At 48.9% G+C, this 288358-nt stretch overlaps 1 protein-coding gene across 1 annotated transcript; it reads left to right on the top strand.

The window, feature by feature from the left end:
- Positions 1-183231: 183231 nt before the first annotated feature.
- LOC146870310 (uncharacterized) lies at positions 183232-281763 on the top strand. Its single transcript, XM_085642625.1, has 7 exons — positions 183232-183278; positions 187373-187545; positions 218780-218920; positions 226312-226367; positions 236739-236865; positions 237077-238084; positions 281696-281763. Exons 1-7 carry the CDS (start codon positions 183232-183234, stop codon positions 281761-281763), a joined length of 1620 nt encoding a protein of 539 aa, XP_085498751.1.
- The last annotated feature ends 6595 nt before the right edge of the window (positions 281764-288358 follow it).

Here is a 288358-nt window from a genome sequence, read left to right as displayed (position 1 = left end):
GACTGGGTGTGAGTGTTTGGTTGGTTCTGATGCTCTGTCCATCACCACCCCCATTTGTACCGCTTTGTTCGCCATAAGTTGGCAGGGTATGCTCAGACCTGAGTCCCTTGCTCACTTTGCCACTGGATTCAAGCAAGCCTGGCTGAAGACGGCTGAAATGCCAGAAACCGGTCCTAGGAAGCTTGTTTCCGGTCCAGGGAAGGCATTGCTTGGCAGTTCGGGCTGGACTGTTCCCATGAGGCACAGGGTCAGACTGATTTGTGTATGGCCATGTCTGATCTGGGGTGGCAGAGTGAGCTAAAGAACGGTGATGGATCAAACCCAGATCTGTTGATTGGGTGTGAGTGTTTGATTGGTTCTGATGTTCCGTCCATCACCACCCCCTTTTGTACCGCTTTGTTCGCCATAAGTTGGCAGGGTATGCTCAGACGTGAGTCCCTTGCTCACTTTGCCACTGGATTCAAGCAAGCCTGGCTGAAGACGGCTGAAATGCCAGAAACTGGTCCTAGAAAGCTTGTTTCCGGTCCAGGGAAGGCATTGCTTGGCAGTTCGGGCTAGACTGTTCCCATGAGGCACATGGTCAGACTGATTTGCATATGGCCATGTCTGAACTGGGGTGGCAGAGTGGGCTAAAGAACGGTGATGAATCAAACCCAGATTTGTTGACTGGGTGTGAGTGTTTGGTTGGTTCTGATGCTCTGTCCATCACCACCCCCATTTGTACCGCTTTGTTCGCCATAAGTTGGCAGGGTATGCTCAGACCTGAGTCCCTTGCTCACTTTGCCACTGGATTCAAGCAAGCCTGGCTGAAGACGGCTGAAATGCCAGAAACCGGTCCTAGGAAGCTTGTTTCCGGTCCAGGGAAGGCATTGCTTGGCAGTTCGGGCTGGACTGTTCCCATGAGGCACAGAGTCAGACTGATTTGTGTATGGCCATGTCTGATCTGGGGTGGCAGAGTGAGCTAAAGAACGGTGATGGATCAAACCCAGATCTGTTGATTGGGTGTGAGTGTTTGATTGGTTCTGATGCTCCGTCCATCACCACCCCCTTTTTTACCGCTTTGTTCGCCATAAGTTGGCAGGGTATGCCCAGACGTAAGTCCATTGCTCACTTTGCCACTGGATTCAAGCAAGCCTGGCTGAAGACGGCTGAAATGCCAGAAACCGGTCCTATGAAGCTTGTTTCCGGTCCAGGGAAGGCATTGCTTGGCAGTTTGGGCTGGACTGTTCCCATGAGGCACAGGGTCAGACTGATTTGCATATGGCCATGTCTGAACTGGGGTGGCAGAGTGGTCTAAAGAATGGTGATGGATCAAACCCAGATCTGTTGACTGGGTGTGAGTGTTTGATTGGTTCTGATGCTCCGTCCATCCCCACACCCTTTTGTACCGCTTTTTCACCATAAGTTGGCAGGGTATGCTCAGACGTAAGTCCCTTGCTCACTTTGCCACTGGATTCAAACAAGCCTGGCTGAAGACGGGTGAAATGCCAGAAACCGGTCGTAGGAAGCTTGTTTCCGGTCCAGGGAAGACATTGCTTGGTAGTCGGGCTGGACTGTTCCCATGATGCACAGGGTCAAACTGATTTGCATATGGCCATGTCTGAACTGGGGTGGCAGAGTGGGCTAAAGAACGGTGATGGATCAAACACAGATCTGTTGACTGGTTGTGAGTGTTTGATCGGTTCTGATGCTCCGTCCATCACCACCCCCTTTTGTACAGCTTTGTTCGCCATAAGTTGGCAGGGAATGCTCTGACTTGAGTCCCTTGCTCACTTTGCCACTGGATTCAAGCAAGCCTGGCTGAAAACGGCTGAAATGCCAGAAGCAGGTCCTAGGAAGCTTGTTTCCTGTCCGGGGAAGACAATGCTTGGCAATTCGGGCTGGACTGTTCCCATGAGGCACAGGGTCAGACTGATTTGCATATGGCCATGTCTGAACTGGGCTGGCAGAGTGGGCTAAAGAACGGTGATGGATCAAACCCAGATTTGTTGACTGGGTGTGAGTGTTTCATCGGTTCTGATGCTCCGTCCATCACCACCCCCTTTTGTACTGCTTTGTTCACCATAAGTTGGCAGGGTATGCTCAGACGTGAGTCCCTTGCTCACTTTGCCACTGGATTCAAGCAAACCTGGCTGAAAATGGCTGAAATGCCAGAAACCGGTCCTAGGAAGCTTGTTTCCGGTCCAGGGAAGGCATTGCTTGGCAGTTCGGGCTGGACTGTTCCCATGAGGCACAGGGTCAGACTGATTTGCATATGGCCATGTCTGAACTGGGGTGGCAGAGTGGGCTAAAGAACGGTGATGGTTCAAACCCAGATCTGTTGACTGGGTGTGAGTGTTTGATTGGTTCTGATGCTCCGTCCATCACCACTCCCTTTTGTACCGCTTTGTTCGCCATAAGTTGGCAGGGTATGCTCAGACGTGAGTCCCTTGGTCACTTTGCCACAGGATTCAAGCAAGCCTGGCTGAAAACGGCAGAAATGCCAGAAACCGGTCCTAGGAAGCTTGTTTCCGGTCCAGGGAAGGCATTGCTTGGCAGTTCGGGCTGGACTGTTCCCATGAGGCACAGGGTCAGACTGATTTGCATATGGCCATGTCTGAACCTGGGTGGCTGAGTGGGCTAAAGAACGGTGATGGATCAAACCCAGATCTATTGACTGGGTGTGAGTGTTTGATTGGTTCTGATGCTCCGTCCATCACCACCCCCTTTTGTACCGCTTTGTTCACCATAAGTTGGCAGGGTATGCTCAGACGTGAGTCCCTTGCACACTTTGCCACTGGATTCAAGCAAGCCTGGCTGAAGACGGCTGAAATGCCAGAAACCGGTCCTAGGAAGCTTGTTTCTGGTCCAGTGAAGGCATTGCTTGGCAGTTCGGGCTGGACTGTTCCCATGAGGCACAGGGTCAGACTGATTTGCGTATGGCCATGTCTGATCTGGGGTGGCAGAGTGAGCTAAAGAACGGTGATGGATCAAACCCAGATCTGTTGACTGGGTGTGAGTGTTTGATTGGTTCTGATGCTCCGTCCATCACCACCCCCTTTTGTACCGCTTTGTTCGCCATAAGTTGGCAGGGTATGCTCAGACGCAAGTCCCTTGCTCACTTTGCCACTGGATTCAAGCAAGTCTGGCTGAAGACGGCTGAAATGCCAGAAACCGGTCCTAGGAAGCTTGTTTCCAGTCCAGGGAAGGCATTGCTTGGCAGTTTTGGCTGGACTGTTCCCATGAGGCACAGGGTCAGACTGATTTGCATGTGGCCATGTCTGAACTGGGGTGGCAGAGAGGGCTAAAGAACGGTGATGTATCAAACCCAGATCTGTTGACTGGGTGTGAGTTTTTGATTGGTTCTGATGTTCCGTCCATCACCACCCCCTTTTGTACCGCTTTGTTCGCCATAAGTTGGCAGGGTATGCTCAGACGTGAGTCCCTTGCTCACATTGCCACTGGATTCAAGCAAGCCTGGCTGAAGACAGCTGAAATGCCAGAAACTGGTCCTAGAAAGCTTGTTTCCGGTCCAGGGAAGGCATTGCTTGGCAGTTCGGGCTGGACTGTTCCCATGAGGCACATGGTCAGACTGATTTGCATATGGTCATGTCTGAACTGGGGTGGCAGAATGGGCTAAAAACGGTGATTGATCAAACCCAGATGTGTTGACTGGATGTGAGTGTTTGATTGGTTCTGATGCTCCGTCCATCACCACCTCCTTTTGTACCGCTTTGTTCGGCATAAGTTGGCAGGGTATGCTCAGACGGGAGTCCCTTGCTCACTTTGCCACTGGATTCAAGCAAGCCTGGCTGAAAACGGCTGAAATGCCAGAAACCGGTCCTAGGAAGCTTGTTTCCGGTCCAGGGAAGGCATTGCTTGGCAGTTCGGGCTGGACTGTTCCCATGAGGCACAGGGTCAGACTGATTTGCATATGGCCATGTCTGAACTGGGATGGCAGAGTGGGCTAAAGAACGGTGATGAATCAAACCCAGATTTGTTGACTGGGTGTGAGTGTTTGATTGGTTCTGATGCTCTGTCCATCACCACCCCCATTTGTACCGCTTTGTTCGCCATAATTTGGCAGGGTATGCTCAGACGTGAGTCCCTTGCTCACTTTGCCACTGGATTCAAGCAAGTCTGGCTGAAGACGGCTGAAATGCCAGAAACCGGTCCTAGGAAGCTTGTTTCCGGTCCAGGGAAGACATTGCTTGGCAGTTCGGGCTGGACTGTTCCCATGAGGCACAGGGTCAGACTGATTTGTGTATGGCCATGTGTGATCTGGGGTGGCAGAGTGAGCTAAAGAACGGTGATGGATCAAACCCAGATCTGTTGATTGGGTGTGAGTGTTTGATTGGTTCTGATGCTCCGTCAATCAACACCCCCTTTTGTACCGCTTTGTTCGCCATAAGTTGGCAGGGTATGCTCAGACGTAAGTCCCTTGCTCACTTTGCCACTGGATTCAAGCAAGTCTGGCTGAAGACGGCTGAAATGCCAGAAACCGGTCCTAGGAAGCTTGTTCCCGGTCCAGGGAAGGCATTGCTTGGCAGTTTGGGCTGGACTGTTCCCATGAGGCACAGGATCAGACTGATTTGCATGTGGCCATGTCTGAACTGGGGTGGCAGAGAGGGCTAAAGAACGGTGATGTATCAAACCCAGATCTGTTGACTGGGTGTCAGTTTTTGATTGGTTCTGATGTTCCGTCCATCACCACCCCCTTTTGTTCCGCTTTGTTCGCCATAAGTTGGCAGGGTATGCTCAGACTTGAGTGCCTTGCTCACTTTGCCACTGGATTCAAGCAAGCCTGGCTGAAGACGGCTGAAATGCCAGAAACTGGTCCTAGGAAGCTTGTTTCCGGTCCAGGGAAGGCATTGCTTGGCAGTTCGGGCTGGACTGTTCCCATGAGGCTCAGGGTCAGACTGATTTGCATATGGCCATGTCTGAACTGGGGTGGCAGAGTGGGCTAAAGAACGGTGATGGTTCAAACCCAGATCTGTTGACTGGGTGTGAGTGTTTGATTGGTTCTGATGCTCCGTCCATCACCACTCCCTTTTGTACCGCTTTGTTCGCCATAAGTTGGCAGGGTATGCTCAGACTTGAGTCCCTTGGTCACTTTGCCACAGGATTCAAGCAAGCCTGGCTGAAAACGGCTGAAATGCCAGAAATCGGTCCTAGGAAGCTTGTTTCCGGTCCAGGGAAGGCATTGCTTGGCAGTTCGGGCTGGACTGTTCCCATGAGGCACAGGGTCAGACTGATTTGCATGTGGCCTTGTCTGAACCTGGGTGGCTGAGTGGGCTAAAGAACGGTGATGGATCAAACCCAGATCTATTGACTGGGTGTGAGTGTTTGATTGGTTCTGATGCTCCGTCCATCACCACCCCCTTTTGTACCGCTTTGTTCGCCATAAGTTGGCAGGGTATGCTCAGACGTGAGTCCCTTGCACACTTTGCCACTGGATTCAAGCAAGCCTGGCTGAAGACGGCTGAAATGCCAGAAACCGGTCCTAGGAAGCTTGTTTCTGGTCCAGGGAAGGCATTGCTTGGCAGTTCGGGCTGGACTGTTCCCATGAGGCACAGGGTCAGACTGATTTGCATATGGCCATGTCTGATCTGGGGTGGCAGAGTGAGCTAAAGAACGGTGATGTATCAAACCCAGATCTGTTGACTGGGTGTGAGTTTTTGATTGGTTCTGATGTTCCGTCCATCACCACCCCCTTTTGTACCGCTTTGTTCGCCATAAGTTGGCAGGGTATGCTCAGACGTGAGTCCCTTGCTCACTTTGCCACTGGATTCAAGCAAGCCTGGCTGAAGACGGCTGAAATGCCAGAAACTGGTCCTAGAAAGCTTGTTTCCGGTCCAGGGAAGGCATTGCTTGGCAGTTCGGGCTAGACTGTTCCCATGAGGCACAGGGTCAGACTGATTTGCATATGGCCATGTCTGAACTGGGGTGGCAGAGTGGGCTAAAGAACGGTGATGGATCAAACCCATATCTGTTATCTGGGTGTGAGTGTTTGATTGGTTCTGATGCTCCGTCCATCACCACCCCCTTTTGTACCGCTTTGTTTGCCATAAGTTGGCAGGGTATGCTCAGACGTGAGTCCCTTGCTCACTTCGCCACTGGAGTGAAGCAAGCCTGGCTGAAGACGGCTGAAATGCCAGAAACCGGGCCTATGAAGCTTGTTTCCGGTCCAGGGAAGGCATTGCTTGGCAGTTTGGGCTGGACTGTTCCCATGAGGCACAGGGTCAGACTGATTTGCATATGGCCATGTCTGAACTGGGGTGGCAGAGTGGGCTAAAGAATGGTGATGGATCAAACCCAGATCTGTTGACTGGGTGTGAGTGTTTGATTGGTTCTGATGCTCCGTCCATCCCCACCCCCTTTTGTACCGCTTTGTTCACCATAAGTTGGCAGAGTATGCTCAGACGTAAGTCCCTTGCTCACTTTGCCACTGGATTCAAACAAGCCTGGCTGAAGACGGGTGAAATGCCAGAAACCGGTCGTAGGAAGCTTGTTTCCGGTCCAGGGAAGGCATTGCTTGGCAGTCGGGCTGGACTGTTCCCATGATGCACAGGGTCAAACTGATTTGCATATGGCCATGTCTGAACTGGGGTGGCAGAGTGGGCTAAAGAACGGTGATGGATCAAACACAGATCTGTTGACTGGTTGTGAGTGTTTGATCGGTTCTGATGCTCCGTCCATCACCACCCCCTTTTGTACTGCTTTGTTCGCCATAAGTTGGCAGGGAATGCTCTGACTTGAGTCCCTTGCTCACTTTGCCACTGGATTCAAGCAAGCCTGGCTGAAAACGGCTGAAATGCCAGAAACAGGTCCTGTGAAGCTTGTTTCCTGTCCGGGGAAGGCAATGCTTGGCAATTCGGGCTGGACTGTTCCCATGAGGCACAGGGTCAGACTGATTTGCATATGGCCATGTCTGAACTGGGCTGGCAGAGTGGGCTAAAGAACGGTGATGGATCAAACCCAGATCTGTTGACTGGGTGTGAGTGTTTGATTGGTTCTGATGCTCCGTCCATCACCACCCCCTTTTGTACCGCTTTGTTCACCATAAGTTGGCAGGGTATGCTCAGACGTGAGTCCCTTGCACACTTTGCCACTGGATTCAAGCAAGCCTGGCTGAAGACGGCTGAAATGCCAGAAACCGGTCCTAGGAAGCTTGTTTCTGGTCCAGTGAAGGCATTGCTTGGCAGTTCGGGCTGGACTGTTCCCATAAGGCACAGGGTCAGACTGATTTGCGTATGGCCATGTCTGATCTGGGGTGGCAGAGTGAGCTAAAGAACGGTGATGGATCAAACCCAGATCTGTTGACTGGGTGTGAGTGTTTGATTGGTTCTGATGCTCCGTCCATCACCACCCCCTTTTGTACCGCTTTGTTCGCCATAAGTTGGCAGGGTATGCTCAGACGTGAGTCCCTTGCTCACTTTGCCACTGGATTCAAGCAAGCCTGGCTGAAGACAGCTGAAATGCCAGAAACTGGTCCTAGAAAGCTTGTTTCCGGTCCAGGGAAGGCATTGCTTGGCAGTTCGGGCTAGACTGTTCCCATGAGGCACATGGTCAGACTGATTTGCATATGGTCATGTCTGAACTGGGGTGGCAGAGTGGGCTAAAGAACGGTGATGGATCAAACCCAGATGTGTTGACTGGATGTGAGTGTTTGATTGGTTCTGATGCTCCGTCCATCACCACCTCCTTTTGTACCGCTTTGTTCGGCATAAGTTGGCAGGGTATGCTCAGACGGGAGTCCCTTGCTCACTTTGCCACTGGATTCAAGCAAGCCTGGCTGAAAACGGCTGAAATGCCAGAAACCGGTCCTAGGAAGCTTGTTTCCGGTCCAAGGAAGGCATTGCTTGGCAGTTCGGGCTGGACTGTTCCCATGAGGCACAGGATCAGACTGATTTGCATGTGGCCATGTCTGAACTGGGGTGGCAGAGAGGGCTAAAGAAGGGTGATGTATCAAACCCAGATCTGTTGACTGGGTGTCAGTTTTTGATTGGTTCTGATGTTCCGTCCATCACCACCCCCTTTTGTTCCGCTTTGTTCGCCATAAGTTGGCAGGGTATGCTCAGACTTGAGTGCCTTGCTCACTTTGCCACTGGATTCAAGCAAGCCTGGCTGAAGACGGCTGAAATTCCAGAAACTGGTCCTAGGAAGCTTGTTTCTGGTCCAGGGAAGGCATTGCTTGGCAGTTCGGGCTGGACTGTTTCCATGAGGCTCAGGGTCAGACTGATTTGCATATGGCCATGTCTGAACTGGGGTGGCAGAGTGGGCTAAAGAACGGTGATGGTTCAAACCCAGATCTGTTGACTGGGTGTGAGTGTTTGATTGGTTCTGATGCTCCGTCCATCACCACTCCCTTTTGTACCGCTTTGTTCGCCATAAGTTGGCAGGGTATGCTCAGACTTGAGTCCCTTGGTCACTTTGCCACAGGATTCAAGCAAGCCTGGCTGAAATCGGCTGAAATGCCAGAAACCGGTCCTAGGAAGCTTGTTTCTGGTCCAGGGAAGGCATTGCTTGGCAGTTCGGGCTGGACTGTTCCTATGAGGCACAGGGTCAGACTGATTTGCATATGGCCATGTCTGATCTGGGGTGGCAGAGTGAGCTAAAGAACGGTGATCGATCAAACCCGGATCTGTTGACTGGGTGTGAGTGTTTGATTGGTTCTGATGCTCCGTCTATCACCACCCCCTTTTGTACCGCTTTGTTTGCCATAAGTTGGCAGGGTATGCTCAGACTTAAGTCCCATGCTCACTTTGCCACTGGATTCAAGCAAGTCTGGCTGAAGATGGCTGAAATGCCAGAAACCGGTCCTAGGAAGTTTGTTTCCGGTCCAGGGAAGGCATTGCTTGGCAGTTTGGGCTGGACTGTTCCCATGAGGCACAGGGTCAGACTGATTTGCATGTGGCCATGTCTGAACTGGGGTGGCAGAGAGGGCTAAAGAACGGTGATGTATCAAACCCAGATCTGTTGACTGGGTGTGAGTTTTTGATTGGTTCTGATGTTCCGTCTATCACCACCCCCTTTTGTACCGCATTGTTCGCCAGAAGTTGGCAGGGTATGCTCAGACGTGAGTCCCTTGCTCTCTTTGCCACTGGATTCAAGCAAGCCTGGCTGAAGACGGCTGAAATGCCAGAAACTGGTCCTAGAAAGCTTGTTTCCGGTCCAGGGAAGGCATTGCTTGGCAGTTCGGGCTAGACTGTTCCCATGAGGCACATGGTCAGACTGATTTGCATATGGCCATGTCTGAACTGGGGTGGCAGAGTGGGCTAAAGAACGGTGATGAATCAAACCCAGATTTGTTGACTGGGTGTGAGTGTTTGATTGGTTCTGATGCTCCGACCATCACCACCCCCATTTGTACCGCTTTGTTCGCCATAAGTTGGCAGGGTATGGTCAGACCTGAGTCCCTTGCTCACTTTGCCACTGGATTCAAGCAAGCCTGGCTGAAGATGGCTGAAATGCCCCAAACCGGTCCTAGGAAGCTTGTTTCCGGTCCAGGGAAGGCATTGCTTGGCAGTTCGGGCTGGACTGTTCCCATGAGGCACAGAGTCAGACTGATTTGTGTATGGCCATGTCTGATCTGGGGTGGCAGAGTGAGCTAAAGAACGGTGATGGATCAAACCCAGATCTGTTGATTGGGTGTGAGTGTTTGATTGGTTCTGATGCTCCGTCCATCACCACCCCCTTTTGTACCGCTTTGTTCGCCATAAGTTGGCAGGGTATGCTCAGACGTAAGTCCCTTGCTCACTTTGCCACTGGATTCAAGCAAGTCTGGCTGAAGACGGCTGAAATGCCAGAAACCGGTCCTAGGAAGCTTGTTTCCGGTCCAGGGAAGGCATTGCTTGGCAGTTTGAGCTGGACTGTTCCCATGAGGCACAGGGTCAGACTGATTTGTATGTGGCCATGTCTGAACTGGGATGGCAGAGAGGGCTAAAGAACGGTGATGTATCAAACCCAGATCTTTTGACTGGGTGTGAGTTTGTGATTGGTTCTGATGTTCCGTCCATCACCACCCCCTTTAGTTCTGCTTTGTTCACCATAAGTTGGCAGGATATGCTCAGACTTGAGTGCCTTGCTCACTTTGCCACTGGATTCAAGCAAGCCTGGCTGAAGACGGCTGAAATGCCAGAAACTGGTCCTAGAAAGCTTGTTTCCGGTCCAGGGAAGGCATTGCTTGGCAGTTCGGGCTAGACTGTTCCCATGAGGCACATGGTCAGACTGATTTGCATATGGTCATGTCTCAACTGAGGTGGCAGAGTGGGCTAAAGAACGGTGATGGATCAAACCCAGATGTGTTGACTGGATGTGAGTGTTTGATTGGTTCTGATGCTCCGTCCATCCCCACCCCCTTTTGTACCGCTTTGTTCACCATAAGTTGGCAGGGTATACTCAGACGTAAGTCCCTTGCTCACTTTGCCACTGGATTCAAACAAGCCTGGCTGAAGACGGGTGAAATGCCAGAAACCGGTCGTAGGAGGCTTGTTTCCGGTCCAGGGAAGGCATTGCTTGGCAGTCGGGCTGGACTGTTCCCATGATGCACAGGGTCAAACTGATTTGCATATGGCCATGTCTGAACTGGGGTGGCAGAGTGGGCTAAAGAACGGTGATGGATCAAACACAGATCTGTTGACTGGTTGTGAGTGTTTGATCGGTTCTGATGCTCCGTCCATCACCACCCCCTTTTGTACTGCTTTGTTCGCCATAAGTTGGCAGGGAATGCTCTGACTTGAGTCCCTTGCTCACTTTGCCACTGGATTCAAGCAAGCCTGGCTGAAAATGGCTGAAATGCCAGAAACAGGTCCTAGGAAGCTTTTTTCCTGTCCGGGGAAGGCAATGCTTGGCAATTCGGGCTGGACTGTTCCCATGAGGCACAGGGTCAGACTGATTTGCATATGGCCATGTCTGAACTGGGCTGGCAGAGTGGGCTAAAGAACGGTGATGGATCAAAACCAGATTTGTTGACTGGGTGTGAGTGTTTCATCGGTTCTGATGCTCCGTCCATCACCACCCCCTTTTGTACCGCTCTGTTCACCATAAGTTGGCAGGGTATGCTCAGACGTGAGTCCCTTGCTCACTTTGCCACTGGATTCAAGCAAACCTGGCTGAAAATGGCTGAAATGCCAGAAACCGGTCCTAGGAAGCTTGTTTCCGGTCCAGGGAAGGCATTGCTTGGCAGTTCGGGCTGGACTGTTCCCATGAGGCACAGGGTCAGACTGATTTGCATATGGCCATGTCTGAACCTGGGTGGCTGAGTGGGCTAAAGAACGGTGATGGATCAAACCCAGATCTATTGACTGGGTGTGAGTGTTTGATTGGTTCTGATGCTCCGTCCAAAACCACCCCCTTTTGTACCGCTTTGTTCACCATAAGTTGGCAGGGTATGCTCAGACGTGAGTCCCTTGCACACTTTGCCACTGGATTCAAGCAAGCCTGGCTGAAGACGGCTGAAATGCCAGAAACCGGTCCTAGGAAGCTTGTTTCAGGTCCAGTGAAGGCATTGCTTGGCAGTTCGGGCTGGACTGTTCCCATGAGGCACAGGGTCAGACTGATTTGCGTATGGCCATGTCTGATCTGGGGTGGCAGAGTGAGCTAAAGAACGGTGATGGATCAAACCCAGATCTGTTGACTGGGTGTGAGTGTTTGATTGGTTCTGATGCTCCGTCCATCACCACCCCCTTTTGTACCGCTTTGTTCGCCATAAGTTGGCAGGGTATGCTCAGACGTAAGTCCCTTGCTCACTTTGCCACTGGATTCAAGCAAGTCTTGCTGAAGACGGCTGAAATGCCAGAAACCGGTCCTAGGAAGCTTGTTTCCGGTCCAGGGAAGGCATTGCTTGGCAGTTTGGGCTGGACTGTTCCCATGAGGCATAGGGTCAGACTGATTTGCATGTGGCCATGTCTGAACTGGGGTGGCAGAGAGGGCTAAAGAACGGTGATGTATCAAACCCATATCTGTTGACTGGGTGTGAGTTTTTGATTGGTTCTGATGTTCCGTCCATCACCACCCCCTTTTGTACCGCTTTGTTCGCCATAAGTTGGCAGGGTATGCTCAGACGTGAGTCCCTTGCTCACTTTGCCACTGGATTCAAGCAAGCCTGGCTGAAGACAGCTGAAATGCCAGAAACTGGTCCTAGAAAGCTTGTTTCCGGTCAAGGGAAGGCATTGCTTGGCAGTTCGGGCTAGACTGTTCCCATGAGGCACATGGTCAGACTGATTTGCATATGGTCATGTCTGAACTGGGGTGGCAGAGTGGGCTAAAGAACGGTGATGGATCAAACCCAGATGTGTTGACTGGATGTGAGTGTTTGATTGGTTCTGATGCTCCGTCCATCACCACCTCCTTTTGTACCGCTTTGTTCGGCATAAGTTGGCAGGGTATGCTCAGACGGGAGTCCCTTGGTCACTTTGCCACAGGATTCAAGCAAGCCTGGCTGAAAACGGCTGAAATGCCAGAAACCGGTCCTAGGAAGCTTGTTTCCGGTCCAGGGAAGGCATTGCTTGGCAGTTCGGGCTGGACTGTTCCCATGAGGCACAGGGTCAGACTGATTTGCATGTGGCCATGTCTGAACTGGGGTGGCAGAGAGGGCTAAAGAACGGTGATGTATCAAACCCATATCTGTTGACTGGGTGTGAGTTTTTGATTGGTTCTGATGTTCCGTCCATCACCACCCCCTTTTGTACCGCTTTGTTCGCCATAAGTTGGCAGGGTATGCTCAGACGTGAGTCCCTTGCTCACTTTGCCACTGGATTCAAGCAAGCCTGGCTGAAGACAGCTGAAATGCCAGAAACTGGTCCTAGAAAGCTTGTTTCTGGTCCAGGGAAGGCATTGCTTGGCAGTTCGGGCTGGACTGTTCCCATGAGGCACAGGGTCAGACTGATGTGCATATGGCCATGTCTGAACTGGGGTGGCAGAGTGGGCTAAAGAACGGTGATGAATCAAACCCAGATTTGTTGACTGGGTGTGAGTGTTTGATTGGTTCTGATGCTCTGTCCATCACCACCCCCATTTGTACCGCTTTGTTCGCCATAAGTTGGCAGGGTATGCTCAGACGTGAGTCCCTTGCTCACTTTGCCACTGGATTCAAGCAAGTCTGGCTGAAGACGGCTGAAATTCCAGAAACCGGTCCTAGGAAGCTTGTTTCCGGTCCAGGGAAGGCATTGCTTGGCAGTTCGGGCTGGACTGTTCCCATGAGGCACAGGGTCAGACTGATTTGTGTATGGCCATGTGTGATCTGGGGTGGCAGAGTGAGCTAAAGAACGGTGATGGATCAAACCCAGATCTGTTGATTGGGTGTGAGTGTTTGATTGGTTCTGATGCTCCGTCCATCAACACCCCCTTTTGTACCGCTTTGTTCGCCATAAGTTGGCAGGGTATGCTCAGACGTAAGTCCCTTGCTCACTTTGCCACTGGATTCAAGCAAGTCTGGCTGAAGACGGCTGAAATGCCAGAAACCGGTCCTAGGAAGCTTGTTTCCGGTCCAGGGAAGGCATTGCTTGGCAGTTTGGGCTGGACTGTTCCCATGAGGCACAGGATCAGACTGATTTGCATGTGGCCATGTCTGAACTGGGGTGGCAGAGAGGGCTAAAGAACGGTGATGTATCAAACCCAGATCTGTTGACTGGGTGTCAGTTTTTGATTGGTTCTGATGTTCCGTCCATCACCACCCCCTTTTGTTCCGCTTTGTTTGCCATAAGTTGGCAGGGTATGCTCAGACTTGAGTGCCTTGCTCACTTTGCCACTGGATTCAAGCAAGCCTGGCTGAAGACGGCTGAAATGCCAGAAACTGGTCCTAGGAAGCTTGTTTCCGGTCCAGGGAAGGCATTGCTTGGCAGTTCGGGCTGGACTGTTCCCATGAGGCTCAGGGTCAGACTGATTTGCATATGGCCATGTCTGAACTGGGGTGGCAGAGTGGGCTAAACAACGGTGATGGTTCAAACCCAGATCTGTTGACTGGGTGTGAGTGTTTGATTGGTTCTGATGCTCCGTCCATCACCACCCCCTTTTGTACCGCTTTGTTCGCCATAATTTGGCAGGGTATGCTCAGACGTGAGTCCCTTGCACACTTTGCCACTGGATTCAAGCAAGCCTGGCTGAAGACGGCTGAAATGCCAGAAACCGGTCCTAGGAAGCTTGTTTCTGGTCCAGGGAAGGCATTGCTTGGCAGTTCGGGCTGGACTGTTCCCATGAGGTAAAGGGTCAGACTGATTTGCGTATGGCCATGTCTGATCTGGGGTGGCAGAGTGAGCTAAAGAACGGTGATGGATCAAACCCAGATCTGTTGACTGGGTGTGAGTGTTTGATTGGTTCTGATGCTCCGTCTATCACCACCCCCTTTTGTACCGCTTTGTTCGCTATAAGTTGGCAGGGTATGCTCAGACATAAGTTCCTTGCTCACTTTGCCACTGGATTCAAGCAAGTCTGGCTGAAGACGGCTGAAATGCCAGAAACCGGTCCTAGGAAGTTTGTTTCCGGTCCAGGGAAGGCATTGCTTGGCAGTTTGGGCTGGACTGTTCCCATGAGGCACAGGGTCAGACTGATTTGCATGTGGCCATGTCTGAACTGGGGTGGCAGAGAGGGCTAAAGAACGGTGATGTATCAAACCCAGATCTGTTGACTGGGTGTGAGTTTTTGATTGGTTCTGATGTTCCGTCCATCACCACCCCCTTTTGTACCGCTTTGTTCGCCATAAACTTGCAGGGTATGCTCAGACGTGAGTCCCTTGCTCACTTTGCCACTGGATTCAAGCAAGCCTGGCTGAAGACGGCTGAAATGCCAGAAACTGGTCCTAGAAAGCTTGTTTCCGGTCCAGGGAAGGCATTGCTTGGCAGTTTGGGCTAGACTGTTCCCATGAGGCACATGGTCAGACTGATTTGCATATGGCCATGTCTGAACTGGGGTGGCAGAGTGGGCTAAAGAACGGTGATGAATCAAACCCAGATTTGTTGACTGGGTGTGAGTGTTTGGTTGGTTCTGATGCTCTGTCCATCACCACCCCCATTTGTACCGCTTTGTTCGCCATAAGTTGGCAGGGTATGCTCAGACCTGAGTCCCTTGCTCACTTTGCCACTGGATTCGAGCAAGCCTGGCTGAAGACGGCTGAAATGCCAGAAACCGGTCCTAGGAAGCTTGTTTCCGGTCCAGGGAAGGCATTGCTTGGCAGTTCGGGCTGGACTGTTCCCATGAGGCACAGGGTCAGACTGATTTGTGTATGGCCATGTCTGATCTGGGGTGGCAGAGTGAGCTAAAGAACGGTGATGGATCAAACCCAGATCTGTTGATTGGGTGTGAGTGTTTGATTGGTTCTGATGCTCCGTCCATCACCACCCCCTTTTTTACCGCTTTGTTCGCCATAAGTTGGCAGGGTATGCTCAGACGTAAGTCCATTGCTCACTTTGCCACTGGATTCAAGCAAGTCTGGCTGAAGACGGCTGAAATGCCAGAAACCGGTCCTAGGAAGCTTGTTTCCGGTCCAGGGAAGGCATTGCTTGGCAGTTTGGGCTGGACTGTTCCCATGAGGCACAGGGTCAGACTGATTTGCATGTGGCCATGTCTGAACTGGGGTGGCAGAGAGGGCTAAAGAACGGTGATGTATCAAACCCAGATCTTTTGACTGGGTGTGAGTTTTTGATTGGTTCTGATGTTCCGTCCATCACCACCCCCTTTTGTTCCGCTTTGTTCACCATAAGTTGGCAGGATATGCTCAGACTTGAGTGCCTTGCTCACTTTGCCACTGGATTCAAGCAAGCCTGGCTGAAGACGGCTGAAATGCCAGAAACCGGTCCTATGAAGCTTGTTTCCGGTCCAGGGAAGGCATTGCTTGGCAGTTTGGGCTGGACTGTTCCCATGAGGCACAGGGTCAGACTGATTTGCATATGGCCATGTCTGAACTGGGGTGGCAGAGTGGGCTAAAGAATGGTGATGGATCAAACCCAGATCTGCTGACTGGGTGTGAGTGTTTGATTGGTTCTGATGCTCCGTCCATCCCCACACACTTTTGTACCGCTTTTTCACCATAAGTTGGCAGGGTATGCTCAGACGTAAGTCCCTTGCTCACTTTGCCACTGGATTCAAACAAGCCTGGCTGAAGACGGGTGAAATGCCAGAAACCGGTCGTAGGAAGCTTGTTTCCGGTCCAGGGAAGGCATTGCTTGGCAGTCGGGCTGGACTGTTCCCATGATGCACAGGGTCAAACTGATTTGCATATGGCCATGTCTGAACTGGGGTGGCAGAGTGGGCTTAAGAACGGTGATGGATCAAACACAGATCTCTTGACTGGTTGTGAGTGTTTGATCGGTTCTGATGCTCCGTCCATCACCACCCCCTTTTGTACTGCTTTGTTCGCCATAAGTTGGCAGGGAATGCTCTGACTTGAGTCCCTTGCTCACTTTGCCACTGGATTCAAGCAAGCCTGGCTGAAAACGGCTGAAATGCCAGAAACAGGTCCTAGGAAGCTTGTTTCCTGTCCGGGGAAGGCAATGCTTGGCAATTCGGGCTGGACTGTTCCCATGAGGCACAGGGTCAGACTGATTTGCATATGGCCATGTCTGAACTGGGCTGGCAGAGTGGGCTAAAGAACGGTGATGGATAAAACCCAGATTTGTTGACTGGGTGTGAGTGTTTCATCGGTTCTGATGCTTCGTCCATCACCACCCCCTTTTGTACCGCTTTGTTCACCATAAGTTGGCAGGGTATGCTCAGACGTGAGTCCCTTGCTCACTTTGCCACTGGATTCAAGCAAACCTGGCTGAAAATGGCTGAAATGCCAGAAACCGGTCCTAGGAAGCTTGTTTCCGGTCCAGGGAAGGCATTGCTTGGCAGTTCGGGCTGAACTGTTCCCATGAGGCACAGGGTGATGCTGATTTGCATATGGCCATGTCTGAACTGGGGTGGCAGAGTGGGCTAAAGAACGGTGATGGTTCAAACCCAGATCTGTTGACTGGGTGTGAGTGTTTGATTGGTTCTGATGCTCCGTCCATCACCACTCCCTTTTGTACCGCTTTGTTCGCCATAAGTTGGCAGGGTATGCTCAGACGTTAGTCCCTTGGTCACTTTGCCACAGGATTCAAGCAAGCCTGGCTGAAAACGGCAGAAATGCCAGAAACCGGTCCTAGGAAGCTTGTTTCCGGTCCAGGGAAGGCATTGCTTGGCAGTTCGGGCTGGACTGTTCCCATGAAGCACAGGGTCAGACTGATTTGCATATGGCCATGTCTGAACCTGGGTGGCTGAGTGGGCTAAAGAACGGTGATGGATCAAACCCAGATCTATTGACTGGGTGTGAGTGTTTGATTGGTTCTGATGCTCCGTCCATCACCACCCCCTTTTGTACCGCTTTGTTCACCATAAGTTGGCAGGGTATGCTCAGACGTGAGTCCCTTGCACACTTTGCCACTGGATTCAAGCAAGCCTGGCTGAAGACGGCTGAAATGCCAGAAACCGGTCCTAGGAAGCTTGTTTCTGGTCCAGTGAAGGCATTGCTTGGCAGTTCGGGCTGGACTGTTCCCATGAGGCACAGGGTCAGACTGATTTGCGTATGGCCATGTCTGATCTGGGGTGGCAGAGTGAGCTAAAGAACGGTGATGGATCAAACCCAGATCTGTTGACTGGGTGTGAGTGTTTGATTGGTTCTGATGCTCCGTCCATCACCACCCCCTTTTGTACCGCTTTGTTCGCCATAAGTTGGCAGGGTATGCTCAGACGTAAGTCCCTTGCTCACTTTGCCACTGGATTCAAGCAAGTCTGGCTGAAGACGGCTGAAATGCCAGAAACCGGTCCTAGGAAGCTTGTTTCCGGTCCAGGGAAGGCATTGCTTGGCAGTTTTGGCTGGACTGTTCCCATGAGGCACATGGTCAGACTGATTTGCATATGGTCATGTCTGAACTGGGGTGGCAGAATGGGCTAAAAACGGTGATTGATCAAACCCAGATGTGTTGACTGGATGTGAGTGTTTGATTGGTTCTGATGCTCCGTCCATCACCACCTCCTTTTGTACCGCTTTGTTCGGCATAAGTTGGCAGGGTATGCTCAGACGGGAGTCCCTTGCTCACTTTGCCACTGGATTCAAGCAAGCCTGGCTGAAAACGGCTGAAATGCCAGAAACCGGTCCTAGGAAGCTTGTTTCCGGTCCAGGGAAGGCATTGCTTGGCAGTTCGGGCTGGACTGTTCCCATGAGGCACAGGGTCAGACTGATTTGCATATGGCCATGTCTGAACTGGGGTGGCAGAGTGGGCTAAAGAACGGTGATGAATCAAACCCAGATTTGTTGACTGGGTGTGAGTGTTTGATTGGTTCTGATGCTCTGTCCATCACCACCCCCATTTGTACCGCTTTGTTCGCCATAAGTTGGCAGGGTATGCTCAGACGTGAGTCCCTTGCTCACTTTGCCACTGGATTCAAGCAAGTCTGGCTGAAGACGGCTGAAATGCCAGAAACCGGTCCTAGGAAGCTTGTTTCCGGTCCAGGGAAGACATTGCTTGGCAGTTCGGGCTGGACTGTTCCCATGAGGCACAGGGTCAGACTGATTTGTGTATGGCCATGTGTGATCTGGGGTGGCAGAGTGAGCTAAAGAACGGTGATGGATCAAACCCAGATCTGTTGATTGGGTGTGAGTGTTTGATTGGTTCTGATGCTCAGTCCATCAACACCCCCTTTTGTACCGCTTTGTTCGCCATAAGTTGGCAGGGTATGCTAAGACGTAAGTCCCTTGCTCACTTTGCCACTGGATTCAAGCAAGTCTGGCTGAAGACGGCTGAAATGCCAGAAACCGGTCCTAGGAAGCTTGTTCCCGGTCCAGGGAAGGCATTGCTTGGCAGTTTGGGCTGGACTGTTCCCATGAGGCACAGGGTCAGACTGATTTGCATGTGGCCATGTCTGAACCTGGATGGCTGAGTGGGCTAAAGAACGGTGATGGATCAAACCCAGATCTATTGACTGGGTGTGAGTGTTTGATTGGTTCTGATGCTCCGTCCATCACCACCCCCTTTTGTACCGCTTTGTTCGCCATAAGTTGGCAGGGTGTGCTCAGACGTGAGTCCCTTGCACACTTTGCCACTGGATTCAAGCAAGCCTGGCTGAAGACGGCTGAAATGCCAGAAACGGGTCCTATGAAGCTTGTTTCCGGTCCAGGGAAGGCATTGCTTGGCAGTTTGGGCTGGACTGTTCCCATGAGGCACAGGGTCAGACTGATTTGCATATGGCCATGTCTGAACTGGGGTGGCAGAGTGGGCTAAAGAATGGTGATGGATCAAACACAGATCTGTTGACTGGTTGTGAGTGTTTGATCGGTTCTGATGCTCCGTCCATCACCACCCCCTTTTGTACTGCTTTGTTCGCCATAAGTTGACAGGGAATGCTCTGACTTGAGTCCCTTGCTCACTTTGCCACTGGATTCAAGCAAGCCTGGCTGAAAACGGCTGAAATGCCAGAAACAGGTCCTAGGAAGCTTGTTTCCTGTCCGGGGAAGGCAATGCTTGGCAATTCGGGCTGGACTGTTCCCATGAGGCACAGGGTCAGACTGATTTGCATATGGCCATGTCTGAACTGGGCTGGCAGAGTGGGCTAAAGAACGGTGATGGATAAAACCCAGATTTGTTGACTGGGTGTGAGTGTTTCATCGGTTCTGATGCTTCGTCCATCACCACCCCCTTTTGTACCGCTTTGTTCACCATAAGTTGGCAGGGTATGCTCAGACGTGAGTCCCTTGCTCACTTTGCCACTGGATTCAAGCAAACCTGGCTGAAAATGGCTGAAATGCCAGAAACCGGTCCTAGGAAGCTTGTTTCCGGTCCAGGGAAGGCATTGCTTGGCAGTTCGGGCTGGACTGTTCCCATGAGGCACAGGGTCAGACTGATTTGCATATGGCCATGTCTGAACTGGGGTGGCAGAGTGGGCTAAAGAACGGTGATGGTTCAAACCCAGATCTGTTGACTGGGTGTGAGTGTTTGATTGGTTCTGATGCTCCGTCCATCACCACTCCCTTTTGTACCGCTTTGTTCGCCATAAGTTGGCAGGGTATGCTCAGACGTGAGTCCCTTGGTCACTTTGCCACAGGATTCAAGCAAGCCTGGCTGAAAACGGCAGAAATGCCAGAAACCGGTCCTAGGAAGCTTGTTTCCGGTCCAGGGAAGGCATTGCTTGGCAGTTTGGGCTGGACTGTTCCCATGAGGCACAGGATCAGACTGATTTGCATGTGGCCATGTCTGAACTGGGGTGGCAGAGAGGGCTAAAGAACGGTGATGTATCAAACCCAGATCTGTTGACTGGGTGTCAGTTTTTGATTGGTTCTGATGTTCCGTCCATCACCACCCCCTTTTGTTCCGCTTTGTTCGCCATAAGTTGGCAGGGTATGCTCAGACTTGAGTGCCTTGCTCACTTTGCCACTGGATTCAAGCAAGCCTGGCTGAAGACGGCTGAAATGCCAGAAACTGGTCCTAGGAAGCTTGTTTCCGGTCCAGGGAAGGCATTGCTTGGCAGTTCGGGCTGGACTGTTCCCATGAGGCTCAGGGTCAGACTGATTTGCATATGGCCATGTCTGAACTGGGGTGGCAGAGTGGGCTAAAGAACGGTGATGGTTCAAACCCAGATCTGTTGACTGGGTGTGAGTGTTTGATTGGTTCTGATGCTCCGTCCATCACCACTCCCTTTTGTACCGCTTTGTTCGCCATAAGTTGGCAGGGTATGCTCAGACTTGAGTCCCTTGGTCACTTTGCCACAGGATTCAAGCAAGCCTGGCTGAAAATGGCTGAAATGCCAGAAACCGGTCCTAGGAAGCTTGTTTCCGGTCCAGGGAAGGCATTGCTTGGCAGTTCGGGCTGGACTGTTCCCATGAGGCACAGGGTCAGACTGATTTGCATGTGGCCATGTCTGAACCTGGATGGCTGAGTGGGCTAAAGAACGGTGATGGATCAAACCCAGATCTATTGACTGGGTGTGAGTGTTTGATTGGTTCTGATGCTCCGTCCATCACCACCCCCTTTTGTACCGCTTTGTTCGCCATAAGTTGGCAGGGTGTGCTCAGACGTGAGTCCCTTGCACACTTTGCCACTGGATTCAAGCAAGCCTGGCTGAAGACGGCTGAAATGCCAGAAACCGGTCGTAGGAAGCTTGTTTCCGGTCCAGGGAAGGCATTGCTTGGCAGTCGGGCTGGACTGTTCCCATGATGCACAGGGTCAAACTGATTTGCATATGGCCATGTCTGAACTGGGGTGGCAGAGTGGGCTAAAGAACGGTGATGGATCAAACACAGATCTGTTGACTGGTTGTGAGTGTTTGATCGGTTCTGATACTCCGTCCATCACCACCCCCTTTTGTACTGCTTTGTTCGCCATAAGTTGACAGGGAATGCTCTGACTTGAGTCCCTTGCTCACTTTGCCACTGGATTCAAGCAAGCCTGGCTGAAAACGGCTGAAATGCCAGAAACAGGTCCTAGGAAGCTTGTTTCCTGTCCGGGGAAGGCAATGCTTGGCAATTCGGGCTGGACTGTTCCCATGAGGCACAGGGTCAGACTGATTTGCATATGGCCATGTCTGAACTGGGCTGGCAGAGTGGGCTAAAGAACGGTGATGGATAAAACCCAGATTTGTTGACTGGGTGTGAGTGTTTCATCGGTTCTGATGCTTCGTCCATCACCACCCCCTTTTGTACCGCTTTGTTCACCATAAGTTGGCAGGGTATGCTCAGACGTGAGTCCCTTGCTCACTTTGCCACTGGATTCAAGCAAACCTGGCTGAAAATGGCTGAAATGCCAGAAACCGGTCCTAGGAAGCTTGTTTCCGGTCCAGGGAAGGCATTGCTTGGCAGTTCGGGCTGGACTGTTCCCATGAGGCACAGGGTCAGACTGATTTGCATATGGCCATGTCTGAACTGGGGTGGCAGAGTGGGCTAAAGAACGGTGATGGTTCAAACCCAGATCTGTTGACTGGGTGTGAGTGTTTGATTGGTTCTGATGCTCCGTCCATCACCACTCCCTTTTGTACCGCTTTGTTCGCCATAAGTTGGCAGGGTATGCTCAGACGTGAGTCCCTTGGTCACTTTGCCACAGGATTCAAGCAAGCCTGGCTGAAAACGGCAGAAATGCCAGAAACCGGTCCTAGGAAGCTTGTTTCCTGTCCAGGGAAGGCATTACTTGGCAGTTCGGGCTGGACTGTTCCCATGAGGCACAGGGTCAGACTGATTTGCATATGGCCATGTCTGAACCTGGGTGGCTGAGTGGGCTAAAGAACGGTGATGGATCAAACCCAGATCTATTGACTGGGTGTGAGTGTTTGATTGGTTCTGATGCTCCGTCCATCACCACCCCCTTTTGTACCGCTTTGTTCACCATAAGTTGGCAGGGTATGCTCAGACGTGAGTCCCTTGCACACTTTGCCACTGGATTCAAGCAAGCCTGGCTGAAGACGGCTGAAATGCCAGAAACCGGTCCTAGGAAGCTTGTTTCTGGTCCAGTGAAGGCATTGCTTGGCAGTTCGGGCTGGACTGTTCCCATGAGGCACAGGGTCAGACTGATTTGCGTATGGCCATGTCTGATCTGGGGTGGCAGAGTGAGCTAAAGAACGGTGATGGATCAAACCCACATCTGTTGACTGGGTGTGAGTGTTTGATTGGTTCTGATGCTCTGTCCATCACCACCCCCTTTTGTACCGCTTTGTTCGCCATAAGTTGGCAGGGTATGCTCAGACGTAAGTCCCTTGCTCACTTTGCCACTGGATTCAAGCAAGTCTGGCTGAAGACGGCTGAAATGCCAGAAACCGGTCCTAGGAAGCTTGTTTCCGGTCCAGGGAAGGCATTGCTTGGCAGTTTTGGCTGGACTGTTCCCATGAGGCACAGGGTCAGACTGATTTGCATGTGGCCATGTCTGAACTGGGGTGGGAGAGAGGGCTAAAGAACGGTGATGTATCAAACCCAGATCTGTTGACTGGGTGTGAGTTTTTGATTGGTTCTGATGTTCCGTCCATCACCACCCCCTTTTGTACCGCTTTGTTCGCCATAAGTTGGCAGGGTATGCTCAGACGTGAGTCCCTTGCTCACTTTGCCACTGGATTCAAGCAAGCCTGGCTGAAGACAGCTGAAATGCCAGAAACTGGTCCTAGAAAGCTTGTTTCCGGTCCAGGGAAGGCATTGCTTGGCAGTTCGGGCTAGACTGTTCCCATGAGGCACATGGTCAGACTGATTTGCATATGGTCATGTCTGAACTGGGGTGGCAGAATGGGCTAAAAACGGTGATTGATCAAACTCAGATGTGTTGACTGGATGTGAGTGTTTGATTGGTTCTGATGCTCCGTCCATCACCACCTCCTTTTGTACCGCTTTGTTCGGCATAAGTTGGCAGGGTATGCTCAGACGGGAGTCCCTTGCTCACTTTGCCACTGGATTCAAGCAAGCCTGGCTGAAAACGGCTGAAATGCCAGAAACCAGTCCTAGGAAGCTTGTTTCCGGTCCAGGGAAGGCATTGCTTGGCAGTTCGGGCTGGACTGTTCCCATGAGGCACAGGGTCAGACTGATTTGCATATGGCCATGTCTGAACTGGGGTGGCAGAGTGGGCTAAAGAACGGTGATGAATCAAACCCAGATTTGTTGACTGGGTGTGAGTGTTTGATTGTTTCTGATGCTCTGTCCATCACCACCCCCATTTGAACCGCTTTGTTCGCCATAAGTTGGCAGGGTATGCTCAGACGTGAGTCCCTTGCTCACTTTGCCACTGGATTTAAGCAAGTCTGGCTGAAGACGGCTGAAATGCCAGAAACCGGTCCTAGGAAGCTTGTTTCCGGTCCAGGGAAGACATTGCTTGGCAGTTCGGGCTGGACTGTTCCCATGAGGCACAGGGTCAGACTGATTTGTGTATGGCCATGTGTGATCTGGGGTGGCAGAGTGAGCTAAAGAACGGTGATGGATCAAACCCAGATCTGTTGATTGGGTGTGAGTGTTTGATTGGTTCTGATGCTCCGTCCATCAACACCCCCTTTTGTACCGCTTTGTTCGCCATAAGTTGGCAGGGTATGCTAAGACGTAAGTCCCTTGCTCACTTTGCCACTGGATTCAAGCAAGTCTGGCTGAAGACGGCTGAAATGCCAGAAACTGGTCCTAGAAAGCTTGTTTCCGGTCCAGGGAAGGCATTGCTTGGCAGTTCGGGCTAGACTGTTCCCATGAGGCACATGGTCAGACTGATTTGCATATGGTCATGTCTGAACTGGGGTGGCAGAGTGGGCTAAAGAACGGTGATGGATCAAACCCAGATGTGTTGACTGGATGTGAGTGTTTGATTGGTTCTGATGCTCCGTCCATCACCACCTCCTTTTGTACCGCTTTGTTCGGCATAAGTTGGCAGGGTATTCTCAGACGGGAGTCCCTTGCTCACTTTGCCACTGGATTCAAGCAAGCCTGGCTGAAAACGGCTGAAATGCCAGAAACCGGTCCTAGGAAGCTTGTTTCCGGTCCAGGGAAGGCATTGCTTGGCAGTTCGGACTGGACTGTTCCCATGAGGCACAGGGTCAGAGTGATTTGCATATGGCCATGTCTGAACTGGGGTGGCAGAGTGGGCTAAAGAACGGTGATGAATCAAACCCAGATTTGTTGACTGGGTGTGAGTGTTTGATTGGTTCTGATGCTCTGTCCATCACCACCCCCATTTGTACCGCTTTGTTCGCCATAAGTTGGCAGGGTATGCTCAGACGTGAGTCCCTTGCTCACTTTGCCACTGGATTCAAGCAAGTCTGGCTGAAGACGGCTGAAATGCCAGAAACCGGTCCTAGGAAGCTTGTTTCCGGTCCAGGGAAGGCATTGCTTGGCAGTTCGGTCTGGACTGTTCCCATGAGGCACAGGGTCAGACTGATTTGTGTATGGCCATGTGTGATCTGGGGTGGCAGAGTGAGCTAAAGAACGATGATGGATCAAACCCAGATCTGTTGATTGGGTGTGAGTGTTTGATTGGTTCTGATGCTCCGTCCATCAACACCCCCTTTTGTACCACTTTGTTCGCCATAAGTTGGCAGGGTATGCTCAGACGTAAGTCCCTTGCTCACTTTGCCACTGGATTCAAGCAAGTCTGGCTGAAGACGGCTGAAACGCCAGAAACCGGTCCTAGGAAGCTTGTTTCCGGTCCAGGGAAGGCATTGCTTGGCAGTTTGGGCTGGACTGTTCCCATGAGGCACAGGATCAGACTGATTTGCATGTGGCCATGTCTGAACTGGGGTGGCAGAGAGGGCTAAAGAACGGTGATGTATCAAACCCAGATCTGTTGACTGGGTCTCAGTTTTTGATTGGTTCTGATGTTCCGTCCATCACCACCCCCTTTTGTTCCGCTTTGTTCGCCATAAGTTGGCAGGGTATGCTCAGACTTGAGTGCCTTGCTCACTTTGCCACTGGATTCAAGCAAGCCTGGCTGAAGACGGCTGAAATGCCAGAAACTGGTCCTAGGAAGCTTGTTTCCGGTCCAGGGAAGGCATTGCTTGGCAGTTCGGGCTGGACTGTTTCCATGAGGCTCAGGGTCAGACTGATTTGCATATGGCCATGTCTGAACTGGGGTGGCAGAGTGGGCTAAAGAACGGTGATGGTTCAAACCCAGATCTGTTGACTGGGTTTGAGTGTTTGATTGGTTCTGATGCTCCGTCCATCACCACTCCCTTTTGTACCGCTTTGTTCGCCATAAGTTGGCAGGGTATGCTCAGACTTGAGTCCCTTGGTCACTTTGCCACAGGATTCAAGCAAGCCTGGCTGAAAACGGCTGAAATGCCAGAAACCGGTCCTAGGAAGCTTGTTTCCAGTCCAGGGAAGGCATTGCTTGGCAGTTCGGGCTGGACTGTTCCCATGAGGCACAGGGTCAGACTGATTTGCATGTGGCCATGTCTGAACCTGGGTGGCTGAGTGGGCTAAAGAACGGTGATGGATCAAACCCAGATCTATTGACTGGGTGTGAGTGTTTGATTGGTTCTGATGCTCTGTCCATCACCACCCCCTTTTGTACCGCTTTGTTCGCCATAAGTTGGCAGGGTATGCTCAGACGTGAGTCCCTTGCACACTTTGCCACTGGATTCAAGCAAGCCTGGCTGAAAACGGCTGAAATGCCAGAAACCGGTCCTAGGAAGCTTGTTTCTGGTCCAGGGAAGGCATTGCTTGGCAGTTCGGGCTGGACTGTTCCCATGAGGCACAGGGTCAGACTGATTTGCGTATGGCCATGTCTGATCTGGGGTGGCAGAGTGAGCTAAAGAACGGTGATGGATCAAACCCAGATCTGTTGACTGGGTGTGAGTGTTTGATTGGTTCTGATGCTCCGTCTATCACCACCCCCTTTTGTACCGCTTTGTTCGCCATAAGTTGGCAGGGTATGCTCAGAGGTAAGTCCCTTGCTCACTTTGCCACTGGATTCAAGCAAGTCTGGCTGAAGACGGCTGAAATGCCAGAAACCGGTCCTAGGAAGTTTGTTTCCGGTCCAGGGAAGGCATTGCTTGGCAGTTTGGGCTGGACTGTTCCCATGAGGCACAGGGTCAGACTGATTTGCATGTGGCCATGTCTGAACTGGGGTGGCAGAGAGGGCTAAAGAACGGTGATGTATCAAACCCAGATCTGTTGACTGGGTGTGAGTTTTTGATTGGTTCTGATGTTCCGTCCATCACCACCCCCTTTTGTACCGCTTTGTTCGCCTTAAGTTGCAGGGTATGCTCAGACGTGAGTCCCTTGCTCACTTTGCCACTGGATTCAAGCAAGCCTGGCTGAAGACGGCTGAAATGCCAGAAACTGGTCCTAGAAAGCTTGTTTCCGGTCCAGGGAAGGCATTGCTTGGCAGTTCGGGCTAGACTGTTCCAATGAGGCACATGGTCAGACTGATTTGCATATGGCCATGTCTGAACTGGGGTGGCAGAGTGGGCTAAAGAACGGTGATGAATCAAACCCAGATTTGTTGACTGGGTGTGAGTGTTTGATTGGTTCTGATGCTCCGTCCATCACCACCCCCATTTGTACCGCTTTGTTCGCCATAAGTTGGCAGGGTATGGTCAGACCTGAGTCCCTTGCTCACTTTGCCACTGGATTCAAGCAAGCCTGGCTGAAGATGGCTGAAATGCCCCAAACCGGTCCTAGGAAGCTTGTTTCCGGTCCAGGGAAGGCATTGCTTGGCAGTTCGGGCTGGACTGTTCCCATGAGGCACAGGGTCAGACTGATTTGTGTATGGCCATGTCTGATCTGGGGTGGCAGAGTGAGCTAAAGAACGGTGATGGATCAAACCCAGATCTGTTGATTGGGTGTGAGTGTTTGATTGGTTCTGATGCTCCGTCCATCACCACCCCCTTTTGTACCGCTTTGTTCGCCATAAGTTGGCAGGGTATGCTCAGACGTAAGTCCCTTGCTCACTTTGCCACTGGATTCAAGCAAGTCTGGCTGAAGACGGCTGAAATGCCAGAAACCGGTCCTAGGAAGCTTGTTTCCGGTCCAGGGAAGGCATTGCTTGGCAGTTTGGGCTGGACTGTTCCCATGAGGCACAGGGTCAGACTGATTTTCATGTGGCCATGTCTGAACTGGGGTGGCAGAGAGGGCTAAAGGACGGTGATGTATCAAACCCAGATCTTTTGACTGGGTGTGAGTTTTTGATTGGTTCTGATGTTCCGTCCATCACCACCCCCTTTTGTTCTGCTTTGTTCACCATAAGTTGGCAGGATATGCTCAGACTTGAGTGCCTTGCTCACTTTGCCACTGGATTCAAGCAAGCCTGGCTGAAGATGGCTGAAATGCCAGAAACTGGTCCTAGGAAGCTTGTTTCCGGTCCAGGGAAGGCATTGCTTGGCAGTTCGGGCTAGACTGTTCCCATGAGGCACATGGTCAGACTGATTTGCATATGGTCATGTCTCAACTGAGGTGGCAGAGTGGGCTAAAGAACGGTGATGGATCAAACCCAGATGTGTTGACTGGATGTGAGTGTTTGATTGGTTCTGATGCTCCGTCCATCACCACCCCCTTTTGTACCGCTTTGTTCGCCATAAGTTGGCAGTGTATGCTCAGATGTGAGTCCCTTGCTCACTTTGCCACTGAATTCAAGCAAGCCTGGTTGAAGACGGCTGAAATTCCAGAAACCGGTCCTAGGAAGCTTGTTTCCAGTCCAGGGAAGGCATTGCTTGGCAGTTCGGGCTGGGCTGTTCCCATGAGGCACAGGGTCAGACTGATTTGCATATGGCCATGTCTGAACTGGGGTGGCAGAGTGGGCTAAAGAACGGTGATGGATCAAACCCATATCTGTTAACTGGGTGTGAGTGTTTGATTGGTTCTGATGCTCCGTCCATCACCACCCCCTTTTGTACCGCTTTGTTCGCCATAAGTTGGCAGGGTATGCTCAGACGTGAGTCCCTTGCTCACTTTGCCACTGGATTGAAGCAAGCCTGGCTGAAGACGGCTGAAATGCCAGAAACCGGTCCTATGAAGCTTGTTTCCGGTCCAGGGAAGGCATTGCTTGGCAGTTTGGGCTGGACTGTTCCCATGAGGCACAGGGTCAGACTGATTTGCATATGGCCATGTCTGAACTGGGGTGGCAGAGTGGGCTAAAGAATGGTGATCGATCAAACCCAGATCTGTTGACTGGGTGTGAGTGTTTGATTGGTTCTGATGCTCCGTCCATCCCCACCCCCTTTTGTACCGCTTTGTTCACCATAAGTTGGCAGGGTATGCTCAGACGTAAGTCCCTTGCTCACTTTGCCACTGGATTCAAACACGCCTGGCTGAAGACGGGTGAAATGCCAGAAACCGGTCGTAGGAAGCTTGTTTCCGGTCCAGGGAAGGCATTGCTTGGCAGTCAGGCTGGACTGTTCCCATTATGCACAGGGTCAAACTGATTTGCATATGGCCATGTCTGAACTGGGGTGGCAGAGTGGGCTAAAGAACGGTGATGGATCAAACACAGATCTGTTGACTGGTTGTGAGTGTTTGATCGGTTCTGATGCTCCGTCCATCACCACCCCCTTTTGTACTGCTTTGTTCGCCATAAGTTGGCAGGGAATGCCCTGACTTGAGTCCCTTGTTCACTTTGCCACTGGATTCAAGCAAGCCTGGCTGAAAACGGCTGAAATGCCAGAAACAGGTCCTAGGAAGCTTGTTTCCTGTCCGGGGAAGGCAATGCTTGGCAATTCGGGCTGGACTGTTCCCATGAGGCACAGGGTCAGACTGATTTGCATTTGGCCATGTCTGAACTGGGCTGGCAGAGTGGGCTAAAGAACGGTGATGGATCAAACCCAGATTTGTTGACTGGGTGTGAGTGTTTCATCGGTTCTGATGCTCCGTCCATCACCACCCCCTTTTGTACCGCTTTGTTCACCATAAGTTGGCAGGGTATGCTCAGACGTGAGTCCCTTGCTCACTTTGCCACTGGATTCAAGCAAACCTGGCTGAAAATGGCTGAAATGCCAGAAACCGGTCCTAGGAAGCTTGTTTCCGGTCCAGGGAAGGCATTGCTTGGCAGTTCGGGCTGGACTGTTCCCATGAGGCACAGGGTCAGACTGATTTGCATATGGCCATGTCTGAACTGGGGTGGCAGAGTGGGCTAAAGAACGGTGATGGTTCAAACCCAGATCTGTTGACTGGGTGTGAGTGTTTGATTGGTTCTGATGCTCCGTCCATCACCACTCCCTTTTGTACCGCTTTGTTCGCCATAAGTTGGCAGGGTATGCTCAGACGTGAGTCCCTTGGTCACTTTGCCACAGGATTCAAGCAAGCCTGGCTGAAAACGGCAGAAATGCCAGAAACCGGTCCTAGGAAGCTTGTTTCCGGTGCAGGGAAGGCATTGCTTGGCAGTTCGGGCTGGACTGTTCCCATGAGGCACAGGGTCAGACTGATTTGCATATGGCCATGTCTGAACCTGGGTGGCTGAGTGGGCTAAAGAACGGTGATGGATCAAACCCAGATCTATTGACTGGGTGTGAGTGTTTGATTGGTTCTGATGCTCCGTCCATCACCACCCCCTTTTGTACCGCTTTGTTCACCATAAGTTGGCAGGGTATGCTCAGACGTAAGTCCCTTGCACACTTTGCCACTGGATTCAAGCAAGCCTGGCTGAAGACGGCTGAAATGCCAGAAACCGGTCCTAGGAAGCTTGTTTCTGGTCCAGTGAAGGCATTGCTTGGCAGTTCGGGCTGGACTGTTCCCATGAGGCACAGGGTCAGACTGATTTGCGTATGGCCATGTCTGATCTGGGGTGGCAGAGTGAGCTAAAGAACGGTGATGGATCAAACCCAGATCTGTTGACTGGGTGTGAGTGTTTGATTGGTTCTGATGCTCCGTCCATCACCACCCCCTTTTGTACCGCTTTGTTCGCCATAAGTTGGCAGGGTATGCTCAGACGTAAGTCCCTTGCTCACTTTGCCACTGGATTCAAGCAAGTCTGGCTGAAGACGGCTGAAATGCCAGAAACCGGTCCTAGGAAGCTTGTTTCCGGTCCAGGGAAGGCATTGCTTGGCAGTTTGGGCTGGACTGTTCCCATGAGGCACAGGGTCAGACTGATTTGCATGTGGCCATGTCTGAACTGGGGTGGCAGAGAGGGCTAAAGAACGGTGATGTATCAAACCCAGATCTTTTGACTGGGTGTGAGTTTTTGATTGGTTCTGATGTTCCGTCCATCACCACCCCCTTTTGTACCGCTTTGTTCGCCATAAGTTGGCAGGGTATGCTCAGACGTGAGTCCCTTGCTCACTTTGCCACTGGATTCAAGCAAGCCTGGCTGAAGACAGCTGAAATGCCAGAAACTGGTCCTAGAAAGCTTGTTTCCGGTCCAGGGAAGGCATTGCTTGGCAGTTCGGGCTAGACTGTTCCCATGAGGCACATGGTCAGACTGATTTGCATATGGTCATGTCTGAACTGGGGTGGCAGAGTGGGCTAAAGAACGGTGATGGATCAAACCCAGATGTGTTGACTGGATGTGAGTGTTTGATTGGTTCTGATGCTCCGTCCATCACCACCTCCTTTTGTACCGCTTTGTTCGGCATAAGTTGGCAGGGTATGCTCAGACGGGAGCCCCTTGCTCACTTTGCCACTGGATTCAAGCAAGCCTGGCTGAAAACGGCTGAAATGCCAGAAACCGGTCCTAGGAAGCTTGTTTCCGGTCCAGGGAAGGCATTGCTTGGCAGTTCGGGCTGGACTGTTCCCATGAGGCACAGGGTCAGACTGATTTGCATATGGCCATGTCTGAACTGGGGTGGCAGAGTGGGCTAAAGAACGGTGATGAATCAAACCCAGATTTGTTGACTGGGTGTGAGTGTTTGATTGGTTCTGATGCTCTGTCCATCACCACCCCCATTTGTACCGCTTTGTTCGCCATAAGTTGGCAGGGTATGCTCAGACGTTAGTCCCTTGCTCACTTTGCCACTGGATTCAAGCAAGTCTGGCTGAAGACGGCTGAAATGCCAGAAACGGTCCTAGGAAGCTTGTTTCCGGTCCAGGGAAGGCATTGCTTGGCAGTTCGGGCTGGACTGTTCCCATGAGGCACAGGGTCAGACTGATTTGTGTATGGCCATGTGTGATCTGGGGTGGCAGAGTGAGCTAAAGAACGGTGATGGATCAAACCCAGATCTGTTGATTGGGTGTGAGTGTTTGATTGGTTCTGATGCTCCGTCCATCAACACCCCCTTTTGTACCGCTTTGTTTGCCATAAGTTGGCAGGGTATGCTCAGACGTAAGTCCCTTGCTCACTTTGCCACTGGATTCAAGCAAGTCTGGCTGAAGACGGCTGAAATGCCAGAAACCGGTCCTAGGAAGCTTGTTTCCGGTCCAGGGAAGGCATTGCTTGGCAGTTTGGGCTGGACTGTTCCCATGAGGCACAGGATCAGACTGATTTGCATGTGGCCATGTCTGAACTGGGGTGGCAGAGAGGGCTAAAGAACGGTGATGTATCAAACCCAGATCTGTTGACTGGGTGTCAGTTTTTGATTGGTTCTGATGCTCCGTCTATCCCCACCCCCTTTTGTACCGCTTTGTTCACCATAAGTTGGCAGGGTATGCTCAGACGTAAGTCCCTTGCTCACTTTGCCACTGGATTCAAACAAGCCTGGCTGAAAACGGTGAAATGCCAGAAACCGGTCGTAGGAAGCTTGTTTCCGGTCCAGGGAAGGCATTGCTTGGCAGTCGGGCTGGACTGTTCCCATGAGGCACAGGGTCAGACTGATTTGCATATGGCCATGTCTGAACTGGGGTGGCAGAGTGGGCTAAAGAACGGTGATTGATCAAACCCAGATTTGTTGCCTGGGTGTGAGTGTTTCATTGGTTCTGAAGCTCCGTCCATCACCACCCCCTTTTGTACCGCTTTGTTTGCCATAAGTTGGCAGGGTATTCTCAGACGTGAGTCCCTTGCTCACTTTGCCACTGGATTCAAGCAAACCTGGCTGAAAATGGCTGAAATGCCAGAAACCGGTCCTAGGAAGCTTGTTTTTCGGTCCAGGGAAGGCATTGCTTGGCAGTTCGGGCTGGACTGTTCCCATGAGGCTCAGGGTCAGACTGATTTGCATATGGCCATGTCTGAACTGGGGTGGCAGAGTGGGCTAAAGAACGGTGATGGTTCAAACCCAGATCTGTTGACTGGGTGTGAGTGTTTGATTGGTTCTGATGCTCCGTCCATCACCACTCCCTTTTGTACCGCTTTTTTCGCCATAAGTCGGCAGGGTATGCTCAGACGTGAGTCCCTTGATCACTTTGCCACAGGATTCAAGCAAGCCTGGCTGAAAACGGCTGAAATGCCAGAAACCGGTCCTAGGAAGCTTGTTTCCGGTCCAGGGAAGGCATTGCTTGGCAGTTCGGGCTGGACTGTTCCCATGAGGCACAGGGTCAGACTGATTTGCATAGGGCCATGTCTGAACCTGGGTGGCTGAGTGGGCTAAAGAACGGTGATGGATCAAACCCAGATCTGTTGACTGGGTGTGAGTGTTTGATTGGTTCTGATGCTCCGTCCATCACCACCCCCTTTTGTACCGCTTTGTTCGCCATAAGTTGGCAGGGTATGCTCAGACGTGAGTCACTTGCTCACTTTGCCACTGGATTCAAGCAAGCCTGGCTGAAGACGGCTGAAACGCCAGAAACCGGTCCTAGGAAGCTTGTTTCCGGTACAGTGAAGGCATAGCTTGGCAGTTCGGGCTGGACTGTTCCCATGAGGCACAGGGTCAGACTGATTTGCGTATGGCCATGTCTGAACTGGGGTGGCAGAGTGGGCTAAAGAACGGTGATGTATCAAACCCAGATCTGTTGACTGGGTGTGAGTTTTTGATTGGTTCTGATGTTCCGTCCATCACCACCCCCTTTTGTACCGCTTTGTTCGCCATAAGTTGGCAGGGTATGCTCAGACGTGAGTCCCTTGCTCTCTTTGCCACTGGATTCAAGCAAGCCTGGCTGAAGACGGCTGAAATGCCAGCAACCGGTCCTAGGAAGCTTGTTTCCGGTCCAGGGAAGGCATTGCTTGGCAGTTCGGGCTGGACTGTTCCCATGAGGCACAGGGTCAGACTGATTTGCATATGGCCATGTCTGAACCTGGGTGGCTGAGTGGGCTAAAGAACGGTGATGGATCAAACCCAGATCTGTTGACTGGGTGTGAGTGTTTGATTGGTTCTGATGCTCCGTCCATCACCACCCCCTTTTGTACCGCTTTGTTCGCCATAAGTTGGCAGGGTATGCTCAGACGTGAGTCCCTTGCTCACTTTGCCACTGGATTCAAGCAAGCCTGGCTGAAGACAGCTGAAATGCCAGAAACCGGTCCTAGGAAGCTTGTTTCCGGTCCAGGGAAGGCATTGCTTGGCAGTTTGGGCTGGACTGGTCCCATGAGGCACAGGGTCAGACTGATTTGCATATGGCCATGTCTGAACTGGGGTGGCAGAGTGGGCTAAAGAACGGTAATGGATCAAACCCAGATCTGTTGACTGGGTGTGAGTGTTTGAGTGGTTCTGATGCTCCGTCCATCACCACCCCCTTTTGTACCGCTTTGTTCGCCATAAGTTGGCAGGGTATGCTCAGACGTGAGTCCCTTGCTCACTTTGCCACTGGATTGAAGCAAGCCTGGCTGAAGACGGCTGAAATGCCAGAAACCGGTCCTATGAAGCTTGTTTCCGGTCCAGGGAAGGCATTGCTTGGCAGTTTGGGCTGGACTGTTCCCATGAGGCACAGGGTCAGACTGATTTGCATATGGCCATGTCTGAACTGGGGTGGCAGAGTGGGCTAAAGAATGGTGATGGATCAAACCCAGATCTGTTGACTGGGTGTGAGTGTATGATTGGTTCTGATGCTCCGCCCATCCCCACCCCCTTTTGTACCGCTTTGTTCACCATAAGTTGGCAGGGTATGCTCAGACGTAAGTCCCTTGCTCACTTTGCCACTGGATTCAAACAAGCCTGATTGAAGACGGGTGAAATGCCAGAAACCGGTCGTAGGAAGCTTGTTTCCGGTCCAGGGAAGGCATTGCTTGGCAGTCGGGCTGCACTGTTCCCATTATGCACAGGGTCAAACTGATTTGCATATGGCCATGTCTGAACTGGGGTGGCAGAGTGGGCTAAAGAACGGTGATGGATCAAACACAGATCTGTTGACTGGTTGTGAGTGTTTGATCGGTTCTGATGCTCCGTCCATCACCACCCCCTTTTGTACTGCTTTGTTCGCCATAAGTTGGCAGGGAATGCTCTGACTTGAGTCCCTTGATCACTTTGCCACTGGATTCAAGCAAGCCTGGCTGAAAACGGCTGAAATGCCAGAAACAGGTCCTAGGAAGCTTGATTCCTGTCCGGGGAAGGCAATGCTTGGCAATTCGGGCTGGACTGTTCCCATGAGGCACAGGGTCAGACTGATTTGCATATGGCCATGTCTGAACTGGGCTGGCAGAGTGGGCTAAAGAACGGTGATGGATCAAACCCAGATTTGTTGACTGGGTGTGAGTGTTTCATCGGTTCTGATGCTCCGTCCATCACCACTCCCTTTTGTACCGCTTTGTTCGCCATAAGTTGGCAGGGTATGCTCAGACGTGAGTCCCTTGGTCACTTTGCCACAGGATTCAAGCAAGCCTGGCTGAAAACGGCAGAAATGCCAGAAACCGGTCCTAGGAAGCTTGTTTCCGGTCCAGGGAAGGCATTGCTTGGCAGTTCGGGCTAGACTGTTCCCATGAGGCACATGGTCAGACTGATTTGCATATGGTCATGTCTGAACTGGGGTGGCAGAGTGGGCTAAAGAACGGTGATGGATCAAACCCAGATGTGTTGACTGGATGTGAGTGTTTGATTGGTTCTGATGCTCCGTCCATCAACACACCATTTTGTACCGCTTTGTTTGCCATAAGTTGGCAGGGTATGCTCAGACGTAAGTCCCTTGCTCACTTTGCCACTGGATTCAAGCAAGTCTGGCTGAAGACGGCTGAAATGCCAGAAACCGGTCCTAGGAAGCTTGTTTCCGGTCCAGGGAAGGCATTGCTTGGCAGTTTGGACTGGACTGTTCCCATGAGGCACAGGATCAGACTGATTTGCATGTGGCCACGTCTGAACTGGGGTGGCAGAGAGGGCTAAAGAACGGTGATGTATCAAACCCAGATCTGTTGAGTGGGTGTCAGTTTTTGATTGGTTCTGATGCTCCATCCATCCCCACCCCCTTTTGTACCGCTTTGTTCGCCATAAGTTGGCAGGGTATTCTTAGACGTGAGTCCCTTGCTCACTTTGCCACTGGATTCAAGCAAACCTGGCTGAAAATGGCTGAAATGCCAGAAACCGGTCCTAGGAAGCTTGTTTTTCGGTCCAGGGAAGGCATTGCTTGGCAGTTCGGGCTGGACTGTTCCCATGAGGCTCAGGGTCAGACTGATTTGCATATGGCCATGTCTGAACTGGGTTGGCAGAGTGGGCTAAAGAACGGTGATGGTTCAAACCCAGATCTGTTGACTGGGTGTGAGTGTTTGATTGGTTCTGATGCTCCGTCCATCACCACTCCCTTTTGTACCGCTTTTTTCGCCATAAGTTGGCAGGGTATGCTCAGACGTGAGTCCCTTGGTCACTTTGCCACAGGATTCAAGCAAGCCTGGCTGAAGACGGCTGAAATGCCAGAAACCGGTCCTAGGAAGCTTGTTTCCGGTACAGTGAAGGCATTGCTTGGCAGTTCGGGCTGGACTGTTCCCATGAGGCACAGGGTCAGACTGATTTGCGTATGGCCATGTCTGAACTGGGGTGGCAGAGTGGGCTAAAGAACGGTGATGGATCAAACCCAGATCTGTTGACTGGGTGTGAGTGTTTGATTGGTTCTGATGCTCCGTCCATCACCACCCCCTTTTGTACCGCTTTGTTCGCCATAAGTTGGCAGGGTATGCTCAGACGTAAGTCCCTTGCTCACTTTGCCACTGGATTCAAGCAAGTCTGGCTGAAGACGGCTGAAATGCCAGAAACCGGTCCTAGGAAGCTTGTTTCCGGTCCAGGGAAGGCATTGCTTGGCAGTTTTGGCTGGACTGTTCCCATGAGGCACAGGGTCAGACTGATTTGCATGTGGCCATGTCTGAACTGGGGTGGCAGAGAGGGCTAAAGAACGGTGATGTATCAAACCCAGATCTGTTGACTGGGTGTGAGTTTTTGATTGGTTCTGATGTTCCGTCCATCACCACCCCCTTTTGTACCGCTTTGTTCGCCATAAGTTGGCAGGGTATGCTCAGACGTGAGTCCCTTGCTCACTTTGCCACTGGATTCAAGCAAGCCTGGCTGAAGACAGCTGAAATGCCAGAAACTGGTCCTAGAAAGCTTGTTTCCGGTCCAGGGAAGGCATTGCTTGGCAGTTCGGGCTAGACTGTTCCCATGAGGCACATGGTCAGACTGATTTGCATATGGTCATGTCTGAACTGGGGTGGCAGAGTGGGCTAAAGAACGGTGATGGATCAAACCCAGATTTGTTGACTGGGTGTGAGTGTTTGATTGGTTCTGATGCTCTGTCCATCACCACCCCCATTTGTACCGCTTTGTTCGCCATAAGTTGGCAGGGTATGCTCAGACGTTAGTCCCTTGCTCACTTTGCCACTGGATTCAAGCAAGTCTGGCTGAAGACGGCTGAAATGCCAGAAACGGTCCTAGGAAGCTTGTTTCCGGTCCAGGGAAGGCATTGCTTGGCAGTTCGGGCTGGACTGTTCCCATGAGGCACAGGGTCAGACTGATTTGTGTATGGCCATGTGTGATCTGGGGTGGCAGAGTGAGCTAAAGAACGGTGATGGATCAAACCCAGATCTGTTGATTGGGTGTGAGTGTTTGATTGGTTCTGATGCTCCGTCCATCAACACCCCCTTTTGTACCGCTTTGTTTGCCATAAGTTGGCAGGGTATGCTCAGACGTAAGTCCCTTGCTCACTTTGCCACTGGATTCAAGCAAGTCTGGCTGAAGACGGCTGAAATGCCAGAAACCGGTCCTAGGAAGCTTGTTTCCGGTCCAGGGAAGGCATTGCTTGGCAGTTTGGGCTGGACTGTTCCCATGAGGCACAGGATCAGACTGATTTGCATGTGGCCATGTCTGAACTGGGGTGGCAGAGAGGGCTAAAGAACGGTGATGTATCAAACCCAGATCTGTTGACTGGGTGTCAGTTTTTGATTGGTTCTGATGCTCCGTCTATCCCCACCCCCTTTTGTACCGCTTTGTTCACCATAAGTTGGCAGGGTATGCTCAGACGTAAGTCCCTTGCTCACTTTGCCACTGGATTCAAACAAGCCTGGCTGAAAACGGTGAAATGCCAGAAACCGGTCGTAGGAAGCTTGTTTCCGGTCCAGGGAAGGCATTGCTTGGCAGTCGGGCTGGACTGTTCCCATGAGGCACAGGGTCAGACTGATTTGCATATGGCCATGTCTGAACTGGGGTGGCAGAGTGGGCTAAAGAACGGTGATTGATCAAACCCAGATTTGTTGCCTGGGTGTGAGTGTTTCATTGGTTCTGAAGCTCCGTCCATCACCACCCCCTTTTGTACCGCTTTGTTTGCCATAAGTTGGCAGGGTATTCTCAGACGTGAGTCCCTTGCTCACTTTGCCACTGGATTCAAGCAAACCTGGCTGAAAATGGCTGAAATGCCAGAAACCGGTCCTAGGAAGCTTGTTTTTCGGTCCAGGGAAGGCATTGCTTGGCAGTTCGGGCTGGACTGTTCCCATGAGGCTCAGGGTCAGACTGATTTGCATATGGCCATGTCTGAACTGGGGTGGCAGAGTGGGCTAAAGAACGGTGATGGTTCAAACCCAGATCTGTTGACTGGGTGTGAGTGTTTGATTGGTTCTGATGCTCCGTCCATCACCACTCCCTTTTGTACCGCTTTTTTCGCCATAAGTCGGCAGGGTATGCTCAGACGTGAGTCCCTTGGTCACTTTGCCACAGGATTCAAGCAAGCCTGGCTGAAAACGGCTGAAATGCCAGAAACCGGTCCTAGGAAGCTTGTTTCCGGTCCAGGGAAGGCATTGCTTGGCAGTTCGGGCTGGACTGTTCCCATGAGGCACAGGGTCAGACTGATTTGCATAGGGCCATGTCTGAACCTGGGTGGCTGAGTGGGCTAAAGAACGGTGATGGATCAAACCCAGATCTGTTGACTGGGTGTGAGTGTTTGATTGGTTCTGATGCTCCGTCCATCACCACCCCCTTTTGTACCGCTTTGTTCGCCATAAGTTGGCAGGGTATGCTCAGACGTGAGTCACTTGCTCACTTTGCCACTGGATTCAAGCAAGCCTGGCTGAAGACGGCTGAAACGCCAGAAACCGGTCCTAGGAAGCTTGTTTCCGGTACAGTGAAGGCATAGCTTGGCAGTTCGGGCTGGACTGTTCCCATGAGGCACAGGGTCAGACTGATTTGCGTATGGCCATGTCTGAACTGGGGTGGCAGAGTGGGCTAAAGAACGGTGATGTATCAAACCCAGATCTGTTGACTGGGTGTGAGTTTTTGATTGGTTCTGATGTTCCGTCCATCACCACCCCCTTTTGTACCGCTTTGTTCGCCATAAGTTGGCAGGGTATGCTCAGACGTGAGTCCCTTGCTCTCTTTGCCACTGGATTCAAGCAAGCCTGGCTGAAGACGGCTGAAATGCCAGCAACCGGTCCTAGGAAGCTTGTTTCCGGTCCAGGGAAGGCATTGCTTGGCAGTTCGGGCTGGACTGTTCCCATGAGGCACAGGGTCAGACTGATTTGCATATGGCCATGTCTGAACCTGGGTGGCTGAGTGGGCTAAAGAACGGTGATGGATCAAACCCAGATCTGTTGACTGGGTGTGAGTGTTTGATTGGTTCTGATGCTCCGTCCATCACCACCCCCTTTTGTACCGCTTTGTTCGCCATAAGTTGGCAGGGTATGCTCAGACGTGAGTCCCTTGCTCACTTTGCCACTGGATTCAAGCAAGCCTGGCTGAAGACAGCTGAAATGCCAGAAACCGGTCCTAGGAAGCTTGTTTCCGGTCCAGGGAAGGCATTGCTTGGCAGTTTGGGCTGGACTGGTCCCATGAGGCACAGGGTCAGACTGATTTGCATATGGCCATGTCTGAACTGGGGTGGCAGAGTGGGCTAAAGAACGGTAATGGATCAAACCCAGATCTGTTGACTGGGTGTGAGTGTTTGAGTGGTTCTGATGCTCCGTCCATCACCACCCCCTTTTGTACCGCTTTGTTCGCCATAAGTTGGCAGGGTATGCTCAGACGTGAGTCCCTTGCTCACTTTGCCACTGGATTGAAGCAAGCCTGGCTGAAGACGGCTGAAATGCCAGAAACCGGTCCTATGAAGCTTGTTTCCGGTCCAGGGAAGGCATTGCTTGGCAGTTTGGGCTGGACTGTTCCCATGAGGCACAGGGTCAGACTGATTTGCATATGGCCATGTCTGAACTGGGGTGGCAGAGTGGGCTAAAGAATGGTGATGGATCAAACCCAGATCTGTTGACTGGGTGTGAGTGTATGATTGGTTCTGATGCTCCGCCCATCCCCACCCCCTTTTGTACCGCTTTGTTCACCATAAGTTGGCAGGGTATGCTCAGACGTAAGTCCCTTGCTCACTTTGCCACTGGATTCAAACAAGCCTGATTGAAGACGGGTGAAATGCCAGAAACCGGTCGTAGGAAGCTTGTTTCCGGTCCAGGGAAGGCATTGCTTGGCAGTCGGGCTGCACTGTTCCCATTATGCACAGGGTCAAACTGATTTGCATATGGCCATGTCTGAACTGGGGTGGCAGAGTGGGCTAAAGAACGGTGATGGATCAAACACAGATCTGTTGACTGGTTGTGAGTGTTTGATCGGTTCTGATGCTCCGTCCATCACCACCCCCTTTTGTACTGCTTTGTTCGCCATAAGTTGGCAGGGAATGCTCTGACTTGAGTCCCTTGATCACTTTGCCACTGGATTCAAGCAAGCCTGGCTGAAAACGGCTGAAATGCCAGAAACAGGTCCTAGGAAGCTTGATTCCTGTCCGGGGAAGGCAATGCTTGGCAATTCGGGCTGGACTGTTCCCATGAGGCACAGGGTCAGACTGATTTGCATATGGCCATGTCTGAACTGGGCTGGCAGAGTGGGCTAAAGAACGGTGATGGATCAAACCCAGATTTGTTGACTGGGTGTGAGTGTTTCATCGGTTCTGATGCTCCGTCCATCACCACTCCCTTTTGTACCGCTTTGTTCGCCATAAGTTGGCAGGGTATGCTCAGACGTGAGTCCCTTGGTCACTTTGCCACAGGATTCAAGCAAGCCTGGCTGAAAACGGCAGAAATGCCAGAAACCGGTCCTAGGAAGCTTGTTTCCGGTCCAGGGAAAGCATTGCTTGGCAGTTCGGGCTAGACTGTTCCCATGAGGCACATGGTCAGACTGATTTGCATATGGTCATGTCTGAACTGGGGTGGCAGAGTGGGCTAAAGAACGGTGATGGATCAAACCCAGATGTGTTGACTGGATGTGAGTGTTTGATTGGTTCTGATGCTCCGTCCATCAACACACCATTTTGTACCGCTTTGTTTGCCATAAGTTGGCAGGGTATGCTCAGACGTAAGTCCCTTGCTCACTTTGCCACTGGATTCAAGCAAGTCTGGCTGAAGACGGCTGAAATGCCAGAAACCGGTCCTAGGAAGCTTGTTTCCGGTCCAGGGAAGGCATTGCTTGGCAGTTTGGACTGGACTGTTCCCATGAGGCACAGGATCAGACTGATTTGCATGTGGCCACGTCTGAACTGGGGTGGCAGAGAGGGCTAAAGAACGGTGATGTATCAAACCCAGATCTGTTGACTGGGTGTCAGTTTTTGATTGGTTCTGATGCTCCATCCATCCCCACCCCCTTTTGTACCGCTTTGTTCGCCATAAGTTGGCAGGGTATGCTCAGACGTAAGTCCCTTGCTCACTTTGCCACTGGATTCAAGCAAGTCTGGCTGAAGACGGCTGAAATGCCAGAAACCGGTCCTAGGAAGCTTGTTTCCGGTCCAGGGAAGGCATTGCTTGGCAGTTTTGGCTGGACTGTTCCCATGAGGCACAGGGTCAGACTGATTTGCATGTGGCCATGTCTGAACTGGGGTGGCAGAGAGGGCTAAAGAACAGTGATGTATCAAACCCAGATCTGTTGACTGGGTGTGAGTTTTTGATTGGTTCTGATGTTCCGTCCATCACCACCCCCTTTTGTACCGCTTTGTTCGCCATAAGTTGGCAGGGTATGCTCAGACGTGAGTCCCTTGCTCACTTTGCCACTGGATTCAAGCAAGCCTGGCTGAAGACAGCTGAAATGCCAGAAACTGGTCCTAGAAAGCTTGTTTCCGGTCCAGGGAAGGCATTGCTTGGCAGTTCGGGCTAGACTGTTCCCATGAGGCACATGGTCAGACTGATTTGCATATGGTCATGTCTGAACTGGGGTGGCAGAATGGGCTAAAAACGGTGATTGATCAAACCCAGATGTGTTGACTGGATGTGAGTGTTTGATTGGTTCTGATGCTCCGTCCATCACCACCTCCTTTTGTACCGCTTTGTTCGGCATAAGTTGGCAGGGTATGCTCAGACGGGAGTCCCTTGCTCACTTTGCCACTGGATTCAAGCAAGCCTGGCTGAAAACGGCTGAAATGCCAGAAACCGGTCCTAGGAAGCTTGTTTCCGGTCCAGGGAAGGCATTGCTTGGCAGTTCGGGCTGGACTGTTCCCATGAGGCACAGGGTCAGACTGATTTGCATATGGCCATGTCTGAACTGGGGTGGCAGAGTGGGCTAAAGAACGGTGATGAATCAAACCCAGATTTGTTGACTGGGTGTGAGTGTTTGATTGGTTCTGATGCTCTGTCCATCACCACCCCCATTTGTACCGCTTTGTTCGCCATAAGTTGGCAGGGTATGCTCAGACGTGAGTCCCTTGCTCACTTTGCCACTGGATTCAAGCAAGTCTGGCTGAAGACGGCTGAAATGCTAGAAACCGGTCCTAGGAAGCTTGTTTCCGGTCCAGGGAAGACATTGCTTGGCAGTTCGGGCTGGACTGTTCCCATGAGGCACAGGGTCAGACTGATTTGTGTATGGCCATGTGTGATCTGGGGTGGCAGAGTGAGCTAAAGAACGGTGATGGATCAAACCCAGATCTGTTGATTGGGTGTGAGTGTTTGATTGGTTCTGATGCTCAGTCCATCAACACCCCCTTTTGTACCGCTTTGTTCGCCATAAGTTGGCAGGGTATGCTAAGACGTAAGTCCCTTGCTCACTTTGCCACTGGATTCAAGCAAGTCTGGCTGAAGACGGCTGAAATGCCAGAAACCGGTCCTAGGAAGCTTGTTCCCGGTCCAGGGAAGGCATTGCTTGGCAGTTTGGGCTGGACTGTTCCCATGAGGCACAGGATCAGACTGATTTGCATGTGGCCATGTCTGAACTGGGGTGGCAGAGAGGGCTAAAGAACGGTGATGTATCAAACCCAGATCTGTTGACTGGGTGTCAGTTTTTGATTGGTTCTGATGTTCCGTCCATCACCACCCCCTTTTGTTCCGCTTTGTTCGCCATAAGTTGGCAGGGTATGCTCAGACTTGAGTGCCTTGCTCACTTTGCCACTGGATTCAAGCAAGCCTGGCTGAAGACGGCTGAAATGCCAGAAACTGGTCCTAGGAAGCTTGTTTCCGGTCCAGGGAAGGCATTGCTTGGCAGTTCGGGCTGGACGGTTCCCATGAGGCTCAGGGTCAGACTGATTTGCATATGGCCATGTCTGAACTGGGGTGGCAGAGTGGGCTAAAGAACGGTGATGGTTCAAACCCAGATCTGTTGACTGGGTGTGAGTGTTTGATTGGTTCTGATGCTCCGTCCATCACCACTCCCTTTTGTACCGCTTTGTTCGCCATAAGTTGGCAGGGTATGCTCAGACTTGAGTCCCTTGGTCACTTTGCCACAGGATTCAAGCAAGCCTGGCTGAAAATGGCTGAAATGCCAGAAACCGGTCCTAGGAAGCTTGTTTCCGGTCCAGGGAAGGCATTGCTTGGCAGTTCGGGCTGGACTGTTCCCATGAGGCACAGGGTCAGACTGATTTGCATGTGGCCATGTCTGAACCTGGATGGCTGAGTGGGCTAAAGAACGGTGATGGATCAAACCCAGATCTATTGACTGGGTGTGAGTGTTTGATTGGTTCTGATGCTCCGTCCATCACCACCCCCTTTTGTACCGCTTTGTTCGCCATAAGTTGGCAGGGTATGCTCAGACGTGAGTCCCTTGCACACTTTGCCACTGGATTCAAGCAAGCCTGGCTGAAGACGGCTGAAATGCCAGAAACGGGTCCTATGAAGCTTGTTTCCGGTCCAGGGAAGGCATTGCTTGGCAGTTTGGGCTGGACTGTTCCCATGAGGCACAGGGTCAGACTGATTTGCATATGGCCATGTCTGAACTGGGGTGGCAGAGTGGGCTAAAGAATGGTGATGGATCAAACCCAGATCTGTTGACTGGGTGTGAGTGTTTGATTGGTTCTGATGCTCCGTCCATCCCCACACCCTTTTGTACCGCTTTTTCACCATAAGTTGGCAGGGTATGCTCAGACGTAAGTCCCTTGCTCACTTTGCCACTGGATTCAAACAAGCCTGGCTGAAGACGGGTGAAATGCCAGAAACCGGTCGTAGGAAGCTTGTTTCCGGTCCAGGGAAGGCATTGCTTGGCAGTCGGGCTGGACTGTTCCCATGATGCACAGGGCCAAACTGATTTGCATATGGCCATGTCTGAACTGGGGTGGCAGAGTGGGCTAAAGAACGGTGATGGATCAAACACAGATCTGTTGACTGGTTGTGAGTGTTTGATCGGTTCTGATGCTCCGTCCATCACCACCCCCTTTTGTACTGCTTTGTTCGCCATAAGTTGGCAGGGAATGCTCTGACTTGAGTCCCTTGCTCACTTTGCCACTGGATTCAAGCAAGCCTGGCTGAAAACGGCTGAAATGCCAGAAACAGGTCCTAGGAAGCTTGTTTCCTGTCCGGGGAAGGCAATGCTTGGCAATTCGGGCTGGACTGTTCCCATGAGGCACAGGGTCAGACTGATTTGCATATGGCCATGTCTGAACTGGGCTGGCAGAGTGGGCTAAAGAACGGTGATGGATAAAACCCAGATTTGTTGACTGGGTGTGAGTGTTTCATCGGTTCTGATGCTTCGTCCATCACCACCCCCTTTTGTACCGCTTTGTTCACCATAAGTTGGCAGGGTATGCTCAGACGTGAGTCCCTTGCTCACTTTGCCACTGGATTCAAGCAAACCTGGCTGAAAATGGCTGAAATGCCAGAAACCGGTCCTAGGAAGCTTGTTTCCGGTCCAGGGAAGGCATTGCTTGGCAGTTCGGGCTGGACTGTTCCCATGAGGCACAGGGTCAGACTGATTTGCATATGGCCATGTCTGAACTGGGGTGGCAGAGTGGGCTAAAGAACGGTGATGGTTCAAACCCAGATCTGTTGACTGGGTGTGAGTGTTTGATTGGTTCTGATGCTCCGTCCATCACCACTCCCTTTTGTATCGCTTTGTTCGCCATAAGTTGGCAGGGTATGCTCAGATGTGAGTCCCTTGGTCACTTTGCCACAGGATTCAAGCAAGCCTGGCTGAAAATGGCAGAAATGCCAGAAACCGGTCCTAGGAAGCTTGTTTCCGGTCCAGGGAAGGCATTACTTGGCAGTTCGGGCTGGACTGTTCCCATGAGGCACAGGGTCAGACTGATTTGCATATGGCCATGTCTGAACCTGGGTGGCTGAGTGGGCTAAAGAACGGTGATGGATCAAACCCAGATCTATTGACTTGGTGTGAGTGTTTGATTGGTTCTGATGCTCCGTCCATCACCACCCCCTTTTGTACCGCTTTGTTCACCATAAGTTGGCAGGGTATGCTCAGACGTGAGTCCCTTGCACACTTTGCCACTGGATTCAAGCAAGCCTGGCTGAAGACGGCTGAAATGCCAGAAACCGGTCCTAGGAAGCTTGTTTCTGGTCCAGTGAAGGCATTGCTTGGCAGTTCGGGCTGGACTGTTCCCATGAGGCACAGGGTCAGACTGATTTGCGTATGGCCATGTCTGATCTGGGGTGGCAGAGTGAGCTAAAGAACGGTGATGGATCAAACCCAGATCTGTTGACTGGGTGTGAGTGTTTGATTGGTTCTGATGCTCCGTCCATCACCACCCCCTTTTGTACCGCTTTGTTCGCCATAAGTTGGCAGGGTATGCTCAGACGTAAGTCCCTTGCTCACTTTGCCACTGGATTCAAGCAAGTCTGGCTGAAGACGGCTGAAATGCCAGAAACCGGTCCTAGGAAGCTTGTTTCCGGTCCAGGGAAGGCATTGCTTGGCAGTTTTGGCTGGACTGTTCCCATGAGGCACAGGGTCAGACTGATTTGCATGTGGCCATGTCTGAACTGGGGTGGCAGAGAGGGCTAAAGAACGGTGATGTATCAAACCCAGATCTGTTGACTGGGTGTGAGTTTTTGATTGGTTCTGATGTTCCGTCCATCACCACCCCCTTTTGTACCGCTTTGTTCGCCATAAGTTGGCAGGGTATGCTCAGACGTGAGTCCCTTGCTCACTTTGCCACTGGATTCAAGCAAGCCTGGCTGAAGACAGCTGAAATGCCAGAAACTGGTCCTAGAAAGCTTGTTTCCGGTCCAGGGAAGGCATTGCTTGGCAGTTCGGGCTAGACTGTTCCCATGAGGCACATGGTCAGACTGATTTGCATATGGTCATGTCTGAACTGGGGTGGCAGAATGGGCTAAAAACGGTGATTGATCAAACCCAGATGTGTTGACTGGATGTGAGTGTTTGATTGGTTCTGATGCTCCGTCCATCACCACCTCCTTTTGTACCGCTTTGTTCGGCATAAGTTGGCAGGGTATGCTCAGACGGGAGTCCCTTGCTCACTTTGCCACTGGATTCAAGCAAGCCTGGCTGAAAACGGCTGAAATGCCAGAAACCAGTCCTAGGAAGCTTGTTTCCGGTCCAGGGAAGGCATTGCTTGGCAGTTCGGGCTGGACTGTTCCCATGAGGCACAGGGTCAGACTGATTTGCATATGGCCATGTCTGAACTGGGGTGGCAGAGTGGGCTAAAGAACGGTGATGAATCAAACCCAGATTTGTTGACTGGGTGTGAGTGTTTGATTGTTTCTGATGCTCTGTCCATCACCACCCCCATTTGTACCGCTTTGTTCGCCATAAGTTGGCAGGGTATGCTCAGACGTGAGTCCCTTGCTCACTTTGCCACTGGATTTAAGCAAGTCTGGCTGAAGACGGCTGAAATGCCAGAAACCGGTCCTAGGAAGCTTGTTTCCGGTCCAGGGAAGACATTGCTTGGCAGTTCGGGCTGGACTGTTCCCATGAGGCACAGGGTCAGACTGATTTGTGTATGGCCATGTGTGATCTGGGGTGGCAGAGTGAGCTAAAGAACGGTGATGGATCAAACCCAGATCTGTTGATTGGGTGTGAGTGTTTGATTGGTTCTGATGCTCCGTCCATCAACACCCCCTTTTGTACCGCTTTGTTCGCCATAAGTTGGCAGGGTATGCTAAGACGTAAGTCCCTTGCTCACTTTGCCACTGGATTCAAGCAAGTCTGGCTGAAGACGGCTGAAATGCCAGAAACCGGTCCTAGGAAGCTTGTTTCCGGTCCAGGGAAGGCATTGCTTGGCAGTTTGGGCTGGACTGTTCCCATGAGGCACAGGATCAGACTGATTTGCATGTGGCCATGTCTGAACTGGGGTGGCAGAGAGGGCTAAAGAACGGTGATGTATCAAACCCAGATCTGTTGACTGGGTGTCAGTTTTTGATTGGTTCTGATGTTCCGTCCATCACCACCCCCTTTTGTTCCGCTTTGTTCGCCATAAGTTGGCAGGGTATGCTCAGACTTGAGTGCCTTGCTCACTTTGCCACTGGATTCAAGCAAGCCTGGCTGAAGACGGCTGAAATGCCAGAAACTGGTCCTAGGAAGCTTGTTTCCGGTCCAGGGAAGGCATTGCTTGGCAGTTCGGGCTGGACTGTTCCCATGAGGCTCAGGGTCAGACTGATTTGCATATGGCCATGTCTGAACTGGGGTGGCAGAGTGGGCTAAAGAACGGTGATGGTTCAAACCCAGATCTGTTGACTGGGTGTGAGTGTTTGATTGGTTCTGATGCTCCGTCAATCACCACTCCCTTTTGTACCGCTTTGTTCGCCATAAGTTGGCAGGGTATGCTCAGACTTGAGTCCCTTGGTCACTTTGCCACAGGATTCAAGCAAGCCTGGCTGAAAACGGCTGAAATGCCAGAAACCGGTCCTAGGAAGCTTGTTTCCGGTCCAGGGAAGGCATTGCTTGGCAGTTCGGGCTGGACTGTTCCCATGAGGCACAGGGACAGACTGATTTGCATGTGGCCATGTCTGAACCTGGGTGGCTGAGTGGGCTAAAGAACGGTGATGGATCAAACCCAGATCTATTGACTGGGTGTGAGTGTTTGATTGGTTCTGATGCTCCGTCCATCACCACCCCCTTTTGTACCGCTTTGTTCGCCATAAGTTGGCAGGGTATGCTCAGACGTGAGTCCCTTGCACACTTTGCCACTGGATTCAAGCAAGCCTGGCTGAAGACGGCTGAAATGCCAGAAACCGGTCCTAGGAAGCTTGTTTCTGGTCCAGGGAAGGCATTGCTTGGCAGTTCGGGCTGGACTGTTCCCATGAGGCACAGGGTCAGACTGATTTGCATATGGCCATGTCTGATCTGGGGTGGCAGAGTGAGCTAAAGAACGGTGATGGATCAAACCCAGATCTGTTGAGTGGGTGTGAGTGTTTGATTGGTTCTGATGCTCCGTCTATCACCACCCCCTTTTGTACCGCTTTGTTCGCCATAAGTTGGCAGGGTATGCTCAGACGTAAGTCCCTTGCTCACTTTGCCACTGGATTCAAGCAAGTCTGGCTGAAGACGGCTGAAATGCCAGAAACCGGTCCTAGCAAGTTTGTTTCCAGTCCAGGGAAGGCATTGCTTGGCAGTTTGGGCTGGACTGTTCCCATGAGGCACAGGGTCAGACTGATTTGCATGTGGCCATGTCTGAACTGGGGTGGCAGAGAGGGCTAAAGAACGGTGATGTATCAAACCCAGATCTGTTGACTGGGTGTGAGTTTTTGATTGGTTCTGATGTTCCGTCCATCACCACCCCCTTTTGTACCGCTTTGTTCGCCATAAGTTGGCAGGGTATGCTCAGACGTGAGTCCCTTGCTCACTTTGCCACTGGATTCAAGCAAGCCTGGCTGAAGACGGCTGAAATGCCAGAAACTGGTCCTAGAAAGCTTGTTTCCGGTCCAGGGAAGGCATTGCTTGGCAGTTCGGGCTAGACTGTTCCCATGAGGCACAGGGTCAGACTGATTTGCATATGGCCATGTCTGAACTGGGGTGGCAGAGTGGGCTAAAGAACGGTGATGGATCAAACCCATATCTGTTAACTGGGTGTGAGTGTTTGATTGGTTCTGATGCTCCGTCCATCACCACCCCCTTTTGTACCGCTTTGTTCGCCATAAGTTGGCAGGGTATGCTCAGACGTGAGTCCCTTGCTCACTTTGCCACTGGATTGAAGCAAGCCTGGCTGAAGACGGCTGAAATGCCAGAAACCGGTCCTATGAAGCTTGTTTCCGGTCCAGGGAAGGCATTGCTTGGCAGTTTGGGCTGGACTGTTCCCATGAGGCACAGGGTCAGACTGATTTGCATATGGCCATGTCTGAACTGGGGTGGCAGAGTGGGCTAAAGAATGGTGATGGATCAAACCCAGATCTGTTGACTGGGTGTGAGTGTTTGATTGGTTCTGATGCTCCGTCCATCCCCACCCCCTTTTGTACCGCTTTGTTCACCATAAGTTGGCAGAGTATGCTCAGACGTAAGTCCCTTGCTCACTTTGCCACTGGATTCAAACAAGCCTGGCTGAAGACGGGTGAAATGCCAGAAACCGGTCGTAGGAAGCTTGTTTCCGGTCCAGGGAAGGCATTGCTTGGCAGTCGGGCTGGACTGTTCCCATGATGCACAGGGTCAAACTGATTTGCATATGGCCATGTCTGAACTGGGGTGGCAGAGTGGGCTAAAGAACGGTGATGGATCAAACACAGATCTGTTGACTGGTTGTGAGTGTTTGATCGGTTCTGATGCTCCGTCCATCACCACCCCCTTTTGTACTGCTTTGTTCGCCATAAGTTGGCAGGGAATGCTCTGACTTGAGTCCCTTGCTCACTTTGCCACTGGATTCAAGCAAGCCTGGCTGAAAACGGCTGAAATGCCAGAAACAGGTCCTAGGAAGCTTGTTTCCTGTCCGGGGAAGGCAATGCTTGGCAATTCGGGCTGGACTGTTCCCATGAGGCACAGGGTCAGACTGATTTGCGTATGGCCATGTCTGAACTGGGCTGGCAGAGTGGGCTAAAGAACGGTGATGGATCAAACCCAGATTTGTTGACTGGGTGTGAGTGTTTCATCGGTTCTGATGCTCCGTCCATCACCACCCCCTTTTGTACCGCTTTGTTCACCATAAGTTGGCAGGGTATGCTCAGACGTGAGTCCCTTGCTCACTTTGCCACTGGATTCAAGCAAACCTGGCTGAAAATGGCTGAAATGCCAGAAACCGGTCCTAGGAAGCTTGTTTCCGGTCCAGGGAAGGCATTGCTTGGCAGTTCGGGCTGGACTGTTCCCATGAGGCACAGGGTCAGACTGATTTGCATATGGCCATGTCTGAAATGGGGTGGCAGAGTGGGCTAAAGAACGGTGATGGTTCAAACCCAGATCTGTTGACTGGGTGTGAGTGTTTGATTGGTTCTGATGCTCCGTCCATCACCACCCCCTTTTGTACCGCTTTGTTCACCATAAGTTGGCAGGGTATGCTCAGACGTGAGTCCCTTGCACACTTTGCCACTGGATTCAAGCAAGCCTGGCTGAAGACGGCTGAAATGCCAGAAACCGGTCCTAGGAAGCTTGTTTCTGGTCCAGTGAAGGCATTGCTTGGCAGTTCGGGCTGGACTGTTCCCATAAGGCACAGGGTCAGACTGATTTGCGTATGGCCATGTCTGATCTGGGGTGGCAGATTGAGCTAAAGAACGGTGATGGATCAAACCCAGATCTGTTGACTGGGTGTGAGTGTTTGATTGGTTCTGATGCTCCGTCCATCACCACCCCCTTTTGTACCGCTTTGTTCGCCATAAGTTGGCAGGGTATGCTCAGACGTAAGTCCCTTGCTCACTTTGCCACTGGATTCAAGCAAGTCTGGCTGAAGACGGCTGAAATGCCAGAAACCGGTCCTAGGAAGCTTGTTTCCGGTCCAGGGAAGGCATTGCTTGGCAGTTTGGGCTGGACTGTTCCCATGAGGCACAGGGTCAGACTGATTTGCATGTGGCCATGTCTGAACTGGGGTGGCTGAGAGGGCTAAAGAACGGTGATGTATCAAACCCAGATCTGTTGACTGGGTGTGAGTTTTTGATTGGTTCTGATGTTCCGTCCATCACCACCCCCTTTTGTACCGCTTTGTTCGCCATAAGTTGGCAGGGTATGCTCAGACGTGAGTCCCTTGCTCACTTTGCCACTGGAATCAAGCAAGCCTGGCTGAAGACAGCTGAAATGCCAGAAACTGGTCCTAGAAAGCTTGTTTCCGGTCCAGGGAAGGCATTGCTTGGCAGTTCGGGCTAGACTGTTCCCATGAGGCACATGGTCAGACTGATTTGCATATGGTCATGTCTGAACTGGGGTGGCAGAGTGGGCTAAAGAACGGTGATGGATCAAACCCAGATGTGTTGACTGGATGTGAGTGTTTGATTGGTTCTGATGCTCCGTCCATCACCACCTCCTTTTGTACCGCTTTGTTCGGCATAAGTTGGCAGGGTATGCTCAGACGGGAGTCCCTTGCTCACTTTGCCACTGGATTCAAGCAAGCCTGGCTGAAAACGGCTGAAATGCCAGAAACCGGTCCTAGGAAGCTTGTTTCCGGTCCAGGGAAGGCATTGCTTGGCAGTTCGGGCTGGACTGTTCCCATGAGGCACAGGGTCAGAGTGATTTGCATATGGCCATGTCTGAACTGGGGTGGCAGAGTGGGCTAAAGAACGGTGATGAATCAAACCCAGATTTCTTGACTGGGTGTGAGTGTTTGATTGGTTCTGATGCTCTGTCCATCACCACCCCCATTTGTACCGCTTTGTTCGCCATAAGTTGGCAGGGCATGCTCAGACGTGAGTCCCTTGCTCACTTTGCCACTGGATTCAAGCAAGTCTGGCTGAAGACGGCTGAAATGCCAGAAACCGGTCCTAGGAAGCTTGTTTCCGGTCCAGGGAAGGCATTGCTTGGCAGTTCGGGCTGGACTGTTCCCATGAGGCACAGGGTCAGACTGATTTGTGTATGGCCATGTGTGATCTGGGGTGGCAGAGTGAGCTAAAGAACGGTGATGGATCAAACCCAGATCTGTTGATTGGGTGTGAGTGTTTGATTGGTTCTGATGCTCCGTCCATCAACACCCCCTTTTGTACCACTTTGTTCGCCATAAGTTGGCAGGGTATGCTCAGACGTAAGTCCCTTGCTCACTTTGCCACTGGATTCAAGCAAGTCTGGCTGAAGACGGCTGAAACGCCAGAAACCGGTCCTAGGAAGCTTGTTTCCGGTCCAGGGAAGGCATTGCTTGGCAGTTTGGGCTGGACTGTTCCCATGAGGCTCAGGGTCAGACTGATTTGCATATGGCCATGTCTGAACTGGGGTGGCAGAGTGGGCTAAAGAACGGTGATGGTTCAAACCCAGATCTGTTGACTGGGTGTGAGTGTTTGATTGGTTCTGATGCTCCGTCCATCACCACTCCCTTTTGTACCGCTTTGTTCGCCATAAGTTGGCAGGGTATGCTCAGACTTGAGTCCCTTGGTCACTTTGCCACAGGATTCAAGCAAGCCTGGCTGAAAACGGCTGAAATGCCAGAAACCGGTCCTAGGAAGCTTGTTTCCGGTCCAGGGAAGGCATTGCTTGGCAGTTCGGGCTGGACTGTTCCCATGAGGCACAGGGTCAGACTGATTTGCATGTGGCCATGTCTGAACCTGGGTGGCTGAGTGGGCTAAAGAACGGTGATGGATCAAACCCAGATCTATTGACTGGGTGTGAGTGTTTGATTGGTTCTGATGCTCTGTCCATCACCACCCCCTTTAGTACCGCTTTGTTCGCCATAAGTTGGCAGGGTATGCTCAGACGTGAGTCCCTTGCACACTTTGCCACTGGATTCAAGCAAGCCTGGCTGAAGACGGCTGAAATGCCAGAAACCGGTCCTAGGAAGCTTGTTTCTGGTCCAGGGAAGGCATTGCTTGGCAGTTCGGGCTGGACTGTTCCCATGAGGCACAGGGTCAGACTGATTTGCGTATGGCCATGTCTGATCTGGGGTGGCAGAGTGAGCTAAAGAACGGTGATGGATCAAACCCAGATCTGTTGACTGGGTGTGAGTGTTTGATTGGTTCTGATGCTCCGTCTATCACCACCCCCTTTTGTACCGCTTTGTTCGCCATAAGTTGGCAGGGTATGCTCAGAGGTAAGTCCCTTGCTCACTTTGCCACTGGATTCAAGCAAGTCTGGCTGAAGACGGCTGAAATGCCAGAAACCGGTCCTAGGAAGTTTGTTTCCGGTCCAGGGAAGGCATTGCTTGGCAGTTTGGGCTGGACTGTTCCCATGAGGCACAGGGTCAGACTGATCTGCATGTGGCCATGTCTGAACTGGGGTGGCAGAGAGGGCTAAAGAACGGTGATGTATCAAACCCAGATCTGTTGACTGGGTGTGAGTTTTTGATTGGTTCTGATGTTCCGTCCATCACCACCCCCTTTTGTACCGCTTTGTTCGCCTTAAGTTGCAGGGTATGCTCAGACGTGAGTCCCTTGCTCACTTTGCCACTGGATTCAAGCAAGCCTGGCTGAAGACGGCTGAAATGCCAGAAACTGGTCCTAGAAAGCTTGTTTCCGGTCCAGGGAAGGCATTGCTTGGCAGTTCGGGCTAGACTGTTCCCATGAGGCACATGGTCAGACTGATTTGCATATGGCCATGTCTGAACTGGGGTGGCAGAGTGGGCTAAAGAACGGTGATGAATCAAACCCAGATTTGTTGACTGGGTGTGAGTGTTTGATTGGTTCTGATGCTCCGTCCATCACCACCCCCATTTGTACCGCTTTGTTCGCCATAAGTTGGCAGGGTATGGTCAGACCTGAGTCCCTTGCTCACTTTGCCACTGGATTCAAGCAAGCCTGGCTGAAGATGGCTGAAATGCCCCAAACCGGTCCTAGGAAGCTTGTTTCCGGTCCAGGGAAGGCATTGCTTGGCAGTTCGGGCTGGACTGTTCCCATGAGGCACAGGGTCAGACTGATTTGTGTATGGCCATGTCTGATCTGGGGTGGCAGAGTGAGCTAAAGAACGGTGATGGATCAAACCCAGATCTGTTGATTGGGTGTGAGTGTTTGATTGGTTCTGATGCTCCGTCCATCACCACCCCCTTTTGTACCGCTTTGTTCACCATAAGTTGGCAGGGTATGCTCAGACGTAAGTCCCTTGCTCACTTTGCCACTGGATTGAAGCAAGCCTGGCTGAAGACGGCTGAAATGCCAGAAACCGGTCCTAGGAAGCTTGTTTCCGGTCCAGGGAAGGCATTGCTTGGCAGTTTGGGCTGGACTGTTCCCATGAGGCACAGGGTCAGACTGATTTGCATATGGCCATGTCTGAACTGGGGTGGCAGAGTGGGCTAAAGAATGGTGATCGATCAAACCCAGATCTGTTGACTGGGTGTGAGTGTTTGATTGGTTCTGATGCTCCGTCCATCCCCACCCCCTTTTGTACCGCTTTGTTCACCATAAGTTGGCAGGGTATGCTCAGACGTAAGTCCCTTGCTCACTTTGCCACTGGATTCAAACACGCCTGGCTGAAGACGGGTGAAATGCCAGAAACCGGTCGTAGGAAGCTTGTTTCCGGTCCAGGGAAGGCATTGCTTGGCAGTCAGGCTGGACTGTTCGCATTATGCACAGGGTCAAACTGATTTGCATATGGCCATGTCTGAACTGGGGTGGCAGAGTGGGCTAAAGAACGGTGATGGATCAAACACAGATCTGTTGACTGGTTGTGAGTGTTTGATCGGTTCTGATGCTCCGTCCATCACCACCCCCTTTTGTACTGCTTTGTTCGCCATAAGTTGGCAGGGAATGCCCTGACTTGAGTCCCTTGTTCACTTTGCCACTGGATTCAAGCAAGCCTGGCTGAAAACGGCTGAAATGCCAGAAACAGGTCCTAGGAAGCTTGTTTCCTGTCCGGGGAAGGCAATGCTTGGCAATTCGGGCTGGACTGTTCCCATGAGGCACAGGGTCAGACTGATTTGCATATGGCCATGTCTGAACTGGGCTGGCAGAGTGGGCTAAAGAACGGTGATGGATCAAACCCAGATTTGTTGACTGGGTGTGAGTGTTTCATCGGTTCTGATGCTCCGTCCATCACCACCCCCTTTTGTACCGCTTTGTTCACCATAAGTTGGCAGGGTATGCTCAGACGTGAGTCCCTTGCTCACTTTGCCACTGGATTCAAGCAAACCTGGCTGAAAATGGCTGAAATGCCAGAAACCGGTCCTAGGAAGCTTATTTCCGGTCCAGGGAAGGCATTGCTTGGCAGTTCGGGCTGGACTGTTCCCATGAGGCACAGGGTCAGACTGATTTGCATATGGCCATGTCTGAACTGGGGTGGCAGAGTGGGCTAAAGAACGGTGATGGTTCAAACCCAGATCTGTTGACTGGGTGTGAGTGTTTGATTGGTTCTGATGCTCCGTCCATCACCACTCCCTTTTGTACCGCTTTGTTCGCCATAAGTTGGCAGGGTATGCTCAGACGTGAGTCCCTTGGTCACTTTGCCACAGGATTCAAGCAAGCCTGGCTGAAAACGGCAGAAATGCCAGAAACCGGTCCTAGGAAGCTTGTTTCCGGTGCAGGGAAGGCATTGCTTGGCAGTTCGGGCTGGACTGTTCCCATGAGGCACAGGGTCAGACTGATTTGCATATGGCCATGTCTGAACCTGGGTGGCTGAGTGGGCTAAAGAACGGTGATGGATCAAACCCAGATCTATTGACTGGGTGTGAGTGTTTGATTGGTTCTGATGCTCCGTCCATCACCACCCCCTTTTGTACCGCTTTGTTCACCATAAGTTGGCAGGGTATGCTCAGACGTAAGTCCCTTGCACACTTTGCCACTGGATTCAAGCAAGCCTGGCTGAAGACGGCTGAAATGCCAGAAACCGGTCCTAGGAAGCTTGTTTCTGGTCCAGTGAAGGCATTGCTTGGCAGTTCGGGCTGGACTGTTCCCATGAGGCACAGGGTCAGACTGATTTGCGTATGGCCATGTCTGATCTGGGGTGGCAGAGTGAGCTAAAGAACGGTGATGGATCAAACCCAGATCTGTTGACTGGGTGTGAGTGTTTGATTGGTTCTGATGCTCCGTCCATCACCACCCCCTTTTGTACCGCTTTGTTCGCCATAAGTTGGCAGGGTATGCTCAGACGTAAGTCCCTTGCTCACTTTGCCACTGGATTCAAGCAAGTCTGGCTGAAGACGGCTGAAATGCCAGAAACCGGTCCTAGGAAGCTTGTTTCCGGTCCAGGGAAGGCATTGCTTGGCAGTTTGGGCTGGACTGTTCCCATGAGGCACAGGGTCAGACTGATTTGCATGTGGCCATGTCTGAACTGGGGTGGCAGAGAGGGCTAAAGAACGGTGATGTATCAAACCCAGATCTGTTGACTGGGTGTGAGTTTTTGATTGGTTCTGATGTTCCGTCCATCACCACCCCCTTTTGTACCGCTTTGTTCGCCATAAGTTGGCAGGGTATGCTCAGACGTGAGTCCCTTGCTCACTTTGCCACTGGATTCAAGCAAGCCTGGCTGAAGACAGCTGAAATGCCAGAAACTGGTCCTAGAAAGCTTGTTTCCGGTCCAGGGAAGGCATTGCTTGGCAGTTCGGGCTAGACTGTTCCCATGAGGCACATGGTCAGACTGATTTGCATATGGTCATGTCTGAACTGGGGTGGCAGAGTGGGCTAAAGAACGGTGATGAATCAAACCCAGATTTGTTGACTGGGTGTGAGTGTTTGATTGGTTCTGATGCTCTGTCCATCACCACCCCCATTTGTACCGCTTTGTTCGCCATAAGTTGGCAGGGTATGCTCAGACGTTAGTCCCTTGCTCACTTTGCCACTGGATTCAAGCAAGTCTGGCTGAAGATGGCTGAAATGCCAGAAACGGTCCTAGGAAGCTTGTTTCCGGTCCAGGGAAGGCATTGCTTGGCAGTTCGGGCTGGACTGTTCCCATGAGGCACAGGGTCAGACTGATTTGTGTATGGCCATGTGTGATCTGGGGTGGCAGAGTGAGCTAAAGAACGGTGATGGATCAAACCCAGATCTGTTGATTGGGTGTGAGTGTTTGATTGGTTCTGATGCTCCGTCCATCAACACCCCCTTTTGTACCGCTTTGTTTGCCATAAGTTGGCAGGGTATGCTCAGACGTAAGTCCCTTGCTCACTTTGCCACTGGATTCAAGCAAGTCTGGCTGAAGACGGCTGAAATGCCAGAAACCGGTCCTAGGAAGCTTGTTTCCGGTCCAGGGAAGGCATTGCTTGGCAGTTTGGGCTGGACTGTTCCCATGAGGCACAGGATCAGACTGATTTGCATGTGGCCATGTCTGAACTGGGGTGGCAGAGAGGGCTAAAGAACGGTGATGTATCAAACCCAGATCTGTTGACTGGGTGTCAGTTTTTGATTGGTTCTGATGCTCTGTCTATCCCCACCCCCTTTTGTACCGCTTTGTTCACCATAAGTTGGCAGGGTATGCTCAGACGTAAGTCCCTTGCTCACTTTGCCACTGGATTCAAACAAGCCTGGCTGAAAACGGGTGAAATGCCAGAAACCGGTCGTAGGAAGCTTGTTTCCGGTCCAGGGAAGGCATTGCTTGGCAGTCGGGCTGGACTGTTCCCATGAGGCACAGGGTCAGACTGATTTGCATATGGCCATGTCTGAACTGGGGTGGCAGAGTGGGCTAAAGAACGGTGATTGATCAAACCCAGATTTGTTGCCTGGGTGTGAGTGTTTCATTGGTTCTGAAGCTCTGTCCATCACCACCCCCTTTTGTACCGCTTTGTTTGCCATAAGTTGGCAGGGTATTCTCAGACGTGAGTCCCTTGCTCACTTTGCCACTGGATTCAAGCAAACCTGGCTGAAAATGGCTGAAATGCCAGAAACCGGTCCTAGGAAGCTTGTTTTTCGGTCCAGGGAAGGCATTGCTTGGCAGTTCGGGCTGGACTGTTCCCATGAGGCACAGGGTCAGACTGATTTGCGTATGGCCATGTCTGAACTGGGGTGGCAGAGTGGGCTAAAGAACGGTGATGTATCAAACCCAGATCTGTTGACTGGGTGTGAGTTTTTGATTGGTTCTGATGTTCCGTCCATCACCACCCCCTTTTGTACCGCTTTGTTCGCCATAAGTTGGCAGGGTATGCTCAGACGTGAGTCCCTTGCTCTCTTTGCCACTGGATTCAAGCAAGCCTGGCTGAAGACGGCTGAAATGCCAGCAACCGGGCCTAGGAAGCTTGTTTCCGGTCCAGGGAAGGCATTGCTTGGCAGTTCGGGCTGGACTGTTCCCATGAGGCACAGGGTCAGACTGATTTGCATATGGCCATGTCTGAACCTGGGTGGCTGAGTGGGCTAAAGAACGGTGATGGATCAAACCCAGATCTGTTGACTGGGTGTGAGTGTTTGATTGGTTCTGATGCTCCGTCCATCACCACCCCCTTTTGTACCGCTTTGTTCGCCATAAGTTGGCAGGGTATGCTCAGACGTGAGTCCCTTGCTCACTTTGCCACTGGATTCAAGCAAGCCTGGCTGAAGACAGCTGAAATGCCAGAAACCGGTCCTAGGAAGCTTGTTTCCGGTCCAGGGAAGGCATTGCTTGGCAGTTTGGGCTGGACTGGTCCCATGAGGCACAGGGTCAGACTGATTTGCATATGGCCATGTCTGAACTGGGGTGGCAGAGTGGGCTAAAGAACGGTAATGGATCAAACCCAGATCTGTTGACTGGGTGTGAGTGTTTGAGTGGTTCTGATGCTCCGTCCATCACCACCCCCTTTTGTACCGCTTTGTTCGCCATAAGTTGGCAGGGTATGCTCAGACGTGAGTCCCTTGCTCACTTTGCCACTGGATTGAAGCAAGCCTGGCTGAAGACGGCTGAAATGCCAGAAACCGGTCCTATGAAGCTTGTTTCCGGTCCAGGGAAGGCATTGCTTGGCAGTTTGGGCTGGACTGTTCCCATGAGGCACAGGGTCAGACTGATTTGCATATGGCCATGTCTGAACTGGGGTGGCAGAGTGGGCTAAAGAATGGTGATGGATCAAACCCAGATCTGTTGACTGGGTGTGAGTGTATGATTGGTTCTGATGCTCCGTCCATCCCCACCCCCTTTTGTACCGCTTTGTTCACCATAAGTTGGCAGGGTATGCTCAGACGTAAGTCCCTTGCTCACTTTGCCACTGGATTCAAACAAGCCTGATTGAAGACGGGTGAAATGCCAGAAACCGGTCGTAGGAAGCTTGTTTCCGGTCCAGGGAAGGCATTGCTTGGCAGTCGGGCTGCACTGTTCCCATTATGCACAGGGTCAAACTGATTTGCATATGGCCATGTCTGAACTGGGGTGGCAGAGTGGGCTAAAGAACGGTGATGGATCAAACACAGATCTGTTGACTGGTTGTGAGTGTTTGATCGGTTCTGATGCTCCGTCCATCACCACCCCCTTTTGTACTGCTTTGTTCGCCATAAGTTGGCAGGGAATGCTCTGACTTGAGTCCCTTGATCACTTTGCCACTGGATTCAAGCAAGCCTGGCTGAAAATGGCTGAAATGCCAGAAACAGGTCCTAGGAAGCTTGTTTCCTGTCCGGGGAAGGCAATGCATGGCAATTCGGGCTGGACTGTTCCCATGAGGCACAGGGTCAGACTGATTTGCATATGGCCATGTCTGAACTGGGCTGGCAGAGTGGGCTAAAGAACGGTGATGGATCAAACCCAGATTTGTTGACTGGGTGTGAGTGTTTCATCGGTTCTGATGCTCCGTCCATCACCACTCCCTTTTGTACCGCTTTGTTCGCCATAAGTTGGCAGGGTATGCTCAGACGTGAGTCCCTTGGTCACTTTGCCACAGGATTCAAGCAAGCCTGGCTGAAAACGGCAGAAATGCCAGAAACCGGTCCTAGGAAGCTTGTTTCAGGTCCAGGGAAGGCATTGCTTGGCAGTTCGGGCTAGACTGTTCCCATGAGGCACATGGTCAGACTGATTTGCATATGGTCATGTCTGAACTGGGGTGGCAGAGTGGGCTAAAGAACGGTGATGGATCAAACCCAGATGTGTTGACTGGATGTGAGTGTTTGATTGGTTCTGATGCTCTGTCCATCACCACCCCCATTTGTACCGCTTTGTTCGCCATAAGTTGGCAGGGTATGCTCAGACGTTAGTCCCTTGCTCACTTTGCCACTGGATTCAAGCAAGTCTGGCTGAAGACGGCTGAAATGCCAGAAACCGGTCCTAGGAAGCTTGTTTCCGGTCCAGGGAAGGCATTGCTTGGCAGTTCGGGCTGGACTGTTCCCATGAGGCACAGAGTCAGACTGATTTGTGTATGGCCATGTGTGATCTGGGGTGGCAGAGTGAGCTAAAGAACGGTGATGGATCAAACCCAGATCTGTTGATTGGGTGTGAGTGTTTGATTGGTTCTGATGCTCCGTCCATCAACACACCATTTTGTACCGCTTTGTTTGCCATAAGTTGGCAGGGTATGCTCAGACGTAAGTCCCTTGCTCACTTTGCCACTGGATTCAAGCAAGTCTGGCTGAAGACGGCTGAAATGCCAGAAACCGGTCCTAGGAAGCTTGTTTCCGGTCCAGGGAAGGCATTGCTTGGCAGTTTGGACTGGACTGTTCCCATGAGGCACAGGATCAGACTGATTTGCATGTGGCCACGTCTGAACTGGGGTGGCAGAGAGGGCTAAAGAACGGTGATGTATCAAACCCAGATCTGTTGACTGGGTGTCAGTTTTTGATTGGTTCTGATGCTCCGTCCATCCCCACCCCCTTTTGTACCGCTTTGTTCGCCATAAGTTGGCAGGGTATTCTTAGACGTGAGTCCCTTGCTCACTTTGCCACTGGATTCAAGCAAACCTGGCTGAAAATGGCTGAAATGCCAGAAACCGGTCCTAGGAAGCTTGTTTTTCGGTCCAGGGAAGGCATTGCTTGGCAGTTCGGGCTGGACTGTTCCCATGAGGCTCAGGGTCAGACTGATTTGCATATGGCCATGTCTGAACTGGGTTGGCAGAGTGGGCTAAAGAACGGTGATGGTTCAAACCCAGATCTGTTGACTGGGTGTGAGTGTTTGATTGGTTCTGATGCTCCGTCCATCACCACTCCCTTTTGTACCGCTTTTTTCGCCATAAGTTGGCAGGGTATGCTCAGACGTGAGTCCCTTGGTCACTTTGCCACAGGATTCAAGCAAGCCTGGCTGAAGACGGCTGAAATGCCAGAAACCGGTCCTAGGAAGCTTGTTTCCGGTACAGTGAAGGCATTGCTTGGCAGTTCGGGCTGGACTGTTCCCATGAGGCACAGGGTCAGACTGATTTGCGTATGGCCATGTCTGAACTGGGGTGGCAGAGTGGGCTAAAGAACGGTGATGGATCAAACCCAGATCTGTTGACTGGGTGTGAGTGTTTGATTGGTTCTGATGCTCCGTCCATCACCACCCCCTTTTGTACCGCTTTGTTCGCCATAAGTTGGCAGGGTATGCTCAGACGTAAGTCCCTTGCTCACTTTGCCACTGGATTCAAGCAAGTCTGGCTGAAGACGGCTGAAATGCCAGAAACCGGTCCTAGGAAGCTTGTTTCCGGTCCAGGGAAGGCATTGCTTGGCAGTTTGGGCTGGACTGTTCCCATGAGGCACAGGGTCAGACTGATTGGCATATGGCCATGTCTGAACTGGGGTGGCAGAGAGGGCTAAAGAACGGTGATGTATCAAACCCAGATCTGTTGACTGGGTGTGAGTTTTTGATTGGTTCTGATGTTCCGTCCATCACCACCCCCTTTTGTACCGCTTTGTTCGCGATAAGTTGGCAGGGTATGCTCAGACGTGAGTCCCTTGGTCACTTTGCCACAGGATTCAAGCAAGCCTGGCTGAAAACGGCTGAAATGCCAGAAACCGGTCCTAGGAAGCTTGTTTCCGGACCAGGGAAGGCATTGCTTGGCAGTTCTGGCTGGACTGTTCCCATGAGGCACAGGGTCAGACTGATTGGCATATGGCCATGTCTGAACCTGGGTGGCTGAGTGGGCTAAAGAACGGTGATGGATCAAACCCAGATCTGTTGACTGGGTGTGAGTGTTTGATTGGTTCTGATGCTCCGTCCATCACCACCCCCTTTTGTACCGCTTTGTTCGCCATAAGTTGGCAGGGTATGCTCAGACGTGAGTCACTTGCTCACTTTGCCACTGGATTCAAGCAAGCCTGGCTGAAGACGGCTGAAATGCCAGAAACCGGTCCTAGGAAGCTTGTTTCCGGTACAGTGAAGGCTGTCAAGAATTCCTGTCATACAAGGGAAACACGCCCTTATGTAAACAGGAGAGCTGTTACATAACTCAAGGGAAACACGCCCTTATGTAAACAGGAGAGCTGTTACATAACTCAAGGGAAACACGCCCTTATGTAAACAGGAGAGCTGTTACATAACTCAAGGGAAACACGCCCTTATGTAAACAGGAGAGCTGTTACATAACTCAAGGAAAACACGCCCTATAAAGGGAGGAACCGGGAGGGACAAGGCTGTCGGATACTGTGTTTACACCGACGTACCTGCTTCGTGAAGAGCAGTGTTCCGGAGTGGTGCTCCAGTAAGGCAAGAACGGAGGTAGGTCGAGTCGTTACTCCCTGGGCCGTGTCTTGCCCCATCGTCACCTGTGAAGGACCCGGAAGCTCTACCGGTCAACCATTGAGCTTCGCTTTTTGACTCGGCTGAGTCCAAGCGCAGTGGCGCTTTTGCTGGTTGGAGTCGTAACTCCCAGCCCGACCAGAGACACAGGGACTGCCAGCTGTAACGCACACCAGGAGGTGTTTGCCGCGTTACAGACTCGGAAGTCCACAGGATCGATCGAGCGGCTGCTCTCGGTTCAGTCTTCTTGCTTGTGATTGGGGTATCGGTGACGCATCACCAGGAGGTGACTCCGCGTCCCGGTGCAGTCTGAGGAAGAGGTTGAGCGGCTGCTCCCTTCAGGTAGAGACCCCGGCTGGGTGTTTCCCTGACTCCTCGATTCTCCCCAACACTCTTCGTGCCCCTCACAGCCTACCGATTGGCATTGTCGGCCATTTCATTTCTGCCCTCTGTTGGCATACGCCGGGATCGGCGTATATGCAGAGGACGGTTAGGACCATCCGTGCTGTGGGCTGGTAACGTACTTAGCCTGGAGGATTCCAGTGACTATAACTTTTGTTTGTTCTTTGTATTTTATTTGCCTTCATTAAAAGAACTAACCCTTCACAAGTGGTTGCGTCCTCATTGTCGTGTCTGTTAAACGATCCTGAGACGTTCAGGGCGTTACAAAATATCCGACCTTAATAACACTAACTGTCTCCCGGTCGATAACAGACATGGCAACACTTGATGATGTGCTGGCTGCTTTAGCGGCCATGCAAGTTGAAGTGGCTGCCTCTAGGCAAGAAACAGCCGATGTAAAAGCCAGACTGGATGCTATCCAATTGGACCCGCTCACGCCCAGCACCTCCCTCACGAACCAGACCCCTGCGGTAGTAGTGGAAATGCCGGTAGCCATCCCCTTGGCAACACCAGAGAGGTACAGTGGGGATCCTAACACAGTGCAGGTATTCCTCACACAAGTGGCGCTACATTTATCGTGCAAACCAAAGGCGTTCCCCACGAGTCAGGCTCGTGTGGCTTTCCTTATATCCTATTTGGCTGGAAACGCGGCACAATGGGCCGTACCTCTGGTGAGCAGGGACGACCCCCTCTTATGTGATTGGGGTGCTTTTCGCGAGGAATTCCTGAAGGTATTCGACAGAAGGGCTGACTCGTACACGGCGGACCGTGAAATGCTTGAGTTGAGACAGGGATCCAACGACCTGGTGCAGTATCTCAACGCGTTCCGAAGGCTGGTTGCGGAAACCAAGTGGCCTGTTGCTAAACAGACGGCGCTCTTCCATCAAGGGCTGTGCGATGAGCTCAAGGACGCCGTGGCTCATATTGACCCTCAACCCAAGACATGTGAGGGCCTTATCAACCTGGTATTACGGCTGGAACATAGGCTAAGTGAAAGAAAGGGGGATCATGGGAGAAAAGGAAAATCCCTTCCATCCTATGTGACGGTGGGAAGTCCTGAAACTTCCACCGCATCCAAGGGAGAACCCATGGACATCAGCGCAATACGAGCGAGCCTCACAGCCACGGAGAAAGAGTCACGCCGTAAACAAGGATTGTGCCTATATTGTGGCAAAAAAGGCCACTACGTACGTGAATGCCCTGCCAAACCGAAGACGTCACGTTATCGGGCCAACCGGTCGGTAACAGCCGTGGTGGACATACCGGCGGAAAATTAGAGGACTCCAAGACCAGAGAAGGGGCATCTCGGAGTCACTCATCCATCCCTTCACTTTCCAACTCGGTCACTAAGGGACAACGACACCTGTTTATCACGGTGCACGTGGGAGTGCATGACCAGTGGATACCCGTTGTGGCCATGGTGGATTCAGGGGCCACTGGCATGTTTATGGACCACAACGAGGCATGCAGGCTAGGGCTAGTGCTTCTTCCCAAAGCAGTACCCGAAGACGTCTATGCGGTAGACGGAAGGCGATTGGTGACGGGGCCCATCGGACAGCACACGGGGGTCCTTCCGATGAGATATGGGAGGAACCATTTGGAACAAATCGATTTTAACATCATCCGAGCGCCCCAATATGGCGTCATATTGGGATTGCCGTGGCTACAGAAACACAACCCCTTTGTGGATTGGCCAACACATCGCATCGAAATGACGTCACCGTATTGCATCCTGCATTGTGGAATAAGAACGGAATCCCTTGACGCAGATGAGAGCGGGAGTCAGACGGTGGCTACAGCGGCAGAAAAAGATGTGGCTCTCCCCCAGGCTTATCACAGTTTTGAGGATGTATTTGATGAGGTGAAGGCGGAAGTGCTACCACCACATAGACAGTTTGACTGCCAGATCGACCTGGTGCCAGGGGCCAGCGTTCCCAGCGGCAGGCTGTATGCCCTGACGGAGCCTGAAAACGTGCATCTCCGGGGGTACCTGGATAAACTCCTCAAGCTAGGATTCATCCGCCCGTCCAAGTCTCCGGCCGCCTCGCCACTCTTCTTCATCCCGAAGGCTAATGGGGAGCTGAGAGCCTGTGTGGACTTTAGGGCATTGAATGCGATAACCATAAAAAATCGGTACCCCTTGCCTCTCATCAGTGTACTTCTGGAACAGGTCAAGAAAGCTCGTATCTACACCAAGTTGGATTTGAAAGGGGCATACCATCTGGTGCGCATGAGGGACGGAGACGAGTGGAAGACCGCCTTTAAGACCAGGTTCGGCCTTTTTGAGTACCTCGTCATGCCGTTCGGTCTGTGCAACGCCCCGGCAGCCTTTCAGTACTTTTTGAATGAGGTATTCAGAGAGGAGTTGGATATCTACGTGGTCGTATATATCGACGACATCCTCCTCTATTCGTCCAGTGTGGAGGAGCACGTACACCACGTCAAAGCTGTGCTCCAAAAGCTGAGGGAAAACATGCTGTTTTGTAAACTCAGCAAGTGTGACTTCCACGTCACATCCGTGGAATTCCTCGGAGTGATGCTGAGTCCAGAGGGACAGGAGATGGCAGAACGAAAGATCAAGGCGGTGAAAGAATGGCCGGTGCCCCAAAGCGTGAAGGACGTCCAAAGTTTCATTGGCTTCGCCAACTTTTACAGGCGGTTTATAGATGGATTTTCAGGAGTGGTGGCCCCAATCACACAGCTACTGAGGAAGTCCAAGGAGTTTGTCTGGTCCCCTGAAGCGAACAAAGCCTTTGAGGCCCTGAAAAGCGCCTTTGGTAAGGCGCCGGTGTTGGCTCACCCCGATCCGGATCTCCCCTACGTGGTGGAAGCGGACGCGTCGGATGTGGCGCTGGGGGCTATCTTGTCCCAACGCAACCACGACACAGGGGTGCTTCATCCCGTTGCGTACATGTCCCGCAAACTCAACGACGCCGAACGCAACTACCATATTGCGGAGAAGGAGCTTCTCGCAATCAAGGACGCCTTCACCGAATGGAGGCATTGGTTGATGGGGGCAAGACATGTGGTATCGGTGTACACGGACCATCGGAACCTACAGTTCATGACGGCCACTAGACACCTTTCTCCCAGGCAGCTGCGGTGGATGATCTTCTTTGCGGGGTTCAACTTCCGCATCACATATCGGCCGGGGACGGAAAACCGGAAGGCGGACGCCCTGTCCCGTCAATCTGCAGTTAAGGAACCATTGCCTGCAACCAAGCGTTCCATCATTTCCCCGAGGATGGTATTGGGGGTTATCCAACCGGATACTTTCCTGAGGGGAATAAAGAGAGGGATCAGGTCATTCGCATGGCGGAGGTGGCTCCTCAGTCACAGAGAATGGCAGCTGAAGGACGGGATACCCCTGAAGGGCAGGTGCCTATTGATACCCACGCCTAGGCTAAGGAAACAAGCATTCATCTGGTGCCATGACTCTCCATGCGCAGGTCATTTGGGCTTTGAAAAAACGGTGGCTAGCATGGGACGGCATTTCTGGTGGCCAACCATGAGAGTGGATGTCAGGAGGTGGGGACAGGAGTGTCCTACGTGTGCTACCATGAAGGCCGACCATGGCCGAACCCAAGGGCTCTTACATCCACTTCCGACCCCGGATAGACCATGGGATAGCATATCACTGGACTTCGTGGTGGGCCTACCGGTAGACCAGGGGATGACGGCAATACTGGTGGTGGTGGATTACTTGACGAAAATGGGGCACTTCATCCCCTGCAAGAGAGTCCCTACGGCCGGGGAATTGGCGTCACTACTCCTAAAGAATGTGGTACGACTGCATGGATTACCTGGGGTGATCGTGTCGGACCGGGGATCGCAGTTTACTGCGCAATTCTGGAAGACTTGGTGCACTGCGCTGCATGTTAAGACCGCCCTGTCCACCAGCTACCACCCTCAAACGGACGGCCAAACCGAGCGCCTGAACCAAACGCTCAAACAGTATCTGCGATGTTTTGTGGACCAGGGCAGGGAAGAATGGGTCGACTTGCTATGGGTTGCAGAGATAGCCTATAACAACGCCACTCACAGCTCCACACAGTCATCTCCGTTCTATAGCAACTATGGCCAACATCCCAGGTTCTTGCCATTTCTACATCCGTTCAGAGAGGACAGGATTCCCGCCACAGCGGACAGGGTGGCACACATAAAAGACACGTTGATGCGCTCAAGGGCTGTCCTAATAGAGGCCAAGAGAAGATACAAGGCTGCGGCAGATAGGAAGAGAAGGCCCGGGCCACTGTACCGCACTGGAGACTACGTCTGGATATCCACAAGAAACATGAGGTTTCGAAAGAACAGTGTGTTCCATCCCAAGTACATGGGCCCCTATCGAATTACCAAGTGTATGGGTCCCGTGAACGTGAAGGTGTGCTTGCCCCAGTCATTGCGGATACACCCTGTCTTTCATGTATCATTGCTCAAACCAGCACCCTCCAAGCCGTCTGGGACACCTAGGCCGGTATGCGTGGAGTCGGAGGTGGAGTATGAAGTGTCGGGCATACGGGCGTCCAAATGGCGCAGGGGGAAGCTGTGGTACCTGGTTGCGTGGAAAGGCTATGGCCCGGAGGAGCATTCATGGGAACCGGCTGAAGGGGTTCATGCTCCGCGCTTGGTCTCCTTGTTCCATCGGCGTTTTCCTGCCAGCGCTGGACCCGTGGGGAGCCGCTGAGAGGGAGGATGTACTGTCAAGAATTCCTGTCATACAAGGGAAACACGCCCTTATGTAAACAGGAGAGCTGTTACATAACTCAAGGGAAACACGCCCTTATGTAAACAGGAGAGCTGTTACATAACTCAAGGGAAACACGCCCTTATGTAAACAGGAGAGCTGTTACATAACTCAAGGGAAACACGCCCTTATGTAAACAGGAGAGCTGTTACATAACTCAAGGAAAACACGCCCTATAAAGGGAGGAACCGGGAGGGACAAGGCTGTCGGATACTGTGTTTACACCGACGTACCTGCTTCGTGAAGAGCAGTGTTCCGGAGTGGTGCTCCAGTAAGGCAAGAACGGAGGTAGGTCGAGTCGTTACTCCCTGGGCCGTGTCTTGCCCCATCGTCACCTGTGAAGGACCCGGAAGCTCTACCGGTCAACCATTGAGCTTCGCTTTTTGACTCGGCTGAGTCCAAGCGCAGTGGCGCTTTTGCTGGTTGGAGTCGTAACTCCCAGCCCGACCAGAGACACAGGGACTGCCAGCTGTAACGCACACCAGGAGGTGTTTGCCGCGTTACAGACTCGGAAGTCCACAGGATCGATCGAGCGGCTGCTCTCGGTTCAGTCTTCTTGCTTGTGATTGGGGTATCGGTGACGCATCACCAGGAGGTGACTCCGCGTCCCGGTGCAGTCTGAGGAAGAGGTTGAGCGGCTGCTCCCTTCAGGTAGAGACCCCGGCTGGGTGTTTCCCTGACTCCTCGATTCTCCCCAACACTCTTCGTGCCCCTCACAGCCTACCGATTGGCATTGTCGGCCATTTCATTTCTGCCCTCTGTTGGCATACGCCGGGATCGGCGTATATGCAGAGGACGGTTAGGACCATCCGTGCTGTGGGCTGGTAACGTACTTAGCCTGGAGGATTCCAGTGACTATAACTTTTGTTTGTTCTTTGTATTTTATTTGCCTTCATTAAAAGAACTAACCCTTCACAAGTGGTTGCGTCCTCATTGTCGTGTCTGTTAAACGATCCTGAGACGTTCAGGGCGTCACAAAGGCATTGCTTGGCAGTTCGGGCTGGACTGTTCCCATGAGGCACAGGGTCAGACTGATTTGCGTATGGCCATGTCTGAATTGGGGTGGCAGAGTGGGCTAAAGAACGGTGATGGATCAAACCCAGATCTGTTGACTGGGTGTGAGTGTTTGATTGGTTCTGATGCTCCGTCCATCACCACCCCCTTTTGTACCGCTTTGTTCGCCATAAGTTGGCAGGGTATGCTCAGACGTAAGTCCCTTGCTCACTTTGCCACTGGATTCAAGCAAGTCTGGCTGAAGACGGCTGAAATGCCAGAAACCGGTCCTAGGAAGCTTGTTTCCGGTCCAGGGAAGGCATTGCTTGGCAGTTTGGGCTGGACTGTTCCCATGAGGCACAGGGTCAGACTGATTTGCATGTGGCCATGTCTGAACTGGGGTGGCAGAGAGGGCTAAAGAACGGTGATGTATCAAACCCAGATCTGTTGACTGGGTGTGAGTTTTTGATTGGTTCTGATGTTCCGTCCATCACCACCCCCTTTTGTACCGCTTTGTTCGCCATAAGTTGGCAGGGTATGCTCAGACGTGAGTCCCTTGCTCTCTTTGCCACTGGATTCAAGCAAGCCTGGCTGAAGACGGCTGAAATGCCAGCAACCGGTCCTAGGAAGCTTGTTTCCGGTCGAGGGAAGGCATTGCTTGGCAGTTCGGGCTGGACTGTTCCCATGAGGCACAGGGTCAGACTGATTTGCATATGGCCATGTCTGAACCTGGGTGGCTGAGTGGGCTAAAGAACGGTGATGGATCAAACCCAGATCTGTTGACTGGGTGTGAGTGTTTGATTGGTTCTGATGCTCCGTCCATCACCACCCCCTTTTGTACCGCTTTGTTCGCCATAAGTTGGCAGGATATGCTCAGACGTGAGTCCCTTGCTCACTTTGCCACTGGATTCAAGCAAGCCTGGCTGAAGACAGCTGAAATGCCAGAAACCGGTCCTAGGAAGCTTGTTTCCGGTCCAGGGAAGGCATTGCTTGGCAGTTTGGGCTGGACTGGTCCCATGAGGCACAGGGTCAGACTGATTTGCATATGGCCATGTCTGAACTGGGGTGGCAGAGTGGGCTAAAGAACGGTAATGGATCAAACCCAGATCTGTTGACTGGGTGTGAGTGTTTGAGTGGTTCTGATGCTACGTCCATCAACACCCCCTTTTGTACCGCTTTGTTCGCCATAAGTTGGCAGGGTATGCTCAGACGTGAGTCGCTTGCTCAGTTTGCCACTGGTTTCAAGCAAGCCTGGCTGAAGACAGCTGAAATGGCAGAAACCGGTCCTAGGAAGCTTGTTTCCGGTCCAGGGAAGGCATTGCTTGGCAGTTCGGGCTGGACTGTTCCCATGAGGCACAGGGTCGGACTGATTTGCATATGGCCATGTCTGAACTGGGGTGGTAGAGTGGGCTAAAGAACGGTGATGTATCAAACCCAGATCTGTTGACTGGGTGTGAGTTTTTGATTGGTTCTGATGTTCCGTCCATCACCACCCCCTTTTGTACCGCTTTGTTCGCCATAAGTTGGCAGGGTATGCTCAGACGTGAGTCCCTTGCTCACTTTGCCACTGGATTCAAGCAAGCCTGGCTGAAGACAGCTGAAATGCCAGAAACTGGTCCTAGAAAGCTTGTTTCCGGTCCAGGGAAGGCATTGCTTGGCAGTTCGGGCTAGACTGTTCCCATGAGGCACATGGTCAGACTGATTTGCATATGGTCATGTCTGAACTGGGGTGGCAGAGTGGGCTAAAGAACGGTGATGGATCAAACCCAGATGTGTTGACTGGATGTGAGTGTTTGATTGGTTCTGATGCTCCGTCCATCACCACCCCCTTTTGTACCGCTTTGTTCGTCATAAGTTGGCAGGGTATGCTCAGACGTAAGTCCCTTGCTCACTTTGCCACTGGATTCAAGCAAGTCTGGTTGAAGACGGCTGAAATTCCAGAAACCGGTCCTAGGAAGCTTGTTTCCGGTCCAGGGAAGGCATTGCTTGGCAGTTTGGGCTGGGCTGTTCCCATGAGGCACAGGGTCAGACTGATTTGCATATGGCCATGTCTGAACTGGGGTGGCAGAGTGGGCTAAAGAACGGTGATGGATCAAACCCAGATCTGTTGACTGGGTGTGAGTATTTGATTGGTTCTGATGCTCCGTCCATCACCACCCCCTTTTGTACCGCTTTGTTCGCCATAAGTTGGCAGGGTATGCTCAGACGTGAGTCCCTTGCTCACTTTTCCACTGGATTGAAGCAAGCCTGGCTGAAGACGGCTGAAATGCCAGAAACCGGTCCTATGAAGCTTGTTTCCGGTCCAGGGAAGGCATTGCTTGGCAGTTTGGGCTGGACTGTTCCCATGAGGCACAGGGTCAGACTGATTTGCATATGGCCATGTCTGAACTGGGGTGGCAGAGTGGGCTAAAGAATGGTGATGGATCAAACCCAGATGTGTTGACTGGATGTGAGTGTTTGATTGGTTCTGATGCTCCGTCCGTCCCCACCCCCTTTTGTACCGCTTTGTTCACCATAAGTTGGCAGGGTATGCTCAGACGTAAGTCCCTTGCTCACTTTGCCACTGGATTCAAACAAGCCTGGCTGAAGACGGGTGAAATGCCAGAAACCGGTCGTAGGAAGCTTGTTTCCGGTCCAGGGAAGGCATTGCTTGGCAGTCGGGCTGGACTGTTCCCATGATGCACAGGGTCAAACTGATTTGCATATGGCCATGTCTGAACTGGGGTGGCAGAGTGGGCTAAAGAACGGTGATGGATCAAACCCAGATCTGTTGACTGGTTGTGAGTGTTTGATCGGTTCTGATGCTCCGTCCATCACCACCCCCTTTTGTACTGCTTTGTTCGCCATAAGTTGGCAGGGAATGCTCTGACTTGAGTCCCTTGCTCACTTTGCCACTGGATTCAAGCAAGCCTGGCTGAAAACGGCTGAAATGCCAGAAACCGGTCCTAGGAAGCTTGTTTCCCGTCCGGGGAAGGCATTGCTTGGCAATTCGGGCTGGACTGTTCCCATGAGGCACAGGGTCAGACTGATTTGCATATGGCCATGTCTGAACTGGGGTGGCAGAGTGGGCTAAAGAACGGTGATTGATCAAACCCAGATTTGTTGCCTGGGTGTGAGTGTTTCATTGGTTCTGATGCTCCGTCCATCACTACCCCCTTTTGTACCGCTTTGTTCGCCATAAGTTGGCAGGGTATTCTCAGACGTGAGTCCCTTGCTCACTTTGCCACTGGATTCAAGCAAACCTGGCTGAAAATGGCTGAAATGCCAGAAACCGGTCCTAGGAAGCTTGTTTTTCGGTCCAGGGAAGGCATTGCTTGGCAGTTCGGGCTGGACTGTTCCCATGAGGCTCAGGGTCAGACTGATTTGCATATGGCCATGTCTGAACTGGGGTGGCAGAGTGGGCTAAAGAACGGTGATGGTTCAAACCCAGATCTGTTGACTGGATGTGAGTGTTTGATTGGTTCTGATGCTCCGTCCATCACCACCCCCTTTTGTACCGCTTTGTTCGCCATAATTTGGCAGGGTATGCTCAGACGTGAGTCACTTGCTCACTTTGCCACTGGATTCAAGCAAGCCTGGCTGAAGACGGCTGAAATGCCAGAAACCGGTCCTAGGAAGCTTGTTTCCGGTACAGTGAAGGCATTGCTTGGCAGTTCGGGCTGGACTGTTCCCATGAGGCACAGGGTCAGACTGATTTGCGTATGGCCATGTCTGAACTGGGGTGGCAGAGTGGGCTAAAGAACGGTGATGGATCAAACCCAGATCTGTTGACTGGGTGTGAGTGTTTGATTGGTTCTGATGCTCCGTACATCACCACCCCCTTTTGTACCGCTTTGTTCGCCATAAGTTGGCAGGGTATGCTCAGACGTAAGTCCCTTGCTCACTTTGCCACTGGATTCAAGCAAGTCTGGCTGAAGACGGCTGAAATGCCAGAAACCGGTCCTAGGAAGCTTGTTTCCGGTCCAGGGAAGGCATTGCTTGGCAGTTTGGGCTGGACTGTTCCCATGAGGCACAGGGTCAGACTGATTTGCATGTGGCCATGTCTGAACTGGGGTGGCAGAGAGGGCTTAAGAACGGTGATGTATCAAACCCAGATCTGTTGACTGGGTGTGAGTTTTTGATTGGTTCTGATGTTCCGTCCATCACCACCCCCTTTTGTACCGCTTTGTTCGCCATAAGTTGGCAGGGTATGCTCAGACGTGAGTCCCTTGCTCACTTTGCCACTGGATTCAAGCAAGCCTGGCTGAAGACGGCTGAAATGCCAGAAACTGGTCCTAGAAAGCTTGTTTCCGGTCCAGGGAAGGCATTGCTTGGCAGTTCGGGCTAGACTGTTCCCATGAGGCACATGGTCCGACTGATTTGCATATGGTCATGTCTGAACTGGGGTGGCAGAGTGGGCTAAAGAACGGTGATGGATCAAACCCAGATGTGTTGACTGGATGTGAGTGTTTGATTGGTTCTGATGCTCCGTCCATCACCACCCCCTTTTTTACCGCTTTGTTCGACATAAGTTGGCAGGGTATGCTCAGACGTGAGTCCCTTGCTCTCTTTGCCACTGGATTCAAGCAAGCCTGGCTGAAGACGGCTGAAATGCCAGCAACCGGTCCTAGGAAGCTTGTTTCCGGTCCAGGGAAGGCATTGCTTGGCAGTTCGGGCTGGACTGTTCCCATGAGGCACAGGGTCAGACTGATTTGCATATGGCCATGTCTGAACCTGGGTGGCTGAGTGGGCTAAAGAACGGTGATGGATCAAACCCAGATCTGTTGACTGGGTGTGAGTGTTTGATTGGTTCTGATGCTCCGTCCATCACCACCCCCTTTTGTACCGCTTTGTTCGCCATAAGTTGGCAGGGTATGCTCAGACGTGAGTCCCTTGCTCACTTTGCCACTGGATTCAAGCAAGCCTGGCTGAAGACAGCTGAAATGCCAGAAACCGGTCCTAGGAAGCTTGTTTCCGGTCCAGGGAAGGCATTGCTTGGCAGTTCGGGCTGGACTGTTCCCATGAGGCACAGGGTCGGACTGATTTGCATATGGCCATGTCTGAACTGGGGTGGTAGAGTGGGCTAAAGAACGGTGATGGATCAAACCCAGATCTGTTGACTGGGTATGATTGTTTGATTGATTCTGATGCTCCGTCCATCACCACCCCCTTTTGTACCGCTTTGTTCGCCATAAGTTGGCAGGGTATGCTCAGACGTAAGTCTCTTGCTCACTTTGCCACTGGATTCAAGCAAGCCTGGCTGAAGACGGCTGAAATGCCAGAAACCGGTCTTAGGAAGCTTGTTTCCAGTCCAGGGAAGGCATTGCTTGGCAGTTAGGGCTGGACTGTTCCCATGAGGCACAGGGTCCGATTGATTTGCATATGGCCATGTATGAACTGGGGTGGCAGAGTGGGCTAAAGAACGGTGATGGATCAAACCCAGATCTGTTGACTGGGTGTGAGTGTTTGATTGGTTCTGTTGCTCCGTCCATCACTAACCCCTTTTGTACCGCTTTGTTCCCCATAATTTGGCAGGGTATGGTCAGACGTGAGTACCTTGCTCACTTTGCCACTGGATTCAAGCAAGCCTGGCTGAAGACCGCTGAAATGCCAGAAACCGGTCCTAGGAAGCTTGTTTCCGGTCCAGCGAAGGCATTGCTTGGCAGTTCGGGCTGGACTGTTCCCATGAGGCACAGGGTCAGACTGATTTGTATATGGCCATGTCTCAACTGGGGTGGCAGAGTGGGTTAAAGAACGGTGATGGATCAAACCCAGATTTGTTGACTGGGTGTGAGTGTTTGATTGGTTATGATGCTCTGTCCATCACCACCCCCATTTGTACCGCTTTGTTCGCCATAAGTTGGCAGGGTATGCTCAGACGTGAGTCCCTTGCTCACTTTGCCACAGGATTCAAGCAAGCCTGGCTGAAAATGGCTGAAATGCCAGAAACCGGTCCTAGGAAGCTTGTTTTTCGGTCCAGGGAAGGCATTGCTTGGCAGTTCGGGCTGGACTGTTCCCATGAGGCTCAGGGTCAGACTGATTTGCATATGGCCATGTCTGAACTGGGGTGGCAGAGTGGGCTAAAGAACGGTGATGGTTCAAACCCAGATCTGTTGACTGGGTGTGAGTGTTTGATTGGTTCTGATGCTCCGTCCATCACCACCCCCTTTTGTACCGCTTTGTTCGCCATAAGTTGGCAGGGTATGCTCAGACGTGAGTCACTTGCTCACTTTGCCACTGGATTCAAGCAAGCCTGGCTGAAGACGGCTGAAATGCCAGAAACCGGTCCTAGGAAGCTTGTTTCCGGTACAGTGAAGGCATAGCTTGGCAGTTCGGGCTGGACTGTTCCCATGAGGCACAGGGTCAGACTGATTTGCGTATGGCCATGTCTGAACTGGGGTGGCAGAGTGGGCTAAAGAACGGTGATGTATCAAACCCAGATCTGTTGACTGGGTGTGAGTTTTTGATTGGTTCTGATGTTCCGTCCATCACCACCCCCTTTTGTACCGCTTTGTTCGCCATAAGTTGGCAGGGTATGCTCAGACGTGAGTCCCTTGCTCTCTTTGCCACTGGATTCAAGCAAGCCTGGCTGAAGACGGCTGAAATGCCAGCAACCGGGCCTAGGAAGCTTGTTTCCGGTCCAGGGAAGGCATTGCTTGGCAGTTCGGGCTGGACTGTTCCCATGAGGCACAGGGTCAGACTGATTTGCATATGGCCATGTCTGAACCTGGGTGGCTGAGTGGGCTAAAGAACGGTGATGGATCAAACCCAGATCTGTTGACTGGGTGTGAGTGTTTGATTGGTTCTGATGCTCCGTCCATCACCACCCCCTTTTGTACCGCTTTGTTCGCCATAAGTTGGCAGGGTATGCTCAGACGTGAGTCCCTTGCTCACTTTGCCACTGGATTCAAGCAAGCCTGGCTGAAGACAGCTGAAATGCCAGAAACCGGTCCTAGGAAGCTTGTTTCCGGTCCAGGGAAGGCATTGCTTGGCAGTTTGGGCTGGACTGGTCCCATGAGGCACAGGGTCAGACTGATTTGCATATGGCCATGTCTGAACTGGGGTGGCAGAGTGGGCTAAAGAACGGTAATGGATCAAACCCAGATCTGTTGACTGGGTGTGAGTGTTTGAGTGGTTCTGATGCTCCGTCCATCACCACCCCCTTTTGTACCGCTTTGTTCGCCATAAGTTGGCAGGGTATGCTCAGACGTGAGTCCCTTGCTCACTTTGCCACTGGATTGAAGCAAGCCTGGCTGAAGACGGCTGAAATGCCAGAAACCGGTCCTATGAAGCTTGTTTCCGGTCCAGGGAAGGCATTGCTTGGCAGTTTGGGCTGGACTGTTCCCATGAGGCACAGGGTCAGACTGATTTGCATATGGCCATGTCTGAACTGGGGTGGCAGAGTGGGCTAAAGAATGGTGATGGATCAAACCCAGATCTGTTGACTGGGTGTGAGTGTATGATTGGTTCTGATGCTCCGTCCATCCCCACCCCCTTTTGTACCGCTTTGTTCACCATAAGTTGGCAGGGTATGCTCAGACGTAAGTCCCTTGCTCACTTTGCCACTGGATTCAAACAAGCCTGATTGAAGACGGGTGAAATGCCAGAAACCGGTCGTAGGAAGCTTGTTTCCGGTCCAGGGAAGGCATTGCTTGGCAGTCGGGCTGCACTGTTCCCATTATGCACAGGGTCAAACTGATTTGCATATGGCCATGTCTGAACTGGGGTGGCAGAGTGGGCTAAAGAACGGTGATGGATCAAACACAGATCTGTTGACTGGTTGTGAGTGTTTGATCGGTTCTGATGCTCCGTCCATCACCACCCCCTTTTGTACTGCTTTGTTCGCCATAAGTTGGCAGGGAATGCTCTGACTTGAGTCCCTTGATCACTTTGCCACTGGATTCAAGCAAGCCTGGCTGAAAATGGCTGAAATGCCAGAAACAGGTCCTAGGAAGCTTGTTTCCTGTCCGGGGAAGGCAATGCTTGGCAATTCGGGCTGGACTGTTCCCATGAGGCACAGGGTCAGACTGATTTGCATATGGCCATGTCTGAACTGGGCTGGCAGAGTGGGCTAAAGAACGGTGATGGATCAAACCCAGATTTGTTGACTGGGTGTGAGTGTTTCATCGGTTCTGATGCTCCGTCCATCACCACTCCCTTTTGTACCGCTTTGTTCGCCATAAGTTGGCAGGGTATGCTCAGACGTGAGTCCCTTGGTCACTTTGCCACAGGATTCAAGCAAGCCTGGCTGAAAACGGCAGAAATGCCAGAAACCGGTCCTAGGAAGCTTGTTTCCGGTCCAGGGAAGGCATTGCTTGGCAGTTCGGGCTAGACTGTTCCCATGAGGCACATGGTCAGACTGATTTGCATATGGTCATGTCTGAACTGGGGTGGCAGAGTGGGCTAAAGAACGGTGATGGATCAAACCCAGATGTGTTGACTGGATGTGAGTGTTTGATTGGTTCTGATGCTCTGTCCATCACCACCCCCATTTGTACCGCTTTGTTCGCCATAAGTTGGCAGGGTATGCTCAGACGTTAGTCCCTTGCTCACTTTGCCACTGGATTCAAGCAAGTCTGGCTGAAGACGGCTGAAATGCCAGAAACCGGTCCTAGGAAGCTTGTTTCCGGTCCAGGGAAGGCATTGCTTGGCAGTTCGGGCTGGACTGTTCCCATGAGGCACAGGGTCAGACTGATTTGTGTATGGCCATGTGTGATCTGGGGTGGCAGAGTGAGCTAAAGAACGGTGATGGATCAAACCCAGATCTGTTGATTGGGTGTGAGTGTTTGATTGGTTCTGATGCTCCGTCCATCAACACACCATTTTGTACCGCTTTGTTTGCCATAAGTTGGCAGGGTATGCTCAGACGTAAGTCCCTTGCTCACTTTGCCACTGGATTCAAGCAAGTCTGGCTGAAGACGGCTGAAATGCCAGAAACCGGTCCTAGGAAGCTTGTTTCCGGTCCAGGGAAGGCATTGCTTGGCAGTTTGGACTGGACTGTTCCCATGAGGCACAGGATCAGACTGATTTGCATGTGGCCACGTCTGAACTGGGGTGGCAGAGAGGGCTAAAGAACGGTGATGTATCAAACCCAGATCTGTTGACTGGGTGTCAGTTTTTGATTGGTTCTGATGCTCCGTCCATCCCCACCCCCTTTTGTACCGCTTTGTTCGCCATAAGTTGGCAGGGTATTCTTAGACGTGAGTCCCTTGCTCACTTTGCCACTGGATTCAAGCAAACCTGGCTGAAAATGGCTGAAATGCCAGAAACCGGTCCTAGGAAGCTTGATTTTCGGTCCAGGGAAGGCATTGCTTGGCAGTTCGGGCTGGACTGTTCCCATGAGGCTCAGGGTCAGACTGATTTGCATATGGCCATGTCTGAACTGGGTTGGCAGAGTGGGCTAAAGAACGGTGATGGTTCAAACCCAGATCTGTTGACTGGGTGTGAGTGTTTGATTGGTTCTGATGCTCCGTCCATCACCACTCCCTTTTGTACCGCTTTTTTCGCCATAAGTTGGCAGGGTATGCTCAGACGTGAGTCCCTTGGTCACTTTGCCACAGGATTCAAGCAAGCCTGGCTGAAGACGGCTGAAATGCCAGAAACCGGTCCTAGGAAGCTTGTTTCCGGTACAGTGAAGGCATTGCTTGGCAGTTCGGGCTGGACTGTTCCCATGAGGCACAGGGTCAGACTGATTTGCGTATGGCCATGTCTGAACTGGGGTGGCAGAGTGGGCTAAAGAACGGTGATGGATCAAACCCAGATCTGTTGACTGGGTGTGAGTGTTTGATTGGTTCTGATGCTCCGTCCATCACCACCCCCTTTTGTACCGCTTTGTTCGCCATAAGTTGGCAGGGTATGCTCAGACGTAAGTCCCTTGCTCACTTTGCCACTGGATTCAAGCAAGTCTGGCTGAAGACGGCTGAAATGCCAGAAACCGGTCCTAGGAAGCTTGTTTCCGGTCCAGGGAAGGCATTGCTTGGCAGTTTGGGCTGGACTGTTCCCATGAGGCACAGGGTCAGACTGATTGGCATATGGCCATGTCTGAACTGGGGTGGCAGAGAGGGCTAAAGAACGGTGATGTATCAAACCCAGATCTGTTGACTGGGTGTGAGTTTTTGATTGGTTCTGATGTTCCGTCCATCACCACCCCCTTTTGTACCGCTTTGTTCGCGATAAGTTGGCAGGGTATGCTCAGACGTGAGTCCCTTGGTCACTTTGCCACAGGATTCAAGCAAGCCTGGCTGAAAACGGCTGAAATGCCAGAAACCGGTCCTAGGAAGCTTGTTTCCGGACCAGGGAAGGCATTGCTTGGCAGTTCGGGCTGGACTGTTCCCATGAGGCACAGGGTCAGACTGATTGGCATATGGCCATGTCTGAACCTGGGTGGCTGAGTGGGCTAAAGAACGGTGATGGATCAAACCCAGATCTGTTGACTGGGTGTGAGTGTTTGATTGGTTCTGATGCTCCGTCCATCACCACCCCCTTTTGTACCGCTTTGTTCGCCATAAGTTGGCAGGGTATGCTCAGACGTGAGTCACTTGCTCACTTTGCCACTGGATTCAAGCAAGCCTGGCTGAAGACGGCTGAAATGCCAGAAACCGGTCCTAGGAAGCTTGTTTCCGGTACAGTGAAGGCATTGCTTGGCAGTTCGGGCTGGACTGTTCCCATGAGGCACAGGGTCAGACTGATTTGCGTATGGCCATGTCTGAATTGGGGTGGCAGAGTGGGCTAAAGAACGGTGATGGATCAAACCCAGATCTGTTGACTGGGTGTGAGTGTTTGATTGGTTCTGATGCTCCGTCCATCACCACCCCCTTTTGTACCGCTTTGTTCGCCATAAGTTGGCAGGGTATGCTCAGACGTAAGTCCCTTGCTCACTTTGCCACTGGATTCAAGCAAGTCTGGCTGAAGACGGCTGAAATGCCAGAAACCGGTCCTAGGAAGCTTGTTTCCGGTCCAGGGAAGGCATTGCTTGGCAGTTTGGGCTGGACTGTTCCCATGAGGCACAGGGTCAGACTGATTTGCATGTGGCCATGTCTGAACTGGGGTGGCAGAGAGGGCTAAAGAACGGTGATGTATCAAACCCAGATCTGTTGACTGGGTGTGAGTTTTTGATTGGTTCTGATGTTCCGTCCATCACCACCCCCTTTTGTACCGCTTTGTTCGCCATAAGTTGGCAGGGTATGCTCAGACGTGAGTCCCTTGCTCTCTTTGCCACTGGATTCAAGCAAGCCTGGCTGAAGACGGCTGAAATGCCAGCAACCGGTCCTAGGAAGCTTGTTTCCGGTCGAGGGAAGGCATTGCTTGGCAGTTCGGGCTGGACTGTTCCCATGAGGCACAGGGTCAGACTGATTTGCATATGGCCATGTCTGAACCTGGGTGGCTGAGTGGGCTAAAGAACGGTGATGGATCAAACCCAGATCTGTTGACTGGGTGTGAGTGTTTGATTGGTTCTGATGCTCCGTCCATCACCACCCCCTTTTGTACCGCTTTGTTCGCCATAAGTTGGCAGGATATGCTCAGACGTGAGTCCCTTGCTCACTTTGCCACTGGATTCAAGCAAGCCTGGCTGAAGACAGCTGAAATGCCAGAAACCGGTCCTAGGAAGCTTGTTTCCGGTCCAGGGAAGGCATTGCTTGGCAGTTTGGGCTGGACTGGTCCCATGAGGCACAGGGTCAGACTGATTTGCATATGGCCATGTCTGAACTGGGGTGGCAGAGTGGGCTAAAGAACGGTAATGGATCAAACCCAGATCTGTTGACTGGGTGTGAGTGTTTGAGTGGTTCTGATGCTACGTCCATCAACACCCCCTTTTGTACCGCTTTGTTCGCCATAAGTTGGCAGGGTATGCTCAGACGTGAGTCGCTTGCTCAGTTTGCCACTGGTTTCAAGCAAGCCTGGCTGAAGACAGCTGAAATGGCAGAAACCGGTCCTAGGAAGCTTGTTTCCGGTCCAGGGAAGGCATTGCTTGGCAGTTCGGGCTGGACTGTTCCCATGAGGCACAGGGTCGGACTGATTTGCATATGGCCATGTCTGAACTGGGGTGGTAGAGTGGGCTAAAGAACGGTGATGTATCAAACCCAGATCTGTTGACTGGGTGTGAGTTTTTGATTGGTTCTGATGTTCCGTCCATCACCACCCCCTTTTGTACCGCTTTGTTCGCCATAAGTTGGCAGGGTATGCTCAGACGTGAGTCCCTTGCTCACTTTGCCACTGGATTCAAGCAAGCCTGGCTGAAGACAGCTGAAATGCCAGAAACTGGTCCTAGAAAGCTTGTTTCCGGTCCAGGGAAGGCATTGCTTGGCAGTTCGGGCTAGACTGTTCCCATGAGGCACATGGTCAGACTGATTTGCATATGGTCATGTCTGAACTGGGGTGGCAGAGTGGGCTAAAGAACGGTGATGGATCAAACCCAGATGTGTTGACTGGATGTGAGTGTTTGATTGGTTCTGATGCTCCGTCCATCACCACCCCCTTTTGTACCGCTTTGTTCGTCATAAGTTGGCAGGGTATGCTCAGACGTAAGTCCCTTGCTCACTTTGCCACTGGATTCAAGCAAGTCTGGTTGAAGACGGCTGAAATTCCAGAAACCGGTCCTAGGAAGCTTGTTTCCGGTCCAGGGAAGGCATTGCTTGGCAGTTTGGGCTGGGCTGTTCCCATGAGGCACAGGGTCAGACTGATTTGCATATGGCCATGTCTGAACTGGGGTGGCAGAGTGGGCTAAAGAACGGTGATGGATCAAACCCAGATCTGTTGACTGGGTGTGAGTATTTGATTGGTTCTGATGCTCCGTCCATCACCACCCCCTTTTGTACCGCTTTGTTCGCCATAAGTTGGCAGGGTATGCTCAGACGTGAGTCCCTTGCTCACTTTGCCACTGGATTGAAGCAAGCCTGGCTGAAGACGGCTGAAATGCCAGAAACCGGTCCTAGGAAGCTTGTTTTTCGGTCCAGGGAAGGCATTGCTTGGCAGTTCGGGCTGGACTGTTCCCATGAGGCTCAGGGTCAGACTGATTTGCATATGGCCATGTCTGAACTGGGGTGGCAGAGTGGGCTAAAGAACGGTGATGGTTCAAACCCAGATCTGTTGACTGGATGTGAGTGTTTGATTGGTTCTGATGCTCCGTCCATCACCACCCCCTTTTGTACCGCTTTGTTCGCCATAATTTGGCAGGGTATGCTCAGACGTGAGTCACTTGCTCACTTTGCCACTGGATTCAAGCAAGCCTGGCTGAAGACGGCTGAAATGCCAGAAACCGGTCCTAGGAAGCTTGTTTCCGGTACAGTGAAGGCATTGCTTGGCAGTTCGGGCTGGACTGTTCCCATGAGGCACAGGGTCAGACTGATTTGCGTATGGCCATGTCTGAACTGGGGTGGCAGAGTGGGCTAAAGAACGGTGATGGATCAAACCCAGATCTGTTGACTGGGTGTGAGTGTTTGATTGGTTCTGATGCTCCGTACATCACCACCCCCTTTTGTACCGCTTTGTTCGCCATAAGTTGGCAGGGTATGCTCAGACGTAAGTCCCTTGCTCACTTTGCCACTGGATTCAAGCAAGTCTGGCTGAAGACGGCTGAAATGCCAGAAACCGGTCCTAGGAAGCTTGTTTCCGGTCCAGGGAAGGCATTGCTTGGCAGTTTGGGCTGGACTGTTCCCATGAGGCACAGGGTCAGACTGATTTGCATGTGGCCATGTCTGAACTGGGGTGGCAGAGAGGGCTTAAGAACGGTGATGTATCAAACCCAGATCTGTTGACTGGGTGTGAGTTTTTGATTGGTTCTGATGTTCCGTCCATCACCACCCCCTTTTGTACCGCTTTGTTCGCCATAAGTTGGCAGGGTATGCTCAGACGTGAGTCCCTTGCTCACTTTGCCACTGGATTCAAGCAAGCCTGGCTGAAGACGGCTGAAATGCCAGAAACTGGTCCTAGAAAGCTTGTTTCCGGTCCAGGGAAGGCATTGCTTGGCATTTCGGGCTAGACTGTTCCCATGAGGCACATGGTCCGACTGATTTGCATATGGTCATGTCTGAACTGGGGTGGCAGAGTGGGCTAAAGAACGGTGATGGATCAAACCCAGATGTGTTGACTGGATGTGAGTGTTTGATTGGTTCTGATGCTCCGTCCATCACCACCCCCTTTTTTACCGCTTTGTTCGACATAAGTTGGCAGGGTATGCTCAGACGTGAGTCCCTTGCTCTCTTTGCCACTGGATTCAAGCAAGCCTGGCTGAAGACGGCTGAAATGCCAGCAACCGGTCCTAGGAAGCTTGTTTCCGGTCCAGGGAAGGCATTGCTTGGCAGTTCGGGCTGGACTGTTCCCATGAGGCACAGGGTCAGACTGATTTGCATATGGCCATGTCTGAACCTGGGTGGCTGAGTGGGCTAAAGAACGGTGATGGATCAAACCCAGATCTGTTGACTGGGTGTGAGTGTTTGATTGGTTCTGATGCTCCGTCCATCACCACCCCCTTTTGTACCGCTTTGTTCGCCATAAGTTGGCAGGGTATGCTCAGACGTGAGTCCCTTGCTCACTTTGCCACTGGATTCAAGCAAGCCTGGCTGAAGACAGCTGAAATGCCAGAAACCGGTCCTAGGAAGCTTGTTTCCGGTCCAGGGAAGGCATTGCTTGGCAGTTCGGGCTGGACTGTTCCCATGAGGCACAGGGTCGGACTGATTTGCATATGGCCATGTCTGAACTGGGGTGGTAGAGTGGGCTAAAGAACGGTGATGGATCAAACCCAGATCTGTTGACTGGGTGTGATTGTTTGATTGATTCTGATGCTCCGTCCATCACCACCCCCTTTTGTACCGCTTTGTTCGCCATAAGTTGGCAGGGTATGCTCAGACGTGAGTCCCTTGCTTACTTTGCCCCTGGATTTAAGCAAGCCTGGCTGAAGACTGCTGAAATGCCAGAAACCGGTCCTAGAAGCTTGTTTCCAGTCCAGGGAAGGCATTGCTTGGCAGTTAGGGCTGGACTGTTCCCATGAGGCACAGGGTCCGATTGATTTGCATATGGCCATGTATGAACTGGGGTGGCAGAGTGGGCTAAAGAACGGTGATGGATCAAACCCAGATCTGTTGACTGGGTGTGAGTGTTTGATTGGTTCTGTTGCTCCGTCCATCACTAACCCCTTTTGTACCGCTTTGTTCCCCATAATTTGGCAGGGTATGGTCAGACGTGAGTACCTTGCTCACTTTGCCACTGGATTCAAGCAAGCCTGGCTGAAGACCGCTGAAATGCCAGAAACCGGTCCTAGGAAGCTTGTTTCCGGTCCAGCGAAGGCATTGCTTGGCAGTTCGGGCTGGACTGTTCCCATGAGGCACAGGGTCAGACTGATTTGTATATGGCCATGTCTCAACTGGGGTGGCAGAGTGGGCTAAAGAACGGTGATGGATCAAACCCAGATTTGTTGACTGGGTGTGAGTGTTTGATTGGTTATGATGCTCTGTCCATCACCACCCCCATTTGTACCGCTTTGTTCGCCATAAGTTGGCAGGGTATGCTCAGACGTGAGTCCCTTGCTCACTTTGCCACAGGATTCAAGCAAGCCTGGCTGAAGACGGCTGAAATGCCAGAAACCGGTCCTAGGAAGCTTGTTTCCGGTCCAGGAAAGGCATTGCTTGGCAGTTTGGGCTGGACTGTTCCCATGAGGCACAGGGTCAGATTGATTTGCATATGGCCATGTCTGACCTGTGGTGGCAGAGAGGGCTAAAGAACGGTGATGGATCAAACCCAGATCTGTTGACTGGGTGTGAGTGTTTGATTGGTTCTGATGCTCCATCCATCACCACCCCCTTTTGTACCGCTTTGTTCGCCATAAGTTGGCAGGGTATGCTCAGACATGAGTCCCTTGCTCACTTTGCCACTGGATTCAAGCAAGCCTGGCTGAAGACGGCTAAAATGCCAGAAACCGGTCCTAGGAAGCTTGTTTCCGGTCCAGGTAAGGCATTGCTTGGCAGTTTGGGCTGGACTGTTCCCATGAGGCACAGGGTCAGACTGATTTGCATATGGCCATGTCTGAACTGGGGTGGCAGAGTGGGCTAAAGAACGGTGATGGATCAAACCCAGATCTGTTGACTGGGTGTGAGTGTTTGATTGGTTCTGATGCTCCGTCCATCACCACCTCCTTTTGTACCGCTTTGTTCGCCATAAGTTGGCAGGGTATGCTCAGACGGGAGTCCCTTGCTCACTTTGCCACTGGATTCAAGCAAGCCTGGCTGAAAACAGCTGAAATGCCAGAAACCCGTCCCAGGAAGCTTGTTTCCCGTCCAGGGAAGGCATTGCTTGGCAGTTCGGGCTGGACTGTTCCCATGAGGCATAGGGTCAGACTGATTTGCATATGGCCATGTCTGAACTGGGGTGGCAGAGTGGGCTAAAGAACGGTGATGAGTCAAACCCAGATCTGTTGACTGGGTGTGATTGTTTGATTGGTTCTGATGCTCCGTCCATCACCACCCCCTTTTGTACCGCTTTGTTCGCCATAAGTTGGCAGGGTATGCTCAGACGTAAGTCCCTTGCTCACTTTGCCACTGGATTCAAGCAAGCCTGGCTGAAAACGGCTGAAATGCCAGAAACCGGTCCTAGGAAGCTTGTTTCCAGGGAAGGCATTGCTTGGCAGTTCGGGCTGGACTGTTCCCATGAGGCACAGGTCCGACTGATTTGCATATGGCCATGTCTGAACTGGGGTGGCAGAGTGGGCTAAAGAACGGTGATGGTTCAAACCCAGATCTGTTGACTGGGTGTGAGTGTTTGATTGGTTCTGATGCTCCGTCCATCACCACCCCCTTTTGTACCGCTTTGTTCGCCAAAATTTGGCAGGGTATGCTCAGACGTGAGTCCCTTGCTCACTTTGCCACTGGATTCAAGCAAGCCTGGCTGAAGACGGCTGAAATTCCAGAAACCGGTCCTAGGAAGCTTGTTTCCGGTCCAGGGAAGGCATTGTTTGGCAGTTCGGGCTGGGCTGTTCCCATGAGGCACAGGGTCAGACTGATTTGCATATGGCCATGTCTGAACTGGGGTGGCAGAGTGGGCTAAAGAACGGTGATGGATCAAACCCAGATCTGTTGACTGGGTGTGAGTTTTTGATTGGTTCTGATGCTCCGTCCATCACCACCCCCTTTTGTACCGCTCTGTTCGCCATAAGTTGGCAGGGTATGCTCAGACGTGAGTCCCTTGCTCACTTTGCCACTGGATTCAAGCAAGCCTGGCTGAAGACAGCTGAAATGCCAGAAACCGGTCCTAGGAAGCTTGTCTCCGGTCCAGGGAAGGCATTGCTTGGCAGTTTGGGCTGGACTGTTCCCATGAGGCACAGGGTCAGACTGATTTGCGTATGGCCATGTCTGAACTGGGGTGGCAGAGTGGGCTAAAGAACGGTGATGGATCAAACCCAGATCTGTTGACTGGGTGTGAGTGTTTGATTGGTTCTGATGCTCCGTCCATCCCCACCCCCTTTTGTACTGCTTTGTTTGCCATAAGTTGGCAGGGTATGCTCAGACGTGAGTCCCTTGCTCACTTTGCCACTGGATTCAAACAAGCCTGGCTGAAGAAGGGTGAAATGCCAGAAACCGGTCCTAGGAAGTGTGTTTCCGGTCCAGTTAAGGCATTGTTTGGCAGTCTGGCTGGACTGTTCCCATGAGGCACAGGGTCAGACTGATTTGCATATGGCCTTGTCTGAACTGGGGTGGCAGAGTGGGCTAAAGAACGGTGATGGATCAAACCCAGATCTGTTGACTGGGTGTGAGTGTTTGATTGGTCCTGATGCTCCGTCCATCACCACCCCCTTTTGTACCTCTCTGTTCGCCATAAGTTGGCAGGGTATGCTCAGACGTGAGTCCCTTGCTCACTTTGCCACTGGATTCAAGCAAGCCTGGCTGAAAACGGCTGAAATGCCAGACACCGGTCCTAGGAAACTTGTTTTCGGTCCAGGGAAGTGTAGGAGAGTAGGCTCTGCACTTATGTTGCCCCCACTTTTTTTCTGATGTATACACTGGTTTCTGGCTATAGTCTGGTTGGGTCCCTGCTAATCAGGGCCCCAGTCTCACTGATCTCTCTAAACAACTTGGTGTGCATATTAGATGCATTAGTGATTGGATACTGTGGTACCTTATGAGCCCCTAGTATAGGGTACCTTAGGTGCCTAGGGCATTGGTACTTCACAGGCCTACCAGGGGCTGCAGCATGTATTATGCCACCCCTGGGAAGCAGTCACAATCTGACACCACATGCCTGCTACTGCAGCCTGTGTGAGGTAGTGTTAGCACTCCTCACTGAGGTATAGATTCCTATATCTCACCATACACACACATATAAACCTATCAGCCACCCCTATTGCAGGCCCTAACAATCCTGAGGGCAGGGTGCTTGGTTTACTATGTGAGGGGGTGCTTCTGCATGAGCAGGACCACTCTGCAGCTGACAGAGTCTATTCTCTGCTGCTGTTTGTGGATGCGGTTAAACCATATACTGTTAAGTGCATTATAACCTCGCGGTAAATGCTAACTTTGGAATTACTGCATCAAAACATGCCGTGTTTGGTGTCAAACAACTTGGAATCATACCCCCACACCAGTAACTGGTGTGGGGGTATGATCCCACCCTTCTAGAGGGGATGACATGTACCCACTGCACTAAACGGTAGAAATCTTCTAGAGCCCTGGCACCACAAAATGGATGCCACCAGCACAGACACTGGGCTGCACTCCTGCTGTTGACCGAAACTCGCAGGGGAGGATGCCCAACAAAAGGTATCATGTCACAGGGAGGTGTCACCACCTCCCAGACAGGATTTAGTGTATTGGAGCTGGGTGGGTGCACTCTTAGAGTGCTTTGAAGTTCTGCACTGGGGGAGCAGTAGGCTGCTCTGTGCATATGCCAGCTCAAACCGGTTCAGGGGCTACCTGCCCCTGCTCTGGCGTGAAACTGGACAAAGGGAAGTGGGTGTAACCACCCACTACCCTGACCCTCCTAGAGGAGTGGTCATAGAGCTAGTCCCTCCCTTATCTCCGCTATAAGATACCAAGCATTGCCAATGCAATTCAGATTACCCTGGACGACGCTCTACAAAGAAGAATCCTGGCCCTTCGACGTTCCACTATCTCTGGAAGACTGAAGAATCTCCCTTGGAGTCAAGGAGTGACTCCCCTGTGTAGTGAAGATCGTTATCTGTATATGTACAATGCTAAGTTAGCACAACCGCGTTAGATGTTAGAAAGCCATCTTGCCGCTTTTGCTGCTTTTGCTCACAACACTGTAGTCACATGTTATTAACTTGAGAAATGCTTGCTCGACTTTGCTTCACATGAGAACTGTCTGTTGTTCACATCCCAAACAGTGAGCAGCGACCTTGGTCTGTACATCGTGTAAAGAAACAGTCTGGGTCGCTAGACGGTGCATGTTGTTGGGTTCAGGTTGATCGGCCCACTATTTAGCCATAACACGCACGCAGCTGCAAATACCTGAAAGTCGGGTGCTTTTAATATTGCAGTGTTACATGTTTTTCATTACATTCGGCAGAAGAGCTTTCCCAGGAGCAGAGCCTAGCTGTTCCTGTGATGTGATCTCACTGAGCTGATCTTTACGGTATGGGATTCCCCATTCAAGCCTAGAGACCTTTTACTAGTCTAATAATAATAATATTAGTTTGCTAGCGAAAGGAAGGTGGCTGAGATCCACTGTCATTTTAGTATAATTACTCCTTTCATTTTCTATGGTATTGTAACTATACTTATGGTTTTGATTTTAATAATTTGTCTGTTTATTCTGTTGTTGACTGATTTGAGAATAATTACGAACAGGTATTTCTGATTCCCACCATTCCTGAGAAATACACTAAGTCGCTTGTTCTGGGTTGTCTATACATTGGGACTGCCGAGCTAAACCACGGATAACGAATGGGACACTGATGCTGGTCGGATAAGGGGTTCTGGGTTCTGAGGTGAGTTTTTGGTACACCACAATTCACTGAGGTCCTGGTTTCCTGTGCATAGTTCTGTGCATAAGCAGAATCCCTGCATCATGGCGCACCTAACGTTTGGTCTATTGATTTGAAACGCCTTAGAAGTGCTTATATTAGTCCACAACACCCTCACTTTGGTTTCCGGTTGACGGGAGTGACGGTTTAACTTACCTGTGTTTCGACTAATAGGTTCCTTCAAGCTTGATCATTAAAAAGGTTATTTTTACTGAACCCCTGTGCTACTGTTGATATCGTTGATACTCTTTAGTGTGTCCTAATGGCGGTAGACATAGCCGCGCATAGTCGTGCACCTCTACGCCGTCATTTGACGACGTATGGGGTGCCAGATGATGGGATGGCTGTTATTTTTGTGGTGAGCGCTGATGCGTCATACCCGTATGAGTTGTTTTACTCATGGGTGACTTTTCCGGCAGTGGATGACGGTGATACGTTTCATACCTTTACTCCCACACAGCTGCCTGCGGTCTATACCCCGTATAGGACACAAGAAATTCCAATCTCTGCCTGGCAGCATACCATTTGGTTTAATGGCGCCCTTCCCCATGCGGTTGCACCGGCGAGAATGGGCCCGTTGTCCATTGCAGGGGCCACATGGCCGGTGCTGGCCGGCTTTACGCCTCATCCCCGCTATCTCACGGTTGCGGTGGCTGAGTTGCGAGTACTACACACAGCCTTGATTACAGTCCATAGGGCTTTAGTGCAGTACGTGTCGCGCAACGTGCAGGTGGGAACACCTGCTGTTGCGGGACAACCAACGGACCACCACGCGGTGGTTATTAGTCCTGTTATGGTTAATTCGGTAGTCGGCAAGCGCCCCCAAAATAAGGATGAATTTCCTTACTGGCTTGCTGAGAAATTTGACCAACTGGAGGCGGTTTTTCCGCATACCACTCCTGTGGAGAAACACAGGATCCTCACCATTAGTTTGCCGAAAGACCTGGTCCCGCATATGGCCGATTGCACTAACTGGGGTAAGGTCTTTGCCGCGACCTATTCGAAGTGCTATGGCACTCCGTCTATGTCTGTACTACCGTCCGTCATCAAAAAGGTTCAAGAGAATCACGGTGAGGAGGCTGCTATTGAAATGGGAAGGAGGCTTGTTGACAGCTTCGATGTGGTATGCTCCATGGTAATGGGCAACCTCAAAGGATATGCCATGCAGTTCCAAGTTGCAAATATGATGGACCGCGTGGATGAACTCGACAAGCCCAAGGAGTTCGCTAAAATAATTGCGAAAGCATACAGGACCGTGGGCCGTAGTGCTTTGGGTGTAAAACCAACTGTAATCATTCCTGATATAGTACAACAAACTAAGGTGAGCTCGTCTACTAAAGACGAACGCCCCAATTTTCCTAAACAAAGTTGGAGAGCAAAGAAACAGGGGAAGCAGCAACAGAAACAGGGGTCTCATCCTGCCTCACCCGTACAGTCGTCTAGCGAACGCACATATGATCTGCGCGATCGATCTCATATTAAGTCACCTGATAGATTTCAGGTTTCTGAACAACGCTCTCCTCGTTCTTCACAGGAAACATCGGCTTCACAATCCGGTGGCGGAGACCGTGGGAAAGGAAAGGGTGCCCAAGGTCGTGAGCAACCCCGCCAGACTGACGGCAAAGGCAAGCAAGACGAGTCTGCACGTCAAAGACCCCCGTTTCAGAAAAAGAAAGTTGCTGCACTAACAGCGAGGTATGCCACAGATAGTACGGACGCAGCTTCAGAACCTGACATGGGCACTAACGCTGCTCATATCTGGTGGCGACAGCAACTGATACATTCGTGAATATTGAAACTGCTGACACTCGAGTGGCTCCCCCTGATAGACTGTATAATATAGTCCTTTTAATTGAGGGTGACATACAACGTACAATTCAAGGGTTTTTTTGGGATAATCTAACCACTTCCTATGATATTCTATTGGCGGAGGCAGATTGGCCCCCGGCTTTCGTTTTAGATGCTCCTAGAGGGGAGGAGGTGATCGTCCCGTACTTTGCGCACACTGTGCCGAAGGACCAAGCTAAAAAGTACGCCGAGGAGTGGGCTCAGGTGCTCGCACCTGCGTTATATCGTAATCAGGTTGGCTGGGATAAATTGTCTCCCAGCCATGAGATTCCGTTGCAATCCACGCCCCAGCCACAACCCAATACCCCATGCGTCGCAAAGCAAGACCTCACGTTGCGTCTATCCTTGAACAATTGGAATATCAAGGAGTAATTGAAACATGTGTGTCACCAATGAATAATCCTTTATTCACTGTGACGAAGCCTGACGGGTCGTACCGCCTAGTTTTGGATTACCGGCATTTAAACTCTCATTGCCGGACATGCGCGGTACAAAATACTCACAGTTCGGCTCTCGTCGATAGTCTCGTGAGAAAATGGTTTAAAACCACACTTGACATTTCCAATGGCTTTTACAGCCATAACCTGTCCTCTCTTAGTAGTGAGTGGACGACATTTACCTTGGGTGGCACACAAAAACATTTCAAAAGATTACCAATGGGCTATAAAAACAGCCCTGGTGTCTTTGCCGCTCGCGTGGTCTCTCTGTTAGAGAGCATAGACCCTGATGCGTACTCGAATGTGGATGATATTTATCTCACAGATGACGAGTTGGGACCGCATCTCCGTCGCGTTGTTCGCATTATTGTTTTGTTTGCAGACTACTTCGGTTACAAATTCAACTTTGCGAAGTCTCACATTGCGGAATATACAGTGTTGTTCTTGGGATACGAACTCAACACTGAAGGTCGAGGATTGGCTCCGCACTTCCTAGAGAAATGCGCATGCCTACGTGCTCCCACGACACTGAAGAAATTACAATCTCTGCTGGGTTTTCTGAATTTCGGTCGAACTTACATTCCGGATTATGCCCAGCGTATTAAGCCGCTTTATGCCTTAATACAACCTACTTTTTCCAAATCATGTTGGCTGCCAGAGCATTCAGCTATATTGCAGTCATTACAAGCTGATCTTCTTGCTTCAAACGACTTACTGATGCGTGATCACCACACTAACCTGGTCATAAGAATTGTGCCAGGCGCAGTGGGTTTCACATACTTAACGTTCAATGAGGGCGACAACGTCCCCATTACCTACAAATCACACTTGTACACTTCGGCTGAACTGCGATTTTCCGCTGTCGAGAAAGTTCTGATGGCAGTGCAGATGGCGATTCTGAAAGAACGAGCGCTATCGCAAGGTAAACGCATGTTGGTGGTAACACCATATCCTGCCCTTGAGGCGGTGACAAAAGCAAGTGTACCAAATTCTAAGGCTTTGCATCCAAGGTGGATACAATGGGCCACTTCCTTGACATCGCCTGACGTCACATATATCTTTGACGCGGCACTTCAGACTCAGGAGTTTTTGCAGTATGAATTCGTTCATCCAGCTCCTCTGTCTTTGCGCCCGCTCGAGGATTACCATTGTGTCATTTACACTGACGGTTCTGCGCAACCGGCAACTGTATCAAAGCACGCCTATTCAGCGGCCTGCGCAATTGTGGTCGGTACTTTCGTAAATGGTGATTTCCAATATGATGTCGTGCATACGCAGTCATTGGGTGATTGTACCGCGCTGTTGGCGGAGCTTCGTGCTCTGGTGCTAGCGCTAGAGTTTGCTGATCCCCGAGTCACTATCCTTATAGTGAGTGACTCATTTTATTGTGTCCAATCATACAACGACAATCTACATTTTTGGTCTCAGAACGATTACCATGATTCCAAAGGTAGCAAGATTAAGCATAAAACGCTTTGGGTTCGAGTGGCAGAACTAAAGAACATCTGCCTCTCGTGAATGTTATTCACACTCTTGGTCACCAACGACTTGGTGTCCATGCTGTCGGCAACAGCCTCGCTGGCGAGGCAGCAAAAACAGCAGTAGCAACATACTTAGTAGCAGCAGTTACAAGATCCAAAAGTAAGATCGATGATGACATCTTGGCAGCTATTGCTGCTACAGAGAAGGGAACGAAATTTCCAAGAGTTTTCCCTTCTCGTTACCATTATCGCTTAAGTCCTGATAACGTCCCATTAGTGAGGATTAATGACGTTGGTGCCAGATTGATTCCCAACGCGGACTGCAGACCATCTTTGATATTAGCAGCTCACGATGGCATGGCGTCCGCGCATGCCGGCGTTGCAGCTACTGTATCTCTGCTACAACAACGTTACTGGTGGTGCGGTTTATATAAACAAGCCCGAGCTCATGTTCTTAATTGTGACATTTGCTAGCAGATAAAACCTTCAACTGCGGCGCACCCACCACAGACTCAGTTGTACATATCTAATAAGCCACTAGGTTGTGTTTATTTAGATCATTGCAGTCCATTTACCTCTGATACTGCGTACAAATACATCTTGGTTGCAGTAGATTCGTGCACATGTTTTCTATGGGTGTGGCCACAAAGGAGTACTGATGCCCGTACTGTCATAAAGGATTTGCGTGTCTTTGTTGGAAGTTTTGCATGTGGTACCTTTTATTCGGATCAGGGCCCTGCGTTCGTCTCTAAGGCGTACAAAGAAGCCATGAGAAATTTGAGGGTCCAAGTCAAATTTTCGTCTCCATACCGACCTGAGGGTAATAGTGTAGTGGAGCGAATGAACCGTGACTTTAAGCAATCTTTGACAGCCAGGGTTTTAGGTACTGGCCGGAACTGGCTAGCTCACTTATATGACGTGCAACATGCACTTAAAAATCTCCCTAGAAGGTCTCTGGGTGGGTGGACCCCATACATGATGCTCTTTGGCATACGAATGTTTGTCCCGGACCTTGATGGTCTAGACATGGCGGCGTCGGCCGCACCCTTTGACGTAGATGATCACTGTGCTGTATTGCAGAATCTTCAAGAAGCCAGAGACAGTCTAGCGAAGGAACACGTACCCTCCTCATCTGATGCTGCGCTTCAGATTCCGGTAGTCGGCTGGCTACCTCGAGTTGGTGATCTGGTCCGTGAGAAGGTGGAGAACAAGAAGGAATTCGGCCCCTCTTATCGTGCACCAGTTCCAGTGCTTGGAGTACAGGGTACACGAACAGTCATTTTACCTCCACTTCCTGGTTGAAAGGATAACAGGTACATCTCTATTGACAATGTCAAGCTACAGCGAGTGGCCGATTCTTCTGAGTATGACACCGGCAGTTTCTTGCCCTTCGATGCTGAGAAATTCTGTTGTGGCCCCAGCTTATAACACTGAGCCTTATGTTGTTGTCGAGATGCATACAGTTACTGGTCCTTTATTGCCACCGACACCTGGTGGTCTACCTAAAGATGTTGAGTATGCTTATCCTGCGGATGTTCCATTGCCTGTTTTACAATCCACCACAGTTACCCAGGCGCGATACTCTTTTGACTAATTCAATGACTTCCATTGCCCCGTCCAAAGTTTCGATTTTTGTGGCCTGGTTCAAAAGACATTTTTTAATTCCCCCTTGGACTTACATGTGGCTGGTGCTCATATGTATTTTTTTATTTATGTCAATTGGCTTTGTGGTAGTGTTTTTTAGACTCATCAATGGACACTACCTGAAAGAAAGATCTACAATTCGACTAATTGATGGAACTTTGGCCCCCCACTCCTCATCACATATCATGAAAAGGGACCAGACTTTTGTGAACATTACTGCCTGGCCTGTACGTGATGGGATCGCTTGGGATGCTGTAAAATTTCAAAGTCATGGCCCCACTGAAGTAATTAATGTGCCAAATGTATTTCGTGTTTCTATGGGTGATGTCGTCAAGCAGAACATCCACTCAGGTGATTGGGATGTACAAGCAATAGAAGCACTGTTTTCTGATTTGAAATATTATGCTGCATTTGATGCTGAGGATTTGTATTTAGATACTGCTAATTATGATGAGCAATTCTGCTATCAACATTATGGCACACATTTCCTACACAAAGCAAATACGTTTAGAAATTTTGTAAATTTTACACAATGGGGGCACTGTCCCGCCCCTAGGTTGGGCAGATCCACCACGTTAGTGGACAAATTCACATATTTTTCTGATTTCAGTGTGTCGAATCCGGCCTCCTTTTATTTTAAGGTTGCGCCTGAGTCTGCTTCTAAAGTTAGACTGACACACACCAAATTGTTGTATTCCAAATCCTTTATGGACGAGTTGGCAATTGGAGGATATGATCTGTGGAAAGCTACTATCGATCTTAAATCGGTTTGGGGTTCTAAACCGTGGCAGGTACAGGGAACAGAAGCTTTGCATTGTGCCTGTCTTATCCCGAATTACATGTTATTTTTAAATTCGTCCCTTTTTCAGACCACCTGTTTTGGATTGGCTACTTCTAAAAAATTAAATTTTCCCTCCATTCCGGGTCTGGGTGCTTATCTAAATTGGGGTAATCATACGGATCTGTCCCTTGCTACGTTGCAGTCATACATTTCCAACACATCCTTCAATATTTCTGAATTGAATCCGGAAGGGTGGTTGGTGTGGCAAACGAGTTCGGATTCCTGTCAACATCGGTTTCTGGATTTGGCACCGGGGTATACGCAAGTTCGTGTAGACCCCCGTTTTGAGTCTTCTCACACTGTAACTACCTACTCAGTAGGGAAGTTATGCCAATCTTGGCTGCAACATTCCACCTTAGCATCTGTTAAACTTCATTTAGCACAATTAAACGTCAAAATAGATTTGAATGATTTTGTTAAGGGTCCTGCGGTTGGCAGGTCCAAGAGATGGGTGTATGCTATTTACAACAAAGTGTGGAAGCTTTCACAGATTGAGGCTGCATCCAGATTACGAGCTATTGACCAAGCCAATATGGAGAAAGTATTGGCTGTAATAGATAATAGCATTAACACCCTGTCTTCCAGAATTTATACCTTAGATAATATTGTTTCATCTGTGGTAGACATTGTGCAAGATGATTTGTCTGTATTGTATCATGGTCAAAATCAATTGCGTTCTATTATGCAGTTTGCATGGACGTTGCAAACGTTAAAGGCTGGGAAAGTCCCTTGAGATTACATGAACACTTCATCTTTGTTCCTTCCTTTTAATTTAACTGCTAAACAACAGTTCATGTCCATGAAAGATGCTACATACTCATTACTGCACATTGAAAAGTTAGAACCTTTACCTTTCTCTGTTGCTGAATTAAATTCCGCTGTGTGGCTTATACATGGGTTGATCACATTACCGTTCCCCCTGTTTAAGTTCAGTTGGTGCATGAAACATTATGCCCTTGGCAGATATGAACAACTTGGTACTGCCTTCCTGCACGAAGTTTGGTCACTCCCATTCACGTATAGGTGTATGAGAGACGGAAAAGAGGTATACTTGAAAGGTGAAGAGTGCACTTCCACTCCGGATCACTCTGTTGTGTGTAGGCACATTCGATTGCATGGTGCATGTAATGTGCACGCTCCTAATTTAGCTTTTGTCCTGAAACGGATCCCTGTGCCAGTTATAACACCGTCTTTTACGCTGCTTGCTAACGGTAGTTATTTGCTTTTAAATAATGAAGCTTGCTGTGGGATGTTAGTGGGAATTCCCTACATAGTGACTGTATCACAGAGAGTGGTTTGCTGTAATAGCGTCCTTTTCCCACCCCCGCATGGACGGCTCGATCAGGGGCGTAACAAACACCCCCGCAGCCCCCGCGGTGCGGGGGGGCCCCCACTCTTCAGTAAATGAAGGGGGCCCCCTCAGCTCTTCGGTAGAGAGTTGTGAGAGAGAGGCTTGCTCTAAATCAAGCCTCTCTCTCTAACTAAAGCAGCCTGCACTGAGCTCCTGCGCTGACCCAGGACTGAAGAGAAACAATGTAACAAGTTACATTGTTTCTCTTCAGTCAGAGCCACCAGCCAGTCCGGAACAAGGATGGGGGTGGGGGCCCCAGAGAGAGCAGGAGGCAGCACAGAGGAGAGCTGACAGGGGAATGGATGGGGTGGGGGCCCCAGAGACAGCATTCACCACAGGGCACTTCTCCTCTGAGGCAGCACAGAGCTGATTTCAGCCAGCAAGTTTGCAGCTCCAGAAACAGGATCTGCTGGGACACATCAGAAGGTGAGAGTTAGAGCTATTGATGTTGTAATGGACAATGTATTTTACCTATGCGTTTTCTGTTCGGAGTGGAGGGAATGTGTGTGGTGTCAATTGGACATATATGGTTTGGATTGGAATTGTTGGTTGTGGAATTGTGTTGCGTGGATTGGATCTGTGTAGTGAAATAATGTGGCATGGTGTGCAGTGCAATTATGTGGCATTGAGTGGAGTGGGATTGTGTGTCTTGGAGTGGGATTATCTGGAATGGTATTTTGTGTTGTGGAGTGGTATGTAGTGGAGTTTCCTTATGTGGTGTGCTGTTAAATATTATAGCATGATGTGGAATTTGTGGTGTAGATTGGATGTATGTGGTGTGTTGTGCATTTGTGGTGTTAGTCTGAATTATGTAGTTTGTTGTGAATTATGTGGTGTGGAATGGAAATGTGTAGAGTTGAATTGTGTGACGTGGAAGTTGCGGTGTTGAGTGAAATTATGTTGAGTGGTATTATGAGGCATGGTGTGAAGTGTAGCTATGTGGAGTGTTGCTACGTGGCATAGACTGGATTTATGTGGAGTGTATGTATGCAGTATGGAGTAGAGCATAATTATGTGGAGGTTAATTATGTGGAGCTTAGTGGTATTATGTGGAGTGTTATTATGCTGTGTGATAAATTGTGTGGGGATGAATTGTGGAATTGTGTGACGTGTGGAATTATGTGGCATGGTGTGGTGTATAATTATGCGCAGTGGAATTATGCAACATGTTGCAGAGTTATATTTTGTGGAGGGTAATTATGTGTTTTAGAGTTGAGTGTAAATATGTTGTGTGGAGTGTAATTATGTGGTTGGGAGTGGTATTAAGTTGTGTGGAATGTGATTCTGTGATGTGGAATTATGTGGTATGGAGTGAAGTGGAAATATGCGTATTTTTTGGATTGTAATTATGTGGTATGGAATGTTGTAGGGTTAAATTATTTATAGTTGAATTGTGCAGTGTGGATTTATAAGCAGGGGCGTAACACAGGCCCCAGGGGCGTAACACAGGCCCCCACAGCTCCCGTGTTGTGGGGGGGGCCCAGCGCTCCAGAGGCCCCCTCAGCGATGCCAGCAAGCACCACAAATCCGTGACTGTCTGGGATAGGTAATTAATTAATATAGGTAGGTTATGTAACTTACGCTTGCTCTAGACTTTTCTTTATAGAATAAATGGTAACATTTAAAAAATGCTAATGGTGCACACTGCGCAGCGTGCAGATGTCTCCGTCGCCGCGTCTGCGCGGTCTTACTCTTCACCCTTAGGGTGGGGCTGGTGACCAATTGTCATGCGCATTGCTGACTGGTGAAGCGAGGAGGCATCCCAGAGGCCAGAGTGGAGACAATTGAGAGGTAAAGTGCGGCGGCGACTACCTGCCATAATTTAATTATTTCTCTGGCTAGCCTTGTTTGCCCTGTCTTCTGCGGCTCGCGCAGGTGAGTCTGTCTGTTCGCCCAGTCTATGCCACCCCCCCGCAGACAAGTGCACCCCACCCAAAATGAATTGCGACGACCACTTGTGTGCGTAAGACATTTAGTAAAAGAAAGGCGCCTTTGGTACATGAAGGTTGTTTGGAAAATATGGGGGGGGTTATGTTACACATTAAAGATTAAAAGTGCGTGTCATCAGTTTCACCTGCGATTTATACTGATTTGCGGATTTTACAGAAAACACAAAAATCGTCATTGAAGTTTGTGGGCGCAAGAAAATATACCCTACACCTATGAATTTACACCTTAGTCTGTGACTTTGGGAGAAGTTTCCCGGTTTTGCCCGACTTTGTCAAGGCAAAGTGATACCCACTTCCCCCCAAAACTGACCCGATTTCTTGTCGCTGATTTCTAGTTGTCAAGTGATGTCGGTTCTGAAGGGGCAGGTCCAGCTGAACTGGACATCAGGGTGTGAGTGGGGCAGAGAGGGGGAGGATTGGGGCAGTGGTGCTACATAAATTGCAGCTTGCAGATAAAATGGTTTCTAGCTGAAACAGTTAAAAGTTACTAAAATACAGCAACATGCATTGCTGCACAGTCGAATGCCCTTCGCTAAAATTGACAGGCCATCTTTCAGTTACTCTTTGTTGTTTGGTTGTTAAACTGAGACTGAGGTGAAACATTTGCCAGAACAGTCTTAAAAGGTGCAAAAATTACAAAAAATTAAGTATAAGTATCACAAAATGTGTGGCATTAGACCGTATTATTTGCCTTTTCCTGCTGCATAATTGAGTACCTGCAGCATAATTCTCATGGCACTGCATACCATGTACTTCCCCTCTGTTTACTGCTGTCGCAAACAGCCACCAATCCTACCCCATTGATATGAAAGGAAAAAAAATAACATTTACAGCCTTTCTATGTTACGAAGCATGTTCTACCAGAGGTTGCACGTGACTTTCGTGGAAACAGGCACCAGCGTGTGTAACTCTCTTCTCTTTCTGGACTTTTTTTTAACACCAGCACAACCTACCTCACTTGTGACCTTTGAACTGTGGGGCGCTCCATGAACTTTCCTGCCCTGAAGCCGTCGTACTCCACTCAGCAGTAAAAGTATCAATGTTTCTGGTCCATAAATGGCTCCAAATCCCTGACTCTGTGGTTGTGACAAGATCACCCAGCATCCTGCCCCAAACACCTGCCAGCCCCACAGACCTCTCCAGGCAGAGAAACCTGCCAGCCCCACAGACCTCTCCAGCCACAGAAACCTGCCAGCCCCACAGACCTCTCCGGGCACAGAAACCTGCCAGCCCCACAGACCTCTCCGGGCACAGAAACCTGCCAGACTCACAGACCTCCCCAAGCAGAGCAACCAGCCGGCCCCACAGACCTCCCCAGGCCCAGAGACCTGCCAGTCCGACAGACCTCTCCGGGCACAGAAACCTGCCAGCCCCACTGACCTCTCCGGGCACAGAAACCTGCCAGACTCACAGACCTCCCCAAGCAGAGCAACCAGCCAGCCCCACAGACCTCCCCAGGCACAGAGACCTGCCAGTCCCACAGACCTCTCCGGGCACAGAAACCTGCCAGCCCCACTGACCTCTCCAGGCACAGAATCTGTCATCCCCACAGACCACTCCAGGCAGAGAAACCTGCCAGCCCCACAGACCTCCCCAAACACAGAAACCTGCCAGCTTCACAGACCTCCCCAAGCACAGAAACCTGCCAGTCCCACACAACTCAAGCAGAGAAACATGCCAGTCCCACAGACCTCCCCAGGCAGAGAATCCTGCCAGTCCCACATACCTCTACAGGCATAGAATCCTGCCAGACCCACAAACCTCCCCGGGCAGAGAAACCTGCCAGCCCCACTGACCTCTCCAGGCACAGAATCTGCCATCCCCACAGACCACTCCAGGCAGAGAAACCTGCCAGCACCACAGACCTCCCCGGAGACAGAATCCAGCCAGTCCCACAGATCTCCCCAGGCACAGAAACTTGCTAGCCCCACAGACCTCCCCGGCACAGAAACCTGCCAGTCTCACAGACCTCCCCGGGCATAGAAACCTGCCAGCCCCATAGACCTCCCCAAGCACAGAAACCAGCCAGTCCCACAGACCTAAACAGGCACAGAAACCTGCCATCCCCACAGACCTCCCCAGATAGAGAAACCTGCCAGTCCCACAGACCTCTCTGGGTACAGAAACCTGCCAGTCCAACAGACCTCCCCGGGCACAGGAACCAGCCCGTCCCACTGACGTCCCCAAGCACAGAATCCTGCCAGTCCCACTGACCTCTCCAGGCAGCGAAACCTGTTAGCCCCACAGACCTCCCAGGGCACAGAAACCTGCCAGTCCCACTGACCTACCCAGGCACAGAAACCTGTTAGCCCCACAGACCTCCCAGGGCACAGAAACCTGCCAGTCCCACAGACCTCCCCGAGCACAGAAACCTACCAGCTACACAGACCTCACCAATCAGAAAAACTTGCCAGCCCCACAGACATCCCCAAGCACAGACACCTGCCAGTCCCACAGACCTCCACAGGCACAGAATCTGCCAGCCCCACAGACCTCCCCCAGCACAGAAACCTGGCAGTCCCACAGGCACAGAATCTGCCAGCCCCACAGTCCTCACCAAGCATAGAAACCTGCCAGCCCCACAGACCTCACCTAGCACAGAAACCTGCCAGCCCCACAGACCTCTCATGGCAGAGAAACCTGCCAGCCCCACAGACCTCCCCAAGCACATAATCCTGCCAGCCCCACAGACCTCCCCAGGCAGAGAAACCTGCCAGTCCCACAGACCTCCCCAGGCAGAGAAACCTGCCAGTGCCATAGACCTCCCCAGGCACAAACACCAGCCAGTCCCACAGACCTCCCCAGGCACAGCAACCTGTTAGCTCCACAGACCTCCCAGGGTACAGAAACCTGCCAGTCCCACAGACCTCCCCGGGCACAGAAACCTGCCAGCCCCAGAGACCTCCCCGAGCACAGAACCTGCCAGTCCCACAGACCTCCACAGGCACAGAATCTGCCATCTCCACAGACCACTCCAGGCAGAGAAACCTGCCAGCCCCACAGACCTCCCCAAGCACAGAATCCTGCCAGCCCCACAGACCTCCCCAGGCAGAGAAACCTGCCAGTCCCACAGACCTCCCCAGGCGGAGAAACCTGCCAGCCACACAGACCTCCCCAGGCACAGAATCCTGCCAGTCCCACAGACCTCCCCAAGCACAGAAACCTGCCAGTTTCATAGGCCTCCCCGGGCACAGAAACCTGCCAGCCCCACAGACCTCCCCGGGCACAGATACCTGCCAGTCCCATAAACCTCCCCGGGCACAGAAACATGCCAGTCTCACAGACCTCTCTGGGCACAGAAACCTGCCAGTCCCAAAGACCTCCTCAGGCAGAGAAACCTGCCAGTCCCCACAGACCTCCCCGGGCACAGAAACCAGCCAGTCCCACTGACCTCCCCAAGCACAGAATCCTGCCAGTCCCACTGACCTCTCCAGGCAGAGAAACCTGTTAGCCCCACAGACCTCCCAGGGCACAGAAACCTGCCAGTCCCACTGACCTCCCCAGGCACAGAAACCTGTTAGCCCCACAGACCTCCCAGGGCACAGAAACCTGCCAGTCCCACAGACCTCCCCGGGCACAGAAACCTACCAGCCCCACAGACTACACCAAGCAGTAAAGCCTGCCAGCTCCACAGACATCCCCAAGCACAGACACCTGCCAGTCCCACAGACCTCCACAGGCACAGAATCTGCCAGCCCCACAGACCTACCCAGGCAGAGAAACCTGCCAGTCCCACAGACCTCCCCAGGCAGAGAAACCTGCCAGTGCCATATACCTCCCCAGGCATAAACACCAGCCAGTCCCACAGACCTCCCCAGGCACAGCAACCTGTTAGCCCCACAGACCTCCCAGGGTACAGAAACCTGCCAGTCCCACAGACCTCCCCGGGCACAGAAACCTGCCAGCCCCAGAGACCTCCCCGAGCACAGAAACCTGCCAGTCCCACAGACCTCCACAGGCACAGAATCTGCCATCTCCACAGACCACTCCAGGCAGAGAAACCTGCCAGCCCCACAGACCTCCCCAAGCACAGAATCCTGCCAGCCCCACAGACCTCCCCAGGCAGAGAAACCTGCCAGTCCCACAGACCTCCCCAGGCAGAGAAACCTGCCAGTGCCATAGACCTCCCCAGGCACAAACACCAGCCAGTCCCACAGACCTCCCCAGGCACAGCAACCTGTTAGCCCCACAGACCTCCCAGGGTACAGAAACCTGCCAGTCCCACAGACCTCCCCGGGCACAGAAACCTGCCAGCCCCAGAGACCTCCCCGAGCACAGAACCTGCCAGTCCCACAGACCTCCACAGGCACAGAATCTGCCATCTCCACAGACCACTCCAGGCAGAGAAACCTGCCAGCCCCACAGACCTCCCCAAGCACAGAATCTTGCCAGCCCCACAGACCTCCCCAGGCAGAGAAACCTGCCAGTCCCACAGACCTCCCCAGGCGGAGAAACCTGCCAGCCACACAGACCTCCCCAGGCACAGAATCCTGCCAGTCCCACAGACCTCCCCAAGCACAGAAACCTGCCAGTTTCATTGGCCTCCCCGGGCACAGAAACCTGCCAGCCCCACAGACCTCCCCGGGCACAGATACCTGCCAGTCCCATAAACCTCCCCGGGCACAGAAACATGCCAGTCTCACAGACCTCTCTGGGCACAGAAACCTGCCAGTCCCAAAGACCTCCTCAGGCAGAGAAACCTGCCAGTCCCCACAGACCTCCCCGGGCACAGAAACCAGCCAGTCCCACTGACCTCCCCAAGCACAGAATCCTGCCAGTCCCACTGACCTCTCCAGGCAGAGAAACCTGTTAGCCCCACAGACCTCCCAGGGCACAGAAACCTGCCAGTCCCACTGACCTCCCCAGGCACAGAAACCTGTTAGCCCCACAGACCTCCCAGGGCACAGAAACCTGCCAGTCCCACAGACCTCCCCGGGCACAGAAACCTACCAGCCCCACAGACTACACCAAGCAGTAAAGCCTGCCAGCTCCACAGACATCCCCAAGCACAGACACCTGCCAGTCCCACAGACCTCCACAGGCACAGAATCTGCCAGCCCCACAGACCTCCCCAGGCAGAGAAACCTGCCAGTCCCACAGACCTCCCCAGGCAGAGAAACCTGCCAGTGCCATATACCTCCCCAGGCATAAACACCAGCCAGTCCCACAGACCTCCCCAGGCACAGCAACCTGTTAGCCCCACAGACCTCCCAGGGTACAGAAACCTGCCAGTCCCACAGACCTCCCCGGGCACAGAAACCTGCCAGCCCCAGAGACCTCCCCGAGCACAGAAACCTGCCAGTCCCACAGACCTCCACAGGCACAGAATCTGCCATCTCCACAGACCACTCCAGGCAGAGAAACCTGCCAGCCCCACAGACCTCCCCAAGCACAGAATCTTGCCAGCCCCACAGACCTCCCCAGGCAGAGAAACCTGCCAGTCCCACAGACCTCCTCAGGCATAGAAACCTGCCAGCCACACAGACCTCCCCAGGCACAGAATCCTGCCAGTCCCACAGACCTCCCCAAGCACAGAAACCTGCCAGTTCCATTGGCCTCCCCGGGCACAGAAACCTGCCAGCCCCACAGACCTCCCCGGGCACAGATACCTGCCAGTCCCACAAACCTCCCCGGGCACAGAAACATGCCAGTCTCACAGACCTCTCTGGGCACAGAAACCTGCCAGTCCCAAAGACCTCCTCAGGCAGAGAAACCTGCCAGTCCCCACAGACCTCCCCGGGCACAGAAACCAGCCAGTCCCACTGACCTCCCCAAGCACAGAATCCTGCCAGTCCCACTAACCTCTCCAGGCAGAGAAACCTGTTAGCCCCACAGACCTCCCAGGGCACAGAAACCTGCCAGTCCCACTGACCTCCCCAGGCACAGAAACCTGTTAGCCCCACAGACCTCCCAGGGCACAGAAACCTGCCAGTCCCACAGACCTCCCCGGGCACAGAAACCTACCAACCCCACAGACTACACCAAGCAGTAAAACCTGCCAGCCCCACAGACATCCCTAAGCACAGACACCTGCCAGTCCCACAGACCTCCACAGGCACAGAATCTGCCAGCCCCACAGACCTTCCCCAGCACAGAAACCTGGCAGTCCCACAGACCTCCACAGGCACAGAAACCTGCCAGTCCCAAAGACCTCCCCAGGCAGAGAAACCTGCCAGTCCCCACAGACCTCCCCGGGCACAGAAACCTGCTAGTCCCACAGACCTCACCTACCACAGAAACCTGCCAGCCCCACAGACCTCTCCAGGCAGAGAAACCTGCCAGCCCCACAGACCTCCCCAAGCACAGAATCTTGCCAGCCCCACAGACCTCCCCAGGCAGAGAAACCTGCCAGTCCCACAGACCTCCACAGGCAGAGAAACCTGCCAGCCACACATACCTCCCCAGGCACAGAATCCTGCCAGTCCCACAGACCTCCCCAAGCACAGAAACCTGCCAGTTCCATTGACCTCCCGGGCACAGAAACCTGCCAGCCCCACAGACCTCCCCAGGCACAGAAACCTGCCAGCCCCACAGACCTCCCCAAGCACAGAAACCTGCCAGTCCCACAGACCTCCCCAGGCAGAGAAACCTGCCACCCCCCACAGACCTCCCCAGGCAGAGAAACCTGCTAGACCCACAGACCTCCCCAGGCAGAGAAACCTGCCAGTCCCACAGACCTCTCCGGGCACAGAAACCTGCCAGTCCCACAGACCCCTCTGGGCACATATACCTGCCAGTCCCATAAACCTCCCCGGGCACAGAAACATGCCAGTCTCACAGACCTCTCTGGGCACAGAAACCTGCCAGTCCCAAAGACCTCCCCAGGCAGAGAAACCTGCCAGTCCCCACAGACCTCCCCGGGCACAGAAACCTGCTAGTCCCACAGACCTCACTGCCAGGGCATATGAGAACGTTTTTCTATTTTTGGGCAGTGGCCAAAATAGAATAATCTTACTATGGGCTAATTATTGTTGCTATGTCAGTGCAAAATTAAGTTGTTCTGTTTTTTTACCAGGTGTTAAAGTGGATGTCTTATGGCCCGAAGTTGTAGGTCTGTTGTTTTTCTAATGAGATAGGTCCATAACTGAAATAAGAGGCATGTCTGGAATCTTCACAGTAGCGTAAGATAAGCCCCCGCAGCCCCCTCGGTGCAGGGTGGGCCCTCAAGCTCCAGGGGACCTCCTCTGCAAAAGTGGTAGGTGGTGGCCCGGGGAGGGGGCCCCCTCCGTGTACTTTGCAGGGGGGCCCCCTCAACTTTCGTTACGCCACTGGGCTCGATGTATCCATCTGGCCTTCCATTCCAACCTTGAAAGCAGAGTTCAATAAGATGAGCAGAATAAGGGCTCTATTGTCTCAGAAAGAAGTCGCGTTGACTTCATCCTGGGAAACATTTGTCCTTCACGTAGCAAACACGCGCACTGAGGTGCAAGCGCTTTTAAATACTGATCTCCCACTTCATTTTGGGACCCTGATTCAGACTATATTTAATGCCTCGTCAACAAGTGGCCTGGCTCATTTTTTTTAAATTGTGGGCTCCGGCCTCGTGACCTCCTTTCAAACTATTTTTGGTGTGATCCCGGCATTTTTTCATTCTATTTTTTCCAGCGTCTTCGGAGGTCTCCCTTTGCTTCTCGCCCTCGTAGCTGGGGTACTTTTGTTGATCTGCGCACTACGCTATGGATGCACAACTTGCGTCTTCGTAACCGGATGCTTGAATACTATGGCACATTGCCACTGGCGACCTTAAGCATAGCCTATGGATTGTCCTTCCGGTTTCCCTACTTGACTTGTGTACAGCCCGTCTTTCATTGCCTAGATTGTCCATTCCAATGGGCTCTGGATTTGTGTCTGTCGAACTCGGTGTCTCCTGCCCCGGATTATGATCGGCTGATGAGCCCCTTAGTGGCTCATGAGTTGGACTGTTCTGGCGTCGGGATTATGGCCTGTGGAGCAGCACATGGAGTCCTTGGGAATTGGGACATCGGAACGGCTGCAACTGACTTCTAAGCGAGAAGTTATCTTGAGGAGCACACCAGTTGTCCTCGAATGGTGCTGGAGGCTCCGGTGGTCGAGGAGCATGTATGTTCCTTCCCCGTGCTGAACTGGATGGCAGATAATTTTGCAGAACGTTCCAATGATTTCCTCTTGGAAGCTGTTGCAACTTATTGTGCTTATACATTGATGGATTGGCTTTTTTGCACCTTCATTTCGTCATACGTCCTTCAATGATGTTTTTTTAGCCTTTAAGTGTTTTTTTTCAATCCTTTTTAGTTTTTTTCTTTGTTTTTTCTCTTCTAACTTTTTCACTTACCTTATATGGACTTATAGTTCATGCCCTTGCTTCCGTTCTATCAAACTTGAACTCTGCGTTCTTGCAAGTGCACCCCTACTGGTTAGTGGTCCGATCAAGGGGGGTGTAGTGAAGATCGTTATCTGTATATGTACAACGCTAAGTTAGCACAACCGCATTAGATGTTAGAAAGCCATCTTGCCGCTTTTGCTGCTTTTGCACACAACACTTTAGTCACATGTTATTAACTTGAGAAATGCTTGCTCGACTTTGCTTCACATGAGAACTGTCTGTTGTTCACATCCCAAACAGTGAGCAGCGACCTTGGTCTGTACATCGTGTAAAGAAACAGTCTGGGTCGCTAGACGGTGCATGTTGTTGGGTTCAGGTTGATCGGCCCACTATTTAGCCATAACACGCACGCAGCTGCAAATACCTGAAAGTGGGGTGCTTTTAATATTGCAGTGTTACATGTTTTTCATTACATTCGGCAGAAGAGCTTTCCCAGGTGCAGAGCCTAGCTGATCCTGTGATGTGATCTCACTGATCTGATCTTTACGGTATGGGGTTCCCCATTCAAGCCTAGAGACTTACTAGTCTAATAATAATAATATTAATTTGCTAGCGAAAGGAAGGTGGCTGAGATCCACTGTCATTTTAGTATGATTACTCCTTTCATTTTATATGGTATTGTAACTATGCTGATGGTTCTAATTTTAATCATTTGTCTGTTTATTCTGTTGTTGACTGATATGAGAATAATTACGAACAGGTATTTCTGATTCCCACCATTCCTGAGAAATACACTAAGTCGCTTGTTCTGGGTTGTCTATACATTGGGACTGCCGAGCTAAACCACGGATAACGAATGGGACACTGATGCTGGTCGGATAAGGGGTTCTGGGTTCTGAGGTGAGTTTTTGGTACACCACAATTCACTGAGGTCCTGGTTTCCTGTGCATAGTTCTGTGCATAAGCAGAATCCCTGCAACACCTGCTTGGCAGGCACCTGTAACTTCAATCGATGGCTGCAAACTTCACCGCTCCCGCCGGAGTCCGAAGTCCCTGCATCCCTTGAAGTGGATTTCCTGACCTCTAGACGGCCATTTTGAGTCCCCAGCGAAGCTGTGGCATCTGGACCCCACGAATGATGAGGAACAGCAATACCAGGGAACCGTGCACTGATTTCGAGTGCAAACCCTAAACAACGGTCTACGAACTTGTGCTTTGGACCATCTGTAGTCCAAGTCCCTAGCAGGTCTGGTTCCGAAAATCAGCGGCCTACCCCATCCCGAGTGACCGTGGGCTCCTGTGAAACTTTTCCTGCAAAGGCGTCTTCACAGTAACTTGCCCGTTGGCTAGTGACTCACCCGAAGACTTTCTTATCGACTTCAAGGGCTCTCCTGGTTGCTCCGGGCCTGCCCTCACTTACCCTCGCTGGGTAAATCCATCAGACCTTGCTTGTCTGCATCACCGACTATCTTCAGTCCACACAAGACTTGCAGTTGCCAAGGCTTGTTGGCTCCAATCCGGTTGCCGATACCGTCATCAGCTGCAGACGTCATGGGACACTCCGAATCCAGCTGCTGGTCATCGTCGATCCCTCCTGGACCTCGTGAGTGAAGAGACAAATCACCATTGATGACCTGAAATGACGCGACATCAGTGGTCATCCATCCTGCTGGCCACCGGTCACTGGCAAGTGACTGTGAACACTGTCCCCTCAATTTTCAGGTCCTCTTCATCTTCAATCCACCTTCGGATTCCAGCGGACACCTCTTCAGTCGTCTCAAGCAGCAAGTCTTCATTGGTCTCTATTGAAAACAGCATCGCGAACCGACACTAAAAGACACCTATGCACCCGGCTTCCCTGGGTGAGGTAACTTGTGCACTCCAGTGCCCAAGTGTGTGTTGGCCCTCGAAATACTTACCCTGTAAGTGGCTTGCTTGTTGACTTCTGCGAAGTGCCCTAAAACTTTAAAATACAAACCGCGACTTGATCCATTGTAACCTATAGGAAACCCGCGGCTGTGTTTAGACACTGCACGCGTCTCCCGTGGGCTTGTTACTTACCTGCTAACACTGCAGTAGTGAAGCCCCAGCGATTCCCAAGGCCCTAGGCTTTGTCATTTTGCAAGTCGACTTTGTTAAACCATTTTCTTAGTATATGGTCTGGTACGCCCCTAGGGCTACAGCCATATTTGTGTTTAATTTATTGAGAACTGTTGACATTTGAATGTGTATCTGGGTTCGAATCTCATAAAGAGATTAGTAGAGTGTATCTAGAAATAAATACATATATATTTGATATATATACCTGTGTGGTGTCCTTTTCATTTGGTAATTCAAGAGATTATAAGGTAAAACAAGCTGCTTTACATTCCTCAGAGACTTAGCCTGAAGGCTGCTCTCCACAGCTACCACTAGGATAGCTTTCTTTAAAAGGTTGTCTTAAACCTATCTACCATAAGAGTCGAATTGGACTGGTGCAAGGTGGCCACTATGACTAGTGACCAGCATATACCAGGCCATCTTCTCACATTGGTGGGCGGCGTGTGGGATTCCAGCTTGCCATTGTTTTACCAGAAAATCTCTATTTGAATTACTAACTGAAAACCACTAAAGGTACTCAAGGTACATATAAAGTCAAGCTAGTATCAATAAGTTCTTAGAGCTGTTTGTGAAGGGATAAGCACACCCTTGCTACAGCTCAAGCTAGGTTCAGTAGGCCTCAACTAGTGTAGGTAGTACAACACTGCACAACACTAGTATGTCTCACCAAGGTGGAGCCAGTGGGTCCACCCCATCTCAGTACAAAGACATAGCCTACACTGACCTGAAGGCCTTATGCTTTGAAAGACAACTGAGGGTGGGCAGGAGTCCCTCCTCACAACACCTGATAGATCTGTTAGTAGCAGATGACCTGAGACAAGCTCTAGGAGCTAGTGGGTCTGCATCAGGGAGTGGGTCAGCAATAGGCCCTGGGTCTGATGATGAAAATCAAGATGACCTGGAGTCTGTGATTGAAGGGCCAGACCCAGAAAGGTCTGAACAGAACAGAGGAATTCTCCTTAAGAGAGCTGACAAAGTGGGAGATAGGACCAGGTCCCCTTCAAGGGAATCTGACCATTCATACCACTCTGGAAGAGACTTTGTTCAACAGAGGAACTCCACCTATCCCAGGGAGACCTCCTCTGACAGAAGGTTCAAGATGCTCCAGTATGAGGAAGCTAGGCTTGCCCTCAGAACCAAGCAATTGGCCTTAGATAGGGAAGCCTTCGAGCTCCAAAGAGCTTCTAAGAAGGAGGGGTTAGATACCCCTGGTGGCAGCAACAGTGTCCCTAGAGGCAGAGATTACATTCCAGACCATAGGAACCTGTCCAAGGTTGTTCCTCCCTACCAGAGTGGGGATGATATCCACAAATGGATAACTGCTATGGAGAGGGCCTGTAAAGTTCAACAGTCCCCCAGACACAGTGGGCAGCAATCTTGTGGCTCTCCTTTTCCGATAAAGGTAGAGACAAGCACCTCACTGTTAGTGAAGAGGATGCTAACGATTATGAAGCCCTGAAGAGTGCTTTGATAGATGGGTTTGGCTTAACCACTGAACAGTACAGGTTGAAGTTCAGAGACACCCAGAAAGCACAGACTCATGATTGGACTGACTTTGTTGATTGTGCAACCAAGGCTCTAGAAGGTTGGCTGGTTGGTAGTAGAGTAACTGATTTTAAGGGATTGTATAATCTTATAATGAGAGAACACATCCTTAATAATTGCCAGAACCAGTTGTTGCATCAGTACCTGGTGGACTCTGATCTGACCTCTCCCCAAGAATTGGGAAAGAAGGCAGACAAATGGGTCAGAACCAGGGTGAGGCAGAAAAACCAGAACCAAGGTGGTGACACTAAGAAGCAAGATCCTAAAGGCTCAGATAAAGGTGGGGATAAATCTAAAGACCAGAAGTCTTCACAAGGGCCCCAAAAATCTGCATCTGGTGGGGAGTCACAATTTGCAAAGGGAAAAGGCCAAAAGAAGCCCTGGTGCAAATTCTGTAAACAGAAAGGGCACTGGACTTCTGACTGTACAAAGTCCAAAGACCAAACCACCACCACTCCAGCCCCTAAGGCAACTGTTCCCCCTAGTGCAGTCATTGGTGGAGGTAATACTCAGAATAAGGGTGTAGTAGGGTTGACCCTGGGTTCTGATGTGGACTCTGGCCTAGTCAGAGTACCAACACAGGCATTGCTAGTTTGTGAGGGAGACCTTGATATGTCCTTCCTAGTGAGCCCCAGTAATCTGGGCAAGTACAAACAGCAGCCTATCATAAATGGCAAACAGGTTTTGGCATTTAGGGACACAGGTGCTAGTGTCACCATGGTGGCAGAGGACCTAGTGGACCCTACACAGATCATCCTGGGTGAAATGTACCAGGTAACCAATGCAAGCAACACCAGGACCAACCATAGCCTGGCAGTTGTGAATTTCTCCTGGGGAGGGGTAACTGGCCTCAAAAAGGTAGTAGTCAGTGCAGACCTCCCTGTCGAATGTTTGTTGGGCAATGATCTGCAGACTTCAGCCTGGTCTGAAGTAGAATTATGGACTCATGCTGAGATGTTGGGCATACCTGCAGAGGTATTTGCTATGACCAGGTCACAAGCCAAAATGCATAAAGCTGAACCAGCTCTGGATCCTGAAACTATGGACCAGATGCTACCCAAGAGGAGGAGCAGTAGGGTTAGGCTGGGCCTTCCCCTCTGTCTCAGATCTGAGATTCCCCTCCTGAGGGAGGAGAAGCAGAGACTGAAGAAGGAACTGCCGCAGAGGAACTTGAGCCTGGTCAGGTTGAGTTCTTGGGGGCAGGGGGACCTTCCAGGGAAGATCTGAGCAAAGAGCACCAGTGCTGCCCCACTCTTGAACCCCTCAGACAGCAGGCTGCTGCTGAGGCTGCTGGGAGTGCTAGTGGGTCCCATAAGGTTTATTGGGATGAGGGGCTCCTATATTCTGAGGCTAGAGATCCTACCCCTAGAGCCACCAGGAGGTTGGTAATTCCTCCGAAGTTTAGGGGGTTCCTCTTGACCCTAGCACATGACATCCCATTGGCAGGACACTTGGGCCAAAACAAGACCTGGGACAGGCTTGTACCACATTTCCATTGGCCACACATGTCTGAGGACACCAAGGAGTTTTGTCGCTCCTGTGTCACTTGTCAAGCCAGTGGCAAGACAGGTGGCACAACAAAGGCCCCCCTGATACCACTACCTGTGGTGGGGGTTCCCTTTGAAAGGGTAGGGATTGACATTGTTGGTCCCCTTGACCCACCAACTGCATCTGGGCACAGATTTATACTGGTGGTAGTGGATCATGACACCAGGTATCCAGAAGCGATACCCCTAAGTACTACCACAGCTCCTGTGGTAGCAAGAGCCCTCATTGGAGTTTTCTCCAGAGAGGGTTTCCCTAAGGAGGTCATCTCTGACAGAGGTTCTAACTTTATGTCAGGATATCTAACTGCAATGTGGAAGGAGTGTGGTGTCAACTACAAATTCACTACACCCTAGCACCCACAATGCAATGGGTTAGTTGAGAGATTCAACAAAACCCTAAAGGGAATGATTAAAGGCCTCCCAGGAAAGCTTAGGCGAAAATGGGACCTTTTACTTCCCTGCCTTCTGTTTGCATACAGGGAGGTTCCACAGAAGGGGGTTGGCTACAGCCCTTTTGAACTTCTGTTTGGGCACCCTGTTAGAGGACCATTGTGTCTGGTGAAGGAGGGATGGGAGTTACCTCTCAAACCTCCCAAACAGGATGTGATGGACTATGTACTTGGTCTCCGCTCCAGGATGGCAGAGTATATGAAGAAGGCCACTAAAAACCTTGAGGCAAGCCAAGAACTACAAAAAGCTTGGCATGACCAAAAGGCTGTGCTGACTGTGTACCAGCCAGGCCAGAAAGTGTGGGTGTTGGAGCCTGTGGCCCCAGCAGCTCTCCAGGACAAATGGAGTGGCCCCCATACAATTGTTGAGAAAAAGGGAGAGGTCACCTACTTGGTAGATCTTGGCACTCCCAGGAGCCCCCTTAGGGTGCTCCATGTCAACAGACTTAAGGCATATGTGGACAGGGCTGACATGAGCTTGCTCATGGCAACTGATGAGGACCAGGAGGAGGAGAGTGACCCTCTCCCTGACCTGCTCTCACAGAACCCTGATGATGGATCAGTTGGTGTTGCTTTGGCAAGCAGCCTCGCTGAACATCAACAAACTGAATGTGGACAAGTGCTACATCAGTTTAGACATATGTTTAGCCTGACCCCAAGTCAGACTTCCTGTTGCACCCATGAGGTGGACACTGGAGACAGTCTGCCTGTAAAGAGTAAAATCTACAGGCAACCTGACCATGTCAGGGATTGTATCAGGACTGAAGTCCAGAAAATGTTGGAGCTGGGTGTTATTGAGCCCTCAGATAGCCCTTGGCTAGCCCAGTAGTCCGTGTCCCAAAACCTCACACCCAGAGTGGTAAGAAAGAGATGAGGTTTTGTGTTGACTACAGGGGCCTCAATGCAGTCACCAGGACTGATGCCTACCCAATACCAAGGGCAGATAAACTAATAGATACTTTGGCCTCAGCCAAGTATCTGAGTACATTTGACCTTACAGCAGGCTATTGGCAAATCAAGTTAGCTGATGATGCCAAGGCTAAAACAGCATTTTCGACCCCTGGTGGGCACTATCACTTTGTGGTAATGCCCTTTGGTTTGAAGAATGCACCTGCCACATTTCAGAGGTTGGTGAATAAAGTTCTGACTGGTATGGAAACCTATTGCTCAGCTTATCTTGATGATATTCCTGTATTTAGTTCCACCTGGCAGGATCACCTGGTCCACCTCAGGAATGTACTGGGGGCCTCACTATCAAGGCCACTAAGTGCCAGATAGGGCAGAGTCAGGTTGTGTACCTGGGCCACCTTGTAGGTGGAGGCCAGGTTCAACCATTGCAGAGCAAGATCCAGACCATAATGGAATGGGTAGCTCCAACCACCCAGACACAGGCAAGAGCCTTCTTGGGCCTGACTGGGTATTACAGGAGTTTTGTTAAGGGATATGGATCTATAGTGACCCCCTTAAATGATCTGACCTCCAAGAAAATGCCAAAAAAGGTTCAGTGGACAGCTAGCTGTCAAAAGGCATTTGATGACCTCAAGCAGGCAATGTGCACTGCCCCCATCTTACAGAGTCCAGATTACAAAAAGAAGTTCATTGTTCAAACAGATGCTTCAGAGCTGGGTGTGGGAGCTGTACTGTCTCAACTTAATGATGAAGGTCAAGACCAGCCAGTAGCTTTCATAAGCAGAAGGCTGACCCCTAGAGAGAAACGTTGGTCAGCTATTGAGAGGGAGGCCTTTGCTGTGGTGTGGGCCCTGAAGAAGCTGAGGCCATACTTGTTTGGCACTCACTTCATAGTTCAGACTGACATAAGCCCCTCCTATGGCTCAAACAGATGAAAGGTGAAAATCCTAAACTGCTCAGGTGGTCCATTTCCCTACAGGGGATGGACTATACAGTGGAACATAGACCTGGGACCCAACCTGCCAATGCAGATGGACTCTCAAGGTATTTCCACTTAGAACATGAAGACTCAACTGGTCAAGGTTAGTTTAATGCCCCTGCGTTTGGGGGGGGGGGGGTTGTGTAGGAGAGTAGGATCTGCACTTATGTTGCCCCCACTTTTTTTCTGATGTATACACTGGTTTCTGGATATAGTCTGGCTGGGTCCCTGCTAATCAGGGCCCCAGTCTCACTGATCTCTCTAAACAACTTGGTGTGCATATTAGATGCACTAGTGATTGGATACTGTGGTACCTTATGAGCCCCTAGTATAGGGTACCTTAGGTACCTAGGGCATTGGTACTTCACAGGCCTACCAGGGGCTGCAGCATGTATTATGCCACCCCTGGGAAGCATTCACAATTTGACACCACAGGCCTGCTACTGCAGCCTGTGTGAGGTAGTGTTAGCACTCCTCACTGAGGTATAGGTTCCTATATCTCACCATACACACACATATACACCTATCAGCCACCCCTATTGCAGGCCCTAACAATCCTGAGGGCAGGGTGCTTGGTTTACTATGTGAGGGGGTGCTTCTGCATGAGCAGGACCCCTCTGCAGCTGGCAGAGTCTATTCTCTGCTGCTGTTTGTGGATGCGGTTAAACCATATACTCTTAAGTGCATTATAACCTCGCTGTAAATGCTAACTTTGGAATGACTGCATCAAAACATGTCGTGTTTGGTGTCAAACAACTTGGAATCATACCCCCACACCAGTAACTGGTGTGGGAGTATGATCCCACCCTTCTAGAGGGGATGACATGTACCCATTGTACTAAACGGTAGAAATCTTCTAGAGCCCTGGCATCACAAAATGGATGCCACCAGCACAGACACTGGGCTGCCCTCCTGCTGCTGACCGAAACTCGCAGTGGAGGAAGCCCAACAAAAGGTATCCTGTCACAGGGAGGTGTCACCACCTCCCAGACAGGATTTAGTGTATTGGAGCTGGGTGGGTGCACTCTTAGAGTGCTTTGAAGTTCTGCACTGGGGGAGCAGTAGGCTCCTCTGTGCATATGCCAGCTCAAACCGGTTCAGGGGCTACCTGCCCCTGCTCTGGCACGAAACTGGACAAAGGGAAGTGGGTGTAACCACCCACTAACCTGACCCTCCTAGAGGAGTGGTCATAGAGCTAGTCCCTCCCCTATCTTCGCTATAAGATACCAAGCATTGCAATGCAGTTCATATTACCCTGGACAACGCTCTACAAAGAAGAATCCTGGCCCTTCGATGTTCTACTATCTCTGGAAGACTGAAGAATCTCCCTTGGAGTCAAGGAGTGACTCCCCTGCTTGGCAGGCACCTGTAACTTCAATCGACGGTTGCAAACTTCATCGCTCCTGCCGGGTCCAAAATCCCTGCATCCCCTGAAGCAGATTTCCTGACCTCTCGACGTCCATTTTGTGTCCCCAGCGAAGCTGTGGCATCTGGACCCCACGAGTGACGAGGAACAGCAATACCAGGGAACCGTGCACTGATTTCGAGTGCAAACCCTAAACAACACTCTATGAACTTGTGCTTTGGACCATCTGTAGTCCAAGTCCCTAACAGGTCTGGTTCCGAAAATCAGCGGCCTACCCCGTCCCGAATGACCGTGGGCTCCTGTGAAACTTTTCCTGCAAAGGCATCTTCGCGGTTACTTGCCCGTTGGCTAGTGACTCACCCGAAGACTTTCTCATCAACTTCAAGGGCTCTCCTGGTTGCTCCGGGCCTGCCCTCACTTACCCTCGCTGGGTAAGTCCATCAGACCTTGCTGGTCTGCATCATCGACTATCTTCAGTCCACACGAGACTTGCAGTTGCCAAGGCTTGTTGGCACCAATCCGGTTGCCGACACTGTCATCAGCTGCAGACGTTGTGGGACACTAGGAATCCAGCTGCTGGTCATCATCAATCCCTCCTGGACCTCGTGAGCGAAGAGACAAATCACCATCGACGACCTGAAACGACGCGACATCAGTGGTCATCCATCCTGCTGGCCACCGGTCACTGGCAAGTGACTTTGAACACTGTCCCCTCAATTTTCTGGTTCTCTTCATCTTCATTCCACCTTCAGATTCCAGCGGACACCTCTTCAGTCGTCTCAAGCAGCAAGTCTTCATTGGTCTCCATTGAAAACAGCATCGCGACCCGACACCAAAAGACACCTATGCACCCGGCTTCCCTGGGTGAGGTAACTCGTGCACTCCGGTGCCCAAGTGTGTGTTGGCCCTCGAAATACTTACCCTGTAAGTGGCTTGCTTGTTGACTTCTGCGAAGTGCCCTAAAACTTTAAAATACAAACCGCGACTTGCTCCATTGTAACCTATAGGAAACTTGCGGCTGTGTTTAGACACTGCACGCGTCTCCCGTGGGCTTGTTACTTACCTGCTAACACTGCAGTAGTGAAGCCCCAGCGATTCCCAAGGCCCTAGGCTTTGTCATTTTGCAAGTCGACTTTGTTAAACCATTTTCTTAGTATATGGTCTGGTACGCCCCTAGGGCTACAGCCATATTTGTGCTTAATTTATTGAGAACTGTTGACATTTGAATGTGTATCTGGGTTCTTATCTCATAAAGAGATTAGTAGAGTGTATCTAGAAATAAATACATATATATTTGATATAAATACCTGTGTGGTGTCCTTTTCATTTGGTAATTCAAGAGATTATAAGGTAAAACAAGCTGCTTTATATTCCTCAGAGACTTAGCCTGAAGGCTGCTCTCCACAGCTACCACTAGGATAGCTTTCTTTAAAAGGTTGTCTTAAACCTATCTACCATAAGAGTCGAATTGGACTGGTGCAAGTTGGCCACTATAACTAGTGACCAGCATATGCCAGGCCAACTTCTCACAGGAAGGCATTGCTTGGCAGTTCGAGCAGCACTGTTCACATGAGGCACAGGGTCAGACTGATTTGCATATGGCCATGTCTGAACTGGGGTGGCAGAGTGGGCTAAAGAACGGTGATGGATCAAACCCAGATCTGTTGACTGGGTGTGAGTGTTTGATTGGTTCTGATGCTCCGTCCATCACCACCCCCTTTTGTACTGCTTTGTTCGCCATAAGTCGGCAGGATATGCTCAGACGTGAGTCCCTTGTTCACTTTGCCACTGGATTCAAGCAAGCCTGGCTGAAAACGGCTGAAATGCCTGAAACCGGTCCTAGGAAGCTTGTTTCTGGCCCATGGAAGGCATTGCTTGGCAGTTTGGGCTGGACTGTTCCCATGAGGCACAGGGTCAGACTGATTTGCATGTGGCCATGTCTGAACTGGGGTGACAGAGTGGGCTAAACAACGGTGATGGATCAAACCCAGCTCTGTTGACTGGGTGTGAGTGTTTGATTGGTTCTGATGCTCCGTCCATCACCACCCCCTTTTGAACCAATTTGTTCGCCATAAGTTGGCAGGGTATACTCAGACGTGAGTCCCTTGCTCACTTTGCCACTAGATTCAAGCAAGCCTGGCTGAAGACGGATGAAATGCCAGAAACCGGTCCTAGGAAGCTTGTTTCCGGTTCAGGGAAAGCATTGCTTGGCTGTTCGGGCTGGACTGTTCCCATGAGGCACAAAGTCAGACTGATTTGCATATGGCCATGTCTGATCTGGGGTGGCAGAGTGGGCTAAAGAACGATGATGGATCAAACCCAGATCTGTGTACTGGGTGTGAGTGTTTGATTGATTCTGATGCTCCGTCCATCACCACCCCCTTTTGTACCGCTTTGTTCGCCATAAGTTGGCAGGGTATGCTCAGGCGTAAGTCCCTTGCTCACTTTGCCACTGGATTCAAGCAAGCCTGGATGAAGACGGCTGAAATGTCAGAAACCGGTCCTAGGAAGCTTGTTTCCGGTCCAGGGAAGGCATTGCTTGGCAGTGCGGGCTTGACTGTTCCCATAAGGTACAGGGTCAGACTGTTTTGCATATGGCCATGTCTGAACTGGGGTGGCAGAGTGGGCTAAAGAACGGTGATGGATTAAACCTAGATCTGTTGACGGGGTGTGAGTGTTTGATTGGTTCTAATGCTCCGTCCATCACCACCCCCTTTTGTACCGCTTTGTTCGCCATAAGTTGGCAAGGTATGCTCAGACGTGAGTCTCTTCCTCACTTTGCCACTGGATTTAACCAAGCCTCACTGAAGACGGCTGAAATGCCAGAAACCGGTCCTAGGAAGCTTGTTTCCAGTCCAGGCAAGGCATTGCTTGGCAGTTCGGACTCGACTGTTCCCATGAGGCACAGGGTCAGACTGATTTGCATATGGCCATGTCTGAACTGGGGTGGCAGAGTGGGCTAAAGAACGGTGATGGATCAAACCCAGATCTGTTGACTGGGTGTGAGTGTTTGATTGATTCTGATGCTCCGTCCATCACCACCCCCTTTTGTACCGCTTTGTTCGCCATAAGTAGGCAGGGTATGCTCAGACGTGAGTCCCTTGCTCACTTTGCCACTGGATTCAATCAAGCCTGGCTGAAGATGGTTGAAATGCCAGAAACCGGTCCTAGGAAGCTTGTTTCCGGTCCAGGGAAGGCATTGCTTGGCAGTTCGGGCTGGGCTGTTCCCATGAGGCACAGGGTCAGACTGATTTGCATATTGCCATGTCTGAACTGGGGTGGCAGAGTGGGCTAAAGAACGGTGATGGATCAAACCCAGATCTGTTGACTGGGTGTGAGTGTTTGATTGGTTTTGATGCTCCGTCCATCACACCCCCTTTTGTACCGCTTTGTTCGCCATAAGTTGGCAGGGTATGCTCAGACGTAAGTTCCTTGCACACTTTGCCACTGGATTCAAGCAAGCCTGGCTGAAGACGGGTGAAATGTCAGAAACCGGTCCTAGGAAGCTTGTTTCCGGGCCGGGGAAGGCATTGCTTGGCAGTTCGGCCTGGACTGTTCCCATGAGGCACAGGGTCAGACTGACTTGCATATGGTCATGTCTGAACTGGGGTAGCAGAGTGGGCTAAAGAACGGTGATGAATCAAACCCAGATTTGCTGACTGGGTGTGAGTGTTTGATTGGTTTTGATGCTCCGTCCATCACCACCCCTTTTTGTACCGCTTTGTTCGCCATAAGTTGGCAGGGTATGCTCAGACGTAAGTCCCTTGCACACTTTGCCACTGGATCCGGTCCCGGGAAGGCATTGCTTGGCAGTTCGGGCTGAACTGCTCCCATGAGGCACAGGGTCAGACTGATTTGCATATGGTCATGTCTGAACTGGGGTGGCAGAGTGGGCTAAAGAACGATGATGGATCAAACCCAGATCTGTTGACTGGGTGTGAGTGTTTGATTGATTCTGATGCTCCGTCCATCACCACCCCCTTTTTTACCGCTTTGTTCGCCATAAGTTGGCAGGGTATGCTCAGGCGTAAGTCCCTTGCTCACTTTGCCACTGGATTCAAGCAAGCCTGGCTGAAGACGGCTGAAATGTCAGAAACCGGTCCTAGGAAGCTTGTTTCCGGTCCAGGGAAGGCATTGCTTGGCAGTGCGGGCTGGACTGTTCCCATAAGGTACAGGGTCAGACTGTTTTGCATATGGCCATGTCTGAACTGGGGTGGCAGAGTGGGCTAAAGAACGGTGATGGATTAAACCCAGATCTGTTGACGGGGTGTGAGTGTTTGATTGGTTCTGATGCTCCGTCCATCACCACCCCCTTTTGTACCGCTTTGTTCGCCATAAGTTGGCAGGGTATGCTCAGACGTGAGTCTCTTGCTCACTTTGCCACTGGATTTATCCAAGCCTGGCTGAAGACGGCTAAAATGCCAGAAACCGGTCCTAGGAAGCTTCTTTCCAGTCCAGGCAAGAAATTGCTTGGCAGTTCGGACTTGACTGTTCCCATGAGGCATAAGGTCAGACTGATTTGCATATGGCCATGTCTGAACTGGGGTGGCAGAGTGGGCTAAAGAACGGTGATGGATCAAACCCAGATCTGTTGACTGGGTGTGAGTGTTTGATTGATTCTGATGCTCCGTCCATCACCACCCCCTTTTGTACCGCTTTGATCACCATAAGTTGGTAGGGTATGCTCAGACGTGAGTCCCTTGCTCACTTTGCCACTGGATTCAATCAAGCCTGGCTGAAGATGGTTGAAATGCCAGAAACCGGTCCTAGGAAGCTTGTTTCCGGTCCAGGGAAGGCATTGCTTGGCAGTTCGGGCTGGGCTTTTTCCATGAGGCACAGGGTCTGACTGATTTGCATATGGCCATGTCTGAACTGGGGTGGCAGAGTGGGCTAAAGAACGGTGATGGATCAAACCCAGATCTGTTGACTGGGTGTGAGTGTTTGATTGGTTTTGATGCTCCGTCCATCACCACCACCTTTTGTACCGCTTTGTTCGCCATAAGTTGGCAGGGTATGCTCAGACGTAAGTTCCTTGCACACTTTGCCACTGGATTCAAGCAAGCCTGGCTGAAGACGGGTGAAATGTCAGAAACCGGTCCTAGGAAGCTTGTTTCCGGTCCAGGGAAGGCAGTGCTTGCAGTGCGGGCTGGACTGTTCCCATAAGGTACAGGGTCAGACTGTTTTGCATATGGCCATGTCTGAACTGGGGTGGCAGAGTGGGCTAAAGAACGGTGATGGATAAAACCCAGATCTGTTGACTGGGTGTGAGTGGTTGATTGATTCTGATGCTCCGTCCATCACCACCCCCTTTTGTACCGCTTTGATCGCCATAAGTTGGCAAGGTATGCTCAGACGTCAGTCCCTTGCTCACTTTGCCACTGGATTCAATCAAGCCTGGCTGAAGATGGTTGAAATGCCAGAAACCGGTCCTAGGAAGCTTGTTTCCGGTCCAGGGAAGGCATTGCTTGGCAGTTCGGGCTGGGCTGTTCCCATGAGGAACAGGGTCAGACTGATTTGCATATGGCTATGTCTGAACTGGGGTGGCAGAGTGGGCTAAAGAACAGTGATGGATCAAACCCAGATCTGTTGACTGGGTGTGAGTGTTTGATTGGTTTTGATGCTCCGTCCATCACCACCCCCTTTTGAACCGCTTTGTTCGCCATAAGTTGGCAGGGTATACTCAGACGTGAGTCCCTTGCTCACTTTGCCACTAGATTCAAGCAAGCCTGGCTGAAGACGGATGAAATGCCAGAAACCGGTCCTAGGAAGCTTGTTTCCGGTTCAGGGAAGGCATTGCTTGGCTGTTCGGGCTGGACTGTTCCCATGAGGCACAAAGTCAGACTGATTTGCATATGGCCATGTCTGATCTGGGGTGGCAGAGTGGGCTAAAGAACGATGATGGATCAAACCCAGATCTGTTGACTGGGTGTGAGTGTTTGATTGATTCTGATGCTCCGTCCGTCACCACCCCCTTTTGTACCGCTTTGTTCGCCATAAGTTGGCAGGGTATGCTCAGACTTGAGTCTCTTGCTCACTTTGCCACTGGATTTAACCAAGCCTGGATGAAGACGGCTGAAATGCCAGAAACCGGTCCTAGGAAGCTTGTTTCCGGTCCAGGGAAGGCATTGCTTGGCAGTTCGGGCTGGACTGTTCCCATGAAGCACAGGGTCAGACTGATTTGCATATGGCCATGTCTGAACTGGGGTGGCAGAGTGGGCTAAAGAACGGTGATGGATTAAACCCAGATCTGTTGACGGGGTGTGAGTGTTTGATTGGTTCTAATGCTCCGTCCATCACCACCCCCTTTTGTACCGCTTTGTTCGCCATAAGTTGGCAAGGTATGCTCAGACGTGAGTCTCTTGCTCACTTTGCCACTGGATTTAACCAAGCCTCGCTGAAGACGGCTGAAATGCCAGAAACCGGTCCTAGGAAGCTTGTTTCCAGACCAGGCAAGGCATTGCTTGGCAGTTCGGACTCGACTGTTCCCATGAGGCACAGGGTCAGACTGATTTGCATATGGCCATGTCTGAACCTGGGTGGCAGAGTGGGCTAAAGAACGGTGATGGATCAAACCCAGATCTGTTGACTGGGTGTGATTGTTTGATTGATTCTGATGCTCCGTCCATCACCACCCCCTTTTGTACCGCTTTGTTCGCCATAAGTTGGCAGGGTATGCTCAGACGTGAGTCCCTTGCTCACTTTGCCACTGGATTCAATCAAGCCTGGCTGAAGATGGTTGAAATGCCAGAAACCGGTCCTAGGAAGCTTGTTTCCGGTCCAGGGAAGGCATTGCTTGGCAGTTCGGGCTGGGCTGTTCCCATGAGGCACAGGGTCAGACTGATTTGCATATTGCCATGTCTGAACTGGGGTGGCAGAGTGGGCTAAAGAACGGTGATGGATCAAACCCAGATCTGTTGACTGGGTGTGAGTGTTTGATTGGTTTTGATGCTCTGTCCATCACACCCCCTTTTGTACCGCTTTGTTCGCCATAAGTTGGCAGGGTATGCTCAGACGTAAGTTCCTTGCACACTTTGCCACTGGATTCAAGCAAGCCTGGCTGAAGACGGGTGAAATGTCAGAAACCGGTCCTAGGAAGCTTGTTTCCGGGCCGGGGAAGGCATTGCTTGGCTGTTCGGGCTGGACTGTTCCCATGAGGCACAGGGTCAGACTGATTTGCATATGGTCATGTCTGAACTGGGGTAGCAGAGTGGGCTAAAGAACGGTGATGAATCAAACCCAGATTTGTTGACTGGGTGTGAGTGTTTGATTGGTTCTGAAGCTCCGTCCATCACCACCCCCTTTTGTACCGCTTTGTTCGCCATAAGTTGGCAGGGTATGCTCAGACGTGAGTCCCTTGCTCACTTTGCCACTGCATTCAAGCAAGCCTGGCTGAAGACGGCTGAAATCCCAGAAACCGATCCTAAGAAGCTTGTTTCCGGTCCAGGGAAGGCATTGCTTGGCAGTTCGGGCTGGACTGTTCCCATGAGGCACAAAGTCAGACTGATTTGCATATGGCCATGTCTGATTTGGGGTGGCAGAGTGGGCTAAAGAACGATGATGGATCAAACCCAGATCTGTTGACTGGGTGTGAGTGTTTGATTGGTTCTGATGCTCCGTCCATCACCACCTCCTTTTGTACCGCTTTGTTCGGCATAAGTTGGCAGGGTATGCTCAGACGGGAGTCCCTTGCTCACTTTGCCACTGGATTCAAGCAAGCCTGGCTGAAAACGGCTGAAATGCCAGAAACCGGTCCTAGGAAGCTTTTTTCCGGTCCAGGGAAGGCATTGCTTGGCAGTTCGGGCTGGACTGTTCCCATGAGGCACAGGGTCAGACTGATTTGCATATGGCCATGTCTGAACTGGGGTGGCAGAGTGGGCTAAAGAACGGTGATGAATCAAACCCAGATCTGTTGACGGGGTGTGAGTGTTTGATTGGTTCTAATGCTCCGTCCATCACCACCCCCTTTTGTACCGCTTTGTTGGCCATAAGTTGGCAGGGTATGCTCAGACGTGAGTCCCTTGCTCACTTTGCCACTGGATTCAAGCAAGCCTGGCTGAAGATGGCTGAAATCCCAGAAACCGATCCTAAGAAGCTTGTTTCCGGTCCAGGGAAGGCATTGCTTGGCAGTGCGGGCTGGACTGTTCCCATGAGGCACAAAGTCAGACTGATTTGCATATGGCCATGTCTGATTTGGGGTGGCAGAGTGGGCTAAAGAACGATGATGGATCAAACCCAGATCTGTTGACTGGGTGTGAGTGTTTGATTGATTCTGATGCTCCGTCCATCACCACCCCCTTTTGTACCGCTTTGTTCGCCATAAGTTGGCAGGGTATGCTCAGGCGTAAGTCCCTTGCTCACTTTGCCACTGGATTCAAGCAAGCCTGGATGAAGACGGCTGAAATGTCAGAAACCGGTCCTAGGAAGCTTGTTTCCGGTCCAGGGAAGGCATTGCTTGACAGTGCGGGCTTGACTGTTCCCATAAGGTACAGGGTCAGACTGTTTTGCATATGGCCAACTCTGAACTGGGGTGGCAGAGTGGGCTAAAGAACGGTGATGGATTAAACCCAGATCTGTTGACGGGGTGTGAGTGTTTGATTGGTTCTAATGCTCCGTCCATCACCACCCCCTTTTGTACCGCTTTGTTGGCCATAAGTTAGCAGGGTATGCTCAGACGTGAGTCTCTTGCTCACTTTGCCACTGGATTTAACCAAGCCTGGCTGAAGACGGCTGAAATGCCAGAAACCGGTCCTAGGAAGCTTGTTTCCAGTCCAGGCAAGGCATTGCTTGGCAGTTCGGACTCGACTGTTCCCATGAGGCACAGGGTCTGACTGATTTGCATATGGCCATGTCTGAACTGGGGTGGCAGAGTGGGCTAAAGAAAAGTGATGGATCAAACGCAGATCTGTTGACTGGGTGTGAGTGTTTGATTGATTCTGATGCTCCGTCCATCACCACCCCCTTTTGTACCGCTTTGTTCGCCATAAGTTGGCAGGGTATGCTCAGACGTGAGTCCCTTGCTCACTTTGCCACTGGATTCAATCAAGCCTGGCTGAAGATGGTTGAAATGCCAGAAAACGGTCCTAGGAAGCTTGTTTCCGGACCAGGGAAGGCATTGCTTGGCAGTTCGGGCTGGGCTGTTCCCATGAGGAATAGGGTCAGACTGATTTGCATATGGCTATGTCTGAACTGGGGTGGCAGAGTGGGTTAAAGAACAATGATGGATCAAACCCAGATCTGTTGACTGGGTGTGAGTGTTTGATTGGTTTTGATGCTTCGTCCATCACCACCCCCTTTTGTACCGCTTTGTTCACCATAAGTTGGCAGGGTATGCTCAGACGTAAGTCCCTTGCACACTTTGCCACTGGATCCGGTCCCGGGAAGGCATTGCTTGGCAGTTCGGGCTGGACTGTTCCCATGAGGCACAGGGTCAGACTGATTTGAATATGGTCATGTCTGAACTGGAGTAGCAGAGTGGGCTAAAGAACGGTGATGGATCAAGCCCAGATCTGTTGACTGGGTGTGAGTGTTTGATTGGTTCTGATGCTCCGTCCATCACCACCCCATTTTGAACCGCTTTGTTCGCCATAAGTTGGCAGGGTATGCTCAGACGTGAGTCCCTTGCTCACTTTGCCACTGGATTCAAGCAAGCCTGGCTGAAGACGGATGAAATGCCAGAAACCGGTCCTAGGAAGCTTGTTTCCGGTTCAGAGAAGGCATTGCTTGGCTGTTCGGGCTGGACTGTTCCCATGAGGCACAGGGTCAGACTGATTTGCATATGGTCATGTCTGAACTGGGGTGGCAGAGTGGGCTAAAGAACGGTGATGGATCAAACCCAGATCTGTTGATTGGGTGTGAGTGTTTGATTGGTTCTGATGCCCCGTTCATCACCACCCCCTTTTGTACCGCTTTGTTCGCCATAAGTTGGCAGGGTATGCTCAGACGTGAGTCCCTTGCTCACTTTGCCACTGGATTCAATCAAGCCTGGCTGAAGATGGTTGAAATGCCAGAAACCGGTCCTAGGAAGCTTGTTTCCGGTCCAGGGAAGGCATTACTTGGCAGTTCGGGCTGGGCTGTTCCCATGAGGAACAGGGTCAGACTGATTTGCATATGGCTATGTCTGAACTGGGGTGGCAGAGTGGGCTAAAGAACAGTGATGGATCAAACCCAGATCTGTTGACTGGGTGTGAGTGTTTGATTGGTTCTGATGCTCCGTCCATCACCACCTCCTTTTGTACCACTTTGTTCGGCATAAGTTGGCAGGGTATGCTCAGACGGGAGTCCCTTGCTCACTTTGCCACTGGATTCAAGCAAGCCTGGCTGAAAACGGCTGAAATGCCTGAAACCGGTCCTAGGAAGCTTTTTTCCGGTCCAGGGAAGGCATTGCTTGGCAGTTCGGGCTGGACTGTTCCCATGAGGCACAGGGTCAGACTGATTTGCATATGGCCATGTCTGAACTGGGGTGGCAGAGTGGGCTAAAGAACGGTGATGAATCAAACCCAGATCTGTTGACGGGGTGTGATTGTTTGATTGGTTCTAATGCTCCGTCCATCACCACCCCCTTTTGTACCGCTTTGTTGGCCATAAGTTGGCAGGGTATGCTCAGACGTGAGTCCCTTGCTCACTTTGCCACTGGATTCAAGCAAGCCTGGCTGAAGACGGCTGAAATCCCAGAAACCGATCCTAAGAAGCTTGTTTCCGGTCCAGGGAAGGCATTGCTTGGCAGTTCGGGCTGGACTGTTCCCATGAGGCACAAAGTCAGACTGATTTGCATATGGCCATGTCTGATTTGGGGTGGCAGAGTGGGCTAAAGAACGATGATGGATCAAACCCAGATCTGTTGACTGGGTGTGAGTGTTTGATTGGTTCTGATGCTCCGTCCATCACCACCTCCTTTTGTACCGCTTTGTTCGGCATAAGTTGGCAGGGTATGCTCAGACGGGAGTCCCTTGCTCACTTTGCCACTGGATTCAAGCAAGCCTGGCTGAAAACGGCTGAAATGCCAGAAACCGGTCCTAGGAAGCTTTTTTCCGGTCCAGGGAAGGCATTGCTTGGCAGTTCGGGCTGGACTGTTCCCATGAGGCACAGGGTCAGACTGATTTGCATATGGCCATGTCTGAACTGGGGTGGCAGAGTGGGCTAAAGAACGGTGATGAATCAAACCCAGATCTGTTGACGGGGTGTGAGTGTTTGATTGGTTCTAATGCTCCGTCCATCACCACCCCCTTTTGTACCGCTTTGTTGGCCATAAGTTGGCAGGGTATGCTCAGACGTGAGTCCCTTGCTCACTTTGCCACTGGATTCAAGCAAGCCTGGCTGAAGACGGCTGAAATCCCAGAAACCGATCCTAAGAAGCTTGTTTCCGGTCCAGGGAAGGCATTGCTTGGCAGTGCGGGCTGGACTGTTCCCATGAGGCACAAAGTCAGACTGATTTGCATATGGCCATGTCTGATTTGGGGTGGCAGAGTGGGCTAAAGAACGATGATGGATCAAACCCAGATCTGTTGACTGGGTGTGAGTGTTTGATTGATTCTGATGCTCCGTCCATCACCACCCCCTTTTGTACCGCTTTGTTCGCCATAAGTTGGCAGGGTATGCTCAGGCGTAAGTCCCTTGCTCACTTTGCCACTGGATTCAAGCAAGCCTGGCTGAAGACAGCTGAAATGTCAGAAACCGGTCCTAGGAAGCTTGTATCCGGTCCAGGGAAGGCATTGCTTGGCAGTGCGGGCTTGACTGTTCCCATAAGGTACAGGGTCAGACTGTTTTGCATATGGCCAACTCTGAACTGGGGTGGCAGAGTGGGCTAAAGAACGGTGATGGATTAAACCCAGATCTGTTGACGGGGTGTGAGTGTTTGATTGGTTCTAATGCTCCGTCCATCACCACCCCCTTTTGTACCGCTTTGTTGGCCATAAGTTGGCAGGGTATGCTCAGACGTGAGTCTCTTGCTCACTTTGCCACTGGATTTAACCAAGCCTGGCTGAAGACGGCTGAAATGCCAGAAACCGGTCCTAGGAAGCTTGTTTCCAGTCCAGGCAAGGCATTGCTTGGCAGTTCGGACTCGACTGTTCCCATGAGGCACAGGGTCTGACTGATTTGCATATGGCCATGTCTGAACTGGGGTGGCTGAGTGGGCTAAAGAAAAGTGATGGATCAAACGCAGATCTGTTGACTGGGTGTGAGTGTTTGATTGATTCTGATGCTCCGTCCATCACCACCCCCTTTTGTACCGCTTTGTTCGCCATAAGTTGGCAGGGTATGCTCAGACGTGAGTCCCTTGCTCACTTTGCCACTGGATTCAATCAAGCCTGGCTGAAGATGGTTGAAATGCCAGAAAGCGGTCCTAGGAAGCTTGTTTCCGGACCAGGGAAGGCATTGCTTGGCAGTTCGGGCTGGGCTGTTCCCATGAGGAATAGGGTCAGACTGATTTGCATATGGCTATGTCTGAACTGGGGTGGCAGAGTGGGCTAAAGAACAATGATGGATCAAACCCAGATCTGTTGACTGGGTGTGAGTGTTTGATTGGTTTTGATGCTCCGTCCATCACCACCCCCTTTTGTACCGCTTTGTTCGCCATAAGTTGGCAGGGTATGCTCAGACGTGAGTCCCTTGCTCACTTTGCCACTGGATTCAAGCAAGCCTGGCTGAAGACGGATGAAATGCCAGAAACCGGTCCTAGGAAGCTTGTTTCCGGTTCAGAGAAGGCATTGCTTGGCTGTTCGGGCTGGACTGTTCCCATGAGGCACAGGGTCAGACTGATTTGCATATGGTCATGTCTGAACTGGGGTGGCAGAGTGGGCTAAAGAACGGTGATGGATCAAACCCAGATCTGTTGATTGGGTGTGAGTGTTTGATTGGTTCTGATGCCCCGTCCATCACCACCCCCTTTTGTACCGCTTTGTTCGCCATAAGTTGGCAGGGTATGCTCAGACGTGAGTCCCTTGCTCACTTTGCCACTGGATTCAATCAAGCCTGGCTGAAGATGGTTGAAATGCCAGAAACCGGTCCTAGGAAGCTTGTTTCCGGTCCAGGGAAGGCATTGCTTGGCAGTTCGGGCTGGGCTGTTCCCATGAGGAACAGGGTCAGACTGATTTGCATATGGCTATGTCTGAACTGGGGTGGCAGAGTGGGCTAAAGAACAGTGATGGATCAAACCCAGATCTGTTGACTGGGTGTGAGTGTTTGATTGGTTCTGATGCTCCGTCCATCACCACCCCATTTTGAACCGCTTTGTTCGCCATAAGTTGGCAGGGTATGCTCAGACGTGAGTCCCTTGCTCACTTTGCCACTGGATTCAAGCAAGCCTGGCTGAAAACGGCTGAAATGCCTGAAACCGGTCCTAGGAAGCTTGTTTCCGGTTCAGGGAAGGCATTGCTTGGCTGTTCGGGCTGGACTGTTCCCATGAGGCACAGGGTCAGACTGATTTGCATGTGGCCATGTCTGAACTGGGGTGACAGAGTGGGCTAAAGAACGGTGATGGATCAAACCCAGCTCTGTTGACTGGGTGTGAGTGTTTGATTGGTTCTGATGCTCCGTCCATCACCACCCCCTTTTGAACCGCTTTGTTCGCCATAAGTTGGCAGGGTATACTCAGACGTGAGTCCCTTGCTCACTTTGCCACTAGATTCAAGCAAGCCTGGCTGAAGACGGATGAAATGCCAGAAACCAGTCCTAGGAAGCTTGTTTCCGGTTCAGGGAAGGCATTGCTTGGCTGTTCGGGCTGGACTGTTCCCATGAGGCACAAAGTCAGACTGATTTGCATATCGCCATGTCTGATCTGGGGTGGCAGAGTGGGCTAAAGAACGATGATGGATCAAACCCAGATCTGTTGACTGGGTGTGAGTGTTTGATTGATTCTGATGCTCCGTCCATCACCACCCCCTTTTGTACCGCTTTGTTCGCCATAAGTTGGCAGGGTATGCTCAGGCGTAAGTCCCTTGCTCACTTTGCCACTGGATTCAAGCAAGCCTGGATGAAGACGGCTGAAATGTCAGAAACCGGTCCTAGGAAGCTTGTTTCCGGTCCAGGGAAGGCATTGCTTGGCAGTGCGGGCTTAACTGTTCCCATAAAGTACAGGGTCAGACTGTTTTGCATATGGCCATGTCTGAACTGGGGTGGCAGAGTGGGCTAAAGAACGGTGATGGATTAAACCCAGATCTGTTGACGGGGTGTGAGTGTTTGATTGGTTCTAATGCTCCGTCCATCACCACCCCCTTTTGTACCGCTTTGTTCGCCATAAGTTGGCAAGGTATGCTCAGACGTGAGTCTCTTGCTCACTTTGCCACTGGATTTAACCAAGCCTCGCTGAAGACGGCTGAAATGCCAGAAACCGGTCCTAGGAAGCTTGTTTCCAGTCCAGGCAAGGCATTGCTTGGCAGTTCGGACTCGACTGTTCCCATGAGGCACAGGGTCAGACTGATTTGCATATGGCCATGTCTGAACTGGGGTGGCAGAGTGGGCTAAAGAACGGTGATGGATCAAACCCAGATCTGTTGACTGGGTGTGAGTGTTTGATTGGTTTTGATGCTCCGTCCATCACACCCCCTTTTGTACCGCTTTGTTCGCCATAAGTTGGCAGGGTATGCTCAGACGTAAGTTCCTTGCACACTTTGCCACTGGATTCAAGCAAGCCTGGCTGAAGACGGGTGAAATGTCAGAAACCGGTCCTAGGAAGCTTGTTTCCGGGCCGGGGAAGGCATTAATTGGCAGTTCGGGCTGGACTGTTCCCATGAGGCACAGGGTCAGACTGATTTGCATATGGTCATGTCTGAACTGGGGTAGCAGAGTGGGCTAAAGAACGGTGATGAATCAAACCCAGATTTGTTGACTGGGTGTGAGTGTTTGATTGGTTCTGATGCTCCGTCCATCACCACCCCCTTTTGTACTGCTTTGTTCGCCATAAGTTGGCAGGGTATGCTCAGACGTGAGTCCCTTGCTCACTTTGCCACTGGATTCAAGCAAGCCTGGCTGAAGACGGCTGAAATCCCAGAAACCGATCCTAAGAAGCTTGTTTCCGGTCCAGGGAAGGCATTGCTTGGCAGTTCGGGCTGGACTGTTCCCATGAGGCACAAAGTCAGACTGATTTGCATATGGCCATGTCTGATTTGGGGTGGCAGAGTGGGCTAAAGAACGATGATGGATCAAACCCAGATCTGTTGACTGGGTGTGAGTGTTTGATTGATTCTGATGCTCCGTCCATCACCACCCCCTTTTGTACCGCTTTGTTCGCCATAAGTTGGCAGGGTATGCTCAGGCGTAAGTCCCTTGCTCACTTTGCCACTGGATTCAAGCAAGCCTGGCTGAAGACGGCTGAAATGTCAGAAACCGGTCCTAGGAAGCTTGTTTCCGGTCCAGGGAAGGCATTGCTTGGCAGTGCGGGCTTGATAGGGTACAGGGTCAGACTGTTTTGCATATGGCCAACTCTGAACTGGGGTGGCAGAGTGGGCTAAAGAACGGTGATGGATTAAACCCAGATCTGTTGACGGGGTGTGAGTGTTTGATTGGTTCTAATGCTCCGTTCATCACCACCCTCTTTTGTACCGCTTTGTTCGCCATAAGTTGGCAGGGTATGCTCAGACGTGAGTCCCTTGCTCACTTTGCCACTGGATTTAACCAAGCCTGGCTGAAGACGGCTGAAATGCCAGAAACCGGTCCTAGGAAGCTTGTTTCCAGTCCAGGCAAGGCATTGCTTGGCAGTTCGGACTCGACTGTTCCCATGAGGCACAGGGTCTGACTGATTTGCATATGGCCATGTCTGAACTGGGGTGGCAGAGTGGGCTAAAGAACAGTGATGGATCAAACGCAGATCTGTTGACTGGGTGTGAGTGTTTGATTGATTCTGATGCTCCGTCCATCACCACCCCCTTTTGTACCGCTTTGTTCGCCATAAGTTGGCAGGGTATGCTCAGACGTGAGTCCCTTGCTCACTTTGCCACTGGATTCAATCAAGCCTGGCTGAAGATGGTTGAAATGCCAGAAAGCGGTCCTAGGAAGCTTGTTTCCGGACAAGGGAAGGCATTGCTTGGCAGTTCGGGCTGGGCTGTTCCCATGAGGAATAGGGTCAGACTGATTTGCATATGGCTATGTCTGAACTGGGGTGGCAGAGTGGGCTAAAGAACAATGATGGATCAATCCCAGATCTGTTGACTGGGTGTGAGTGTTTGATTGGTTTTGATGCTCCGTCCATCACCACCCCCTTTTGTACCGCTTTGTTCACCATAAGTTGGCAGGGTATGCTCAGACGTAAGTCCCTTGCACACTTTGCCACTGGATCCGGTCCCGGGAAGGCATTGCTTGGCAGTTCGGGCTGGACTGTTCCCATGAGGCACAGGGTCAGACTGATTTGAATATGGTCATGTCTGAACTGGAGTAGCAGAGTGGGCTAAAGAACGGTGATGGATCAAGCCCAGATCTGTTGACTGGGTGTGAGTGTTTGATTGGTTCTGATGCTCCGTCCATCACCACCCCATTTTGAACCGCTTTGTTCGCCATAAGTTGGCAGGGTATGCTCAGACGTGAGTCCCTTGCTCACTTTGCCACTGGATTCAAGCAAGCCTGGCTGAAGACGGATGAAATGCCAGAAACCGGTCCTAGGAAGCTTGTTTCCGGTTCAGGGAAGGCATTGCTTGGCTGTTCGGGCTGGACTGTTCCCATGAGGCACAGGGTCAGACTGATTTGCATATGGTCATGTCTGAACTGGGGTGGCAGAGTGGGCTAAAGAACGATGATGGATCAAACCCAGATCTGTTGACTGGGTGTGAGTGTTTGATTGATTCTGATGCTCCGTCCATCACCACCCCCTTTTTTACCGCTTTGTTTGCCATAAGTTGGCAGGGTATGCTCAGGCGTAAGTCCCTTGCTCACTTTGCCACTGGATTCAAGCAAGCCTGGCTGAAGACGGCTGAAATGTCAGAAACCGGTCCTAGGAAGCTTGTTTCCGGTCCAATGAAGGCATTGCTTGGCAGTGCGGGCTGGACTGTTCCCATAAGGTACAGGGTCAGACTGTTTTGCATATGGCCATGTCTGAACTGGGGTAGCAGAGTGGGCTAAAGAACGGTGATGGATTAAACCCAGATCTGTTGACGGGGTGTGAGTGTTTGATTGGTTCTGATGCTCCGTCCATCACCACCCCCTTTTGTACCGCTTTGTTCGCCATAAATTAGCAGGGTATGCTCAGACGTGAGTCTCTTGCTCACTTTGCCACTGGATTTAACCAAGCCTGGCTGAAGACGGCTGAAATGCCAGAAACCGGTCCTAGGAAGCTTCTTTCCAGTCCAGGCAAGAAATTGCTTGGCAGTTCGGACTGGACTGTTCCCATGAGGCATATGGTCAGACTGATTTGCATATGGCCATGTCTGAACTGGGGTGGCAGAGTGGGCTAAAGAACGGTGATGGATCAAACCCAGATCTGTTGACTGGGTGTGAGTGTTTGATTGATTCTGATGCTCCGTCCATCACCACCCCCTTTTGTACCGCTTTGATCACCATAAGTTGGCAGGGTATGCTCAGACGTGAGTCCCTTGCTCACTTTGCCACTGGATTCAATCAAGCCTGGCTGAAGATGGTTGAAATGCCAGAAACCGGTCCTAGGAAGCTTGTTTCCGGTCCAGGGAAGGCATTGCTTGGCAGTTCGGGCTGGGCTTTTCCCATGAGGCACAGGGTCAGACTGATTTGCATATGGCCATGTCTGAACTGGGGTGGCAGAGTGGGCTAAAGAACGGTGATGGATCAAACCCAGATCTGTTGACTGGGTGTGAGTGTTTGATTGGTTTTGATGCTCCGTCCATCACCACCACCTTTTGTACCGCTTTGTTCGCCATAAGTTGGCAGGGTATGCTCAGACGTAAGTTCCTTGCACACTTTGCCACTGGATTCAAGCAAGCCTGGCTGAAGATGGGTGAAATGTCAGAAACCGGTCCTAGGAAGCTTGTTTCCGGTCCAGGGAAGGCATAGCTTGCAGTGCGGGCTGGACTGTTCCCATAAGGTACAGGGTCAGACTGTTTTGCATATGGCCATGTCTGAACTATGGTGGCAGAGTGGGCTAAAGAACGGTGATGGATTAAACCCAGATCTGTTGACTGGGTGTGAGTGTTTGATTGATTCTGATGCTCCGTCCATCACCACCCCCTTTTGTACCGCTTTGATCGCCATAAGTTGGCAAGGTATGCTCAGACGTGAGTCCCTTGCTCACTTTGCCACTGGATTCAATCAAGCCTGGCTGAAGATGATTGAAATGCCAGAAACCGGTCCTAGGAAGCTTGTTTCCGGTCCAGGGAAGGCATTGCTTGGCAGTTCGGGCTGGGCTTTTCCCATGAGGCACAGGGTCAGACTGATTTGCATATGGCCATGTCTGAACTGGGGTGGCAGAGTGGGCTAAAGAACGGTGATGGATCAAACCCAGATCTGTTGACTGGGTGTGAGTGTTTGATTGGTTTTGATGCTCCGTCCATCACCACCCCCTTTTGTACCGCTTTGTTCGCCATAAGTTAGCAGGGTATGCTCAGACGTAAGTTCTTTGCACACTTTGCCACTGGATTCAAGCAAGCCTGGCTGAAGACGGGTGAAATGTCAGAAACCGGTCCTAGGAAGCTTGTTTCCGGTCCAGGGAAGGCATTGCTTGGCAGTGGGGTCTGGACTGTTCCCATAAGGTACAGGGTCAGACTGTTTTGCATATGGCCATGTCTGAACTGGGGTGGCAGAGTGGGCTAAATAACGGTGATGGATTAAACCCAGATCTGTTGACTGGGTGTGAGTGTTTGATTGGTTCTGATGCTCCGTCCGTCACCACCCCCTTTTGTACCGCTTTGTTCGCCATAAGTTGGCAGGGTATGCTCAGACGTGAGTTTCTTGCTCACTTTGCCACTGGATTCAATCAAGCCTGGCTGAAGATGGTTGAAATGCCAGAAACCGGTCCTAGGAAGCTTGTTTCCGGTCCAAGGAAGGCATTGCTTGGCAGTTCGGGCTGGGCTGTTCCCATGAGGAACAGGGTCAGACTGATTTGCATATGGCTATGTCTGAACTGGGGTGGCAGAGTGGGCTAAAGAACAGTGATGGATCAAACCCAGATCTGTTGACTGGGTGTGAGTGTTTGATTGGTTTTGATGCTCCGTCCATCACCACCCCCTTTTGTACCACTTTGTTCGCCATAAGTTGGCAGGGTATGCTCAGACGTAAGTCCCTTGCACACTTTGCCACTGGATTCAAGCAAGCCTGGCTGAAGACGGGTGAAATGCCAGAAACCGGTCCTAGGAAGCTTGTTTCCGGTCCGGGGAAGGCATTGCTTGGCAGTTCGGGCTGGACTGTTCCCATGAGGCACAGGGTCAGACTGATTTGCATATGGTCATGTCTGAACTGGAGTAGCAGAGTGGGCTAAAGAACGGTGATGGATCAAGCCCCGATCTGTTGACTGGGTGTGAGTGTTTGATTGATTCTGATGCTCCGTCCATCACCACCCCCTTTTTTACCGCTTTGTTCGCCATAAGTTGGCAGGGTATGCTCAGGCGTAAGTCCCTTGCTCACTCTGCCACTGGATTCAAGCAAGCCTGGCTGAAGACGGCTGAAATGTCAGAAACCGGTCCTAGGAAGCTTGTTTCCGGTCCAGGGAAGGCATTGCTTGGCAGTTCGGGCTGGACTGTTCCCATAAGGTACAGGGTCAGACTTTTTTGCATATGGCCATGTCTGAACTGGGGTGGCAGAGCGGGCTAAAGAACGGTGATGGATTAAACCCAGATCTGTTGACGGGGTGTGAGTGTTTGATTGGTTCTGATGCTCCGTCCATCACCACCCCCTTTTGTACCGCTTTGTTCGCCATAAGTTGGCAGGGTATGCTCAGACGTGAGTCTCTTGCTCACTTTGCCACTGGATTTAACCAAGCCTGGCTGAAGACGGCTGAAATGCCAGAAACCGGTCCTAGGAAGCTTGTTTCCAGTCCAGGCAAGGAATTGCTTGGCAGTTCGGACTGGACTGTTCCCATGAGGCACATGGTCAGACTGATTTGCATATGGCCATGTCTGAACTGGGGTGGCAGAGTGGGCTAAAGAACGGTGATGGATCAAACCCAGATCTGTTGACTGGGTGTGAGTGTTTGATTGATTATGATGCTCCGTCCATCACCACCCCCTTTTGTACCGCTTTGATCGCCATAAGTTGGCAGGGTATGCTCAGACGTGAGTCCCTTGCTCACTTTGCCACTGGATTCAATCAAGCCTGGCTGAAGATGGTTGAAATGCCATAAACCGGTCCTAGGAAGCTTGTTTCCGGTCCAGGGAAGGCATTGCTTGGCAGTTCGGGCTGGGCTTTTCCCATGAGGCACAGGGTCAGACTGATTTGCATATGGCCATGTCTGAACTGGGGTGGCAGAGTGGGCTAAAGAACGGTAATGGATCAAACCCAGATCTGTTGACTGGGTGTGAGTGTTTGATTGGTTTTGATGCTCTGTCCATCACCACCCCCTTTTGTACCGCTTTGTTCGCCATAAGTTGGCAGGGTATGCTCGGACGTAAGTTCCTTGCACACTTTGCCACTGGATTCAAGCAAGCCTGGCTGAAGACGGGTGAAATGTCAGAAACCGGTCCTAGGAAGCTTGTTTCCGGTCCAGGGAAGGCATTGCTTGCAGTGCGGGCTGGACTGTTCCCATAAGGTACAGGGTCAGACTGTTTTGCATATGGCCATGTCTGAACTGGGGTGGCAGAGTGGGCTAAAGAACGGTGATGGATTAAACCCAGATCTGTTGACTGGGTGTGAGTGTTTGATTGGATCTGATGCTCCGTCCGTCACCACCCCCGTTTGTACCGCTTTATTCACCATAAGTTGGCCGGGTATGCTCAGACTTGAGTCTCTTGCTCACTTTGCCACTGGATTTAACCAAGCCTGGCTGAAGACGGCTGAAATGCCAGAAACCGGTCCTTGGAAGCTTGTTTCCAGTCCAGGCAAGGCATTGCTTGGCAGTTCGGACTGGACTGTTCCCATGAGGCACAGGGTCAGACTGATTTGCATATGGCCAAGTCTGAACTGGGGTGGCAGAGTGGGCTAAAGAACGGTGATGGATCAAACCCAGATCTGTTGACTGGGTGTGAGTGTTTGATTGGTTCTGATGCTCCGTCCATCACCACCCCCTTTTGTACCGCTTTGTTCGCCATAAGTTGGCAGGGTATGCTCAGACGTAAGTCCCTTGCTCACTTTGCCACTGGATTTAATCAAGCCTGGCTGAAGATGGTTGAAATGCCAGAAACCGGTCCTTGAAAGCTTGTTTCCAGTCCAGGCAAGGCATTGCTTGGCAGTTCGGACTGGACTGTTCCCATGAGGCACAGGGTCAGACTGATTTGCATATGGCCATGTCTGAACTTGGGTGGCAGAGTGGGCTAAAGAACGGTGATGGATCAAACCCAGATCTGTTGACTGGCTGTGAGTGTTTGATTGGTTCTGATGCTCCGTCCATCACCACCCCCTTTTGTACCGCTTTGTTCGCCATAAGTTGGCAGGGTATGCTCAGACATAAGTCCCTTGCACACGTTGCCACTGGATTCAAGCAAGCCTGGCTGAAGACAGGTGAAATGCCAGAAACCGGTCCTAGGAAGCTTGTTTCCGGTCCGGGGAAGGCATTGTTTGGCAGTTCGGGCTGGACTGTTCCCATGAGGCACAGGGTCAGACTGATTTGAATATGGTCATGTCTGAACTGGAGTAGCAGAGTGGGCTAAAGAACGGTGATGGATCAAGCCCAGATCTGTTGACTGGGTGTGAGTGTTTGATTGGTTCTGATGCTCCGTCCATCACCACCCCATTTTGAACCGCTTTGTTCGCCATAAGTTGGCAGGGTATGCTCAGACGTGAGTCCCTTGCTCACTTTGCCACTGGATTCAAGCAAGCCTGGCTGAAGACGGATGAAATGCCAGAAACCGGTCCTAGGAAGCTTGTTTCCGGGTCAGGGAAGGCATTGCTTGGCTGTTCGGGCTGGACTGTTCCCATGAGGCACAGGGTCAGACTGATTTGCATATGGTCATGTCTGAACTGGGGTGGCAGAGTGGGCTAAAGAACGATGATGGATCAAACCAAGATTTGTTGACTGGGTGTGAGTGTTTGATTGATTCTGATGCTCCGTCCATCACCACCCCCTTTTTTACTGCTTTGTTCGCCATAAGTTTGCAGGGTATGCTCAGGCGTAAGTCCCTTGCTCACTTTGCCACTGGATTCAAGCAAGCCTGGCTGAAGACGGCTGAAATGTCAGAAACCGGTCCTAGGAAGCTTGTTTCCGGTTCAGGGAAGGCATTGCTTGGCAGTGCGGGCTGGACTGTTCCCATAAGGTACAGGGTCAGACTGTTTTGCATATGGCCATGTCTGAACTGGGGTGGCAGAGTGGGCTAAAGAACGGTAATGGATCAAACCCAGATTTGTTGACTGGGTGTGAGTGTTTGATTGATTCTGATGCTCCGTCCATCACCACCCCCTTTTGTACCGCTTTGATCGCCATAAGTTGGCGGGTATGCTCAGACGTGAGTCCCTTGCTCACTTTGCCACTGGATTCAATCAAGCCTGGCTGAAGATGGTTGAAATGCCAGAAACCGGTCCTAGGAAGCTTGTTTCCGGTCCAGGGAAGGCATTGCTTGGCAGTTCGGGCTGGGCTTTTCCCATGAGGCACAGGGTCAGACTGATTTGCATATGGCCATGTCTGAACTGGGGTGGCAGAGTGGGCTAAAGAACGGTGATGGATCAAACCCAGATCTGTTGACTGGGTGTGAGTGTTTGATTGGTTTTGATGCTCCGTCCATCACCACCCCCTTTTGTACCGCTTTGTTCGCCATAAGTTGGCAGGGTATGCTCAGACGTAAGTTCCTTGCACACTTTGCCACTGGATTCAAGCAAGCCTGGCTGAAGACGGGTGAAATGTCAGAAACCGGACCTAGGAAGCTTGTTTCCGGTCCAGGGAAGTCATTGCTTGGAAGTGCGGGCTGGACTGTTCCCATAAGGTACAGGGTCAGACTGTTTTCCATATGGCCATGTCTGAACTGGGGTGGCAGAGTGGGCTAAAGAACGGTGATGGATTAAACCCAGATCTGTTGACTGGGTGTGAGTGTTTGATTGGTTCTGATGCTCCGTCCATCACCACCCTATTTTGAACCGCTTTGTTCGCCATAAGTTGGCAGGGTATGCTCAGACGTGAGTCCCTTGCTCACTTTGCCACTGGATTCAAGCAAGCCTGGCTGAAGACGGATGAAATGCCAGAAACCGGTCCTAGGAAGCTTGTTTCCGGGTTAGGGAAGGCATTGCTTGGCTGTTCGGGCTGGACTGTTCCCATGAGGCACAGGGTCAGACTGATTTGCATATGGTCATGTCTGAACTGGGGTGGCAGAGTGGGCTAAAGAACGATGATGGATCAAACCCAGATCTGTTGACTGGGTGTGAGTGTTTGATTGATTCTGATGCTCCGTCCATCACCACCCCCTTTTTTACCGCTTTGTTCGCCATAAGTTGGCAGGGTATGCTCAGGCGTAAGTCCCTTGCTCACTTTGCCACTGGATTCAAGCAAGCCTGGCTGAAGACGGCTGAAATGTCAGAAACCGGTCCTAGGAAGCTTGTTTCCGCTCCAGGGAAGGCATTGCTTGGCAGTGCGGGCTGGACTGTTCCCATAAGGTACAGGGTCAGACTGTTTTGCATATGGCCATGTCTGAACTGGGGTGGCAGAGTGGGCTAAAGAACGGTGATGGATCAAACCCAGATCTGTTGACTGGGCGTGAGTGTTTGATTGGTTTTGATGCTCCGTCCATCACCACCCCCTTTTGTACCGCTTTGTTCGCCATAAGTTGGCAGGGTATGCTCAGACGTGAGTCTCTTGCTCACTTTGCCACTGGATTTAACCAAGCCTGGCTGAAGACGGCTGAAATGCCAGAAACCGGTCCTAGGAAGCTTGTTTCTAGTCCAGGCAAGGAATTGCTTGGCAGTTCGGACTGGACTGTTCCCATGAGGCACATGGTCAGACTGATTTGCATATGGCCATGTCTGACCTGGGGTGGCACAGTGGGCTAAAGAATGGTGATGGATCAAACCCAGATCTGTTGACTGGGTGTGAGTGTTTGATTGATTCTGATGCTCCGTCCATCACCACCCCCTTTTGTACCGCTTTGATCGCCATAAGTTGGCAGGGTGTGCTCAGACGTGAGTCCCTTGCTCACTTTGCCACTGGATTCAATCAAGCCTGGCTGAAGATGGTTGAAATGCCAGAAACCGGTCCTAGGAAGCTTGTTTCCGGTCCAGGGAAGGCATTGCTTGGCAGTTCGGGCTGGGCTTTTCCCATGAGGCACAGGGTCAGACTGATTTGCATATGGCCATGTCTGAACTGGGGTGGCAGAGTGGGCTAAAGAACGGTGATGGATCAAACCCAGATCTGTTGACTGGGCGTGAGTGTTTGATTGGTTTTGATGCTCCGTCCATCACCACCCCCTTTTGTACCGCTTTGTTCGCCATAAGTTGGCAGGGTATGCTCAGACGTAAGTTCCTTGCACACTTTGCCACTGGATTCAAGCAAGCCTGGCTGAAGACGGGTGAAATGTCAGAAACCGGTCCTAGGAAGCTTGTTTCCGGTCCAGGGAAGGCATTGCTTGCAGTGCGGGCTGGACTGTTCCCATAAGGTACAGGGTCAGACTGTTTTCCATATGGCCATGTCTGAACTGGGGTGGCAGAGTGGGCTAAAGAACTGTGATGGATTAAACCCAGATCTGTTGACTGGGTGTGAGTGTTTGATTGGTTTTGATGCTCCGTCTATCACCACCCCCTTTTGTACCGCTTTGTTCGCCATAAGTTGGCAGGGTATGCTCAGACGTAAGTCCCTTGCACACTTTGCCACTAGATTCAAGCAAGCCTGGCTGAAGACGGGTGAAATGCCAGAAACCGGTCCATCCTAGGAAGCTTGTTTCCGGTCCCGGGAAGGCATTGCTTGGCAGTTCGGGCTGGACTGTTCCCATGAGGCACAGGGTCAGACTGATTTGCATATGGTCATGTCTGAACTGGAGTAGCAGAGTGGGCTAAAGAACGGTGATGGATCAAGCCCAGATCTGTTGACTGGGTGTGAGTGTTTGATTGGTTCTGATGCTCCGTTCATCACCACCCTCTTTTGTACCGCTTTGTTCGCCATAAGTTGTCAGGGTATGCTCAGACGTGAGTCCCTTGCTCACTTTGCTTCTGGATTCAAGCAAGCCTGGCTGAAGACGGCTGAAATGCCAGAAACCAGTCCTAGGATGCTTGTTTCCAGTCCAGGGAAGGCATTGCTTGGCAGTTCGGGCTGGACTGTTCCCATGAGACACAGGGTCAGACTGATTTGCATATGGCCATGTCTGAACTGGGGTGGCAGAGTGGGCTAAAAAACGGTGATGGATCAAACCCAGATCTTTGACTGGGTTTGAGTGTTTGATTGGTTCTGATGCTCCGTCCATCACCACCCCCTTTTGTACAGCTTTGTTCTCCATAAGTTGGCAGAGTATTCTCAGACGTGATTCCCTTGCTCAGTTTGCCACTGGATTCAAGCAAGCCTGGCTGAAGACGGCTGAAATGCCAGAAACCGGTCCTAGGAAGCTTTTTTCCGGTCCAGGGAAGGCATTGTTTGGCAGTTCGGGCTGGACTGTTCCCATGAGGCATATGGTCAGACTGATTTGCATATGGCCATGTCTGAACTGGGGTGGCAGAGTGGGCTAAAGAACGGTGATGGATCAAACCCAGATCTGTTGATTGGGTGTGAGTGTTTGATTGGTTCTGATGCTCTGTCCATCACCACCCCCTTTTGTACAGCTTTGTTCGCCTTAAGTTGGCAGGGTATGCTCAGACGTGAGTCCCTTGCTCACTTTGCCACTGGATTCAAGCAAGCCTGTCTGAAGACGGCTGAAATGCCAGAAACCGGTCCTAGGAAGCCTGTTTTCGGTCCAGGGAAGGCATTGCTTGGCAGTTCGGGCTGGACTGCTCGCATGAGGCACAGGGTCAGACTGATTTGCATATGGCCATGTCTGAATTGGGGTGGCAGAGTGGGCTAAAGAACGGTGATGGATCAAACCCAGATCTGTTGATTGGGTGTGAGTGTTTGATTGGTTCTGATGCTCTGTCCATCACCACCCCCTTTTGTACAGCTTTGTTCACCATAAGTTGGCAGGGTATGCTCAGACGTGAGTCCCTTGCTCACTTTGCCACTGGATTCAAGCAAGCCTGGCTGAAGACGGCTGAAATGCCAGAAACCGGTCTTAGGAAGCTTGTTTCCGGTCCAGGGAAGGCATTGCTTGGCAGTTCGGGCTGGACTGTTCCCATGAGACACAGGCTCAAACTGATTTGCATATGGCCATGTCTGAACTGGGGTAGGCAGAGTGGGCTAAAGAACGGTGATGGATCAAATCCAGATCTTTTGACTGGGTGTGAGTGTTTGATTGGTTCTGATGCTCCGTCTATCACCACCCCCTTTTGTACCGCTTTGTTCGCCATAAGTTGGCAGGGTATGCTCAGACGTAAGTCCCTTGCACACTTTGCCACTGGATTCAAGCAAGCCTGGCTGAAGACGGGTGAAATGCCAGAAACCGGTCCGTCCTAGGAAGCTTGTTTCCGGTCCCGGGAAGGCATTGCTTGGCAGTTCGGGCTGGACTGTTCCTATGAGGCACAGGGTCAGACTGATTTGCATATGGTCATGTCTGAACTGGAGTAGCAGAGTGGGCTAAAGAACGGTGATGGATCAAGCCCAGATCTGTTGACTGGGTGTGAGTGTTTGATTGGTTCTGATGCTCCGTCCGTCACCACCCCCGTTTGTACCGCTTTGTTCGCCATAAGTTGGCAGGGTATGCTCAGACGTGAGTCCCTTGCTTACTTTGCCCCTGGATTTAACCAAGCCTGGCGAAGACGGCTGAAATGCCAGAAACCGGTCCTTGGAAGCTTGTTTCCAGTCCAGGCAAGGCATTGCTTGGCAGTTAGGGCTGGACTGTTCCCATGAGGCACAGGGTCAGACTGATTTGCATATGGCCATGTCTGAACTGGGGTGGCAGAGTGGGCTAAAGAACGATGATGGATCAAACCCAGATCTGTTGACTGGGTGTGAGTGTTTGATTGATTCTGATGCTCCGTCCATCACCACCCCCTTTTGTACCGCTTTGTTCGCCATAAGTTGGCAGGGTATGCTCAGGCGTAAGTCCCTTGCTCACTTTGCCACTGGATTCAAGCAAGCCTGGATGAAGACGGCTGAAATGTCAGAAACCGGTCCTAGGAAGCTTGTTTCCGGTCCAGGGAAGGCATTGCTTGGCAGTGCGGGCTTAACTGTTCCCATAAAGTACAGGGTCAGACTGTTTTGCATATGGCCATGTCTGAACTGGGGTGGCAGAGTGGGCTAAAGAACGGTGATGGATTAAACCCAGATCTGTTGACGGGGTGTGAGTGTTTGATTGGTTCTAATGCTCCGTCCATCACCACCCCCTTTTGTACCGCTTTGTTCGCCATAAGTTGGCAAGGTATGCTCAGACGTGAGTCTCTTGCTCACTTTGCCACTGGATTTAACCAAGCCTCGCTGAAGACGGCTGAAATGCCAGAAACCGGTCCTAGGAAGCTTGTTTCCAGTCCAGGCAAGGCATTGCTTGGCAGTTCGGACTCGACTGTTCCCATGAGGCACAGGGTCAGACTGATTTGCATATGGCCATGTCTGAACTGGGGTGGCAGAGTGGGCTAAAGAACGGTGATGGATCAAACCCAGATCTGTTGACTGGGTGTGAGTGTTTGATTGGTTTTGATGCTCCGTCCATCACACCCCCTTTTGTACCGCTTTGTTCGCCATAAGTTGGCAGGGTATGCTCAGACGTAAGTTCCTTGCACACTTTGCCACTGGATTCAAGCAAGCCTGGCTGAAGACGGGTGAAATGTCAGAAACCGGTCCTAGGAAGCTTGTTTCCGGGCCGGGGAAGGCATTAATTGGCAGTTCGGGCTGGACTGTTCCCATGAGGCACAGGGTCAGACTGATTTGCATATGGTCATGTCTGAACTGGGGTAGCAGAGTGGGCTAAAGAACGGTGATGAATCAAACCCAGATTTGTTGACTGGGTGTGAGTGTTTGATTGGTTCTGATGCTCCGTCCATCACCACCCCCTTTTGTACTGCTTTGTTCGCCATAAGTTGGCAGGGTATGCTCAGACGTGAGTCCCTTGCTCACTTTGCCACTGGATTCAAGCAAGCCTGGCTGAAGACGGCTGAAATGTCAGAAACCGGTCCTAGGAAGCTTGTTTCCGGTCCAGGGAAGGCATTGCTTGGCAGTGCGGGCTTGATAGGGTACAGGGTCAGACTGTTTTGCATATGGCCAACTCTGAACTGGGGTGGCAGAGTGGGCTAAAGAACGGTGATGGATTAAACCCAGATCTGTTGACGGGGTGTGAGTGTTTGATTGGTTCTAATGCTCCGTTCATCACCACCCTCTTTTGTACCGCTTTGTTCGCCATAAGTTGGCAGGGTATGCTCAGACGTGAGTCCCTTGCTCACTTTGCCACTGGATTTAACCAAGCCTGGCTGAAGACGGCTGAAATGCCAGAAACCGGTCCTAGGAAGCTTGTTTCCAGTCCAGGCAAGGCATTGCTTGGCAGTTCGGACTCGACTGTTCCCATGAGGCACAGGGTCTGACTGATTTGCATATGGCCATGTCTGAACTGGGGTGGCAGAGTGGGCTAAAGAACAGTGATGGATCAAACGCAGATCTGTTGACTGGGTGTGAGTGTTTGATTGATTCTGATGCTCCGTCCATCACCACCCCCTTTTGTACCGCTTTGTTCGCCATAAGTTGGCAGGGTATGCTCAGACGTGAGTCCCTTGCTCACTTTGCCACTGGATTCAATCAAGCCTGGCTGAAGATGGTTGAAATGCCAGAAAGCGGTCCTAGGAAGCTTGTTTCCGGACAAGGGAAGGCATTGCTTGGCAGTTCGGGCTGGGCTGTTCCCATGAGGAATAGGGTCAGACTGATTTGCATATGGCTATGTCTGAACTGGGGTGGCAGAGTGGGCTAAAGAACAATGATGGATCAATCCCAGATCTGTTGACTGGGTGTGAGTGTTTGATTGGTTTTGATGCTCCGTCCATCACCACCCCCTTTTGTACCGCTTTGTTCACCATAAGTTGGCAGGGTATGCTCAGACGTAAGTCCCTTGCACACTTTGCCACTGGATCCGGTCCCGGGAAGGCATTGCTTGGCAGTTCGGGCTGGACTGTTCCCATGAGGCACAGGGTCAGACTGATTTGAATATGGTCATGTCTGAACTGGAGTAGCAGAGTGGGCTAAAGAACGGTGATGGATCAAGCCCAGATCTGTTGACTGGGTGTGAGTGTTTGATTGGTTCTGATGCTCCGTCCATCACCACCCCATTTTGAACCGCTTTGTTCGCCATAAGTTGGCAGGGTATGCTCAGACGTGAGTCCCTTGCTCACTTTGCCACTGGATTCAAGCAAGCCTGGCTGAAGACGGATGAAATGCCAGAAACCGGTCCTAGGAAGCTTGTTTCCGGTTCAGGGAAGGCATTGCTTGGCTGTTCGGGCTGGACTGTTCCCATGAGGCACAGGGTCAGACTGATTTGCATATGGTCATGTCTGAACTGGGGTGGCAGAGTGGGCTAAAGAACGATGATGGATCAAACCCAGATCTGTTGACTGGGTGTGAGTGTTTGATTGATTCTGATGCTCCGTCCATCACCACCCCCTTTTTTACCGCTTTGTTTGCCATAAGTTGGCAGGGTATGCTCAGGCGTAAGTCCCTTGCTCACTTTGCCACTGGATTCAAGCAAGCCTGGCTGAAGACGGCTGAAATGTCAGAAACCGGTCCTAGGAAGCTTGTTTCCGGTCCAATGAAGGCATTGCTTGGCAGTGCGGGCTGGACTGTTCCCATAAGGTACAGGGTCAGACTGTTTTGCATATGGCCATGTCTGAACTGGGGTAGCAGAGTGGGCTAAAGAACGGTGATGGATTAAACCCAGATCTGTTGACGGGGTGTGAGTGTTTGATTGGTTCTGATGCTCCGTCCATCACCACCCCCTTTTGTACCGCTTTGTTCGCCATAAATTAGCAGGGTATGCTCAGACGTGAGTCTCTTGCTCACTTTGCCACTGGATTTAACCAAGCCTGGCTGAAGACGGCTGAAATGCCAGAAACCGGTCCTAGGAAGCTTCTTTCCAGTCCAGGCAAGAAATTGCTTGGCAGTTCGGACTGGACTGTTCCCATGAGGCATATGGTCAGACTGATTTGCATATGGCCATGTCTGAACTGGGGTGGCAGAGTGGGCTAAAGAACGGTGATGGATCAAACCCAGATCTGTTGACTGGGTGTGAGTGTTTGATTGATTCTGATGCTCCGTCCATCACCACCCCCTTTTGTACCGCTTTGATCACCATAAGTTGGCAGGGTATGCTCAGACGTGAGTCCCTTGCTCACTTTGCCACTGGATTCAATCAAGCCTGGCTGAAGATGGTTGAAATGCCAGAAACCGGTCCTAGGAAGCTTGTTTCCGGTCCAGGGAAGGCATTGCTTGGCAGTTCGGGCTGGGCTTTTCCCATGAGGCACAGGGTCAGACTGATTTGCATATGGCCATGTCTGAACTGGGGTGGCAGAGTGGGCTAAAGAACGGTGATGGATCAAACCCAGATCTGTTGACTGGGTGTGAGTGTTTGATTGGTTTTGATGCTCCGTCCATCACCACCACCTTTTGTACCGCTTTGTTCGCCATAAGTTGGCAGGGTATGCTCAGACGTAAGTTCCTTGCACACTTTGCCACTGGATTCAAGCAAGCCTGGCTGAAGATGGGTGAAATGTCAGAAACCGGTCCTAGGAAGCTTGTTTCCGGTCCAGGGAAGGCATAGCTTGCAGTGCGGGCTGGACTGTTCCCATAAGGTACAGGGTCAGACTGTTTTGCATATGGCCATGTCTGAACTATGGTGGCAGAGTGGGCTAAAGAACGGTGATGGATTAAACCCAGATCTGTTGACTGGGTGTGAGTGTTTGATTGATTCTGATGCTCCGTCCATCACCACCCCCTTTTGTACCGCTTTGATCGCCATAAGTTGGCAAGGTATGCTCAGACGTGAGTCCCTTGCTCACTTTGCCACTGGATTCAATCAAGCCTGGCTGAAGATGATTGAAATGCCAGAAACCGGTCCTAGGAAGCTTGTTTCCGGTCCAGGGAAGGCATTGCTTGGCAGTTCGGGCTGGGCTTTTCCCATGAGGCACAGGGTCAGACTGATTTGCATATGGCCATGTCTGAACTGGGGTGGCAGAGTGGGCTAAAGAACGGTGATGGATCAAACCCAGATCTGTTGACTGGGTGTGAGTGTTTGATTGGTTTTGATGCTCCGTCCATCACCACCCCCTTTTGTACCGCTTTGTTCGCCATAAGTTAGCAGGGTATGCTCAGACGTAAGTTCTTTGCACACTTTGCCACTGGATTCAAGCAAGCCTGGCTGAAGACGGGTGAAATGTCAGAAACCGGTCCTAGGAAGCTTGTTTCCGGTCCAGGGAAGGCATTGCTTGGCAGTGGGGTCTGGACTGTTCCCATAAGGTACAGGGTCAGACTGTTTTGCATATGGCCATGTCTGAACTGGGGTGGCAGAGTGGGCTAAATAACGGTGATGGATTAAACCCAGATCTGTTGACTGGGTGTGAGTGTTTGATTGGTTCTGATGCTCCGTCCGTCACCACCCCCTTTTGTACCGCTTTGTTCGCCATAAGTTGGCAGGGTATGCTCAGACGTGAGTTTCTTGCTCACTTTGCCACTGGATTCAATCAAGCCTGGCTGAAGATGGTTGAAATGCCAGAAACCGGTCCTAGGAAGCTTGTTTCCGGTCCAAGGAAGGCATTGCTTGGCAGTTCGGGCTGGGCTGTTCCCATGAGGAACAGGGTCAGACTGATTTGCATATGGCTATGTCTGAACTGGGGTGGCAGAGTGGGCTAAAGAACAGTGATGGATCAAACCCAGATCTGTTGACTGGGTGTGAGTGTTTGATTGGTTTTGATGCTCCGTCCATCACCACCCCCTTTTGTACCACTTTGTTCGCCATAAGTTGGCAGGGTATGCTCAGACGTAAGTCCCTTGCACACTTTGCCACTGGATTCAAGCAAGCCTGGCTGAAGACGGGTGAAATGCCAGAAACCGGTCCTAGGAAGCTTGTTTCCGGTCCGGGGAAGGCATTGCTTGGCAGTTCGGGCTGGACTGTTCCCATGAGGCACAGGGTCAGACTGATTTGCATATGGTCATGTCTGAACTGGAGTAGCAGAGTGGGCTAAAGAACGGTGATGGATCAAGCCCCGATCTGTTGACTGGGTGTGAGTGTTTGATTGATTCTGATGCTCCGTCCATCACCACCCCCTTTTTTACCGCTTTGTTCGCCATAAGTTGGCAGGGTATGCTCAGGCGTAAGTCCCTTGCTCACTCTGCCACTGGATTCAAGCAAGCCTGGCTGAAGACGGCTGAAATGTCAGAAACCGGTCCTAGGAAGCTTGTTTCCGGTCCAGGGAAGGCATTGCTTGGCAGTTCGGGCTGGACTGTTCCCATAAGGTACAGGGTCAGACTTTTTTGCATATGGCCATGTCTGAACTGGGGTGGCAGAGCGGGCTAAAGAACGGTGATGGATTAAACCCAGATCTGTTGACGGGGTGTGAGTGTTTGATTGGTTCTGATGCTCCGTCCATCACCACCCCCTTTTGTACCGCTTTGTTCGCCATAAGTTGGCAGGGTATGCTCAGACGTGAGTCTCTTGCTCACTTTGCCACTGGATTTAACCAAGCCTGGCTGAAGACGGCTGAAATGCCAGAAACCGGTCCTAGGAAGCTTGTTTCCAGTCCAGGCAAGGAATTGCTTGGCAGTTCGGCCTGGACTGTTCCCATGAGGCACATGGTCAGACTGATTTGCATATGGCCATGTCTGAACTGGGGTGGCAGAGTGGGCTAAAGAACGGTGATGGATCAAACCCAGATCTGTTGACTGGGTGTGAGTGTTTGATTGATTATGATGCTCCGTCCATCACCACCCCCTTTTGTACCGCTTTGATCGCCATAAGTTGGCAGGGTATGCTCAGACGTGAGTCCCTTGCTCACTTTGCCACTGGATTCAATCAAGCCTGGCTGAAGATGGTTGAAATGCCATAAACCGGTCCTAGGAAGCTTGTTTCCGGTCCAGGGAAGGCATTGCTTGGCAGTTCGGGCTGGGCTTTTCCCATGAGGCACAGGGTCAGACTGATTTGCATATGGCCATGTCTGAACTGGGGTGGCAGAGTGGGCTAAAGAACGGTAATGGATCAAACCCAGATCTGTTGACTGGGTGTGAGTGTTTGATTGGTTTTGATGCTCTGTCCATCACCACCCCCTTTTGTACCGCTTTGTTCGCCATAAGTTGGCAGGGTATGCTCGGACGTAAGTTCCTTGCACACTTTGCCACTGGATTCAAGCAAGCCTGGCTGAAGACGGGTGAAATGTCAGAAACCGGTCCTAGGAAGCTTGTTTCCGGTCCAGGGAAGGCATTGCTTGCAGTGCGGGCTGGACTGTTCCCATAAGGTACAGGGTCAGACTGTTTTGCATATGGCCATGTCTGAACTGGGGTGGCAGAGTGGGCTAAAGAACGGTGATGGATTAAACCCAGATCTGTTGACTAGGTGTGAGTGTTTGATTGGATCTGATGCTCCGTCCGTCACCACCCCCGTTTGTACCGCTTTATTCACCATAAGTTGGCCGGGTATGCTCAGACTTGAGTCTCTTGCTCACTTTGCCACTGGATTTAACCAAGCCTGGCTGAAGACGGCTGAAATGCCAGAAACCGGTCCTTGGAAGCTTGTTTCCAGTCCAGGCAAGGCATTGCTTGGCAGTTCGGACTGGACTGTTCCCATGAGGCACAGGGTCAGACTGATTTGCATATGGCCAAGTCTGAACTGGGGTGGCAGAGTGGGCTAAAGAACGGTGATGGATCAAACCCAGATCTGTTGACTGGGTGTGAGTGTTTGATTGGTTCTGATGCTCCGTCCATCACCACCCCCTTTTGTACCGCTTTGTTCGCCATAAGTTGGCAGGGTATGCTCAGACGTAAGTCCCTTGCTCACTTTGCCACTGGATTTAATCAAGCCTGGCTGAAGATGGTTGAAATGCCAGAAACCGGTCCTTGAAAGCTTGTTTCCAGTCCAGGCAAGGCATTGCTTGGCAGTTCGGACTGGACTGTTCCCATGAGGCACAGGGTCAGACTGATTTGCATATGGCCATGTCTGAACTTGGGTGGCAGAGTGGGCTAAAGAACGGTGATGGATCAAACCCAGATCTGTTGACTGGCTGTGAGTGTTTGATTGGTTCTGATGCTCCGTCCATCACCACCCCCTTTTGTACCGCTTTGTTCGCCATAAGTTGGCAGGGTATGCTCAGACATAAGTCCCTTGCACACGTTGCCACTGGATTCAAGCAAGCCTGGCTGAAGACAGGTGAAATGCCAGAAACCGGTCCTAGGAAGCTTGTTTCCGGTCCGGGGAAGGCATTGTTTGGCAGTTCGGGCTGGACTGTTCCTATGAGGCACAGGGTCAGACTGATTTGAATATGGTCATGTCTGAACTGGAGTAGCAGAGTGGGCTAAAGAACGGTGATGGATCAAGCCCAGATCTGTTGACTGGGTGTGAGTGTTTGATTGGTTCTGATGCTCCGTCCATCACCACCCCATTTTGAACCGCTTTGTTCGCCATAAGTTGGCAGGGTATGCTCAGACGTGAGTCCCTTGCTCACTTTGCCACTGGATTCAAGCAAGCCTGGCTGAAGACGGATGAAATGCCAGAAACCGGTCCTAGGAAGCTTGTTTCCGGGTCAGGGAAGGCATTGCTTGGCTGTTCGGGCTGGACTGTTCCCATGAGGCACAGGGTCAGACTGATTTGCATATGGTCATGTCTGAACTGGGGTGGCAGAGTGGGCTAAAGAACGATGATGGATCAAACCAAGATTTGTTGACTGGGTGTGAGTGTTTGATTGATTCTGATGCTCCGTCCATCACCACCCCCTTTTTTACTGCTTTGTTCGCCATAAGTTTGCAGGGTATGCTCAGGCGTAAGTCCCTTGCTCACTTTGCCACTGGATTCAAGCAAGCCTGGCTGAAGACGGCTGAAATGTCAGAAACCGGTCCTAGGAAGCTTGTTTCCGGTTCAGGGAAGGCATTGCTTGGCAGTGCGGGCTGGACTGTTCCCATAAGGTACAGGGTCAGACTGTTTTGCATATGGCCATGTCTGAACTGGGGTGGCAGAGTGGGCTAAAGAACGGTAATGGATCAAACCCAGATTTGTTGACTGGGTGTGAGTGTTTGATTGATTCTGATGCTCCGTCCATCACCACCCCCTTTTGTACCGCTTTGATCACCATAAGTTGGCAGGGTATGCTCAGACGTGAGTCCCTTGCTCACTTTGCCACTGGATTCAATCAAGCCTGGCTGAAGATGGTTGAAATGCCAGAAACCGGTCCTAGGAAGCTTGTTTCCGGTCCAGGCAAGAAATTGCTTGGCAGTTCGGACTGGACTGTTCCCATGAGGCATATGGTCAGACTGATTTGCATATGGCCATGTCTGAACTGGGGTGGCAGAGTGGGCTAAAGAACGGTGATGGATCAAACCCAGATCTGTTGACTGGGTGTGAGTGTTTGATTGATTCTGATGCTCCGTCCATCACCACCCCCTTTTGTACCGCTTTGATCACCATAAGTTGGCAGGGTATGCTCAGACGTGAGTCCCTTGCTCACTTTGCCACTGGATTCAATCAAGCCTGGCTGAAGATGGTTGAAATGCCAGAAACCGGTCCTAGGAAGCTTGTTTCCGGTCCAGGGAAGGCATTGCTTGGCAGTTCGGGCTGGGCTTTTCCCATGAGGCACAGGGTCAGACTGATTTGCATATGGCCATGTCTGAACTGGGGTGGCAGAGTGGGCTAAAGAACGGTAATGGATCAAACCCAGATTTGTTGACTGGGTGTGAGTGTTTGATTGATTCTGATGCTCCGTCCATCACCACCCCCTTTTGTACCGCTTTGATCGCCATAAGTTGGCGGGTATGCTCAGACGTGAGTCCCTTGCTCACTTTGCCACTGGATTCAATCAAGCCTGGCTGAAGATGGTTGAAATGCCAGAAACCGGTCCTAGGAAGCTTGTTTCCGGTCCAGGGAAGGCATTGCTTGGCAGTTCGGGCTGGGCTTTTCCCATGAGGCACAGGGTCAGACTGATTTGCATATGGCCATGTCTGAACTGGGGTGGCAGAGTGGGCTAAAGAACGGTGATGGATCAAACCCAGATCTGTTGACTGGGTGTGAGTGTTTGATTGGTTTTGATGCTCCGTCCATCACCACCCCCTTTTGTACCGCTTTGTTCGCCATAAGTTGGCAGGGTATGCTCAGACGTAAGTTCCTTGCACACTTTGCCACTGGATTCAAGCAAGCCTGGCTGAAGACGGGTGAAATGTCAGAAACCGGACCTAGGAAGCTTGTTTCCGGTCCAGGGAAGTCATTGCTTGGAAGTGCGGGCTGGACTGTTCCCATAAGGTACAGGGTCAGACTGTTTTCCATATGGCCATGTCTGAACTGGGGTGGCAGAGTGGGCTAAAGAACGGTGATGGATTAAACCCAGATCTGTTGACTGGGTGTGAGTGTTTGATTGGTTCTGATGCTCCGTCCATCACCACCCTATTTTGAACCGCTTTGTTCGCCATAAGTTGGCAGGGTATGCTCAGACGTGAGTCCCTTGCTCACTTTGCCACTGGATTCAAGCAAGCCTGGCTGAAGACGGATGAAATGCCAGAAACCGGTCCTAGGAAGCTTGTTTCCGGGTTAGGGAAGGCATTGCTTGGCTGTTCGGGCTGGACTGTTCCCATGAGGCACAGGGTCAGACTGATTTGCATATGGTCATGTCTGAACTGGGGTGGCAGAGTGGGCTAAAGAACGATGATGGATCAAACCCAGATCTGTTGACTGGGTGTGAGTGTTTGATTGATTCTGATGCTCCGTCCATCACCACCCCCTTTTTTACCGCTTTGTTCGCCATAAGTTGGCAGGGTATGCTCAGGCGTAAGTCCCTTGCTCACTTTGCCACTGGATTCAAGCAAGCCTGGCTGAAGACGGCTGAAATGTCAGAAACCGGTCCTAGGAAGCTTGTTTCCGCTCCAGGGAAGGCATTGCTTGGCAGTGCGGGCTGGACTGTTCCCATAAGGTACAGGGTCAGACTGTTTTGCATATGGCCATGTCTGAACTGGGGTGGCAGAGTGGGCTAAAGAACGGTGATGGATCAAACCCAGATCTGTTGACTGGGCGTGAGTGTTTGATTGGTTTTGATGCTCCGTCCATCACCACCCCCTTTTGTACCGCTTTGTTCGCCATAAGTTGGCAGGGTATGCTCAGACGTGAGTCTCTTGCTCACTTTGCCACTGGATTTAACCAAGCCTGGCTGAAGACGGCTGAAATGCCAGAAACCGGTCCTAGGAAGCTTGTTTCTAGTCCAGGCAAGGAATTGCTTGGCAGTTCGGACTGGACTGTTCCCATGAGGCACATGGTCAGACTGATTTGCATATGGCCATGTCTGACCTGGGGTGGCACAGTGGGCTAAAGAATGGTGATGGATCAAACCCAGATCTGTTGACTGGGTGTGAGTGTTTGATTGATTCTGATGCTCCGTCCATCACCACCCCCTTTTGTACCGCTTTGATCGCCATAAGTTGGCAGGGTGTGCTCAGACGTGAGTCCCTTGCTCACTTTGCCACTGGATTCAATCAAGCCTGGCTGAAGATGGTTGAAATGCCAGAAACCGGTCCTAGGAAGCTTGTTTCCGGTCCAGGGAAGGCATTGCTTGGCAGTTCGGGCTGGGCTTTTCCCATGAGGCACAGGGTCAGACTGATTTGCATATGGCCATGTCTGAACTGGGGTGGCAGAGTGGGCTAAAGAACGGTGATGGATCAAACCCAGATCTGTTGACTGGGCGTGAGTGTTTGATTGGTTTTGATGCTCCGTCCATCACCACCCCCTTTTGTACCGCTTTGTTCGCCATAAGTTGGCAGGGTATGCTCAGACGTAAGTTCCTTGCACACTTTGCCACTGGATTCAAGCAAGCCTGGCTGAAGACGGGTGAAATGTCAGAAACCGGTCCTAGGAAGCTTGTTTCCGGTCCAGGGAAGGCATTGCTTGCAGTGCGGGCTGGACTGTTCCCATAAGGTACAGGGTCAGACTGTTTTCCATATGGCCATGTCTGAACTGGGGTGGCAGAGTGGGCTAAAGAACTGTGATGGATTAAACCCAGATCTGTTGACTGGGTGTGAGTGTTTGATTGGTTTTGATGCTCCGTCTATCACCACCCCCTTTTGTACCGCTTTGTTCGCCATAAGTTGGCAGGGTATGCTCAGACGTAAGTCCCTTGCACACTTTGCCACTAGATTCAAGCAAGCCTGGCTGAAGACGGGTGAAATGCCAGAAACCGGTCCATCCTAGGAAGCTTGTTTCCGGTCCCGGGAAGGCATTGCTTGGCAGTTCGGGCTGGACTGTTCCCATGAGGCACAGGGTCAGACTGATTTGCATATGGTCATGTCTGAACTGGAGTAGCAGAGTGGGCTAAAGAACGGTGATGGATCAAGCCCAGATCTGTTGACTGGGTGTGAGTGTTTGATTGGTTCTGATGCTCCGTTCATCACCACCCTCTTTTGTACCGCTTTGTTCGCCATAAGTTGTCAGGGTATGCTCAGACGTGAGTCCCTTGCTCACTTTGCTTCTGGATTCAAGCAAGCCTGGCTGAAGACGGCTGAAATGCCAGAAACCAGTCCTAGGATGCTTGTTTCCAGTCCAGGGAAGGCATTGCTTGGCAGTTCGGGCTGGACTGTTCCCATGAGACACAGGGTCAGACTGATTTGCATATGGCCATGTCTGAACTGGGGTGGCAGAGTGGGCTAAAAAACGGTGATGGATCAAACCCAGATCTTTGACTGGGTTTGAGTGTTTGATTGGTTCTGATGCTCCGTCCATCACCACCCCCTTTTGTACAGCTTTGTTCTCCATAAGTTGGCAGAGTATTCTCAGACGTGATTCCCTTGCTCAGTTTGCCACTGGATTCAAGCAAGCCTGGCTGAAGACGGCTGAAATGCCAGAAACCGGTCCTAGGAAGCTTTTTTCCGGTCCAGGGAAGGCATTGTTTGGCAGTTCGGGCTGGACTGTTCCCATGAGGCATATGGTCAGACTGATTTGCATATGGCCATGTCTGAACTGGGGTGGCAGAGTGGGCTAAAGAACGGTGATGGATCAAACCCAGATCTGTTGATTGGGTGTGAGTGTTTGATTGGTTCTGATGCTCTGTCCATCACCACCCCCTTTTGTACAGCTTTGTTCGCCTTAAGTTGGCAGGGTATGCTCAGACGTGAGTCCCTTGCTCACTTTGCCACTGGATTCAAGCAAGCCTGTCTGAAGACGGCTGAAATGCCAGAAACCGGTCCTAGGAAGCCTGTTTTCGGTCCAGGGAAGGCATTGCTTGGCAGTTCGGGCTGGACTGCTCGCATGAGGCACAGGGTCAGACTGATTTGCATATGGCCATGTCTGAATTGGGGTGGCAGAGTGGGCTAAAGAACGGTGATGGATCAAACCCAGATCTGTTGATTGGGTGTGAGTGTTTGATTGGTTCTGATGCTCTGTCCATCACCACCCCCTTTTGTACAGCTTTGTTCACCATAAGTTGGCAGGGTATGCTCAGACGTGAGTCCCTTGCTCACTTTGCCACTGGATTCAAGCAAGCCTGGCTGAAGACGGCTGAAATGCCAGAAACCGGTCTTAGGAAGCTTGTTTCCGGTCCAGGGAAGGCATTGCTTGGCAGTTCGGGCTGGACTGTTCCCATGAGACACAGGCTCAAACTGATTTGCATATGGCCATGTCTGAACTGGGGTAGGCAGAGTGGGCTAAAGAACGGTGATGGATCAAATCCAGATCTTTTGACTGGGTGTGAGTGTTTGATTGGTTCTGATGCTCCGTCTATCACCACCCCCTTTTGTACCGCTTTGTTCGCCATAAGTTGGCAGGGTATGCTCAGACGTAAGTCCCTTGCACACTTTGCCACTGGATTCAAGCAAGCCTGGCTGAAGACGGGTGAAATGCCAGAAACCGGTCCGTCCTAGGAAGCTTGTTTCCGGTCCCGGGAAGGCATTGCTTGGCAGTTCGGGCTGGACTGTTCCTATGAGGCACAGGGTCAGACTGATTTGCATATGGTCATGTCTGAACTGGAGTAGCAGAGTGGGCTAAAGAACGGTGATGGATCAAGCCCAGATCTGTTGACTGGGTGTGAGTGTTTGATTGGTTCTGATGCTCCGTCCGTCACCACCCCCGTTTGTACCGCTTTGTTCGCCATAAGTTGGCAGGGTATGCTCAGACGTGAGTCCCTTGCTTACTTTGCCCCTGGATTTAACCAAGCCTGGCGAAGACGGCTGAAATGCCAGAAACCGGTCCTTGGAAGCTTGTTTCCAGTCCAGGCAAGGCATTGCTTGGCAGTTAGGGCTGGACTGTTCCCATGAGGCACAGGGTCAGACTGATTTGCATATGGCCATGTCTGAACTGGGGTGGCAGAGTGGGCTAAAGAACGATGATGGATCAAACCCAGATCTGTTGACTGGGTGTGAGTGTTTGATTGATTCTGATGCTCCGTCCATCACCACCCCCTTTTGTACCGCTTTGTTCGCCATAAGTTGGCAGGGTATGCTCAGGCGTAAGTCCCTTGCTCACTTTGCCACTGGATTCAAGCAAGCCTGGATGAAGACGGCTGAAATGTCAGAAACCGGTCCTAGGAAGCTTGTTTCCGGTCCAGGGAAGGCATTGCTTGGCAGTGCGGGCTTAACTGTTCCCATAAAGTACAGGGTCAGACTGTTTTGCATATGGCCATGTCTGAACTGGGGTGGCAGAGTGGGCTAAAGAACGGTGATGGATTAAACCCAGATCTGTTGACGGGGTGTGAGTGTTTGATTGGTTCTAATGCTCCGTCCATCACCACCCCCTTTTGTACCGCTTTGTTCGCCATAAGTTGGCAAGGTATGCTCAGACGTGAGTCTCTTGCTCACTTTGCCACTGGATTTAACCAAGCCTCGCTGAAGACGGCTGAAATGCCAGAAACCGGTCCTAGGAAGCTTGTTTCCAGTCCAGGCAAGGCATTGCTTGGCAGTTCGGACTCGACTGTTCCCATGAGGCACAGGGTCAGACTGATTTGCATATGGCCATGTCTGAACTGGGGTGGCAGAGTGGGCTAAAGAACGGTGATGGATCAAACCCAGATCTGTTGACTGGGTGTGAGTGTTTGATTGGTTTTGATGCTCCGTCCATCACACCCCCTTTTGTACCGCTTTGTTCGCCATAAGTTGGCAGGGTATGCTCAGACGTAAGTTCCTTGCACACTTTGCCACTGGATTCAAGCAAGCCTGGCTGAAGACGGGTGAAATGTCAGAAACCGGTCCTAGGAAGCTTGTTTCCGGGCCGGGGAAGGCATTAATTGGCAGTTCGGGCTGGACTGTTCCCATGAGGCACAGGGTCAGACTGATTTGCATATGGTCATGTCTGAACTGGGGTAGCAGAGTGGGCTAAAGAACGGTGATGAATCAAACCCAGATTTGTTGACTGGGTGTGAGTGTTTGATTGGTTCTGATGCTCCGTCCATCACCACCCCCTTTTGTACTGCTTTGTTCGCCATAAGTTGGCAGGGTATGCTCAGACGTGAGTCCCTTGCTCACTTTGCCACTGGATTCAAGCAAGCCTGGCTGAAGACGGCTGAAATGTCAGAAACCGGTCCTAGGAAGCTTGTTTCCGGTCCAGGGAAGGCATTGCTTGGCAGTGCGGGCTTGATAGGGTACAGGGTCAGACTGTTTTGCATATGGCCAACTCTGAACTGGGGTGGCAGAGTGGGCTAAAGAACGGTGATGGATTAAACCCAGATCTGTTGACGGGGTGTGAGTGTTTGATTGGTTCTAATGCTCCGTTCATCACCACCCTCTTTTGTACCGCTTTGTTCGCCATAAGTTGGCAGGGTATGCTCAGACGTGAGTCCCTTGCTCACTTTGCCACTGGATTTAACCAAGCCTGGCTGAAGACGGCTGAAATGCCAGAAACCGGTCCTAGGAAGCTTGTTTCCAGTCCAGGCAAGGCATTGCTTGGCAGTTCGGACTCGACTGTTCCCATGAGGCACAGGGTCTGACTGATTTGCATATGGCCATGTCTGAACTGGGGTGGCAGAGTGGGCTAAAGAACAGTGATGGATCAAACGCAGATCTGTTGACTGGGTGTGAGTGTTTGATTGATTCTGATGCTCCGTCCATCACCACCCCCTTTTGTACCGCTTTGTTCGCCATAAGTTGGCAGGGTATGCTCAGACGTGAGTCCCTTGCTCACTTTGCCACTGGATTCAATCAAGCCTGGCTGAAGATGGTTGAAATGCCAGAAAGCGGTCCTAGGAAGCTTGTTTCCGGACAAGGGAAGGCATTGCTTGGCAGTTCGGGCTGGGCTGTTCCCATGAGGAATAGGGTCAGACTGATTTGCATATGGCTATGTCTGAACTGGGGTGGCAGAGTGGGCTAAAGAACAATGATGGATCAATCCCAGATCTGTTGACTGGGTGTGAGTGTTTGATTGGTTTTGATGCTCCGTCCATCACCACCCCCTTTTGTACCGCTTTGTTCACCATAAGTTGGCAGGGTATGCTCAGACGTAAGTCCCTTGCACACTTTGCCACTGGATCCGGTCCCGGGAAGGCATTGCTTGGCAGTTCGGGCTGGACTGTTCCCATGAGGCACAGGGTCAGACTGATTTGAATATGGTCATGTCTGAACTGGAGTAGCAGAGTGGGCTAAAGAACGGTGATGGATCAAGCCCAGATCTGTTGACTGGGTGTGAGTGTTTGATTGGTTCTGATGCTCCGTCCATCACCACCCCATTTTGAACCGCTTTGTTCGCCATAAGTTGGCAGGGTATGCTCAGACGTGAGTCCCTTGCTCACTTTGCCACTGGATTCAAGCAAGCCTGGCTGAAGACGGATGAAATGCCAGAAACCGGTCCTAGGAAGCTTGTTTCCGGTTCAGGGAAGGCATTGCTTGGCTGTTCGGGCTGGACTGTTCCCATGAGGCACAGGGTCAGACTGATTTGCATATGGTCATGTCTGAACTGGGGTGGCAGAGTGGGCTAAAGAACGATGATGGATCAAACCCAGATCTGTTGACTGGGTGTGAGTGTTTGATTGATTCTGATGCTCCGTCCATCACCACCCCCTTTTTTACCGCTTTGTTTGCCATAAGTTGGCAGGGTATGCTCAGGCGTAAGTCCCTTGCTCACTTTGCCACTGGATTCAAGCAAGCCTGGCTGAAGACGGCTGAAATGTCAGAAACCGGTCCTAGGAAGCTTGTTTCCGGTCCAATGAAGGCATTGCTTGGCAGTGCGGGCTGGACTGTTCCCATAAGGTACAGGGTCAGACTGTTTTGCATATGGCCATGTCTGAACTGGGGTAGCAGAGTGGGCTAAAGAACGGTGATGGATTAAACCCAGATCTGTTGACGGGGTGTGAGTGTTTGATTGGTTCTGATGCTCCGTCCATCACCACCCCCTTTTGTACCGCTTTGTTCGCCATAAATTAGCAGGGTATGCTCAGACGTGAGTCTCTTGCTCACTTTGCCACTGGATTTAACCAAGCCTGGCTGAAGACGGCTGAAATGCCAGAAACCGGTCCTAGGAAGCTTCTTTCCAGTCCAGGCAAGAAATTGCTTGGCAGTTCGGACTGGACTGTTCCCATGAGGCATATGGTCAGACTGATTTGCATATGGCCATGTCTGAACTGGGGTGGCAGAGTGGGCTAAAGAACGGTGATGGATCAAACCCAGATCTGTTGACTGGGTGTGAGTGTTTGATTGATTCTGATGCTCCGTCCATCACCACCCCCTTTTGTACCGCTTTGATCACCATAAGTTGGCAGGGTATGCTCAGACGTGAGTCCCTTGCTCACTTTGCCACTGGATTCAATCAAGCCTGGCTGAAGATGGTTGAAATGCCAGAAACCGGTCCTAGGAAGCTTGTTTCCGGTCCAGGGAAGGCATTGCTTGGCAGTTCGGGCTGGGCTTTTCCCATGAGGCACAGGGTCAGACTGATTTGCATATGGCCATGTCTGAACTGGGGTGGCAGAGTGGGCTAAAGAACGGTGATGGATCAAACCCAGATCTGTTGACTGGGTGTGAGTGTTTGATTGGTTTTGATGCTCCGTCCATCACCACCACCTTTTGTACCGCTTTGTTCGCCATAAGTTGGCAGGGTATGCTCAGACGTAAGTTCCTTGCACACTTTGCCACTGGATTCAAGCAAGCCTGGCTGAAGATGGGTGAAATGTCAGAAACCGGTCCTAGGAAGCTTGTTTCCGGTCCAGGGAAGGCATAGCTTGCAGTGCGGGCTGGACTGTTCCCATAAGGTACAGGGTCAGACTGTTTTGCATATGGCCATGTCTGAACTATGGTGGCAGAGTGGGCTAAAGAACGGTGATGGATTAAACCCAGATCTGTTGACTGGGTGTGAGTGTTTGATTGATTCTGATGCTCCGTCCATCACCACCCCCTTTTGTACCGCTTTGATCGCCATAAGTTGGCAAGGTATGCTCAGACGTGAGTCCCTTGCTCACTTTGCCACTGGATTCAATCAAGCCTGGCTGAAGATGATTGAAATGCCAGAAACCGGTCCTAGGAAGCTTGTTTCCGGTCCAGGGAAGGCATTGCTTGGCAGTTCGGGCTGGGCTTTTCCCATGAGGCACAGGGTCAGACTGATTTGCATATGGCCATGTCTGAACTGGGGTGGCAGAGTGGGCTAAAGAACGGTGATGGATCAAACCCAGATCTGTTGACTGGGTGTGAGTGTTTGATTGGTTTTGATGCTCCGTCCATCACCACCCCCTTTTGTACCGCTTTGTTCGCCATAAGTTAGCAGGGTATGCTCAGACGTAAGTTCTTTGCACACTTTGCCACTGGATTCAAGCAAGCCTGGCTGAAGACGGGTGAAATGTCAGAAACCGGTCCTAGGAAGCTTGTTTCCGGTCCAGGGAAGGCATTGCTTGGCAGTGGGGTCTGGACTGTTCCCATAAGGTACAGGGTCAGACTGTTTTGCATATGGCCATGTCTGAACTGGGGTGGCAGAGTGGGCTAAATAACGGTGATGGATTAAACCCAGATCTGTTGACTGGGTGTGAGTGTTTGATTGGTTCTGATGCTCCGTCCGTCACCACCCCCTTTTGTACCGCTTTGTTCGCCATAAGTTGGCAGGGTATGCTCAGACGTGAGTTTCTTGCTCACTTTGCCACTGGATTCAATCAAGCCTGGCTGAAGATGGTTGAAATGCCAGAAACCGGTCCTAGGAAGCTTGTTTCCGGTCCAAGGAAGGCATTGCTTGGCAGTTCGGGCTGGGCTGTTCCCATGAGGAACAGGGTCAGACTGATTTGCATATGGCTATGTCTGAACTGGGGTGGCAGAGTGGGCTAAAGAACAGTGATGGATCAAACCCAGATCTGTTGACTGGGTGTGAGTGTTTGATTGGTTTTGATGCTCCGTCCATCACCACCCCCTTTTGTACCACTTTGTTCGCCATAAGTTGGCAGGGTATGCTCAGACGTAAGTCCCTTGCACACTTTGCCACTGGATTCAAGCAAGCCTGGCTGAAGACGGGTGAAATGCCAGAAACCGGTCCTAGGAAGCTTGTTTCCGGTCCGGGGAAGGCATTGCTTGGCAGTTCGGGCTGGACTGTTCCCATGAGGCACAGGGTCAGACTGATTTGCATATGGTCATGTCTGAACTGGAGTAGCAGAGTGGGCTAAAGAACGGTGATGGATCAAGCCCCGATCTGTTGACTGGGTGTGAGTGTTTGATTGATTCTGATGCTCCGTCCATCACCACCCCCTTTTTTACCGCTTTGTTCGCCATAAGTTGGCAGGGTATGCTCAGGCGTAAGTCCCTTGCTCACTCTGCCACTGGATTCAAGCAAGCCTGGCTGAAGACGGCTGAAATGTCAGAAACCGGTCCTAGGAAGCTTGTTTCCGGTCCAGGGAAGGCATTGCTTGGCAGTTCGGGCTGGACTGTTCCCATAAGGTACAGGGTCAGACTTTTTTGCATATGGCCATGTCTGAACTGGGGTGGCAGAGCGGGCTAAAGAACGGTGATGGATTAAACCCAGATCTGTTGACGGGGTGTGAGTGTTTGATTGGTTCTGATGCTCCGTCCATCACCACCCCCTTTTGTACCGCTTTGTTCGCCATAAGTTGGCAGGGTATGCTCAGACGTGAGTCTCTTGCTCACTTTGCCACTGGATTTAACCAAGCCTGGCTGAAGACGGCTGAAATGCCAGAAACCGGTCCTAGGAAGCTTGTTTCCAGTCCAGGCAAGGAATTGCTTGGCAGTTCGGCCTGGACTGTTCCCATGAGGCACATGGTCAGACTGATTTGCATATGGCCATGTCTGAACTGGGGTGGCAGAGTGGGCTAAAGAACGGTGATGGATCAAACCCAGATCTGTTGACTGGGTGTGAGTGTTTGATTGATTATGATGCTCCGTCCATCACCACCCCCTTTTGTACCGCTTTGATCGCCATAAGTTGGCAGGGTATGCTCAGACGTGAGTCCCTTGCTCACTTTGCCACTGGATTCAATCAAGCCTGGCTGAAGATGGTTGAAATGCCATAAACCGGTCCTAGGAAGCTTGTTTCCGGTCCAGGGAAGGCATTGCTTGGCAGTTCGGGCTGGGCTTTTCCCATGAGGCACAGGGTCAGACTGATTTGCATATGGCCATGTCTGAACTGGGGTGGCAGAGTGGGCTAAAGAACGGTAATGGATCAAACCCAGATCTGTTGACTGGGTGTGAGTGTTTGATTGGTTTTGATGCTCTGTCCATCACCACCCCCTTTTGTACCGCTTTGTTCGCCATAAGTTGGCAGGGTATGCTCGGACGTAAGTTCCTTGCACACTTTGCCACTGGATTCAAGCAAGCCTGGCTGAAGACGGGTGAAATGTCAGAAACCGGTCCTAGGAAGCTTGTTTCCGGTCCAGGGAAGGCATTGCTTGCAGTGCGGGCTGGACTGTTCCCATAAGGTACAGGGTCAGACTGTTTTGCATATGGCCATGTCTGAACTGGGGTGGCAGAGTGGGCTAAAGAACGGTGATGGATTAAACCCAGATCTGTTGACTAGGTGTGAGTGTTTGATTGGATCTGATGCTCCGTCCGTCACCACCCCCGTTTGTACCGCTTTATTCACCATAAGTTGGCCGGGTATGCTCAGACTTGAGTCTCTTGCTCACTTTGCCACTGGATTTAACCAAGCCTGGCTGAAGACGGCTGAAATGCCAGAAACCGGTCCTTGGAAGCTTGTTTCCAGTCCAGGCAAGGCATTGCTTGGCAGTTCGGACTGGACTGTTCCCATGAGGCACAGGGTCAGACTGATTTGCATATGGCCAAGTCTGAACTGGGGTGGCAGAGTGGGCTAAAGAACGGTGATGGATCAAACCCAGATCTGTTGACTGGGTGTGAGTGTTTGATTGGTTCTGATGCTCCGTCCATCACCACCCCCTTTTGTACCGCTTTGTTCGCCATAAGTTGGCAGGGTATGCTCAGACGTAAGTCCCTTGCTCACTTTGCCACTGGATTTAATCAAGCCTGGCTGAAGATGGTTGAAATGCCAGAAACCGGTCCTTGAAAGCTTGTTTCCAGTCCAGGCAAGGCATTGCTTGGCAGTTCGGACTGGACTGTTCCCATGAGGCACAGGGTCAGACTGATTTGCATATGGCCATGTCTGAACTTGGGTGGCAGAGTGGGCTAAAGAACGGTGATGGATCAAACCCAGATCTGTTGACTGGCTGTGAGTGTTTGATTGGTTCTGATGCTCCGTCCATCACCACCCCCTTTTGTACCGCTTTGTTCGCCATAAGTTGGCAGGGTATGCTCAGACATAAGTCCCTTGCACACGTTGCCACTGGATTCAAGCAAGCCTGGCTGAAGACAGGTGAAATGCCAGAAACCGGTCCTAGGAAGCTTGTTTCCGGTCCGGGGAAGGCATTGTTTGGCAGTTCGGGCTGGACTGTTCCTATGAGGCACAGGGTCAGACTGATTTGAATATGGTCATGTCTGAACTGGAGTAGCAGAGTGGGCTAAAGAACGGTGATGGATCAAGCCCAGATCTGTTGACTGGGTGTGAGTGTTTGATTGGTTCTGATGCTCCGTCCATCACCACCCCATTTTGAACCGCTTTGTTCGCCATAAGTTGGCAGGGTATGCTCAGACGTGAGTCCCTTGCTCACTTTGCCACTGGATTCAAGCAAGCCTGGCTGAAGACGGATGAAATGCCAGAAACCGGTCCTAGGAAGCTTGTTTCCGGGTCAGGGAAGGCATTGCTTGGCTGTTCGGGCTGGACTGTTCCCATGAGGCACAGGGTCAGACTGATTTGCATATGGTCATGTCTGAACTGGGGTGGCAGAGTGGGCTAAAGAACGATGATGGATCAAACCAAGATTTGTTGACTGGGTGTGAGTGTTTGATTGATTCTGATGCTCCGTCCATCACCACCCCCTTTTTTACTGCTTTGTTCGCCATAAGTTTGCAGGGTATGCTCAGGCGTAAGTCCCTTGCTCACTTTGCCACTGGATTCAAGCAAGCCTGGCTGAAGACGGCTGAAATGTCAGAAACCGGTCCTAGGAAGCTTGTTTCCGGTTCAGGGAAGGCATTGCTTGGCAGTGCGGGCTGGACTGTTCCCATAAGGTACAGGGTCAGACTGTTTTGCATATGGCCATGTCTGAACTGGGGTGGCAGAGTGGGCTAAAGAACGGTAATGGATCAAACCCAGATTTGTTGACTGGGTGTGAGTGTTTGATTGATTCTGATGCTCCGTCCATCACCACCCCCTTTTGTACCGCTTTGATCGCCATAAGTTGGCGGGTATGCTCAGACGTGAGTCCCTTGCTCACTTTGCCACTGGATTCAATCAAGCCTGGCTGAAGATGGTTGAAATGCCAGAAACCGGTCCTAGGAAGCTTGTTTCCGGTCCAGGGAAGGCATTGCTTGGCAGTTCGGGCTGGGCTTTTCCCATGAGGCACAGGGTCAGACTGATTTGCATATGGCCATGTCTGAACTGGGGTGGCAGAGTGGGCTAAAGAACGGTGATGGATCAAACCCAGATCTGTTGACTGGGTGTGAGTGTTTGATTGGTTTTGATGCTCCGTCCATCACCACCCCCTTTTGTACCGCTTTGTTCGCCATAAGTTGGCAGGGTATGCTCAGACGTAAGTTCCTTGCACACTTTGCCACTGGATTCAAGCAAGCCTGGCTGAAGACGGGTGAAATGTCAGAAACCGGACCTAGGAAGCTTGTTTCCGGTCCAGGGAAGTCATTGCTTGGAAGTGCGGGCTGGACTGTTCCCATAAGGTACAGGGTCAGACTGTTTTCCATATGGCCATGTCTGAACTGGGGTGGCAGAGTGGGCTAAAGAACGGTGATGGATTAAACCCAGATCTGTTGACTGGGTGTGAGTGTTTGATTGGTTCTGATGCTCCGTCCATCACCACCCTATTTTGAACCGCTTTGTTCGCCATAAGTTGGCAGGGTATGCTCAGACGTGAGTCCCTTGCTCACTTTGCCACTGGATTCAAGCAAGCCTGGCTGAAGACGGATGAAATGCCAGAAACCGGTCCTAGGAAGCTTGTTTCCGGGTTAGGGAAGGCATTGCTTGGCTGTTCGGGCTGGACTGTTCCCATGAGGCACAGGGTCAGACTGATTTGCATATGGTCATGTCTGAACTGGGGTGGCAGAGTGGGCTAAAGAACGATGATGGATCAAACACAGATCTGTTGACTGGGTGTGAGTGTTTGATTGATTCTGATGCTCCGTCCATCACCACCCCCTTTTTTACCGCTTTGTTCGCCATAAGTTGGCAGGGTATGCTCAGGCGTAAGTCCCTTGCTCACTTTGCCACTGGATTCAAGCAAGCCTGGCTGAAGACGGCTGAAATGTCAGAAACCGGTCCTAGGAAGCTTGTTTCCGCTCCAGGGAAGGCATTGCTTGGCAGTGCGGGCTGGACTGTTCCCATAAGGTACAGGGTCAGACTGTTTTGCATATGGCCATGTCTGAACTGGGGTGGCAGAGTGGGCTAAAGAACGGTGATGGATCAAACCCAGATCTGTTGACTGGGCGTGAGTGTTTGATTGGTTTTGATGCTCCGTCCATCACCACCCCCTTTTGTACCGCTTTGTTCGCCATAAGTTGGCAGGGTATGCTCAGACGTGAGTCTCTTGCTCACTTTGCCACTGGATTTAACCAAGCCTGGCTGAAGACGGCTGAAATGCCAGAAACCGGTCCTAGGAAGCTTGTTTCTAGTCCAGGCAAGGAATTGCTTGGCAGTTCGGACTGGACTGTTCCCATGAGGCACATGGTCAGACTGATTTGCATATGGCCATGTCTGACCTGGGGTGGCACAGTGGGCTAAAGAATGGTGATGGATCAAACCCAGATCTGTTGACTGGGTGTGAGTGTTTGATTGATTCTGATGCTCCGTCCATCACCACCCCCTTTTGTACCGCTTTGATCGCCATAAGTTGGCAGGGTGTGCTCAGACGTGAGTCCCTTGCTCACTTTGCCACTGGATTCAATCAAGCCTGGCTGAAGATGGTTGAAATGCCAGAAACCGGTCCTAGGAAGCTTGTTTCCGGTCCAGGGAAGGCATTGCTTGGCAGTTCGGGCTGGGCTTTTCCCATGAGGCACAGGGTCAGACTGATTTGCATATGGCCATGTCTGAACTGGGGTGGCAGAGTGGGCTAAAGAACGGTGATGGATCAAACCCAGATCTGTTGACTGGGCGTGAGTGTTTGATTGGTTTTGATGCTCCGTCCATCACCACCCCCTTTTGTACCGCTTTGTTCGCCATAAGTTGGCAGGGTATGCTCAGACGTAAGTTCCTTGCACACTTTGCCACTGGATTCAAGCAAGCCTGGCTGAAGACGGGTGAAATGTCAGAAACCGGTCCTAGGAAGCTTGTTTCCGGTCCAGGGAAGGCATTGCTTGCAGTGCGGGCTGGACTGTTCCCATAAGGTACAGGGTCAGACTGTTTTCCATATGGCCATGTCTGAACTGGGGTGGCAGAGTGGGCTAAAGAACTGTGATGGATTAAACCCAGATCTGTTGACTGGGTGTGAGTGTTTGATTGGTTTTGATGCTCCGTCTATCACCACCCCCTTTTGTACCGCTTTGTTCGCCATAAGTTGGCAGGGTATGCTCAGACGTAAGTCCCTTGCACACTTTGCCACTAGATTCAAGCAAGCCTGGCTGAAGACGGGTGAAATGCCAGAAACCGGTCCATCCTAGGAAGCTTGTTTCCGGTCCCGGGAAGGCATTGCTTGGCAGTTCGGGCTGGACTGTTCCCATGAGGCACAGGGTCAGACTGATTTGCATATGGTCATGTCTGAACTGGAGTAGCAGAGTGGGCTAAAGAACGGTGATGGATCAAGCCCAGATCTGTTGACTGGGTGTGAGTGTTTGATTGGTTCTGATGCTCCGTTCATCACCACCCTCTTTTGTACCGCTTTGTTCGCCATAAGTTGTCAGGGTATGCTCAGACGTGAGTCCCTTGCTCACTTTGCTTCTGGATTCAAGCAAGCCTGGCTGAAGACGGCTGAAATGCCAGAAACCAGTCCTAGGATGCTTGTTTCCAGTCCAGGGAAGGCATTGCTTGGCAGTTCGGGCTGGACTGTTCCCATGAGACACAGGGTCAGACTGATTTGCATATGGCCATGTCTGAACTGGGGTGGCAGAGTGGGCTAAAAAACGGTGATGGATCAAACCCAGATCTTTGACTGGGTTTGAGTGTTTGATTGGTTCTGATGCTCCGTCCATCACCACCCCCTTTTGTACAGCTTTGTTCTCCATAAGTTGGCAGAGTATTCTCAGACGTGATTCCCTTGCTCAGTTTGCCACTGGATTCAAGCAAGCCTGGCTGAAGACGGCTGAAATGCCAGAAACCGGTCCTAGGAAGCTTTTTTCCGGTCCAGGGAAGGCATTGTTTGGCAGTTCGGGCTGGACTGTTCCCATGAGGCATATGGTCAGACTGATTTGCATATGGCCATGTCTGAACTGGGGTGGCAGAGTGGGCTAAAGAACGGTGATGGATCAAACCCAGATCTGTTGATTGGGTGTGAGTGTTTGATTGGTTCTGATGCTCCGTCCATCACCACCCCCTTTTGTACAGCTTTGTTCTCCATAAGTTGGCAGAGTATTCTCAGACGTGATTCCCTTGCTCAGTTTGCCACTGGATTCAAGCAAGCCTGGCTGAAGACGGCTGAAATGCCAGAAACCGGTCCTAGGAAGCTTTTTTCCGGTCCAGGGAAGGCATTGCTTGGCAGTTCGGGCTGGACTGCTCGCATGAGGCACAGGGTCAGACTGATTTGCATATGGCCATGTCTGAATTGGGGTGGCAGAGTGGGCTAAAGAACGGTGATGGATCAAACCCAGATCTGTTGATTGGGTGTGAGTGTTTGATTGGTTCTGATGCTCTGTCCATCACCACCCCCTTTTGTACAGCTTTGTTCACCATAAGTTGGCAGGGTATGCTCAGACGTGAGTCCCTTGCTCACTTTGCCACTGGATTCAAGCAAGCCTGGCTGAAGACGGCTGAAATGCCAGAAACCGGTCTTAGGAAGCTTGTTTCCGGTCCAGGGAAGGCATTGCTTGGCAGTTCGGGCTGGACTGTTCCCATGAGACACAGGCTCAAACTGATTTGCATATGGCCATGTCTGAACTGGGGTAGGCAGAGTGGGCTAAAGAACGGTGATGGATCAAATCCAGATCTTTTGACTGGGTGTGAGTGTTTGATTGGTTCTGATGCTCCGTCTATCACCACCCCCTTTTGTACCGCTTTGTTCGCCATAAGTTGGCAGGGTATGCTCAGACGTAAGTCCCTTGCACACTTTGCCACTGGATTCAAGCAAGCCTGGCTGAAGACGGGTGAAATGCCAGAAACCGGTCCGTCCTAGGAAGCTTGTTTCCGGTCCCGGGAAGGCATTGCTTGGCAGTTCGGGCTGGACTGTTCCTATGAGGCACAGGGTCAGACTGATTTGCATATGGTCATGTCTGAACTGGAGTAGCAGAGTGGGCTAAAGAACGGTGATGGATCAAGCCCAGATCTGTTGACTGGGTGTGAGTGTTTGATTGGTTCTGATGCTCCGTCCGTCACCACCCCCGTTTGTACCGCTTTGTTCGCCATAAGTTGGCAGGGTATGCTCAGACGTGAGTCCCTTGCTTACTTTGCCCCTGGATTTAACCAAGCCTGGCGAAGACGGCTGAAATGCCAGAAACCGGTCCTTGGAAGCTTGTTTCCAGTCCAGGCAAGGCATTGCTTGGCAGTTAGGGCTGGACTGTTCCCATGAGGCACAGGGTCAGACTGATTTGCATATGGCCATGTCTGAACTGGGGTGGCAGAGTGGGCTAAAGAACGGTGATGGATCAAACCCAGATCTGTTGACTGGGTGTGAGTGGTTGATTGATTCTGATGCTCCGTCCATCACCACCCCCTTTTGTACCGCTTTGTTCGCCATAAGTTGGCAGGGTATGCTCAGCCGTGAGTCCCTTGCTCACTTTGCCACTGGATTCAATCAAGCCTGGCTGAAGATGGTTGAAATGCCAGAAACCGGTCCTAGGAAGCTTGTTTCCGGTCCAGGGAAGGCATTGCTTGGCAGTTCGGGCTGGGCTGTTCCCATGAGGAACAGGGTCAGACTAATTTGCATATGGCCATGTCTGAACTGGTGTGGCAGAGTGGGCTAAAGAACGGTGATTGATCAAACCCAGATCTGTTGACTGGGTGTGAGTGTTTGATTGGTTTTGATGCTCCGTCTATCACCACCCCCTTTTGTACCGCTTTGTTCGCCATAAGTTGGCAGGGTATGCTCAGACGTAAGTCCCTTGCACACTTTGCCACTAGATTCAAGCAAGCCTGGCTGAAGACGGGTGAAATGCCAGAAACCAGTCCGTCCTAGGAAGCTTGTTTCCGGTCCCGGGAAGGCATTGCTTGGCAGTTCGGGCTGGACTGTTCCCATGAGGCACAGGGTCAGACTGATTTGCATATGGTCATGTCTGAACTGGAGTAGCAGAGTGGGCTAAAGAACGGTGATGGATCAAGCCCAGATCTGTTGACTGGGTGTGAGTGTTTGATTGGTTCTGATGCTCCGTTCATCACCACCCTCTTTTGTACCGCTTTGTTCGCCATAAGTTGTCAGGGTATGCTCAGACGTGAGTCCCTTGCTCACTTTGCTTCTGGATTCAAGCAAGCCTGGCTGAAGACGGCTGAAATGCCAGAAACCAGTCCTAGGATGCTTGTTTCCAGTCCAGGGAAGGCATTGCTTGGCAGTTCGGGCTGGACTGTTCCCATGAGACACAGGGTCAGACTGATTTGCATATGGCCATGTCTGAACTGGGGTGGCAGAGTGGGCTAAAAAACGGTGATGGATCAAACCCAGATCTTTGACTGGGTTTGAGTGTTTGATTGGTTCTGATGCTCCGTCCATCACCACCCCCTTTTGTACAGCTTTGTTCTCCATAAGTTGGCAGAGTATTCTCAGACGTGATTCCCTTGCTCAGTTTGCCACTGGATTCAAGCAAGCCTGGCTGAAGACGGCTGAAATGCCAGAAACCGGTCCTAGGAAGCTTTTTTCCGGTCCAGGGAAGGCATTGTTTGGCAGTTCGGGCTGGACTGTTCCCATGAGGCATATGGTCAGACTGATTTGCATATGGCCATGTCTGAACTGGGGTGGCAGAGTGGGCTAAAGAACGGTGATGGATCAAACCCAGATCTGTTGATTGGGTGTGAGTGTTTGATTGGTTCTGATGCTCTGTCCATCACCACCCCCTTTTGTACAGCTTTGTTCGCCTTAAGTTGGCAGGGTATGCTCAGACGTGAGTCCCTTGCTCACTTTGCCACTGGATTCAAGCAAGCCTGTCTGAAGACGGCTGAAATGCCAGAAACCGGTCCTAGGAAGCCTGTTTTCGGTCCAGGGAAGGCATTGCTTGGCAGTTCGGGCTGGACTGCTCGCATGAGGCACAGGGTCAGACTGATTTGCATATGGCCATGTCTGAATTGGGGTGGCAGAGTGGGCTAAAGAACGGTGATGGATCAAACCCAGATATGTTGACTGGGTGTGAGTGTTTGATTGGTTCTGATGCTCCGTCCATCACCACCCCCTTTTGTACAGCTTTGTTCACCATAAGTTGGCAGGGTATGCTCAGACGTGAGTCCCTTGCTCACTTTGCCACTGGATTCAAGCAAGCCTGGCTGAAGACGGCTGAAATGCCAGAAACCGGTCTTAGGAAGCTTGTTTCCGGTCCAGGGAAGGCATTGCTTGGCAGTTCGGGCTGGACTGTTCCCATGAGACACAGGCTCAAACTGATTTGCATATGGCCATGTCTGAACTGGGGTAGGCAGAGTGGGCTAAAGAACGGTGATGGATCAAATCCAGATCTTTTGACTGGGTGTGAGTGTTTGATTGGTTCTGATGCTCCGTCCATCACCACCCCCTTTTGTACAGATTTGTTCACCATAAGTTGGCAGGGTATGCTCAGACGTGAGTCCCTTGCTCACTTTGCCACTGGATTCAAGCAAGCCTGGCTGAAGACAGCTGAAATACCAGAAACCGGTCCTAGGAAGCTTGTTTCCGGTCCAGGGAAGGCATTGCTTGGCAGCTCGTGCTGGACTGTTCCCATGAGGCACAGGGTCAGACTGATTTGCATATGGCCATGTCTGAACTGGGGTGGCAGAGTGGGCTAAAGAACGGTGATGGATCAAACCCAGATCTGTTGATTGGGTGTGAGTGTTTGATTGGTTCTGATGCCCCGTCCATCACCACCCCCTTTTGTACCGCTTTGTTTGCCATAAGTTGGCAGGGTATGCTCAGACGCGAGTCTCTTGCTCACTTTGCCACTGGATTCAAGCAAGCCTGGCTGAAGACGGCTGAAATGCCAGGAACCGGTCCTAGGAAGCTTGTTTCCGGTCCAGAGAAGGCATTGCTTGGCAGTTCGGGCTGGACTGTTCCCATGAAGCACAGGGTCAGACTGATTTGCATATGGCCATGTCTGAACTGGGGTGGCAGAGTGGGCTAAAGAACGGTGATGGATCAAACCCAGATCAGTTGACTGGGTGTGAGTATTTGATTGGTTCTGATGCTCCGTCCATCACCACCCCCTTTTGTACCTCTTTGTTCGCCATAAGTTGGCAGGGTATGCTCAGACGTGTGTCCCTTGCTCACTTTGCCACTGGATTCAAGCAAGCCTGGCTGAAGACAGCTGAAATGCCAGAAACCGGTCCTAGGAAGCTTGTTTCCGGTCCAGGGAAGGCATTGTTTGGCAGTTCGGGCTGGACTGTTCCCATGAGGCACAGGGTCAGACTGATTTGCATATGGCCATGTTTGAACTGGGGTGGCAGAGTGGGCTAAAGAACGGTGATGGATCAAACCCAGATCTGTTGACTGGGTGTGAGTGTCTGATTGGTTCTGATGCTCCGTCCATCACCACCCCCTTTTGTACCGCTTTGTTCGCCATAAGTTGGCAGGGTATGCTCAGACGTGAGTCCCTTGCTCACTTTGCTACTGGATTAAAGCAAGCCTGGCTGAAGATGGCTGAAATGGCAGAAACCGGTCATAGGAAGCTTGTTTCAGGTCCAGGGAAGGCATTGCTTGGCAGTTCGGGCTGGACGGTTCCCATGAGGCACAGGGTCAGACTGATTTGCATTTGGCCATGTCTGAACTGGGGTGGCAGAGTGGGCTAAAGAACGGTGATGGATCAAACCCAGATCTGTTGACTGGGTATGAGTGTTTGATTGGTTCTGATGCTCCGTCCATCACCACCCCCGTTTTTGTACCCCTGTGTTCACCATAAGTTGGCAGGGTATGCTCAGAAGTGAGTCCCTTGCTCACTTTGCCACTGGATTCAAACAAGCCTGGCTGAAAACGGCTGAAATGCCAGAATCCGGTCCTAGGAAACTTGTTTCCGGTCCAGGGAAGGCATTGCTTGGCAGTTTGGGCTGGACTGTTCCAATGAGGCACAGGGTCAGACTGATTTGCATATGGCCATGTCTGAACTGGGGTGGCAGAGTGGGCTAAAGAACAGTTGTAAGACCTGGGGTCGCCAGGCCCTAAGGGGGTAACGTGACACGAGCGGCTGGGCACCCAAAGGCTTGTGTGTAAAGCGACCATACAACACACGCATCCTCTGAAGCAAGGAACGCACACAATAAGGGCGCCACACTGTAGAGATTTATGCAAATAACTCAAGTTTATCCAAGCAGTTCAAGATAAATGCAGTTCATGGGATAAAAAGGCAATTCATAAGATATAAATGCACTTAATGAGATGACAATGGCAATTCACTTATGTCAGCGTTTGATCCGCCAGCACCCTATTCACCAGTATGATATTCACCAGTAGGTTATTCACCAGTATGTTTCCTGCAGGCTCTAGGCCACCCTTGTATATCTTACTCCCCGTGGTAGGGTTTGAGGATTGTAGCGCCACTCCTGGGGGCGTGCAGGGACCCAGGGCAGACCTCGCGGGCCTACCGCTACCTTGGTTACCTGGAGCACCTCAGTGGCGATCTCCGCGCTCTACGCGCTAAGCGGGCCTTGTACACCTCGGGACAAATCTGACGAACACCTTCAGAGCAGAGCATTAGAACATAGCGCCACTCGTAACCAGCACGCAGTGCATACTTCAGAGCAGAGCATTAGAACATAGCGCCACTCGTAACCAGTAAGCAGTGAATACTTCAGCACTGGGCCTTAGAACATAACGCTACTCATAATCAGTAAGCAATGAATACTTCAGCACTGAGCCTTAGAACATAACGCTACTCGTAATCAGTAAGCAGTGAATACTTCAGCACTGAGCATTAGAACATAACGCTACTCGTAATCAGTGGCAATGAATACTTCAGAACGGAGCATTTAGAACATAGCGCTACTCGTAATCAACAGCAATGAATACTTCAGAACGGAGCATTTAGAACATAGCGCTTCTCGTAATCAATGCAATGAATACTTCAGAACGGAGCATTTAGAACATAGCGCTTCTCGTACTCAATGCAATGAATACTTCAGAACGGAGCAGTTCACGGAGCACAACGATTCTTACGGAGCGAGCCTCTCGCACTCTGGTGCAGTTCGTGGGGCACAGCGCTCCTTGACAGTCTGCAGAACAGGGGGGCAATCCCTCGAGGGGTCACAGTTCTGGGTTAACGGGGGACTCCCACGGAGGGGGAACCAGGGTCTCAGGGTGCGGTGCTGCTCCCGGTCGATAGGGGGCGCACCGGGGTCCTTCCCAAGCCTCCCGGCTTACCTTGATCACTACGTCTTGAGGCGTCTACCCAGCTCCGGCCTCCGCAGTTGATCCTTCTACGACGGGGGCAGGCCACGGCCTCACGCACCTCTCTCAGCAGCTGTGACGGCAGCGACGGGGCCCCGGGCTTCTCCTCGGGCCTCGCGACGATGAGGGGCACTCTTCCGGCCTCCAGGCCGCAGCGGTGAGCGCACTTCAGCCTCCACGCCACCGGGGGCTCAAATTAAGCTGGGGAGCGCCGCGCTCAACGGAGCACGCTGCCGGGGATCCCAGGCCAGGTCAGGGAGCACAGGGGTCACAGCGCTAAGACCTGGTTGATCCTCAGCGATACCACAATCGGTTAGACATGTATTTTCGATGTTCAGTCTTGACACGAAGTCACAGCATTCAGTTTCAGTATTCAGTTGTTCTATAAAGTCTTAATGGCGCAGATGTCTCTGGCGCCCTTGGGGGTTCTGTTCCTGGGGGTAGGGAATGAGTTGGCGACTAGGTCCTTCCTAGTCAGGCTGGGCAGAGGTTCCCTGGGTCCTCCTACTGCTGGGTAAGATCAGTGGGTTTCACAGGATCCCTCACTCACTTAAGAGGCAGCACCTAAATCCTGTCACTCTCAGAGGCATAAGTCCCTGGCTAGGCCCTACCGCCTACACTCCTGCGTGGATTCTCCAGCTCTGCTTTACCCCACTGGCCAACTGACTGGAAAAAGTTCCCTTCCTCACTTATGTATCCCTAGGTCAGGTGACCTCTAGCCAAGGCGGCAAAAGTAAAAACCACACCTCCCTTCTAGAAGGTTCCAGCACATTCCAGGAGCTTCCCCATTCTACCTATGGGACAAAAAAGGCGGACTGGTGTCGCAACATTGTTGTGGGGTCCCAGCCAGCTCCTGGCAGCTAGGGTGCTACTAATAAAGACCACTCTGCAGTAGCAGGGGCCTGTGGCAGCCATCTTGGGAGAAGGGAACACCTGCACCTAAACACGGGTTATTTGATCTAACATGCATAAAAAAATGAAAACATTCAGGGAAAAAGGCCAAGTCCAACAACGGTGATAGATGAAACCCAGATCTGTTCACTGGGTGTGAGTGTTTGATTGGTTCTGATGCTCCGTCCATCACCACCCCCTTTTGTTCCGCTTTGTTTGCCATAAGTTGGCAGGGTATGCTCAGACGTGAGTCCCTTGCTCCCTTTGCCACTGGATTCAAGCAAGCCTGGCTGAAGACGGCTGAAATGCCAGAAACCGGTCCTAGGAAGCTTGTTTCCGGTCCAGGGAAGGCATTGCTTGGCAGTTCGGGCTGGCCTGTTCCCATGAGACACAGGGTCAGACTGATTTGCATATGGCCATGTCTGAACTGGGGTGGCAGAGTGGGCTAAAGAACGGTGATGGATCAAACCCAGATCTTTTGACTGGGTGTGAGTGTTTGATTGGTTCTGATGCTCCGTCCATCACCACCCCCTTTTGTACAGCTTTGTTCGCCATAAGTTGGCAGGGTATGCTCAGACGTGAGTCCCTTGCTCACTTTGCCACTGGATTCAAGCAAGCCTGGCTGAAGACGGCTGAAATGCCAGAAACCGGTCCTAGAAAGCTTGTTTCCGGACCAGGGAAGGCATTGCTTTGCAGTTCGGGCTGGACTGTTCCCATGAGGCACAGGGTCAGACTGATTTTCATATGGCCATGTCTGAGCTGGGGTGGCAGAGTGGGCTAAAGAACGGTGAGGGATCAAACCTAGATCTGTTGACTGGGTGTGAGTGTTTGATTGGTTCTGATGCTCCGCCCATCACCGCCCCCTTTTGTACCGCTTTGTTTGCCATAAGTTGGCAGGTTATGCTCAGACGTGAGTCCCTTGCTCATTTTGCTACTGGATTCAAGCAAGCCTGGCTGAAGACGGCTGAAATGGCAGAAACCGGTCCTAGGAAGCTTGTTTCAGGTCTAGGGAAGGCATTGCTTGGCAGTTCGGGCTGGACTGTTCCCATGAGGCACAGGGTCAGACTGATTTGCATATGGCCATGTCTGAACTGGGGTGGCAGAGTGGGCTAAAGAACGGTGATGGATCAAACCCAGATCTGGTGACTGGGTATGAGTGTTTGATTGGTTCTGATGCTCCGTACATCACTACCCCCTTTTGTACCGCTGTGTTCACCATAAGTTGGCAGGGTAGGCTCAGAAGTGAGTCCCTTGCTCACTTTGCCACTGGATTCAAACAAGCCTGGCTGAAGACAGCTGAAATGCCAGAAACCTGTCCTAGGAAGCTTGTTTCTGGTCCAGGGAAGGCATTGCTTGGCAGTTTGGGCTGGACTGTTCCCATGAGGCACAGGGTCAGACTGATTTGCATATGGCCATGTCTGAACTGGAGTGGCAGAGTGGGCTAAAGAACGGTGATAGATCAAACCCAGATCTGTTCACTGGGTGTGAGTGTTTGATTGGTTCTGATGCTCCGTCCATCACCACCCCCTTTTGTACCGCTTTGTTTGCCATAAGTTGGCAGGGTATGCTCAGATGTGAGTCCCTTGCTCACTTTGCCACTGGATTCAAGCAATCCTGGCTGAAGACAGATGAAATGCCAGAAACCGGTCCTAGGAAGCTTGTTTCCGGTCCAGGGAAGGCATTGCTTGGCAGTTCGGGCTGGACTGTTCCCATGAGGCACAGGGTCAGACTGATTTGCATATGGCCATGTCTGATCTGGGGTGGCAGAGTGGGCTAAAGAACGGTGATGGATGAAACCCAGATCTGTTGACTGGGTGTGAGTGTTTGATTGGTTCTGATGCTCCGTCCATCACCACCCCCTTTTGTACCGCTTTGCAAAGAATTATGCGGTGTTGCCAGATTTTTAGACCCGTCCCAAGCCCAAAGCTACTCAAAAATAAGCCCAAAATAAGCCCAACCAGACCAGTTTCAGCCCAAAAACCAGCCCAAACTCGCAACTCTCAAATTATGCAGAAATAGTCATCAGAAACCACTTAAAGGATGAATCTAAATTCTATTCAATATACAGATAGTGGAAGGAGGTTAACTGGGCACCTGTGTTAATGCTATTCATTTTCAGGACCTGTCACAACTGTGACATTGCAACTTGTAACAGGCACTGCTAAAGCTACAATAGAAGAAAACACAGATTGACAAAACCAGAAATAGTATTATGTGCTAATTACTGCTCCCTCTAATTTGTATTTTAAGCAACTCTCAAAGGTAATGCTAGTAGTCCCCGTTTACCCCATAGCCCTCAAGCTCCCTCCCTCCTTCCTGAATGGAGTCTGACATCCTCCACTTCTATTTCATCCACAGCATATTTGTCAACATTTGGAAACAAATAAGAGGGAGATTCAGAGACTAACCCATGTTAAAATAATTACTCCTTTAACTTGTATTTTGTTTGGGGGTTTACTTTAAGAGGTAATTACGTAAAATAGTAAAATTTTTAGCTTCCAAAATGTGCAGTCTTCTGCCTAAATTGAATAATTGTACCACCTATGGGAGAGGATGTGGCGGTAGTAGCAGTGTGTGCTTCCCTCACACAGAACAGGTAACACACAGACAGTAGCACAGCAACCTTCACTTATTTATTTGAGATTATTATATAGCAATAGCTAGATCCAAAGTTATCAGAACACTTTACAACAGCAAATGTTCACATGAAAGATAACAAGTCTATACAGAACATCTGATTCAATGTGTGCTTGCTTCTACATGCTGCGGCCAGGCCCCATGAGTCGACGGCCACAGCAGCACAGGGCTGCACCACCAGGCCAGGTCTGACAGTCTGAGACCTGAGAGAAAAGTGACACAGTGCATAGCTGCCAAGGTTTCAGATTGCTTATGTGTGTATATTTTCATAATTTCAGTGTAATTATGAGTGACATTCAACGACTATGAGTGACACTTTCTCGCATGAAAAAATCAAGCAACGAAGATGAGGGAAACATATATAACAAATTACAGCCATTTCAGCAACGAGAAATGGAAGGGCACTATTCAACATGAAAATAGACTGCATAGTTGCCACGTTTTATGAGTGCTTATGTGTGACATTTTCAAGGTTTCAGAGTACTTATGAATGACATTCAACTGTTAAATGTATGACACTAAGAGTGACACTTTTTTGCAAGCAAAATCAAGAAATTAAGTTAATGTAAACAGATAAACATAAGAAATGACACTCATTTAATCAAGGACAAGCTATGAAAAGAAAATGAAACTGAGGCGAATTACCTGATCCTACTGACTCCTAACGCTTCTAAGCCTACTCCCCGGAGCCTATTTGTGCGGTGGCATAAGAAACCCTCTCCCTGATTCCGTACCGGCTCACGGCCAGTTGTCTGACACCATGACCTTAACTTGATTTCCATACTGCCCAGCATAGGCTGCTAAATTACAATATGTCACCTTCTGTGTATTTTTTGTTTTACTTTTGCAAAATGCGTTACACTCCAATTTGAGTAGTAAGTGATGTGCCTTACTGGTACGCACAACCATCTGAACTTTCAAGCGGTTTGATATTACCAAAGTGTTGCCACCACAAGCTACTGATCGCTTCAAACCCGACGCCCTCCGAGAGCGGAGCACGGTCTGGGGAAGAGATGGGAGGGGGGGGTGGTGTCCTTCCCGCGAACCGCGGTGTAACCAACCCTGGAAGTCCCTGACCACACCTAAACTGCTCTAATATTCGCTGAAAGTCCCTCATCCCATTTAACCTCCAGCTTGACAGGTACTCACTGAGGCTGGAGAACAGGACAGCTGGTCGGTCTCTTCGTTCTTCACAGAGCTCCGCGTAAACTGCGAGGAATCAGGCCCTACCAGCCGCCAATTCCGATGGCGAGAGCGGCGAGCGCATGTGACTTTTTTTAATAAAGCGCGCGGGGGACGGGCAAACAGTATTTCCAGGGCCATCGTTAGTAGCGCTTTCGCGCACTACTAGATTGACGGCACGCTTACCCAAAGAGACTGTGTCCAACAAGTTTGGCAATGGCAAGATGGCAACAGCAGCAGGTGCGCTTGCACTTTCACACACACACATACACACACACACTGCTGCCTTCAGCAGAGCGTCTGTAGAAAATAGCATGCTGTGTCCTCCTCCAATGATGTCTCAGCCACGCAGCGTGCTTTGTGTTCATTGGCTGCTGACATTCGTGCCACTGCTCACCACTGGTTGGCTTAGTTGCTTGAGTGTCGGTGCCGCTCCAGCGAAACAATTGCACACAACTGGTGAAAATAAGCCCAAAAAGTAGCCCCCCACCAGCTATCTGTTTTTCCCACACAAATGGGAAAAATGTCGCCCAATTGTGCGGGAAATAGCCCAATTTGGCAACACTGATTATGGATAGGAGCCAAAGGGGTGGGGGGGGGAGCAGAACTACATACAGGGCCATCATTGGTAGGGCTTTCCCCTCTAGGATTGACTGCTCTGTGACCCAAACAGCACAGCAGAGAAGGGTGTGACTGTGTGCTACCTGTTTCTGCACGTGTTTTTCAATGTGTTTCTGTCCTCAACCCCTCCTTTTGCTGAGTGCCCTGTTCAGTGTCCAAAGAGAGCTCTGCGCCTTGCATTGAACTCCACAGTGATTGGCTGTCAGTACAATGTGCTTTTCAGTGCATGTTATACTCACAATTCACCATATCCAATTCATTAACATCCTTATCCAGTTCATTCAGTACTCTATGCAACTCAATGTGATTCATATCCAATTTCAGTGATGCTCATATTAATTTTGAGAACAGTATTATTTGCTTCACTGTTATTTATATCAATTTCAAGATTTGTTATATTTAAAGCATTCTGTAATGTACATTTTTTAATTCAGTTTTAAAATATCTTTTGTGGTATATCAACTCTATGCAAAACAGTACACTTGCCTGTAGTAAATGACAGCACATTAACACATGGGACAGCATATTATTTTAATACACTAACAGTCAAACTATACCCTTCTTTTCCCAGAACATATTTTTCACACATAAGGATGGCACCGCCAAAGCACAGTGGCATTAATCAAAGCTGAAATGGGGCCGAAATGACGCTTCGGGTACTATTACATTTAGAGCTTTTGTCCAGGAATCAATGTGTATGCATTTTCATCACGCCTCCATCCCTCCCCCATTCTTCATGTTTGGCCAAATGTTTAACCGGTTTCAATGCCATTGATATAATGAGTTAGCAAGTAAACTTGCATTGGGCCCCAGATGTTCTTGGGTTAGACACACTGGAGAATAGTGGAAGAGTAGTGTTCCAGTTGGTCAATGTAGTAGGTCCTCACAGTAGGTATATGATCCCTACCACTCATACATGACACACGCCTCTTTGCCAACAGAAGTGTCATCAATGTGAACCTGTAGAAGCCGCCTTTACAATGTGATAACAAATATCTACTTTAGAGGCCTGTAGACCGTTGACACATAATAATTAATTAAAAGTTACTGAAGCTGCTGACAGTAAAAATGCTATTGTAACGAAAGGCTTGCTCATGAAGTATCCGAGAACGGAAGTGCTTAGCTACAGATATTTCAGTATATTGCATTTCGAAATATGTCTGGTACGTGTCTGGTACGTGTTATGGAGAAGTAACAACATAATACATTGCATTACAGTGGAAAGTCCCCGAAGCTGCCTACTTAAGACACGTGGTCAGCAACAGTGTATTTCGGACCATAGATTGTATGGCGCAGCTTAGGCCTTTGCTAATTGGTCCAATGGTCCAATGACCCATACTTAATTTGTGCTACGTATGTTATGATGCTGCATCCATTGTGATTTATGCCTATAAAAACCATCAGAAACGTCACATCTTTGGACACCTCAGCATCTATGCAGTCTGTCTTCGTGCTGCACGTATCTTTGCATTGTTTGTTGGTCTTCAATAAATTCTGCTATCTTCTGTGCTGACAGAGAGTTGTATCTGTGGTATTATTTCTTATTCTTCATTTCAGCTCCTACAAACCATCACACAGCATGCCCATAGTATAGCTCCTAGAACATGAAATACTTTGCCCCAGTACCTAGCAATCAGTGGGCATGCTCAGGTCAGGTGCAGCAAGCCCCCTTATAGCGCTTTACATCTTACACACCAGGAGTGGCCTGTAATTTGTGAGTAATCAGTTTGAGGAGAGTATGGTATGCCCAGTGTAAATATGCCAATGGAGATAGCGCCTCAATTTAGCTACAACAGTAAGGCCACTCTTTATACGTAAATACATCTCCCAGGTCCACATCCCACACCACCTTGGTACTGGGCCTTAGTGCTAGGGCCTTGGCCTGTATGGAGGAGTAGAGCTTGGTTACCAGTTGTGTAGCTGTCTGTGTATTTAAGACAGGGGTGCAACTAGACCCAAACTTTGGGGGAGGCTAAGACTTCCAGCCAGGGCCAGCTCGAGCACTGGTGGCGCCGGTTACCACAGTCTTTTTTGGTGCTCTCCTCCCCTATATCCTCCTTCTCCATGTATTCCCTTACTACCACTCTCCAACAGTGCACCTCATCTCTCTATATCCTTTCTCTGATGTACATTTCATTTTTTTATAGAGCTACTCATAGTTCACTCACACTCAGTTGTGTGATATGCATGATACATGTTCTTTGCAGCAGGCACATTAACCCTCTGCGCTACTTTACAGTGAGTCAAAACTGCCACTAGACAAAAAGCACAGCGCCTTCCCCCACCAGAGTCAACGGCAGGTGCGGCTGCCCTGGTTGCTTCACCCTAAAGCCAGTCCTGCTCCAAGTAATGGGGCAGGACAAGCATTTCCAGAAATGGGTCAGAGCTAACCTCTTAGTCATTATATGAGGAAAAAGATCTATGTAGTTGGTGAGGTGTGTTACTTCCCCCTAATTCCAGCAAGCAAAATAAGGTAACGGATATCTTGTAGATGATTTAAGGGAGAGTAGACTTCTCTTCTGAGAATTTTTTTGAAACTTTTGGGATCAAATTTGCTAAAATGCCACACACACTTATAGGGCATTCATGAAATATTCCAGTACTTCCATGGTGCACCTGGGAAACCTGGCCTTTCCTCATAGCAGATGTTGTTTTTTTTTTAAATGTCTTAAGTGAGAAATTACTTACACTATACCTAGATCATAATTTTTTCATGGGTGAGCCCCTTATGCCAGGGAGTACATTCAATACAACAGTGCCAGAATTTCATGTCAGGGGTACCTCTAAAATTCCCTCCGGTATACATGGGTCAGCATTTTGCATTGACACCCACTATAAAATGAGAACAAGAAATCTTATGACAAGAGTTACCTCAAATATCAGTTCCAACATTTTGCTATGGAACCACCCCATATGCTAAGAATTACGTGCATCATGTCAGGGCCTTAAGCCAGGTGTGGAGACGTGTTTTCTGTGTCCCTGCCACTGGGTATGACTGAGCTAGTGGCTTTCTCAGTTAGACAGTTCAAGTCCCCTCATCCAATGATGGTGTCTTAATAGAAGCATGTCAGGGCCTGCAGTTTGCCATAGGTAACACCTCCCATCCATATGCTATTAGTGGCCTTGTCAATAAGGCAAGAATAACCTCCAGAATGCCAGACCAGCAACACACTTGCACACATAACACTCATACACTCACAGATTATCTCACACACACATTCTATGACTTGCACCCTCTCCTACATTTGTACTCTGTCACACTCACACACAGACACAGTGCCACTCACACTTTCATTAGTCAATCTGCTTTTATCGTGTTAGAAAAGCTCGCCCTGCTGCTTCTGCTATACTTGCCTTTCCTTTAAGTGAAGCTTAATAAAATCATATTCTGTATATGCTATCCAAAAAGAATAATATATTGTCTTGTCAATGTTTATTACAAGTATGATGCGAATGAACATTGCACTTCCTAAAATAGCTGTACAGTGCTTATATTTGGTTTCACATGTGGATCAAACAGTTACAGTGTTGGAAAATAACTAATCTAAATTCTAACATTTAATATTACAGCCTCCAACTGATGTTATGAAATGCTTTCCTTCTTCGGCAAACATGGATTTTATCCAGTAACACTTTGCATATTTGGGTTTTTTGAGCCCCAACCTACAATGTAAAAAAAAAACACATGTCCCGTAATGGAGCATTATGGTGACTGGAAAGCCAGGAGTAGTTGAAGGTGTAACACAGTCCTCAATCCAGCACCATACCCCAAATCCTCAGCCCTAGGGCTGAGAATTAGGGGTATGGTGCTGGATTGAGGATCATGTGCCATCCAATGGTGCCATCCCACATTCTCAGTCCACTCTCCCCTCTTGCACCAGCCCCATTGTTGCAGATGGAATTTAGTAGGCATTTAGTACTTTGGAAAGAGCAGGTATTCTGTGGGTGCCTTTGTAGAAATATGTTGCTATTAATGAGAGTTGTGTAATTTTTATATGTGCAGAATAAGAGGTGTGCTCATGTAAGTGCTTGGTGATGGTGAATAGTGTGAGGGAGTGCAGCGTGAGTGGTGCAAGCGTAGGATGAAAAATGTGCCGATATGAGCGTTGGGTGAGCTGCATAAATGCAATGTGAGAGGAGGGCCCATGTTAGTGTCGGGTGAGAGGACTGCATGTAGAGTGAGAGGAGTGAGTGCAGGGTGGTGTGAGTGGTGTAAATGCAGGGTGAGTGGTTTACCTGTGTGTGGCTCAGGGTGAGCGGCGAGACTGAAGGGTGGCCTGTGAGAGTGACAGGTGAGTGTATTGTGAGAGGAGTTAGTGCAGAGTGAGTGGTGTGTCCCTATGAGTTCCGGAAGACTATTGTCCCTGTGTGCAGGAAGAATGAACAGATTGCCTAGATGGAATGCTGGTTGAGACGTTTGTCTGTGTAAATGCAGGATGAAAAGAAGAAGCGCAGGATGAGTGGTGTGAGTGCAGGGTGAGTGCTGTGCTTGTTTGCATGGTGTGAGTGCAGTATGAGTGCTGTGCCCATGTGAGTGAATGGTTAGCTGTGTGAATGAAAAGAGTACCCATCAGTGAACAGTGAGCGATGTGACAGTGTGAGAGTAGCTTGAGAGGAGTGATTTTAGGGTGAGTGATGTGACAGCTGAGTTTGGGTGTGGGTGAAAGTACAGAGTGGGAGGAATAAATGCATAGTAATTGCTGTGCTCGTTTGAGTGACATTGCAGAGGGAGCCAGGAGAGTGACAGGTGAGTGAAGTGTCAAATGAGTGCAGGGTGAGTAGTGTGCGCGTGTAAGCGCAGGGTGAAAAGAGTGAGTGAATGGTGATGGGTGTGAGTGCAGTGTGATAACTGTGAGTGCAGAGTGAGCAGTGTGCTCATGTGACCACAGGGTAAGTGGAGGGAGGACGGCATGAGTTCAAAGCAAAGAGCATGAGTGCAGTGTGGTCTCTGTGAGTGCAGGGTGAACAGTGTGCTTGTGTGAGTGCAGGGTAAGAGAAGGATGATCAGTATGAGTGCAGGGTAACACAGTGAGTGCAGTGTGATCGATATGAGTGTAGAATGAGCAGTAAAAGTTACCAGTGAGTGAAGTGTCATGTGTGTGCAGGGTGAACGGTGTTCAAGTGTGAGTGCAGTGTAGGTGGAGGGTGAGTGGTATGAGTGCAGGCTAACAGCATGAGTGCATTGTGATTACTGTGAGTGCAAGGTGAGCATAAAAGTGAAGGGTGAGTGGTGAGAATGAGGAGTGAGTTGTCCGAATGCAGGATGTATTCCCAGGCACCTGGAGTAACTCAGCATTGTATTGTCGGCTGGCGTAGAGTTTCAGATATAAGCTAAACTATTGCTACTATGGCATCAATCAGGGATTGAGAGTGGAGGAAATAAATGATGTGCTGATCCAATTTCACTAAATGCATTCTTCCACTGTGGGAGTAAAAATAAAATATTAAGGTAATGAATAGGCAGTGTGTGGACCTAGGGGGTACTGGAACCAGTGAAAAAACAAAACAAAGCCTTGTTAACCAGTTCACAAAAGGGTTGCAAATGGTCTTTTAAATACCTGTGAAGGTGTGGCTAAGATAAGACTCCAGACACTGCCCAGCCGATATCCCAGCAGCTGGAGCTGCATCAGCCCGGGCTGAGACACAAGACAGGGGTGGCTAAAGCCCTTTTAGCCCTACGGACATTGTACGCCTGATTTAAGAACATGGTTAATATTTTTGTTTCAGCAGGCAGCTCATCAGGAAACAGATGGTATTGCTCCCTACTCAATTCCCGAAAGCAAAAGTAGGTGAATGTGCCCATCAGGGACACATCAGCTTTTGGGCAACTCAAAAATTGGATGGTATGGAATAGCTTGCTCAGGGAGTGGATCCCCCATTTAGATAACCTCTGCAGGACAACTTTATCTTTAGTCAGCAGTAATAAAGGGACGTGATGCAAGGTTTGTTCAGTGGAATAGCGCATTGGGCAACCCAGCAATCTATGGATCTCCTCCCATGCCTATTGTGTGCCTGCCACAGACTCTATCCCTACTTGGCTGCAGCGTGGGGCCTGCCCGGCAGGGCCCCCAATGGATTGGGGTGTGGTATTGTAGAATGGTGTTTGGTAGTAGGCGCAGGTTGGTACCTATGGCTAGTATCAACATCTCAATCACAATATAAGGCCCAGCTAAGGTCTTGGAAAGTTATTCCCCTGCTCAACCCGTGGTAGCTGACTGCGAGCAGGCAGAGTTAACTTAGGAGACAGGTGACTAAAGCATTTAAAAACACCAATACACTGAATAAGTGAAACACAACACACAATAGAAATCCAGCAACATTTTATTAAAATAGGAAATATTTTTATGATTAAAATGACACCAAAATGACAAAAATCCAATGTAGGGAACTGGAGACATACGTTTTCAAAGATTTAATGTAAAATGACCAAAGCTGAAATGGTCATACTCATTTTAAGGCATGCCAAATTCAATTCAATAGGGATTATATTAATTACAACACACTCCATATTTATTTTAAATCATCTCCTATTAATTTCTGTAAATCTCATATTCATTGCAATCTGGGTAACATTAATTTCAAAGCAATTCATATTCATTGCAACATGTGTAATGTTCATTTCAGTGTATGCTATATTATTTTCAATGTGCATCATATTATTTTCAAAATGTAACATTAATTTTAGTAACTTATATTTTTTTCAATCTGTCATATACATTTCAATGTATGTCATATTCATCTTGGCATATGTAGATCAATTCAAGAAATGTCCCATTCTTCTTGATGCCAATTGTATGTGTTTCAGTGATTGCTAGATTGTTTACAGTGAGGGCCATATTCATTTTAGTTTGACTGATATCTATTTCAGTATATCTCTTATTCAATTTGGAGTGTGTGTTATTCATATTAATCACTAAATAGCATATTTGCTCTGCCAGGTTCCATATTTGTTTTGACACATGTTACATTCATTTTGGTGTGTTTTAAAATTGTTTTGCAGCACTCTCTGCATTTCAGGAGGTGTCTTGTATGGGGATCTGTAATTTTGACATGAACGGCTTCCCATACTCTCCTCAATTACATTATACAGGATGAGATTCTTTTATGGCTCAGGAAAATTAAGTGATTTGTCAAGAATCACAGGATGTTGAGCAAACACTGGGACTTAAACGTAGTTCCCCAGTTCCAAAGTCAGCAGATCTCACTATTAGGCCACATTTCCTCCCTCTCAGAAAAAAATGAGCTCCCATGGGTAGCTCCCATTGTGCAGCAAAGGTACCCTCAGCCATAACGCCAGCAAAGAAATTGAGCCTCCATACCCTTTTTTAAAAAAAGACCTAATTGTAATACAGTGGGCCCCTCTGCCCACTGGACCTAAGTGCTGCTGCAACTGGTTCACGGATGATAGCTACTGCCTTGCCTACTGGAATGTCTCCTTTGCCCTTTGTTAAACACGTGAGCACCCATTTTGCCCCATCCTAGTCACTGTCATCTCTCTGATGTCCAAAGTAAGGGGCCTCCTCTGCTACAATTTCCCCCACCCCTGGACCATTACGAAGAAGCCCAAAGCAACACTGCCAGAGCAAGTGGCCACTTGGCCCTAATGCAAATTAGGAATAATAATAAAAACAAACACGGGGTTTAGCTGGCCTTTCATACCACTGGGACCTGGTGCCACAACACTGGCCGCACCAATCATACCTACAACTCTGTGAAGCAAGCTGACTGTTCTGTACACTCCACTCAGCCATCACTTCTAGGCCTGAGCCATAAAGTAGTCTCATCTCTGCTACTTGAAAGGTAAATGTGTGCAATTGGTTAATCACCAAATATAAAGAGTGCTTGGGAGCTAGTATAGACTTTAACTGGTGGAGTCATTTGGAGCTCCACAGTGACAAATATTTATTCTTCTTGAGAGGTAACGTGATGGTGTTACCAGCTGAGTTCTGCAGTGTGTACTTTTTATGGACAATAATAATTATGTGGTGAGGTATAGTCTTACTACTAATATATATAGATATAAATAATGACTGACATATTCACAACGCTTACTGTTACCCACTGGGACTTCATAGCACTATAAAAACACAGCCACTATTTCCCACTGCACAACTAGGATTATTTTCTGTTTGTTGATAAGGGTATTGCAAGTCAACTTGGCATTCCATAACCTTATAAAGGCCTCGTTCCTCTATATGATTATGGAATCCCTTGGTGACTTGCAGTATCCTTATAATGTACGGCAGATGGGACTATTTCCCTTCTATAATGCATGTGTGTTATACACTATGAGCAGAAATGTATTGGACTATAATGTTTCTGAAGTACAGAAGTTATGATTCGATATGTATTTGATTATAGTATCAGTACGTTATTTAGAGTAAAATGTAATAGTTATTTGATTAAAAAGTTGATGCATGTTATTCACTATAGAAGGACAGGTATTTGACTATAAAACTTCATATATAATCTCTGTGAGTTGAGAACAATGTATGGAGAACCAAGTGTATCACCATCCTTTTGTGCACTGGTTTGTTTTGCTCTATAATGTTTGTCTATTACACTTCCAGTATTGACTGTGCAGGGATCCTGAAGCTGCGGAACTCGGATATCGAGCTGCGGAAGGGCGAGACAGACATTGGGAGGAAGAACACACGAGTCCGGCTGGTCTTTCGGGTACACATACCGCAGCGTAACGGGAAGGTGGTCTCCCTACAGACTGCCTCCATTCCTATTGAATGCTGTAAGTAGGTCTTGGGCATTGTCCAACAATGGAAACCAGTCACACACAGGGCCATAATCCTTCGAGATGTAATCTACTAGTCACAAAACATTTTTACTGAGATAGTATTTAATCAACTAGTCCCAAAACACTGTGATTTGTCTGGGAATCATACATTCTTGGTAACGAAAACCACTATTTAACAAGCATTGGCATAGCCAATAGGTCTCGCTTTTGGGACCTTGTGTGTTTATTTAGAAGTGTTGGCTATGTTGTAAAGTATTGTGGCTGATGTGTTTTATGCAGACAAGTAGTAATAAAAAGTGTTATATGTGGTAGTTAGTGGTATTATGTGTAGTGTATTGATGTTGCATTGAGTATAGTGTAATTATGTGGTGTGTAATTATGTGATACTGAGTGTTGTTATGTGTAGTGTATGTATATTGCATGGAGTGTAGTTTTAAATGTGTGGTGTGTTATTATGTGGCACTGAGTGATATTATGTGGATTGTATTAATGCTGTATTGAGTTCAGTATAATTATGTGGTATGTAATTATGTGTTATTGAGTGGTATTATGTGGGGTGTATGTTGCATTTAGTAGAGTGTAATTATGTGGTATGTAATTATGTGGCAGTGAGTGGTATTATTTGGAGTGTATGTCGTATTGAGTGTAGTATAATTATGGAGCATATAATTATGTGGCATTGAGTTGTATTATGCGGAGTGATTTTGTGTTGCATTGAGGAGAGTGTAATTATGTGGAGTGTAAATATGTGGCACTGATTTGTTTTATGTGTAGTGTATTTATGTTGCTTTGAGTAGAGTGTAATTATGTTGCATGTAATTTTGTGTTAGTAAGTGGCAGTAGCTTTTGTAAAGGCAATTCTTTTATTAAGCAAAGGCAGTAGCTTTTGTAAAGGCAATTCTTTTATTACAAAACGTTTATTATTCAGGAGGAAATATTTGTATTTTTATGCAGTTTACACAATGTTACTTCTTTATTGCTTTTTAAATCTGATGGTTTACTTGCACTATCGCATAGTAAAACAGATGAAAGAAAAGGGAAAGGGACTTACACTTTGCACAATACATAACTATAAAAAATGGAAGTTAATATAGTGCGGAAGGGGGAGCACTAAACAAACTAAAAGATGAAAAATATACAGAGGCAATCGCAGCACAGGAGGGGCAGAGAGCACAAGAGGGTAGAGGTGCAGCATACGGTGTGGCATCAAGTTAAAAGGCTATATATTGCACACTATGGGGCATATTAACATGGGCCGGCGATAAATATCGCAAAGCACGCTTAGCGCTTGCATATTTATCGCCGGCTATCTCTGGAATTTATCGCCCGGTTTGTGTGTTATTAACAACGCGCATCGCCGAGGCGATAAAAATTCCAGAGATAGTTGGGATATCGACGTTTTCCATGGTGGAAAACGGCGATATCCTAGATGATAGGGCCTGTGGTCTTAGCCACAAAATCCACCCCCCATGTTAAGTATGCCTTAGTCAGGAATTTAACAGACGTTAAATTCCTGCGTTAAGGCATACTTAACGCGATTTTAAAAATCGCTACCCTCCCTTGTTAATATCGCAAAGCTGCCTTCGCGATATTTTCCCAAGGGAGTCTTGTTAGACACGCCTCCCATGCATCTCATTAGCAATGCAATCGGAGGCGTGCTGCAAACGGGCGCTAAGTCAGCAAGACACGCGATAGCGTGTCTTTGCTGATAAGGCGATGAAATTATCGCCGCTTTTCGCCCGAAAACGGACACAAAAGCGGCGATAATTTCATATCGCCGCCTTGTTAATATGCCCCTATGTTTTCACAAATCGACCTAGCCGGTTAGAAGTTAAAAGGTCATGTGTTGTAAACAAACTTCGAGCCAGCCGTATTGCTGATTGACGCAGCTAAAAATAGAAGTTAATATAATGCGGAACAGTACAAAACAAACTAAAAGATTAAAAATATACAGATGTAATCGCAACACGGGAGGGGCAGATATACAGAGGCAATTGCAACACTGGAGGGGCAAAGAGCAAAAGGACAGAAGAGGGTAAAGGTGCGGCATGTGGCTTGGCATCAAGTTAAAAGGCTACACGTTGTAAACAATGTTTCCCCAAGTCGACCCAGCTGTTTATAAGTTGAATGTACGTGTTGTAAACCAACTTTGAGCCAGCCGTTTTCAAGTTTATGTTGCTAAAAATAGAAGTTAATATAGTGATCTGCCTGAGCAAAACGCATTTGATTGTTGCTAAAAACAAAACTTAATCGGCCCTTTGAATACTAAAATTAATTTCTGTTTGCAGGCCCTCATTCGTCCTAGTCAAGCGTGTCCGTGCACGACAAAATTCTTAAAGGCATTTCACCTTACAAAGGCAAAACATAAAATCCAGCACTCCTGGCAGCGCCCATATACGCATTTAGGGGCTTCATTTTAACCAGTGTCTAACGGTGTTTTTGTGTTGTCTCTGTAGTTGAAACATGCACACACATTACACACTGACAGACACATACATACACATGCTAAGACATGCACAGACACACAAACAAGCAAGGCACACATGCACTGATTTATACATATATATGTATAGATATACACACGCAAACATACACTGTCACAGAAAGAAACAGGCGCGCACACAAACACAGGGTAGCATATGCGAACATACCGCGAAGTACACACACTCACACATAAATCCACAGACACACAAAAACACGCACAGTTAGATATACACTGCTCCAGTAATACAAAAACAGAGATTAACGCACACTCAATAGAACACACGTACACACACACGCATGCCCACGTACAGACATACTCACACGCACTGACAAAAAATGCAAGCCCGAACTATTGACTTTGTCAATCCTTGTTTTCCCGCTTCTTCAGCACAGACAGCATTCAGGCGGTCGTTCATTCTATCACAGCTTGTGAATGAGTCATGCACTCTGGTCTGTGCTGGCTAACCGATAAGAGCGCTAATACAGCACTACTCTTAGTACAGGCATTTTCTCGGCGAATCACTTAATCTCCCCGTGCCGACCAAAAAGGAATGTGTCCTTAACTGGTGCTCAAGCGCCGGTGTTAATGATTAAATGCCGGTGCTGAGCACCGGGAACCACCGAATCAAAGACCGGTGTTGTTCTTTGGGGCACTATCACTGAGGTACAGCGTCAGTCTAATAGCACAATAGCACAGTCAGCATCGCACTAGGTCTGCGCATAACCCTCGCTGACACACAATTTGCATTTCCTTGGCGTATAATTTAACAAACACTGCCGCACAACTAATCCTCCATTGCGCTATATAAAATGTCGGCGAAAAAAAATGCTTGTGAAAGATTGCAGTGTCTGTGGCATAGTCAGTCAGATATCAAACCTAATGTGAGACTGACTCACTGGTTCCTTGCGGCCTCTAATTGGCACTGGTCTATGGCGCAGTCTCCCGATTCCTATAAACTACAATCCACCCCTTGGTTAATATGCTCATCAGGTAAAGTTTTCAATTACAAAGATTCTCGTTTGATACATTAAATACAACACCCTGGATCAGCACGGACAGAGAGAAAACATTGTAGAACCTATAGAACAAATCGGAAAAAAAAAACTCTCTCGGCGTAGCCCGCGGGTTAACACAGGAGTGCGGCCGAGAGCACACACAGCGTTTCCTTTGCGGGAGCTAGCAGGGGCACCATCTGTTTCAAAGTTAATTACGAACAGATGGTTTCAAAGCTTGCTCCCACAAGGGAATCGCCAAACATGCACGCGTTGCCATTGAAAGCAATGCAAAGCATTGAGGAAATATGAATTTTGTGATCAGTTATGTCCCCTATCGTAGACCCCAACGGCTCCATGTGCATGCTATAAGTACATGTATGTTCCCTCCTACTCCAGTTTTGAAGACGCAAATATATGTGCGTCCACCGTCAACATGTCCTCTTTCAGATCCGCCATGAATGGGTCAGATATTCCATTCCTAAGTATGAAAGGCCACCGACTTTATGTGGTTCACTTTCCACATTTTACAGATTCAGGCGAGTAGGCCCTGAATTCTGTCATCAAGCCTTTTCCTGCCTTCTGCCTCTGAAAGCTCCAGTCTGAGCCTGCATTTGTATCCATGAACTTTGTCCTACTCCCTGCGCGGCTAACGGTGCCTGATCCAGCATATTGCCTGCCAAAAACTGTATTTCACCTTCAAGATTATCTACTCCGCTCCTCATCCGATGCATTCCTGTCTAGCAGTTTAGGTAAACATTCCTTCAGCTACCGTGCAAAGGGGCCAGGCCTCGCTGTCCTCATGCAAGTAATTCATAGCTCCGTTACCATGGAATGTTCCTACCCCCTCGCATCTCATGTAGACACTTAGACGCTTGTACACGCACTAACAGTCAGTATAGAATAGATTCTATCCTAGAGACCTTTCCTTTTGGATAACCCAGTTCTTTAAACATAGGATATTAGATATGATTTGGGATTAGGTTGACATAACCCCCAGACTTCTGTCTCCACATGTAGATCTAAATGTCAAGTCCCCTTCACCCTCTAGTTGCACGTCAATCACACGTCATGCGGCTGCGCGCGCATCTCTGCCAGATATTTCTGCTGACATTGCAGGATTCTTTTATGGATCCACCCACTTGTGACATCATGTTTAATGACGTATTTTAGTTACACCCATGTATACGCCTTTGTTAGTTACGTATGCACCTTTTATCTGTACTATCAGCTGTTACGCCTCTTGCATTTGTCTCACTGTAATGTATTTTCTATAAAACTGCTTATCTGTCAATAATGTATGCCCTTCCTTCCTGAACTTTCGTGGTGATGGAATAGAAAGCCTACAATTCGAATTGTATTCCTTTGTATAGGAATAAAGCCTTTTAAACCCTCTAATACCACGGATTCTGCCTCTTATATTTACTGAGTTATTCTTAATAGACTTTACCGCATAAAAAATAGTACCGGTAATTAAATATTTACCACATAAATTGGCGCCCGAACAGGGACACTTTCTCATCTCACGCGCCGGCGGTGCGTTGCAGGCCCGGTCTCCTGCCACAGCTGAACGGACAAAAACGCGTATCTGCAGGATTTCCTGTATCTCCCTCCGGCCAAGCGGGAGCGACTGAGGCTGCGATCAACACCCAGACGAGGCGGTGAGAAGTGCGAAGTATCCCGACCAGAGCCTAGCTGAGAGAGCAAGATCCGAGGTATACAGAGGCCCACCAGGTTCCGAAGTTCCGAGTCCAGTCGAGTCGAGTCCAGTCCGGTCCAGTTTCAGTTCCGTTCCGAGGCCTTCCGTTCCGAGCTACCCGGTGAGTACCATTACCGGGGAGGCATTTTACGTGCACATAGTCTGTGCCGGTCAAGACGGGTTTGGGTACACAAATCCGGTCTGCACTGTTTCAGCAGTGTATCTGTACTGTTTAGCAGTATATATAGTATGTCTTGCATATAAATAAGTATTATCTAGTATCAGTATTATGTCAGTAACTAGTTTTCTATTAGTTATCATTGTTCGTTAAAACTGTTAAATGTTAAATGTTTTAATACGTTCTATACATTGTGGGGTGAATGACTGTTCATTATTGTGTTTATTTGTATTAAGTGTGTTTAAGATTAAGTAACCAGATCTAAAAATGCCGCTCTTTTCGAAACTAAGACAGATCAAAACCAGAAAAGGGGTACTCGAAGAAGCTGTTCCCATCCCACCTAGGGACACTCCAGGGTACTTTATGTATCATAAGCATGGTCTAGATGCCGTATTATTTCTTGATTTATGGGTGGACTACACCAAAGAATTACCAGAGAGTCAGAGATGGCCCGCAGCGGGGACCTGGGATGCAGATTGCATCATGAGAGTAGAAGAAGAATTATGGAAAAAGAAAGCCAGACAGTCACAGAAAGATGCCATTGAATTATGGCGTAAAGAATCATATAGACGTACAGAAAAAGCACTCAGACAGGAAGAGAAAGGTAGAGAGAATTCAAATAAAACTCGAGAAAATCTATTAATTGAGGAAGGTACCTGAGTAAACTCAGAACAAGTAGATAGACAAAGAAACACTCTTATGAATGGTATGTATCCTCTTCTGGCCGAAGGGTTACCTAAGGCTACCCCGGAAATACCAAAGGACTTAACTCCTCCATTACTCCCGATAAAAGCACATCCCAAAACACATCCCAAAACAGCAAAGGACGTTTTCCTTTCCTCCTATTTAGATGACGTAGCTCCCGAGTATGCTAATGCCATGCCGCACGCACCGCTTGCCGATGGTGTTCAACGCCAAGAGCATCCGTCTGTATCTCCGCAACTACAAACTCCTACACAAGTTCCCACAGGTCCGTCCGTTTCTACAGTTTTTCCCACATCTACAATCTCTATCCTACGTCCAACGAATCCTTTCGTGCCTAGCACCTCAGATGGTGCTACAGGAGGTACGACAGACATGTTTGCCACCCCGCCGCGAAATAAACAAACCCTTAGAGATTTAGCACTCCAACGTACACCCCAATTAGCGACATCCGATATGTTTAAAGAACAGCTTGTGGATTGTAGATACGATCCAGTACCAGGTAGACAGGATAAATTGCTCATATCATCACTACGTATAAGACGAGCTACATTATATTTAATGACAATACCAGGAATGGGTGAACACCTAGACGAAATATATCGCTTTGTCCAAACAGGGCGAGGTCCAGCAAGTATTAACGAAGCTATGGAATACCAGAAAGTGGATGTCCAAAGACAACTACTACGTTTTTTCATAAATTGTGTAATTAGGAATCAAGACAGGCCCGGGGCAGATCACGATACCATGCAAAGACTTGTCAAATGGGGTCAGAACATATCAGAAGAGAAACATGACAGACAGGCGTGTATAATCGCCATGTGTCGAAAAGTCCGCAAGGAAGTAGAACGAATACATAAAGAAAGACGAGAAACAGACAGAGTAGAATCAGAAGAGGAGGAGGAGCAAGAATCAGAACAATTAGAAACGATAGCTTATGTAGGTAGAGGAAGACCCCATAATAATACTAGAGGCTTTAATGATCAGATACGCCCGATACGTCCAGAATATAATAGACATTTTCCAAACCCTATGTTAAATACAAAGTCCCCCGAACACCTATTCCAAGCCGCTGATAAATTACTCCGAGAGCGAAGGGGGTACCATATGCTCGATTCCATGGACGAACAAGAATTAGCCAGGTCAGCAGTACAATGGGCTGACAGTCCCAGCGAATACAATGATGATGTACTTGCACACACATTTCTGAATCTTGACCCCTACGAACAGCGTTTAGCTAGTATATACATGATTCAACACCTCCTTATATTATATAAAAGCCAACACTCCGATCCAGGACCCTTACCTGACATATTGACAGAACTGCTCACGAATATATGGAGAGGGTCAGGTACTGATTTGATCAAAGAAATTCTAGAATCCCGAAACCAATATTTAAATTTCGTACGCCCAGAACACGTTCCAGTTCCCATCATAGGAAGAAAAATGTATCACATAGATAGACAAAACCCGTTACGCGAAGTACACCCAATCAGAGGTGACGGTAATAACTTTACACGCGTGTTTGTGTACACGCCTATAACTAAACTGGAATTATTAGAAATGAAGAAAGTAGTACCAAGCCATGACAAGGACCCAGCAGGTTTCCACCGCGAGATAAAAGACATGTTACTCATGGGAGAGTATACCTACCCCGACATTATGAAAATATTAAAAGTCCTATTACCCGCCGGTGTTTACGAGAAACTCAGAGAAAAGGAATGGGAGGTGGGAGACCAAAAGATAGATTGGACAGCATTAGAAAACGAAGAAAGGGCCCGAGCTGCAGGAGCAGGACTTGGGGAAAAGACTACAGCACTGGCAGGACTACTAGTGCAGGTACTGCCACGTTTATTAACTACGAAAAAGGAAGACTGGGGTGCAATCTCAGCCTGTAAACAAAAGCCAGATGAAGACACTAGTGATTTCTATTCCCGATTTGAAAAATGTTTTGGTATAAATAGTGGCATAAAAGCCAGTAGTGAGTCATATCCACATCTGTTTGTGACAAAATTAGTTGAAAATTCTCTGCTACAAGTCAAGAATAGAGTATTGAAATTCGAAAGTACCTGGCAAGGTAATACCCCATCACAGATGTTACAGATGTTACAATATCACCACAATAGAATTAGAGAAGAACAAGAACACGAACAAAGACGTATGAAAGATACAAAAATGAAAATGCTTGTTGCTCAGTCAGTTCCAGCCGATGGTCATCAAAAGGGTAATTCCGCAGGTCCTACGAAAGGGACATGCAACTATTGTAAACAACAAGGTCATTATATACACGATTGTCCAGTCCTGAAACATAATATTGCTACAGGTAGAACCCAGGAGAGACCACGTCCACCTAGACAGGATCAGAATCAACAACAAATCCCTCAGCATGCACAACCTAGGCTAGCTCCGCAACAACTAGCTCCGCAACAGGGAGCTCCACAACAGACCGTAGCACCACCACAAACGCAGCCTATTGCTGCAACACAAGCAACAACACAACAGATGTATCAGTATGCACAAGCAGATTAGCCCGATTATCAGCGATATACATGACATAGCCTAGAGAGGGAAGTTGGCTTACCTCTTATTGAGGTTCCTGTAGACCAAGAGGGACCTTATGTACATAGTGAACTATTAGGGGAAGACAGAAAGTTTTTACTTGATACAGGGGCAAGCAGAACGACTATACGACGCAGTGAAGTTCCAGGGGCACCCCTCTCAGGCTCACAAAATATTTCCCTTGGATTCTCAGGAAAACCTATAATAAATGACGTAACACAACCTCTTCCACTCACGATTGGTCCATTGACACGTACTACAGATTTATTGCTTACTAAATCATGTCCAGAAAACTTGTTAGGTATAAAAACATTGAAAGCTCTAGGAGCTATAATATGTTGTTCTCCGGAAGGAGTACGACTATTTCTACGTGACTTCAAAGGTCACTACGTGTCCAGAGACGTGGATCACCGACTGCAGAATTTACCTACACATTTATGGGCACAAGGCCCCACTGATGTTGGTTGCATGAATATTACACCATATCGTGTCACACTAAAAACAGGAGTAATACTACCACGAATACGACAATACAAGTTACCACCCGATGCTGTTGTGGCTTTGCTGCAAATCATTGACGAGCTCATTGCACAAGGAGTGGTTGTCGAAACCGACTCCAATGTATGTAATTCCCCGATAATTCCGATTCTTAAAAGAACGGATCCAAAAGCACCACCAGTATATCGATTAGTTATTGATCTGCGCGAATTAAATAAATGTATTGTACCACAATACCCTGTGGTCCCAGATATCTCTTCATTACTAACAGCTATTGACTCAGAAGCAACGTTCTTCACTGTAATTGACCTCAAAAATGCTTTCTTTAGCGTCCCAATCGATCCGGAAAGTCAATACTTGTTCGGGTTCAGTTTAAATGGACGAAGTTTTAAATTCACACGCGCACCTCAAGGATTTACAGAAAGCCCCAGCATCTATAGCCAAGCACTGAAACGAGAACTTGACAGTATCCACATGCCAGTTAACACTGCCTTGCTTCAATATGTCGATGATCTGCTGATCACCGCCCGAAGCGAACCTGAATGTGAAACAGCGTCACTGACGGTTTTAAAATTTCTGGCCGACAAGGGGCACAAGGTGTCCCCTTCTAAGCTGCAATTCTGTGTCCAGCGAGTTGTTTACCTTGGGCACTCGCTGTCCAAGGAGGGAAGGCAGCTTACACCCGACCGCATCCAGTTAATCGCTAACATGCCACCACCCAAGACACAAAAGGAGGTGCGGGCTTTTATAGGCCTCACTTCATACTGTAGGCAGTGGATCCCTCAATATGCATTTCTAGCAAAACCACTCATCCAGTTGACAACACAGGAGGCAGCCACATCGACTGTCCTCCCTTGGACTCAAGAACATACACACGCCTTTGAAAGCTTAAAGAAAGCTTTATGCCAAGCACCTGTTTTAGCAACACCATGTTACAGTAAACAGTTTACACTCTTTGTTACAGAACGCGGAGGTACTGCCTTGTCAGTACTCACTCAGGAACAAGCAGGATCACACAAACCATGCGCTTATTTCTCTAGTACATTAGATCCAGTAGCTCAGGCTCTTCCTGCGTGCCTGAAATCGGTGGCAGCAACAGCTTTAGCAATCAGACAAAGCGATGCCATAGTGTTAGGACACCAACTGACAGTACAAGTACCACACGCAGTAGAGGTTCTTTTGAACCGCACACAAACACAACACTTGACTATAGCGAGACTCACCGGTTACGAATTAACATTATTTCAGCCACACATAGAAATCAGACGTTGTAATACGTTAAATCCTGCCACACTGTTACCAGTGGGCGGAACAGATCCATTGGCACATGATTGTGTCGAAGTCATTACTATCACGACGAAACCCAGACAAGACTTGACAGATATCTCTTTGTCAGATCCAGACTTGACATTGTATGTAGATGGGTCATGTATGAGAACAAGTACAGGAGAGTTAGTGGCCGCTTACGCAGTCACAACAGACACTGAAGTCATTGAAACAAATCGTATTAACACTTTGTCAGCTCAAGCAGCAGAGCTCATCGCTCTGACACAAGCCTGTATTCAAGCCACAAATAAGAAAGTCAATATATACACAGATTCACGTTATGCATTCGGAGTCGTCCATGACTTCGGCGTACTGTGGCGAGAGAGAGGTTATTTAACTTCTCACGGTGCCCACATCCAACACGGACCCCTCATTCAAGCCCTATTAGACGCGATTCATCTACCTACTGCAATATCGATTATGAAATGCAAAGCCCATACAAAAGTTACCGATATCATTTCTCAGGGTAATGACCTAGCTGACAGAACAGCTAAACAGACTGCTCAGAATCAGACTCTCACAACTGACATGACAAAGACAATAGTTCAGACACTAACACATTGCATGACAGTTAAGGATCCCGCCCTTGATGTAATTGACATACAGACACATGCTACACCAGAAGAAATAAAGAAATGAACTGAATCAGGAGGGATCCAAACGGATCAAGGATGGATGACGAGGGAAAAATCTATATGGTTTCTTCCCGACTCTATGGTTCAAGTCATCATTAACACAATACATAGTCCAGCGCACCTAGGAGAAAAAGCTATGCTAGACAGCATTCAACACATTTGGTTCAACAAACACTTGCGAGCAGCAGCTAAACAAAAAGTTCGTACCTGTATGATATGTTGTCAGTTTAATCCAGGTAAAAGCATCCCCGTAGAGCAGGGTGGATTTCAACCTCCCGATCATGCTTTTGAAGTCCTCCAGATGGATTATATCCAGATGGAACGATGTCGAGGATTCAAATATGTTCTCGTAGTTGTCTGTGCTCTTTCCCGTTGGACAGAAGCATACCCGGTTTCAGATTACACTGCTCCGACTACTGCCAAACAGTTAGTTCGAGAATTCTTCCCACGGTACGGTTTACCACGTGTTGTCTACTCAGATAACGGCCAGCCGTTCTCATCCGAACTAATGAAACACGTTTCCCTTTTGTTAGGCTACCAATGGAAATTCCACTGTGTCCGACATCCCGAGGCAGCAGGTCTCGTGGAACGTCATAATCAAACCCTGAAAATTAGATTGTCCAAAATATGTAGGGAAAAAGGTGTCGATTGGATAGTAGCCTTACCAGTTGCACTCTTTTACATGAGAATGGTAGCACATTCTCGAACAGGGCTATCCCCGTACGAGGTGATCTTCGGTAGACCACCAAATATGTGGGGGACGCCTACACCTCGCAAAATAACTGATGTTGACTGTAATATGCTGACAGATTACCTGGCTTCCTTGATGTCTGCACTACAATCTTGTCGTTCACAGGTAGCCGCAGCTTTTCCCGATAATACTGAGGTGAAGCCCCATGACGTGGTTCCTGGTGACCTGGTTTTGGTCAGGAATTTCGACCGGAAGACCCAACTGGATCCTAGGTGGAAGTCGCCTAAGTTGGTTCTACTGACTACAAGGACTGCCGTGAAGATTGAGGGTCGCAAAGGGTGGTTGCACTCGAGTCATATCAAGAAATTTTATGGACTACCATCCAGTGTGAATATTCAACCCTGTATTCCCTCACAGACAGACTCAAAGCTCCCCTTGGTTGAGCAATCAAAACCAGAACTGTACAAACTGAAATTGAGGTCTAGCAAGTCAGACAATTTGATTGTTTAAGTCCTCTCCGAGGTGAATCGGTTGAATTTGTCTCTGACATGTATCCTCTGGACCGGAATAGAGAAAGAAATCAACAGATGCAGCTGAAAAAACATGCGTATTGTAAATCACTTCGTAGTCACTGCATAGTAACATTATTAATTTTGTTTTTTCTAAGTCTTCTGATCATTATTTTCAGCATACTATTGCATATGTATTACCCTATTCTTAAGCATGTTTACAATATAACTGCAGAACATTCTTTTAGCGAATTACCTCCGCATGAGTTGTCCTATAGATTTGCGCTGCGCAACAACACATTTATTAGTATGTTACATCATTCCCATCAGACCAGCAATGCCACAAATTGTTGGATATGTGGCCGACTCCCTCCCTATCAGAACTATAAATGAGTTTTGCCCCTCTTTCCCTATCCGTTCACACACAATGGCTCCTGTGGAGCATGGTTTAGTTTGATTAATTCCCTAGATTCAAATTCCGCAGTTTATCAAGACAACTGGGTATGGGGAAACCTGAACCTAGTTTTGCTTAAAGTCTGCTACCCTAACAAGGAGGGACTTCCCAAAAGAACAGGAACTGATCTAGAAAATGAAGTATATGGATTAGGTAATTTTACACTTAACCTCATGATCCTGAACGTTGAATCTGAAGCTACACCAATCTTGCCCGCCATGTCAGTATTCCCAGTAAAAGGGGAATTATGTATAAGAAAGAATGGTTCCATACATATGGGCCATAGTAAATGCACCACTGTAATAAAATTCAGTGATCAAGGCAAGTCTACATTTAGAGCTTCCCATCATTCCTACTTCATATGTGGCCAGACCGCATATATATGTCTACCTCTAGATTGGGATGGTACCTGTTACATAGCATTCCTTCTGCCACCTGTTTTCCTAGCTCCTCCTGATTATCATAGAAATACCCATTTAGTACACAATAGACAACAGAGAGATCTCCCAATTGTCGATTACACTGAAACAGCATGGGAAAAATACACAGATTTCAATAAAGGATTCTTTCCCTATATAGGTACAGTCACTAATAGTAAGCTGATACGTAGATTAACCAGAACCCTTGAAGCAGTAGTGAACGAGACTATTTCCGCCTTAGGCAATTTAACAGAAGAGCAGTCTGCTATGCGGATTGTTGTGCTTCAAAATCGTCTTGTCCTTGACGTCATCCTGGCCGATAGGGGCGGAGCTTGTAGGGTCATCGGATCAAGTTGCTGCATTTTCATACCAGAAAATTCACCGTCAGTATATAAAGCCATAACCCGCCTTCATAAGATTATAAGCCAGATACACCAGAGTCCAGGCACCTGGACTTGGTCCGGTTGGTTCTGGGGCGTGTTGTCAGCCTGGGGATGGAGAATCCTATCCTTCCTAGGTATTGGCTTTCTCATACTATTCAGTTGCTGTTTATGTCTACAATGTGGGCCAGCGATTTGTGGTCTGTGTGCCACATCGTGTATCCCACATCCAAGTTTTCGTTCCAGATCCCGGAAGAAGAAAGAAGAACAAATGATGCTATATGAACAGATCGATGGATTGATGAAGATCGATATCTCCTGAGGGTCCGTAGGGGACAAGGAGGGAATGAGGAAATATGAATTTTGTGATCAGTTATGTCCCCTATCGTAGACCCCAACGGCTCCATGTGCATGCTATAAGTACATGTATGTTCCCTCCTACTCCAGTTTTGAAGACGCAAATATATGTGCGTCCACCGTCAACATGTCCTCTTTCAGATCCGCCATGAATGGGTCAGATATTCCATTCCTAAGTATGAAAGGCCACCGACTTTATGTGGTTCACTTTCCACATTTTACAGATTCAGGCGAGTAGGCCCTGAATTCTGTCATCAAGCCTTTTCCTGCCTTCTGCCTCTGAAAGCTCCAGTCTGAGCCTGCATTTGTATCCATGAACTTTGTCCTACTCCCTGCGCGGCTAACGGTGCCTGATCCAGCATATTGCCTGCCAAAAACTGTATTTCACCTTCAAGATTATCTACTCCGCTCCTCATCCGATGCATTCCTGTCTAGCAGTTTAGGTAAACATTCCTTCAGCTACCGTGCAAAGGGGCCAGGCCTCGCTGTCCTCATGCAAGTAATTCATAGCTCCGTTACCATGGAATGTTCCTACCCCCTCGCATCTCATGTAGACACTTAGACGCTTGTACACGCACTAACAGTCAGTATAGAATAGATTCTATCCTAGAGACCTTTCCTTTTGGATAACCCAGTTCTTTAAACATAGGATATTAGATATGATTTGGGATTAGGTTGACATAACCCCCAGACTTCTGTCTCCACATGTAGATCTAAATGTCAAGTCCCCTTCACCCTCTAGTTGCACGTCAATCACACGTCATGCGGCTGCGCGCGCATCTCTGCCAGATATTTCTGCTGACATTGCAGGATTCTTTTATGGATCCACCCACTTGTGACATCATGTTTAATGACGTATTTTAGTTACACCCATGTATACGCCTTTGTTAGTTACGTATGCACCTTTTATCTGTACTATCAGCTGTTACGCCTCTTGCATTTGTCTCACTGTAATGTATTTTCTATAAAACTGCTTATCTGTCAATAATGTATGCCCTTCCTTCCTGAACTTTCGTGGTGATGGAATAGAAAGCCTACAATTCGAATTGTATTCCTTTGTATAGGAATAAAGCCTTTTAAACCCTCTAATACCACGGATTCTGCCTCTTATATTTACTGAGTTATTCTTAATAGACTTTACCGCATAAAAAATAGTACCGGTAATTAAATATTTACCACAGCATGCAGGTTTTTGGCAGAAAAAGTGAATCGATTCCTAAAGTTCTCCTCTTATGCAGAGCGTGCGCGCTGCGTAGGCGAGACCTAAAAACTGTCAGTGTGCTTTATTAAGAGAGGAATTCCTCAGTATGCTACTGAGAAACCATTCCTCTGATCATATCCTTTTGTTGAAAGGTGGTCCTCCAGTTGTTGAAAAGTAAGTCTCAATTCACAACACAGCTTTCACTTTTCTGAGATGAATCCCACATTCCTAGGAGATTAAGCCTGCTTTTACATCACGACACATCTTAGATATTGGTAGATTAAATGAAAAGTTACTTATCTGTACCAATGCTTCTCCTGCAAGTGTGTTCTCAGAAGCATAAGTAAAATTCTTACGCAATGTTCAGGAATTTTGAAATTCTTTTTTTTCTTTCTAATTGCCAACTTACACAACACAAATGCGTCCTCAAATACCCTCACTAAGAGCTAATACTTTCTATTTTGAGCACTGTTGGAACAGAGCACTACAAAACTCAGTGATCTAAGTGATCCATTTTAGTTAATTTTACAGTCTGCATCTGTCACACAAACCTCACAAAGGTCAGCGGTCTAGGGCTAGATTGCAAGTTAACCCGGTAGATTTCCCTTGCCAAATAACTTTCTTGCTAAATAGTTCTTGGCAAAGCCAACTAGTCTCACTATTTTTGAAGGAGAAGCATTCACATTTTCATGCCCATCATAAGCTGCAATCTGCATTTCGCCAATTCAGGCTGCAGCGCATTGTTATTAGAGGTGCCTGAGTTAGCTACAAGTGAATTATGAAGCAGGCTGCAGCACTATCACCCGTCACGAGAAGTCCCATAGTCATAACTTGCTCCTTTTTAAATATACCACCACCTCATAGCAGGCATGCGTTATACACACTGCAGAGGTGGCAGTAGGCTAGGTATGGTAGAGTAGCTATTGTTGGCATGCTATGTTAGGTGTTGTAAATAGGCATGCTAGGTTAGCTATTGTGAGTAATGTATTGTATTGCAGCCTTTACAGGGTGCTTGCTACCCACTTTCCTAAATGGGTAGCACTCTACATCGTGTGGGATGTGTGGTTGAAAGGATGTTGTCTTTGTTTTGATCCAATGTGGAAGTGTTTACATGTGGTGTGTGATGACCACTGAGGTGTGGTTATAGTGTTATGAAATGCAGCGCGTAGTAGTTTGGTGAATTATCAAGTTTGAGAGACACAGGAGCCGGGACATCTTAAGGATTTCAGGGGCCCAGGGCCAAATGTATTTTGGGGGCCCCTGTTTGTAACAGCTTTGAATTTATTATCCAATTTCAGATCTTTTATGCCTTCTTCGGCCAGGTCACTGGCAGAGTACAGACACACTTGTCCAAATTCTAAATGTGTTTACATCTAATATTCAGGGATAGTGACGTGTGATTTCATTAACATAATTAAGCAGCATCTCACTAATATTATTGCAAATAATCTTTGTGATCCCTGCCCTTTCTCATAAGCGAAGTCCTGTTTTGTTCTAAAAGAAACTGTTTTAATGGATGTTGCTTGGTGTTGAAAAACAAACATCTCTCTGCCAAATGTCTGTACTGGACTCCAATACGTCACCCACATTAAAAATAAATGAAAGGAAAACGGTATGTAAAAAAATCCTTTAGGAGTAATTCAAGGTATTCAGGGCAAAAACATAGCTGGCTCTATCAGGGGCCCCCCTAAAAGGCTGGGGCCCTGGGATAGAGCCCACTCAGCCCATGCCTTAAAATTTCTCTGCACAGCAGCAGTTTCATGGTTTTCAGTATGCTGATAGCTTTGAACAGCTTTGCAGATCCCTTTATAGTATTTATTATGATATAGTCTGCTTAGCTGGCCACTGCACCTGGTTGTATTGTTGTTGTCCTCAGCTGATATGGTTGGAGGGAGGGCGAAATGGAGAGCTCTGTAGGGATGGGAATGTGTATTATCACCCCATATCTGAGTGTCTTTGTGAGCTATAAAGAAGCTTTCAGATTTTACAGATATTTGGGGCCTGCAGTGGTACACTATATTGTAGACTCTGATTGTCCAGCAATGTGTGACATAGCTCTTCCGTTATTCCATGTGTGTTCATTTGGTGATGTCTGTTCTTTTGGCTGTAGAGTACTGGTGATGGACAACCCTCAGAGCAGATATGTCTTATGTGAATTTAAGAGGTATAAGTTATAATTATCTGTTGACTGCTTCATATTATGATTTTTATGTAATTGTGGGCCATGACTGTTATATATGTGAGTACATAACTATATAATGCCACGGCAAACCATAGGTCGGCGCTTCTTAGCTTACCTGCATTTCGAAAACAGTTTGCTGGTTGAGTTATTTGCAATTTGTAGGTTGTAAGCTGAGGATTGCACTTGAGGATGCAACTGTGTTCTGGGCTCTGTTGCTGGAATGTGGGTGGTGCAGTTATCTAGGAAATAGCCATGTTTTTTCACAGACTTCAGAAATGTACTTGATCCTGGGTGCTTCTAATACTGTCTGGTAGTGAATTCCAGAGCTTGGCGGCTTGTACTGAGAAAGCAATGCCTCCTACGGATTTCTTGTGGTAAGGTGGTATGATATGTGGTGCAACTCTGGAGCACAGTGTTCTTTTTGGTTTGTATTGGTTGAATTTAACTTGTAGGTATAGCGACAGTTTTCCTTGGAATGCTCTGTGGACATCGCAATAAATCCTCTCCAGTGTCTGAAAATAAATACTGCAAAAGCAGAACCCGGTTAACAAAAAGCTACACTGTCCCACATTGCACTTACTCTACAGTGCCAATGTACTACATAAGAAAAGCACATTTTAGAATCCATGTTTTTAATTTCCTTACAATGCACTTTGCATTTAAAATCTTACTTATAATAATACACGTTTCTGCATAAAACTCCTTTTTAATAGTAACACATACTCTCCAACAAAAACACTAATTTCTCAAACCTTTACCAGACACATACACAGTTTCAGGCAAACAATGAATACTAAAGAGACTATGTTCAAATGCTCTAAACCTTTCTTAAAAGTACTAACTGAAATTAATCAATTATGTACTATAAAAAAAATAACACATGTAATATGGTCCTATACTACCATCTCGGGTATTGGTGACATTTATAAACCAAGTCACCAGAACCCCTCTGTGGCAATATAAACCCATAACAAACAGCTACTTGTTATGTATTCTATGTATATAGCACATAATACACATCTCGGCGCTGAAATGCCATGCAGCCTCAAAGTAGGCAACGTGTAAAAGGTGTGAATAGTACTGAAGCAATCTATAAGAGCATATAAGATTGCTCTATTTAGAAAAGAAGGTTTTAAGCCGCAGCTACATTTTATATATTAGTCTTCGGCCCGATTTCTCATGCCAAAGTATTCTTGATCTTTCAGCCAGGAACAAAAAACCTTACCCCTTTCCCACTGGCACCAAGTCATAGCTAGCAGATTTTCTGAACATAGCTCAACTGTCTAGAATGCTATAGTGCCATATTTTAAGATGTCAAATACTCTGGGTGTATAATACGAAGGGACCAGTGCACCATGCAGAGTTTAAAATGAATAAAGTGCTCTAAACAGAAACACAAGGGGATGATGGACGGCGTGCTGAAACTTTTCAAACACTCACCCCAAGTCACAGATCTGAGTTGAATCCATCATCATTCTTTAGCTCACTTCGCCACCCCAGTTCACACACAACTATATGCGAATCAGTCTTGACCCTGTGCCTCATGGGAACAGTCCAGCCCGAACTTCCAAACCATGTATTCCCTGGACCGGAAACAAGCATCCTGGAACCTGTTTCGGGGCAACACCCCTCATCAGCCAGGCTAGCTTGAATCCAGTGGCAAAGTGAGCAAGGGACCCATGTCTGGGCATACCCTGCCAACTTAGGGCGAACAAAGCAAACACAAGGAGATGATGGACGGAGCGCTGAAACTTTTCAGATACTCACCCCCAGTCACAGATCAGGGTTGAATCCATCATCGGTCTTTAGCTCACTTCATCACCCCAGTTCAGACACAGCTATATGCAAATCAGTTTTGACCCTGTGGCTCATGGGAACAGTCCAGCCCGAATTGCCAATAGAGAACTTAGATGTGCCTGGATGGGCCATCACTATCAGGATGGGAAGGCGGAGCTGAGCACAGCTCTACTTACACCAGAATAGGCTGTGTCCTGCCTTCAAACATAGGGCTACATACCCCCTCTAGTTAGTCTGGAGCCAAGACAGGGAAGGGGACTTCAAAGGGAAACTGCTAGAAGCTTCTCCCCCACTTCAAAGGCACAGCTGGGTATAGATACTGGACCTCTGACACCAACTCTTCAGTACACTTCTGGACCTGCAGATACTCTGCCAGGAAGAAGGACTGCTTTGCTACTGAAGGACTGCCACTCTGCTAGACTGCTGACCTGCTGCCTTGCTGCCTTGCTGTGCTTACCTGCTGCCCTCTTGTTTGGGTGAGAAGGACTGGACCTGTATCTCTTGAACCCAGAACCTCTCAGTGACTCCAAGGGCTATTTGGCTGGCCTCCTGATCTGAAGCCTCAGGGACACGACCTGCTTCCAACAACCTTGCAGATGCACCTGGATTTTGCCATCTGTGAACCTACCCTGCCAAGCGGAGCCACCCCAGTCTAGGACCCTTGGAAGTGGGTTTCAGGTATTCTACCAGCCTCTATGGATTCAGTAGAACCAACACATTACCTCTGCTGCCCAGCGCGACCCCGAACAGAATCAACACATCATCGCTGCTACGTGGATCGGAACCATCAGAAAGACCTCCAACATAGCCCATTGCCTCATCAGAACTGCTGCTGCGCAACACATCCTCAGTGCAGGTCCTCACACCTTTCGTCAACAGCAGCCTCGATGACTACATTGGACTCCTCATCGCAGCCTTGTAGCTCCTCAGAACCCATGCATTGCCCGACTGTGTGACCCACCCACGACACAGGACTTTGCATTGCAAGTCCCCATTGTTGGGATCCTCAGTGATGCAGCAGGATCTCTCATCTCAGCCTCACAGCACCTTAGAACTGACGCATCGCTTTGGCAGCGCACCGCATCTTCGAAGCAGATCCTTGCAACACTTCGCACACCAGGATTTAAGGTACTCTGTTTCGCGGGCCTAACTGGGTCCCGGTAGCCAGACCGTACTCCATTGTGGTTGACCTGAACTTTTGACTTTTTCCCGGTCCGGTGTGACCAGATATTCACAGTTCGTGCTTTAAGCATTTTGGTGCTATATTTACTGAAATCTTTAAAATGTAATATCTCCAGTTCTACTGATTGGATGTTTTTCCTTTTGGTCTTGTTTTATTTATTAAAAATTACTCTATTTTTGCTACTCTGCTGTGGGCTCCTTATGTGGTGTGTTGTCACTATATTACTTTTTTAAGGGTTGCACAACTACTTTACACATTGACTGTTAGTTAAGTATGACTGCTCTGTGCCAAGCTACCTGAGGGTTGACTACAGGCTAATTTAGGGTTTGCGTGTGACTTCACCATGAGAGGAATTGTGGTTGCTGTTTGAGAAGGAAGGGTTTCACCCCCCTCAACCAGTAACTCAGTTTCTTACAGCTTATTTTCATTGTGGAGATGGAAAAGTTAGATCAATCCTGTTGGAAAACCACACTCCCACTCTGAAAGGGTGGTGGTGGTCTTCCGGACACACTGTGGTAGCTTGGCTCGAGTGGTCAGGAAACAGGCGCAGTGCTAAGCATACAATATACCCATACAAGAACCATGCGTGCATCCGTTCCAAAAACGACTCTACACCGTAAAAATTATGAAAATATTCTTTCTTTATCTTTTTCTCTTAGTTACTGATTGGAAAAATAAATAGGTCAATCACAATATACAAGTTTCAATTAGTGCAGGTCAAATAAATATTGGCTGTTTGATGAAATAAATAGGGGTGATCATAAATAACAGGGCATAAATACAAGTGCAATATATACAGACAATTAAATACTTTGAGGCAATAAATACTGTACCAATAAATATTGTACACCATCAAGTCCTGTGGACCTATAAATATAGTGCAGCAATAAATAGGTAAAAATTCAATAAATACAGTACCCCCAATAAATAATTAAAAGTATACAGCAACCCTCATATAATCAGATGACACTTCAATTCTTATGGGCTGATTTGGCCCAGGCACAGCTTGTAGGGTTGTGGAAGGCTTGAGGGGGGGCTACTCCCTGGCTGGGACAAGGCTGAGGCCTAAACTGAGGTAGATCACAGGGGGGAATACCAATGCCCTGGCTTTCTCTCTCCACACAACCTCTCTAGGTTAGTCCCAGTTCACCCCTTGCACAGTCAGGTTGGTTTCCGCACCTCCCTAGCCCCTTAGAGCAGTCTCTCAGGTCTCCACAGGGCCTTAGGCGCCCTCTACTCCACTTACTGCCCTTTTTCTGATGTTCCGACGCCGCTGGAGTCGTGTCGACGCCGTGAGGCGGTTCCGGTTCGGTCTCGGCGGCCTCGGCACAATGTCAGTTCTTTGACGACGCCGGCAGGCGGTTCCGGTCCGATGTCGGTGGCCTCGGTTCGATCTCGACCTCCGATTCGACGGCGTCGGGCAGTCTCTTCACGATGTCGACTTCGGGCGGCTCCGGTCCGATGGCGCTCTCGGCTCCGATGACGTCGGCCGGCCTGGCCTCGATGTCGACTTCCGGCGACTCCGGGGTGCGATCCTCACCCCCGACCTCCGGTGCTCCTCCTCACAGGCTCCGGGCGACTCCGGAGTGCGATCCTCACTCCCGACCTCCGGTGCTCCTCTACCTCGGTCTCCGACGACTCCGGAGGGCGGACTTCACTCCTCCGATGACGCCGCTCGCTCGACCTCGGTTCACTTCCTCCTCGACCTCTGGTATTCCTCTCGACCCCCGTCGGCGCCCTCTCACGACCTCAGGCGGCTCCGGGTACGACGTCTGCTACTTCAGTCAGCGCCGCTTCTCCACCTCGGGCTCCAGGTCTTCAGGCTACTCGACGCCGGACTCCAGGGAAACCAGTTCTCAGGTCAGAATCTTGCTGTTTTCTTGGTTCTAAGGCCTGTTCCTGCTGTCCAGGTCCTTAGGATGGTTTTCTTCTGTCTTCTTCCCACACAGGGCTATAGGCTGGGATCCATCAGTAGGGACAAGTATCAAGGGTGGGTTTATGGACCCCACTCCAGGCACAAGTTTCCACCCCTGCTGCTTCACTCCTTCCTCCTTCACTGTTGTGCTCCTCTCTCTTCACCAGTCAGGTGCCAACTGCCAGCTCCAACTGCCAACTGCCTCTCTTATCCTCCCAACATTCTAAACCGCCTCCAACTGTCACAGAGTTCTGGAATCTCCTGGAATGTTCTGGAAGGTGCTGGTAGGTTCCAGTGGATGCTGGTGATGTCACAGGTGGCCACCATTTTGTGCTCCAGGCCCTCAGACAGAAGTTTCAGGGGTAGCTAAAATGGCTCCCTGAATCTGCAGCAACACGATAAAGTCTGGTGGTTCCCAAAAAGGAAAAAATTCAAACAGGGTTTGAGGCAAAAGTGGGACAAAATAAATAATGATGAGGAGGGACCACCCAAAGGGCTGACAGGTCTAACAAATCCTTTTTTACTTTGTTGAAGAAATATGAAACTTTCTCACTGATCTCTTCAGTGTTTGAGATATCAAGTGAGGTTGGGCAGGTTTTAGTCCTTCTGACCATATCGAAGAGCATTGTAGGTTAGTTTTTTGCTACGTTGATCTTCATTATGTAGAAGCTTGCCTAGGTTTCAAAGATGTGGTTTTTTTGTATTTGTTATGCCTATTTGATAGAGATTCAAGGTTTTGCTTTCAAGGATTTTGGCACCATAGGCTCAGTAGCACTAAGAGTTCTATTATTTTGTAAACAATTGGGTCAATTTGTTTTTGGACCCGGGTCTTTGCTTTTTGTTTGTCCTCATGTGGATTATTTGGTGCGTAGGGTGGAGCTGGAGGAAGTGGTGTGACAAATCTATGTACCTGAGGTTTGGATCTCTATCCTTCATTTTTCGAAGATTAGGAGGTCAAAGATCAATCCCTTTTCACATGTGGGTGTTGAGAAATATTCTTTGAGGTGACTGTTGATCAGAAACAGAGACAAGTAAGATAGAGTTGTATCATTTTTTTCACTGAAGTGTGCACAGAAATACCCCAAGTAGATATTACTTTGGGGTGGAACTGTTTGTTCTTCAGTGAGTTTTTTCAAGTGTCAATGAATAAAAGATTTATATCTGGAGTAAACGATGTGGGATATCACGACCTTCCTTTCTAATGTTTGTGTCTTGATGAACACCACCACCTAGCGCCACCCCCTAATTTCCTATCCTAAGCAAATGATTCCAGATCCAGAGGAATGAAATGGTCAAGAACTGGCTGAGAGGTATTTGTAAGCTAAGTTTCTATCAAGAATAGTAAGTCAGGGTTTTTGGTCTATTTCATATGTGTGATTTTAAGTCAGTCTTTGGCTACTGACCTACAGATGTAGAGCAGGCATCTGGAAGAGAAAGATCCATTTTTTGGGTGGAGTCAGAGTAGATCGGAATCAGAATGAGATTGAATTCACACTGTGTCTGTTATATTGCTGTACAATTTCTCTAGTTCTCAATGACTGAGAATTTGGAGACATGCTAGCTACAGTTTTAGGATTCATTAGTGTAGTGAGATGTTAGCAGTTCTTTAGTGTTATTCTCTAATAACACTTGATTCTGTCTTTTGGAGAGTGGGTTACATATGGCCTTGTAATTACCAGAATAAAAGTAGGGTGAGCAGGAGAGTAGGGGAGATTCAGTACTGGTTTCAAGCAAAGACATTGTGTCACTCATGTTTGTAATGGAGGTTGTAATGGATTTCAATTCAGGCAGAAGAGAGTCTGGTTATGCAGCTAGAATTCGAATTACTGTTGTGCGTGAATGTTAATCGATTTTGGAGGATTCATAATAATTGGAAAATGTGGTCAATTAGTGTTCTAGTTGTGCCTGTGCAGTGGAGTTTAAGAGTGATATTGGGGTATTAAGTTTCAAAGATCAAGCTATGGATTGAGAGAATGTAATGCAGAATAGGATTTGTGTTGGTACCAGTGGAAGAGTGCTGCTACAATGATGATGACAAATCAGTTGTAAAGGAGTTCCTAAATGAGAGATGCCTCTACAAGTATTAACTCCTTGAGCCACATGTTTTGATTGGAAGCTGACTTGTTTGTTCCTTGACTTACGGAGTGCATGGTGGGTCCCTGTGTGTATTCTCTCAAGAAAAGTGGAAAGGTGGAAGGGATTGGAGAGAGGTGATAGATGGTAGGATGAGTAGGAGGCAGTGAAAGCGAGGGAGGGACAGAGGATGATGCTGGAAAGCAGTTTCTGTGAGTGAAGGAGGAACTTGAATTGGTCGAATTGAGTGAGAATGTCATTTGCCATTTGATTCATAATGTGCCATTGTTAAAAATGGAAGCCTGTATCTTGCCTTTGAGCATTGAATGGATTTTAGCAAACTCGGATACTTTCAGTTCTGTTGTGAGGGTTTCCTCCCAGAGAAGGTTAGTGCGAGTACGAGGGAAGAAGAGTAGGTCTTTTTTCAGGCAGCACTACAAGCCACAGTGATATGGATCAGCAATGAGAATTTACTCTTCACCTTATATTTCAAGTTTTTACTAGCTTTGTTATAGTGATTTGGAGCAAAGAAGTATTTTCAGGAGTTTTTACTTTGATGTTGGCAGTCGCTTGAGAATTGAAGAGCTGTCTGTGTGATCCCTCATGCAAGGAAAATTAGTATGAACCTTGGGTGTATGTTTTAGTGGGAGTAGATAAATGGTATTGTAGAAACTTTGTTATTGCAATTATTAGAGCTACCTTTTGGGTTGAGTAGAACTCTCAGATAGCAAAGTCAAGTTTAAATAAATAAACGCAACCCCAATATATATTTTGATTCTTTTTTAGATAACCTGTCAGCATTTGCATCCTCTATTGTGTTTAGCAAATCACTAATTTGGAAAAGTCAGCTAGAAAAAACTGCCTTTCTTAACAAATGTGTTTTGTATTAGAGGCAGAGCAGCTCTCTTAGTATCACTCTTATTCATTATATCGCATTAATACATTTTTATTACTATAGTTGGAGACTTTCACAATCTACTTCTTCCAAACCTTTTTCATTCACATTATGAATTATAGTTCTCTCTCCATTGAAGTATAAGCATTCGTATAGTTTTGCCCACGTGCGGGTTTGCCGGAGCGCTTCTTCATAGAATATCTTCTTAAGTGTAGAAATTTTCCTCTCTTCAGGTAGGCCTGCAGAAACACTTAAGAAAGAACAGAATGTGCAGCCTAGAAAGCAGGCTACATTGGAGAAATAATTCAGATTGCATTTACAAAAGGGTTAAAATACCAGTGACTGTGTAATTTTCCAGCAAAAATTTCATAAACAGCCTAAATCTTTTTCTCAACCCCTTTTTTGTAAAGGTAGAATATGAACAATAGAAGAACAGTCTAGCCCTGTAGACTGCCATTATGTGAGTTTTAAAACAGTGTCTGCTCCTTTAAAGACTCAGGGGCAGATTTACAATAACTGGCGCATCCCTGCATATCAGCAGGGATGCGCCAGTTATTGTGCGTCAGGGTTCCGCCACCATGGATGCGCCGCATTTACAATGCAAAAACGGACAGATGTGTGACGCATCTGTGCCGTAAAGGCAGCGCTTTGCTGGACGCAGCTCCAGCAAGGCTCCGGGGTGCCCTATCTTTGAAATGCTGCGGCAATCCTTACGCCTGCTTCAAGCAGGCGCAGGGTTTTGACGCAGCATGGGCTCAAAAGTGACTGAGTGAAATCTTGTAGATTTCACTCAGCCACTTTTAGGAGGCGTTCCTGCGCCGGAACGCCCCCCCTGCGCCGGAACGCCTACTTCTGGCGCAGGGCTTTACAACGTGACGCATCTCCCAGATGCGTCACGTTGTAAATACCCCGCAGCATGGCGTTGGTTTTGCGCCGCTGCTGCGTCACAAAAGTGACGCAACGGCGGCATAAAAGAGGCGCAAGGGGCTTGTAAATCTGCCCCTCTGAGGCCAACAGTATCCTATCATGCCTAGCAGGTGGCAGTTAACTCAGTTATTTTTTCCAGCCTTTTAGGCTTTTCTTCTTAAACATTCACTAGTGGAATCTTGTTTTCTTTTTGTTTCACTCAACGTCTTTCACCATTCTCTCACTTTTTAAGCCTTTTCTTATAGAATTTTGAGTCATTTTGTCCAGAACTATGCCTTGTCTGTTTGATAAGTGCCCTGCCTGTGGGAGGGAGAAGGCCATATGAGACCCTCACAATGTCTGTATTCTCTTCCTTCCATTTACGCATGTCCCTGAGCAGTGCCAATACTGCAAGAAGTTTTCTCGCCGTACCCTGAGGGAGAGAGAGAAAATTCGCCTTCGTGGCATGGAAGAATGGCACAAGCAGAAAGTCCGGTCTCAAGGTGAAACCTCAGAGCGAGGAGAGGATTAGTCCTCTACCAGGGCTCTTACATCTGCCTCTGAGGGCCGTGAAACAGCCAAAAAGAGGGCTAGTCAGATAACGGCATGCCCGGACAATGTCGAGGGATTCGACGTTGCAACCACGTATGGCACCGACTTGCTCACCGTTGAGGACTGGATCATTATCGAGGAAGAGATGCAGATTGATGTTGAGACAAGGTAGACATGCTCAGTTGACGCGCTCTGCAAGATCAACATCAAGGAGTGTTTCAACAGCGAGGAGATCCATTGATGGAGGAGTGATTCAACATCGAGGCATCGAAGGAGATCACTGTCGAGGAGAAGGTCTCTGTTGATGTCAAAATCCCTCAGAAGAAAAGAAGAGAAAGAGGATGCAAATCGAATTCTTACCTGATTCAGAGTACTCAAGGGCCTACTCTCCTACCTCCCCAATAGTACTTCCAGATTCTCCGTTTACTCCTCCACCGCCTCCTCCTCCTCCACCACCAACGCCGACGCCTCCTTTTACTTAATAGTTAAATACTTCAGTTCTTATCCTTTGGGGCCCAGCCTGGCCCATAAATCTGAGGAGGCACTGCTCATTATCAGGCTCAGCTATCTGCAGCCTGACAATAATAATGTACAGTAAACACAGCATTACCTTAATGTTAAAAGAAAGATGTGGCCATGTGCTTATTTAGAAATGACCTCAAGGTTTCAAGCTACTTTAAAGGTGTCTGGGAGCTACTGATAGCTCCCAATCAGCTGTTTGGAGACACCTGGACATTTTGTAGATCCTTATCCTTCTGACAAAACAACTCTAGACTATAATGGCCTACCTAGCTACTGATTCATCAGCCCTCTACCGGTCATAAAATAACTGAAAAAGCAGTTGCCACTTGCTCACAAGAACAGAACTAATTAAACTATTTTCAAAATGATAACCCAGTTTCAGACACAGCTGCTGCACCTAAATAAGTCCTATCCAAATTATGAATGATGCCATTCTCACCACAGACGCACTGGTACTCATTAAAAACAAGTGTGTGATTCTAGTCCCAAAAAGACGGTGAAGTCTAAAGTGAGGCCTAATGGCTTTACTGTTTGGGAGGTGGATGGAACCATTCTGTTTACTGTGTTGATAAGTGAGAGGGTCAAATTTATTTCTGTGCCTGGACGTGATTAGCAAACATTAATTTTTTCGTGAATTGGGAATTATGAAGTTTGCCATCTAGGCCTTGACAGGCAGGAGCATTGGGTTAGTATGTATTTTCAGTTATAAGGTTTTTTAATTAGAGCTATGTTTCTGCCACATACATGGGAGCTGATACAGTTTCCCTCTCAAAAAGTGCGCAGTCTCGAAATACATTTGGGGGCATATCAACAAGGGCTTTATCTCTGCTTTTTTGGCTTTAAAAGCCAAAAAAGCTGAGATAAAACTAGCGCCCTATCAACAACAGGGTGCTAACATGCAAATTTGCATGTTAGCACCCTTTTACTCCACGCTTCCCCTTGCATCTCTAATGAGATGCAAAGGGGGCGTTCCAGAGTAAAATAATAGGAGATATGTCGCTAAGCGACATTTCTCCTATTAGCAAGAATATCGCTAACGCAGTTAGAGACAAAAAAAGCAGCGCTAACCGCGGTTAACGCTGCTTTTTTACGTCTGGTATTTTTCTGACTTAGCCATGATATCCTATGAAAGGAGGATATCATGGCTAAGTTTGTCTGTCCCTATCAACAAGCTAACGTGAGATTATCACTGGGTTTCCAGTGATAATCTCACGTTAGCCACTTAGCGTGAGGATTTTTATCGCTATTGAGATAAGCGTTGCTAATAGCACGCTATCTCAGCGATAAAAATCAACGCTAGCCGGCGATAATTATCCTAGCGCTAAGTGCGCTTAGCGATAATTATCGCCGGTTGTTGTTGATATGCCCCATAGTGAGTGGGAACCAAGACTGAGCCCTGAAACCCCAGACGTCACGAGAGCTTTTCCAGCAGTTGACTTTCGAACCTTTACCAACTGGTGATTATTTGTTGGAAAGGATATGAACCATCTCCGCACATGGCCAAAGAAATCCATGCTATGCGCGAGAGTCGAGATTACATCTCTTCTCCGAGATGTGAATCCTGTGTATGGAGGAACCATCCTGAATTCACATTACATTTCCTTTTCAGTAAATAATTTTTTCGCGGGGGGGATTAACCCTGGTTGCAAGACAACTTGCCAAGAAGAAGTCTATGGGCCAGATGTATGAACATTACATTTTGCGAGTCTATAATAGCGAATATAGCGATTCGCTATTCTAGACTCGCAAAATACAATGTATGTAGGAATCTGCTAATATTTTGCGATTCCTACAAATTCCTTATTTGTGACTCGCAAATTGCGAGTCGCAAATCAGGAATGGCTTTCTATTAATTTCTATGGACCAAGAGGCCCGTAGGAATGAATGGGAATTGCGTGCACAAATTGCAAGTACCCAATAGATACCAGCAAATTGCGCACACAATTTCAAGGGTGCAAGGGTTCCTAAAGGACACCCTGTTGCACCCCTGAGATGTGCATGTGTGCACATATGGCACACATACATGCCCTAAGGGCATGTATGTGCGCCACATGGCAAATTTGAAAAATGCTAAAATGTGCATTTTTCAAGGTAATCGCAAATTACCACCAACTTGAAGTTGGTGGTAATTTGCGATTCCTTACAGCAATATCACAATTTGCGATGGCTACAAGAATAGCATTTAGGGAATCGCAATTTGCGATTCTCTAACTGGCACATGCATCAAGCTCGGATTTTGTGAGTCCTTAATTGCGAATATTAAGGATTCGCAATTAAGGACTCGCAAAATCCTATGCATGTAGGAATCGCTATAATAATAGCGATTCCTACACATTCCTTATTTGCGAGTCGCAAATTGCGAGTCGCAAATAAGGAATAGCTTCCCATTCATTACTATGGGCCTGCAGGTCCATAGGAATGAATGGAAAATTGCAAGCGCAATTTGAGAGTACCAATAGGTCCTCGCAAATTGCGCATGCACTTTCAGGGTGCAAGGGTATCAAAAGGACACCCTGTTGCACCCCTGAAATTGATTTGTGCACATATGTTGCGCACACACATGCCCTAAGGGCATGTGTGTGCGCAACATGAAACTTTGAATAATGCACATAAGTGCATTTTTCAACGGTTTTGCAAATTACCATGAAGTTCAACTTCATGGTAATTTGCGCCCCCTATTATCGAAATCGCAAATTTTTTTACTTTAATGCATTGCATTTAAGGAATCTCAATTTGAGATTCCTTAAATGCAATCGCAATTTAAGTAATCGCAATTTAGAGAATTGCGATACCGGTTGCAAAGGGGCAGATTCTGAGAATCTGCCCGTTTGCGTCCGGTGTTTCTTTTGATGCACGTGCCTGTAAATGCTTGCGCAAAATAGGGAATCGCAAATTTTGCGATTTCTAATTTTGCAAGTTGTTTTTTCTCACCTACATTGCACACAGCTAAATTGCGATCGCAATTTAGCTTGATACATCTGGCCCCATGTTCCTTGAAAAGTAACACTCTACTGCCAAATAGATGTCTTTGGTGAAAGAATCCACCCTTCCTGAAAAATGAATCCTCCATTCACAACCCTCTTGTTGCAGCTCCATTTTAATGGGCAATGATTTCTACATTACTGTGAACTATTTATCCATTTACAATACATCAACTCTTAAGGGGAGATGGCACCAACAGAACAAAGAGTGTACTGAATCTATAGTCATAGGGGCATATGTATCAACCGAATTTTTAATCGCAAACGCTGCGATTCGCAATAAACAGCGTTTGCGATTAAAAATTCGCAAAACGGGATGTATGAGGCAAATTCCCAGCGCTAATTTAAGGAATCGCTAATTTAGCGATTTCTTAAATTTGCGTAAGCATTTAAGAAATCGCAAATTGCGATTTCTTAAATGACATGTAACACGCACCAAAGCAGTGCGAATTATCCTTAAGAAATCGCAAATTACCACCAACTTCTAGTTGGTGGTAATTTGCGATTTCTGTTAAAAATGCACTTTTTGGAATTTTACAAAGTGCCACGTGGCGCACATACATGCCCTTAGGGCATGTATGTGCGCCATATGCACACACATGCTCATTTCAGGGGTGCATCAGGGTGTCATCATGACACCCTTGCACCTTTGAAATTATTCTCAAATTGCGATTAGCAAATTGCGAATCGCAATTTGAGAATTACTTCCCATTCATTCCTATGGGTCTCCTGGCCCATAGAAATGAATGGGAAGGTATTCTTTAATTGCGATTTTGCAATTTGCTAATCGCAATTAAGGAATTTTAAGAAATCGCAAAAGTTTTGCGATTTTTTAAATACATCCCGTTTTGCAATTCTCAAATAGCGATTCTTTAAAAATCGCTATTTGAGAATAGCAAATGGAGATGTTGATACATATGCCCCATAGTTCCTAACTACATTTAATAATGTATTGGAATCTGTATTGATGATTATTTCACTGACTATTAGTCTCATGCTTTTTCCTATCTACTTAATATTCACAATAATAATCCATTCTAGCTAACTTGGTGATAAATACGAAGAAATGTTTATTGTCCTGGATTACTAAGGATCCTCTTTATTTTCCTTTCCTCCCTATCCTCCTCCCTCATGCAGCTCAGCGCTCCGCTCAGGAGCTGCCCCAGGTGGAGAGCTACAACATCACTGCCTGCTCTGTCGAGGGGAGGGAAGAACTGGTTCTTTCTGGCTCCAATTTCCTCTCTGAGTCAAAGGTCATCTTCCTGGAGAAAGGTCCTGGTATGTAATTTGCATCTATTTTCTGATTAAATTACTAATCAGAAATCTGTCCCGCTCAAGGGTAATATGCTTCTACTGCTACCTAGTTCACATCCCGCACGTTGATGGTGGAATGACGATATGCCTTACTGCAGCAACCAACCTGAATTTTAACACATTTATTTAGACGATCTCTTTACCTCCCTAACAGGTGTAACCCCAGTGCTGTCAGCCAGCAGTGTACCCAAAAGTGATTGAAAATTAGTACTCCGCCAAATGGTGTTGCTATTTTAAAATACATCGGGGCAGATTTATGTTTCCTGGCGCATCCCTGCAAATCGTCAGGGATGCGCCAGGAAAGATGCGTCACGCAAGTTTACCCTTGCGCCACCACAGATGTGCCGCATTTACAATGCAGCGCATCGTGGCGCAAGGATAAACAGATGCGTGACGCATCTGATGGTATAAGGGCGGCGCATTGCTGAAGTCGTGTCGCAAGCACGACGCAACTCAAGCAATGCTCAGGGGCTGCCCATACTGAACATGCTGCGGCATGCCTTACGCCTGCTTCAAGCAGGCGCAGGGTTTTGACGCAGCAGCGTCGGAAAAGTGACTGCGTCACTTTTCCAAGGCTTTTTGTGACGGAACGCCCACCCTGCATACATTAAACTTGACGCAGGTTTAATGTGGCGCAGGGCTTCACAACGTGACACATCTCCCTAGATGTGTCACGTTGTAAATGGGCCGTAACTTTTACGCTGCCGCTGCGTCACAAAAGTGACGCAACGACGATGCAAAAGTGACGCAAGGGGCTTGTAAATCTGCCCCATCTTATTTATTCTACAAGGTTGTTCTTCCATATGGAGAGTTACACCACTTCACCACTAGGCCGAAAAATGTATATATGTATCACCACCTCCACCAATATGTGCAACCAGGGGTTCAGCATGAGGCAATTGTTCCCAGACTTTTAACATAAATGTGAATTCTTCAATTGTCACCAAAAAGCGTTCCCAGAGGTTTTAACATGAAACATTATGCCCCCCACTACTCATACTAAATTGAAATATTCACATCTTCAACTAATGCTAAGTTATGCTCCCACTAGTTTTAATGAAAAGCTGAATACTTCCAACTTCTGCCACCACACTGAAATGTGTCCCACTACTGCCACCAAGATGCACTCCTAAAGTTTAAAGATAAAACATCCCACTTCCTACTTCTGTCTCTTAAATGGGATATATCCAACTATTTCCTTCAAACGGTGTTCCCATAGGTTTATGTTGAAGTGAACTACTCCTTTCCACCATTGGCTTAAAATATTCTGTATGCAAGCAGGAGGCTCATTTTCTCTGATAGTAAACTGGAACGTTCATTGCTATTACCAAACTGAGCTGTAAAGCACTTTCATCCTCATGTTCCAAGACTGACTTCTCTCATCAGCCTTTTGCTACCCTCTGTTTTTCACAAATCTGTCATATCTACTAAATCCCTGGATTGAATGCTCATGCTGGCACCCCTCTAACCCTATCCTGAAAGCAGACTATGGGCCGGATTAGAATGGCGGTCTGCCCGACATCCAGAGCATTGGTCCGACTGCTGGATTACAATGCCGGTGGTCAGAGCGGTTTGGGCTGGGGGAAAGACTGCCACCTCCGACAGGCTCAAGGAGCCTGTCGGACGGCTGTCCTAGCCTAAATTCTACAATGGGGGCGGTGCCTACGGAGGCACCGCCCTAGAGATTATGATGTTCCTTTCCCTCTGCCTTTACATGGCAGTCCCACTGCCATGTAAAGGCAGATGGAAAGGGACTTTGGGGGTTCCTACCAGGCCTGCGCTCTGGGGCCAGGGGAACTCACCAAACATCCATGCACCGTGTGCCAGGCACCAGATGGCGCCTGGCACACGGTGCATGGATGTTTGAAAACATGCCCTTTTTTATTGCGGCTTGTGCTGTGGCCCTTTTCCAAGCTGCAGCTCAAGCCGCAAAAGAAAATAGAAAAATGCATGTTTACGACCACCTACACGGCGGTTGTATTGTAATTGGGTTGTCGGGACTGCTGACTCCTTGTTGGACGGTCCCGAGCCCGAAACTATGGCAATCAGACACTCATCCGACTGACATCGTAATGAGGCCCTAAGTATCAACCATGTCTGCCACAAAACTGATTGGTATCCCATTACTATCCTCAAGCTGATAGTGCCCCTTACCTTTTCCTTTGTTATCCGCAGAGTCGCTAAGAACAAATTCTTGAACATGCAAACCTCACTTCTACCTGAGAAGGCTAAATATTTGCAGGCGTATGCAGTAAGCAAATAAATAGAGAATCCTTATTTGCAATTTTTAGGGACTCGCAAATAAGGAATCGCTGTTACCTATGCATGATAAAATAAAGAATCAGTAAAAATCGCTAAATATATTAACGATTTCTAAATAAAGAATCGCTAATATAGAAAACCTACAATTAGCGAAATCGCAATTAGCGAGATCGTAATTTGCAAGATCGCAATTAGCGAGTTCGCAATTTTAGCGAGTTGCTTTAGGAGCAGGCTGATGACCTCACAACCAGGAAGTCAATCAGCCCATGCTGCATTCTATGCCCAGAGGAAGTGAGAGCTTCAAAAATACAAGCTTTGTTTTGCTGATACCTGCATAGAGCAAAAATGGCCAAAACAACATCAGACAAGGGTGCAGTGGCCAGGAAGAGAACATTAAAATACAGCGAGAGGGAACTAGAGTACCTCATTGAGGAGGTGGCAAAGAGCCATGATAAGCTTTTTGGGAAGCTCTCACTAAAAGTACCTGAGGCTGAAAAAAGAAGAATATGGAACAGGATTAAGAACAAAGTAAATGCTGTGGGGGTGACACACAGCAGTATAGAAGATTTAAAGAAGAGATGATACGACCTGCGTAGCCGTGCCAAGGAGCGAATAGCACAAAGGCTGAAGAAGGCTAAGAGTACTGGAGGAGGAACTTCAACAGTCCCAGACAACACAGCCCTGGAGGACCTGGTTGAGGGCACTATCCAGCCAGAAGCTGTGTTGGGAGTAACGCAGCTGGATACATCCGGGGCGGCCAGTAGTACACAAGGTAAGATGCATTAAAATATACATATCAATGTACATAGTAATTATGCACATTCTGTAAGTAAAAGCCACATTTACAGCAATTAACTCCAGTCCACATTTTACATAGAAACCCAAATGCATTATGGGAGTTGTAGGCTGCTTAGCCAAATTGGTAGTCAAAATCAACATTGTGAGCCAATATTTCCAAAACTGCATTACAGTAAGTGATTACAGACAGTGAGATCTTAAGAGTAAAGTAATTTTAATGTGGCACAACATTAGCTCCAACACAAATTAATATTGCACTGTTTCACACCACAGATGCTGAAGAAGTAGACACTGATGACAGTGAATGTGGAGACAGCACACAGGCCACTGCAGAGACTGCCGTGTCGACACCTGTGACACCACCAAGCATATCCCAGGCACCCCCAAGATGCAGGGCCACAGTCACAACTCTGCAGCCAATGGAGACAGATCAGGATCCTGAAATAGCTCCTGAGTCAGGCCAGCCGAGTGTGAGCCCCACAACTACACCTCAGGCACATACCTGGATGAGACGAAGACGCAGGTCAAGGGCCCTCATAGAAGCACAGGAGGCACAAACTCCAAATGTGTGGGGTGGCGTGGAGTTCCAGATGATGAGGGTGCAGCGCCTGCAAGCACGACATATGGGAGCTATAAATATGCAAATGACAAAAATGAATAAGAACATATCAGTCATGGCAAATTGTGTGAGGGATCTGACTAAAGCAGTTGTGGAAGGCAACAGACAGACAAACGCAACAATGCAGGAGCTGGGTCGTGTGATGCAGGAGGGACACAACACACAGAGGAGGAGGCATCGCCAGTTCATGATGCGCTTGGCTGGCTATACCAGGTCAAACAACAAGTTATGCACCACCACTGCACTGCTGTCACGTAGGTCGGTGGCAATGCAAATAGATATGGGCCATTGTTGTGGGGATGTGACCAAGGCACTTGGCCAAATAACTACTGCCGTTGAACAGCTCCAGGCTGGTACTGGTGGGCTCAGCAATGTTACAGGGGAGGAGGGTAGTGAGGAGGTATCCAGCCTTAGCAGCATGTCTGCACCAGTCAGCACTGGCAGGAGGTGCAGTACCAGTAGAACAACACCTACGGTTGCACCCATGAGTGATGATGCAGATGCAGGCGAAAGACGTTTGGGTGTGCGTGGGACGAAGAGCTAAACAGAATTATACTTCTGGATTTTTTCCATGGTGACGTAACCATGTCCAAGACATTCATAGTGACTGAATATGAAGTCCAATATGCATTTAATTTGTCCTTTGGTGCATGCAGTAATTGTGCTATTAAGCACCATCTATGTTTACCTAAACACCACTACCTGTTCACGTGCAAGTAAAAACTTTTCAGTTCAAAAATTAAGTGTCGTGTCTCATCATTACATACCTCAGAAATAATGTTGGATGACGTCTGCATGTTTCCTTTGCCCTTCCGCTGAGCTTGCCAAATGCGCCTATCGTGGGTGTGCCGGGGGCTGGTTGTCCTCAGTGTCGGACACCTCTATGGGTATGCCTCTCCTTGTTGCTATATTATGCAACATTGCACATGCAGCCACTATCCTACAGCAGGTTTCCGGCTGGTACAGCATCGCTCCTCCAGTTTTGTGCAGGATGCGAAAGCGATTTTGAGCAATCCAAATGTCCGTTCGATCACATTACGTGTCCTGATGTGTGCTGCGTTGTACCTCTGCTCTTGTGGGGAGGTTCGGTTCAAGTATGGAGTCATGATTTAGTTACTCACGGCGTATGCACTGTCACCTACACGGTAGTAAGCAAAGTGTTAGTGTCAGGTATGCACTGCCATTTCATACTTTAGTCATGTGAATAAGTATATTTTTTTACCTAGGAGGTGTCCTTTGCCAAATTCCCCCCTGAGCAGACGTGTGTGAATGACACTATGTCGAAAGATGTATGAATCATGGGTGCTCCCAGGGTATTGAGCTACAATGTCGGTTATGATGTTTTTCGCATTGCACACTGCTTGAACATTGATTGAGTGATACGATTTTCTGTTCCGGAAGATATACTCATTGTCTGCTGGGCGACATATGGCTACGTGGGTGCAATCTATGCATCCGATCACATGAGGAAACGGGGCTACTTGACGGCCAGGAAGGATTTGAAGAACCGTGAAAGGGAGCTTTGTGATACCCCTCCAGCTACTGCCACTACCCCCTGGAAACTTCCTGACGCAAGTAGGTGCGGGCAGCATAGCACCTAGACATGTGTAGGGATGGCAGTGTCTGGCGCTGCATTAGTGGTTCCAATTCGGGTATTAAGTAATTAAGTAAAGTATCATTGCAGCGTTCAGCCTGTACTTATCATATATTTCCTCTACTGTTTGTCCCAACAAAGTGATGCGCAGTCGGAATATCCTCTCCTGTTTTCTCCTTCTGGTCTGGCCTGGCCTGCTGCATGGATCCTCATCCTACTTGCAAACATATAGGGGCAGATTTATGAGTTCTGGCGCATCCCTGCAAATTAGCAGGGATGCGCCAGAAAAGATGCGACATGCAATTCCCTCCCTGCGCCACCGCAAATGCGTCGCATTTATAATGCGGCGCACAGTGGCGCAAGGATCTGGTGATGCGTGTCGCATCTGATGGCATAAGGGAAGCGCATTGCTGGAGTCGTGACGCAAGCACGACGCAACTCCAGCAATGCTCGAGGGCGCCCTATGCCTAACATGCTACGTCACACCTTACGCCTGCTTCAAGCAGGCGCAGGGTTTTGACGCAGCATGGACGGAAAAGTGACTCAGTGATATCTTGTAGATTTCACTGCGTCACTTTTACGAGGCGTTCCTGCGACAGAACGCCCACCCTGCGGAGGAACGCCCACATAAAACCTAACGCAGGTTTCATGTGGTGCAGGGCTTTACAATGTGACGCATCTCCCTAGATGCGTCACGTTGCAAATAAGGCGCAACGTGGCGCATGGTTTATGCCACTGCTGTGTTACAGAAGTGATGCAACGGCGGCGTAAAAGTGTCGCAAGGGGCTTGTAAATCTGCCCCATAGAGTGATGCCATTGTGAAAGGCCTCTATGACCTCGTGGGTCAGTTTAAATACCCTTCTGATGGTTTGCAGCTGATAAATGCTTTTTTTTTTTTACCACCTGATTGTGATTCCCCTTAATCTGCACTTGCTAAATAGCGATTTTCATGGAAATCGCTATTTGCGATTTTACATGCATAGTATTGCGATTTATTTTAGCGATTCTTTATTTTCTATCGCATTTTTGTTTAACGCTAATAAGGAATCGCAATTTCTTGTTTCCCTATTTTAGCAATTCTTTATATTTGCAATTTTGATATTTTTGGTTGATGCATTTATGCTAAAATGCGCTCGCAAATAGCTATTCACTATTTTTGCGAGCACATTTTAGCTTGATGCATGTGCCTGTTGGTGGCCACAACAGTTAGTAAGTGGATGTTTTCCACCATAGCTGCACCCCGTCCACCCATTACTGGAGGGAGTAAAACAATACTTCACAAATGCCAGCAAGTAGAAATCTTTACCTTTGGTGGTAGTAAGATAGGGGAACTTAGCCTCAGCCATTTATAGCTCATACGTGAACCAGTATAAACACTGCTACAGTGCTGCAACCTCAGACACATGACTTGTCAGTTCCCTCAAAATGTGTAGGTTGTCTCATTTCATCCCTTTGTCATCTCTCAGACCCAGTGTTTCCCTTTTTCTGTGGAAAATATCTTTCTATCTCAATGCTCATGTGTTCAGTATCAGTGCTTATCCCCCCCCATCCCACTACACTTGTCTTTCTGTCCCAGCCTCCTTGTACCTTTTTTCAGTGTCCCTTTTTCCCTCTGTTTCAGGACACTTGCCTTCCTCACCTACCATTGTTTACCTAACCTTGCTTCTATATTCCACTTTCTTCTTTCCGGGGTTGCAGTTTCTTGTGTCTGTGTCCCATTTCCCATGTCTCTCTGTTCATGTATTGGTATTTCCTTGTATCTCCCCATTACAGAGTCTAAATTAACTAGTCCTGGGTCCAACGTATCTGTGTCCAGGGCTTCTTGTTCGAGTATCCATGTCCCTCTGGCCCAATGTCTGTGTGTCTGAAATACAACCCCCTTTCTAAAAACTGAAGGAATTGATTATCTACACCAAAAGCTGAGCTAAGAAGAGAAAGTTACCAAAATTGACTGAGAAGCTAGACAGACATGGCTGTATCTGTCTGAAGCCTGCTGTGCCCAATCTACACCTGCACACAGTGACAGTAGGGATGATGTGCTACATCAAGGAATGGAGTCTGACCTTTCTCCTTTCCCCACAGATGGCAAGCTGATCTGGGAAGAGAAAGCCGAAGTGAACAGACTCAAGAGCAATGAGGTGAGTTGGACACAGTGTGTTCCAGGTCAAGCAAAATTGTATAATGTCACCATAGTCTATTCCTGGACAAAAAGTACAATTTATTGACGGTAGTGATCCTTATATAGCTCGCCTCCACTATAAACACCTGTGGGTGTCCTCCAGAGCAGGATATCTGACAGAAACAGAAAGAAAGCTGGAAGGCAAGGCATGTTCACAGTCCCACTCATACCTAATTACTGCCCCCCATGCCCACTTAGCTTCCACTCCCAGTTCTCTTTCTTTCTGTCTTCTGTCCAGGTATGCATATGTAGGCTCAAGGGTGGGCATGGAGTGCGAGTTGTATAGAATGGGACTGTAGATCTGCAGTACAGGGATCACTACACTGAGTAAATGTGTATGTGCCCATCTCCACAACCCACATTTTGTAGACACATGGAAAGGCTTCCAGGACCTAGATAGGAGGTGGTTACTTAAACCTAAAAGGGTTTCACCAAGAATATTCAACACTAAGGTCTAACTAAAGTACGCTTTGGCTCTAGAATGTGCTGTTGGGTAGTCACTGAAGCCACCTTATCTCTTATTAAGCAACCACCACCATTTCCCATAGTTTCGTTCTCACAGCCACCTACATTGTGACTTAGTATAGGCCAGAAGGTGTGGTTGATGAAATGTTGCAAAGGAGGCAGAGCAAGAACTATGGGACTCTGAATGACTTATAAAGTAAATTGTTCTGGAATCCATGCTCTCGTCCTCCCTGACTTCTTAGCACATACCACAAGCAATTAAAATAGTGAAAGGTGGTGTTGTAGGGGTTGCACTTAGTGTTCATTTTAGTTTTCCTTTTTAACTTAGCATCTTTTTAAGATGGTGGTTTGAACATGTTTTCCACTAATACGAGAAAGTGCCACGCATGTATTCATTTTTGGGTAGCTGTTGTTCTATGGTCTATACTGTTAATTCCAGGGTCTGACATATTAGAACGTGATGTCCTTGCTTTATTTTGTGCTCATAGGAGACAGCTTTTTTATTCCATGATATTTGGCACAATGCAATAAGGCCAGTGTTTTATTATTTAAGCCGTGTCTGTCTTTAATTCGGTGAGAGGTACTTCACACCAGAGTTATCATGGAAGCTGCTGTGACTGAGATGCAGCTCTGCTGGCCCGATTCTCATCCTAAGAAGGAAGATAGCCACACAAGCAAAAGTTTGCCGGCCTGCACACTCTGATGGGGTGCATTTGTTAATGCACTGAGCCAGCTTCCTTGGTATTGGGTTAGATCGTTCCATCACGTCTGGCAGAATGGTACGCCTGACATGTCCTCGCTAGTGTAGAGATATTCGTGATGGGTAGGTAGAAGTAACATTAGGAACAAATAACACGGTTGAATTGTTTGTGTTTTTTTACCATTCTAATAATGCTAATAACAAAGATGTGTCTCACCTTTTTAATAATCGCAGTTCATGTTTTATTTACAAGGGATAGATATTTTCAATAAACATTTAAAAATGTATTATTGCTTCTCTTCTTTCTGAAACTTTGGGCATGCACAAGTAACCAATGAAAGTATTAGTTCAGTTTCAATGAATTCCTTGGGAATTACAGTGGACTTGTTTGAAGATACCAACAATATCTACAACTCTGGAAGTTTATGAGTGTAGGTGCAGTACTGTGAGCCTTGAACCAACATTTACTGATGATATAAGAAGACTCAGTCTCTGTATTATGAGGTTTTATTGATCTAATACACACTCCTACAAAATTTGAAGGAACTGTGTAACAGTGGAGATAACACATTAATGATCAGAATTTCAGTATACGCTCTTTGCATAACCCTAAGCCAGTAGAGGTATGACACTAGAAGTGACCAGAGAAAAAAACTGTCATGCTAGTTCTGTGGAGCCTGTGGCTCTCAATGGCAAGTAGTCGATCCTTGTCACAAGTATTGCTGTTGTCCATGAAACCAAAAGAGCCATATACTACTGAAAACTCACTGGAAAATCATGTATCTCCTTTCTGGGCTTAGACTTTAGGGGGTAGCATGATCAGACAATCAGGACTTGCAATTGGAGAGTGGTGGAGGAAGAGGTGTGGCGCCGCGGCCAGGGTGACTGCCTCCGGAATCTGGGGATCACGGTTCGATCGCCAGCGGCAGATTAGCCCAGCACCATGTGACTCTGGGCAATAGCTTGCTTAATCTTCCCGACGGCCCCCAGCGCCTAGAGACCCTTACGAGTGATTGTTCATGCTTTACAAATGTGGATTATTATTATTAGATAGAACCCTTTGTTCAGCTAGCTCACTTATCACTCACAGTAAAAACATATCCACAACGGTGTTATTCTTTTTGGAAAGACTTTTTTTTTTTACATTAAAGCAATATACCTAGGAATTTCAGGAAATCATACGGCACACATCTTTATTCTAAGATAAGTATCATAGATACTTGGAAGCAATCAATCTGACTCCTAAAAGCCTACATACATTCAAGACAGCGATGCAGTTTACACCTGTAAGTGAGAAGCTGCGGGCAAGTGCAACATTATTTTTTTTTATTAGATGCTGTTATGCAGTTGGATACCTTTCTTAGTTTATTGCTTAGATGGAGAACATATGACTTTTGACAGGTATTGCCTTGAGACCACACAATCCAAGATTCAAGCTGAATCAGGCAATGGGCACTGATAGGCTCTTAATTAATATTCATGAACACAGAATAGTCCCACCTACCTGTGAGAATCCCAGAAAATGTTAAAACAGGTAGAGAAAGAAGTATCCAAATAAAGATACAAAATATATGCAAACAAACAGAAAATATACAAAACCCATTATAAAACTGGAAAAGAGTCTAAAGGCACATGCACTGTTGATGAACATACTTCTAATTTTCTCTTTAAAAAAAGAAACACGCATTGGCGATACCAAACGTTCTGTCTTTAGAGGACTTTTTTACAGTAATATGAAACATTATAAGAAAATAGCATGGGAAAGGATATGCATTTGTGTGGAAGCAAAGAACTGTAGAATAATATTGGTGTAGGTTAAAAGAGCTTGCACTGTCAAGCGGGACTAAAATATCCATGCAGGTTAATGACTGCCTTCCTCCCGTCTGTGCTGCTGCCAGATTAACTTCAATTATCTAATTATCTAAGACACTTTAACAGCATTGCAATTCCAGATGTGTACCCCTGATAGTTCAAGCTCAGAAAACTGGATAGATAAACAAAATGATCACAGCTGTGTGGAGAACATGCTTATTTTTTGTGTGAAAGCACACATCTGCCCAATCAAAACATGTTCTCCTGGCTAACAACATGTGGGAGGAGCCAAAGCCCCTCTCCTGGTAATTGTCTGGCAACAGCTCTGCTGTCAAGCAAGATTATAGATATGATATGGAAATGATGCTATAGTCATGCAGGCTAACAGTTGCAAGGTGACCATAGAGGCACATGAGCCTTCACAATTCTGATCAGCGACATTCAACAAACATAGATGGAGTGAGTCACTGAGACATGGGTCCTCACACCTCTTGTTTGCCTCACTCAGGGATAGAGATTCAGTGGTGGGTGCCGAGGCACATGGTCCATCATGTGTCTCACTGCCACATGTCACTACAATCTTCAGTTGAGTTGGGTAGCATCTCAGGCCTCGGATCTTGCTAGTTGCAATCTTGTCAGACTTCATTGCTGGACGTTAACTCTGGTCTGAATCAAGCATGTTCTGCATATGCCAGGTGATGCACCACCTTTATTTTCTTCAGGGTTTAGAAGATCTTGTCCTCAGTTTTGGACATAGTGCCCACCAATCCAGAGGAGACAGCTAATGATTCTTCCTTTAGTTTCAGCTTTTCTCCACACAGGTGTCTAGAGCTCTTCTAAGTTAAAAGGTAAACCATGGATAAGATTAAGAGTTCAGCTTATACACAGCAGAGTGACCTATGCATTTAATAAAGAGAACACTCAAATTAAAAGTTGGCTATCAACTTTTGGAGGGAGCCAATCTTGTCAAGTTAATTTGCCTCTGGTATGCCACAGCTCCTTTGCAACCAGGTTACCAGGAAACTGTGACTTTGCTTTTGTGGGTAAGTTCCATACCTCTGGCCCATCAGAGGCTGTTGCTGGGCTAGTGCCTCTCCAGTATTACACGACATACAATGTAGCAGATGGGGCAGGATTCCCATCTCTTTTTAAAGCATGCAACTTTGTCCGTGCCTTGACCATTGTCATGTTATGTTATGTTATGTTATGTTAAGGGATTTGTAGCGCGCACAGCTACTCAATAGAGTGTCCCGGTGCGAGCCCAAGAGTCACAGGAAACCAAAGCGTAGGAGAACTAGAAAACAGGCTAATTCAACAGGAAAGTTTTGAGTTTTTTCCTAAACTGAGAAGGATTCTTGAGATGACGCAAATCCAGAGGTAGGGAATTACAGTATGTTGCGGCAAGAAAGGCCAAAGAGCTACCCCCTTATGTTCCAGTCGAAACCTGGGAACAGACGCTAGGAGCATGTTCGAGGAATGAAGAAACCTGCCAGGAGTATAAAACTAAAAACGTTTCCTGAGATAGGCAGGGCCATACTCGTAAAGTGCAGCATGAGCAATGGCCACAGCCTTGAACATTATACTAGCTTTAACTGGCAGCCAGTGTAAGTTACGCAAGCGTTGCATAACACTGGAGCACTTAGGAAGATCCAGAAGAAGACGGGCGGCAGCATTCTGAACAACCTGCAATTTGTTCAAAAGGTAACAAGACCAACGTACAGCGCATTCGCATAGTCAGTGCGAGAGGTGACCAAAGCACGGATAAACGTTTCTTTAGCAGAGAGAGGCAACAGTGGCAAGAATCTGCCGAGGAGTTTTAAAATACCAAAGCAAGTGCCAGTGAGTTTCAATCTGGTTACCAAAACTAAACCATCTAAATGACAAACTCTATTGGTGAGCAACATAAAATGTCAGGGGCATTGTGACAAGTGACTTCTGCACAAGAAAACATACCAGGTCAGTCAGATCAGGAGCACAATGTCACGTGGACACTGTGCCAGGTATTTTACTCCTTATTACCATGCATGCGAAATGCATGATGATTGTCCATGCTGCTCCACTTCAAACCTTATTCATATTTCTTAAAACTATAGCTACTGGCTGAAATGAGAATACAATAGTTAAAGAACAGACTCTCCTTGCTCCTAGTGTGAATCAGGAAAAACAACTCATCCACCTAAGATTAGTGGCCTTGCAGGCCATTTTCCAGGCTTAACGCATCCACACATAGCCAACAAATGAGCAAACTTGTAAAATACTTACTACTTATAAATAAGGCTTGGCACTAGGAATTGAAAGTCCAAAAACGTAGGACCTACCTTATCTCAGCAAAAGGCTCCTTGGATATACACAGTGTAGTTCAGTAATTCTCTCTCCTAGCTGATGGAATCAAACAAGAATGTTGCAATCCAATAAAGTAGGTCTACATTATAAGAAGATATAGACCCCAAAGATTTGTGCATGATAGAAGAGAAGTAAGGACTTCATTCAGATCCCATTCATGAGACATGTTAAGCTAAGACACAATAGCTGAAAGTAATGCTCACAAGAGTCCACTTTGGTTCCTGACCTTGTTGATGAGAGGTACAGGAGTTACATCACTAAATTTGAAGAGCCACTAGACAAAACTCCTAGTTGAAACTTAATTAAGACGAAACATTTTGGACAAAATAAAATAATCAACTACTCAAAATCTACCTTATCTCATTAAAAAACTTCCCAGCAACAGATGTTTCAATTCAGTAATCCTCCCTGTGATGCAGTTGTCAAGAGAAATATTGTCTTCCCAGAAGAAAGGGGTAAAGCACAAGAAAAAGTAAGCTCAAAGGGAGTGTTGTGTAGGAAAAAAAGAGACGAATATGAGTAAAGGCCGGGGACCTCCCATAGGAAAAAAAAAGGAGTTAGATGAGAGGGAAATGTAGTAAGACGGGTGACAGTGGCAAAAAAGCAAATCACGAGAGAGGGAAAACTAGGGTGAAGGAGAGAATAGAGAGCTATAGGGGCATCTCCACCCATGAAAAGTCCAGGTAAATATAAACCAACTTTAATGAGATGGGCATTTGTCTAGTTGTTTTATTCAGACTGGGTAATGTCACACTATTTGGAAATGTTATCAGAATTGATTTGTCAGCGGGGTTGGTCATTGTGGCTTCCATCACAATTTTTGTTGTCCAGGTCACGTAGTGCTATAGGTGAGACCCAATATGAAATTATCAGCCAGTTGATACATATCACTTTCTAATTGTTATTCCTAAAACAGTGGTACTTTTTAATTAGTAGTCAAGATGTTCGTATGTGATTAAACTGTTCAGGAACCAGTCCTTCAGTGCCAGCAGTGACATGGAGAGATGGCAAATGAGGCCCTTCTCTGATATCATAATGAAGATATTGATCTAAAATGTAATTGGGAACGGTGTTCCCTGAGAGCTGAAGCAGACCTGAGTATTAATGCTTCCAAAATGGGGGGTTACTGTTCGTAATAAGGCACAAAGTGTGTCAAGAGGAGAGAGAAAGAACTTCTAGGTGCTGAACTGGTTATGAGGGACAGTCAACAAGAGTGTTTCTTGTTGCCCTCACACATCCCCGGGGATGTCATGCTTCATCATCGGGCGGGTGCTTCTTGTTGGGCCAGCGCTGCTTTGCCCTGCGGGTCCCTCGATTGGTCACTTCAGCAGAGATCTTTTGGTTTTTCCCACCTTTTGATGAGTGTGAGGGTGTCCTACTGGGGTGGTGAAAAGTGAGTGTAGAAATGAGTAAAACTGGCTAGGGGATATCGCACTGAGTTTAATATAAGGATTCCCCCCGTCAGATTAAAAAACCCGTAGGTTAGCACTACTATGGGGGTAGCAATGTCCCCTAGTAGCTGAAAAAAAGAGGTCAACATGTTTCGCGCCCTTAATGGTCAAATTGATCCTTGGCGCTCTCTCAGGACCAAAAAACAATGGGAAGGTGGTAAACCAACCCCACGTGTGATCTCAGGGTGAGTGGTAGCCCTATAATAGAGTGGTACCCAATTGTGATTAATATCACTGGTGGTTCGACCTAATCATCACGTTAATCAAATTTCATGGGTTCACACAAGGCGAAACGCACAGTGGCAGGGGTTTTGCTGGGTGCTTCTTGCAGCACCTACCCTCGACCCTGCGTGCCCGAAGCATGACATGTATATTGTATAATGCTTTGATGCCATTTTGGACCTAGTTTTTGCTCTATGAACAATGATGAATTAATATTTAGGAGATGGCCACATGAACCTGAAGGAGACACTTCAAGAAAAGACTCTGAATCAAAAACTCACATTTTGTCAGACTCTTATCAGTGTCTGAAAATAACAGAGAGAAACATGTACAAGACTCAGGTACAGGTAAAAGACCACAGAGGAGTAACTTTTTCTCCCTCCCTTTGGATTTTCTTATCTAAGGAGGTCTAGCAGAGATGTGTCTAAGACTGTTGGATCCCAGTACTGGGCCAAGTATCACCTCTCTGTTTTCATTCCAGGACCTGGGCTTAGATATTTTGGGAGGAGAACCTACTAAACAAAACTGTGTTTCCTATTAGTCTTAAAAGACTCACCAGGGCTTTTGTCACTAGTAGATTCTGGTATATGTTCAACTGTGGGATTGGTTTTCATGCGACTCGGAAGTGTTTATGGCATAAATAACACTGGTTTATTAAAATTAATAACAGAAGAGGAACATTAGGCTGAATTCACTGACGGATCATTTTTAAGACGCATGGTGGATAAGGCTGTTATGCCATTGTGTATCCTGTTCGGACAAGTATCGATCTACTCAGGACCAACCCAGCGCAAGTTCAGGAGGCCTTAGCATTTTGTCACTGCCTTTGCCATCCTCTGGATTTTACACTGGTTTGTTTGTGCCCTGAAGAAAGTGTACGGCGTTGTCCATTTGACACCAGAACGCACGCAGTCACGAAACAAGCACTAGTACTTAAATGTCCAGAGGACATCAATATGAAGTCACAACAACTCCATGATAAGGACTTGGTTACAGGATTTGGGAGATTTACAAAATATATATATTATTGGTGATCAGTGAGAAAAAGATGCTACCATATGTACTCAGATACAACATCCATATGCACTGTTGATGTACACGGGACTCGAAGAATGTTTTTACGTGAGGATGTAAGTGGTGTGTTTGTGGTATGAGTGTATGACAATATATAATACAATGAAACTGTGACAAAGTTGAATTGTCTAAACAAAATCTAACAGTAATTGAGGTGTTATTTCAAACTGTTCTTTTAAAGATGAGGAAATACTCGAATAAAGAGATATCTAGGTAGTCTTTTTTGATTAGTGATTCAGTGACTCTCTAGCGGTGGAGGAGGCGGGGCGTGTGTTTGTTTTTTGGTTTCTGTCTTCTCCGGTCCCGCTCCTCATTATTTAATCAGGGGCCCTGTGTTTCTGCAGTTGAGTAAACTAGTAGAATCTCCTTCTCTCCCTCCACATTCTTTCTCAGGTCCCCTTTTGAGCCTCAGTTTCTCCATTATTTTCATTTGTATCAATGATGTGCCCATTATATGTATCTCCCAGCTTCCATGCAGAGGTTGGTTTCATTTCTGTAAACCTTTACTTTTGCAAAGTTGTGAAGACACCTACAGACTACCTCTTACACCTCCTGATCTTGCAATTTTCCTCAATCTGACATTCCCCGGTGTACTCACTGATTACCATTGTCATGTTGTCTTCATATTACTCATCTACCTTGTTGTAATTGCCTTAATCTTTACCTTACTTGGAATTATGCAAGATAGGATATTTCAAATTGCAGGATATAGCTTCTTGGATCACTTTACCACCATACTCCTCTGAAGTTTATGATGCCTTATGACCATTTATTCCATGAGGCACTTTCCCAGGGGAGCTTAAGCCATAGGCGGTCGTTTTTTTAAGGTGATAGACCGTCTCCTCTGTCACCAGGGATTTATGGCAGTAGGGAGAGAGCAACAGGTGCAAGAGGAAGAAAAGAGAGTGCGAAAGAGGTAATGAGAGTGACTGGAAAGAAAGAGAGAGACGAAGGGAGCAGGACAGGTTTGACATTTTTTGCCATGGTTGATTGTTGCTACCTATATGGCTAACTAACTGGTCAGCGCAGCTCCCTTTGTTTCATATGTTCTAGTTTTAAGAGTTAAAAATTCTGCTTGTGGCGCACTTTACTGGGGGAAGAGTTGCAAAACAGTAAGGTGCTAATAGTGCCCCCAGACTAATGTGCTGAAGTATTGGTGAGGAATTGACAGAGACTAAAGTGGCAACAGTGTTTAAATGGTATGGTGGTGGTGCTTCACAGACGTAAAGAAACTGGAAAGCCTGTAGTTTGACCTTTTTGTCTATCTATTAACACTTTCCAGCATGTTGTGTCATGTGCCTTATAATGTGTATGTATTCATGGTATGCCCTTAGCAGTTCTCACAACATGCAAAAGAGAGATTTTGATAAACATATGGGCATGGGAAAAGATTAGAGGCCTCTAAATTGGTGAACAGCCCCTTGTCTCAGACCCCTGTTTACATTCTAGTAAAATAGCACAGATGACATCTAATACTGACGGCCAGTCACCATTCCTCAATTCTTCTTCTAGAGCAACACTCCAATCCACACAACTGCACCATCTCTCTGCTTCCGAATCATACCAACAAATACTGCCAGGCGGCCAAGCTGTCAACAGGTTAAGACACTTTTATCCAGCTTTAAGGGCCCTAGTCTCCAGCAAAAATCATCCCCTGTAGATGAAGGACCTCAAGGAAGTCCTTCTCAACATCCAGTGACTGCAGAGAGGTAAATACTCCAGCACCACACCAAAGTGTCTACGTTCGACCATTTTACGGTTCCAGTGCTGCACTCTACACTTCCATTCTTGTTCATCTGGTTTGACTGTGCTTTGGGCCTTATTCTTTTCCCTAACTAGGAGTAACCCCTTTCTCTTTACATAGCTTGTGTTCTAAACCTCATTCTTGTTCACAAACCTCGACCTCCATGCGGGTGTAATAATTAATCCCATGAAACAATGGGAACCTGCATTTTGAAATAGCTGGTCTGTGCACTGAAAAGGCCGCAGATGATCTCCACTAATGTGTGACCTATAAAATAGATGTAAACCTGAATCCAAAATAACCTCCGAATTGTCCCATGGCCTAGCCATCATGTGTACATTACCCTTCCCAAACTCTGCTAAAGCTCCTTTTAGTTTGTAGCTGCAGGATAAGGCCTTCGCAGTTTTAAGTTGACTCCAAGGCCTATGCAGGACCAGCCAGAGAACACTGGACCCAGAATAAAATTGAAGCTTCACGAATGTTCTGTACCATAACCACTATTTCTTTCTCCTCCTGCAGTGGACGATGGTACTCGAGGTCCCCGAGTATGGCAACAAGAAAATCACTTGCCCTGTCCAAGCATTTTTCTATGTTTCCAATGGTAGAAGGAAAAGAAGTCCAACCCAGTGCTTCAAGTATTTGCCTGGTGGGTGTTACAGCAGTGTGTGTGTAGTGTGGAAGAGATCTGCATTTCAGATATTTTGTGTAATGCATATTTTATATTTCATGGGCTTCCTGATTTTTCTCAGTGTTTACAGCAAACCTAAAGGTCCATGATCTTTTATGATCAGTATATATTGACTCAGATCATAGGTAGCCATTTATAAAACACACGTTGGTCTCTCCTTGCCTTCCAGTGATCTTCAAGGCCGAGCCGTGCTCAGAGATCATGCTGCACCGGTATCCTTCGCCCCCAGATGCCCAGACAGAGGTCTTCACAGAGCTGCACACCTTCAGTCCAGAAGAGGGGGAGATGGAGGTGCTACCCACCCATCAGACAGCCTTATACCATTGTCTACAACCCGCCAGGCCAGCAGATCATTACTTCCCAGACGTGCCCATGGACCAATCTCCATTTTATCCTGCCTCTCAGGACTGTCCCTACGGCGGGGGTTTCTCTAGCCTCTCCCCTTCGCAGTATGACTATCCCCCTTCCTACTTTGAGATGGGGGGTGAAATGTTGGCGCACCAGAACCTGTTGCCCATTATTCTTGGAGATCCACCTCCGTTCCATGCAGCCCACACCAAGCTGCCCTCGAGTCCTGTCCCATGGTCTCCACAGCTGCCCACCACCTTCCAGGCAGGCCTCTTTCCCTACTTACCGCAGTCCCCACCACAACCCTTTGCTGACCAAGCTTGTCTGCAGATATCGCCACACCCCTGTCACACAGTTTCCTCTGCTGGTGAGCTCTGCCTTCCTGACTTTGAAGGTGATCAGCAAGATAGAGGGCACATTACGCACTCCGAGGAGGCAGGCACAGCCCCACCTGCATCTCACAATGCTGGCCCATCCATTAAGACGGCTGAATGCCCTGAGAGATCATTCCCATCTATAGGCTTGCTCTACCCACCCCCAGAGCCTCCAGCCTATCAGATACCTTCGCCTGTGTTCAACTCAGCTGCCCAGGGTCACCCGCAGCCCTCTCCTCCCTTACCTGCTAAGTCCCCCTTAGGACAGATTCCAGATGCTCCCCAGGTTGAGATGGCAGCCCCTGAAAGCACTGAGGACCCCGTGAAACGCCTAACAGAAGGGTACACCAAGGAGAACCAGCATCATTGTGATGCAGCAGAGGAGACCTCGGACAAAGATGGCTACAGCAGCCCATTTCACAGTATCCCTATTGAGGGCATCACATTGGAAGAAGGTAGGAATGCAGCTTACTGGTCCTACTGAGTGTAATGTTCATTTGTAAAACGTTTATTTTCTCTGGGCCTTTTAGGCATTTATCAAGCATGTTTTTCATTCTCAGTTATTCATAATTCCATTGCTGTGCTCAGTTAATTCAAGCCAGAAGCCTACAGGGCCTGCCCTATAAGCTCTGAGTAATGTGCAATGGGTATTCTACAGGCATTCATTGAAGGCCTACATTCTGAGACATGTACAACCCGTTGTAATAGTTTCTACGGCAGGAGAGATTCATCATGGTACAACTTGGAATCTCAAATAAAGATCACGCTCGGTTTCTAGACAGGTTCTTCGTGGGAAGTGCTGTGGATGTTCCTACTGGGCCAGTTCCCTACAGTGCCTGGGGTGTACCGTGAGTTTCTTTTAAGTCTGTACCCTAGGATGTTTCTTTTTAATATGGCTTTTGTTTTGATATGATTCAAACCTACTGCACTATAATCATTTTGTGAACTAGGCACAACAGGTCTCTTGAAGAACAGAATGACCGCTTTCAAGTTATCCTACTTTGTGTGGTTTGCCTTTAAACAGTCACTGTCTCCCCTCTGGGTTAGAGTCTTCCTTTAGCACTTCTAGTTCCCACTTAAAGGTTAGCCTGAACCTAAAGTAACTACTGAGTATTAACAAATCTACCTATGGTGGCTGTTCCCAATGGATTTACCTCTGCTCCTCTCCCCTCTTCCAGATACTAGTGAGGGCCTTCTACTGCTAGTCTTTAGTTCCCTCTACTCCGTTCTTATGGGTAGTGACAGTACAGACAAATGACAAGAATCGAGTTACTGTTGTTATGGTAATAATAATCCAAACTTTAACTCCATTTGAACTCTATGGAATGTAATTTTGCCTAACCCTGCTGATTTCGTCGATTGTGTGATCGTCGCACCCTTCTGCCTCTCTCTACCTGTCACGGGTGTATTGCGCGCAGTAACACGGGAAATAAATCCGTAAAAACATGTTTGCTTCAAAGGCAGGAAAGACGGAATAGACCGTGGTGAGAGACGAGCCGGGCAGTATCTACGCTTGAATTCATACAGCCCTGATGATGTCCCAGGAGGGGACGAAACGCGTCGGCTGTTGAGATTGTGTGAAATAAGGATTTGAAGCATTTGTTCCTTGATAGATTGATTGGAATATAAAAGGACTGAAATATAAAAGGATGGAATGATAGTTTGATGGATTGAAAAGCCCAAGATTTAGCACTGGCAAAACGATCATCCTTGGGGCACTTCGCGTCAGCCATAACTCCAGACTAGCACAACAAAGAAATAGCCCCCATAGTAGTCCATGCAGATGAGTACAGTCTCCCAAATATGATAGACTTGTCATGTGAGCTACCCATAAGGTATGGGGACGAATTAGAACAACAAATAAAGAATGGCCGTGCCCCTACGCATACAGATGCGAAAAATGTGGCCTTGGATCCAGGAAGTGTAGAGGTTTCGGCCAGTTTGTCTGAGAACAGTGAGGTTGTTGAAGCTGAAAATCAACTCTTTGTAAAAATGAGGGAGCTCTTTAAAATGTATCTTTCTCCGATAGAGAACAGATTAAAGTGTATAGAGAAGCAGTTAACTGAATTGACTGCCATATCTAAGACTCCTGCTAATCCTGGGGTATCAAAGGTAGGGGGTAAGAAGACAAGTCACAAAAACAATAAACGGGCTTGCTAGCAAAAAAACCATCTGCTCCAGTTGAGAATGTTAATTTGATGAATCCAACAGTTTCAGAGGAAAACTTGGTAGACAATCCTAACACCTCCGCTGTGAACCCCAGACAGCTGGTTAATACATCCAAGGTTACTGGATTGGACCCAAATGGGGATTGTATTTGGGGACCCCCATTGGGGAAACTAGCTATTGACCTGCCCCCAGAAGTAAGCCCTTTTTTGGTGGTTTTGACCGGGGTCCCAGAGTTGAATAATCACAACGAGGAGTCTAGTTGGTCATTAAAAAATAAGGTACAATATTGGCTTAATATTAATCGACCACTACCTCCACAATGGTCGAGCAAGATCTTAATGGTGCGTAGTGTCCCCTGGGTGGGGCATAGGAGAAAAATAATCCAGGGTGACTGTGTTTTGGTCAATTTTGATGACCCACGTACGGTCGATCATATATGTTCATGGGACATGCAGGGCATAAATAAAGGGATTGAAACTAAACGACTCTCCTTTTTTTACCCTCCCAGGAGTCGTTCTGGTCCAGACTATAATAGGAGCAGGGGCAGAGTAGGCCACCAAGAGTGGGGAGCAGACTGGAGGGAATGGGGAAGGCAAACAACCAGTGATGAAATACCTAAGGATAACTGGAGAGGAATACCGACTGCTAATAGGTACAGTTGCTTGGAGTTGGTTGATTGACTCCCTCCGATCATCGGGGCTATGTATGACTGTTGTGAGGGGCCCAGTAAGCGCAACAGAAGAGCCAATTATTTGGGGTATAGTATTTTAAAAGCTAAACATGAGGGCAGGGTTAACGATTCAGCAGTGGTCGGTACCACTTTGTGTCCATTGCTAAAGGGGCCAGATAGACTAGAGCCTGCAGTTTTTAAACATACTGGCGTTGGTGATGAAAGAGAATCGGCTTGTCAACGACCCCAAAATTTTTCAGTGGGGGATGATGGAGAAAATGTTGTGGCCGCCATCACTTTGTGTCCATCGGTAAAGGGACCAGATAGATTGGAGCATGTAGTGCTTATACATGCCGGTGATGGTGATGAAAGAGAACTAGCCCATCAACGACCCCAAAACACTCCAGTGGGGGATCCTGGAGAGAACGTTGTACCTATACCCACAGAATTAGATATATGTACTGGCACTGCCTTAGACTTAGGGACTTCAGTTGATGTTCAAAGGGGGAAGTTAGCCCTCCTATCTTGGAATATAGCGGGTCTGTCGAACAAGGTAAAAAACCCTATTTTTCGAGCTTTTATTGACAACTATGATGTTATTTGCCTTCAGGAGTGTTGGGAACAGGTCGAAATACACCTAGTTGGGTACCGTACGTATTTTTCTACAGCTTCCCAGACTAGGAGGGGCAGATGCTCTGGTGGCCTCACCACATATATTTCTAATACTGCTAATTTGACCATTAAGCATCAGACCACTGGGGGGCAAAATTATTATCAGGTACTCTTTTTTAAAGTGGGAGGAAACCAACATATCACCCTTGTAAACTTGTATAATAATATACCCAAGGAAGATCAAAAAAGAGTTTTGGAATATTTAAATAACTCTTTACGAAACGGGACAGGCCCCGCGTATAATGATAGGTGCATTATAATGACGGGTGATTTTAATTGTCATTTATGTCCCCATAGCAACCTGGATATATGTGGAATGGTTAATCCTACTGGTGATCCCTGTACGCACTTTGAGCATTCTACGCTGGGAAATTTGTTTAACAATTTAATTTATGACTGGAACCTGGGTTTTGCAAACGAATTATGCAATCCCCAGGTTAACTTCCAACCCACCTTTAATGGGCGGGGTTTAAGGTCTGTTATAGATTACACATTGGTTACTACAAGCTATCATCATAGTGTCCTGACGTTTAAAACAGAGGATATTGCACTGAGCGATCATTTTCCGATCGGTTCAACCTTCGATACTGGGGTGATTAGTAGATCAGCATCCAACGTAGTTGAAAACTTATATTGCCATACTATATCGTTGGCAAGAATAAATGGCTATGCAATAAAATGGAGTAAGTTTGACCCCACAAACTTTTTGCAGAGCCTAGTAGCGGGTCAGTACAGTAATTTTATGACGTGCCTAGAGGAAACCCCTGACCCAATTGCGGTCACTGTAGCTTTCCAGAAGATTACCCTACAAATTGGTAATAAATTGACAGGAACAGTACGGGAAGGGGAAAGACATAGGGCGGAGGGTTGGTTTAACTCGGAGTGTAGTAAAGCGCATACCTATTTAAAGCAGACATTAAAAAAAGTTCCTAAAAATTTGCAAGATATTAGATCTGCTAGAGTAGCTTATAAAACTACACTACACAAACGGAGATTAGAGTTGAAGGAGGCTGCGTGGGATGCTCTATTAAAGGCGTGCTCTCTGAGAGATAATACTGCTTTCTGGAGAGCTGTAAATGCTCCTTTTTTTGTCGATAGGAATTCTGACCTGGTAGAGATTGCTATAGAGGAGCCTGTATGGGTTAATCATTTTACTGAGTTATATAAGAAAGATGAATTGGTCAATTTAGAAAGTATTTGCCACAACCAGTTGATCGACACTGAGCCTGTCCCTTTTGTTTCGTTTCCTCTGGGGATCTTTTTCTCCACTTCAGAGGTGGAATTAGCCTTAGTAGACAGCTCTAACAACAAAGCCCCAGGACCTGATGGAATTCCCATAGACATATATAAGGATAATATTTCCTTATGGGTCCCGCTCTTGACAAACGTGCTAAACAGTTATAATAATATAGGATTTCCATCTACGTGGCAGGAAGCGAAAGTAGTGCCCATTTTTAAAAAGGGAGATCGAAATGACCCTAAATGTTATAGGCCCATTTCACTACTTGATTCCTTGATGAAAGTGGCAGGTAGAATTATATTAAATAGATTGCAGATATGGGCCAAGGAGGGAGGTGTTCTCTCTAAATTCCAGTATGGCTTTAAATCAGGAGTGGGTACTGTCGAACAAGGACTTAATCTGGCTATAATAATTGGTAAATATGTGGTGGCAAAAAAGGGCAATTTATTTTTGACATTTGTAGATCTTAGCTCAGCTTTCGATTGTTTGAGTCATGAGGTTTTGTGGGACACTTTAATAGGGCTTGGTATCGACTCAAATATTCTTAATTTTATTAAAGAGTTGTACAGAGGGGCAGGGGCAAAGGTGCGGTTTGGAAAAAAAGGTGAATGCACCAACAAATTTCCAATAATGAAAGGTGTTCGACAGGGCTGTATTCTGGCACCCTTTCTTTTTAACTTGTATATAAATGGTGTGGCAGACTTTTTAATAAAACTAGATGTAGATTATCCCCAAATTGATGGCAAGGCGGTGCCGATTTTATTGTACGCAGATGATGCGGTTATAATGGCAAGAACCCAAATAGGCCTTCAAAAGGCGATAACTAGTTTTTCAATATATATGGGAGCAAGAGGCTTAAAAATTAATATTGGGAAAACTTTTACCATGTGCTGCTCATCTAAAAATAAGATTTCCTGTGATACTTTCTTAGACCAGTCCAAGATAGGACAAATAAGTACTTTTTCATACTTAGGGATTGTTTTTAACAAAAGAGGTACCTGGACAACTGCCGTTAGCTCAAGGAACCTTGCATTTGCTCGTGCAATAGGCGCAGTAAAACAGTTTGCCAATAAATTGGGGGGTAGGCCTGTTCGTATCCTGATGGATATTTACAAGGCTAAATGTGTGTCAACTGCCATTTATGGGGCGGGTATTTGGGGGATCGCAGATATTCAACATCATTTACTTTTACAGGGTCCTGGTTTGCAGCTTTATTTATCCCCCGAGCATTCTAGTTACAATAGAATGTTATTAGCACGGCTGAGAATTGGTAGTTTTTTTAGGCTGCTAACCTTTCCAGATATTAACGATTGGTCGATTAATTTAATTAAATGCCCATGTGATGATTTTTCCTCACAATCCACAATTCATTGTGTTTTGTTCTGTACATTTTATGTATGGGGGAGGAAGAGATATCTGATACCTCTGTTAAAGATCTGGGGTTTGAGACAGTGTAGACCTGCTTTCTTTAAGTTGCTTTTATTAGAAGATGAAATGTCAATAAACGCTGTATCCAAGTTTTTAAAATTTACAATCAGATGCAGATCCTCTATGGCTTAAAACTAATTCTGTTTTGAGTTACATAATCTTAGTATGATATACTTAAATTGTTATGTATTTCGATCTCTATTATTGTGTATTTATTGTATGTATCAATTTTAATGTGCTTTTATGATTTTTTATATAGAAATCGAATAAAGCTATCTTTGATTTGACTGACTTTGACAAGAAATTGCCAGAGAATTGAAAGTAACCACAGATTTTCTGCCTGCACCTTAGCTAAAAAAACACAAAGAAGTATCAGAAAATGAATGACTAGAGTCAAGGTGTCAAGCCTACAGCTATTAAGTAAGGTCAATGTGCGCCTTTGTCATTAATGGTATTAAAGTGAATAATTATTTTCGCAGATGATTTTACCATTACCAGAAGACAAAGCATTGGGTGTGAGTGCAGCCTTGCTTTTTGCAATAAAACAGATCAGCCTAAATACCCTCCTGTACTGAAGAGACTGGTTTTCCACCAACTGTTATTTAAAAATAGCCTACAGTCAACAATCCTAACCAAGACCAGTGTTTTTATTGTCACACAGAGGAAGATAGGCCCCACTTGAGCTCCTGATGAGTCTTGAGTAGCTATCAAATAGTTGTCATATGCGTTCTTTACCACCTGATAATGGTGAGCCCAGGTAGCTGCCATCTTATCTATCCACCCCAGATGAGCAGTAGCATATACTGCCCCTCTGTGTAAGAGTAGCCCCATGCATTCGAGTCATCCTACATCTTCAGGGATATTCCCTCCTCTTCTAGTTAGTCTGCACCCAGAGTCATTAACTTTTGGAGTTACTGTTGGACACCCAGCACATTAGCAGTAGTTGGGTTTTCCCTTTTAATCATCAGCTGGAGGACCATGCATGTAAGATTTCAAGTCTCTGAACCTGTAAGATTGCTTATGTTAGCAAAAATAAAGTTGGGTCTTTACTTCTCGAACATCCTGATGCTTTTCTGCAAAGGCTCGAAGCATAATTTTCAGAGCCCATTGAAGCATCTGAACAGACTGCTGTAATGCAATAAAATGTGTTAATTATGTGTAATTATGGCAAATTCCTATATCCTCTTGGGAAATCGGGGGCGGGGGGCAGTAGTTTTAGACAAGTTGGACTCTCGCAATTGGGAATAAGTAGCTCCTTTACTTATCAAAGTAATATCTTTCAATCATATCCTTTCTTAAATTAGGCACACACACAGGCATTGGCAACACCAATAGGGCTGACATTATAACTGAAAGTTCCCTCTAACAAGATAAATTAAATGACTAAAACTAGAAAAAACAAATAGAGCCACCTCCTAAACTGGGCAGGCATTTGCTTACCACCTTGGAATGGTGTTGTGCATGGTGCATCATTTTTAGCTTTCAACTTGGCCACCATGTTTAGAAGCAATGCTGTGTCCATCTTGGAATGGTAAAACAATGTTACATCATGGACAATGCCATTCCAATATTGGCTGCATAGCTTAGAAGCAGGGCTTGAGCAGGATACGGTGACATGCATATAAAATGAGCAGCAAACAAGCTGTCTGGGGAACTAACAGAAGCTCCAAAACACACAAAATAAAAAAGGAGAAGGAAAGACATAAAGAAAGAGGAAAATGCAAAACTAAATGAAGGGCCCAATTAGTCCGACACTGAAGCGCAATTGTTTATTTTCAGGAAGCGAACTCATGTATTTTCAGGACGATGTGGACATGTGATAAGGCAAAGTGCTGTCACTAACAGGGCAACACAGCTAATTCTAGAAGTGGCCTAACCTATTGCTCCATATGATATGTGCTGTAATGGCCACTATGTCTGTATGTATTTTTAATCATTTTATAAGTTTTCATTCAAACAGTGCCACAGACTTATGATTGTATACCATCCTCAAAATAAACCAAAATGGCGGTCTCACCTCTGCCTTACAGCTACGGTTGTGTTTCCTCAAATTAACCAAATATGCGTGAGCAAGACATTAGTTGTTTTAACTAACATTTTAACATAATAAGTTATTCATTCAACATGTTGGGTCTCTGTGATGTTCTCTGAGTTAACTGTAGTTAACCATTAACCAGTCAATTTTCATTACAAAAACTTGATCATTGCACCACGACTGGCATTAGGGAATACACATTACTTGTCAATGCCAGTGTCTTTACATAAGTATTAAAAGAGGTCCATGCCCTCTCAGATGTATGCATCTTATCATGTACCATTGCAGTAGACTTTCCATAGCATACATTGACCATATTATGGCCCACTACACATTTTTTATCAGGAGTTCATCCCATTTACAGGACTGGGCAATGGATAACTGTGCTGCTAGAAGAATACAGTTTAGCCTTTGTTGACATCAGTGGATAGGCGTTGTCTTTGTGCAGCTAAAAAATACCACCTGCGGGTCAAGCTCAAGAGAAATGCTGGTCATATCCCTCAAAATGTGTTAAATACATTTCCAGTACTTCTGTAGTTTTTATATAAGCTTTCTTAGTACATGCTCTCCAACATATATCAGTGTCCCAAACATGACATACAGTCAAACCAGAGTAAAATACATATGCATAGGTATTTTATGTGTTCTCCCTGTATTGAGAACATGAGGAGGATTTAGCTGCTCTGATCCAAATTATATCCCATATACCTTAAAATATTTGTACTCCTAACTTCATTTCTCACTTATCCATGTATTTGTGTCTCTGCAGTTCCCCCTTCTACTATTCAGTTTAAGGAGACTCTCCCCTGACCCTTCTGTTCCACCTGGTTCTTAGTGGGTCCAGTGAAGCCAATGGAAAAGTAAAAGATTTCCCCTGGAGACAGGTTCAAGTCTTCCATACATGACTCTCTCTGTTCCTAGGATTCTCATTCACAAATAGTTCCCTGAGAAGTGAGGGTAAGCTCTGTCTCCATTGCCGCAATCTACTATCTACCATTCATGGTGGGAAAATAGGTTTATGGATTATGGGTGTCACATGAGATGGGTACAGTGTAGCCTTATTTTCATGTATTGCCCTATCCCAGTGCTCCAATAAAACACTAGGAGAAGTGAGGGCATTTGCGCCCACACATCAGTGTTTGGGTGGAAACCACTGTGCGATATAAAGGAGTATTGCTGAATAGTTTTACCCTACCCAGAGTGCTGGGTTTGTGTACTGCTTACAACTTCATTCTAGTGTGGGCCTAATCTGTGCACCTCAGAAATATGCCTCTATATTTGGGAAACCCATTAAAATCTCTTGTTTGTTTATACAGCATTGATTTTGGAACTCTAGGGTTCTTGCCTTGCCATGTAAAGGCAGATTATAGTGTATACACTTTACTAGCAGGGACTTTACTGGGAGAGGGGACAGCTCTGTCTAGTATCTCTACTTGTGGCCAGAGTAGCAGTCAATTTTGCATTGATTGTTTTTCTGGTCCTAGGCTCTTTAAAGTTAGCTGGAAGGAGTATTGGCATCTGTCTGCCTTGTCCTTCCTTGGCCAATAGTTTTGTCAGGAACATCCATTCAGCCCTGTCAAAGATGTTTTCCGCTTCTAGCCTGAGGAAGCGCAATCTCTATTTAGTTTATTCTGCTATTGCCAAAGAAGATGCTGTCACAGGTGTGGCAATTTTGATTAAAGCCAGCCTGGTATTTAGTGATCAGGGTAGTCCAAGCTGAATTTAGTTGATTAACTAGGCCATTAGTTAACCACTCTGCATACGTATTTAATATTCCTATGGGTCTGTGGGAGCAGCAATGGTTGGAGTCTTGTGAGTCTTTAATAGTAAGGTAAACATGGATTCAGTTACAGTATCTATCCCTTCACAAGTGGAGGTAGTAATTAAAAACTCTAGTTTGGGTTCAGCTAATAATTCTATGAGGCCCTATAAATTGATGCAGTAAATCCATTTAGACCAGGACCCTTATTATTCGGTAATTGCTTGATGGCCATTCACACCTCCTTGGATGCAATAGCCTCCACCATTTGGATTTAAGTCATTTGGCTCTATTGTCTGGAAGGTAAAACGGCTAGATATTCTTCGATTATTTGTTAGTTGCCCTGAGGAGTAGCCTAGAGAGAACAAAAGAAATTGTGAAAAGGCCAATAATGTACGCTTGTCATGTGAAAAGTCGTCCCCCCTTTCAAGTTTAAAGTTTGGTATGTTTGCGTGCTAGTACCGCATCTGCATTGTAAGCATATTCATAATATTTTTGGTTAGTGAACAGCATTTTGTGTGCAGTTTCACTAAACAACATTTATTGTAGTACCCATCTAGCCTGGTGAACAACCCTGTTGGTTCTTCCCGACCTGTCGTGTTTGTGATAGATTGGTAAATGGTATATCCAGTGCTCCAACTTGAGCTTCCTCTCCCTGGCTTACCTCAAGCATGTGGGCGTATGTGATATTAACTCATCCCTTTTGACCATCTTGGCTTTTGTGCAGACTGTATCTCTAGACAACTCTTGCAATGCATTCTCATGGAAGTAGTGCTCTTTGGCTTCCCTAATTAATAAATGACCAGTTGGGTTTCGAAATGCCATCTCATGGACTTGCCAGTGTATGGATGGTCTTGGAACTCTATGACTCAAGTCCAGATGCATTGTGACTGCAGAGTGGCCTGATTAGAATTTTGCACCAATTTCTGAGTCTATTACAGTTTAAAGCAAACACAAGGAGATGATGGATGGAGTGCTAAAACTTTTCAAACACTCACCCCAAGTCACAGATCTGGGTTGAATACATCATCATTCTTTAGCTCACTTTACCACCCCAGTTCAGACACAGCTATGGGCAAATCAGTCTTGACCCTGTGCCTCATGGGAACAGTCCAGCCTTAACTGCGAAGCCATGTCTTCCCTGGACCAGAAACAAGCATCCTGGGACCAGTTTCGGGCTAACAGCCCTCTTCAGCCAGGCTAGGTTGAATCCAGTGGCAAAATGAGCAAGAGGCCCACGTCTGGGCATAACCTGCCAACTTAGGGTGAACAAAGCAAACACAAGGAGATGATGGACAGAGTGCTGAAACTTTTCAGACACTCACCCCCAGTCACAGATCTGGGTTGAATCCATCATCGTTCTTTAGCTTACTTTGCCAACCCAGTTCAGACACAGTTATATGCAAATCAGTCTTGACCCTGTGCCTCATGGGAACAGTCCAGCCCGAACTGACAAGTCATGTCTTCCCTGGACCTTTCTGGGTCTGAACTGAGGTGGCAAAGTGGGCTAAAGAATGATGATGGATTCAACCCAGATCTGTGACTGGGGGTGAGTGTCTGAAAAGTTTCAGCACTCCGTCCATCATCTTCTTGTGTTTGCTTTGTTCGCCTTAATTTGGTAGGGTATGCCCAGACGTGGGTCCCTTGCTCACTTTGCCACTGGATTCAAGGTAGCCTGGCTGATGAGGGCTGTTAGCCCGAAACTGGTCCCAGGATGCTTGATTCCGGTTCAGGGAAGACCTGGCTTGGCAGTTCAGTCGGGACTGTTCCCATGAGGCACAGGGTCAAGACTGATTTACATATAGCTGTGTCTGACCTGGGGTGGCAAAGTGAGCTAAAGAACAATGATGGATTCAACCCAGATCTGTGACTGGGGGAGAGTGTCTGAAAAGTTTCAGCACTCTGTCCATCATCTCCTTGTGATTGCTTTGTTCGCCGTAAGTTGGCAGGGTAGGCCCAGATGTGGATCCCTTGTTCACTTTGCCACTGGATTCAAGCTAGCCTGGCTGATGAGGGCTGTTAGCCCGAAACCGGTCCCAGGATGCTTGTTTCCGGTTCGGGAAGACCTGGCTTGGCAGTTCGGGCTGGACTGTTCCCATGAAGCACAGGGTCAAGACTGATTTGCAAATTGCTGGGTCTGAACTGAGGTGGCAAAGTGAGCTAAAGATTGATGATGGATTCAACCCAAATCTGTGACTGGAGGTGAGTGTCTGAAAAGTTTCAGCACTCCGTCCATCATCTCCTTGTATTTGTTTTGTTCGCCCTAAGTTGGCAGGGTATGCCCAGACGTGGGTCCCTTGCTTACTTTGCCACTGGATTCAAGCTAGTCTGGCTGATGAGGGCTGTTGGCCAGAAACCGGAACCAGGATGCTTGTTTCCGGTTCAGGGAAGACCTGGCTTGGCAGTTCGGGCTGGACTGTTTCCATGAGGCACAGGGTCAAGACTGATTTGCAAATTGCTGGGTCTGAACTGAGATGGCAAAGTGAGCTAAAGAACGATGATGGATTTAACCCAGATCTGTGACTGGGGGTGAGTGTCTGAAAAGTTTCAGCACTCCGTCAATCATCTCCTTGTGTTTGCTTTGTTTGCCCTAGGGTGGCAGGGTATGCCCAGATGTGGGTCCCTTGCTCACTTTGCCACTGGATCCAAGCTAGCCTGGCTGATGAGGGCTGTTAGCCGGAAACCGGTCCCAGGATGCTTGTTTCCGGATCTGGGAAGACCTGGCTTGGCAGTTCGGGCTGGACTGTTCCCATGAGGCACAGGGTCAAAACTGATTTGCATATTGCTGGGTCTGAACTGAGGTGGCAAAGTGAGCTAAAGAACGATGATGGATTCAAGCCAGATCTGTGACAGGGGGTGAGTATCTGAAAAGTTTTAACACTCCGTCCATCATCTCCTTGTGTTTGCTTTGTTCGCCCTAAGTTGGCAGGGTATGCCCAGACGTAGGTCCCTTGCTCACTTTGCTACTGGATTCAAGCTAGCCTGGCTGATGAGGGCTGTTAGCCCGAAACCGGTCCCAGAATGCTTGTTTCTGGTTCAGGAAAGACCTGGCTTGGCAGTTCAGGTGGGACTGTTCCCATGAGGCACAGGGTCAAGACTGATTTGCATATTGCTGGGTCTGACCTGAGGTGGCAAAGTGAGCTAAAGAACGATGATGGATTCAACCCAGATCTGTGACTGGGGGTGAGTGTCTGAAAAGTTTCAGCACTCCGTCCATCATCTCCTTGTGTTTGCTTTGTTTGCCCTAGGTTGGTAGGGTATGCCCAGATGTGGTTCCCTTGCTCACTTTGCCACTGGATCCAAGCTAGCCTGGCTGATGAGGGCTGTTAGCCGGAAACCGGTCCCAGGATGCTTGTTTCCGGTTCAGGGAAGACCTGGCTTGGCAGTTCGGGCGGGACTGTTCCCATGAGGTACAGGGTCAAGACTGATTTGCATATTGCTGGGTCTGGCTGAGGTGGCAAAGTAAGCTAAAGAACAGTGATGGATTCAACCCAGATCTGGGACTGGGGGTGAGTGTCTGAAAAGTTTCAGGATGGCAATTGTTCGGGAGAAAATTCTGGTTGTGAAGCAATCTACATTGGATTTCAGGGCAACATTAAAGTCACCACCTTATATAGTGCCCCTTCTCATAAAGTGAGAAATTGCTGGAAATACTTGCTCAAAAAATGTATTCCTCCCTTTACACAGAGAACAGCATTATCAATATACTTCCCAGTGCCCCCTAAGGTCTAACAACCACCACAGTGTTGTGCCTTGCCACGCAATGGAACTCTTCTTCCCATCACAATGTCCACCCTGAAACAACTCGTATACTTGTCATGTAGAGATCACAGGAGATTTCTTTAATGAACTTCAGAAGTTTATTCTTCAGGAAAGAAAGTCCCATCCCACCAACTCCTCAAGTCACAGGCTCCCTTTTAACATCAACGTCACCTCTACATTCCACCTTCTAATATTACATACTTTAACACAGTGGTTGTTAACCTTTTGACTTCAGTGGACCCCCATCTAAGTATCACTTGACCCCCACTGAATCATTATTGTAATCAACTGACCCGCACTGTCATTACTAGAATCCAGGGACCCCAGCCTAAGCATTTTGGACGATTTGAACTGCAGACAATACACAAAAATAGAGAAACAAGTATTCATCTAACAAATACGCAAAGATTAAATATTTTATTTAATTTACAAACAAATATTAAAACATCCAATTTGAATGGGCAGGTTGGACCTTTTTTAAATTCAACTGAGGCAAGGCATCATGCATATTATATTTTGTTTGCTCTTGCACTGCTCTCACAAATCAATCTGAGGATACTAACTTAATAATTTGCCTCTGATTTCAAATTCCTTCACATTAACAGAATGTTTTACATTTTTCAATTTTACATTATGCTTCATTTAAATACACTTTATTAATGTATTAAATTAATTAATTTTTAGAGCTGTTGCGGACCTCCTTATTAGGCTTTGTGAACCAGCAGGGCTTCCCCGACCACAAGGTAAGAACCACTGGCCAAGCACTCCATTATACAAACTCTAAAAGAGATATGCACAACATTACAGGCCTCCTTTTGTGCACCAAAAAACCTCAATTGAGATGAGAATTCCTGCCTCAAATATGTCCCTTGAAGCATAGCTATATCGACATCCTTAGTGTGTATCCATATGAGAAGACATACCAATTTATTGTCAGTTAAGGCCCTGCAAATTCAAAGTAATTATCTTAATTACCCCCATGCAATCTGTAAGTTTATGTGCACCATTAGGGCCCTGAATCTCCCTGTCAGGAATCTCCCCTAGCAATCCAGTTTTGTTCGCCTACCCTTAGCTGAAGTTAGGTGCACTCTTACTCATCGCCATACCTTACATGTTTCCATAGTGTTAAAGTCTAGGGGGTATATTCACAAGAACGTGTGATAACTACCACAGGAGTAGCTTAACGCAACTCTCAACATCGCACCCCATCACGGCAAAATAACCCCATGTCAACGTGGAATTCACAACAAGGCAGTACCATGCCTAAACCGCGGACAATGTCCGCGATACAACCACCTCGATGGAGATAAAAACACAAACCACAACACAAAAAAACCTGTGATGGGCCAAAGCGTGATGAGGAAATCAGCGATAAGCAGCGCCAGGCCTGCAACACACACCTGGCAGGTGGGAAAAATCACCATAAAAGTAGAAATAACACCCAAACACAAACTGACCAACACCCAAGCACCATGGAGGCAGCGGGAGCAGGTGCAGAGGACGAGCGCAACCCCACAAGCACCCCGGACGACCAGCCTGGGACCTCAGGGACAGGGAAGGGCAAAGACAAGAAGAAGAGGAAGACGAAGTTCACTTCGCAGGCGAACAGGATCATAGTCACTGAGGTGATGGAACACCATCAACAACTGTTCATCACCTCCAACGTGTCACTGGGCACCAAAACTGGAAAATGGCGGGACAACGTGGACAAGGTGAATGCCGTCGGAGAGCACAAGAGGACAATGGACAAGGTCAAGAGGTGATGGAATGACACCAAGCGGAAGACCAAGGAGAAACTCGCAGCCAACCAGAAGGCAGCAATGCAGACTGGAGGTGGGGGCCCAGCGCCACAGCTCGTGCCGGATGACATGGAGGAGCTGGTGTCGACAGTCATCAGTGTGGATACGGTGGCTGGAGTCGGGGGACCGGACACTGCTCGACAGGACACAACACAACCGCAACAGGGTGAGTGACCACCAGGTACTGGGGAACGGGTGGAGATGGCCATGATGGCACACATGCACAATCAAGCAGAGCACAGTGCACACCCTCAATGACTCTGGGTCATCGCCCAGATCTATGGACTGTCACAATGTACAATGCCATGCTGCCTGAATGTCAACATGTACCATGCGTCTACATACATGTGGACACATTGCAATACACCATCTCCCCTTCACATTGTAGGGACACCGTCAACACCCCCTGCAGAGCAGTCCCAGCCATTCTTCACTGACGACGAGGAGGATAACCCCAGCATCGACGCACAAACCCCCTAGACATCATTGACATCATCCGCGACTCACCTCCAGGATCAGGGCTGACTAGCTGCATTGAGGAGACTCCACCCACCACCCAAACCACCCAGCAGGAGGCACCCACGGCCCCGGCATGCTCCCAAGACCCCCAAGAACAACACACGGCCTTCCAACACCGTGTGCTCTAGGCCCAGAGGGAGACGGCTGAGCAGGTGCGGTTCCACCTCATGGCCACCAAATTGTACGCCATCCATGGGTGTCTAGGCCCGCTCCATGGTCTCCAATGAGACCTGACTGACATCACTTGAGTCCTGACGTGGAGAGAAGAACACCTGTCCGCTCAGACGGGCACCAGCGATACCAGCCGTGAGCTGGCACACATGTGGAGGCTCATGGAGGACATGGTGCGGATGGAGGCGGAAAGGATGGCAGCCACCGCTGCACATCAACGCAATGTAGCTGGGATCTACCATGCCCTGCAGATCATCATCATGGCATGGCTGCCACAAGGCATGGTGCAGATGAATGCTGCTGCCCCCACACCATCCACATCTCCACCCCCTGGTGTGCCATTGCCTCACAGTGCGGCAGACATATCCACTTCGGCACCCGATGTGTCAGTGGCACACAGTGCCTCAGACAGTACTGCAACACGCACAGGTGGGGCAGAGCACACATCCGGGGACAAGGACGTGGATGGGTTTGTGATCAGGAGGCACTAGCATTCATTTCCGCCACCTAGCCTGTTTCTGCTTGGTGCCGCACATGGCCTCATGACCTTCCACTGACCCCCGATACACTCCGATGCACTCACCTTGGACAGCAACATGGACTGCCATATCCTGTTTGATGACCAATGACACATCAACCAGACTGCGGGCTGTACCCTTCCTCTTCCGCAGTTCTTGTCATCCCCGTGTGCTCGGCATTGCCCTGTACCACTCCAGATGCAGAACTGCTCTGGATGTGCAATAAACATCCAGTGACGCACTGCTGTGTCATGTCTTTCATCATTCATGTATGAATCTGTGGATGAATGTAGAGACAGTGATTTCCCTTTCATCAATGATGCTCATCCTGTGGGATGCCAGTCAGAGGGTGCAACATTGCATATTGTGTACCGGGTCCTGTGAACACCACAACAGGGACACACGCATCAGTCACTTCCATGTCCGGACATGGACTGAACCACGCCCAGAGCCCACGAGTCATTGTTGCAAGCCCTGCACTGGTCCGGGGTACGACAGGCCAGACCACTCCTCTTACACTCCGAGGGGGGCCCTCATTGCTACCCATCACAGGCATACTCGCTGGTGGTGTGCAGGTCACTGGTCTAGTTGTCAGCATGTCACAGCCACTCCCTGAGGGCAGGTTTGCATGCACACCACACCCATCCGGCACAGGCCACAACATAAGGGGCCAATGACGTCACATTCCCCTCTGCCGGTGGTGACTGGGTGACGGACGCTCCACGGTTCTCAATCATAAAGGACCCATGAGTTGTTGCGCACAGGGTTAGTGGCACCCGCGGCCTTGCGGCCGTCATGGGCCTACCACCACGTGGCGCTGACTGGGGTTGCACAGGGTTAGTGGCACCCAGAGCATTGCGGCCGGCACAGGCACCCCGCCACGGGAAGGTGACTTTGGGTGCACTGAGTTAGTGGCGCCTTAAGCTGCTGAGCGGGTGTGCAGCCTGCGGTCCGGACAGCTCAGGTTTTGTGTGCCCTGCTGGACCGCAGTGTAGGCCAGAGCTAGCGGGCAGCACGGGCCTACCGCCATGTGGCGTCGCTTCCGGGATCCCAGAGTTAGTGGCACCCGCTGGGCTGAGCGGGTGTGCAGCCTGCAATGATGCTGGGTGCACTGGTATGTCCTATGCCATGGAGTAATCAAGACCAATCACCAAACGTGAGACCTGGTGGCCTGTGGAGCGGGGCTGCATGTTGTGGAGGTTGCCATGTTCGCGGGCCCCGGGCTTGTGGCTTGCAGCGGCACGTGGTGGGACCTCCTGTCTGCACGCCGGTGGCGGAAGGTGAGCTGTGAGGCCTGGGTGTGCATGGGCGGTCATGCTCCGATGGGCGGCGGGAGAGGTGGGGTGCCTCTGCCTGGGTGTGTGCATGGGCGGGCAGGTGATGTTGTCTTGTGCAACAGTGTGTACTGTGCCAATCATGTATCTGGACTCTGTTTCAGATGACGGCTCTGTCTCAGATGTGTGACCTGGTGAACTGCGATACATACCTGCACGTGGTTGGAGACACACCGGTGGCAGCAGGTGAGCATTGTGGCCTGTGTGCACAGGGGCAGCACTCTCTCTCTCTCTCCCTCTCCTCTTCTCTCTTTCTCTCCCCCCTCTCCTCTTCTCTCTCTCTCTCCCCCCTCTCTTCTTCTCTCTCTCTCTCTCCCCATCTCTTTTTCCACCTCTCTCTCTCTCCCCCTCTCTTCTTCTCTCTCTCTCTCTCCCCCTCTCTTCTTATCTCTCTCTCTCCTTCGCTCTCTCTCTGTCCTTTGATGTGCGCAGGACACACCTTCTCATCATGATTTTTGTCTTGCATGCTGTGACCTACAGATTGTCCCGAGGGGAGCCGCCATGTGTCTTCATTTCATTTCAGTGTTCATTTTAATAAAGTTTCATTTGTTTCTTCGTGGTGAATGCGTGATGCTCATTTTTGTGATGACACATGCATGTCACCGGTTGTGATTGTGCGACATCAAGCGGATTATTTTGTACATGTTTAGGTGTAGCTGATGTGGCATGTCTTTGGTCGGGGGGTGGGGAGGGGGGTCCTAGCGGTGGTGGCAGCAGGTGTTGTTGCCCTTTGGGCCCTCCGGGCTGCATGTTCAATTGCCCGGGTGCATCTGTTGTTCTTCAGGTGTGGCTCTGGGCTGTGCTCCCTTTTGTGGTGCAGGCTGTGGTCCGACTTTGCACCAGGTCAGAGCAGGTGTTATTTTCCTGCTGCTAACGCGCCTTATAGCCTGTTTTGTGTTCTTATCGCAGTTCTGGCCGGTCATTGTGAATGTTGTGGAGTGGTGTTGTCGCAGCTTTTGGCACAGCAACACCTACTCTGCATCTCATTAGCGATAGTTGCGGGGGTCTGTGGCAATGTTTTTTGCGGCTGCTATCGCGGGTAAACTGGTGCTGTGGGCTGTTAACACCGTCTTGTGATTGGAGCGATAAGTTTATCGCAACTTTGGCTGCGATAAAGTGCCGTTAACTCGGCGATAGATCATTGTGAATATGCCCCTAGATGTGCAGCAGTTATACCGGACAAACCTATGTGCAATTCCTGAAACCTACAGCAGCAAAAATACAAAACAAAAGTTACAATGTAACCATACAAACCCATACTGGTAAATATCTGCCCTTGCAAATAGGGCTAGCTTTGAGATGCCTAATCGCTTCAAGATGCCTAATTGCTATGATGCCTAAACCATCCGCTGAGGAGCTTGCCATTAGTTCTAGATGAAGACGTCTTTGTCTATGCTGCGCTACTCGTACCTGGCTGGAAAGTTGTCTTTTCCGTGGGGATTCATGCATCAATTTGCTAGGAATTTATTAGGTTCTCCTGAGAGTTTTACGTGGGAAGTTGTAGAGCCGTGCTTGATTCTTCTTCAGGTGTTCTGCCTATGTGAAGTTTATCATTGAATGAAAATATCAGACGAACTGGGGAGCCCTATCTACATGCTATTTATTCTTTTTGGAGATGCGTTGTGATATCCGTGAATTCTTTTTGCTTGGCTAACAGTTGAGATGTCTTGAAACTGATGTATTTAATCTCCAATACATGTGAGGGATCCCTGTGGCCAGTTATCTGGAAGAAGTTCACTTGTTGTTACGTCTGGAACCAGTTTCTGTCTAATTTAGAAAGTAGAAGAAACTCTGAGTGCGCTCCAACAATATTTTGTTATCCTCTGGGATCTGCAGTATGTGGTGAATCAGTTGTGGAATATGCTACTTACCTCAGATGCATATATTGTTGCATCTGTTATGGTTTTCGCAATCATCAGTTTTATCCTAGAGAGATTTCGTTTAATGTTTGAGTTCCATTATTCTTGTCAACAGTTCTTCTATTGACCTTGTTCCATCAGATTGTTCTCTGCTTTCTGCACCCTTGTATCGACTTCTAGAAGAGGATGGTCCAGATTCTGAGAGCATGCATTCTTTTTTTGAACTTCTGCATCAAAAGCTGGATTTTCCCCTTTGTCAATAGGGTATGTAGCTCTGAGGTGTTTGAGACCTGGGTAGGAAGGGGGTCTCATTTATTGTAGCTCTTCTGTCTGCTTTCAGGGAAGCCAGTTATGCCTTTATAGAGGGAGTATTTTGGGATTTGCTCTTGTTATTTGCCATAATTCTATTGTATGACCATTCGGAAACTCAGTACTCTGCGATACAGCCCCTAAGCTCACCTCTGTAGCCTAGAAAGCACCTGTACTCTCAAGTTGACACCAGTATTGCAATCAGCATTCCCAAATCGAGGGTCTGCATCCAGGAGAAATAATTCCTGTGGGAGCAGCACTTATGCGCTGATATAAGGAACCAGGCAGTGCTCATAAATTTGAGTGAACTCACCAGGATCTTCTCATTCACTTATTTGGCCACCCTTCTCACCTTTCTCCTTATACTGGCGACCAGTATTTTTAGCCCTATATTGTGTAACTTGTTCCAGTGGCTTTGTATCCAACTCGCCGCTGCTTAATTATTATTCATATTCGGGCCTCAGCTGCCCTCCTCTCCTGCAGTCATGCACACAATCTCTTCCACAAAGCCCCATTCCTCACTTAGTGTAGTATCGCGTAGTGACCCAGTCGCTCGCTTGACGATTGTATCCTTCATACCGCCAGAGAGGTTCCAGGAAACGAAGTACGTCTGTACCACAATTATACAATAGAAAAACTATACAATAGAAAAACAATACAATAGGATAACAGTACCCATACAAAGAATTCAAAAATTAAATAATTAGTTGCCAAAAATGATATCACAATACAATATACAGACAAACTATTTGTGCTCAACATATTATACTAAGCAATCACATACAAAAAATATACAGTGTAAACATAAACAAAAACATTGAAATCGATAAAATGGTCTAAAGTAGATGGAACCTATTGCAACCAATGCTTCTCCCCCAAACTGCCAATGTTGGGTTGAGGACCTTATGATCCTTACAATTTACTGAGTCATCATCAGGACAAAAAATCTTTTGAGCAGAAAGAACATAAATGTTGATGACCGCTGAACAAAACACCTAACCTCCAAATTAAGCATCACAAGGGAATTCTCCTTGCAAATTACGATTCAATCACTTGTAGCATTTGTATTCTCTAAGACTGGAAGACCAATAGGTCCAAGGTACCAGTATCAATTATTTTCCTCTTTAGGCACGTTCAGTCACCAAGATTTCAAATTAAGCCCAATCAGACAAAAATGAAAGTTCAGGGCAGTAACGATTACCAAATTACACGATTCAAATCTCCTCAGGGGGGATCGCAGTCAGAATCAGTGTCGGCACACAGGCAGCGTCCCCCCGAGGAGAAAGGGAACAATTGGTCCCTTCGGTCTATTGATCTTCCAGTCTTAGGGTATACATACGCTACAAATTGCATGTGATTCAGTTGTAATTTGCAAGGAGGATTACCTTGTGATGCTTAATCTGGTGTTTTGTTCAGTGGTCTTCCAGCTGAGCTCTCCAAGGTGCGACTCACTCATACGCCATCTTGGCCACAACCCAACTCAGGCCTACAGTATTAAACATATCTCCTCCGCGATCCTGCTCCAGGGCCCCTTGCTGTGCTAGTTCTTCACCGACGCCGAGTGCGGCGCCCCAGCCGCCGCAGGGCCGCCCGCTCAACCTGATCCCGCCGCTTCCTGCCTGCGGCCCCGCCCCCTCGCCAGTCCATTGGTGGACGTGACCCCGCCTCCCAGCTGACCCGCCCTCCCGGCTCCCCTCTTAAGGGGACCCCGCACGCACCTGGATAGCGACCACTGCGCCTCTGGCCTGGTTGCCCCCTCGCTCCTCCGTGATCCTGCTCCAGGGCCCCTTGCTGTGCTAGTTCTTCACCGACGCCGAGTGTGGCGCCCCAGCCGCCGCAGGGCCGCCCGCTCAACCCGATCCCGTTTTCCCGCCGCTTCCTGCCTGCGGCCCCGCCCCCTCGCCAGTCCATTGGTGGACGCGACCCCGCCTCCCAGCTGACCCGCCCTCCCGGCTCCCCTCTTAAGGGGACCCCGCACGCACCTGGATAGCGACCACTGCGCCTCTGGCCTGGTTGCCCCCTCGCTCCTCCGCGATCCTGCTCCAGGGCCCCTTGCTGTGCTAGTTCTTCACCGACGCCGAGTGCGGCGCCCCAGCCGCCGCAGGGCCGCCCGCTCAACCCGATCCCGTTTTCCCGCCGCTTCCTGCCTGCGGCCCCGCCCCCTCGCCAGTCCATTGGTGGACGCGACCCCGCCTCCCAGCTGACCCGCCCTCCCGGCTCCCCTCTTAAGGGGACCCCGCACGCACCTGGATAGCGACCACTGCGCCTCTGGCCTGGTTGCCCCCTCGCTCCTCCGCGATCCTGCTCCTGGGCCCCTTGCTGTGCTAGTTCTTCACCGACGCTGAGTGCGGCGCCCCAGCCGCCGCAGGGCCGCCCGCTCAACCCGATCCCGTTTTCCCGCCGCTTCCTGCCTGCGGCCCCGCCCCCTCGCCAGTCCATTGGTGGACGCGACCCCGCCTCCCAGCTGACCCGCCCTCCCGGCTCCCCTCTTATGTCGCCTCCTCAGCAACCGCCGAAGGTGCGCCAAAGGTAAGCCCGTCTGCGCCCGTCCGCGCCTGGACCGCGCCCAGTGCCAGGACCCCTGGCCCCCGCAGACCCCAGCCCACCCGCCGGACTTACGACGCCACCGAACTCTACGCACTCAACGCCGGAAGAATCCCGGGTTGCTACCGAGCCACCCCGAGACGCACCCACGGACCCTTCTGCTGCAACTCCTGCAAGTTCACCTGCACTACACCTGCACCAACCAAGACCAAGACGAGCAACAGCAGCAGCCACCTGAAGTGCATCCTGCTCAACACCCGCTCCGTCCACAGACACGCCGTCGAGCTCTGGAACCTGCTCGACACTACGTCACCAGACGTCGCCTTCCTCACGGAAACTTGGATGAACGCCTCTTCAGCGCCCGACATCGCCATCGCCATCCCAGACGGCTACAAGATCATCCGAAAGGACCGCATCAACCACACCGGAGGAGGCATCGCCATTGTCCACAGGAACACCATCCGCATCATGACCAACACCGACGACGCCCTGACAACCGCCGAACACCTTCACTTCCAGGTCCACATCAACCCCAAGACCACCCTCAGAGGCACCCTCATCTACAGACCCCCGGGACCCCGCACACAATTCTGCGAAGACATCGCCGACTTCATCAGCCCGCACGCCCTCTGCTCCGCTGACTACATCCTCCTAGGGGACCTCAACTTCCACCTGGAGAACAACAACGACCGCAACACCACCACCCTGCTGGACAACCTCGCCAACCTGGGACTCCAGTAACTGGTGACCACCCCCACCCACTACGCCGGACACACACTCGACCCCGTCTTGTCATCCAGCAAGGACATCGCCTTCAGCCACGCCACCGGACTCCACTGGACGGACCACAGCTGCGTCCACTTCAGCTTCGGTAGGACCACGATCCACCACCACCAGCAACAGGTTGCACGCAGGAGCTGGAACAAGATCACAGCCGACCAGCTCACGACCTCCCTGAACATGAACCCTCCCACCAGCACAACGAACCCTAGCCAGGCGGCCACCAACCTCACGAAGTGGATCAGCGACTGCGCAGACGAGCTCGCCCCCCTTAGGACCCCGCCCAGCAGACCCGGTAGCAAGAAAGCCCCATGGTTCACCGACGAACTCAAGAGCTCCAAGAAGAACTGCCGAGCCCTCGAGAGAACCTGGCGCAGAGACCCAACACCGGACAACATGACTGCCCTCAAGCTCGCCACCCGAAAACACCACCAACTCATCCACGCCACCAAGAAAACTGCATTCAAGGAACGACTGGACAACAACGCACACAACAGCAAGGAACTCTTCAACATCGTCAAAGAGCTCTCCAACCCCAACGCCGGAAACAACGACATCACCCCTTCGCAAGACCTCTGCAACTCCCTCGCCTCCTACTTCCACAACAAGATCGCGGACATACACAACAGCTTCAGCTCTCTACCGACGAACGCCACGACCGAACCACCGCCCCCCACCACCACCCTCCACGCCTGGACTCAGATCAGCACCGAAGACACCGTCCGCACGATGAACTCCATCCACTCCGGATCTCCGACCGACCCCTGCCCTCACCACGTCTTCAACAAGGCCGACGCTGTCATCGCACCCCACCTGCGGGACATCATCAACACCTCCTTCGACACCGCCACCTTCCCGGAGAGCTGGAAGCACGCCGAACTCAGCGCCCTACTCAAGAAGCCATCGGCCGACCCGACCGACCTCAAGAACTACCGCCCCATCTCGCTGCTCCCGTTTCCAGCAAAAGTCATCGAGAAGACCGTCAACAAGCAACTGGCCGCCTTCCTCGAAACGAACGGATCCCTCGACCCCTCGCAGTCTGGCTTCTGAGCCAACCACAGCACCGAGACCGCCCTGATCGCAGCCACCGATGACATCCGAGCGCTACTCGACAACGGAGAAACAGCGGCCCTCATCCTCCTCGACCTCTCCGCGGCCTTCGACACTGTCTGCCACCGTACCCTAGTACAACGCCTCAGCAACATCGGAGTCCAGGAGAAGGCACTGGAGTGGATCATCTCCTTCCTCGCCGGAAGGACACAGAGAATCCGTCTCCCTCCGTTCAGATCTGAAGCCACCGAAGTCATCTGCGGCGTCCCTCAAGGCTCCTCGCTCAGTCCAACCCTCTTCAACGTCTACATGAGCCCCCTCGCAGACATCGCACGCCAGCACAACCTCAACATCATCTCCTACGCCGACGACACCCAGCTGATCCTCTCCCTCACCAACGACCCCGCCACCGCCAGAGCCAACCTTCACGAAGGGATGAAAGAGGTAGCTGAATGGATGAAGAACAGCCGCCTGAAACTGAACTCAGACAAGACGGAAGTCCTCATCCTGGGATCCTCACCCGCCGCGTGGGACGACTCCTGGTGGCCCCCCGCCCTAGGCAGCGCACCCAAACCAACAGACCACGCACGCAACCTGGGCTTCATCCTGGACTCCTCCCTCTCCATGACCAGACAAGTCAACGCCGTCTCCTCGTCGTGCTTCAACATACTGCGCATGCTACGTAAGATCTTCCGGTGGATCCCCACCGAGACCAGGAAGACGGTCACCCAGGCCCTCGTCACCAGCCGTCTGGACTACGGCAACTCCCTCTACGCCGGAACCACTGCCAAACTCCAAAAGAGACTCCAGCGGATCCAGAACGCCTCAGCGCGACTCATCCTGGACATCCCCCGTCGCAGCCACATCTCCGGACACCTGAGAGACCAGCACTGGCTCCCGGTTAGCAAGAGAATCACCTTCCGTCTCCTCACCCACGCACACAAAGACCTACAAAACCAAGGCCCAGGATACCTCAACAGCCGCCTCAACTTGTACGCTCCCAAACGCCAGCTTCGATCGACCAGCCACGCCCTCGCCGCCGTCCCCCGCATCCGAAGAGCCACCACAGGGGGACGGTCCTTCTCCTACCTCGCCGCCAAGACATGGAACTCCCTCCCCACCCACCTCCGCCTGACCCAGGACAACCTCACCTTCAGGAAGCAGCTCAAGACCTGGCTGTTCGAGCAGTAGCGGACCCCCCCAGCGCCTTGAGACCCTCCGGGTGAGTAGCGCGCTATATAAATGCGATGATTGATTGATTGATACCGAGTGCAGTGTAAGCCCACTTTTTCAGCAGATGCACATATCTTCTGCACAATCAAAAGCTTAGGATAGGAAGATAAACTTGTGAGCAGATCCTTAGCCTCTTTCTCAGTACTGCTTCATAAAGTTATTTTTCTGGTACTCAAGTAAGTTCTGGTCAAAGCTATGCTGTCAAACCAGAAATAAAGAGATGGGTCCAGGAGTCAATCTTCAAGCAAAACCGACTTTTTTCTGTGTGTGATCGTACTGGCACTCTCACCATCAAGACACCCGTAAAGATCCTCTACCACCGATACCATTACCTATTTGGGTGAAAGCCCTCTTGGAGATTAGGTATATCATTCTGTTATGTTATTATTTTATTATTATTATTATATATTAAATCATTGAAAAGAAAACGAAAATATTGCTGTGCTCAATGAAGCACATGGACAGAGGAGGTCAGTATTTGCAAATTCATGTTTGTTGCATGTGTAACTGTAAATCACATGCTTTGCAAACACAGATGTTTTAAGACATGGTCAAAGTGGGCAATTGCCCAGGATCCCCACCTTTTGAGGGGCCCATGGGGAAGTAAAATGTTTCTCTATCTTACTCAATCCTAACCTAAATATTATTCAGTTATGTTTTGCATCATGGGTCTTGAATTAGCAGAAAATGGGTAATAGAATTCAAGTTTTTCCAATCATGGACTCCAATATATTTCTTACCCAGCGCTCCAAAATTCATTATTATGACACTATTTACACACTCCTTTCATCTAGTGTTGGGCACCTCCATTGTAAGTTGTTTTTCTTCTATGTATAATTTTTAGTTTCTATGTGACTTGTGATCCCACCTCTAAAGCCACAATGCGCCAAGACAAAGACTTTACCTCAGAATGTTTTTTTTCCGCCATGGGTTTGGATGCGCATTTGGAGCCCCAGGACTGTTGAGCTACAGATCAGTTGTTTTACTCCGGATTCACCTATAGAAACAATGAAAGAACATATTCAACCGATGTCATCTTGGATTCGACCTGATCAGAGTTTTTTCCTCTGCACCTGGTCATATGAAAATAGCTCTTGGGATGGCAGGTATCGAGAACACATCCTTTCAGTAAGTTCCTGTGGTCGGTGTTGTACTCTCTGCTTTGCAATATACCATTCGGAATAAGTTTCAAAACAGAAAAAAAAAATAAGATAATGCTGGGAATGTTGGCGGGGGCATTACAGAATGCAGTGAAAGAGCCCTACGCAGACATCAGCCACCCTCAGAAGACAACAAATGAACCTATTCTGATGGGAAAGGTCCACCCGGTATCCTAGTCAAAAGAAATCAGAACCCAGAAACAGTGAATTCAGATTAAAAACAGGAACAGTCAAGGGCATTGCCAAGATGGCGGAGAAGTCAGACACTCTCCGCTGGAGCTGCTGACCAGTCCGAGCGTCTACCAGTCGTTTTCCCTTTCCGTACTTACAGGAGAGCGGCACTAAACATGCCCCTGGCTCCCAAGAGGCTTGTGTGGGGGTTGCTAAAGGAGGTCCACTAGCCCCGATATGGAAGCAGTGGGCCCTGAACCTGTCCGGCACTCCCGAGGCCCAGACTGCAGGATTCGAGCGACACGGCTGACGGGAAGATCGGACCCTCCCTGCTGTGTGTGGCCCCAGAGGCATCTTGAGGAGGTGTTGAGGCCTGTTGAGCAGGCCAGAGATGCCATAGGGCCTGAAACACCAGAGCTGGGGGAATGGGCTACCCAACGGACAGCCTCTATATGCAGTCTCTGAGGAAGTCGGCCTGACACTGAGGAGGGTGGCCTTCAATGAGAGCTACCTTTGTGGCACCCTAGCAACTGAAGCATCGAGTATTCTAGTGATGGGACGGCACCCAAAACTGAATGGCCCATGCTGGCAGGACTGATGACCCAGGGAGGTGAAGCTTATTGAACTCTGGGGTTGTTTGGACGGGCAGGCTCAGCTGAGCTGTTACCACCTGCCACGACTGAGCACTAACCCAGTGGATGGACCCAAAGTCCCACAGATATGCTGGCTGAGGCTGGCAGGGTTATCCCATCGCTTGCTCTGGGAGCACAATTCCGAGAGCTAAAGATGGGGCATATTAACTCCAGGGAGCCCCGATAGTGATTTGGAGTGCCCACCTGGGATAGCACAGTTCTCGGGGTTGCTGTGCTTTCCCTGAAGCCTTCTCCCCTGTGCAAAGAGATTATAGATAGCTCCCGGGACAGTGACAATCTTTGGTGCTGAGCAGTTCGGGGGGAGGGGTCCCCCTTATGCCTTCCAAAGAAGAAATCTAGCAGTGGTGGCCTACTTGGACAGGCCTCGCTCCAGACTAGATGACACGGCTGGTGGCACAGACTGGACGGCACAGCTCTCTCTGGCCACCATGGTGCTTACCAAGTCAGATCTACCTCAGAGTCTCCACAGTTTCAAGGTTGTGTTACATGACCAGTTTCATCAAGATTTAGAAAAGAGCACTACAGACTTGCGATCTGATTTGGGGGCCAAAATTCAAGACCTTGGATTATGATATAGACTCTGTAGGGCCTGAGAATGATGGACACGGATCCCAAGGTGGAAGTGCTTGAGGGTGGTCGGGTGGCCACCTCCTCCTGCAGCGCTGCATTAAAATAATTAGTGAGAGGTGTCTTGGACAAGCTAGAAGATCTTGAGAACCTGTGACGACAGCATAATCTGTGACTTTTTAGTCTGAGTGAGGACTAAGCTGAGAATGAACTGACAGCATATTTCTTTGGTGCTTGGTGATGTACACCCATAGGTCCAACTAGATAAGGTGCATTGCATGGGCCTGAGGAGACCTTCTCTACAACAGCGACCCCTGAGATTTCCTGGTTAAATTCCACCACTACTCGAGAAGGAAACAGTATTTCTGAAGACAAAGGAACTAGGTACAGTCTCTTTTCAAAATAATTCTTGCACCATATACCAAGATGTCACCCAAATACCTCTACAATGCCGTGCCACTCTCTGACAGTCACCCAAAAACTTCAAGATGATGGAATTAGGTGCAGATGGACAGGCTTGGGCCTCTCTTTTCAACTTGATGTTAAATGACATGTGGTGACCGACACCATAAGGCCTCCCAACTGCTTGGCCTCTTCATCCCAGAAGACTGCCCGGATATCTTTCCCCACGGAAATGCTAAAACCATTCAAGCTATGCAGTCTGACTTGAACAGCGGAGCTGCCCAAGAACCACGCCACAACTCGGCGTGAATCCTCTGATCCTGATCCGCTCTAGCCAGGGAATGGCTGACTTCTTCAACACTACAGTCAGACTGATTTGAAGGCCGCAGCTGCTAGGGGCATTGCATCACAACGTGTTGTTATTAGAGAATCAACGATGGCCCTGGTTAAGCGGTGGGCTTGCGAAACAGATAGAGATAGTTTTCCTCCGAGGATGTCTGGTCACATCTTTATGTCATCTCATTGTTCAGGTCTGCAGTACTGCCAGGGGCGGTTTTTGAGCAAGGGAGGGGCTCCGCCCCCTTTACTTTCACCCCCTATTGACCCCTGCCAAAGTGAAAAAAAAAAAATCTTTAATATCTGAGTTAAAAAAAATGTGCACACACATTTTTCATGGGACCGGTGCTATTTTGCCATGACTAGTCTCAGAGAGACTCTCATGACAGTAACACAGTGCCTGCCAGCACACAACTTTCCTGAACTTGCTGTCTGTGGGTGAGGCTAGAAGCTAATGTATTTGCCGGGCTGAGGAGCTCACAGCCCTGAGGGTTGTGAGGTCATCAGCCCGGCGGAAACATAGCTAAACAAGCATTTGCAATGCAATCGGTCTCGCCTTTGGGAACTTATATGTAGTTAGCTATGCAGCACGTTAGCCTGGGTGCTGAAACATCTACTGTCTTTTAACATGGAGGGAAAGTAAGCACTAAATTGCGTGTCACACCAGGTATGGGAACACATGGAGAGAAATATCGCCTTTCAGCTGGAAATGGTATAGTCCAAGCTCTGTTTTAATATAAAATCAGGGCCTGCGGTGGTCATATCACTGAAAATTCAAGATGTAAAAAAATATTATTGTCTACGGGTGCTCGTGGAAGACAATATCTATGGACTGGAATCTAGAGAATGCTAAAGTGATTTTGGTATTTTACTGACCTCTGCTGGTCGTTTTCTATCAAGAAAGTTAAATAGAGGCAGTTGAACAGAAAAAAGTCCCTTAGCAGAAGCAGACAAGTCCAAGGGCTGATCTCCAGAGCCCACAAAGTACATACACATATAAGTATATACTAAAGTATATACTAGAGTATATACAAGAGGTCACGAATGCTCGACCTAATCAAACACTGCACCCAGTTTATGCTGTGCACCACTCCTGCCATGCTGTATATCATTCCTCTTCGACATGTCAGCGTCATCGTGCCCAATAAATTATTTTGACAACGACCAGTGACCTCCCACGCACTCCCGTGGAGCCGGCCAGGTGTCAGTCTGACTGAGAGCCACCCTCAGTGCTGTGCCTCCTGTTGGGTTTGCTGCCAATTTCAATACAGGCACCAGGGGTGGTGCGGTAGTGGTGGATGGGCCGTGTGCTCTTGTGCAACCTGATGTACCCTGGTCTGAGACTTACCTAGCTCTCATTCAAAGCACACTGGTGTTGGGACTCACCCTCCCCGAGAGAAAAGGTGTAGAGGGGTTGGAAGGATGGAAAGGAGGCAGAAACATACAGGTTTCCCAAAACTTTAGAGGCAGGATAACCAGGCCTCGCGTACGCACAACCTAACTCCTGATTACAGTGAGTGCAAATGACTAATAGTTAATCAATAATTTATCAGAGGGCGCAGACATTTTGTTGTAGTGACTTATAATAATTACTAGGTTTCGAAGCCATTCTAGATGGTGTTCATAATAGGAGCAATAAGGACCAAGTAATGGCTTTTGCAAACATTGCACAAACCTCAAAAAGATGAAAGTCGGAGTGAAGCTGTGGGTTTTGGGATCTGGGACATACAGGGCACACACACCACTGTTACTGCACTGGAAACAAAACGTCACTCAGACCCTGTAGGTGGACAGATGTCAGGATGGCACAGGTTTGAGGATGTTCTATCCGTTCATTGGCTAGTGAACAGGTGAGTACCTCCCAATAGGAGGGGTTTTAGGTATGTCTTGTTAGCTTGAGGGAAATGTCTTGTGATTTTTTATTTTTGTCAGGTGGGGTTCTTTATTTACTTGAAATGTCGTCTGAGACTGTGATAGACACCTTACGGACATTATGTGATGTGATTATGTGATTGATGGATTTCCATGCTCTTTGCTGGCTATATGAATGAAGCAATGAGAACTGTAATTCATACTGATTTTTTTTTTCTCTCTATTGATGTTTTTTTTTCTTTTTGATTGTGTGAAGCAAGTTTTCCAAAATAAATTCTATAATGTAACCAAATATTTCATATTGCACTACGGGAAATGGTCACCGGCTCACAAAAAATGCTGTGTCCCCCTAAAGTGAAACACAACACCCCCTCTCCTCCCCACGTGTACCCAACTCACCACTCTCATACTTCAACAGCTGCAGGGGCGGCCTTAGGCATGTGCAAGTTGTGCACCTGCACAGGGCCACCAAACCCCAGGGGCCACCACGAGGAATCGGATACAATACATATTCGTGGCGGCCCCTGGCAGGGATTCGGCGCATGAACAACTGAGGCGTGCTAAATCTAATGTGATGCACGCTGAATGGTTGTTCTTATACTCTTTTCCTTTCTAACCCAGTCTCGTCTTTCTGTGGGGTCGGCCTTGTTTCGGGCTCTTCTGGTAGGTCTTGTGCTTGTTTAGAACTTTTTTTCCAGGAGAATCGAGCTTGTTTTAATAGTCCAGATCTGGCACCTCCGGAGGCTCGCATGCGCGCGCATGCGCAGTGCCCGCGAGTCCTGCAGCGAAGGGGTTACAGAAGCACCATGCATCACTGGCGGCAGGAGAGGTGGCAGCACCCGTGCCCGGCGTGCAGCGAGCAGCACCGAGACCGGCCGAGGCCATGCACCGGCGCGCCTAGAGACCCTGGGCAAGAAAGGCCGCCTTGCAGAGGATAGCATGCCAGTGTGCAACCTTTGGTGCCAGCTGCGAGGTGAGCAGCCCGAGGGTCAGGGCATGGGGAGGGGGAGTGAGGAGGTCAGCGTGTGCCACTGCAGAGTGAACCCGAGGGAAGGTGAGCCATTGGACGAAGGTGTGGGGAGCCCTGGGGAGGAGGGCAGATCAGGCATAGGAATGTATCCCAGCCCGTGGGGGTGAGGAGCCGGGGGCGTGGGAAAGGTTGGGTGAGGATGTTATTGTAGATGGTGTGTGCTTTGGGTCTGGGTGGAGGTAAGCCATGTGAGGTGGCGAGCTGGAGGTATTCTGGTGGTCATGGGAAGGGAGGGCATGATGAATCGTGAGAGAGAGCCTCTCTCTCACGATTCATCTCTGAGAGGGCACGGGTCGGAGAGGTGGTCTCCGTACGCCAGGGGTAGGGAGTGGTACAGATCGGCGCTGTATGTTGAGGGAAATGTGAGTCAGGAGTGCAGGGGCGGTGTTTACTTGTGGCTGAGGGGAGGCATGGTGACTTTTGGAGGTGTAACTTGGGAGGCACGGTCGTATTGGGGGGAAGAGGAGAGCAGGGTACGAGGTGTTAGACGTAATGTTAAGGATTCATTAAAATGATTACAATTACTTATCAACAATCATGAAAACAGAGTATGAAGCTGATACTTGTGATCTAATGAGTGGATCTGCCTGCACAAATCTTTTAAAACATCGAGTGTTTGAATGTACTTGGCATTTGGATATGTCTGTTTATATGGTGTTGAGGCAGACATGAAATGCAAGCACCTATGGATGGACGCCTGGAATAGGATGGCAGTGCCTACCCATGTTAACTCAATCTAATGCCCTTTTGCAGAGACCTTGGTAGGAGACTGGCTTCTTGATCATTTCTTTAATTACATTCCGGTGCTTGTCATGCGACTAGCAGAGAAAACTAGTTTAACTAGTCCTCAGTTTGCAATTGGTGTGGCAGCCTTCTCTGTCCATACTAGGGGCATAGTTACCATTGGTTCAGCAAGTACAGTGGTACTGAGACCCAAAACCCTCAGGGGCCCATTGAACCCTGATAATTGCTATATTCTACTTCCTGAGCAGCAGCCAAAGGGGCCATTTTCCTTGCTTATGCCACGGCCCATGGGGTCGTTGGTACGCTGTGCTAGTGATTCGTACGTCTGCTTGAAAGTTGTCTCCTGACTGGATGTTCCTTGCACATTAATTTTGCTTCAGTGAAACTCTAGTGCCTTTTCATAGCCTTAGGACTCACTGTAATTAATCCTTGTTTAATAGGTGCTCTGTAAAGCGAGCAGAACTGGTTGCTGGAATATGGCACTATACAAGAAACCTTAATATATTGTATTTTGTCTTTTGACAATGTGGTAAAGTGGACGAGTCTTTGGTTACCTGTAGGCTGTCTTCAGGATCAGTTAGTGACGTACTGAGACAGGTCTCTGTGTGCCATGATTTCAAGGTAGCTTACTCTCTTCCTGCTAAGGTCACTTCCCAAATAGATCATGAACTATTCTCCAGGCTCTACTGTTCTCAGTGGACTGATAAAACAGACCTTGTATGCCAAGTCACATGATCTACCCTATAGTTTTATAACACTCTTCAAATAAACCTTCCATATGTGGCTAGTCCTCATAATGTGTCATACATGTAGTGGGAAGGGTAATTACTATCAATCAGTCAGGGTTTGTAAAGCACAGCTGCTTCACACATAAGGGTCTCGAGGCGGTGTGGCATTCATGCTGCTGGATCATGCTGCTTGTTGGTTGAACAGCGAGGTCTTGTGGTCCTTCCTGAACTGCTGGAGCGATGGTGAGGCTCTGAGGTGCAGGGGGAGGGTTTTCAGGTCTTCACTGCCAGGTGGGAGAAGTAGCGGCCTCCACTGTTTTATCAGCGGCTGCATTGGGTGGCTGCTAGGGAGATGGTTCTGGAACATATTTTCCTGGTAGGTTGGTGGAAATTCACTCGTTCATTAAGGTATGCTGGTCCTTCATTGTGTAGTCCAGGGAAGACATGGTTTGGCAGTTCGGGCTGGACTGTTCCCATGAGGCACAGGGTCAAGGCTGATTTGCATATGGCCATGTCTGAACTGGGGTGGTGTGGTGAGCAAAAAAACGATGGATTTAGGCCCAGATCTCTGTACTGAGGTGAATGTATGACATTGTTCTGCATTCTGTCCATCAACTGTTGTTTTTGCAAGAAAATAAAAATGACACATCAAAATCTTTCAGCAGCCGCCACTGCTGATTGTCTTCTTTTTTTCCCTACCCACTGCTAGCCTCGCCCGCTGCATTGCAAGCAAAATGAAGAGAATTCGAGTACACAAATCTGGTTATTCGAAACGAAAGAGAAAGGTGGCTCAGCAGGCTTTCGTAGTGTCAAAGGAAGGAGCAATCCTGAACTTCATCACCCAAGGGAAACCTAAAGATGGAGAATCCTCTGGCCAGAGTACTGCTGATGCACTAGGTAAAACAGGCGCTGACGACCATAAAGAAGAACAAAAAAATGATGATATCCATGAGCAGAATGATACTCATGAGCAGACCAATGAAAATGAACAAGGTGACTCTGAAATTGATACAAACATGCAGCAATTACCAACTCAGGATGAGGATTATTACAAAAGACCCTCAGACAGAGAAACTGAAACATCATTCCTCGGTCCATCAACATCTGGCATTCTGAAGGAGGTTCAGAGTTTACAGACGGATGATGCTGGTATTGAAAAGGAAGCCAAAGAGCAAGACCATGTTACAGACCCGTGTTCTGAATATGATTTATGTGATTGGAGGGATCCTACTTTGTGGCCGAACTCTCTTACGGACGCGCAACGTGTTTTTCTTGTTGAAAGGGGTCCCTCCAGAGACCCAGATTCTAAAACAAAGTATCCAAGTGATGAGCACCCAAAAAGTAAACGTCGTTTTTCTGTTACTATGTTACTGGTCATCTAACGCCTTTTCTGGACGTTTTATTAAAACACCTTCCTGAGCTCCGCCCCGCCCGGACCCCCTCTTCCGGGGCCCCCTACCTGCGCTCCCTGCACAGGGCCACCATGAGCCTAGAGCCGCCCCTGCCAGCTGCCACTGAGTACTGCTCCATAATGAACACATCAGGAGGGCTACGGCGTGCTGACGAAGACAGAGGTTCTTCTTCCACACTCACGGCCCCAGGAGGAGCAGGTGACCTTGATCTGTAACAATACTTTTCTTGGCTGGTTCGAGGGCTGGACGGAGGCATGATGCTTCCTCTGGTCCTGCTAGTAGGACTTGGAAGGGCCACTGTCCACCAGTCAGCGAATATGGGGGGAGGGTTTCCTGCCCCACTCGGAGCAGCATTGGAGGAAAACATCTGGCCCCTGCAGCTGTCTTTTTATTTAAATGCTTGTTTTGAGTTTTTATTGGAACATAAATACAACATGGTCGACAAATGTAGCATAATTAGCTACTGCAATGGCGAACGTCCACTATGACCCACATCAATGCAATTAGTGTTGAGATGGTATAAATTTCGTGTGTGACTATTGGGATGTTCACTACACAACAAACAAAATACCTCGCCCCACTCCCACCATCCATCTTGCGACTGAGGAGATGACCAACAACAAGCAGCAGCAACACACAACAGTACCCGCTCGTGAGGGACTTTGAGGAAAGTAATGCCATTAATTTGATTAGAGTAGCGGGCATACAACTATGTATCTATCTATGGTGTTTCTGACTAGATATTTGTTTGGGCTGTGTTTTATCGTCGGTTCTGACCTTTTGTATACGTCTTTCCTCCTCGAGTGCCCATTCAGCCATGTCTCTATTCCACGCTTGAGGAGCGGGACCTCGGTTTGGCAACAGTCAAATGACTCACAAAGTAAGAGTGGGGTCCTCCTCACCAAAGGGACAGGACACCAAAATAGAGTCAGAAACAATTTCCCTTTGGGGTATTTAAAGCATACTATCATGAATACAGACCACTTTCATACATAAACAAGTTTAAGCACCAAGTCGAATTAGTTCCCACTGATGAAATAATAGCAGAACATCAATAAGTGTTGAACCCGTTCCGATCTTTGATTTATGTACTTGGTGTGCCTTATATGTTTAAAACGTTGTGATGAATTGTATTCTCCCAGTTTCTTTAAATGTTGTGAGGATTATAATGTATTGTGTTAATATTTGATTAATTGTTTATGATGTATTTTTTACATTTGAACCTTAATTAAGGATCCATTTAATAAAATAATTTTCTATTCGCTTTTGGGTCCTGCTAAGATTGTTGGTGATGTTCTTGGATGCGTATGAAAGTGGTCTGTATTCATGATAGTATGCTTTAAATAACCCAAAGAGTAATTGTTTTTGAAAGAGTCTAATGACTACCATTCATTTTCTAAGACAACTCCCAGTAACGAAAATCTATATTGCATTTTACCAGTTTTGCGGCATAAAATAATACTGAGAAGGTAGTGTCACAGAGAGACCTCTAGTTTGATGCCTATTACCTACCTTAATCTCAGCATAGCACTTTTCCAGTACAGTGTTATATTTGTGCAGCCCCAGATCATATGTAGGAAATCAGCACCACCAGTGCTACATCTGGAATACTCATCCTTTCTTGTCTGGTAGATTCTGCTTAGCCGTACAGGAGACAAGTGCAGTGCAACATGTAAAAGTGAGCCTGCTAAAAGTAGGCATTACCAGAAATCTCCTGAAGAAGGGTACATGCTCTGTTCCATTCTCCCTCTCTCAGTGTCTCCCGAAGGTCTCTGTCCCACCCTACCTAGCATGCATCCCCACCATGAGCCTATCTTGTTTTAAAGCCCCATAGAGTAAGGATACAAGGCATCTGGAGAATCCCATGTCTAACAGTACCTCAAATGTCTGTGTCACTTTTGGCATGTCTGTATAGCACGTCTATATTTCTATGGCCTCGTTGGTCAGCCTGATAACTGGTCAGTTACTAAGTACAACCGTAGGAGGATCCAACCTTTGAGCCCTACACAGTGAAGCCTTTACCACTGGATGAGATGGCAACTTCCTTACACAATCACCCTAAGGACAGTAAATCACCTTAAGGTGAAACTACATGTTATTCAGGAGGATGATTTCATGGTGGTAACCCTATTCAAGATGGTGCTGTCAGTCCCATTCCTATTCATGCTAAAAAGCATGACCAACTGTGTTGCAGAAAACCTTAAGAGCTTGTGAAGGTAAAGGTGGTACCATAACTGTTCAGGGTACTTAGACACAGCAAATACAGAAAATGCATATCAGTTTCTTGGAACTGACAGCCGTGTAATTTGCACTCTAGAGGTTTCTACACTGTAATTTAAAAAAAAGAGAAAATGTTATTGTGCAAACAGACAATATGACTTTAACGTATTACATCCAATATCAATGGGGCACTCACTCAATCCAGCTGGCGGCACTTGGACAAGCCCTATGACAATGGACATTTCTTCACCTGGTTTTGCTCCTAACAGGCATCTGGCTGGGGTTGGACAACAAATCTGTGCATGTGTTAAGCAGGACACATCAACAAGTACCGTACAGATGATCCATTTACTATCATATAAAATGCAAAATGTTTAAGATTTTGCTTTCAAATACTCACATCCACCATCCAAGGGTAATGTTCTACAAATGTCCTTGCCAGGGTTTTTACCCTAGGTTTTTCCTCCACTACCTCTGATTCCATTCATATTGAGTAAGATGATGCAAAAGTCCATAACACTCATTCTCATGATTCTAACATGGGCAAGACAACCATGGTACTCAGTGCTAATGGAAATGACTGTTCACAAGAGAAGTTATCCCTAAGAGCAGACATTTTAACTCTGCATCAAGGGCGACCTGAGATCTAAGAGTTTTGTTATCTGCAACTTCCAGAGGAGTGTCTGCTCATTTTGGAAGAAGCTTGGAATTCTTTCACACACCTATGCTTCAAAATGAAAATCATGTTATCACTGCATTACTAAGCATACACAACCTCTGCAGACATTGGTTCAAGACATCTGCTATCTGTTGCCCCAATGCAGGTCTTCCTGGACTCTGCCAACACATCCGCTGCCCGTGCTGCCGATGAGTCAACCCTGCCTGTCCTGGTACAGTGAATACTACAGTTTGCCTTCATGTATTGTCACTCCGCCGCCACTCTGCACCCGGCGGATAGCCAGTCCTGCCCCCTTGTAATTGTACTGAACCTAACCTTTTGCCTTCCTGTACCACCATCATTGGCCTCAGTTAGTCTGCCTCCTGCACTGTGTTCACTTTAAGTATTGTTTTATTTCCTCTGTTGTTGTATTTCCTCCATTTTATGTCTTTGCTGTTGTATTTCCTTCTGTATTGTGCCAGCCCTGCGCCGTTTTGCTGTCTGTTTTCCCCTGCACTGGGCCGCCGCTCCTACCCTCCTGATCCGTTGCTCCCAGCACCCCACCCCCCTCCCAGAGCCTACTTAATGGAGGCCGCAGCGCGACCCCATTAGCAGATCCTAGATCAGCCCCAAGATCAGCCCCAAGCACTGTAGTTATCCCTGGACTCCGTCAGCGCACCCGTTGCTCGTGATGCCAGCGAGTCAAGCCTGTCTGCTGTGGTACCGTGAATACTAACTTTTGCCTTCTGCCTTACAGTATTGCCACTCCGCTGCCACTCTTTACCAGATAGAGAGCCTCTCTGCCCCCTTGTAATTGTAGTGCACCTAACCTTTTGCCTTCCTGTACCACCGTCATTGGCCCCATCTAGACAGCTAGTCTGCCCCTTGCACTGTTTTCACTTTAAGTATTGCTTTATTTCCTCTGTTGCATTTCCTTCATTATATGTCTTTATTCTTGTATTTCCTTCTGTACTGTGCCAGCCCTGAGCCGTTTTGTTTTCTGTTTTACCCAACACCATGCACCCACACCTTCCCACCCAATCCATCAATCCAAGTACCTGGAACTACTAAATGGAGGCCGCAGCGTGGCCGAGCCACCAGCGTGCTGATGGTGCACCAAAGGCAAGCCAGTCTGTGCCCGTCTGCGTCTGGATCGTGCCCAGCACCTGGAACCCTGGCTCTCTGACCAGCCACTGATACTCTGCCACCAAGCCTCTGGCCCTGGACGCCACAAGTACTGCTACATCGCCTCATAGCGATCGACCACAAGACTTTTCACCTGCTGCCATTGCCGCTCACCTGCAACAAGGGAACCCGCGCCACCCCCACCCACCCGTCCTCCAACACCTCAGAACAGCTCCAGTGTATGCTGCTCAATGCCCGATCCCTCTGCAGACCCGGATATCACAACAGTGATGCCCGCAGCTACAAGATGATACACAGAGACCGCACCAACAAGTACGGAAGATGTATCGCCATCATCCACAATCACCACACCAATCATGGAACACCTCAAGTTTCAAATGAAAACCGATGTGAAGACTACCATCAGAGGAACCCGCACCCACAGACCCCCGGGCCCTGGCCCAGCTTCAGCAGCACCATTTCCAAATTCATCTCCACTTTAGCAATCAAATTCAAGCATTACATCTTCCTCAGCGACCTCAACTTCCACCTCAACGGGAATAACACCAACTCCAGCAACCTCCTTGAAAACATGAGCAACATTGGCCTCACACAGCCGGTCACTGCCCCTACGCACAACGCAGGTCGCATACTGGACCCCATCTTCACAGCCAGCGACAGTTAAGTTCAGCCAGGTCACCGAACTAACAGGACTGACCACAGCATTATACACTTCACCAGGTGACTCCTCTGCCACCAACCCCCCAACACCTCCCTCCACAAATGGAACAATGTCACAGAAGCCCAGTGGATAACTGCCCTCAACACCACCAAGCCCGACACCACAAGCAGCTTAGAACAGTCCATCCAAAACTTCTTGACTGGATCTTCAACTGTGCCGACTTAGTCACCCCCTCTAAAACCATCCAGCACTGGTAGCGCCAGTAAACACGCCAGCTGGTTCACCCTGCAACTCCGGTGCACCAAGCATGAATGCAAGCAACTGGAAAGACGATGGCATTCCAGCAGGAATCCAACAGACCTCACCTCCTTCAAAGCAGTCCTCAGCAAATACCACCTCCACCTCAAAGAAGCCAAGAAGTCTCCCTAACCAGCAGCATCAAGACAAGCACCAACCACACCAAGGAACTCTTCAACATGATCTGAGAGTTCTCCTGCCCGGCAGCCCTGGAGAACACAATCCACCATTCCCAAGATCTCTACAGCACACTGTCAGACTACTTTTACAACAAGATTGCTGACATCTACTGCAACTTCGACCCACAACCCACTGACATTGGCCACCTTCTGATTCCAACTGCCACTACCCACCACAACTTGCTCACCACATGGAAACCGCTCATGACGATGCAAACTGCGCCATTATGTCTTCCATTCACTCTGGACCCCCAACGGACCCCTGCCCCCACGTCTTCAACCAGGGACATAAAGAAATCAGCAGCACACTCACTGATGCCCTCAGCACTTCCAGCACCATGGCCACCTCCCGACGCATGGAAACACACAGAGGTAAAACCGCACCTAAAGAAGCCTTCCGCCGACCCCAGCAACTTCAAGAATTACCGCCCAATCTTGCTGCTCCCTTTCCCCACCAAGGTACTAGAGAAACCGTTAACCGTTAGCTCACCGAACACCTGGAAGGCAACAACCTACTCCACGCCTCCCAGTCCGGCTTCGACGCCAACCACAGCACTGAGACCGTCCTGATTGCCACAACTAACGGCATCAGAACCCTCCTCTACCATGGTGAGACAGCCTCCCTGATCCTTCTAGACCTCTCTGCGGCATTCAACACTGTATTCCACTGCCCCTCATCACAAGACTCCACTACATCGGCATCCAGGGAGACGCCCTCAGATGGATCACCTCCTTCCTCGCAGGACGCACTCAGAGATTCCGCCTACTGTCCTTCACCTCCAAGCCCAAGAGCAACATCCGCAGCATTCCCCAATGCTCCTCCCTCAGCCCCACCTTGTTCAACGACTACATGGCCGCACAAGCTGGCATCGTGTACACCCAAGAACTCAACATCATTTCCTTCGCAGACAACACCCAGCTCACCCAGTCCCTCACGGAAGACCCCACCAACACTAGCATATTATCCTCTTCCTGCTTTCACACCCTCTGCATGCTTAAAACGATCTTCAGATGGATCCCCATCAACTCCAGGAACACAGTCACGCAAGTCCTCATCACCAGCCGACTGGACTGCGGAAATGCCCTCTGCACCGGGACCACCACTCAACTCCTCACATGACTCCAGACCATACAGAACACTGCAGCCAGACTCATCCTCAACTTCCCCAAATGAACCAGCATTACCCCCACCTCAGAAGCTTCCACTGGTTCCCCGTCCAGAAGAGATGCCAGTTCAAGATGCTAACCCCCACCTTCAAAGCCCTCCACAACCAGGGACCTGCCTACATCAACCAACGTCTGACCTTCCAGGTCCCCACATCCGGCAAAACCACAGTAGAGGTCATACCTTCTCCTATCTCGCCGCCAAAGCCCGGAACGACCTTACCCTCCACCTTCGAACATCACCTGTACTCTCAGACTTCAGAAAGGGACTCCAGACCTGGCTCTTCGACTAAATGGCCACCAAGGCCAAGCGCCTGGATACCTCTTGAGGTGATAAGCCGCGCCATACAAATACCGCCTGATTGATTGACTTAGCAGCAGTTGCTGTTTACATGCAGAACAGACAACGTAGATGTTTATTTAAGATTCCAGTAGTTACAGATATTTAGAGTCTTAAAAGAGTTATTCCTCGAAGGACACCACTGGTTTCTGTGTGAGTTCTTAATTGAGTTCTTAATGTAGTCCTGACATGGCCCAGGGATTACAATTCAAGTTCTTGCACTCTTGTCAGATGTCATATCTCTCATGGAAAATATCCTTTCCAGTAGCAGTCACTTCATAAAGTGGAATAAGCAAATTGCAAACAGCAGTCTTTTATTCAGGTTCATGAGGGTCGGTTTTCCCTTAGGACGATGTGTGTTCCTAACAAAGGTTATCTCCCCATTCTACATCAATTAGACAATTGGCATGCCTATTTGCATACCACAGCCTCAGTGGCAGAAAGAGCACTTCACACATCAGATGTATAGAAGGCACTAATGAATTACATTAACCATACAAACTCCATTTGCAAATCACAGCAGCTTCTTGTTACGTTTTGCAAGACGGATAGAAAACCGTATTCATGTATGTTAATGTAAAGCGGAACATACTTTTCAAACTGTGCCTAAAGCACATTCTAATCACAGGAAAGGAGCCCTGTGTCCTTTCTGCGAAACTTAATTCTTGCAGAGATATGTAAGGCAGCCGTATGGTCTACACTGCACACTTTCAGAAAGTATTACTGTGTAGACATGAATGCCCAGCAAGAACCACACGTCGGGCAAACAGTCCTTAAACTTTGTTCCAAACCTCTACATCATCTGCTCACTATCTACCATTTTATGAGGAAAGCACTTCATCTCATTCTGTCCAATCCACTTGATCTATAGCTACACGTTACCAATGGAAAATGTTACGTAGTTGTAACTATCTGTAGCTAGTACTGCTATGGATTCACATTCTTCTTCCCCGAAGGAGAGCTTCTGCTTTAGATGTTCTTTATTGTTTATTATGGAATCTTTCCCAATACACCTGTAAACATATACATTTAAGCTTTACTTCATTCCACTTACTGTCACCCAATCTTTGGGGAAAATAATGTAAGGTGGAGTTTTTGTCCTGACATGCCAACGTTTTACAACTGGAAAGTGGGATATTAAAAAAACCCAATATAATGCATATTCCCCATTGATCTATAATGAAACAGAGACAGTTTTAGGAAACACACAGGTAAAATAGATTCATTGTTGGCTTACGAAATCGGGAGAGTCTCCTGCCTGAATCGAGTGTGTTTGCATGTATGCCTAGTTAGTGCATTGTGTGTTTCACAAAACTACCTTGAAATCAAAGATTATCGTTTGGTAAAAACAACCTGCAATGCCTGCGCGCAACACTGGATTGCAGGAGTGTGCAAAGCATGTAAATCTACAGCACTAGAAGCTACAAACAGATAGTTACAGGTAAGTAATATTTTCCCTCTCTTCGTTGGCCCACTAGCTACACCAACTCTTTCTCTCTATTCCTTTTCTTTTTTTCTGTCCCGCCCTCTCCCCCTTGCTTTGGCTCCCTTTCTTGCCCATCGCTCCCTTCCTTCTATCAGAAGATATATATGGAGAATAAAGTATTGCGATTTAAATTGTTTGTAGTTAGCTTACAGGATAATTTTAAAGTCTTGATGCATATCCAGTAACAGAAAGGATTCTTACTGTTTCTATTCTTGGTTCAGAAGTATCTTAACATTTATGCCAATAGAAAGAAGCAAACTAAGTTATCCCTGCCTAAAATGGCGCTGATGAAGATCTTTTCTGAGGTAGGATCTGCACTAGACACTTTTCCTGAAGCTGAGATGAAAGGCCTCTGAAGACTGGTCTGAGTGGGTGCAAGTGAATCGAGGCCTCTGCCGCAGCTGGGTTTCATTTTCCCTAGGTTTCTAAATGAGCAGCCCAAACAAGAAGCGCATGTGCTTCCTGGGAATTTTGGCAGAGTCCAAAATGAAGTGGTTCTCATCCTTGCCTTCTAACCTCGACATGCCTCCTGGTCACTCTCTTCATGCATCGAGCCCACCAGGTATCCTAGGCGGGCAGTGTAATGGCTGCAGGCTGGGGTCTGACCCACCAGAGCCGTGGCTGCATCTGGATTCCCATTCCCTAAAGCTCCTGATCTCCTGTTGTACTCTGCCTATCTCTCTTGGTTCCTGTAGCATGTTACTGTCCGCGGCCAGCTGTGCAGTGTTGGGTACATCAGGTGCCTGCAGGTTCGGAGAAACACAGACTTGTCTCCCCAGGGGAGTCCCTATGGCTCAGTGGGTGGCAGTGATCAACTTCATTGTTGGAAGCTCCCAGGGACTCCCGACACATCCTAGACAGGCAGATAACCATGAACCTCCCTCACACGCCTCTATAATCTTCCACAATGTTTGGTGTAACATAATGACTGTCTCTTGAATGGTGACTGAATTTAAATGTTTTTCTGACCTCTCTCTTCTCTCCCACAGTGAGCGAGATCATCGGCCACGACTTGAACCAGTTTCCTGAGATGGGCTGCTCTAAAGAGGAGAGTTAAGAAGTTCTTTTCTACAACCACCTATCCTCCCCTTCTGAAGTGGGCAGAGACAGCAAACACTATGCAACAGACCCTTAAAATGTATCCGTTCAGACTCTGGGAATACCCACTCTTGGTGTTACTGCGAAGAGCTCTGAGCAGTTGCCGGGGCTGCCTTTCCCTCTAATGCCTGCTCTACGCCTCTGGTGTCCTTTCGTTTTGGGTCCATACTATCCTTGTCATCCACCAGATACTTTGGCCAGCCCCTAGAGAGCTCTATAGGATTCCCAACCAGGTGGCGCCTCTTAAAAGTTGATGTGACTCTGGAAGAGCCAGTCACATGTCCGGCGATGAGAAAAACCAAAAAAGAGACCTGAAAATAATAATAATTGTGTATATTGCACTTGGTGTTTGCCATCATATACAACACGTTTACAAAGTTCTGATTGAAATTTCGCCAAAGCTCTGCTACAAGAACACCAGAGAAATAATTTTTAAGGAGAACAAAATGTGTTTTTGGAACAGTAATAATTGTAGCTGCTGGGTATTGATAACTTATTCGTGTTTCTTGCATATATTCGCCAAAGAGCTATCAGAATTTGCACTTGTTTTGGCATTTCATGCTGATGGTCCATTAACCAATTGGAGTGGAGTCAGCAATAGTCTATCTGCCCTTCACATTTAATGGCATTGGAAGGTTGTGTATGAAGCCTGCAGTCTGAAGAAAGACATCAGCCTTCCACGCTTGCAATCCAGCATCTTTCACAATACCAAATTCATACCCCAGAACTGACCTTGAAGTAGAGGTTATATTTGAACCTTGTATGACCCCATTTCGTAAACCACAGTCTGTCCTTTCAGTAGCAGAGGTTATAAAACAAAATTCCCTTTAAAACACCTTAAGGAAAAACCCACAAAGTCATAAAATCTGTGCAATCCATATGGCAGGGCCAGTTCTCCTATTGAAAACTTCAAGCTTGTAAGTACTGATCTGATGTCCGGGGTGGAAGTAGCGCGGCAGGAATGTTCTTGTAGACCCATCAGGCTTTTAAATGTGATATGAGCATGTGAAATAAATGTGAGGTCTCCAGGCTTGCGAATGCTAGGCTGACTCTGGACCAAAGAATTCACTGGAAGTGCATTCTTGAAAAATTAGAATCAAAGCAAGATGGGAAACTGACAAACACACTTTGGAACTTGAAGAAATATCCAGGAGTGAAGATCCCGATGGCTCATAGGTTAAACCAGAGAAGTTCCAAAACAAAGATCTATAAAGGGAGGACTGCTTATGCTTAGTGCAAGAAATTCCTTGGAGGGAGTGGCAGATTGAAAGGGAGCAACAATGGATTTCTTCCTGACCCAATTTTGGAAAAGGACTGTTTGCTATAATGTTTTTGGAATAGGGCAATGTGTCTGGGACTGAAGGCTTATTTTCCAGAGGCAACCTCCGTCTTGCAAATCATCCTCCTGGTACACAGAGATGCAAGGCACACACATTGGAATCCCTTTCAGACACAATTGTTAGCAAAACAGAGGGCCCCGGTGCACGTTGCAAGTGTTTAGTGCAAATGACGGAGAAGTGTGAATCCACGCATCAGTACTAAAGGCACACACACAGCCAGGATGTTAGGATCAGAGGAGAGGGTGGCCAATGCAGGTGCTGAAATAGTTCCAAGGGAGCCTGTGGCTCCAGAACTAACATGAGTAGGGAAACTAACACCACATGTCGGAGCCTGGCAACATCCTTTAAAAAATGCCAGATAAAAGTAAGTGTTTTCGTAGCCATAGGGTTTCGAAAGAAACACCTGTAAAATTACTTGACCAATAAGATCTTAAGATCTTCATCTACAAAGCTGAAAGGAGTTGGTGTAGGTTGACTGGAGAAGAAAAAGACACTAACAAATAGTGGATTTCAGGAACATTAGGACTTATTAACTATGTTTTTACAGAGGCATGAATCCTGTTTTAAATCAACTGCTAATTGCGCACTCCATGAATGTTGACCCTTGAGAAGTTTTGTGGCCCGAAGAGATTTTAAGAACAGGGAGGACGAACTCCCCAAATTTATAAATAAAACACACACTAGTTCTCGGGTCTATCAAGAAAAAGATGAAAATAGAAATGTCTGACAAAGAAGATGATGTCCCTTTAAAGGACAGTTTCTCTCACCCACCACAGGTGGCATGCTTCATCATTGGGAATCATCCTCGCACAATGAAGCCTAGTCATGGTGCGGGCTACAACTCACTCGCTGCGAGGGAGGAGCTCAGGGATGTTTTTTGTGTATGAAAGGTTATTACTAAAACTCAATGTGAGCTAGCAGGATATTGTGAAGGGTGCAGTGCTAGGAGTGAAGAGGATTAAAACTAGCTTCAGGGTTTACCACATATCTTTTATTCTGGCTACCATGTGCTAGGATCAAAAACAAATAGTATGACGGAAACCATTAGATCCAGTCATACTGTACTCAGATTGACATGTTTCAGCCAATTTCCTAGAGAGTGTCGTGCTTCAGTATCTTAGATAAGCTACTGCTGTGAAATTGGTATCTACAAAAAAGTTCAAAAATTATACATCACGGCAAAGAGCCGGTATATTGAATTTTTGCATGACACTCTCTAGATCTAATGGTTTCCATCGTGCCTTCTATTTTTAATCCTAGCACATGATAGCCAGAATGAAAGATATGTGGTAAACCCTGTGGCCATTTTTAATCCACTGCACCCCTCACAACATCCTGCTAGCTCACATTGAGTTTTAGTTATAACCCCTCATACACATAAAACACCCGGGAGCTCCTTCCTCGCAGCGAGGGGGTTGTAACCCGCATCATGACTAGGCTTCGTGGTGCAGGGAGGATTCCCAATGATGAAACATGCCACCTGTGGTGGGTGAGGTAAACCGTCCTTAAAAGGGACGCCTTCTTCTTTGTCCGCTATATCTGTCTTCATCTTTTCCTTGAGAATGTTTGCCAGGCATAACACTGCTCAAATCATGAGGGCAAACAATGTGAAATCTGAGTTCGCGCATCTCAGATCAGGGCAACACGCATTTGTAGCATGTTATAAAATTTAGAATGAGGCAGCCAGAATTCTGCAACATTCGGAATGAAAGCCAAGTTGGCATTTTTTCTTGCACAAAGCACAACATGCAGAAAATCTATGTCGAGAAGTAATGTGCTTCTGAATGTTTGCCATCCCCCCACCCACTCCCCACACATGGCACCTGTGGGTAATTTGTAGCAGAAGAGTGCTCCTATCAAACTCACATCATCATGTTGTTTGGAAACAATACCAACCTTTGTTTTAAAGAAGTTAACAACTTAATGGATCTGCAAAAACCCATACGGTTGTCTTTCATTTCAGTGACTTCTGACTCAGCTACTAACATGTTCTTGACACTGTCGATATATAGCCAACAGAGACAGACAACATATTTTATTTATAAAAAAGGAAAGCTACAAACCATGAACACCGTATATTAGCACATGGATGTAAAACTAGGAACAGTAGACTTATTCACTACAGCAAATCCAATTGCTCTGTATCTAACACATGCAAAGCTGTCTTTTAAACAATCCGGTCTGCCTGCTCCAGAACATAGAATAAAGGGATCAACCTAGCAAGCCAAGGATGGAGGAAGAGCATGCAAGGTGAAGGCTGAATGAGGCATCAGGAAATACAGCATATTCTGGAACTTCTAAGAATCCTCATGCTGCTGATGTCTACTGTACGGTTTCACCTGAGACAACCGAACACATGGCAAAAACGTCAAGTATGAGGAAGAGAGAGTCAAACCACAAGTTGATTACATATTCATTGGTGAAAGTATCAAAGTCAAAGTCAAAAAACTTTATTCGACAATTAAGTCACAAAAGTGGCATATAACGACCATTTACATCAATACAAATTATAACAAAACACAATAAATAATATAGGTTTATGCTTATATGCCTAGAGCAACATTATACTCATTTTTGGTAAAATATACTAATGCCTTTGCATCCAGAAAAAATAGGCACATTTCATATTTGTACAACAGTATACAGGCCTCCCCTAAATTAAACAATCTAGACAGCAAAGTATCCTAATCTAGAAACTCTTTTTATTTTTATTTTTTATTTTTATTTATATATGAAGGCGCCTATTCGCTCGACACTTTGGCATTAATCTGTCTAGACCGAATTACCCAAGCCCACTTTATATATTTTGCCATTGCTATTGCAATTATCGGGCTTGGGTCTGAACACAAAATTCTCATGGCCTCCTCGTGCCTTCGAATTCCAATTAGCCGACAGACGGGTAATACCCATTTTTTACGTGGAAGAATATAGAGGGGACAAAAAAACACAAAATGGCTCAGAGATTCATTCTTGTCCCAACACTTTGGGCATTTATCTTGGGACCCTTCGACCCACTTAGATGTAAATGATCGGATCGGGAGAGTGCCTATCCTAAACTGGAAGTAGAGCTTGCGATCACATGGAACTTCAATCAAGCCACAATACAATTCCTGTCTTGGGTAGGCCTTACATTCCAGAAATCTACCTGTTAGATGGGAAGAACACCCCCTAGAAAATAGTTCCAAACCGATCATTTCCCAGTACTTGGCTTTCACAATTTCTTTTGAAGAGAAGACCGCATTTTGTGGATCATCCAAAGGTCTCTCAATCCCAATCTGTAGAGTAACAATTTTATAGACCTCAGCCAGTCTATCTTATGAAAGGGATCCTTTTCCATGATTTCCTTTAGACCCAGAGCATAGTGCTTAAGCTCCTCGGTTGACCATACCCTACGCCAATACAGCAATGGGCGCAGATAGGCTGTATCTTGTAGAGTTTTCAAACCGAGATCCCAGAAAAGAGGTATCAAAGGAGTACTTTGCGGAACACCAACAACTTTCCGGATAAACTCGTTCTCCATGGCATTCAGGCGTTTTGGGTTTTTGCCATACCCCCATAGCTCAGACCCATATAAAGACGAGCTACGGATCTTCATCGAGTAAATCTCGAGAAGTGGGCCAATTGGTTGGGTCTGTGAGGTATTAAATCTTTTTAAAAGGAAGCCTGTCAATTGTTGGAACTTCAATGTTGACAAATCTATTTGACTTTTCCAACACATATTCTTCTGTAACGTGACTCCCAAATAAGTAAATGCATCGACCTGCTCTAAAGGAGAACCATTCATAAGGATTACTCCTTTAAAGGATTTGTAAGACTTACAAGGTTTAGGACCATTAAGGACCATAAACTTGGTCTTGGCAACATTTATTTCCAGTCCACGTAATAAGCAAAACTCTTCAAAGCGCCGAAGGGTAAGCTGGAGGCCACTCGGAGTTTTTGAAATCAGCAGAGTGTCGTCCGCGAACATGAGGACTGGGACACGAGTGCCAACCATAGCCGGGGCATCCGAGGGGACCCGGGAGAGGAATTCGGCCACCCCGTTTACGAAGAGCGAGAACAGGTTCGGTGCCAAAACACAGCCCTGCCGCACTCCCCGCTCTACGGGGAAAGTATCCGTAACCTCTCCCTGTCGTCCCAACCGAACCCGGGCAAAGTTGTCCTCATGCAAGCGAACAACCAATGCCAGCAACTCTGGTGCCATCCCCAGCCCCTCCAGCACTCGCCACAGCTTGCCACGTGGAACTAGATCAAAGGCCGCCCGCAAGTCGACAAACACTGCATACAAAACCCCTTTTTCTAAGACCACTGTCCTCCAGTAGAGGACCATAAACCTGAAAACCTGGTCTATAGTACTGGTTTTAGAGCAAAACCCAGCCTGGAGAGGGCTCAAGATATTACTAGCCTCCATCCAGGTCTGTATTTTGCCCAAGACCAGCCGGCCCATGATTTTTTGTATAGCATCAATCAAGCTAATAGGCCTGTAGTTACTAGCCAATGATTTATCCCCTTTTTTGTATATCGGGACAATTTCGGCGCCTTTCCAAGATTGGGGAATGGGAACTCCTTGAGCTATAGCATTAGCTAAGTAGGTGATATATAACCGCCATCTTTGCCTACCGTGCACAAATACATCAGCTGGGATGCAATCCATGCCAGGTGCACGTCCCAGGGTTACTGATGGAATTTGCTAACATCCTCAGTGCCTTTTGCGTATTGTGACTTAAAAAATTTGACCCAGGAACTCTGGGGAACATAATTATGCGGGCTATCAGTAATTTCGCCCCTCTTCCATTTAAAGATATCCCAGAACTTTTTCTGATTCTTATCTGTGCATGCTGCCTTGAGGTCTTGCCACTCACACTCTTCCCATTCCTATTTGGCCTTCCATTGGGCCTTCCTATAAATATTACGAGCTATCTTAATCTTGCTCGAATCTTTTGATTTAAGTGCATGTCCTAACTCTTCCCGGGCTTGCTTACAGGAAGCATTAAACCATTCCTCCTGTTTTCTTCCAGAAACTTGTTTTGCTAGAAAAGGTCTGCAAAAGTAGGTTTTAAGTTTAGCAAAAAGTTTTTCATGTATGTTCTCAGCTGTAGCAGAGGAGTGACTTTTAGTGCCACCTGCTATCATTGATGTCAACGCCTCTTCTACATTAGACTTAATACTATCTATGAGGTCAGGATGCTCTGCTACCTTATGCCACTTGAGGTGGCG

This window comes from Triturus cristatus, chromosome 1_1 (assembly GCF_964204655.1).
Source record: "Triturus cristatus chromosome 1_1, aTriCri1.1, whole genome shotgun sequence".
Lineage (NCBI taxonomy): Eukaryota > Metazoa > Chordata > Amphibia > Caudata > Salamandridae > Triturus > Triturus cristatus.
The sequence above is the reverse complement of the archived record's forward strand: the minus strand, read 5'-3'. Positions and strand labels throughout refer to the sequence as shown.

What these genes read in the sequence shown, in the direction of transcription:
- LOC146870310 (XM_085642625.1), top strand. Translation starts at nt 183,232, where the DNA reads ATGCAGGATGAAAAGAAGAAGCGCAGGATGAGTGGTGTGAGTGCAGG. An exon ending in ATGAGTGGTGTGAGTGCAGG is followed by an intron (nt 183,279 to 187,372) that starts GTGAGTGCTGTG and finishes TTACACTTCCAG; the next exon opens with TATTGACTGTGCAGGGATCC. An exon ending in CTCCATTCCTATTGAATGCT is followed by an intron (nt 187,546 to 218,779) that starts GTAAGTAGGTCT and finishes TCCCTCATGCAG; the next exon opens with CTCAGCGCTCCGCTCAGGAG.